This window comes from Lygodium microphyllum, chromosome 11, assembly GCF_053477565.2.
Source record: "Lygodium microphyllum isolate KBCC chromosome 11, Lygodium_microphyllum_v1.1.10, whole genome shotgun sequence".
Taxonomy (NCBI): Eukaryota; Viridiplantae; Streptophyta; class Polypodiopsida; order Schizaeales; family Lygodiaceae; genus Lygodium; species Lygodium microphyllum.
In genome coordinates, this window is record NC_141145.1 from 22983859 (window position 1) to 23272216 (window position 288358).

The 288358-nt window shown below is 42.7% G+C and overlaps 3 protein-coding genes and 1 pseudogene across 4 annotated transcripts; 1 reads left to right on the forward strand and 3 right to left on the reverse strand.

Annotated features, from left to right (window-relative positions):
• Positions 1-19021: 19021 nt before the first annotated feature.
• LOC148028619 (cilia- and flagella-associated protein 61-like) lies at positions 19022-161991 on the forward strand. 2 transcript variants are annotated; one of them, XM_087687417.1, is made up of 13 exons: positions 19022-19418; positions 20609-20771; positions 20941-21073; positions 42607-42697; positions 124651-124846; positions 130138-130242; positions 130382-130481; positions 130577-130713; positions 130825-130989; positions 139564-139678; positions 139764-141148; positions 160012-160577; positions 160701-161991. In XM_087687417.1, the coding sequence occupies exons 1-13, from the start codon at positions 19288-19290 to the stop codon at positions 161605-161607; spliced, it is 4194 nt and encodes a 1397-aa protein (XP_087543543.1). In that variant the 5' UTR covers positions 19022-19287; the 3' UTR covers positions 161608-161991. The 2 variants fall into 2 exon arrangements, with proteins under 2 accessions (XP_087543543.1, XP_087543544.1); XM_087687418.1 differs by lacking the exons at positions 19022-19418; positions 20609-20771; positions 124651-124846 and having other exon boundaries at positions 21045-21073.
• Positions 161992-233914: 71923 nt separating this feature from the next.
• PIN1AT (peptidylprolyl cis/trans isomerase, NIMA-interacting 1) lies at positions 233915-256462 on the reverse strand. The gene is made up of 2 exons (XM_087687419.1): positions 256104-256462; positions 233915-234324 (listed from the first exon to the last, which is right to left on the reverse strand). Exons 1-2 carry the CDS (start codon positions 256339-256341, stop codon positions 234200-234202), a joined length of 363 nt encoding a protein of 120 aa, XP_087543545.1. The 5' UTR covers positions 256342-256462; the 3' UTR covers positions 233915-234199.
• LOC148028621 (uncharacterized) lies at positions 236877-241119 on the reverse strand. The gene is made up of 2 exons (XM_087687420.1): positions 240819-241119; positions 236877-240704 (listed from the first exon to the last, which is right to left on the reverse strand). The coding sequence occupies exons 1-2, from the start codon at positions 240984-240986 to the stop codon at positions 240270-240272; spliced, it is 603 nt and encodes a 200-aa protein (XP_087543546.1). The 5' UTR covers positions 240987-241119; the 3' UTR covers positions 236877-240269.
• LOC148028622 (uncharacterized) lies at positions 241111-247302 on the reverse strand (annotated as a pseudogene).
• Positions 256463-288358: the final 31896 nt, after the last annotated feature.

Below are 288358 nucleotides of genomic sequence, written 5' to 3' on the forward strand. Positions count from 1 at the left end.
AGCTCTGCTCGCACAATGTCATGTGGGACTGAGGCCTTGCTGCGAATCAATCTAGATATCATGATCACCTGAGGTCTCTCCATCAATGTCCATACATAATCGGCAAGGCCTGGCCCCCATATAGCTGCTCCATACATCAGTGCTAGAGTGACTAGAGTATCAAAGAGCCACCCTTGGTGCGGGGCTCCTGGAAATGTGCCTGATGACACTATCGCTCCATAAGAGCCAATGCTGAGTATCCTCTAGTGAGGCGGTCACGAGCTGCCTGTGTCATCGAGAAAATCCCTGAAGCTGCTGTAAAGGTGATTCCCAAATATACATATGATCTAGTGACCTCAATACTCCCTCCTACTGCCATGAAAATACTCTGTCTGCGTATCTGAGCTGATGTATGGAATATAAGAACCTTGGTTTTACCGAGGTTCATTGTCATGCCTCTCTGTATGCAAAAATCATCCAATGCTAATAAATGCTGCTGTAATCCCTAAGCTGAATCTGAGACCAACACAATGTCATCTGCATATAGTAAGATATGAACTGTGGCTCCACTGAGATCTATACCTCCACCGGCTCGCTGTTGAATAAACTCTGCTATCTCATCAATGTATAGCCCAAATAGAGTCAGTGAGAGTGGGCATCCTTGTTTCACACCAATGGTGCTCACAAGGGGATCTGATATACTTCCCGGACATCTGACTCTGCCAATAACCCGCTCATATAGTGCATAAATACCCCACATCATGTCATCATCCACCCCCAAATCAAGTAGGCGTCTGAAAAGCCTCTCTCTCGGAACCATGTCAAAGGCTTTGCAAAAATCCACAAAGCAACAATACAATCTCTGTTTCTTCACTCGTGTGTGGTCGATCAGACAACGGAGAGTGAAGATGTGTTCTATGGTAGAAAATGCCCGTCCGAACCCTGCATGTCTAGGTGTGCGCATGCATTCTCTCTCTGCCAGCGTGCTGAGAGCACTTTTCTTGCCTGCTCTAAGACAGTTAAAAAGAGGTTGAGAGAGAGAGAGAGAGAGAGAGAGAGAGAGAGAGAGAGAGAGAGAACTAATTGCCATTGATCAGATTTGGGATGTCTTTAAAATAGATTCATGCATGTTCTAGATTGAAAAAAAGCCTCTAGAGGTTCAGAATCTACCATAGCTAGAGCCAAAATATTATTACATACAGATGTAGATATAGATATAGATATGTGAAGGATTGTATTTCACATTTTTCAACCATAAAGATCACTAGGCACTCTGTGCCTAGATTCTCCCAGTGCTTTGCATTGGTGTTCTCCTAGTGCTTCACATCGAGGTTTGAAAGCACATTTCATGTGGCAAGAGGGTTCATGGAAGGTTGATATAAGAAACATGATTTCAAAAGCTTTGGCAACTTAGACCATGACTAATACAATGTTGAATACACAAAAATGCAATTAGAGGGAGTGAGCTTAGAGTGGAAGTGTGCGAGCAAAAGCAAGCGCTATGCTAGAAGGAGCTTGAGTAAGAGAGAGAGAGACACAAGATGTGGGAACTCCAAAAATCACGATGTGTGACTAGCCTTCCCTTAATTCAAATGTTAATGAAAGAATAAATAATGAAGTGACATTGATGGTGCCACCAATAGTGTACATGTGTGCAGGTAGTGTCAATGTAATAATATATAGGTGGCTAGGCACATGTGCCTTTGTCCCCAACAACCTCCCATTTAAAGGCAAATGTGCCCCTAGTGAGGAGAGAACTAGATAAAAGTGATAAAGTACAAATGTACATAAGTACAACATGATGAGGAAAGACGTCATCTCATCCAACACCTATCAACTTCCTAAGGAAGTCAAAATACTTTGCTTAGAGACTTTTCATGAGTAGATCTACAAGATTTTGGTCAATTGAGATTTTGACAAGGTCAACAGACTTATTCTCATTGACCTCTCTGATGAAGTGGTAATGCACCTCAATGTGTTTCATATTTGCATGGAAGACCAAATTCATAGCTAATTGGATAGCACTCATAGAATCCAAATGCAGTATGAGAACCACATTAGTAATATCAAGGTCCGAGCCTAATTAGAGAGTCTCCTTGCAAGCCTCAGTGTGGCTACAATATACTTGACCTCAGTAGTAAAGAGGGCCATGTATTTCTACACCTTGGACATCCAAGAAATAGCACCTTTAGCAAAGGTGAAGACATAGACAGAGGTGGACTTCCTACTGTCTGCATGTCCTACTTTACCCTACAATTCCTGTGTCCTGACCACCACAACATATGCACATAGCTATTGTGTCCTTCAGGTACCTCATGATGATGACATCCCAATGCCATCTACCAAGTGGAACCATATAGCTTGCCATAACTCCCATTGCAAATTCTATGTTAGGACGAGTGGCTATCATGGCATACATCAAACTGCCCATGGCGAATGCACAAGGGATCTTGGCCATCTCGGCCTTCTCCTTATCAAACTGCGGATAATTTTCGTGATTAACCTTCACATAAGAAGGTAGAGGATAGGCAATAAGCTTCCCATCCTGCATATGAAACCACTCAAGGACTTTTTGGATATACTCCTTCTGTGATGACAGATAAAGGAGCCCCTTAGAGCGATCATACGGGTGATGTGAATCCCAAGAATGTGCAAGGTCTATCCCATGTCCTTCATCGCAAAGCTCTTCTTGAGCTGAGTTGGCAAGGTATCCAACTCATCATGAGCACTCCCAACCAAGTAGATAGTCTTGGCTTTAGTTGCAATTCTAAGTTGTGAAAATAGATTTAAATCATGCGTGCCGACTTACAGCACCATCCCCTCTTTTAGTTTGATGCAGTCCCTCTCCATAAGCTGCCCATTATTAGATAATCTGTATTTATTTTGAAGGTATTTCTAAGACCATATTAACTTTTGTACAGTTGTGGTTTGTGTCCATAACAATCTTGAGAGTTTTCTCTATATTAGTAGCCTTAATGGTTATACATATGCTCAATACTCATTAGTTGCCAATGAAAGGGAGCAACGGATCAAAGGTTGAACTCGAGAGCTATGGCGGGAGAGCAAGAGCAAGAAAGGAAGAGACTAGAAATGGAAACTCCAACAGTCACAATGTGTGACCGGGCCTTCCTTTATTCAAACTGTCACTAAAAGAATAAAGAATAAAGTGACGGTGACGGGTGCCCGCCACCTGCAGTGTGCAGTGGCAATGACTGTTAGTGTAGTAATACACAGGCGGCTAGACAGAGGCGCCTTTACCCCCAACAACCTCCCACTTAAAGGCGAATCTGCCCCAATGAGGAGTGAAAAGGAAAAGAAAAAAGACAGTACAATATGTACACATCTACAACAGGATGAGGAAAGACGTCATCTCATCCCACGCCCATCAACCTCCTGAGGAAGGCAAAGTGCTCTGTAGAGAGGCTTTTCTGAGCAGATCTGCAGGATCCTGGTCAGTCGAGATCTTAACAAGATCAACAGACTTGTCCTCAACGACCCCACATATGAAGTGATACCTCACCTCAATGTGTTTCGTCTTCGCATGGAAGACCGGATTCTTGGCTAACTGAATAGCACTCATAGAATCCAAATGCAGTGTAGAGATAGCATTAATACCAAGGTCAGCAACTAAACGACCCAACCAATTGGCCTCCTTGCAAGCCTCAATGGCTACAACACACTCGGCCTCTGTAGTAGAAAGGGCCGTGCATTTCTGCACCCTGGACATCCAAGAAACAACACCTCCAGCATAGGTGAATACATAGTCGGAAGTGGACTTCCTACTATCTGCATGTCCTGCATAATCAGAGTTAGTGTACCCCACGACTCCTGTATCCTGGCTGCTATAGCATATGCACATATCTGCAGTGCCCTTCAGGTACCTCATGATACCCTTCACGGCATCCCAATGCTTCTTGCCAGGTGTAGCCATATAGCATGCCACAACACCAACTGCAAAGGCAATATTTGGATGAGTGGCTATCATGGCATACATAAGACTGCCCACTGCGGATGCATAGGGAATCTTGGCCATCTCGGCCCTCTGCTCATCTGTCTGCGGACAATCAGCCTGTGATACCTTCACATAAGAAGGCAATGAACAGCCAATAGGCTTTACGTCCTGTATGTGGAAGCGCTCAAGGACTTTATGAATGTACTCCCTCTGTTGACAAGTAGAGGAGTCCCTGATGCCTGTCGCGCCTAATGCACATACCAAGTATGTGAGCGGCTTGTCCCAGATCTTTCATCTCAAAGCTCTTCTTGAGCTGAGACTTAAGAGCATCTAGCTCATCATGAGCTTTCCCTGCTATCAGCATATCATCCACATAGAGTACCAAAATCAATAAAGAACCATCATGGGCTTTCTTCGTGTAAAGTCATGGATCCATAGCACTCCGGCTGTAGCCCTGTGACTGCATAAAGGCATCAAACTTATAATACCACTCCCTAGGTGCCTGTTTCAAGCCATAAAGGCTTTTCTTCAATTTGCACACTAGGTGCTATCTGGTAGGTTCTACAAAGCCTTTAGGCTGCTCCGTATAAATCTCATCATGCAAGTCCCCATGTAAGAAAGCCGTCTTGACATCCATCTGGTATAAATCCAAGTCAAGCTGAGCAACCAAAGCCAAGACTAAGCGCAGGGTGGTCATCTTAACCACATGAGAAAAGATCTCGTCAAAGTCCATACCATGCTCTTGCTTAAAACCCTTTGCTACCAATCTAGCCTTGTATCTCGGCTTGGGGTGTCCAGGGGTACTTTTTAGCTTGTACACCCACTTGCATGGCAAAGCCTTCTTGCCCGTAGGCAAGGAAACCAAATCCCAAGTGTCATTCTTATGCAGGGAGTCTATCTCAGACTGCATAGCCCTCTCCTAGGAGTGACTGTCACCTCTGCGCATAGCCTCATCATAGGTGAAAGGCTCTCCTGCATCTGTAACCAAGACATAATTAATCAAAGGCTGAAATCTATCAGGTGGATGCCTGTCTCTAGTAGACCGTCTCACGGCTGGCTCTGCTGCCTGTCCAACACCTTGACCATGAGCATCTGTTGCAACTGTAGGCTATCCAATTGGCTGTGCGGGAGCTCTCGGCTCCTCCTGAAATATGGCCCTACGGATCTCAACAACTCTCTTAGGCTGCCTATGCATTTTGTCTTCATGGAAGACTACATCATGACTGCAAATGACTTTTTGCGCCTGCAGATCCCAGAGACGATAACCCATCTCACCTGCATCCCCATAACCAAGGAAAATGCATTTGATACTCTTGGGATCCAGCTTACTTCTCTTGTCCCTAGGCACATGGCAAAATGCCTCACATCCAAAGACACGAATATGCACATAAGAGGGAGGTTTTTCAGTCCATACCTCCTCTGCAACCTGGAAATCCAAACCACTAGAGGGTGAAGGCTCTGTGGTAGGCCTACATGGCTAAGCATACTGTGTACACGCTCCTAGATGGTTCTATTCATCCACTCAGCCAAACCATTCTTGGGGGGGAGGGGTGTAGGGGGCGGTCAACTGATGCTTAATACCCCTCTCATCACATAACTGCTCAAAATCATGTGAGACATACTCACCCCCATTATCTGTCCTTAGGCATTTTAGCCTATACCCAGACTGGTTCTCAACCAATGCAAGCCATCTCTGAAACACATCCAAGACATCGGATTTCAGCTTAATGGGATAAGCCCAAAATTTTCATGAAAAAACATCTATGAATGTAACAAAATACTTTGCACCACCCATAGACTGACAAGGCATGGTCCCACAGACATCCGAATGTACCAATGCCAAGGGCTCACTCATGCGTAGCCTTCCAAACTTCTCATGCGTAGACCTAGTCTGCCAGCCATAAAGACAATGCTCACATGAATCAAAACATGCATAATCAAGGGGCGGTAAGTACTGCAAACCAGAAAGCATTTTCATTCCCTTCAAAGACATATGGCCCAAACGGGCATGCTAAAGAGGCACCTCTCGCAATCACAAGTCTGCCACGTGATCTTCCATGCAGAGTCTCCAAAACATACATGATATCATGCGTCATCAAGCTGTCCAACTGACATGAGACTGTGTGTCAAAGCAGGTACATGACGTACATCCTGCATAACAAAACTGCTACGAGAAGGAAACTGCAGCCTAACATCACCAATGCCCACAATATCAAGAGAGTTGTCATCACCCAAGTGCACAAAACCTGAAACAGTATGGTATGAATGAAACCACTCTCGGCAAGGTATCACATGAAAGGATGCACCTGAGTCCAAGAGCCAACACTCTGCATACATAGAGTTTATCTCTGTCATCTATGAAGCACTAGAAGAAGTTGCTAGGATATAATCATCATCAACAACATTCTCAGACTGCATAACATTGATCTCTTCAATTTTAACATTGGACTTTGCAAGTGCGATCAGAAGACTTATCTTGCACTTTGTCTTTCCCCTTATCTTTGCGTCTTTCATTGTGCAATTCATGGCATTGTGGCCTAATATGGCCCTTTTTCCCACAATGGTGACAAGTAACATCTGCATTCCTGCCACAAGATTTGCTACGTGACTTTCCACGAGACTTGGACCGAGATTTCTGAGAATCCCGTCCACGGCCACTACCACTGCCATGCTTTCCATATCCATCATTCCTGCCTCTAACTGTCATAGCATGAGACACACGAGAGGCATCCAAATTCTTACGGTTAACCTCTTCTTGCAGAAGAGCACTCTCAACATCAGATAATTTCAAGGTAGCAGTAGAGGCACATAATGCAGTGAGGAATACATCCGATGACTCATTAAGAGTACCAAGCAAGAAAAGAGGAGTGACATCCTCTGCAAAAGTGATGTCCTGCGAAGTCAAGTTCTTGAGTATAGCATGGAACTGGCTCAAGTGAGCAGACATAGTCACATTCTCCTTCATGCGCAGATCCATAAGTTGCTTCAGCCAATACATCTGACTCACTAGACTTTTCTTGTCAAAGAGATTTTTTAACTTTTCCCACAACTGCCATGCACTCTGTTCTTCCTCAAAGACATTATAGTGAACCTGTTCTGTGAGAGACAATACAATAATGGACTTGCATAACTCATCAAGCTCAAGCCATTCCTCATCTGGCATAGTTGCAGGCAAATGCCCGTTTAACCTCAAAGGTTTGATCTGCGATTTCTGCACCAACACCTGCCAAATCTGGCCCTTCCAATAAGAGTAATTTGTACCATCAAGCTTGGTGATGTTGAAAATAGCATGATCAGTGGACGAACTTGCCATAATGCAAGCTGGAAGACTGTAGATAGTTCAAAACTGCTTGCTGTTTACTGCAGAAAATGACCAAAAAATCACTAAAATCGAGAAAAAATGGCAAAGAAAGTGGAACCAAAGCTGCTGCCCACCAACTGCTAGTGAAAATACATCATTTCAGAGTGTTTCAACATGAAAATTCCATGTCAATCCATATATATATGCTTGCTGTAATAAATTTCAGATTTCAGTAAAAGAGAGCTAACAGTGCCAAAATCGGATCCCAAGGCAATCAGATATTGCCAAGACCAAAGCCGCCATCATGTGGGCATAGCATAAGCATATGACGGTCGATAAGCATGAATCCAACACCCAAGTATGTTATACAAACATCTGCCAGTGAGTAGGCACACCCCCCAGGCAACGGGGCAAAGTGTTCCTGCCACTACCAAAACTTGACACAGGTAGGTGTCAGTTCACAAAGATACGGATCCAAATTGAGACTTAGCTCATAAGCATACAGTGAACCAAGACATATGATGTATCATCCCAAAAGGTAAGAAGTCCCAAAGTCTCAAGTATCTGTTAACTGCTCAATAGCATATAACAGCTCAATGCATAAAAGTACCACCTACTCAATGTCTAATAAGCATTCAAGAATGCTCCCACTGGCACAACAGCCGTATGTACGAGCTTAAGAGCTCAAGCCAAGGCAAGATATAGTGCCAATGACATAAGTCCAAGACAATACATCAATAGTACATCCCGAACATATAGGCGGTAGAGCATCCGTATGTAGCATCCATAAGCATGTAAGACATCAAGTACATCCCAAGATACAACTCTGGCAAGCCAATAAATAGCTCAAGTAAGCTCCGAGAATCAAGGTCAAGCCAAGACCGAGCTCCAGTAGCAATAGGCTCCAAACAATGTAACTAGCATATAGTAATGGCATAGGCTAAGCACGTCAAGACTGGTCATACATAAGCAACATACATGCCATAAGTACATCCAAGACAGAGCATCCAAATGCTTTGCAAAGCAAGCTCAAGCTCAACCAACGATCCTGAATCAAACCAAGCTCTATGTCGAGCCCCAAGTGTCAATACATCACCATATATGTCCAAAACATAGCTTGAAAAGCATAGGCATAAGTATACATGAGTAAAATGGCTTCAGTCCAACTGTGTACAGCAGTGATTTACTCTTCAAAACTGAGAATTTCAGCACCAAAATCAACTCCAAATGGTTGCCAAACAATAGGCATACATTCCCCTAACATTCGGGCATCAAACGGGACCAACCGAGCATCAAATGACAATGCCAAACAAGTTGTAGCATCAAATGTCAGTGTAACACTGTCATAAACTGCCTGTGGACTGTTATGAAAGCCCCAAAACAGTATTAAACACAGTCCAAATGCTATCCCAACACATCAACCATCAAAACCAAGCATCAAAGCATGTTCATATGCTCGAAATGGAGCCTTTCCAAGTGCCAATGGAGCGGGAGAGTTGCGTGATTCCACCAACTGTAAATGCTGGTCCTGGGGCTGCAAAAAATGGTGGCCAAGCTTTGGAGGGGTCTGGTTAAAGCCAAGGAAGGCCTCAAACAAGCTCCAGCAAGTCTTGTTCAAAGGCAAGTGAGATATGAAGCAAGCGAGCTTCAATGGTGGCTGTCCCAATCTTGTTTATAGCTTGTGAGACGTAAGAACTGAAGTAAACCCTGAAGAAAATGATCAAATACCTCTGATGTAATGCCCTGAAGGTGCCCAGCAATGCCGGGAAGATGCTCGAGAAGCCGGGGAGTGACGGGAGCTCGAAGGAGTTGGATATGGCTGCCGGGAAGGAGACCCAATGCAAATAGGGAGTCGATGGGATGCTGAGAATGCCATGAACTAAGCTCAAGAGTCGGAAAGCAAAGCTCTGATACCAGTTAAAAGGGAGTGACGGATCGAAGGTTGGACTCAAGAGCTATGGCGGGAGAGCAAGAGCAAGAAAGGGAGAGACTAGAAATGGAAACTCCAACAGTCACAATGTGTGACCAGGCCTTCCTTTATTCAAACTGTCACTAAAAGAATAAAGAATAAAGTGACGGCGACGAGCGCCCGCCACCTGCAGTGTGCAGTGGCGGTGACTGTCAGTGTAGTAATACACAAGCGGCTAGGCAGAGGCGCCTTTACCCTCAACAGCCAAGAGTCTCAATAACAAGTAAAGTTGTTTCCACACTTTCATACATTCTATCATTCTCGGTCTTCCATTTTGCAAGGTGTCTCCTTGAAATTAGATCCTAGTGTAAAGATGACTCTTGTTGGCCCTATTGGTGGTGGCAAGGTCTCTTTCTCTCTCTCATAAAGCATATCATTTACATAGAGTACCAAAATCATAAGGTTGCCATCACAAGCCTTCTTCGTATATAAACACGGATCCATAGCACTATGGCTATATCCATGTGAATGTATAAAAGCATCAAACTTGTGGTACCATCCCCTAGGTGCCTTCTTAAGGCCATAAAGGCTTTTTCTCAACTTACACACTAGGTGTTTCCTACCTTTTTCTTAAAATCCCTTAGGTTGTTGCATATAGATCTCATCATGCAAGTCCCCATGTAAAAAAGTCATCTTTACATCCATTCGATAAATGTCCGAGCAATCAATGCTAGTACCAAGTGTAGGGTTGTCATTTTGATCATAGGAGAAAATATTTTATCAAAGTCAACACCATATTCATGCTTGAGACCCTTAGCTACCAATCTGGCTTTATAAATGGGCTTGAGGCGTCTAGGGATACTTTTCAGCTTATATACCCACTTGCATAGCAATGCCTTCTAGCCACTAGGCAAAGGAACCAAATCCCATGCATGGTTAGTTTGTAAGGGGTCAAACTCTGACTACATAGCCCTATCCCATGAGTGACTATCATCTTTGGGCATGATCTCATCATAAGAGAGAGGCTCACTTTCATATGTCACCATAACATAATCCATGGAGGGGGTAAAGTGCTTAGGCAAGCTCTAGTAAAGCGTCTCAAAGCATGTTGATCTTGCACAATAGGCAAGGCCTAGGCCACTAGAGCATCAATTGTTGCAGGTTATTTCGCTGGCTGTACGAGAGCAAGAGGCCCCTCTTGAAAGATCACCCTACGTACATCAACCACCTGCTCGAGCTGCTTATGCATATTTACCTAATGGAAAATGACATCATGGCTGCAGAAAACCTTATGAGTCGATGGATCCCATAGGCAATAGCCCATCTCACCTGCATCCCTATTACCAAGAAATATGCATTTCACAAACTTAGGATCCAGCCTATTGTGCTTGTTCTTGGGAACATGCTAGAATGTCTTGTAACCAAAGGTGTGCAAATGAGCATATAATGGAGGTTTCCTAGTCCAAACCTCCTTTGCAACTTGGCAATTAATGTTCATGCATTTGACAATACCATGTTGGAGAGGAATGTAAGGGGCAGCCAATTGATGCTTAATACTTTGCTCATCATAAAATTGTTCAAAAGCTTTCGAGATATACTCACCTCCATTATCAGATCTTAGGCATTTCATCCTATACCTTGATTGGTTCTCAACAAGAGCAAGCCAACCCTGAAAGGTAGACAAGACATCATAGGGAAAGCCCAGACCTTATGTGAGTAATCATCAATGAATGTGACAAAGTACTTCACACCACCAATATGGGACCACATACATCCAAATAAACAAGAGCCAAAGGCTTACCCATGTGCTTCATGTAAGACCTCTTATGCATACTACGTGACTGCCAGCCAAATAAACAATTATCATAAAACTCAAAACACTTATAGTCTAGGAGTGGAAGATACTACAAATAGGTAAGTATTTTCATTCCTTTCAAAGACATGTGCCCAAGGCGATGATGCAAAAGAGATATATGTGGAACTATAACCACAACTAAAACATGGTCAACTGACCCAAATACAAGCAAAGAATAGAGGGTACTAGACTTAGTACCACATGTAATAACAAGATTCCCAGGGGAAATCTTCCATGAGGAATCGCCAAAAGAGACAACATAACCTGTATCATCCAAGGTTCCAATAGAGATAAGGTTCTTTGTGAGGGCCAGTACATGACATACATTATGAAGAGTGAACATGATACCTCAACCAAAATGTAGCTGGACGTCACAAATACCAACTATCTCCAATGCCAAGTCATTACCCAAATAGATAGATCTAATCATACTACGATAGGAGTGAAACCACTCTCTATGAGGGGTCACATGAAATAAAGTCCCCCGAATCTATCAACCAACACTAAGTATATCTTGACAAAGCATCAATGTACTATGTATGAAGCATCCAAAGAAGAAGCTACAAGGGTAAGATCATCAAATATATTAGGATGCACCGTATTAATCTCCTCAATCTTGATATTAGACTTGCTAGGCACAATGCTAGAATCATCATTCTTGTCTTGCACTTTACCCTTTTCCTTTTCCTTGTGTCAAGTTTGTGGGAGAGAAGGAAGGAGTCTCACTTGTAGCTTTCTTGCTTGCACAATGGGGGAATACACACAAGGGTGGAGGCTGAAAACAGTTTTCCTCTTCTTAGTTGTGTAAGCAAAAAAGAACACTCATACAAAGAAATAGAAGAACCCTATATATGGGTCTCAAACCAAAGACAACTAACTAAGGTGGCATACTAACTAAGCCACGAACTAGAGTAGATAAGGATAGCTGTCGTCTGGCTATTATTCATGGGCGGTGTACCAACCACATCTGCAACTGACAAGTCGGTGACATAAATGCACAACGGTCACCCTGGCATATCGCGAGTGGAGCTCGATCTCTCAACACTCCCCCTCGAGCTCAATCCCAATTCCTGCACACCAAGCAGGTCTCTGAACTTGCGCAGCTTCTCTGCGCCCAATGCCTTCGTAAATACGTCAGCTACCTGATCCTCTGTGTTGACATAAACTAGATCAATAAGACCTAGTAAAACGCTCTCTCGCACATAGTGATAATGTACCTCAATGTGCTTTGTTCTAGCATGATAGACTGGGTTATTTGCCAAGTGTATACTACTCATGTTGTCACAATAAATGACAATTGGCCCATCTGTAGGCTGATGCATATCATAAAGTAGCTTATGCAACCAAGCTACCTCACATGCAGCCATTGCTGCACCCCTGTACTCGGCCTCTGTGCTCGACAAGGCAACTGTAGGCTGTTTCTTGCTGCTCCAAGTGACTGCAGCACTCCCAAAAGAGAACACATATCCACTGGTAGATCGTCTATCAGAAATGCTACCAGCCCAATCAGCATCAGTGTATCCATGCAACTGTATCTGAACCCCAGTCTCATAAAATAGTCCATACTCCAATGTGGACTTCACATACCTGAGTATGCGTCTAGCCACATCCAAATGCAATTTCCTTGGAGCCTGCATAAACTGACTTACCAATCCAACAGCATAGCTCAAATCTGGCCTGGTAATAGTCATATAAATCAAGCTTCCTACTATGCGTCTGTACATAGTAGGGTCTTCCAGAAGCTCACCTGCATCTGTGCTTAGCTTCACATTCTGCTCCAAAGGAACTGAAATAGGCTTACAGCCTGTCATCCCATATTTGGACAGCATGTCCAATCCATATTGCCTCTGCAAGAGCTATATCCCACTTGGTGATCTAATCACCTCAATGCCCAAGAAATAACACAACTCTCCCAAATCCTTCATCTCAAACTTCTGCTTCAATAGCATTTTCACATGAAGGATATCTTCATCACTGTCTCCTGTCATAATCAAATCATCAACATAAATGACAAGTAGCATAATACCTTTCTCTGTTTTTCTCACATAAAGTGAGAAATCTGCCTTGGAAATCTGAAAGCCAATAGTGACAAGATACTGTCCTATCTTGTCAGACCATGCTCTAGGTGCTTGCTTCAAGCCATACAAAGCTTTCTTCAACCTGCAAACAAACTCAGGATGAACAGCATGCACATAACCTGGTGGCTGCTCCATATAGACCTCTTCTTGCAAATCACCATGCAAGAAGGCATTCTTTACATCCATCTGATGTAAAGACCATCCCTTTGATGCAGCCATAGCAATGGCTACTCTTACGGTTGCCATCGTTGCAACCGGACTGAATGTTTCTTCATAGTCAATGCCATATGTTTGTGCATACCCCTTGACTACTAATCTTGCCTTGTATCTGTTCACAGAACCATCTGCATTGTGCTTCACCTTATAAACCCACTTACAGCCAATTGCATTCTTATCTTTAGGCAAAGGTACCAATTCCCATGTAGCATTTGCTTCCAAGGCATCCATTTCTTCATCCATGGCTTTCTCCCATTTTTCTTTTCCCATGGCTTGCTCAAAAGAAGTGGGTTCTGGTTCCTGTATCACTTTGACCATATATGCATAGTGAATGGCTGTAAATCCATCATATTTCAGCCTATCCACAGGATACCTAGCTCTCGTAGACCTGCGCAAAGTAGGTTCACTCCCAGGTGCTCTCAAAACATCCCTGGTCTTCCTTACTCCAGGTGTAACAATAGAAGGAATACCCAACTTATCATCAATGCTCTGTTCTGAGCCACTGGATTCACCATCCACATAAGAGTGACCTGCATTCATATCAAACATGGGCTGATCAACCTTCTCTTTTCCTTTTCGTGATACCTGCATACCACTATCTGCATTGCTTTGAGAAGATTCTCCTGATCTCAATCTGCCTGTCCATGGCGAAGAATGTGAACCACTGCTAGAGGACGCTCCAAGTCCACTAATATTTTGTGACTGCTGCTGTGAATTCTGTGCAGCATTACCATTTTGTGCATCTACATCATCAATCACATTTACTGGTTTATACCAGCTACTCATCTCATCAAAAACAACATCTTTGCTCACTATAAACTTACGAGTAGAAGGGTTATAGCATCTATACCCTTTTTGCTGAAGAGAGTAACCAATAAAGATGCACTTCTCAGCTTTTGGATCCAACTTGGATCTCAACTCATCTGGCACATGTACATAGGCAATGCAGCCAAAAATTTTCAAATGAGAAATATCTGGTTTCCTACTAGTATACCTCTCCTCTGGAGTCATTCCATGTATTGCTGCAGTGGGAGTCCTGTTCATTATGTAGACTGTTGTAGCAACTGCTTCAACCCAATAAAAATCTGGCAGGTCTTTTTCATTAAGCATGGCACGAGATACCTCTCCAATATGCTTGTTTTTTCTTTCTGCAATTCCGTTTTGATGTGGGGTATGACTGCATGAATATTGCTGTTTTATGCCATGCTCCTGCAAGAACCTTGCAAACTCATTTGAGAGGTACTCTCCCCCTCCATCTAACCTTAGGCATTTTATTCGCAGGCCTGTTTCTTTTTCAACCATAGCTTTAAGAGTTTTGAAATGCCCAAAAACTTCACTTTTCTTTTTCATAAAATACACCCAAACTTTTCTGCTATAGTCATCAATAAAAGTGACAAAATAATGACAGCCTCCAAGAGATGCAGCTTTAGTAGTCCACACATCAGAGTGGATTAATTCCAATGGCTTCTTACTCTCTTGAACATGTCTAGGAAATGGTTTCCTTGCCTGTTTTCCAAACTGACAGGCTTCATATACCTTATGCATTTCTGCAACCTTGAATTTAGGCAATCCTACAACAATATTTTGGGCCTGCATTGATGTAAGTCGCTGTACATTAACATGACCAATGCGTTTATGCCAGATATCAATATCTGCAACTACACCGGTCCCATGTGCAAACATTGATGCACTCAATTCAGACATGTCTGCATCCAACGTAAACATTCTGCCCTTCTTCTTTCCTTTTGCTACCAAGTGACCTTTATTTTTCATATCCTCATCAAAGCATCCATGAGGATTAAATCTGACCGGCAACCCCTGCTCAACCATTTGACCAACAGAAACCAAATTCTTGGTGATATTCGGGATATGAAATACATCGGACAGGTATTTCTTTTTCCCATCGTGCATAGACAAATGAATTTTTCCAATCTGCACAATAGGATGTGCAGTATCATCACCAGTCTCCACAAATCCTAGTGTTTCCATTTTCCTTGCATCCTCCATCCATTCTGCATGACTTGTCATGTGGTTTGATGCACCTGAGTCAACATACCATACATTGTTGCTTTCTTCTGCACTTGTCACAGAATTGTTCATGTGCTGCACCATGAACAAATGCTCATTTCTATCATCACCCTGTCTACTAGAAGATGCATAATTCCCTTGTTGCAGTTTTCCATTCATGATGTCATTCTGCTTTTTATAGCAGTCTTTAGCCATATGACCCATTTTGCCATAGTAGTAGCATTCAACATTACTGTTTGCATTTTGGCCTCTTTGCCATCCACCATGACCTCTTTGGCTCCCCCTGCCTCTAGAGTTACCACGTCCTCCTCCATAGGACTGGTTTTCTTGAGTTTGCTGCATATTCTGATTTCTGCCACGGCCTCCAAATCGGCCTCCTCTACCTCTGCCTCTACCTCTTCCAGCATTTGAGTAGAAGACAGTTTCTTTTGAAGTTCCTCCTGAAGAAGATGCACCACCATTTCTCTGCTCCTCAAAAATTAGAAGAGCAATCAACTCCTCAAAATCAGGAAATCTTTCACGAACTGAAATGGATGTCCGAAACTGTGCATAATCCTTTCCTAGACCATTCAAGGTCACAGAAACTAAATCATCATCTTCCACTGGCGACCCAATGGAAGCAAGTGCATCTGCAATCTTCTTCACCTTCATGTGGTAGTCATTGATGCTCATATTTTCTCTTTGCACATTATGCAAATCTTACTTGAGCTGCATTTTCCTGGCTTGAGTATTTGTGCTGTACATTTTTGACAAAGTATCCCATGCCTCCTTTGGCGTACTTGCATCCTGAATATGCACAATCATAGAGTCTGAAATACTGATAGACAGCCAATACATAACTTTCCTGGCTCTCTCATGCCATGCTTTGAATGCCTGCATTTGCTGTTGATTGGGAACATCAGGAAGAACTGGTTCTTCTTCATTTCCTGCAACAAATTCCCAATATCCTTTTCCCATAAGGAAATTCATCATTCTAAACTTCCATGCTTGGAAGTTGTTCTTGTCAAGCTTTTCAGTTACAATCTGTGAAAGAGAATCAGACGCCATTACAGAATCCTGCAAAAAATTCTGTCACTACAGAGAACACAGCTTCAGCCTCACAAGGGCAAATCTGCAAAATTAACGAAAGTGGTATTTAACCACACAGTCACTTCCTAGTGACGATTTTGCATATACAGGAGCCAAGGATGATTCTGTAACTCCCAATGTCTCTGCACACGAGCATACGATGCAATATCTGTGGTAACTTTTCACCGACATGTAGAACAGTGGTCGCACAGTATAAAACAGGGCTTTTTTCTGAGTGCGTGCAGAAAACTTCCGCCTCCAAAACAGCCCCGAAATGGCCTCAAATAAAAAAAACAAGGTCGCCAAGGGCTAAAGCCTTCTCCCGGAGCATATACTGCCCTCTTGCTTCACCGCGAAGGGCGTCTCAACCTGAGACAGTGCACTCTTGCAATTTCCGGCTATGCTACCTACAGAGATCTGCTCCCAAAACAGAAAATGAAAGCAACACTGCTCCTCTTACCAGAACACCGCGAGCTTGGCTTGCTTTCTTGAGCTCCTTACCACGAACAAGGCTCTGATACCATGTCAAGATTGTGGGAGAGAAGGAAGGAGTCTCACTTGTAGCTTTCTTGCTTGCACAATGGGGGAATACACACAAGGGTGGAGGCTAAAAACAGTTTTCCTCTTCTTAGTTGTGTAAGCCAAAAAGAACACTCATACAAAGAAATAGAAAAACCCTATATATGGGTCTCAAACCAAAGACAACTAACTAAGGTTGCATACTAACTGAGCCACGAACTAGAGTAGATAAGGATAGCTGTCGTCTAGCTATTATTCATGGGCGGTGTACCAACCGCATCTGCAACTGACAAGTCGGTGACATAAATGCACAACGGTCACCCTGGCATATTGCAAGTGGAGCTCGATCTCTCAACACCTTGCACTTATCTTTGTGTATTTTATGGCATTATGACAGAATATAACTTGCTTTCCTACATAATGACAAGTAAGATCGGACTTACGGCCATGGGACTTATTACGAGACTATCCACGTGTCCTAGATTGAGACTTGTTAGAGTCTCTACCATGGCCATTTCCATCTTGCCAGCCTCTCATTGTCAATGCACATGATGTAGGGGAAGCATCCACACTCTTTTTGTTCACCTCTTCTGTCAAGAGGACACTCTAAACATCCTACAATTTCAACCCATTCTTAGCATAGAGAGCTGTACGAAAAGTATCCCATGATTCAGGTAGAGTACCAAGTAGAAATAAAGAATGCAAAGTATCCTTGAACTCAATCTCCTATGAAACTAAATAGATGATAATGAAGTGAAACTCATTCAAGTGCAGCAGACATAGAAGTCCCTTCCTTCATACGAAGGTCCATCAACCATTTCAACTGATACATTTGAGATGTAGGACTTTGCTTGTCATAAAGATTCTTAATTTGTGTCCAAATCTCATATGCAGTTTGATTTTCAATTACAAAATAATAGTGAACCTACTTAGAGAGTGATAAAATGATTCCAATAGCTATAATTAATCCCATCTAGTTTCTCAATATTGATTATAGCACTATCGTGAGAACCACTAGCCATAATAAGACCAAGAAAGTACAAGAGAAGGGCAAGATGGGCTGCTATAATACCCTACAAAAATCAGCCCCAAAACCATTGTTAAATCAAGTAGGAGATAGGAGATACTGCCAAAGTAATGAGCTGTCCACAAGCTATAAGCAAAAGATTATCAAGGCGAGGTGATTGTCCTCATAGAGAATGCATAAGCTGAAATGATATGTTGTTGTAATAAACTAGAGCAATATGCCAACAACCAACTGTGAGCAACCAAGAAGGAAGACGCCACGAATAACTGACATTGAAGATTGTCACAACTGCAATGTGTCAAAAACCATACATGCAATAAGCATAGACATCATGCATAGGGTAGGTCTCAAGGGTAAATGAAGAGAATGGCCAGATACATAACCCACTAAGTAAAAGCTCAATATATAACCCATAAGCTTATAAAGCGAGGCATATTGTATCCAATTTGTTGTAGTGGTGGACTACGAGGGCATGTTTCCCTCCCTCATGCCTATTTAGGCTAGCTACATGTCCTCCTTATCCCCCTTGCTACAACAAGCTAGTTATTTGGTAGCTCCCTTGTAGGAGCTTATGACATTGCTAGAATTGAAGCAATGAGGATTAACACAAGGGAAAATATATTGTCTTAGTAATAGAATTCAGGAAATACCTTTTTATTGAACTATAAGTAACTCTTGCTCCGAGAAGGCTTATGACAATTTGAACTAGTTTTTTCTTCATGCTACTGGACCTTTACGACTAAATTTACATATTTTTAGGTAGTAAGTTTTCCTTCTAATACCATTTTGAAAAGCATTTCCAAAACTTAAGTTGGCTTTAAGGCTGGGTTTAGAGACTAGTCACGATAGATATATACCAAAGGGGTGTGTTTTTGATGTGGCATGTCCCAAGTGGTTGAGATCTTCCTCCTCTTTCCTCCAACCCTTGCCCCCCTTTCCCTCTCCCCCCCTTTCTCTCCCTCCCCCCTCCTGCCCCCCGGCCCCCACCCGCCCCAAAAAGAACAGCCCTAACAATAATAAAAAAGCTTTCTTACTGTCCTGCACCATACTCTACCTTTGGCTTCACCGTTCACACAAGAGAGGTAGAAGGGTAGTCATGGTTTGCATTTGCCACCGCCTCCATTTGAACCCAGCCTAAGATGAAACGAAAGCGTATTTTCTTCTTGAACCCAACCAAGTAGCTATACAGGGGCGACCAATGGGCACGCCCGTGTTAACATGAGCTGCACGGGCGGCTGCTAAGGTAAGGGCTTCCGAGGAGCGGGACACCAACTAACAACCAGAGAGAAGCGTATCCCTCTCTCCAAGAACGAGGACAAGAGGCAACGCTGCAGGAGGAGGAGGAAGGAGAAAGAATGGATTGCTGCCATGGCGTCCACATTCGAATGGCGGACTCCTCTGATTTGCCAGCCGTGGAGGCCGCCTTCCGCTCTTCTCTGCCCCGCCTTCGTGCCTGCTTCGGCTTCCTCGATTTCGCCAATCTCATGTAAGAACAATCCGTTTGATGTTTCTGTAAGAAAGCCTCCGACTGAAGCAAGCAGCAGCAATTGATTCCTTTTAAGAAGGCAGCCTATAGTTAACCTGCCATGTATGAGCTCTGGTTTTGTGTAAGGCAGCCTCTTCAACGGAAGCAGGCAGCCTTTGAAAAGCACCATTTGGTTAGCCTAGCTTTTTTCTTCCCGAGATAACACACACACACACACACACACACACACACACACACACACACACACACACACACACCAGGGGAAACCGCCTCCCCTCCATAGCCGAGAGAGCATGCAATAGCCACGCCGGCATGTTCCTATGCATATTTGGTTAACTTAACTTGTATACGGATCCTGTACTACCTTTGATTGAGGAGAGTTAGAGCACAGGCTTTGGCCTTTACGGATGTGGGCATCAGCAACTCTCTTATCCTTTTGAGACCATAATTTTTGCATCACTTGAGCCACAGACAATTCGATGGATTGACAATCTTTTCCAATGTTCCTAGGGATTTTTCGCTGAAATCTGGAGAGCAAAAGACAGGGATGGGCAACACCCATACTACTCATTTGTCATAATGTGGGTAAGCAAATAAGACATCTAGCATCTCGTATGGAAACAATGTGAAGACCTTGCTACCTTACCAGGATAGATGATTTGAGCTTGTATGTCAGTTGCAATTCATCTGATGATTCTTCTTTCGGATATTTACTGGGCAGAAAATCAATTGCAACATGGTCAATCTACCAAAGCACAGACCTATTCATGCAATCATGGCTGGGTTAGTGTGTGTATATAAGGACAAGGCTTTACACAGTAAGTGTGCCGACCAAGCTAAATTTCAGAAACCTAGTTAGGGTGGATATCGGCATGCTTAGTGAATGGCACAATTTTCAACAGGGAAGCAGTTTGAAGGACATGAATGCGGCCATTCACATACTAGAACCGTACTGCTATTTTTGTTTTTTGAGAAAACTCAAACAATATTGTAGATTTTGTGTTTGCTGCTGATTTAGTGCAACAACTTGCGAGGATTTAGAGTTTCTTTGTTTGTTATGAGGCACATGTTATCCAATGGCCAATGTGATTAGAAACTAAAAGTTCTCAGGCTGCCTCCCCAGATTCTGTTCTTTCATTTTTCACTTTGATTCACTTGATAACCTGTCCTTACTGGCTCTGTGATTGCAGTGATGTTTCACTGTATCCACTTGTTGGCTTATCTCGAGATGGTGAAATTATCGCTTTCGCATCTTTTAGTGATGTCCCCTCAGTTCCAGGGGGCATCTTTGGGAGGAAGGCTGCTGAAGCAAAGGCATGGGCCATGAAGGAAGCAACAAATTTTGGCTTTCATGTATGCTTCTAACTTCCACCTGTTTGACACACTGCATGCCTTAGGCGATGGATAAAATATGATCACATTTGTCATTATAGATTTAGGGAACGTTAACTATCTTGTTCAGCTTCATATTGACTTCTAGTGTACCTGTAACTCTATATATGCCCTGTCTATGGTCATGCAGGATGAAAATACTTTCTGGATGGAGGTCTGTGCTACATCTTCTGTAGAAGCGTATGCAGAGAATGAATTTTTGAAGGCCTTTCTACATGCTCTTTTCAAACTCTCACCTGGGACAAAAGCAGTTTTGAGTCTTAGTAAGGATGTGTACTTACACAGCTTTTAAGATGTACATTTTCCATCTTGGTTTATAGATATACGCATGTGCATGTGGCGTGTATGTTTTCCACACAAGAAACGAAATAGCGCAATAATACCATTTCAATGTATGCACATATTGATGTGGACTTTTCCTTTCATCAATTGCTTCCCAATGCAAGTGGTTACATAAGACTAGGTAAAGGGTACATGGGTAATGTAAGGAACAACTGCACATTGCAAAAGACAAGCTTTTTTGTTTGCAACAGCTTGGGCAGCAATGAATCTTTTCTAACCAACAAAATTTGCGACTGCTTGGGCAGCAATGAATCTTTTCTGACCTACAAAATTTGCATATTTTTCAAGCTAAGAATGTAGTACAATTAGTACAATAGAATGATGCAAGAAAGTTGGGAAATGGCAGACAAGAGTAAGGTTCCTATTCAATATAAGGTCATTCAACAGACTTTTCTATAAAAAATATCAATGCATTTAGAATAGAACCCATTTACATGATGTACGCATGCGAGGCTTTTCCAGAAATTTGTTGCTCTGGATGCCCTTATCATCTGATTGAAAGATAAAAAAATGTCGTTGCTTTGTTTTATCATATGTAGAAGCATCTTCACTGGAAGCTGTAGTTAATAAGAATGGAAAGGTGCTTTCATTTCCTCATATGCATGAGGATGATATGTGCTTTGCATGCATCACAAAGTTCCATAATAATGGGATACAAGGAATTGAAAAGAGAACGGAAATCGAAAAGGCATAAATTGAGTTTTGAGGAGTTTTTGAAAACTATAGGGATGAGAAGGACAAAAATGGAAACAAGACTAGAAATGGAAATGTTGAAATAGCAAAAAGGTGGAGCTTCAGGCTGTTCCCGTAACTATGTTATAGGCAGCTTTGGACAAAGATTAGGCTTTATTGTAGCATTATACACTTGTGGATCGACATCTAGTGCTTCTACGATATGAATAGCCATTCCAATAGTGGAAAACAAATTGTTATAAAATATGACAAACCAAATTGCCTTTAAGAAAACACTATTCCTTTAGAGATGTTTGATTGGATTGCCTAGTTTGTTGGATTGCCTCTTCATATCGTATTGTTGAGAAATAACAAATGATGTATGCTCCAAGAAGAGATGACCTGAATCCCATATGCACAGTGAGGAGAGTGGAACAAAACTTCTATAAAGCATTGTACTTGACAATGGAATGAATACAATACCCTGATGCTTTTTTTCTTTCACTTAGTATCTTGTCAGTGTCAGTTCATTACACAAGATTGTCTTTATGAGTCCAAGCTAATCTATTTTGGAACTTTATTCACTTGTGTAACAGTTGGTCTCTCTTTGCCTATGTTAACATGAATCTAGTCTTCATTTTCCAACCTCCATAGCTGCCATGCTCTAGATCCATGATCTTCAATATGGTATCAGAGCCCAGTCGGGCATGGCTTAGCTCATCTCCATCTATTCCCAGCTTAGGTTGAGTGCTAAATCTCATCTCCAACTTCATTTGCAATTCTACCTTCAATAAAGCTTCCATGGCAGCCATAGCCAACAGTACCCTATTAGCTTGAAGCTTTTATATCTCTCTCCACAGGCCAAATTTCTCTAAACTTCCTTCTAGAGAAGTGTTTCCTTGCTTCCAGAGCTCCTCCCTTGCACCTCAATCATTGACATTGGGCAACTATAGCCTCAGCATTGCATGTTTTCAAAGTTGCTACCATATCTGTGTCTGTGTGGACAGCAGTACCCACTTGACTTGGAGGAGTTGTATCTCCACATAGAGGCTATATCTCTCCAAGGTCTCTTCTAGGAAAACATTCTTGAACTCTAGGCGCTCCTGTTGGCACATTACAGTGAGACATTGGCCCCCCGGCTACTTAGCATTGTGCGAATTTGAAGACGCTAGCTGATCTGTGCTTGGTTCCGTTCGAATAGTCGATTCTCTCTCCACGCAGCGCAATTCCTGCCGAGACCATAGGGCTTTGGAAGCTCTACACCTAAACCCTCTCCCATTCAGAGGGTTTTCAAAATGGCTACCTCTGTGAGCTGCAATGAATGTAAAACGAGTCGCTTGCCTGTGTAACCCTAATTCCACCATAGCCACTTCAACTACAAGCTCAATTTTTCATCTCACTCTTTCACTGTTTACAGTACATTGAGGTCACTACCACTCAGATTTACTTCTCCAGCAAAGATTTCAGCAAGAGGAAGGTTGAGAAACCTAAGCATCAACATAAGTATCGACATCAAGCTTAACATCAAGGTCTTTATTCAAGACATAGTATTTATTAATACTCAAATAGTACTTTTTGGCACTTGACTTTTCAGCTTACTCAAAAGTAACTCGCCTTCTAATTCCTGTCTTGAAGATTAGTCTCAGTTTGTGTAATGATTTAAAGTCACATTGATCAAATCCCTTGTAAATCTCAATCTTCTTGTAAAAGGATAGACACTGCCGGAGAATTCTCGTGGTAAGACCTCCTACTAATATGATTGAACTCGAGCAGATAGGAAAGTTTAATGGTGAAGGTTTTTACGCCTGGAAGGAGAAACCATGTACTATCTCATGAGGAAAGGTCTCTGGGATCTCTTTGAAAAAGATGATGCAGATGACAAGAAAGAAGATGCTAAAGAGGAAGATACTGCAGAAGACCAACCTAAAATAAAGGCATGGAAGAAGATGAACAACAAAGCTCTAATATTATTGCTTGGGGTCTATCAGATGATGTATTACACCACATCTCTAGTATCAGGGATGCAAAGAAGGCATGGGAAGAACTTGACAAGATCTTTGGTACACAAGCAAAGAACTCAAAGGTAAAATTACTTATGCAGTTTTATAAGTTGGATGTAAAAGACAGCTCATCTATGGCTATACACATCAATAAGTTCAAGAGTCTTAAAACTTGGCTAGCAACTCTTAAAAAGAACATTGATGAGGATGAGGCAATAGCAGTGCTACTTGCCAGTGTTAATCATGAACCATATGAGAACCTTGTTTCAACACTAAGTAATGTTCTCAGTCTCTCACTTAAAGATATTGAGTACTCTCTTCTTGATGAAGAGAACAAACAAAATAAAAATGCGAAAGATGGTATTCCATCTGTCAGAAGTGGTGTAGTAGTGGAAGCATAAACATGTGCTGAAATAAATAGCTGAACACAAGACAAAAGAAAAGAAAGAGATAACACAATACAAATGAGAACTCAGATGTATGCTCAGGAAATGGAATCCATATACCAAGGCATGAGATAGTACAGATACAATGTGAGTCACCGGCTGTGGAGGCACTGGCACCTGCTTCCTCTCTCCAAGAAGAGTCCAGTGATGAATGAATGTGAAGGAGGGAGCCTGACGATATATAAGCCAAATAAATGTCTAAAATATGACTGGTTGGCCAACATCAAATGCTAGCCGACTGGCTGCAAATAATGCCAAACCACAATAAACAATGGCAAATAAAATGCCTAAATAGTCTCTGAGCCCAGCCTACTGTACCACAAGTACAGACTCAACCATTAATTGACTAATTTGCTAACACCCTCTCTCAGATCATGGGTGAGCTGACACAATACAATATACAATGATAATGTCGCATCATAGTACATACAACAATGTCCATCATAGTAGAACCATGGATATCCAAGTAGTGATCATAGCAGCTCTCAATGTCTGCCAACAATGCCTTTGATATGTGACCATCTTGTCACCAATGCCGCAATGCATAAATGACCATGGATTCCCCTTTTTTTGCCAGACCGCCAAAGTGTCTCCTTATGTGAGCTCCAGATGAAAGCCACTCGCTTTGTCAAGTAGCTAGCCCATCATGAACCTAGATGTCAATCGCAGCTCCAGGATTTGTATCTGCCAGACTCCGGTCGATACGTTAGGGATGTCCCTCTCTGAATCCTGTGCATCGGTATAGAAATATAGATGAGGTACGACTGCCCCATCTCACCACCCTCTCACACTCCCACTCTGGCACTGGAGAGTTGTGAGGGATGATCTCATCGCCACCACTAGAAAGCAACTAAGGAAGGGGTCACCAAGCCCTTCCCGCGATCCGAAGAAGAGGATCCCTTCCACGCCTTGGACTTCACCTTGGCCGGAGGATCGGAATCGGAAGCTGAGGCAGATGATGACTCGTCGGAGGAGTCCGCATCCCGGGTCATCTTCTACTCCTTTTTCTTCATGGAAGCCGCTAACTCTTTGCAGTCCTTCCTTAAATGACCTTTCTTGCCACAGTGGTAACACTGGGCCTTCGACTTCTTTGTCTTCAAACCCCTCTCTGAAGTGGTAAGAGCCTCACCTGAACTTCCATAATGTGATGGAAGCCTCCCCTATAGTTGCAAAGTAGCCTCATGCTCAAGTAGCATCGAGGACATATGAAGAAAACTGACAGGAGTCGTAGATGTTTGCGCCCGTAAAGCGTTCGCCACTCCATTAAACTCTCGAGAAAGCTTGTAGAGTACCGTACTAATAAGGTGTGCCTCTAATAGGGCAGACTGCATAGTGCGAAGCTGGTCCTGGAGTTGGGTAATTCGAAGTAAGAAGGATTGAATTGTATCTTTGGGTTCAAACTTTAGTTGCTGGAGCTGTCCATAGAGAGTAACGGCCCGCATGGTGGAAGGAGCCTCTTACATCAACTGCAACTTCGACTATACGTTTGAAGTTGTCGTATAGGAGGTGACCGCCGGTAGGACTTCTTTGGAAATACGCCGAAGTAATGCCGAATAAGCACGGGCATCATCCAAATCCCATGTAAGCACTACCTCCTCATGGTTGTCTTTATCAAAATCAGATGGAACAGGAAAAGGTTGTTGAGGCCTTCATCACCGCACTCCACGTGTAATAATTAGGTCCATGGAGCTTGTCATTAGTGGATGTGCATGGAGGAGCCATTTGTAGAGGATTTAGAGAAGAAGTAGAGAAAATAAGGTATTTGGAGAGGGAACACAGCCAAACCATGAGCACAGACTGTAAAAAACAAGAGTTCACATACAGTATAACCCAAAATCTGATCAAAATAAGACAAAAGCTGCATTAAGAAGTCAAAAAATCAGTCAAAAACAGCAAAAACGACCTGTTAATGTAAGCGCCCAGCCAGGAGGAGATGCTGAAGCATCAAAACACAGGCTGAAACAGACGTGTAGGCTGTATGGATGCTGACATCAGCAAAAAACGCAGGCAAAACAGGGCGCTTGGTAGGAGCAGCAGCCTCCTAATCAACAAGGGTGAAAACATTCCTGAAATCAGTAGGAAAACACAACAAAAATACAAATCCTGAAATCTGATATCATGTCAGAAGTGGTGCAGCAATGGAAGCATAAACATGTGCTGAAATAAACTGCTGAACACAAGACCAAAGAAAAAAAAGAGAGAACACAATACAAATGAGAACTCAGATGTATGCTCAGGAAATGGAATCTATATACCAAGACATGAGACAGTACAGATACCAATGTGAGTCACCGGCTATGGAGGCATTGGCACTTGCTTCCTCTCTCCAAGAACTGTCCACCAGTGATGAATGAATGTGGAGGAGGGAGCCTGACAATATATAGGCCAAATAAATGCCTAAAATATGACTAGTCAAGTAGCATTAAATGTTGGCCAACTGGCTACAAATAATGCCAAACCACAATAAACAATGGCAAATAAAATGCCTAAATAGTCTCTGAGCCCAACCTACTGTACCACAAGTACAGACTCAACCATGAACTGACTAATCTGCTAACACCATCATCTAGGGAAAATCTCTTATACACCAAAGGAGCTGTTGGACCCAAAGGAAGAGGTCGAGGATTCAACACTGACAACAACAGTCGGATGACATGTCATTATTGTGGTAAGACTGGCCATATAGCCAATGAATCTTTTCACAAGAAAAGAGTACAACAGATGCAGAATGGCCACCACCAAAACCAATTCATGAATGAAGAAGATGCTTCTGCTACCATCAACAACTCTGACAGATTGTTCTAAGGAATTTGTTCCTATAGTGGATCTCTATGTTTCCCTTAGTGGATTTGCTTTGTAAAACAACCCTTGTCAAATATGTAAGGTTTCAAGCTTTAACTTGACTAGACTGCCTATGAGCTAGTCTCTCGGGCCATGTTATCATGTAGAGGGGGCAAAAGCTAGCAAGTGTAGGGACTCATTATTTGAGGGGGGGTGTTGAGAAATAACAAATGATGTATGCTCCAAGAAGAGATGACCTGAATTCCATATGCACAGTGAGGAGCGTGGAACAACTCAACTTCTATAAAGCATTGTACTTGACAATGGAATGAATACAATATCATGATGCTTTGTACTTTCACTTAGTATCTTGTCAGTGTCAGTTCATTACACAAGATTGTCTTTATGAGTCCAAGCTAATCTATCTTGGAACCTAATTCACTTGTGTAACAGTTGGTCTCTCTTTGCCTATGTCAACATGAATCTAGTCTTCATTTTCCAACCTCCATAGTTGCCATGCTCTAGATCTGTGATCTTCAACACGTATAAGATGTCAATGGTGTATACAAGCAATACCATTCCTACTTTGAAATTGCCCAGCCACTATTAGAGTTCTTTGATAGGCTTTCAAGTTTGTTACATTCTTTTTTGTTTCTTTAGAAAAGAAAATTCTATTAATGACACCTTAGGGAAATTCCTAAGGTAATAATAAGGTACAAAGAAGGCCTAATAAAGAGATTGAGTACATCATATATACAATGGTTGCATGGACAACCAATTTGGTGGTCTAAAGTGCTAGACCATGTGAGGGGCTAGGTGAAAGAATGTGTCAAAGTCCCATCACCACAAGAAAGCATCTCTCCTCCTCCTCATCCTCTTGGAACCACCTTGCAACCTCTCCCATCTCCCATGGATAGCAAATCCTAGAAAGGTTTTTTGCAATGGAAACATCCTAGGAATCTATAGCATGCTACAACTCATAGTCCAAATGTATAGGCAAAGATACTAGCAATCAACTCCTATTTGTGATAGTGTCCCTGAGTCCATTGTATGTGCAAGTAGTTTGGAGTGGGGATCTTGCTCAAATGCTGGCCAATGATAAGAAAATAGTGGTTCACTCGATCATCCTCACATCCACATGTTGAGCCTTCGTCTGTGGCCCAAGCTACTCCCCCCAAGTTGCAACCATAGAGTGCTGTGCCATGAAAGACCATCATGAGGGCTCTACTCCACATCTCGTGAGCTTTGGGATAATCCGATAAGCAATGCCTTTGAGTTTCCATGCGACACATGCCACTAGGTCCCTACCATAACCAAGCCATGCACCAATTGCTAAATTCTTGTGAGCTACTAGCCATAGGAAGAGAGAAATGTTCATAGGCCTTAGGTTGTCATCTAGTCTCTTCCAAAAGTTTGACATGAAGGGATTTGAGATACCCTATCTTATGCCAATGATGAGTGGTTGCTGGTATCACTCTAATGTTGCTCATCTAAATGCTCCTCATTAGGCTAGTCACTGGTGCTATAGCCAAAAGGAGCTATGTTGCATTGTCCATCTTGGAATGGGTCTCTCCAAACCCACTATTCTGGATCCTATTGTAATCTATCCTATTGTAATCTTTGAAGAGATCTCCTCTAAAAAGCTCAATGTCTCCATACACCAATCAGGCAAGTGGCTGGATCTTTCTCAATATACCATCCCCTCTCACAGTGTGCCACTACTTCAATCCTCTGTCTAGAGCAGCCCATGGACCAAGTCCTCTATTTGAAGGGAGCACGACTAAAGGTGGCCATCCTCCCCCATTGTGAAAGTGAAGATCCCGTCTCTGCTAGTTGCTTTGTTGAGTCTTGATTATGAGGAAGAAGTGGGATTCTACCCACACCTCGAACAGACACTGATGAATTGTCACCAATGGTGATGATGTTGTGCCCTCTATCATGGAGGTCCTAGATCCAATCACAATGGTAAGTCATATGAGAAGATGCCACTATCCACAAGCCAAGGCCTCTCTGAAGAAGCTAAAGCGCCGTCTTCCACCTCATAGAGATGGATAAATATAGACTTCATAGTGTAGCTGGTGTAGCCTTTGAGCCCTGTGCTATCCTTCACTCTAGGCTGAAGATGGGGGTACTTTTTCCAACACTTCTGCTCTTGATGGGTCATCTTCTCATAGTGCAAACACTTGGTATGACCCTTGGGCTTCTCATTTCTTCTCCTTCTCATGCTATTTTCTTTTGTTTCTTGCATTTCTTTTGCTTCTGATTGCCACCACACGTGATGAGGTCCTAGCTGCAAAACTGCGCCTAGTGGTTCTGGCTTCACTAGTACTAGCATCCTTATGGTGCATATCTTGCTTCAAGGTCATGGGCATGAGCTCCTCCTATGTGATGTTTTCTTACACTTTGGAGGAGATTGGTATAGAAGATATTGTGTTTCAGAGATAAAAGATGTAATTGTTGAGAAACCACTTCTTCAGTTTATTCACTTCAGTTAGGGTTTTGCATTGATAGCCCCAAAAAGGACTGGCACCCTCATTTTGGGCATTTTATCAGTGGGCACCCACACAATGGTGCGCCACCCTAGATAGCTAGGGGCTATATATAGGCCATCTCTCCCCTCATTTATACGCCAACATCCCACACATTCACTCTCTTCCACATTCTTCTCTCCTTTCTCCATCCTCTCCACTGCCATTCACACCTCATGCGGAGGACATCATGGTCCCTGCATCCATCTCCATTTAGCGTGCTACTGCGGCGTTCCATTGCGGCATTCTAAGTACCTCAATCTCCTTGAGACCACTACAATGCACTACGGAGGTTTCTTCTACTGCTTCTAGGGTTCAGTGGTTGCCCCTACGACAACCCATGGTTCTGCAGTCCGGTTCATTGAGAGATAGTGATTGTTGGATACCGTCTACTCATTAGTCTGCTCCTTCGAGAGACGGTGGCTGTTTGACACCTTCCATTACTTAGACTTCGTAGTTTGCTCCAGTGAGAGACCACGACTGTCGCCCAACCTTGGCTCACATCATGAGCCTCCCCTTTCCCCACCCTCAACTAGTTAGGTTTGAGAGGCCACTTCTAGGAGTTCCTTGACATCTTTGACACTCCACATACCTTCTTTGGCACAATAAGCAGCACTTCCCTCGTCATCAAATGATTCGGAGTATGTGATCCATGAGGTTTTAGATTCCCTATCTCTCACAGAGGGGGATGTTTTTTCTTTACCCTGTGTGAGGGCTCCTACTTCTTCTTCAACTTCAGAGGGGGCCCCTGCATCTCCACCCTCAAAGGGGGTACATACTCATCATGAGGTTCTTTACCCACCATTTACTCTTTGTGAATGGTTATCTTTGAGTAGTCATTTCTCCTATTGCTACCTAAGATCTTCAGGTACCACCTACATTGAGGCCTTGGAGGTTCAAATGCGACTTTGACGAGGCCTTCAAATTCCTTCTAGCATGGAGTTATGGAGCTAGTGGCTTCTCTCCCAAGGTGGAGTTGGGTTCTGTAGTTCATCCTATCTACTGTTCCTTACTATAGGTTACCTTTCATGTGAACATCTTGGATCTCAGGGATCCTCTATATCTTCTCCTTACCTCTCTTCAATTCTCTTTCTTTATCTCTTTTTGGGTCTAAGAGGGGGTGTTGAGAAACCACTTCTTCAATTTATTCACTTTAGTTAGGGTTTGCACTGACAACCCCAGAAAGGGTTGGCGCCCTCATTTTGGGCATTTTATCAGTGGGCACCCACATAGTGGTGCACCTCCCTAGAGAGCCGGGGCCTATATATAGGCCACCTCTCCCCTCATTTACATGCCACGATCCCACACATTCACTCTCTTCCATATTCTTCTCTCCTTTCTCCATCCTCTCCATTGCCGTTCATTCCCCACAAGGAGAATATTATGGTTTGTGGCTTTTGCATCCATCTCCACTTGGTGTTCTATTGCGGCATTCTACTGCCACATTTTGTTGTGGCGTTCTACTACCACATTCTATTGCCACATTTTATTGTGGTGTTCTAGTGCCGCCTTCTACTGCCATGTTTTGTTGTTGTGTTCTACTACAGTGTTCTACTGCTGCATTTTGCAGCCTGGTCCTCTTCCTAGCATTTGAGGATTGCACTTTGCTCCCTTGATAGCTAGTGATCATCTTCTTCATCCCTCACAGTATCAAAGGACTGCGTTTTGCTGCCTTGACAATTGTCCTTCACCTTCTAGTGATTACTTTGATAGCCCATTGCTTTTTCACCTCTGCTCTATTAGCTTTTTTTCACATAGCATGATTCAATGCTTCATCATCTTGTTCTTTTGCGTTTTTTGAGTTTCTTTCCTTTCTCAGTGTTTGCCATACACACTTTGTGTTTCTCCCCACAAACCCTACTCTCTCTCCGATTCATCGCATATTTTGACATGGTATTACGGCATACCTATTAATCTGACATGATATTAGAGCTAGAGGTGCTCAAAGAGCTATGAAGATCCTTTGCATTGGAGAAGGCAAAGATAGGTTGTGGGTTCAGTATCATCTACTGATTTCCTTCTATTTCCACTGCATTATCGGCAGATACCCTTCTCTTCTTCTTCCTCTCACCCTCCCTTTCACAAGTTGTCACTTTGGTGCTATGACATCTCCATAGGCATAAGAAGTGTCATAGCCATGACTTCAGAAGAAACCTTCTTATTGAGGGATGCTAACTCATCCCAAATCTCCTCCATCTCGATGCTTCATACTTAGGCAGTTAGCAAGTGACCGATAGCTGATGTAACCTCATCTCGAGGGTCATGCGATGGGCAAAGGCATCGAGTTGGTAAAGGGATGCAAAATGAGTTCACACCTTAGGTGCATAGTGGATGCTTTACATATGCACCAAGACCAAATCATGGCAGCTCAAGAAGAGAAAGGAATGAACTCGAGAATTGAACCAGTTTGAGAGGGTTGCTTTGTAAAAAATAACAGGTATGCTCTGATACCATGTTAAAATAAGTGAGTGTGTAGAAAGACAATAGGGTTTGTGGGGAGTAATGTAGAGTGTGTACGGCGAACATTGAGAGAAGAGAAACTAAAAAAGACAAGAAAAACACGGTGATGATGCACTGAATCATGCTATGAGAAGAAAAGTTGATACAACGGAGCCGAAGCTTAGAAGATAACTGCACTGTCCTATCTGAATCAGGTGGCAGGACCTGCGGGAAATCTACATAGTGAAGGGAGTGAAACTCAGTCCTCCGAGCAGTGGGCTATCGAAGTAATCACTGGGAGGTGAAGGACAACTATTGAGGGAGTGAACCGGAGTTCTCTTATACCGTTGGAGATGTGAAAGATGATCACTAGCTCTTGAGGAAGCGAACCGCAGTTCTCTGATGCCAGGGAGTGACTTGGGCAACAAAACACAAATCTCAAAGTGTCAAAGATGTCAAACGTAGAGAGAGCAGCCCAGATGCTGATGCCATGTGGATAATGATGACGCTAGATGATGGAGGATGAACTAGGCTGCAAAAACATAGGTCCCAACAACCTCTGTGTGATAGATGAGTGATGCTAGGTGATGGAGGAGGAGCGAGGTTGCAAAAACGCAAGTCCTAGCAGCCCTTGTGATAGATGAGTGAAATCACTGATGCTTGGTGATGTAGACTATCGCTAGAGGCTAGGATGTTGATGCAAACCTAGAAATGATGATGCTAGGCAAGGAGGACTCCAACCTGAAAAACGCAGGTGAAGGTGGAGCGTGATGGAGAAGGGTGCTGATGCCAATGATGGTGACACCAGGTGGAAGATGCTCCAAACGCAAGGCCTGATGCTGGAATAGGGCACCTGAAGCAGAGGAGGAAGGGTAAAGGTAGCCACGAGGCACATACTGCAATGTCCTCCTGAAGCGGTGTGAGGATAGTGGAAGGAGCTGGTGAGAGAAGGGAAAATGGTGGTGGTGACCGAAGAAGGTGGTGAAGAATGATTGAAAGAGTGGTGGGGTGGTGAATAATGAATGAAGTGATTGCCTATTTATAGGCATAAGTTGTCTAGAGTGGCGCATCATTGTGTGGGCGTCCACTGAAAAAATGGCCAAAATGTGGACACCGGCCCATTTTGGGGCTGTTAGTGTGAAACCCTAAAATGAAGTGTGTGAATTGAAGAAGTGGTTTCTCAACATGCTTGAGGTGGAGAATTGAACCAATTTGAAGCAGTATAGGGATCCATTCAAGGATGTTAGAATATCAAGTTTCCATTACTCTTCAATTAGTCTATCTTTATGTGTGTGACTGGCATTAGCTAGATACAGCTGTACATGTGTGACATTCAATAAGTCAGTGTAGCCAGTGACTTAACCACAGTTAGTCTTGGTTAGTCATACCTATGTGTGTAAGTCTCTTTTAGTGTGTATGATAGAAGAATAATGGAAGAAGAACAATAATGAGCTGAGGCTCATCTTCTGCTCCATTCCGTGTCTCTCCCTCTCTTCCAACATGGTATCAGAGCTTGAACACTTGAAGCCTGAAGGCTTGGCAGTGGCCATTTGACATCAAGACATTAGATATGAATAAAACATCATCAAAGGAGATTGTGCTTGCAGCCCTTTTTTTTGCAGAAGCTATATCTTGCTACAGAAATGGTTTTTGGAGAAACGGCCTAATGACTTTGACCGTTTCGACGTGGTCTACAACTTTGCAGAAGAAAGGTTTTTCAAATTCCTCATAGATTTTGAGGTATTCAGCACAAACCTGTGCAGACTGGTTGTTTACTGCAATTAACAGCAGGTGATAGCATCATTGCTTGACTGAGAGCTCATCTAGGAGCTTGAAGAACTGATTATAGATCCGAAATAATAGTGGCCTACTGTATACAGACAACCTACAGTATGTATGCACCTCTGATATGAGCTTGGAACTCTCAAACTTGTTCAGGAGTACCATTGAAGCATAGGTATATTCTGGGAAGTCATATGGACTTGATGTCATGCATTAGAGCTGGGATTTTATGCTGAAAAATATTCAGATCTAGAAATTTTTAATGGCTAGAAACTATCACTGAATGTAGGAAACAAGCATTGTCTCTTACGGAAGCATTACATGCCATTTTGGAGCTCCCATAATTTGTATGGCTTGACATATGTATGTTGAATGCTTGGAAGACTAAAGAGAGCATCGGATGCAACTGAGGATTGAAATTTGGAGATGAAACAAATGCCTTGATATCTACTTGACTGGTCATTTACAGTAAATGCAGTATATGACATTGCCTCTCTACACTCCTAAAGAAAATAGCATCATTTATCACTCAAGATCTTAAAGAAGTTGATTTCCTGAATGTCAGTAAGGTATCTGAATGTCAAGTTACAGGTTTTAGACTGCATATCCTCTTCACTGTAGTAAGAATACATGAGACAGAGATACAGTACTTGCAAAGTCTATGTATTGACTAAAATACCTATGGGTTATCCCACATGCTTGTGGATGTTTTTGAGGTTGTAAAGAGCTGAAATACCCTGTTTCTTTGGTGCAGAAAATTATTGCAGGAAACTGTCATGAAGTGCAGGAAATTGTCCTGAATAGTAGAAAACTGGTCCGGAACTGTAGGAAAAGGAGTGAGATACTTACAGGTTGTATACATCACTGAATACCTAACCTGCAACTATAGAAAATGCTCAAGGCACTGACAATATCACTCAAATTATGGGTGAAAAGCTGGACAACAAAATTTTTGCTTTATGGAAGTTCCGTATGAGGAATTTTTTGGTTGGGAGAGGTTATTGGGACTTATGTACAGAAGATGAGGCTGAACCTGAAATGCCTGAAAGGAATCGGATAAATGATCAGAAAAGGGCTCATAAGCTATGGATTGAGAGAGCATGCAAGGTGTTACATTGGTTTTTCTTATGTATATGAGATGCTATGGTTATACAGATTATTGGATGCAGTTCTCCAAAGGATGCATGGGATCTACTCATGAAGAATTATGGAAATGTAACACATACAAGAAAGATTCAGCTGAAGCAACAGCTCAATAACATGTCTAGGAATGGCAGAAGCATTCAGGCCTACACTACAGAGATCAAGAACTATGTGGATCAGCTTGCCACCATTGGATCTTCAGTGTTTGAGGATGATATGATTGCAGTGACATTGAATGACCTTGGCAAAGAGTATAAAGCTTTTGATACGTCTATTTTTGTGAGAGCTAAATCCCTTGATTGGGATAAGCTGATTGCTTTGCCGTTGCATGAGGAAGTTAAGCTTGGGCTGAATACAGGTTCTAGTATGTCTTAAATCAGAAACACTACTTTTTACTTTAGCTAGCGTAGGAAAGGTTGTAGAGGCCGTGGCTCTTTTCGAGGTCAAGGAGATACTCGAAACACTTATGGACAGCAATAGCAAAATGTTTGGCATGGCACGAATACACACACAAGGCCAACGTGGATTTGGCGGTTTTTGAGGCAGGGGGAGATTCCCTAGAGGTAAAGAAGGATCATTGCAGTCAAATGATCAGTCCAACAGGGACAAGGACTGTCATCATTGCGGTAGATATGGGCATATAGCCAAAGATTGTCATAAGAAGTAGATTGACATGAAAGCCAAGGGTAGACAACATGGAAATTATGCTTCATACAGCAGAGTTCCTGATGATCAGGGTGACAGGTTGTTTGCTATGCAGCATGTGTCTAAGAATGTATCTAGACAGAACAGAGATGAGAGATGGTATATTGATTCGGGAGCTTCAAATTATATGACACACCATGGAGAATGGTTTGATGAGATGGTTGCAGGTTCGCATGGACATGTTTGTATTGGGAATGACACCCAATATACTATTCAGTATAAATAAGTTATACCTTTGTTGATACCTGATGGCAAGAAAAAGAGCCTGCATGATGTACTACATGTATCTACAATAACCAAGAATCTTTTGTTAGTTGGACTGATGGTAAAATAGAATCTGCAGGTGAGATTTAATAGCTAATGGCTGCAAATTGATTGCTAGAGGCCGAAGAGATGGCAGAATGTTTACTCTTGATGCGTCGATTCCGGAATTGAGAGTAGCCATGTTTGCACATGATGATGGTGCTATACGGGATGTTGAGATATGGCATAAGCGGATTGGCCATGTGAATGTACAAAAGCGACACCAAGAGGGTTAGGGAAGGCTTTGTCTCTAGAGACAGGACACATTGTGTCCGTTGTTTCAAGATAAAGTGGAAAGATTGCAGTCCAGGATGGATTTGTTATGGTCTACATTTGAGCACTTTCAGGAGTATGTTCCTCCACACAATTCCTTCTTTGTCCACTATCAGTTGCAGAAGTTGGCCTTCTATATGAAGCTTTCAACGATGGATCTCCCTCAGAAGAAGATTGTGCTTGGACTGTCTAAGTTCAAGTATCATGACTTTGGATATGTATGTGGTGCATGTCAATTTGGAAAGTAGTCATGGTTTCCATTTATGAGACATGTACGGAATAGCTCACAACTCTTGTCATTGGTATATTAAGATGTATAGGGTCTGTCTCATAATGCTTCGTTTGGTGGTGCTCATTACTATGTATCATTCATTGATAATTTCAATAAGTACACTTGGCTTTATATACTGAAACATAAGGATGATGTGTTTGATGCATTTAAGGACTTCAAAAAGCATGCTGAAAATGAGTTGAGCTGTAAAATTTCATGTCTTAGATTAGATGGAGGTGGAGAATATGTCTCTAATTACTTTGACATAGGTACCTTACTAAATATGGGATCAAAAGACAGCTAACTTGCAGCTATACACCGGAGCAAAATGGTGTAGCAGAAAGAAAAAATAGAGTACTGATGGAATCAGCAAGAGCTGTGTAGAATGAGCAAAGTTTGCCAAATGGTTATTGGGCTGAAGCAGTAGTGACTGCTGTCTATGTGCTGAATAGAATCCCTATAACAGGGATTCATGATGTAACTCCATATGAGAGGTTGTATGGTCATAAGCCTGACATTTCACACTTGAAGGTATTTGGCAGCATTGTATATGTACATGTTTCTGATGAAAAGAGAAAGAAATTGGATCCTAAAGCTGTCAAGAGTGTGTTCCTTGGTTATGCACAAGATCGGAAAGCTTACAAGTGTTATGTACCGTCTATACATGAGACATTGATTAGCAAAGATGTTTTTGATGAGTTGGCATCGCGGTATGGTAATCCTGTTGTAGTGGCTACTGATGGATCAACCAGCGCTAGTAATGTTGAAAATACACCTATAGTGAGTATATCTATGAGTGGTCCTAGAGGTGATGGGTCACCTACAGTAAGTCTTTGGTCAGGACGCTTGCAGAGTCGTACTCCTACGTCCATTGACACGGATATGTTAGTGAGGGGGAGATTGGATAAGGAAAAATAAAAGATGCTTGAGGATGTGACAGGTTCACTTACAGCAGGTTATGAGTCATCTAATAGTGGTAGTTTGGATAGTGAGTTGGGTATTCCGTCTGTTACGACGCCTGAAGCAAGGCAGAGTCGTTATGTACCCCCTCATGAGAAACAAGCTCAGAGTGAGCCACAATTACGGAGATTTGAGAGAGTCAGAAAACTAGTTGACAGGTTTACATACATTGGTTATTCAGCCCGCCATTATGCATATATGGCTAGTGTGATAGGTCACAAAGAACCTACAAAGTTTGATGATGTAGTTACAGATGATAACTGGTGTGCTGCCATGGATGAGGAGTATGCAGCCCTGGCTGAAAATGAGACATGGGAATTGGTTGGGTTGCTTGAAGACAAAGTCCCCATTGGTTGCAAATGGGCGTACAAGGTTAAGTGCAAGCCAAATGGTTCGTTAGAACGCTATAAGGTCAGGCTGGTTGCAAAAGGGTATGCACAGCAGTATGGCCTTGACTATGAGGAGACTTTCAGTCCGGTGGCTAAAATGGCAACAGTTAGAACTGTCATTGCTTTGGCAGCATGTAAAGGCTAGAAATTATGGCAAATGGACATCAAGAATGCTTTCTTGAACGGTGATTTGGTTGAGGAAGTATATATAGAGCAAGTTGAAGGCTATGTTTACCCGGACTTTCCTACACATGTATGTAAGCTGAAAAAGGCTTTATATGGATTGAAATAGGCACCTAGAGCATGGAATGCTTGGATCAGCAATTATTTACAGCAACATGGATTTAGATTGGGTGATGGAGATCACAATCTATTCACGAAGAAGACAGATCATGGATATGTGTTTCTAGTGGTTTATGTAGATGATCTTATCATCACTGGAGATGATGAAGAGGGCATTGCTGAAATTAAATCATGTTTATAGGCTAAATTCAGAGTCAAAGACCTTGGTGAGCTAAAGTATTTTCTTGGGATTGAGGTAATCTCCACGCCTCAAGGTATATGGCTGCTACAAAAGCAGTATGCTCATGACATGTTACAGAAGTATTAGTATGGCTGAATGCAAGCCTATGGAGATACCTCTTGATTAGAATGTCAAGCTGTAGATTGATGTTGGGAATCATATAGAGAATGTGACCATGTATCAACAGATGGTAGGCAGCTTGATATACTTGACTATTACCCGTCCTGACTTATGTTATGCAGTGGGATTGATTAGTCAGTTCATGTAGAAGCCTCGCAAACCACATTTAGATGCAATCAGGAGGATCATGAGATATGTAAAGGGTACTACAGATTATGGGCTGTTTTATGTATATGGAAAATCCCTTGACTTGACAGGGTTTACTGATGCTGATTGGACTGGTTGTGCCTATGACAGGAAGTCAACCAGTGGTTATGCATTTGGATTGGCCAGCAGTATGATCAGTTAGCAGAGTAAGAAACATCCTACTGTTGCATTGTCTAGTACAGAAGCTGAGTACAGAGGAGTTGCCTTAGCGGCTTGTGAAGCAGCTTGGTTGATGAAACTGTTGAAAGACTTGGGAATACAGCTAGAAAGTAGAGTGAGATTGCATTGTGATAACCTCAGTATTGTTATGTTGGCTAGCAATCCTGTCTACCATGCTAGGTCCAAATATATTGAGGTTCACTACCATTTCATCAGAGAAATGGTTCTTACAGGGTAGATTAACTTGATTCATGTGAAGATTGAAGACCAGGTAGCAGATATATTTACCAAGTCTCTTGGTAAAAAAAGTCATACCTCAGACAGCTACTTGGAGTTTATCAGATGGTTTGAGCTTGAGGGGGAGTGCTAGAATATCAAGCTCCCGTTACTCTTCAGCTAGTCTATCTTTATGTGTGTGACCGACATTAGCTGGATACAGCTGCACACGTGTGTGACATTCAATAAGTTGGTGTAGTCAGTGACTTAACCACAGTCTTGGTTAGTCATACCTATGTGTGTAAGTCTCTTTCAGTGTGTATGATAGAAGAATAATGGAAGAAGAACAACAATGAGCTGAGGCTCATCTTCTGCTCCACTCTGTCTCTCTTCCTCTCTTTCAACAAAGGACAGTGGATGGGGGTGGTGACAAAGTCTCACAAATTGAATGTATCAAGAACTGCACTTTGCATGATGAAAGAAGTAGTTGGAACCATCAAAACGTAGGGGGGAGGGGATGGTGCTTGACCATGGTTTGAAGCATGCTTCGATGTTTGATATTTGATCTCTTTGGTCTTGAAGATGATCCTCTTGATCTTCTCGATTGTGATGGTCCTCAAGAAGATCATCTCTATCGTGGCGCTAGTACCCCCAGTCTTTCATGATTGTTGATTCTTTGGTCTTCACGATCATCCTTAGATTGACGATCCACTCGGTCTTGTCAATTGTATTAGTTAGCCATCTATCCTTGAATAGAATACAACATGCAAAAGACACAAAAAACACACAAGAAATTGTTGCATTTTGGATGAGGGAGGAAGAAGACTGCTACAAAGGTTGAAGAAAGGTGGCAGCCAGCTGTAGAAGTCTCATCAGGGCTGCAGATCTTAGGGACATTGCCAGAAAATCTGTGCTTTAGTGTTGCCGTGATGATCGGATCAGTAAATGCAACAAATCTCGTAAAAAATCTGCAGCTTGATGTGGTCTCCTCTTCGGGGCAGCTTGAGTTCTTGTTTCATGATGATACCATGTGAGAGTGTGCAATGGAAGAGAATCATGAACATGGAGAGAAGGGCAGAGAGAGACAAGAAAGAATCCTCGAATGAAGGAACATGACTGAACTGATCTGAAAATGAGTGCTGAATACAAGGCTGGCCTGATCAGCCCCTACATGTAGCTGGTATGCGTTAGTTAGGGTGCCAAAATGGGTAGATGGAGGAAGAACACCAGGATGGAAACTGAGCTGGCAATTGATGGGAAGTGTGCAGGCTGATAAGGATGGTAGCTATAAATAGTTGGTGTCGAAAAAACTGGCTGACCAGTAGTCGAGGAGGGTGAAAACAGTGGCCGAAGCAAAAAAAAAGAGGGCCAGAATGTTAGATCAAGCACGCAAAAGAGCTCAAGCACAACCACGTGCAGTTCCTCAGCTGCCCATCCCACTGGAAAGGGACTGCTTACCCATGAATTGGGATACAAAGCTGTCGGTGTGGGAGCAGTGGGAAAATCGTCACCAACCATTCGACTTCACCTTTTGATATCTAGCAGGTTTGAGCAAAGTGCTGTCCACCGAAGCAGTAATGGAGGTAATCACCATGGGAAAAAGGCTTGGTGAAAGATGGCTCACTGAAAGAGAGAAAAATCCAACAACTTGGGGGACAGAGTCCCCAGATTATTGGGAAAACAATGTTGAGGAGGTACCCCACATGGTGAAGGGCTATGAATCCCATCCTAAGTGGAGGAGAAGAGTCTAGAATGGCAATATAGACGCGTGGATGTCGTTTTGTGGCTCCCTACCCTTCGAACAGAACGACCTGATCTATCTACCATATCCTCGAAGGGTGGGAGTAGATTTTGACCCTGATATCCATGGCCGATACGACTTCCCGAGGATCTACAATGTCAATGCCACAAAACCAGAGGAGGCATTCACCTTCTTAGAGAACAACCTGCTGCTAGCCAAAAAAACTGGTTAACAGGGCTGTGAAAATGCTGCTTAGCTTGCCACATGACAAAACTGCAATGTACTCAGCCCCGGAGGTGTGAACACAACTACAAGCTGTTTGACAAAGCTAGAAATGGAAATGTAAATGCATTGAAGCTATCAGAGCTCCTCTTGCTCTATCAAACTTTGATAGAGCTCACAACCAAGAGATGACCAACAGGAATACAAGAAATGCTAACAGGCTCCTATGCTGTCTAAGTGTCATAGGCATGTCCGAAACTCGACCTTTAGAGATCGCTCCGATACCAGTCAAGTATTTGAAGGCACAACTGTCAAAATAGCACTCCATGATGAACATGAACCTGGATCTTGGTAGATGAAGAAGGAAGACCTGATACTCCTTGGCTGATAGACTTGGAAGGAGAGTTGCCACGTAGTAATTGGGACATGACCATACTTGATTGCAAGAGAGGGCTCTTGGCTGAAACTCGACCTTTAGAGATGGCTCCGATACCAGTCAAGTATTTGAAGGCACAACTGTCAAAATAGCACTCCATGATGAACATGAACCTGGACCCTGGTAGATGAAGAAGGAAGACCTGATACTCCTTGGCTGGTAGACTTGGAAGGAGAGTTGCCACGTAGTAATTGGGACATGACCATACTTGATTGCAAGAGAGGGCTCTTGGCTGACCAAGTTTCATAGGTGTGCCTGAAACTCTATCTCAAGATATGGCTCCAATGCTAGTCAAGAATGTGAAGGCACTATCACCAAGGTAGTGGTCCACCTGACATGAAAATGAACCTATTGGAGTGCTGATCAATGTCAAATGAGAAAAATCCCTCAGCTGAAAGAGCAATGAGGAAGGATGACTGCCGTGGTATGTGTAATGATTCCTAATAGAGAATTCACTATCATCTCCATGCTGATCAAAGATGTGGAGGCAAACTAGTAGCTGATAGTTTTAGTCCACAAATGCTGTCTAGCATGGAACCTAGCTAACTGGTCCCCCTCCTCACAAATATTTGTGACAGGCAGCCAAAAAAAAGGGGGCTTCAGGAGCTGGGAGACATCTGTTGAAATTTAGCCATAATGTGAAGAAAAACTCAAATGTGCCCAATGCCTGTCTTCAGGCTGTGGATTACTACCATGTGAGCAGAAGGTGCACCCATCACAGGTGAAGGAAAAGAGAGTACTATTTGCTGTCTTAGGTCATTAAGGAAACATTACAAAAGGAATGAAAGAGGAGATACATATAGGTTTTGTTATAGATGTAGGAGAAAGAGGGGATGAGAAAGGGGGTTCATGGCAGTCAAGGGTCACCTCAACAGCAGTTAAGAGGCTTGTTGAGCATCTTTGTGTCTAAGTTTGTGACTATTTTAAGAAAGGTGATTCTGTGGTACTAGTGCTGCACGTTATTGTTAGTGCTTGTTACAATCCTCCCGGCTATTTTAGATTTGACATTTTGCAACTTATAGTGAAGCCAATAACATTGTTTAAAATTCTTTTGCTGCATTTTTGGTTTATTACATTATACATCTAGAAGCAGCAGGATTTGCAGTTATAAACTCAGTTTTGGTGCTTGGCCTTACAGGTCCTTTCGAGCATGTAGCACTCCGTGGAAGTCTAAAGCCTTTGTGCCGCTCAGAGGAAATGGACCTGCTCTTATCTGCATGTGTGCAAAGGTCAAATATTTCAACATATTCAAGATAATACTCATTCTACTTATTACAAGTCGCTTGCAAAGGGCCTTTCATAGTCTAAGTTAAGAAACTTGCAAACACTGAATCTGATTTTCATCTTCATCTATCTGTAAGTGGATACTTCAAAGGAAAAGCCTCTGCAAAGTAAGAGAACCTTTATATGCTTGCAATTTAAGAAAACCTTGATATAGTTGTTAGGAGATTTAGATAATTACTCTAATTGACATTTTTGGGCTTCCCATACTTCTATAAAAAACTGGGCTGTTGTAGGCATGCATGAAGCCTCTTGGAAAAAATAGTTTATCTGATTATATTAAAACAAGACAATACAAAGGAAGTTTTCTCAGTGCTATGAGCTTCCATCCATGACACTGCCCTTGAATTCACATCTTTGTGAAAAATTTGGCATGATAATCCTACCAACAAGTTGCTTGAAACAAGACAGGTGTGGCTGTCCTATACATCCTCATATCCACACATTGGTTTGCGGTCCAAGCAACTGTCCCTTACGTAGCAATCATAGAGCCTGTAGTGCCATGGAATACCAATCCTAAGGGCTCTCCTTTAGACCTCTTGGGCCCTTGAGCAATCCCATATGCAGTGTCAGTGTCTCCTCATGCTCCCCTCATCTAGTGCAAGGGATAGGGTCTCTACCATAGTGAAGCGATGTACCGATTGCTAAACTCTTGTGTGCTAATAACCAAAGAAAGAGCTTTCATGGTCTAAAGCTGTTCTTCAATCTCCTCTAGAAGTCTTCAAGGAAAGGTTGTGATATACCCTAGGTAGTCCAATGCCGAGCAGTTGTTGGCATCACTCTAATCCATCTATATTCTCCTCCCTAGCTTGGTGGTATACTAAGAGAAGGGCACATCCCGAGGTGTGTTTGCAAATGGGTCTCTCCATACCCACTCCCTAGGGATCCACTAAAGGCTCTGTAGCAGCCTCCTCCTATATGCCCAATGTCTCCATCCATCTATCATGCAAGTCTAAGGGTCTGGGTCTAAGTACTAAGTCCTATCACAATGAGCCACAACTCTAAATCCTATGTCAAGAGCATCCTATCAACTTAGATTGATCCAAACCCTCTCACACAAGTCTACTATCAATCTCTATTGAGAAAGCAAACACACTCTCTTTGTTGGTGGCTATCAGGGCGAAAAGAATCTCTCCTTGAGTGAAGAGCCCCATGCATGCTTGCACAGTCTCTGTGTTAGTCCTTCCTAATGCTTTCCATTATGGCTCTAGCTTCCCTAATGCCTTGTAGTGTCTATCTCTGTATACGAGTTGGTAGCTCAAGAAACGCAAATCACTCCCCCATTATAGAAGCAGCTTGCGAAGAGAACCTCCCCCAAGATAGGAGGGTCCTCTCTTCAATGGTGTGGCCGCTTTGTCTTGAGTAATTGGTTGAAGAGGAGTGGCTACCTTCACTTCTCTTCAAAAATTTATTTTTAGAGTTGATGCAACTTACTATATGTATTTGATAGTGCTCAAATTCATTCAAATGTCACCTTTAAGCATCTAATCACTCAACTAGGTTTGTAGCAAAGTACAAGAGGAGGGAATTTTTTAACTCACAGCCCTTGCATTTGGGGCTAATTTGTATTCAGGCATAGGTGATGCTTGGCAACATCCTTGTAGTCTTTGTTCATGGCTAGTGAAATTATTTGGTCGAAAGTTTCTAGTTGATGCTAGATTACCTTGAGCTACTTTCATGTAAGGAGCATTCTCTACCTTTCTGAGAAAGCGTGACTTGATGATTTCCTTCCCCTCTAGAACATATTCATGTAGTGCATGCCCGTGCACTCACTTAATGGTGTTGGTTGGATCCCTATATGTGATGCTACTATTTTCATGATTATTGTGGACATTCCAGTGATATAGTCCCAAGATGAAACATCTTACAGGCTTCTATGTGACAATGTGGCATGACCATGTCAGAAGTGGGTGTAGTGATGGAATTGTGTAAATTTGCTATAATGGATTGCACAACATAAGAAAGAAGAGAGAGATTGCAAAGAAAGAGAAAAACATTGCAAAGAGAACTCAGAAGAATGCTTGGGAAAAGGGTATCCATATACTAGACGTGAGACAATGGAATACAACAGTGAGTCACCAGTTGAGTGGGCACTAGCATTGGCTGTCCATATCCTGCCTCTTTGTTAACCCTCAAACGAACAAGGGGGAAAATCCAGAAAATCCAAAGAAAAAGACAAGGCCAAGGAAAAAGTGAAACGGAAGAAGAAGGCGCGCCAATAAAAATTTGGAAACATAAGAAGTGTAAAAAAGTCTTAAATCAAAGAGAGAGGCACACAAGAAAAAGCGCAAGTCAATACTTTTGTAAAAGAGCTCAAGGCGCACCATGATTTATTTTAAGAGTGCCGGGCTCTCACCCATGCAAATTGTAAAGGTAGATGGACGGTAGAAAGGAAGCTAGGAAGATAGGAGGACAATGGGAAAAAGAGCCTATGGTCGGCCATGTAAGAAAGGGGATAAGGGGATGACCGCCCAAGAGGGATTTAGGGTTTTGTATATAGAGTTGAAAAGTGAATGAGAAGCTCATTTTTGTGTATGGCGTGTGTAAAATCAGAGTGGAAGCATGAGAGTGTGCACAAGAGGGAGAGAGAGAGCTCAAGTACAATAAGAAGATCTTGCTTAGTAAGTTATTCAAAGGTACAACTAGTATACTCTTCTCTACAATGAGAGTGACCTTTAGGCAGTTTATATAGTCTTTGGAGAAGTTAGGGTTAGGGTTTCCCTTTGCTCCCCTGTCCTCCACTTCATTTTCACCTAGCTACCCTTATCCCCTCCAGTATAATAAGAGTTCACATGCTTACATTCTCAACACCTCCCCTCAATGCCAGGTGGCATTGGATAAAGCATGATAGGATGCCCCCCCTTAATTCACAATGAGATGCCTTTATAAATTAGGCTATAAAAGATGGTTATAGGTAGAGAGTTTACAAGACTCAAAAGAGTCGATTATTTGTTGATTGGGAGGCAAAATTGGGCTTCAATTTCTTAGGTACTTCTAGAACACTGAGTCACTTACTGGTGATGGTATAATGGGGATATCTACCAACAAGCACATGAAGAAGAAGATGCTCATTTTATTCCAAGCAGTCATTATTCACGAACACATTGGGCTTGTGCTACAACAGAGACAACTGTTAAAGTGGGAGAAAGAGAGACACGTTGCATACCTCTCTTGGATCTTGGTTCCGAAATCAATGTTATGGTACGCAGCTTGTATGAGAATGGAGGTTGGCTGATTGATGTAGATCCGGGATAGCACATGCGGGCAACAAACAATTCATTAGGGGATCTTTATGCAGCTTGTTCGAATGTACCCGTGACTATTGGAGATGTTAGGGATGAATATCATTTTTTTGTGCAAGATTCATGTAGTTATCCGGTGGTTTTGGGGCAGCCCTATATTTCGGAATCAAGGTTGGAAACAAAAGCCTTGGATGATGGTTCTTCATATGCTCGGGTTCGGAGTAAAGACAATATAAAGGCAGTATAGTTTCTCACTGTTTATGTGAATCATCCCCACAATCGGGATAGGCTGCGGGATAATCCTATGCCACCTAATACACGAGAGTTTAAGGGTTTTTAGATAGCACTGCTGTAAGTGGAGGCTATGGTAGTGCCTCAAGGAAGATAATTATGCCTCCAAGAAAGGGGGAAACTGTGTTTGTGCCTAGATGAAAAAGAGTTGAAGACATATGGTTTGATGGCTGAAAATGAAGGTATTTTAGGGCTGTTTTTAGGGCTAGTTGATATTGATACAGTGGCTGAAAATTTCGCAGCAATTAATGATGAAAATAGGGCAGAAAAAGAGGTTATTTATGTTGACACTTCAGAGATTTATGAAGTCATTCAAGAGTTTGTTGAGCATGAATGTTATGGGCTGCAAAACAGGGTTGAAGCAAGGGCGGATACAAAGTGCAAAACAGTTGCAAAGAAGGTTAACCTTGTGGCTTTGCCTTTACCACCTGAAAGTGATGGGTTGGCTGAAAAAGTGACTCAACAGCCTAGTTTACGGGCTCCTCATGGAGTAGGACATAAAATTACAGCTGAAACTTTACAAAAGCTGAAAATTGGTGATACAAGCTTTCTTTTGCCTGCAGAAAGAGCTTGTTTCTTGCAGATGTTGGCAAGGCATAGTTAAGCCTTTGCATTTCAGCCAGATGAAATTGGATGTGTTGATCCGACCATAGTTGTACCTATGGTGATCTTTACTGTACCTCATGTGCTATGGAATTTAAAGCCTATTCCAATACCTCGGGTATATTTGCCTAAGCTGCTGGAGATTTTGAATGAGAAGATCAAGATGCGGATTTGGTGTCAGAAGTGGAGCAGCGGTGGAAGCATAAACATGTGCTGAAATAAACTGCTGAAACACAAGACAAAAAGAGAAAAGAAAGAACACGATACAGATGAGAACTCAGATGTATGCACGGGAAATGGAATCCATATATCTGAACACGAGACAGTCACATACAACAGTGAGTCACTGGCTGCGTGGGCACTGGCACTAGCTCCTCTCTCCACAGAGTCTGCAGATGGTGAAGATGAAGTGTCTGACTAAGGAGGAGCCAGTGAGTATAAATAGGCTGAAAAAGTGGGGAGCAATAATGCTGGTCGGACAGCATTTAATGCTGGTCGGACAACATTTAATGCTGGCCGACTGGTGCATAAAATGCTCCACTGGCATAAAATGCCACACCAGAAAAATACCTAAAATACCTAATAAAAATGCCCAGCCCAGATCAAGCTCAGACTCACACATGAGCTGACAAATACTCTGCTAACACCCTCTCTCAGATCATGAGTGATCTAATACAATACAATAGTACAATGAAAAGGGATCAGAAACTATACAACATAGAACCACTAAGTAGAACCATGGATACCCAAGCAGTGGGTGATCAAGCCACCACCAAGGTGCCTCGGAGAGAACCTGATGTCGATGTCGATTGTACCAAACACCTGAAAATAGAGAAGATCATAGCATGTCTCTGTGTCCATCACCAATGTCTCGCAGTAGCATACAAGACCATCCTGTCAAAAATGCCTCTGAACATAGGTGACCATGGATTCCCCGCCTTTGGCCAGACCGCCAAAGTGTCCCCTCATGTGAGCTCCAGACGAAAGCCTCCCGCTCTCTGTCAGATGACCAGCTCATCATGAACCTGGATGTCAATCCCAACTCCAGGATTTGATTCCGCCAGACTGAAGTCGATACGTCAGGGACGGCCCTCTCTGGAACCTGTGCACCTGTATAAAAGTATAGATGAGGCGCGGCTGCCCCATCTGAACACCGGCTCACACTCCCTCTCTGGCACAAGAGAGTCGCGAGGGATGACCTCATCACCACCACTAGAAAGCAGCCGAGGAAGGGGCCACCAAGCCCTTCCCGCGATCCGAAGAAGAGGATCCCTTCCGCGCCTTGGACTTCACCTTGGTCGGAGGATCGGAGTCGGAGTCTGATGAAGGAGAGGACTCATCGGTAGAGTCAGCATCCCGCTTCGTCTTCTGCTCCTTCTTCCTGGAAGCCGCTAACTTCTTGCAGTCCTTCCGCAAATGTCCCTTCTTGCCACAGTGGTAACACTGGGCCTTCGACTTCTTCTTCCCGTCACCCCTCTCTGAAGCTACATAAGCCTCACCTCCATAATGTGTCGGAAGCCGCCCCTGTAATCTCAAGGATGCCTCATGCTCAAGAAGCATCGAGGTCATATGTAACTTATCATCAGTGGAAGTGTGCGGAGGAGCCATATGGAGAGGATAAGAAGAGAAGTAGAGAAGAGATAGAATTGAGAGAGGAAACACAGCCAAAACACAAGCACAGACTGCAGAAAATGAGAGTTCACATGCAATATAACCCAAAATCTAATCAATAGAAGACAAAATCTACTGCAGAAAGTCAAAAAATCAGTCAAAAACTGCCAAAAACAGCAAAAACGGCCTGAAGTAACAGTCACCCAGCCACGAGAGATGCTGAATCAGCAAAACGCAGGCTGTAAATTGGAGAAAAAGAGGTAGAAAACTGTTGCCAGTAGCTGCAGATGAAAAACGCAGGCAGCAGAGGGTGCGTAGGCAGTAGAGGGTGCGGAGGCAGCAGGCGATGGCAAAACTGCAAAACACGCAGGCTGAAAACAGCCCCAAAACAGGTCGCCTGGCTGCAACAGCAGTCGTCTGATCAGCAGGGATACAAAACAGTCCTGAAATCAGCAAGAAAACACAGCAGAAACACAAATCCAGAAAACTGATACCATGTCAGAAGTGGAGCAGCGGTGGAAGCATAAACATGTGCTGAAATAAACTGCTGAAACACAAGACAAAAAGAGAAAAGAAAGAACACGATACAGATGAGAACTCAGATGTATGCACGGGAAATGGAATCCATATATCTGAACACGAGACAGTCGCATACAACAGTGAGTCACTGGCTGCGTGGGCACTGGCACTGGCTCCTCTCTCCACAGAGTCTGCAGATGGTGAAGATGAAGTGTCTGACTAAGGAGGAGCCACTGAGTATAAATAGGCTGAAAAAGTGGGGAGCAATAATGCTGGTCGGACAGCATTTAATGCTGGTCGGACAGCATTTAATGCTGGTCGGACAACATTTAATGCTGGCCGACTGGTGCATAAAATGCTCCACTGGCATAAAATGCCACACCAGAAAAATACCTAAAATACCTAATAAAAATGCCCAGCCCAGATCAAGCTCAGACTCACACATGAGCTGACAAATACTCTGCTAACATTTGGATCCCTCTTCAGCTCCATATTCGAATCGGTGGTTTATTGTTCCAAAGAAGAATGGTTCTTTGAGGTTTATACAGGATTTACAACTTGTTAATAAGGTCACCATAAGGAATGTTGGATCAGGCCTGATAGTGGATAGTTTTGCAGAAGCATTTGCAGGCAAGGCAATTTACTCTATGGGAGATTTATATTTAGGATATGATCAGTTCTAGCTTGCATTACAAAGCCGGGATATCACTACCATGAAGACACCACTTGGATTGGTTAGGATGTGTACGCTTCCACAGGGAGCAACCAATTCAGTGGCACATATGTTGAATGCTATGCATAAAGTTTTGAGGGAGTATATTTCTTAGTTGGCCTCACCCTTTCTTGATGATGTGCCGATCAAAGGATGCGATATCTATGAGAAGAATGAAGAGTTGAATGAGGATGGATGTAGAAGATTTGTGGCTGATTATATTGCTGATTGTGATAGGATTTTGAGCTGTCTTGAAGAAGTGCATTTGACTCTGTCAGGAGAAAAGTTGGTTTTTGGAGCGGAGGAAGTATTAGTTGTTGGGGACATGTGTGGACGATATGGGAGAAAGCCCTCACCAGTAAAGATTGATGCCATAAGCAAGATGCGGGAGACATGTTCGAATGTATCTTAGGTGAGAAGATTTTTTGGTGCATGTGTCTTTTACTTGATATGGATTCTGTATTTTGCTCATGTGGCTGAAAGTTTATATCAGCTTTTGATAAAAGGGCAAAAGTTTTGGTGGGGTAAATAACATATAAAGGCAACTCAGAAGTCAAAGAGCTTATTGATTCCAGCCCCAACACTAAAGAGAGCAAATTATGAGAATGGGCAACTTATTATTCTCACCATGGATACAAGCCCAATTGGCATTGGTTGGGCAATGGGTCAGGATGATGCTGATGGGAATAGGTATGCCATTCGGTTTGGAGCAAAGGTCCTCAATGAACGACAACGGTGGTATTCTCAAGTTAAAAGAGAGCTTTGGGATGTAGTGATAGCCCTTAAGTGTGATAGGGAGTATTTTATGGGAGCTCATGTAGTGATAGAGTATAATTGTCTACCTCTATTGGGCATGATAGCAAATTGCTCAACTCCTGATATTGCCATGCTACGGTGGATTGCATATATAAAGTCACTTAACCCTAATTTTCAGCATATTGCAGGTAAAGAAAATCCTGTGGCTGACATGCTTTCACGAGCAAGGTTTGAAGATGAAGAGAAGCTGATGGAAGATGAAGAGGATGATGTGATAGCTGTTGAAAACGACTTTATGACAATAGGGAATGAGTATGCAACTGCTGTTACTACAGGTACAACTGTTGTAACAAGGATTTCAGTAGTAAGAAAAGAGCTTACAGCCATGGAGAAGAGATGGGCAGTAGAGAGAAAGCATCATTAGTGTTATGCTTGAGTGAGAACATAATTTTTGGAAGAGTTGTATGAGGATGATTGGCTGAAAATAGGTCAATATCTCAACCTCATGACAAAGAAGGCTGAGTGGTTTGAAGCGGAATTCAAAATGATTAAAAGAAAAGCTTATGGGTTTTTCTTGAAAGATGGATATTTATGAAAGTATGCAAAGAAAAAGAGAGGAGCTCCAGTACGTGTATTGGAAGATAGGGCTTCTCAACAACAGGTGATGCAAGAGTTTCATGAAAGCTTATGGGCTGGATATAGAGGAGTGTGGGGCACATTTGCCAAGATCAAAGAGAAGTATTTGTGGCAAAGCATGTACAAAGATATGGAGCATTATGTGGAATCATGCAGTGTCTGTCAGATGTATTCCATGGTAAAGCATAGAGATGGGTTGCAACCGACCTATCCATTGTCTATGCATTATAAGTGGGTAGTTGATTTGGTTACTATGTTTACAGGTTTATGGAATATGAAATATCTTGTGCTTGCACGAGAAGACTTGACAAATCAAGTGGAAGGTCGATGTGACATTAATGTGATATTAAAGTGATATTTAATGTGACATTAAGGTCACAAATATTGAATGTGACATTAAAGTGACATTTAATGTGACATTAAGGTAAATCAAGGGGAACATGCACGAGGATGACCGTCCGGGCTCTTGGGCGCCCAAACGGGGTTAAGGGGAGCCTAGAACTAAAGAGAGTCCAAGAATAGTAGGACTCACCAAGGTTTGACGGCAGGCAATCGGATCACGATGGTCTGGCCAGCAATATACTAGGCAAGGCTGGGAGAAAAGGAATCACTCGTGCTCACCCATCCCGACTGTTTTCTTCTGGCTTCATAGTCTTCTTCTGAGTCATCTGTCATTGGTATCAGAGCCGACGGGTCTAGTCGTGTGGTTCTGTGAAGTTCTTTAACGAAAAGGCAAAGTCGACGGGTATAGTGTTTTACGGCCCTATCTAGGACATTTTGTAGTAGTCTTCTTGGATGATATCTTGATCTTTAGTAAATCAAGAGAAGAACATTTGGAACACTTACAATTAGTATTCCAACTGTTAAGAACACATTCCCTTTATGCGAAGAAAACTAAATGTGAATTCTTTTGCACAAGAGGTCAAATATTTGGGGCATATTATCTCGAAAGAGGGAATCAACATGGATCCAGAAAAAGTAAGGGCAATTATTGAATGGCCACCTCCAAGGAACCTGGAAGAGCTGCAGATCTTCCTAGGTTTATTTGGATTTTATCGTAGATTCATTCGAGATTATGCCAAAATAGCTGTTCCAATGACTGACCAACTTAAAGGGAAAGGAAAAAGTTTTTATTGGGGAACAGACCAAAATGAAAGTTTTCAAAAACTTAAGGTAGCTATTGCTATAGCTCCAGTACTATTTATTGTGGATCCCAATAAACCGTTTGTGGTTGAAGCTGATGCCAGTGATAAGGCGATAGGCGCGGTCTTATTACAAGAAGGTCGACCAGTTGCTTTTGAAAGCAAGAAATTAGACCGTGCAAAACAGAATTATTTTGTTTATGAGAGGGAGCTATATGCAATAGTACATGCAATGAAGAAATGGAGGCACTATCTGTACGGTGCCAAACTTTTGATTTTATCGGATCATGAAAGCATTAAGTGGCTTAATGATCAACCGGATTTATACGGGTGTAAAGCCAGATGGGCCGAACTCCTCCAAGAGTTCGACTATGAGATAAGATATAGAAAAGGAAAGTATAATATAGTAGCTGATGCACTCAGCATAATGCCCATCATTAATGAATTGAGTTTTACTCAGTTCACTTCCAACTTGCTTGAATCTTTAAAAGGAAAATGCCAGGTTGATCCGGCATATTCCAACATATGGGAAGCAATAAAAAATGGGGATCCAAATGAAAGTGCTTCTACTGAGGAAGGAATATCTGAGGATGTTCAACAAGGAAATGGAGCATCAGGGGTTGCTCAAACTGGATTCAAGTGGAAGAATTTTACCATTGATAATGGTTATTTACTCTACAAGGGTAGGGTATGTGTCCCGAAAGATATAGAAATAAGGCGCCAGATACTCTTTGAGTGTCATGATATCCCTAGCGCGGGATATCCAAGAGTTAATAAGACTTACAGTCTTATTAAAAGGCAGTTTTATTGGCCTGGAATGAATAAGGACGTCCTTGACTATGTAGTCAAATGTAATAAATGCCAGGTTAATAAAGCTGAAAGATTGAAAATGGGAGGACTTCTCCATCCACTAGATATTCCTTCGGGAAAATGGGAGAGTATCTCCATGGATTTTATTGTTGCTTTACCTAGAACACAGAGGGGCACGACTCTGTGTGGGTGATTGTGGATAGGTTAACCAAAATGGCTAGGTTCATTCCAACTTTAACTGATGTTAAAACACCAGAATTGGCTAGATTGTTCGTAGAGAACATATACCGATTGTATCGCCTTCCGGCAAATATAGTTTCTGATAGGGATAGAAAATTTGACAGCCAATTTTGGCGTGTGGTATTTAGGAAATTGGATACTAAACTTAGCATGAGTACGGCGGATCATCCGCAAACAGATGGGCAAACTGAAAGGGTTAACCAAATCCTTGAAGATATGCTTAGGGTATATGTAAGTAAAAGGCAAACTAATTGGGAAGAGTATTTACCGATAGTAGAGTTTGCATATAACAGTGCCAAGCACTCTTCCACTGGATATAGTCCATTTATGTTAATGTATGGGTTTCAGCCCAGAGCTCCTTTTGCAGTAGGATTGCATAAGGAAAAGGTTCAGGCAGCTAAAAAATTTTTGGAGGATATGAATAGTATGTTAAAATTTGCTCAAGAAAATATTAAAAAAGCTCAAAATCGAGCTAGAGCATATGCAGATCCTCACCAAAGAGACATATCCTTTGAAGAAGGAGAATTGGTCTATCTTAAGGTGCTTGAACAAACTAAAACTATGAAAAAGGGACAATGTCCAAAGCTTTCACCAAGGTATTGTGGTCCTTTCATAATACTTAAAAGGGTGGGAGAATTGGCTTACAAGCTTCAACTACCTGCTGGTAGTAAAATACATCCAGTTTTTCATGTAAGTAAATTAAGGAAGAAGCTGGGTGATTTGGATAATTTAATCTTAAATGATGACATTGAGGAGCTATTAAATGACCAATCTAATCCACATGAACCAGAAAGAATATTAAATGTTCGTAATAGACGAACAAGGAATACTATCTATCAAGAATGTTTAGTTAAGTGGAAAGATTGTTCAGAAGAAAGCTCAACATGGGAGCGAGTAAGTACTTTAAAGAAAAGGTTTCCCAATTTACAGTTAGACCTTCCAAGTATCGTTTTCGAGGACGAAACCGATTCTTAAGGGGAAGGAAATGTGACATTAATGTGACATTAAAGTGATATTTAATGTGACATTAAGGTCACAAATATTGAATGTGACATTAAAGTGACATTTAATGTGACATTAAGGTAAATCAAGGGGAACATGCACGAGGATGACCGTCCGGGCTCTTGGGCGCCCGAACGGGTTTAAGGGAAGCCTAGAACTAAAGAGAGTCCAAGTAGGACTCACCAAGGTTTGACGGCTGGCAATTGGATCACGATGGTTTGGCCAGCAATATACTAGGCAAGGCTGTGAGGAAAGGAATCACTCGTGCTCACCCATCTCGACTGTTTTCTTCTGGCTTCATAGTCTTCTTCTGAGTCATCTGTCAGTCGAGCTCTTAGTTCAAAGACTACTCAAGTAGTTTACAGATTCTTATTGGAAGAAGTCTTTTGCAGGTATGGTTGCGTTGGTAAGTGGTTGTACATAGAGGAGAATTGGATGCAGATGAGGCTTATGACTTCTTTTCACGATTGGGTATCAAGCTGGCTTTAACTTCAGCCTACAATCTTGAAGCAAATGGCAAAAGTGAAAGAGGTCATCAGCCTATCATTAAGGCATTAGCAAAGCCATGCAAGGGCAGGATGAAAGAGTGACCAAGAATGTTACCCTTTGCTTTGTGGGCTGATAGGACAACTCATAGTGTAGTTATAGAGTAGATGCCTGCTGAATTAATGTATGGACAACATGCAATCATACCTATTGAGGAGAGTATTGTTACTTGGAGTGTTCTACCATGGGATGAGGTTTGAATAGAGAAGAGTTGCTGGTCTTACGCATTAGACAGTTAGAAAGAAGACCTGAAGACATTGAGATAGCCATGAAAAAGCTGAGGACTGCAAGGATCAAGAACAAGAAGAGGTTTGACAAGTGATACAGACTTCGACCATGAGCTATACAGGAAGGGGACTGGATACTGGTTTATGACAGCAGCTTGGAAAATCAGCATAGTACTAGTCGGAAGATGACAAAGCGGTAGTTTGGTCCATATGTGGTAAGATTTGTTTTTGATAATTCTACCTATGTATTAAATGAGATGGATGGGATAGCTCTAAGGATTCCAGTGGCTGGAAAACATATCAAGCTCTTTAAACGTAGGGAGTCTTCTGCATATGAGTTGAAGGAGTTGGATACTGAGCATGAATATGAGAATATGAAAGAAGAAGAGGTAGAAGATGAAGACATTGACATGGCAGAAGGTATTTCTTTTGACACTGCAAATCCATGAGACTTTGGCACATACCAGAGGATGTGCAGGTTAGGAGGGAAGTGGATGTCGTGTCGCTACGCGCACACCATGTGAAAAACTCCAGAGTGCGGCTTTCTTATTGATTTAGAGAGCCAATGCCATATTAGTCATTAATGTCAGTGTTCGTAGTGTGGATGGTCCAAAAATACTAGATTTTTGGACAAGTTTAGCCAATTTTTGATATTTTAGATATTATCTCTTATTAAAAATAAATCCAAGAACTGTAGACAACTTCTAGAATAGGATGACATATAAAAGAAAGTAGGTAGCTTTCAGCCATTTTGAGAGGATTTTATGTATAAAAAAAAGGATTGGCGAAATGGCACGACGCACGATCGCTGTTTTCAGGCAATGAATAGCACTCCGAAGTGGGAGATGGAGGAGTGATTTGGCAGAATTCTGGCCAAATGTCCTGGTCTTTTACCCCCCTTTCAGAGCCAATGGAAGCATCAGATTGGTAGTCTGAGCAGCATAGAGGAAGGTATTGTTTTATGCACGCTCTTGTCTACAAGATATTTATCTTCTCATAATAAATTGACAAGCTTCATCTCTGTGAGTATTCTTCTACATCTTTTATTTCTTTGAACCCCCTTCTCTTCTGTCTACTCCTCACTTTGAATCTCCCTTCACCCTGCTGTCTCTTACCCCACAGTAGACTTTCTATCCCAAACGGTCTGACAACGGTCCTTCAAATCGTGCATCGTATTTAGTGTAACGGCCTTGCGGGCCAGGGGGGGACTACCTTCCTTGGACCCCCGCGAAGGGGGTGAGGGGGCACCTCCCCCAAGTAGGTTGGAGAGAAAATGTGCGCTGTGACAGGTCTTCCAAATTGGATCCTAGTGTAGTAGTGGCTCTGCACAAGTATAGATTCTCACTTGCAAAATAACCACCAAAAGCCTCCTCCACACCTCCCCCAAGGAGGTTGGAGAGAAAACGCGCGCCGTGATAGGTCCTCCAAATTGGATCCTAGTGTAGTAGTGACTGTGCATAAGCATAGATTCTTACTTGCAAAACAACAACCAAAATCCCACACTCCAACAAAGACAAATAGAGACCCTAGAACCTCAATGGGCCAATCTAGCTAACAAGAGCAAAAAGGCCACACCACAAAAACATGTATAGGTTGCATTCGGACTGTATCTAGTCAAAGCGGGATGCAACAACTTTAAGCTACAACTGTGAGGATGACTAGACATGACAGTCTTGACGATAGATGCACCTTGAATGGCATTACACGAACGACCCAAGACATTAGTAGAGAATCCACATCTGGTTGTGCAGTTGGGGACTCAGAGGCATATATCAGAAGGCTTGAATTTATAAGCCAAGACCCGGAAGATGAAGACATAGTACCGCTTGCTTATCTTAGGATCAAACTCATTTTAAAAACAAAGCATTGTGTCGATGCTCTCATCGAGGAGCATATTTTAATATCTTGATCTATGAAGCATGGACTCGACTAGGCCACACCAACTAATGTAACTCTTAATCCTTACGGGGGACATCCACAAGCACTTATAGGAAAGTGCAAAGTCCTTGTAACTATTGAAAGTGAAAGCTTGCCTATTCTATTCCATATTCCTTCAAATAGTGCTAATTGTGGAAAGGAAACCCTCCTAGCAAGACCTTTCAAAAGGTCGACGAAGTGTGAGGCCGATTATGTAACACAGAGGATACACTTGACACTACCGGGTGTGAGGATAATCACAGCCTTTAGTAAGGGTGACCTCATCAAACCTTGAGGGAAAGACAAGGAACATTCTGACATATCAGGCAAGCCTAGTAACGAGAGCAAGGACTTGTGGAAAGAGTTGATATAAGCGCATGTTGAACAGAGAGAACCAGTGAGCGAGGCCATGCTTGAAACAAGAATGTCAAGAGACAATACCAAGGATAGGATTTTGACTTACAAATATTGTAGAAGACCACAAAAGAAGCCCAAGTCTTATAGACGAAGGTATCGATGGTGAGCCAACACAACGCCGCGATGGATATCCAAAGCGTTGCTCCATGCTCAAGGATATTACGCAGGTAACCAATGGATTTGGGTACCAAAATCCCTTGGCAAACCACCTCTGTCAGCTGAAGGTCGGACCATATCAGAAGCGAAGAAACACACGAGGAAATCCAAACGAAAATCTAAGTCTCGGGTCAACAACATTGGAGTGATTGAGCCCTTCACGATTGAAATCAAGAAACCAAACATGACTATTCGAAAGGTAGATCCTCAGCCTAGCGTGCTTAGCAAGCAGATATTAGATGTAACTGTCGAGTGTGCACAAAAGCCACTAGTGCCCAAGGAGCCTTTGACTTCCCAAGAGGATGATGAGCACCACAGGCGCAATGTTGCTCATGATAAGACTGATTGCTTAACAAAGCAAATGGCAGAATCATCTAACAGCAATGAGCAAATATTCCAATCAGTGCCAAGTCCACCTAGGAGTCTCAAATCCCCTACATCCTTTTTTCCTAAATAGACACAGGAAGTATAACAGCAGTCGTCAAGTGCAGCTAATCAATCCTAATCTCTATCTCAATGTGAGCTTTCAAATGTCCAAGATGCGGGACATGACACCACCCCTAATTCTTAGCCTAAGGATATGCATGTGCAATCCACCATAACTAGCTCAACTGATGCTCGATTTGCACAAGTGAATGCACAAAGGGCAACAAAAGACACGACCACTTTTGATCTTCTTAAGGACTTGACACCACAGTCTACCAATAGTGGCTAGTCCACTGAACTAGCTGCTATTTCTTCCAATCAAGAATCACAGCAATCACAGTCTCTGGCCGTGACGACGCCCCTTGCGGAATGTGACCTTAGCAATTCACCTACGGAAGAGATGTCGCAGCCAACATCCTTGACACCTCCAGTACTTTCGAAGCACCTAAAGCCTAGGCTTGAGGAGAAATCTCCGGAAGATTTGGCCAAGGAGAAAGCACATCTAACCAATGAATTAGAGATGAAGTGCATGATGAAGCTGGATCACAAGCTGACAGCCATCACACGTGCGTATGTCCATGTGGACATTGGAAGGTCAATACCAAAGCACACACAGCTCATAGCTGAACCCCTGACTTGGGACGAGCAACAACATGTTTGCTTCTGCTATGAAGCTGTTACTGAGGAAGTCATAAAGGACATCCCAAAGGCCACAACTAGAGAATTGAGCTTGATACCCTCACTCTATACTGCTCAATGTGAGACAAACGAGGAAAAGCTTGAAGCAATCAAACGAAAAGGGAAATGCCAAGGTAACTTTATGCAGAAATGGTACTCCAACTAGAGTTTGGCAGCCAAAAAGGCCACCAACTAATGACACTCACTGAGCAAAGGAAAGCCCTTTGGATATCAATACATGATCCCACGTACGTTGCCCCGACCTCATTAAGAGTGTTGGCAATGATCCATGAGATCTAGCTTTCTGCCCCACTGTCCAAAAACATCCCTTGTACGATAAATTGCTTCTAGAAGAAGATCTACATGTGGCTAGCAGGCTAGGAGTAGGGAGCATGGTACTTGATGTTAGCGCATACGTCTTCTGTCTCACTTAAGACCCTGCAATCCTAGATCTCTATGCTTCCCATCAATACAACCCTGACTTCTCGAGGAGGAGAAACCGTTTCAAGCCTACATGACAAGAACCCTAAACCGTCTCTTGGTTCTACATTAGAGTCATCCGAAAAACCTTCTGAGCAAGAGAAAAGCAACTCTAAACACAACACCCGCACTGATAAAAAGCAATGGAGGCATGTTTCAATGGGTAAGGACAAGAGTCTAGAGCAAACACCCGACTAGGAGCAACTGCCAATGCAATCGGATGAGGGGCTAAACAAAGGGGAATTAGCGGAAGAGCTAGACTCTCCAAAAAGAGAGGCAATTTTACCCTCACAACCTCGCAAGGTTGTTCAGCAGGCCGGGGCTATGTCTCATAAGGACATGCCAGAAAAAGAGAATGCTGAGGCCCAACCAAGCACATCAACGGCTGACCTAGTTGAGGAGCCTTTAAAGGATACACCTCAATTGCCCAAGAAAAAGAGGAGAAAACAACGAAAACAATGGTAGTTGCAAGTGGCTGTAGATACCAAGAAGATTGAGACCCAGAGTGGTGAAAAGCTGAGGAATAAAGCATCAAGTCCACCCACGAATGAACCCTTTGCCATCTCTCTTAATAGCGGTGAAACCTTAGACACATCCGTGTGTTTTGATAAGTGAAAGCAACCATTACTATCGACGGTTGCTTGCAACACTCAATTCACTGACAACAGAACTTACATTGACTAATCAAGAGTGGATACAACATTGTCACAACAAGTTGACAAAACTATACCAGTCACATCGGAGGAGAACCATGACACAATAGCATCAAAGCCTCAGGAGGAGAAACATGAAAATCTCAAGGATAGGAGCAATTCTAGCAGTGACCAATCTTGCTCATCTAGGCCTGAGCCCTGAGCTATGCTAAAGCCTAGGGAAACTCCCAGAACCTTGCATGAGATAGCAACCAAGCAAGCCCTCATCAAACATGGAAGTGTCACAGAGTGCTTGACCGAGTTGGATGCTAAACTCAAATTATTTGCACATGCCTACGTCCTTGTAGACATGGGCACATTCCCTAGGGAGCAGCTTGAGGAATATTTGTTATATCCAATATCCTGGGAAGAGCAAGAATACCTTAATGAGCACTATGACAAGCTCCTACATGAACGCATGCGACTCATCTCTGATGAGGAAGCCAACAAACTACGCTTAACTGTGACATTCAATGAAGTGCTTTACCAACCAAGCCTCTTAGAGATAGAGCAACTAAAGAAATAGTCAGAGGGTTGAAGTCAATTTGAAAAACGTTGGTTTGAAAACCGTGCTACAATGGCTAAACTTGGAGCCCAGATTATGATAATCTCAGAGGAGTGATTGGCCAAATGACGGTCTCAAAGAGACCTGACCTATGTGGGGCCAACTTCCTTTCGAGTACTGATTGCCGTTTGGGGTATGGACTTAGCCGGAATTAGCCAAGAGAACTCTCTGATTGATAAAATTCTTATTGAGGAGAAGCTACATGTTGCGAGTAGACTCAGACAAGGTACCATGCTACTTGATGTTGCAAAATATCTGTTGTTATGGAGTAGGCTGCCATGATTACTAGATACGTGTGCTACACTCCAGTACAATCTTGAGTTCTATAATTGGTTTTTATTCTCACGAAGTGACATGGATTCATAAACGTATATATAAATAAACAATGTGTTTTGTGACTGTGTATAGATAATACAAAAAAAGCAAAGCCAACACACACACACAAGCAATGATAATCAAGCGTAAGTGATATGCATTGAAGTCAACACTATGGGATTCAGATAAGTGATGTCTTTTTGAGCTGCACTTGTTCATTTTGGTTGAAGCATATAACTTGCATGTACTCTTACGAGTTGCCAAGTGAATACAAGATGACACATGTCTTTGGACGATGAAAGTGTTTAATGTCCAAGTCACCACAAGACCACTAATCCCACAAAGAACCATTATGGAGAAAGTGACAGAAATACCAAGAGCAAAGAGCCATGACGGACGCCTTGCGCGATGGAAGAGAAAATCAACCCTGTAGAAAGCACACAGTGCATTTGAGCATGGCCCAAAGTATAGTCATTGGCTACTCTCTCTTTCTTGGCCAAACTCTATATCTGAGTAGGAGCCATGCTCTCAACAATGACAACGGTTTTTTCATCAACTAGGATTCAATTCATCAAATGCTCTGTCCCTTGTCCATGCACAACTCACTTTAGTTTTGCTACCTCAATTGGTCTGATGTCTCACATGTTACAAAGAGGTTTGCAAAATCTCAAGTTCATCTCTTCATCTCAACAACTATTCCTCTAGCATCGAGGCTAGTAACATAATCATCCTTGTAATATCCATTTTTCACAGCCTTTGAATCTCGACATTTCTCAATCCAAATGAAAGGCTGATAGCCTCAACATATTGCAATGGTTGTATTCATTTTATCCAGGGAGAGAGAGAGAGAGAGGATTTTCCCTGCACCTCCTGCTCGTCTAGGGCAGCGCGTTGACCCGGATTCTGATCCTGCCCCTTCACGCAGTGTATTCTGTGTGATTCTACAGGCAGTTGTGTTGTGGCAGTCCTGCGACAGCCTGGATTTGCAATCGTGCAGAACGTGCACAGAGAGAGAGAGAGAGAGAGAGAGAGAGAGAGAGAGAGAGAGAGAGAGCACTTGACGACGACCTTCCCTGCGTCTGCACCGCCCTGATCTGCCCCCTCTGACCCGTCGTGTAACCCTTCTGCTGCAGTCGACTGACTTCGCCTGCTTCTGCACATCGACTTGCCCTGCGTCTGCACCGCCCTTCTGCCCCCTCTGACCTGTCGTGTGACCTGCCATCCGTCCTGCCCGCCATCAGGGACGACTTTGCTGAGGAGAGACAAATCGATTGCAGCAGACGACCTTACACCAGTGCAGTTCTGCCCTGCCCCTGTATGAACCGCCTTCTCACTGCCAGTCAGGTACCGACTTGTTGTGCGAGCAGCCCAGACTTCAGCAAAGTCCTTGTGCGCCCTTCTGCAGACAGTTACAGGCCCCCAGACTTACAAGCTTAGACCTACGTCAAAAGGCTTGCATACGGGCATCTGCAAGGACAGAGAAATTTGATTGCAAGGACAGGTCACGTCAGCGAGAGAAGACAGCAGTATGGCTGGCCTGGATATGGACTTTCTAGACCGGACGGTGGCAGCCCTTGGCCCTGATTCTGATACAGAGGAGCCGGAGGATATGGTGCCGTGCACGGAGGAGACGCCTCCGGGTTCTGAACTGCCGCCTGCGGGCAAACGCTCCAAGCATACTTCTGACGAGCCAATGGGTCCTCAGGAACGTTCCTATGCGCAGGTTGCCTCTGATCCTGTGGATTCACAGGAGATTGACTAGGAGCATTTGTTGGACTTTGCCAATACTCTGCTTGGCGATTATGTCCAGCATAATAATGAAACTTTTTCTGACGCTGGAACTGATGACGTGCTGGAAGCCACGGTGGACCCGAAATCAGTCTTGCGGTCTTTTTCGGTGTTTTATGACTGTGCCGTTATACTTTTCTTCACTGGCAGGATCCCAGTGCTTTCACATATTCGCCAGTGGATGCACCATTTATTGCAAGGGGAGTGTGTTGAGGAGATCTTCCTTGGATCTCGCGGCTTTTATGAGGTGCTGTTGAAATCGGAAACACATCGAGCTGAGCTCCTGTCCAAGTTGCCATTGTTCTTTGATCGCCGCTTGGTCCATGTTGTACCATGGCGCCCTATGGGAGACTTCCAGCGTCTGCTTCAACGAGAATGCCCGGTGTGGGTGGAAGTGGAAAATTGTCCGGCGGTCTATTGGCCATTGTTGAAGGATGCGATGGCAGTTGCGGGAACAGTGCTGGTTCCCCCAAGCCTCAGGGCTATGAATCGAAACCGTTTATGCATGTTATGGGACACGGCCAGGAAAAGGCCTGCGTGGCTTCGCCTCAATTGTTCTGGCATGCATCCTTTGCATTTTCGCTTGAAATGGGGCAACTTTGCCGGACATTGGATTTCATGTGGTAAATTGGGGCATTTTATGGCCGAATGTCCCGAAAGACAACCGTCGTCCGAGGATGCGCATGTTGTGCTGCCTAAGGATGACATGGTGCTTGATGCCCCGGCACAGGAGGCCCTTCAGCCACCTAATGTCGTGGATAAAGGCAAACAACAGGTCCTGGGTTTGGATTCCCGTAGCACTGATTGGATTGAGGCACGTAAAAAAGGGGTAAAAAGTTGGATGCAGGCTTGGCGGATCCTGGGCCTAATGCTTCACAGGATTCCGTGCGCACGTATATGCGCAGGAAATAAAATGTTCACTTCACAGCATGCTACGCGTACTATGGCCCCGTCTGCCCCCCGTAATCAGTCTACAAGGAAAGTCTATACAGACGATCCCAAGGGCCCACCTGCTAAGTTGGCGTTTGATACAAAAGGTAATGTGATTACACCTTGGGATCGGCGTTATCCCCGCCCCACTCCCAAGGCAGCGGATTTTCCTTCTACCTCTAAAGCAGGTCGCCAGAATTCGTTTGTAGTATTGGGTTATTTTCTGGATGAGGGTGTCCTGGATGCTCTCGCGGAAAAGGTGAAATCAAGCAACAAGCGCCTCATTCCTGACTTCCTTTTTTTGAAGATATATTAAGATAGCCACATGGAATGTGCGAGGCATTTGCTCTCGCCATAAGCAACATGCCATGTGGACTGTCTTACATGAAAACCAGTGGGATGTATTGTGTGCAGTTGAGCACAAAAGTCACGGTGAAGCAGGAAAAGTTGTGGATTGTCATGGATTTCGTCTATTTTATGCAGGGACACATGCTACGCACTATTCGGGCGTGCTGATGATTGTCCATGAGAAATACTAGCCTATTCTTGTTAAAAATGATGTGCAGGGCCGCTTTCGGGTAATCGAAGTCTTATTTGAAGGAGAGATTTTATGGTTGCTGGGCCTCTATGCTCCGAATGATCCCGCATCCTGACGGGATCTTTGGTCGACTTTGCAGGGCTCGATGTCACTTGGCCGAAGGGGGTTTTTGATGGGAGATTTCAATATGTGTGTTGACTCTTCTCAGTCCACTTCAGGGCATTCGGTAATGGATGCGCCGGAAAGCCGGGTGTGGAATTCCTTTGCTTTGTGCGTACTTAAGCAAGATCTTTGGTCGTGGCTTCGCCCTTCTTTTTCAGGGTTTACTTTTCATTCCGCACAATATGCAACTACTTGGTCGCGGTTGGACCGAATGTATATCATGCAGGGGGATGATTTTCTTCCCGAGATGCTGGAAATGAAGGTCTTGCAGCAATATGCATTGTCGGACCATTTCCCCCTCTAGCTTGAGATGCGGGCACAACCTATTGCACGTTTTATATAGTTGTTGGATAAAATCCCTTTGCGTTTCAACTCCTCTTATTTGAAGCATCCAATTTTTCAGGGCTATATGCAGCAATTGATTGAGAGGTTCTTATTGGACTTCGCCTCTGAGGGCTTGGCTTCATTTGCACGGTTGCTCTCTAATGTGTAGCGGGTTGCTCGGCAGTACGGGATCCATCATGCCTCTCTTTGTCGGCGACGTTGACATGCAGCAGAGGACTTACTGGCTTTGGTCCGTTCGTTCCTCGTGGATACCCCAGATGATGATTTTCAGCTGTCACTGGAGATGCGTTTGGCCCATCTTATTCAAGTGTTTCAGTTGAAATCTTATCAGCAGGCCAAGCTGCATAACTTGACTGGCACATTGCAAGATAGTGCTTGCCAGTCTCATAAGTTCTTTCGCGCCTTGCATGCTTCTCCTGCTCGCGAAAATATGACTAGACTCCAGGATTCGCAAGGTCGCATGGTCACTGATCCGCAGACCATTGTCAATATGTGCAGAAATTATTTTATGGAACTTCTTGGTTCTTCTCCCTCGCCTTCTAGCCAGGTTACGCATGCCTGCTCGGTCTTCTATCATCTGGTCCGCCAGCAGGTTCCACTTGATATGCAAGCCACTTTGGAGGCGGATATTTGCGAGGAGGAGGTTATGGATGTTTTGTTACACCTGCCTAAGGATAAAAGTCCTGGTTGGGATGGTCTCACTAATGAATTCTTTGAGAACTCGGCCACGCAGCTGGTGAAGCCATTGGCGGTTATGTTTCAGCAAGTTTGGGAAACAGGGGTCATGCCTTCCTCATGGAAAGAAGGCCTTATCAAACTGATTCCAAAGGTCCCTTCGCGGTCAATGCTGCAACACTGGAGACCAATTTCTTTGATGGGCTCGATGTATAAAATCTTCTCCAAAGTGCTGGCGAATCGGCTTCACAAGCACCTTCCAGCTATCGTGCATCCTCTCCAATATGGTTTCATTAAGGGCCGCAACATTCTGCATAATATCTTAAATGTGCAAATGGCTATTGACTATGCGCAGCACTCTAGTCAGGAAGTGGTATTGATTTAATTGGACTTGGAAAAGGCTTTTGACTATGTGGATTGGTCTTTCATTGCAGATTTCATGTCTGCTATGGGTTTCGGTACTTGGATGTCCCGATTGATCTACACCATTAGTGCTGCGGCTTCTTCAAGAGTTATGCTCAATGGTGGGTTTACAGAGCCATTTCTCCTTGCACGCTCGGTCAGGCAGGGTTGCCCTTTGAGTCCTCTCTTCTTTGCCTTGGCGACTCACCCGGTCCTTTCAATGTTATCCTCAATGGCGGCTTCTGCTCGGCTGGCAGGATTGTCTCTTCCTTTGGGGCAGCACTTCATTAGCCAATCTTTGGCTGATGACACCTTTATGATTTTGCGGGCGGACAGGGACAACATTCGAAAGGCATTAGATGTTTGGACGCTCTTTGGTCAGGCCTCTGGTCTTCGCATCAATGCCTTTAAATCAGCCATACTCAGTTGCACGGAGCCTGATTTACAGTCATTAGGCTGGCAGGGCCAGGTGGTTTCCCGTGGCTCCATTGTCAGGCATCTTGGATACCCATTGGGGGTGGATGTACGGCCAAAGGAACTACTGGAGTGGATTTCACTAAAACTGGCGGCGAAGTTTATGTATTGGAAGTCGCAAGCGTGGCCATTCCATGTCCGTCTCAAAGTGGCTCAGACAATTATGCTACCAATGCTAACGTATTTCCTGCCATTGCTGCCGTGGACGCCTACTACTTTGAAGGCTCTCACTCATCCTATTCGTTTCATGCTATGGAAGAAGGATTCATTGCAGGCAGGTATTTCGTGGATTTCATGGTCACATACATGTACCCCTAAACGCATGGGTGGTGGAGCTATTTTGGATGCAGAAACTCATATGCTGGCTCTTCATTGGCCTCTTTTTCGTGCCATGTGTGTGGATCATCACCCGTGGACCATTATAGCCCGTTATTTTCTTGAGGACAGCGGGCTACGCCATGGTAATACACGACTTCGGGCCTCCTGGTGACATGTCCTTAATGCTGACTCTCGATTTTCCAGTCCCTCTTCCTCTCTGTTACTGCACTTGGTCGGCTCTTGGAAAGTGGTGCTCCAAAAGGCCCGTTGGCATCCAGTGGGGGACCGCTTGCAGACTAACTCCTTTCAGTTGGAATTGTTGGCAGTATCGTGATTACTTTCATGGGAAGACAAACATCAGCTCAGACCGAGATTTAACCGCATGGCCCGTTTAGGTGTGACTTCGATTGTGGATGCTACCCTTGCCACTCGCAATGTCCTCGCATCGTTTGGGACTGCTAGGAGACTTTTCAGGATCCTGCGCGGATACCGTGGTTTATGGGAACAACTTTTGTCGGAGCTTCAGGGTAGGCAACCCTTTCCTGCCCTGGCTGTGGATAGTCCTTGGCAGGACTAGGACCTTGCAGGCCGGTTGAGTCTGGAAAAGGCCTCTACTAATCAGGTGTATCATCTTCTCATTCAAGATCACCAATGGCTGGGTGTGAAAGCTAATACTGTTTGGGGACTGCAGAAATCGCAGTCATGGTGGCAGGCAACGGTGATGGAGGGCTGGCTGAATAGGGCACCTTTCAAATGCAAGGTCTTTCTTTGGCGGGTAATGATTGGTGGTCTTCCTCTTGCCTCCGCCCTTTCCAAGCGTAGAATCTCGAATAGCAATTGTTTCTTCTGTACCACTATTGCGGAATCGGCCCGACATTGATTTCTTTCTTGCTCGCTCTCCAAGAATATCTGGTCACTCTTGTCGCAAATCTGGCGTGCAGTGGTGGGGTCCTCACTAACTCCTTTCGATTGGGTTTTTGTGCGCCTAAAGTATCCCACACCGCCACAGTTGCATATGAAGATCTTATTTCACTTTTTCAGATACTGGGGATGCTGGCACATTTGGACTACGCGCAATGCTTTTCTCTTTGATTTGGCCTCTAATGTACCGAGACATATTGCCAGGCTTAAAGGGCTCTTGCATTGGCAGATAGATCTCATCCGGCACTCTGACTTGCTCCCTCGGGAGGATTTGCTTCCCTGGCATATGGCAATTGTCTCTGGGTCGTTGCCATGATTGGTGTAACCTTTTTCGTGCATTAGCACGGGGATTTCCCACACGTTGGCCTAGGGCCCTCGTGTCTCCTGTAATCATGTAATCTTGTACCTTTTTTTCGTAATTAATACAATTACCTTTTACGAAGAGAGAGAGAGAGAGAGAGAGAGAGAGAGAGAGAGAGAGAGAGAGAGAGAGAGAGAGAGAGAGAGAGAGAGAGAGAGAGAGAGAGAGAGAGAGAGAGAGAGAGAGAGAGAGAGAGAGAGAGAGAGAGAGAGAGAGAGAGAGAGAGAGAGAGAGAGAGAGAGAGAAGAAGAAGAAGAAGAAGAAGAAGAAGAAGAAGAAGAAGAAGTCTCAGGCTTGGCCATTCCATGTTCGCCTCAAAGTAGCCCAGACAATTATGTTGCCGATGCTCACATATTTCTTGCCCTTGCTGCCCTGGACTACTACTATTCTGAATGCTCTGACTCAATTTATTCGTTTCATGTTATGGAAGAAAGATTCCTTGCATGCAGGCATTTCCTGGATTTCTTGGTCGCATGCGTGCATCCCCAAACGCATGGGTGGAGGAGCTATTTTGGATGCCCAAATCCACATGCTGGCCCTCCGTTGGTCTCTTTTCCGTGCTTGTGTGCTCAGATCATCATCCGTGGGTCGTTATAGCCCATTATTTCCTTCAGGAGCAGGGGCTTCGGCATGGCAATACCCAAATCCAGAGTTCGTGGTGGCATGTCCTTAATGCCGATTCCCGATTCGCTTGTTCCTCTTCATCCCTGCTTACCCATTTGGTATGCTCCTGGAAACTGGTCCTTCTGAAGGTTCAGTGGCATCCAGCGGAGGATCGCTTGGTTGCTAATTCGTTTCAACTGGAATTGCTGGCAGTCTCGTGGATACTTTCGTGGGAAGGTAAACAAGAGCTTCGACCACAATTCAACCGTATGGCACGTTTGGGCTTAACTTCAGTCGCGGATGCCACCCTTGCCAGTCGCAATGTGCTAATATCATTTCGTACAGCCAGGAGAATCTTTAGGATTCCTCGTGGATACAGGCATTTATGGGAACAGCTTCTGATGGTGCTTCAGAGCAGACAACCCTTTCCCACCCTTGCTTCGGATCGTCCTTGGCACGATTGGGACTTTGAAGGCCGGCTGAGTTTAGATAAAGCTTCTGCTAACCAGGTCTATCATCTCCTGATTAAAGATCATCACTGGCTGGTCACTAAAGCTAATGCGCTATGGGGATTGCGTAAATCCCGGTCATGGTGGAGGGCAACTGTGATGGAAGGATGGCTGAACAAGACACCCTTCAAATATAAGGTTTTTCTTTGGAGGGTGATGATTGGGGGTCTTCCGCTCGCTTCTGCTCTTTCCAAGCGACGAATATCCAATGGCAATTGTTTCTTTTGCACCACCAGTGTCGAATCTGCCCGTCACCGCTTTATTTCTTGCCCTATCGCTAAGAAAATATGGTCGTTCTTGTCAGCCGTTTGGAGAGCAGTGGTTGGTTTCTCGTTAAGGCCCTTTGATTGGGTCTTTGTGCAGCCCAAATACCCAACACCGGCACAGCCACATATGAAACTAGTGTTTCACTTTCTTCGCTATTGGGGCTGTTGGCACAACTGGACCATTCGGAATGCTTTTCTTTTTGATTCCGCCTGTAATGTTCAGTGGCATATTGTTCGGCTTAAGGGGCTCTTGTATTGGCAGATCGATCTTCTTTAGCATTCTGACTTACTTTCCCCGGAGGACTTGCATCCTTGGCATATGGCAATTTCCTCTATATCTTTGCCATGACCTTGTAACTCTTAGAACTAGAACTGTTTCACATCATGGCTTAGTGCCATCATGTATCTTGTAATCAAGTAAACTTGTACTTTTTTCGTAATTAATACAATTACCCTTTACGAAAAAAAGAAGAAGAAGAAGAAGAAAAAAAGATATTAACGTCTATATAAGGCCAATGTGGCCTATGAGACAAAATCCAAAGTACATCCATGTCTAATGTCATCTCATCAGTAAGGTAAAGATAACATTACAAATAAGTGGGTGGCCTATAAAACAATACTGAAAATAACTATACGATGGGACTATACTAGGATTGAACCATGTGTAGTGTTGTTCCATCGATAGAAAAGAAAAGAAGAGAAAAGGAGAACCAAATTTGATAGAACCATGTACGGATTAAGAGATGTTTACACTTTTGTAAATAGACAAACATCGATATCAAAACACATGTGGATATATACATCGACACAAAGTATAGATTCAATTTCAAGGCATCACTTTAATCATACCATTTACATGAAATATAATGAAAAGAATAGCACAAGAATACTCGGGAATTTTTTCCAGAATAAATTTCATTATAATGAATAGGAATTTGATTTGACTCAATATATTGTATGAAACGTGGGTATTACAGAGTATTTATTACAAGGATAGCAGCCACATGGCATGCAAACCTTAATAGGCACATTGGATTTATACCTGAGAAATTCTATGACTCGACAGATTGTGCATTATATGGATGATATGATACAAGAGTTTCATGGATCATTGCCCATTGGCATGGAGATCCGAATGGACATACATGACCGATAAAGCAGAGGATTTTTGAACCATCGACTTCCGAAAGATATATATCATGCAGCACAAAGGAATCACTCACCACAACAAAATAGTCGATCAAGAATTATGTTCTTCACCTAAACCTTGTACAATACCTGCATGTACAAAAAAATACATGTACGAATCCCTTTTAACAAAAAAAATCTAGATAATTGCATAAATAGAAGCAACACAAAATAGGGCCAATTTACCTATAAGCTGATCTACTGTGAAGATAAGATTGAATCATTGTTGATCAAATCCATTGTAAATGATGGATAAAAGAAAACATCAATCCCATCAAACATAAAAGTCACTAATCAAATGAATAAATTTTGGCACCACAAAATATGGCAGATTTACCTATAAATCGAGTTACAAAATCTTTGCTCTACCTTGTATTATGTGCTCCAACAACAATTGATCCTTAAGTTAGAACTAGCATCAAACCCTATTGTAAAGATAGTAGACAACAACAAGGGTTAGAACTAATATCATGTTGTATTAAAAAGATAGCATCAAAAAAGAAAACCAAACAGAGAGAGATAGAGAGATTAACACCTTTGCCTCTTGCTCCAAATAAACTTTGCAAGAAAATAACAATTAGAACCAACATCAAATTCTATTGAAAACACAACATAAAAGATAAACAACACATAGAGAGAGGGGAGGAAGAAAGGAAGGGGGGAGAGAGAGAGAGTGTGTGTGTGTGTGTGTTTTGCCCAAAATCTGGAGCTTCACGGAGAAGAAGGTGTAGAGGTAAGCAGAACGCTCAAAACCCTAATTACTCTCACTAGGGATCTTCAATGGAGATGAAAATTCACCAGTAGAGAAGAGAGGGAAAGTGGTCTGCTACTCAACTTTTGGGTCAAACTGATTTCGTGAGAGGAAAAAAAACCAAAATTGAAAATTCTCCAAAAAAGGGGGGGGGGGGGGGGGAAATACGAGCTGAGAGAAACTCAAATTTTGTGTACTATTCATTCTCCCTTTTTTTAAATCCCCCACTAACCCTTTTTTAAATAAAAAACCCAAGATTTTGGAGAGAGAAGATTCACCCTCCATGGATGGCAACATCTAGCCTTTCTATTGGACAATCCAAAAGGCCCACATCTTAAACTATATTATTTTTAAGGGTCCATTTGTGAGTTAATTTTTTTCCTAATGCTATACTCCATTTTCTCCATATCTCTTCGATGCTCTTCCTCTCTCCAAGATTTTTCTGTATCTATTGCCTCAACTTCCTTCGTTGCCTTCTCTATCCTCTTCAACTACTCTCTCAACTCTTCATGTTGCACAAGTATGAGCTTGTACTCTTTTTGCAGCCCTATTAGTTTTTCTTGTCGCTTTTCTTTGAGCCTTCCTCGCCAATTATCTTTTTCTTTCTTTCTAGCCTTGAGTTCTTCCTTTAGCTCGTAGATTTATCTTTGGTATTCTGCTACTTGGTGAGTCCTTTCCAACTGGAAGGGTGCTGATGCTTCTCTTTCGACTTCCAATTCAGCTACCGTCATTTTGTTCTCCACCTTTGCCCTATCCACTTGTGCAATAAGCTCTTTGACATACTCATCATAGCCCATGGACGGCAGTGGTGCCGTCGGTATGGTCATTGTAGATGCCTCTTTTCTCTACCTCTTGGGGTCTTGCCTGAATTTAACATCTGCAACTGCCGATCTCTTTGTCCCAGTCGTCGGAGCTCTCCGACTCAAATTTAAAGCTATTTTCTGCACCTTATTCACTAGGTATTGCACCCAGTCCATGAGGTTGCTTGCATCCACTATGTTAGTGACTCCTTGGGTGGTTATGGGAGTTACAAGTTGGGGCACTAGAGTAGGTAGGATTAGATATAGCATGCCCTTGCCTTTGCCTTTCGCTCCATCATTGGTGGTTCAATTTTTGGTACTTTGATGTTGGTGCTTGGGCATTCTTCCCTTGGTGGACTTATCGTGGCTAACTCCTCCTCCCTCAAGGGCTGTTCCACCAACATGCGGATGGCTCGAGTTAAATCTTTCTCTTTCTTCTTTGGTCATTCTTTCCCTAGTCTCTTGCCACTGCTTTTGAGAGGTCATCTTCTTTGGCCTCCTAGGCCCTCCTTGGCTAGATAGTACCTTTGGTTCTCTACCCTCGCTCACCATTCTCTCACTCGATTGCTCGTGCTCCTGGGGTGGCGACCTTTCAGGTGTCTCCTCCACTTCCTCTTCACCTTCCGCCTCTCCCATAGCCTCTTGGATTACGGCGGTCATCACCCCGCCAAACCCTATGATCGATGCTTTTGATGATGATTTCTTTCTTGCCATCCTTGCTGTGGAAGCTAGAGAATCCCTGCCCGCTAGCCTTGTCCCTATGGCTAGTACCTTTGCCGAAGCTTCAATGGTTTTTTATATGTAGCCATTCAAGTTCACCTCATCCAGGGACTTGGCTACAAGGCTCTCTAGTAGGGGCACTCCAATTTTGCTCGTTAGGGCATTGTATCTTTGGCTAGAGAATAGTGTGTGGATCACCTTTGCCTACAACCTGACTTCGGGATCCAGGATGTTAGCTAGGATGATGTCATCATTGGTGTGGACTAGGGCTTTTCCATCCCTAGCATGTTGTAGATGTCCCTCCTAGGTCACCTCTTGATCTTGTTGACCAAGCCCAATGCTTTTTCCACCACCTTTGGGCCCAATTCCACCTCGACCCTGCGGGGTCCCCATTGCATTGTTACAGTGCCATGGTTCCTATTGGCATCAAAGGTCCATAGGAACTTTGCACACACGCTGTAGTCTATAACCTGTTCAACTTTCTCCACGTACTTTCCCAGGTTGCATTGGGTGACAAGCCACTTCACGGCTGGTTCTTCCATGACCAAGTCATCCAAGTTCACGATGTTCTTGAACTTGAACCAATTGAAGGCCCCGATCTTCTCCTTAGGCCATACTTTGTCTATTCTTCTTTTGTGAATGGAAGCTTGCCTTTGTCTTGGCCCACCATTGTAGGTTCCTATCACAATATCGCAACTTAACATTAGTTTTCTCGAGATAACTCTTACAAAACAATAAGCAGATGATGACTATAAACTATGGAGAGGCAAAGTGCTTAAGTACAAAATAAAGACTTTGGCTTCAAGTAGTCCACGCAATCTTTAAGAGATTATGTCAAATTTTCTTAATCATAAGTTGGTTTTTATTCATTTAAACATTGGTTGAGGTTTGAGACATGTTTTACTTTCCACCTTACCCCCTCTCCCCTAGGAAAGATATGAATCCTTCCTAGGATTGGATAACAAAGGGTTAAGGGCATGAAGCACAAGCTTGTGATGCTTTACTATTGCATTAGCCAAGCGTAGAAGTGTGGGTTATACTCCAAGTGAGCATGACGGTCCATATCATAAGGTCTAATACCTATGTGTGTAATGTAGGTAAGGACATCACTTAGGAAGTCATCAGAGTTGATCCTACTAGCAATGTATAGGTCTTCCTTGGTAAGGACTCAATCTAAATAGGGGCGGACCATGTTATGATTTTCTAAGGATCGATTGCGAGTAATGGCCGATACTCTAAAGGAGGTAGGAGCCACATAAGTTGGGTCATTCTTAGAGGTTTTGATGGCGTGTCTTTGCTTAGCATTGATCATAATTGGGTAGCCCTCTTATTCCCATTGAAGACAGAGATCATACCATTTGCGTAGAAAGAAGAAGTCAATGACAGTCAACCTTTTAAGTTCTTCTAGTTGTTGGTTTGTTGTAGAGATTTTGCTCTTGCTATAGGAGGTGATTAGCCTTTGTCGACAAGCTTGCTCGTAGAGAAATCTCGGTGGCGATCAATTCCTTGGCTACCATGGGGACTTTAATGAACATGACCTCATGCCACTAACTTATAGTAGCAGCCCATAAAATTCAAGTAGCCAATGGTGAAGAAGAAATCAACACTCAAATATGCCCATAGGTTTCTTTATAGAGCTGATTGAAAATTTTGAAGCAAAAGTAATCCTGATAACCTTGGAAATGGGGCCCATAGATATTGTACTCAGTTGTGATTGGTTGATGACATTGGTCAAAATTACTATGGATTTCTCACAGCTGTATATGGAGTTTATCTTTGATTGACAGCTCATCCATTTACAGGGAATTCCTAGTAAATCAGATTTTCAGCTTATCACCATTCAACAACTCAAAAATGAGTACAAGAAGTGCTTACATATTTTTGTTTTGCACCTGAATAAAGAGATTGAAAACCAGTCCACAAATTTAGCAAGTCATTCAACTTTGAAAGCTCTTCTTAAGGAATACAGGGATTTGTTTGAAGTGCCTACTTCATTGCCTCCTAAGAAAGTAGTAGATCACCCAATTGATTTGGATCCCAACTCAAAATCAGTTAACCTTATAGATTGTCCAAGTGTGAGCATGAAGGAGTAGCCACGCAAATCAAGGAGCTTCTTGAAATGGAATTCATTGAGTCTAGTTCTTCACCTTATGTATCTCCAGTCTTGTTAGTTAAAAAGAAAGATGGATCTTTCAAGATATGTATTGATTATAGGGATCTTAACAAGATTACAATGAAGAGGAGGTACCCAATACCCAAAATTGATGATTTGCTTGATGAGCTTAAGGGGGCTAAATTATTTACGAAGATTGACTTGAGGTTAGGTATCATCAGATCCGTATGCAAGAGAGTAATGAAATTAAGATTGCTTTTAGGAGTGATTGAGGACTCTACCATTTCTTAGTGATGCCATTTGGACTTACAAATGCTCCACATACCTTTTAAAGTCAGATGAATAAGATTTTACAACCTTTTTTCTTTCAGTTTGTTTGATGACATTTTGATTTACAGTAAGGTCCTTCAAGACCATTTATCACACATGAGAAAGGTTTTTGATGTATTGAAGCATCACAGACTTTGCTAAGGAGAAGAAATGCTCTTTCATGTAGACTGAAGTGAAATACTTGGGAAATATTGTCAGTGAAAAAGGGATCTAGATTGATCCAAGAAGGTGCAGTGTGTTAAAGATTGGCCAACATCTACTACCACTACTTTGCTTAGAAGGTTCCTTGGTCTATCTTCATTTTACCGCTGATTCATCAAGCATTATGCAACTATTGCAGCTCCTTTGACTGATAGGTTGAAGAAGGAAGCTTTATTTTGGAATGCTCTTATAGATAGTAGCTTCAACTAGTTAAAGAAATTTCTTACTTTTGCACCTGTTCAAGTATGCCCGGATTTTTTGAAGGAGTTTACTATACACTGTGATGCCAGTGACCAAGGTATAAGGGCTATTTTATTACAAGAGTATGGAGTGATTGCCTTCGAAAGTCATATGCTTATAGATAAGGAAATGGCTATGAATGTCTACGATCAAGAGATGTTGGCTATTTTACATGTAATTAAGGAATGACACCATTATTTGTATGGCAGTTGGTTTAGAGTTCAAAGTGATCACAAGGTCCTTAAGTATTTCCTCACTCAGTTCAATCTTACTCCTAAGCAGCATAGGTGGGTAGCTACACTGCAAAATTATGATTTTGACATCACTCATATGAGGGGCAAAGACAATGTATAGCTGATTCTCTTTCTCATATGTGGGCTTGTAAAGTTTGAGCTCTATGACTGAGCCACATAGTGACTGGATTGAAGAATTACAGAAAGCCTATCTTTTGGATGAAGAGCTCAACCATATTTTTTAGAAATTACAACAAGGTCTCATGGAAGTTAACTCACATTATTAGCTTAAAAATGGCCTAATCTAGTTAAATGGCAAGATTGTTATTCCTTCTACTTCTTGGTTTACACAAAAAGTTATGGAGAAGTTGTATTCTTTGCCTTTAGCTGGACACCTTGGAGTTTTCAAAACCTATGATAGGATCAGTAAAAGCTTTTATTGGAAAGGACTATGGAAAGATGTCAAAGATTTTGTCATGAAGGGTGTGCCTTATCATCAAAATAAGGACCACCCATGAGCCAGGTGGTTTGTTGTAGCCATTACCCATTTCCACAGGCAAATGGATGCACATTACCATGGATTTCGTTACTAGCTTATCTATTACCAAAAAGGGATGGAATAGTATATATGTAGTGGTGGATAGACTCACCAAGGTGGCCTATTTCATTCCAACCAAGACCCAGTTTATTGCTTCTCAAGTGACCAGTCAGTTTATGGAGTAGAATTTAGATTATATGGATTACCGCAGGTGATTGTTCATAACAAAGATTCAAAATTCACGAGTAACTTTTGGTAGGCAGTATTCACATCCATGGGCACTAAATTAGCTCCCTCTAGGGCCTATCATATCCACAAACTGATGGATAGACAGAAATGATAAACAAATGGTTGGAGACTTATCTTCGCCATTTTTGTTATGATGTCTAGAATCCATGGGATTCTTGGTTACACTTGACTAAGTTTTCCTACAATAACTCCACCCATGCTAGCATTGGAGTTTCACCCTTTGAGATTATGTATAAATATAAGGTGTGCTTACCTACAGTTATCTTCAATGAAAGAATCAATCCTCATGGGAAGGAAGAATTGGAAAGAATGCAAACCCTTCTTCAGTAGTGTAAGATGAATCTTAGAAAAGTCCAAGACCAAATGAAGATATATGTAGATGAGAAGAGGTGACCTTTAGAGTTCCAAGAAGGAGAATTAGTTTTGTTGAAGGTGCCCGAGTCTCGGTATTCTACTTTGAAGGATGGATCCAGTGACAAACTTGCTCACAAATTTTGTGGACCCTACAAGATCCTAAAGTGCATTGGAGACTTGGCATATAGATTGGAGCTACCCTCTTCCACTAAGATTCATAATGTATTCCATGTTAGTTAGCTCAAGCCTTTCTATGGTGATCATGTTGATACAGTTGATAAGTTCCCACCTATCGATGAAGGTCTTATTCAACACATCCTAGAGGCTGTCATAGGTCTGCATGAGAAGAAGCTTTTCTCTCACTCCATCATTTAATATTTGATCAAATGGAGAGGTTTGCCACCTCTTTGAGGAAGCTTCTTGGAGGCTTGATTCTATACTAGATAAGTTTCTTTACCTACAGGACACATTGGCTGAAGCTTACTGACTATGGAGCTAGTTATGATGCAAACAAGGACCTGACAGTAAACTGTTTTAGAATATTTTTTATTCTACTTAATTTAAAAATTATGCCATCTACATAAGGTCAAATTACTCTTCAAGAGCTACGTTTTGACATGTGGCACGCTTCCTTTGGATACTTCTACTAGAAGTTATGGCACATTTGGTCAAGTAGGGTCTGTTTTTATAGCAAGTTGTTTACTTCATTTTGAGACCATCATTTGAAGAATTTAAGGCTTCAAGTACTTTTGAAGCACTCTTGATTATGTATATAGCTGAGGCTTGCTTCCATTCCTTCATTTCAATCCACAAGTCTTTAATCTTTCATTCAATTCCTAATTTGTATAGCTGAAAATAGAGTAGTAATCTATTCCATCCATCCTTTTCCAATCTTTGTAAGTTTGTTTTTGAGGGCAAAAACCTTTGAGATGGGATGGATTGTAAGAAGCTGGGAAGAATAGTGGTTTAGTGTGAAAATAATAGTAATGCTATGTCACACTAACATAGGTATAAAAGGAAGGGACATGTAATTTTTCTCATCTTTTTGAAACATTAATACATTACTATCTCTCTCCTCATTATTTTACTTACAACTTCAATGGCTTCTTACCTCTTTCTATCTTTCTCTCGCCTCCTCATTCTCTTTTTCTCCCTTTTGCACTTCTTTCTCTCTCTCTTCTACTGCAGTGTTCTCTCTCCTCATTCTCTTTCTCTAGTTCACTTCTTGACACAATGCAATCCACAACTCTTGTATCCTAGCTATCATAGCAAATGCACATATCTATAGTGCCCCTTTATGACGTTCTAACGTCACCTACTAGGGTGTAGCCATATAACATGCCACAACTCTCACTACAAATGCTATGTCAGGATGGGTGGTTATCATGGCATACATAAAAATTTCCACTATGGATGCATATGGAACCTTGGCTAATTTAGCCCTCTCATCATTTGACTGTGGATAATCGACATAAATAACCTTTACATGAGAACATACAGAACATCCAATAGGCTTAGCATCTTGTATATGGAATTACTCAAGTACTTTGTGTATGTACTTATTTTGAAATAAGTAGAGAAGTCACTTAGAGTGAGATGTGTCTTATATCCTTCATCACAAAACTTTTTTGAAGCTAAGTTTTTAAAGCATTCAGCTCAACATGAGTACTCCCAACTATAAGTATATTATTAAAATAAAATACCACGATAATGAGGCTACCATCATGGGCCTTTTTCCTACATAGACACGAATCCATATCATTGCAGGTATATCCTTGCAAATGTATTAAAGCACCAAACTTATCATACCACTCCCTAAGTATCTACTTAAGCCCATAAAGACTCTTCTTCAATTTACACACTAGGTTTTCAATGTCTTTTTTCACAAAGCACTTAGCCTATTGCATATAAGTATCCTCATACAGGTCCCCTTATAAGAAAGCTGTCTTAACATCCATATGATAAAGATCCAAATCCAATTGAGCAACCAAGGCCAAGACCAAGCGTAAGGTTGTCATCTTGACTACAAAAGAGATCTCATCAAAATCAACCCTATTTTCTTGCTTAAGTCCTTAGCAACCAATCTAGCCTTATATACTGACTTAGGGTAACTAGAGATACTCTTCAACTTGTACACCACTTGGATGGCAATGCACACTTTGTATTAGTCAAGAAAACTTCGTTCCATGTATGGTTCTTTTGCAGTGAATCAAAATCAGACTATGTAGCTCTCTCCAAAGAATAAGAATCACCTCTGTGGATAGCCTCCATATAGGTAAGTAGCTCAGCAGAGGTTATCACCTCATGACATAATCCATAGAGGTCTCATAACGATCAAGAGGACATGAAGCTTTAGTAGAGCATCTCAAAGCTAGCTATGGGGGTTTGTATAACTTGTCTTTTCTATCCAAGATCATGATCCTGTAGAATAGCAAATCATGGGCCACTATAGCATCAACAAATATAGTAGCTTGTCTCACTGGGATTGGCTATACTGCAATAAGAGTTTGCTCTTGAAAGATCACCCTACATACCTCAATAACCTCCTTTGGTCTTATATACATCTTTTTCTCACAGAAAATAACATTATAGATGCATATAATCTTCCGAGTTTGTGGATCCTAAAGACGATAGCTCATCTCACATATATCCCCATATCCAGGAAAGATGCATTTGATAGACTTCAGATTCAACTTCTTGCACTTGTCTTTGGAAATATGGTAGAAAGCCTCACATCCAAAGACTTGTAAGTGTGTATACAAGGGAGGTATCTTATACCATATCTCCTATGCAACTCTAACCACCAAGAGTAGTGCATGGAGATCTATTAATGAGATGCATAGCAATAGTAACTATCTCAGCCTAAAAATGTTGTGATAAGTCTACTTGACTAACTCTTTCCTGATAGTCCTATTCATACACTCTACAATACCATTTTGGGATGGGGTGTATAGAATAGTTAGCTGACACTTAATATCCTTCTCCTCACATAGCTACTCAAAAGCCTTAGAAATCTATGCATCCCCATTGTCAGATCGTAGGCATTTCAGCCTATACTTAGATTGGTTCTTAACCATGGCAAGAAAGCATTGGGATGTAGATAAAAGATCCGATTTTTTCTGAATAGGATAAGCCCAAACCTTATGCGAATAATCATCTTTGAATGTGACGAAATATTTCACGCTACCCAAGGAGGACTAATAGAGCATGAAGCCACAAACATAAGAATGCATAAGAGCTAAAGGCTCACCCCCACACATGTAGAACCAAACTTTTTATGTAAATTATGAGTTTGCTTACCATAAAGACAATGATCACAAAAAATCAAGATAAGAGTAAACTAAGGGCGGGAGATACTGCAGACGGGTCAATACTTTCATTTCTTTCAAAAACATGTGCCCAAGGTGATGATACCATAAAGATACATGTTGAAGAATGATCACAATCCCAATACATGGTCAACATACTCGGAAACAAGCAAAGAGTAGAGACTACCAACCTTAGTACCTCTAGAAAAAACAATACTACCACATGTGATCTTCCGTTCCGTAAAGAATTATTAAACGATATATGGTACATGTCATCATCCAACTATCTAGCTAAAATAAGGATTTTCGTTTAAAGCAAGGATATAATGTACATCATGAAGCACAAAAGAAGTGTCAATATCAAACTGTAGTCTAACATCACCTATCCCAATGATGCTCAACACAGTGTCACCTCCTAGTCTAATAGAACATGTAACAATATAGTAGTTGTGAAACCAATGGTGATGTGGGGTATCATGAAATGAAGTTCCCCAAATCAAGAATCCAATACTAAGAGTACAAAGATGGTGCATCAATCAACTGTCACATCAAGAGATAAAGCTGCAAGAATGCAGACTTCAAAATTGTACTCAAATGCATTTATCTTCTCTATCTTCACATTGGACTTGGATACAATCTTAGTAGACTTTTCATTTTTTTCTATACTTTTCCCTTGTCTTTCTCATTGCGCATTTTATGGCATTGCGGCCTAATGTAACTTGCTGCCCATAATAATGGCATATCAAAGAGAACCTACATCCATGGTATCTTATTGTGAGATTGCCTATGAGACTCAAACTTGCCCCTATTAGTAGGCTGTGAGTCTCTACCACAGTTGCTATTGCCATTTCCACCATTTCTACCTCTAATAGTCAATGCGTGAGAAGTGCAGGCTACATCAATATTCTTCATGTCTACTTCTTCTTTCAAAAGAGCACTCTCTACATCACTACATTCAAAACCACCCTTACGGGGGTTAGCATCATAGGAGTATGAAAAGTATCCCATGAATCAAGCAGTGTGATAAGCAAGAACAAAAGCTTCATGTTATTCTCAAACTTGATGTCCTATGAAACAAGCTTGTGGACCTTTGCAGAAACAATATTCAACATTACTGTCCATAAAATTGCAACAAATGACCATAAATTAGTAGAAAAAGGATCAATAGAGTAAGCTCCCATTGCCAAGAATATGCGGGTAGCAATCTCGGGGAGTCCACCTTATAGAACATATAAGATACCACGTGAGCTCAAAAGAAAGGGTATTATATTTAGTAAAATTTACAGGATTATATTCACAAAAGGGATTTTTTAATTACAATTTGAAAAAATTCCATAAGTTTAGTAAAGTAAAAGGGGTCATTTTAAGGCCTTATAGCATGTAAAGAAAGGGTATTTCTTAATATCTTTTGAACGCACGTTATATAGATGATTTCTTATGGGTGGAATCCCCAGGGTAGCAATCTAGGATATACAAAATGCAACCACTAACAGTGTAGCAACCAAGTACCAATAACTATCAAAGCATACAAAATGTCAAATACATAGATGTATGCAACCAATGTGTATCAAGTATCCATCACTGATAACCCATTGACAATTATAGGTACCAAGAATCTAAATCCTCAAAAACAAATCATTCCACAAGAGTCAATATCTGTAAGAACAGTGTATGCATATATCAATTGAGCATATGCATGAGCAAGTGACTCTCATATGAGTGCTTACATTTGTAGTTCCCATCGTGCTCTTTGTTTCTATCTATAGAATACCTTAATACAATATTGTATGCAAAAGCTATAGCCAAAATATGAAAGTGTTATCAAGCTGACATAGCTATCTATGACTTTGTAGTATGCTCTTTATCCACTAAACAATGGATAGAATGGCTTCTTCTCAGCTTAGTAAACACTCAACAAGGCTTACTTAAGCCTTGTGAAACTCCCCAACTAGCATGTAATAAGTATTGAAGGTCAGGAAACCAATGCATATCTCAAATGGATTGAAACTAGGTAATGGGAAACCAAACATTTCCAAAAGATCCTGAATGCCCAAACAACACGTTAATTGATAAATGATGGCTAATCATATATGTGATTCCACATACATAGCTCTCACTATTGTTTGAGTGCTTGTAATCATTTGAGGTATCAAGCTAGCTAAAGAGGTCCAATTCCTTTATCGAATTGTTAAAATCCTTACTAAAGGAAGAGTTGCATGTTGCTAGTAGGCTAGGCCATAATACTATGATTGAAGACATGATTTATTATCTCCCATTATTGTCCATGTCACCAAAACTTCGTGATGATATTGCAACTCTCGAGTACAATTCCAATTTCTATGCATGGTTCATTTCAAAGTAGAGTGCAAATGTATCACAATCTAATTAACTCTTGTACATACCTAGCCCTTGTTAAGTTTGTATATAGTTTCTTTGTTTATATTTTCACTCAAGGTGTTGCACTCATAGGAGTCAAAGCCCCTAAAATGCTCAAAATCTTGCTACATTTTGTGGAAGAGAGATAAGAGATAAGAGGTACAAGCTCAAAGTAGCAGTAAATGTATGATTAAAAAGAGCAACAAAGTTATCATCACTTTTATTTTTTAAACTAGATTTCATTACATGATACTCTCAAAGCTTCACCACATGAATTCTAAGCAATGAATATTCTAAGAAAAGCAATTAATATTCATGTGATGATAAGTTTCACTACATGAATGCAAGATAATGACATGTGATAAGAAAAGAAATGAATATTCTAAGCTTGAAGACAACATAAGCAAACATAAGTTATTCCTAAAGATTCAAAGCTATGCAACATCAATCCAACATGATCACCCTAGCACCTCAAACAAAAGACAAATATATGAGAAAATCGCTAATAATGAGGTCCCGATTTCTTCAACCACCAAGAGATATCGTTCCTCACATAGCACTTGCATTGAGTGATAGTATAGACTACTAACAAGGACTAAGATACAATACTAATACAAAGCTAAGAAAGCAAAAAAAGGATATTAATATCAAGGTTTACATGAACTATGCATAATCTCACCTTATACAATGGTTGTGCTACCTTAAATTGGGATGTTGCTCCATCCAATCATTCCCTCTAAACTTTAGTCCTTGAGACACAAGGTATTGAACATAAAGTAATGTTGAATGGATAAGGTGTCATGATATTTATGATTTGGAATGTAAAAAATAAATTACTTCTTTAAAGTCCATTCTCCTTTCAATTGCAATTTTGTACCAATATTGTACACTTGTCACTATTGAAAGATGAGAAGGGTCGAAGCTTGCATGAGAGAGCTATGGCGGGAGAACAAGAGCAAGAGAGAGAGACACTCACAATGTGGGAACTCCAATAGTCACAATGTGTGATTGGCCTTTCCTTTATTCATATGTCACTAAAAGAATAAAGAATAAAGTGACGGTCACGTGCGCTTGCCGCCTGCAATGTGTAGGCGCGGGTATTGTCAGTGTAGTAATACACAGGCGGCTAGGCGGAGGTACCTTTACCCTCAACAGCCTCCCACTTAAAGGTGAATCTGTCCCAGTGAAGAGTGTAAAAGAAAAAGAAAAGACAGTACAACATGTACACATGTACAGCAGGATGAGGAAAGACATCATCTCATCCCGTGCCCATCAATTTCCTGAGATGAAGGCAAAGCGCTCCGTAGAGAGGCTTTTGGTGAGCAGATATGCAAGATTCTAGTCAGTCAAGATCTTGACAAGGTCAACAGACTTATCCTCAATGACCCCGTGTATGAAGTGATACCTCACCTCAATGTGTTTCATATTCGCATGGGAAGACCGGATTCTTGGCTAACTGAATAGCACTCGTAGAATCCGAATGGGGTGTAGGGATAGTATCAATACCAAGGTCATGAATTAAACGGCCTAACCATATGGCCTCTTTACAAGCCTCAATGGCTGCAATATACTCGGCCTTAGTGGTGGAAAGAGCCATACACTCCTGCACCCTAGACATCCAGGAGACAAGACCTCCAGCATAGGTGAACACATAGCCAAAAATGGACTTCCTACTATCTGCATGTCCTACATAATCAAAGTCCATGTACTCCACGACTTCCGTATCCTGGCTGCCATAACATATGCGTATATCTACAGTATCCTTCAAGTACCTCATGCTACCCTTCATGGCATCCCAATGCTTCTTGCCAGGTGTAGTCATATAGTGTGCCACAACACCAACTGCAAAGGAAATATCTGGACGAGTGGCTATCATGGCATACATAAGACTGCCTACTGCGGATGCATAGAAAATCTTGGCCATCTCGGCCCTCTGCTCATTTGTCTGCAGACAATCGCCATGTGATACCTTCACATAAGAAGCCAATGGACAACCAATAGGCTTCACATCCTGCATGTGCGGAAGCGCTCAAGGACTTTATGAATGTACTCTCTCTGTGACAAGTAGAGGAGTCTCTAATGCATGTTGCATCTGATGTGCATACCAAGTATGTGAGAGGCATATTTCAGATCCTTTATCTCAAAGCTCTTCTTGAGCTGAGCCTTAAGAGCATCTAGCTCATCATGAGCTTTCCCTGCTAATAGCATGTCATCCACATAGAGTACCAAAATAAGCAAAGATCCATCATGGGCTTTCTTTGTGTACAAGCACAGATCCATAGCACTACGGCTATAGCCCTGTGGCTACATAAAAGTATCGAACTTATGGTACCATCCCTAGGTGCCTGCTTCAAGCCATAAAGACTTTTCTTTAACCTGTACACTAGGTGCTCCTTGCCAGGCTCTGCAAAGCCCTTAGGCTGCTTCATGTAAATTTCAGCATGCAAATCCCCATGTAAAAATGTCGTCTTGATATCCATTTGATACAAGTCCAAGTCAAGCTGCGCGACTAAGGCCAAAACCAAGTAGAGGGTGGTCATCGTAACCATAGGAGAAAAGACTTCATCAAAGTCAACTCCATGCTCTTGTTTAAAACCCTTAGCAACAAGTCTTGCCTTATAAGCCAGCTTGGGGTGTCGAGGGTTACTCTTTCTCTTTCCCCTTGTCTTTGGGGATTTTATTGTGCAATTCATGACAGTGTGGCCTTTCTTCCCACAATGATGACAAGTCAGATTTGCATTTCTCCCACGAGACTTACTGCGTGACTTGCCACGCGACTTGGACCGAGATTTTTACGAATCCCATCCACGGCCATTACCACGGTCATTCTTTGCATTTTTATCATGTCAATCTCTAACTGTCAACGCATGAGACATACGAGAGGCATCCAAACTCTTACGGTTTATCTCTTCTTGTAAAAGAGAGCTCTCAACATCAGATAGCTTCAGAGTAGTGGCAGAAGCACTTAAGGTAGTGCGGAATACATCCCAAGACTTATTAAGAGTTCCAAGCAAGAACAACGGGCTGGCCGAATAGTGAAACCATCATCAGAGACATAAGAAATGGCTCCTATAGAACTCCATCCTTGATCCTAGAGTGAGTGGTGGATGGATCCATGTCCTTGCTATCTCAATCCTCAAGATATCAGCTCTGATCACCTGGTCCATCCTCGATCCTAGAGGGAGTGGTGGATGGATCCATGTCCTTGTTCTCTCAATCCTCAAGATATCAGCTCTGGTCGGCTGGGAGAAAGTGTAGGGTAGTCAAGGCTATAATCCAAAGGTGGAAGACGGTCAATATCCAAACCATGTAGACTCATCCAAATAGCCATATGTGAAAACCAACAGTTCTTTTCGCCTCCTGCTCTGCCAGTTGTCTAGATGAGGTTAGTGCCAATCTAGAGTATCTATGGCGTGGAAGTTTCCTTAGTCTGTGCCAAAAGGTCACTGCCGTGAAGAGTGCCTCCATAACTATAGGTGTTGCCCCTAGCTCTGCTTTGACAATGGGATGTGGGGTGGAGGGCTTACTCCTAATCATGGTGCTATCATCATTATCAATGGCCTTTCCATGCTATCCCAACCATCATAATAATCCCTCTGTACTCCAATCTGATCAGTGAGTGGGCTAAGACGCCTGTGGTACAAGCTGCAACCCCATACCTTCGCTCCATATAGTAATGTAGCTGTGACTAGGGTGTCAAACAACCAAAGTTTGGTGCGGGGCTCTTGAAATTGTATGTGAGCACATTGACTCTCGAGTGCCCCTAGTGTTACGTATCCACGTGCCAGACATGCCTCTGATACCCCTCTCAACGAAAAACGTGGGCCAGAGAAGGTGACTCCCAAATAGACATATTCCCTCACATGCTCCAGTGTGTCTCCCCCAAATGTGAACTGGTACATAGATCTAGTCACCCATGCTGATGAAGTATTGAAAACCATAGTTTTGGTCTTCCCAAGGTTCACTGTGAGATCTTTATCTCTATAGAAGATGTGCAAAGCATCTAGATGGCATTGAAATCCCTCCGGTGAATCTAAAATGAGAACAATATCATCTGCATATAGTAATATCGGTATCAGCACCCTTGCCAGGCTGGCTCTACCTCCTCCTCCTCTGTCTATGTAATCAAACACTTCATCTATGTATAGACCAAACAATGTGGGTGAAAGTGGACATCCTTGTTTCACTCCTATGGTACTGTCAAATCCTCTCTGATAGCCCCCCAGGTGCTCGTACATGACCTGTCACTGCCTCATATAATGCATACTCCAATGTCCTGCAATCTTTGCATGATGCGTGTACAAGGCATTGTATCAAAAGCTTTGTGAAAGTCGACAAAGCAACAATAGATCCTCTTGTCTCAGGCTCGACCCTTCTCAATAATGGCTCTAAGTGTGAGAATATGTTCCAGCGTGGTATATCCTTGTCTGAAACCTGCCTGTCCTTGTGCTCTCTTGCCTTGCATTTCAGCCCACTCACTAAGTTACATGCTGCAATATAGATCCATATATCTTGGCCAAAGTATGACCTATCATGATAGTCCTGTAGTTGCTAGGAATCAGGGGATCACCACTTTTAAATAGCGGAATTATAGTATTGTTTGACCAACTCATAGGGAAACCTTCACATATTGCTCTATTGAACATATGTGCTAATATGGGTGCTAATATGTCACAAGCATGTGAGAAATGTTCTGCTACTAGTCCATCTTCATCCAGTGCCCTCCCATTTTGTAATCTATAAATTGCATCCCTAACCATTCTCCATGTGAAGAAAGACCACTGTGTTGGCCTACAAGCTGGTGGGGGCTGCATAGGTGGCTGTCCTGGCAGGTCATATAGCTGTCTCCCATAGTCAAACCAAGCATCTGGTGATGTAATCTGTATGGGGGCTGTCTTTCATGAAATATCTTCCATGCGCTCTTGCTATCCCGCCCCAAAAATAGCTGATATATCTCTGCTTTTGCTTTCGCTAAGTAGTCTCGTTTCTTCTTTTGCACAAGGCATTTGAAGAACGCCTTTGCTTGGCGATGTGTTTGAGTGCCTAGCTCCACTTCTCTCTGTAAGCGAGCTCGGGTGACTCTACACTCATCATCATACCAGCTATTTTGGGGAGCAGTAAATCGTGTGGGTCTACATCGGGGCAAGGTGTGTGGGAATGCATACATGGCTGATCCATGCATGGCCTCTACTAAATCCCTTGTACATTCTTCCAACGATCTACTCAAGTCCAATGTATGTAAACTGGTCTGCAGAGAAACACTGTAGATGTGTGAGGTGTCTTTTGTAAAGTAGTATTTGGGATGTTTAGGGAGGCATGGTGTTTCATGTTTCATATGTACACAAGAGAGCATGAGTGTCAAAATAGCATGATCTGTTGCTATGCCAATTGGTCTCTTAGATATCTTAAAGTTTTGGATGTTTGGTATCAATGTTGGTGAGCCTATCAAGTACTCCATGGTACTTGCTCCTCCTTTGTGATTCCAACATGTCAAATTGTCAGATCCTGGCTATTGTGGCAAACCATTAAAGATGGCTAGTCTATGTATACTTCCCAAAGTCAATAGGTGTGTCCCATAGGTACTCACTTCTTTATCGTGGGCTCTCTTTCGTAGGCCTATTTCATCTACGTCGATCTCTTTGAACATGGCATAGAAAAAAAAAAAGAGAAAAGAAAAGAAAAGAAAAGAAAAAAGCACCCATGATCACAGCATAGCACCTAGGGGTCCTCGAACTAGGTACATATAGTGACCTTGGTCGGCTGGCTCCGTCCCTAGTCCCCTAGCCCTTTACACATCTCCCACAATTGTTTAGGGTACATCAAGGGTAGGACATACCTAGGGAGCTTGTCTTGCCTATGGTTAGACCTGTCACCTTGAACCATTTGCACGATTTTTTTTTGCTCTCCACCTTAGTACCATCACAATCAATAGTGGTGAGCAAGGCACAAAAGACCATGAAAAGTACACTGTACTCTTCGAACAATACAAGTAGCCACCAACTACCAAAAGCTAAGGTGTCAATGAGCTCAATTATGCTACATTGTGTTGTCAAAATCACAAATGATGTCTCAAGAAGCCTTCAAGTGTACTTCTCCTCAACATCGATAATTTGTTCCAGCCCATTGAACCCTTGCTTCATCCACACATTGGTATGAGGAACTAGACCAAGTATGCACGTGCACTCACATAAGATTTGCACCACAATCTATATACAGTTTGGGTCCTCAAGTGCAGGACATTACTCTCGGCTTGCCTAGAGTTTGACGTGTCTCCCAAACTACTCAAACTACGTCTTGTGCACGATAAGAAGACTAGCACTAACCCCAGGGAGAGACCACATATGAGAGACCACATTATGTGAGATGAAGGCAGGATCAAAGCTTAGCATAGAAATCAATAGACAGTGTGAGAATGAAGCAGGACACCCAATGTAATAGACTGAAAGAGTGTAAGGAGTGAAAGTACAAGGTTCAACCCTTAAACCTTGGGGTTGTAGGGGGTGTTCACACCCGAACACGATAAGTACCCTTGGAATGTGTGCATACGCAAGGCACCCAAAGGTAGGAAAGTGTCCAACACAAGGTTTTCGGCTATTCCAAGCCTCAAAAGGTGTAATTTTCTTCAATGCTTTGGTGGGGCATCTGTTCAGAACATGGCAAGTACACATGACGGCTTCCATCCAAAAACTGTGCGGCAAGCTCTTTGCTTTCAGCATACATATGGCCATCTCCGTGAGTGACCGATTCTTCCTCTTTGCAACCCCATTCTGTTGTGGAGTATAAGTAGTAGTATACTGATGGACAATGCCCTTTTGCTTCAAAAAAGAATTCAGCATAGAGGATATATATTCCTCTCCTCGGTTTGAACGGAGAGTCTTTATTTTACAGACAGATTGGTTCTCAACAAGTGCAATAAAAGCCAAGAATGCATCATACACTTTTGACTTTTTGACCAAAGAGTAGACCTAACAAAATCGAGTAAATTCATTAATAAAAATCACAAATAGTAACATCTTCCCAATGACTTTGTTTGCATAGGCCCACATACATCTGAATGCACTAACTGCAACTTGGCTGTTGCTCTAAAAGCAACATGACGGGGAAACGAAAAATGATGTATTTTTTCCAAAATACATCCTTCGCACAAGTGCTCAGGAGGTCTCTCCAGTAGAGGTGATCCATCTAGCATCTGTGTACGTTGTAAGAGTATCAGGCTGCCAAAGTTCACATGTCCTATCCTAGCATACCATAACTTTGCCTGTATCATAGCAGGAGTAAGAGTGGATGCCAAGTACGCTAATTGATGAACTGAAAGAGCATCCAACTAGTATAACCCATGACATAAAGTGCCTATCAAGACCAAGTCATGTGTTCTTTGTCTCTCACCATGCATCTATCATCATTAAATGTGACCTGCAATCCACAATGTACTAAAGGAGAAATAGAGAGCAAATTCTTCTTTATGCCTGTCACAAATAGAAAATCCTTTAGGTAGAGAATAGAGCCATCAATGACTGTGAGCACAATCTCCCCAATACCTCTAATAGGGTATGATGCATTGTTGGCACACTGTACAGACTTGCCAACTGGAGTTGCACCAACAGAAGCAAATAAATCTCTGCGAGATGTAAAATGGATAGAAGCACGGCTATCAAAAAGCCAAGTGCCTACATCCTCAGTAGAGCTAAATGCTCGATCAGCCCAAGAAGTGTCATAACTGCACGTGTAAAAGCAATAGTCTCTGTCTGCAACAAAGGACGCGGACTCAATAGCAGTGGAAGGAGCATCAGAAATAGATATTCCTGACTCCTTCTCCTTGGCAACGCGCTTTCTGTACTTAGTGATGTAGTGACCTGACTTATTGCGATAATGGCATTTGCCCTTTTTGGTTTGCGTGCCCCCTTGTATTTTACTTGCTTGTGATGTGCTAGAAGTCCCAAAACTCTGCAAAGGATTCTTTACTTGGCTGCCTTTGCCTTTCTGTTTAGCCATAAAAGCCTGATCAGAGGCTATGGCATCCACACCACTATTTCTTCTTGTTTGCTTCTCCTCTAGAAGCAAATTGACTAACTGAAGAAAAGTGATTGGCTGTGTGGCAATCCTCATGGTGAGATTTAAGGCCATATGAAAAGTGAAGTACGAAGGAGGTAATGAGTTCAAAGTGGTAGATATCATCCGCGCATCCGAATAGTACTCATCAACATTCATGAGTTGCTCACGCAAGTCCTGAATTTTGTTCAAGTGATCCTGAATAGAATCACCTTCATCCATTTTCAATGTCTCTAGCTCTTTCTTTAAGAAAGAGATGTGAGTCTCATTCTTGCTTGCAAACATCTGCTCCAAAGTTAGCCAAGCTTCTCGTGAGAAAAAGCTATTGAACGAATGTGGGGGATGAGTGACCATTGAATTGCCAATGCAATCAGCGACAAAGCCTGTGCATCCTGTGTATCCCATGCTTTTTGAGCTATTGTTCTTTGGGAAAGTGGCTGAAGTGGAGCAGGCTGAGGTGCCTGTTATGCACGTCCTCCTGGAGAAGGAGTAGCTGGAGCCACAACTCTAAGTCTAGCTTCTTCTCCATTGACATAATCCCAAAGATTTTTCGCCACAATACATTCTTCATCATGAAGGACCAAAGTGAATAGTTATTTCCATCCAATTTGTCTTCCTTGGATACATAGGTGAAGACATTTCCTCCTTGATTTGCCATGATAATCAATTACTAAAAGAAGCAAAAGAGCAATGTCGAAGCAGGACCAAACTGGAAATCTGAAAATTTTCAGAAATTGCAGGAAATAAGTTTATGCAATTAGTATACAGAGGTGCGCTTTGTTAAAACTGTCTTTAATGCATGCAATCCAAGGTGCAATCAGTGTTCAGCAAGACTGTATCATCAAAATCCCCAAAATTTCTTGCCCCAGATTTGTTCAAAACAGTTTATCAATGACTGTAACTGTAGTACATGTGCGAATGTCCTCAAAAAACATAAAAGCCCCAAAAAATTTGATGAATGTGCCTAGAAATTTGCATCACTGTGTCGTAGACACGTATCCAGAAGTCTGTGCCTGCTTGCATAGAAACCCCCTTGTTTACCGCATCACGGAGGAATGAAAAATGGAGTAGAAGTACGGGAGAAATGGAAGAAGGAGACAACCAAGAAGGCACAGGACAAAGAAAGGAAAAGGCGTCCTGGAGGGAGGTCAGACTCTGAAAATCTGAACGACCGAGAAAAGAAAAGAGTAAAAACGCACCATTCAATATGAAGGCGCTCTCGAATCCTTGTAAAAAGAGTGCCGAGCTCACTCCCGTGCCAATTGTATGCATTAGTGGGAACGGGATAAGTTAGAATGGTGGGAAATAGGAAAAGAGGACCTAGGCTAATGGCCGGCCATGTAAAAAGTGGGGATGACCGCCCAAAAAGTAGGGCATGTATATAAAGTTCAAAAGTGAATGGGAAGTTCATTCTTGGGTGTGGCTAAAGCTTCTTCTTCTTCTCTTGCTTCTTACCTTCTTGCTTGTGCTTGAGTGAGGGATTGAGGGAGTGTGAGGGAGTGAGTGTGTATGAGTGAGGGATCGTGGAGAAGAAGCTCCCCATCTTCTCTCTTCATCTTCCCTTCTCTTCTTCTCTCCTCTTGTCTCACGCGGCTATGGAGGATGGAGCTTGACGGAGAGAGAGGAGGGAACTCGATCGAGCATCAAGGTAAGCTCACTACACCCACAAGGTAGGCATTGCGTGTTGGCTATGTGAGAGGTAGCTATGGCCGCTTGGCTTGAAATGCTTGATCAATAAGCGGTCCGTAGCTCTCGGGGTAGAGCTCCATAGCCCTACATTTTGGTTCCATTGTCGGGACAGACAGAATCGAGCCTTGAGCGCCACGCGCAGCATATCGAGCATGGCAGTAGGGTTTGCAGCCTGAACCGGTGCTTGAGATAGTTAGGAGGATTAGGAGGTTTTAATTCCTGGAGTAAGTATTTTGATTCGCTACTGAATGTAGAGTAGGACCATCTGTTTTTATTTCTATTTCTGTTTTCTGTTGCAATAGGTTAAGAGTAGGATAGGAAAAAGAAGGGAACAGAAGGGTTCTGCTGTTACTGGAGACAGGGAAGTTGGGGCGCAAATTCAGACATGTGGCTGGTGGAGTGTATGAGATTAGTCTTTAAGTCTACAACAGACTAAGGGAGGTAATAAGGGGTACAGCAGACTAGGGTGCCCACATTTGACACCGTGTTTTCTGAGACGACTGTGAGACTGGGAGCCCGAGAGAGAGCGAGACAGGGAGAGAGCTGCGGGAGATTGTGAAGTGCTGACCGATCGAGCGCCCCATTGCTTCGAGGTATGCTAGACATTTCCCCCTGTCGCTCGCATTGATTTGGAAAGTGCGGCACGATTTGATAGAGTAGGCATTAACCTAAAGGCGCCGTGCACAACTTACGGGCCGTCGGCCGCCTAGTTGGACCAGTTTGTCCAATTCCCAGAATCGGAACGTCCGATTTCCATAATCGGACCAGTTGAATCCGATTCCCAGAATCGGACCAGCCCACCAAGTTGGACCACGTGTCCGAGTCCCAAACTAGAGCCACTCGACCCATTGCAGTGGTCGGACCACTCCCCGTTCCACTAAGGGAAACCGGACCAAAGTAAGGCTAAACCCGATTGACCGATTCCCAGAATCGGACCAGACCGTCCGATTCCCAGAATTGGACCAAAGCACGAGAGCCTGAATAGAAGGTGACTCACCTTGGCCATAGTCCTAGGAGTCCTGGTGACGCGTCTGACCTTCCAAGGAACCCACTTTGATCTTGGAAGTTGGATACCAAACAAGGTGACTGAAGATTCACCCCAAATAGCTAGACACCGGGCTGACATAATTGGGATTGGATGCAACGTTCGGCGACCAACCACCCAACTAACCAACCCTGAAACAGGATAGGGAATGTAGCAGGGTCTTTCTGTAAAACTTTAGAGTGGCGAGGACCTGCACCTAAAGCCACATCAGGCCACAACCGAAGGCAGTGAGATGGAGTTGCATCAGGCATTTAGGGCATCCTCACCTCACCTCCTGATTTCATCACCTAGGTGCATTACAAGGAAAGGAAAAGCCTGCTTCCACACCGAGCACTAGAAAGCACTAAGCACAAGTTGTGGATAAGATTAACGACGATTTTTAGTAGCAAGGAGCTTAACTGGAAACATAATAACATCAAGGAGAGCACTACTAGGAGAGGATTCCAAGGCATAGCGGGCGACTAGGGAACTCCATCTGTAGGGCCCTGAGAGGACACGAAGGTCCGGAGGACCGCAACATAGAGAATTAGACGCCGCCAGAGCTAATCAAGTTGATCGACGACCCAGTGAACCGAGAAGTAGAAGCAATGTCAGGATCTCGAGGCGGACCAGGAGAGGACAGACTCGACTTGGGAGAATTTCCAGTCATGGTGCAGGAGTTAGTCAACGGGTATGACTTGCTGGCCAGGACGGTAGTTCAGGGTAGGCCGGTAGAGGAAGTAGTAGCGGCCCTAGAAGAGGAACGAAAAGCAATCAGAAGGGTGCTAGAGAGCATGATCGCCTATAACCACGAGCAGAAGACTAGGAGACTCCAACAAGACGTGGATATGTACGAGGCCCGACGCGTGCTAGCCCTGGCTGGAGCAGCTAAGACAGGACCAAATGCGGAGAGAGAGCGGGCAGTGGAGGCTGACTTGTCATTAAGTGAACTTGTAGCCAGGCGGCTCATGGATAACACGTCCGCTGAGCAGGGCGCGGCAGCCTTAGCCACAGCCTTACTCTCAGGATTAGGGGTCACACATGGGGCAAAGGGGCAATCTAGGATCCCTATAGTGGCAAAACAACTGGACAAGTACAAACCTAGCAATGACCCATATAGCTTTGTGGAGCAGTTCGAACAAGTTTGTGAAGCAAACGGCCTCACAAACCCTACACAACGCTACCAAGATTTTGGGCTGTGCTTAGGAGACAAAGGGAGGGTGTGGTACACCAGCCTGGGTGCAACCGAGCGCGGGAACTTTGCCTATCTTAAGGACCACTTTATCAAGAGGTTCTCTGAGGCAGGATACTCCGACAACCTCATCGTCCGCTTGATGAATGTCAGCCAGAGAGAAAAGGAGGACGTAAGAGACTACGTCACACATGTACGTAGCCTCTTCAAGAGGATCCCGGCCAATGAGCGACCTAACGAGAAGGCTGTGTCTACAGTGTTCATAAATGGAATCTATAGTGAGGAACTCTACAAGGCCTTGGCTAGTAACTCCACACTACACGGAGACGTGCTGGCTAGGGTTTTTGATAAAGTAATAAGAGTAGACGACCAGCTGAGGGAGCGAAGCATGAGGAACACCAGTTGGGACGGTGCAGGTGAGAGGGCTTCAGAGCGATCAATGACATTGGGTGAGAGAGAGAGCTCTAGCGTGCGGGATAAGCGAAAGGGAGTCGACCAAGGCCAGGACTTGGCGGAGGTGAGAATGGAGCTTGCGCGTTTGCAAGAATAAATAAGGAAGCCTATGCGAGCCCACGTGCAGTGCGTACACTGTGGTGGAAACCACCTTCCAGCCGAGTGTCAAGATCCGAGATCTAGACCGTGTTCAAACTGTGGTAGGTTTGGACATGATGCGTTGCACTGTAGATTGCCTAGGAGGTTCCCATACGCTCAGCAATACAACCCTCCGTACCTAGGCAACAGGCCATCTAACTTCCTTGGCAGGGGAGCCCAGCTGGCCCTCCTAGAACCAAACGACACGAGACTAGCCATTCCTAGGCTAGAGATGAACCCAACAGGCATATCCAGACCACCAGGACCCTACGTAACCCAACGACCGAGTGACGCTTCTGTTCATTTTGTGGAGGAACCTAGTGAAGAAGAATGCTACATAAACCCATACATCTCCTATGACGAGGAGGGCAATCCAGTCCTGATGGACTATCGACTGGTGCCGGTGATGGCGCTGGGCAGAGAAAGAGGCAGAGGCTTTGGAGGACCAAGCCAGGATCCAATCTCATGTTGGACCTGCGGTCATCCAGGCCATATATCATCACGCTGCCCAGAAAGGGAATAGGCAAATTAGGACAAGGCAGACCTTAGGTGTGCCGAATGTGGGATCACGCACTTGTTCCCTGACTGCCCTAGGCGGGAGCCATCAGCCAGTCCGGCCATGTGCCCTCCGTGCCCTTGGGGCTGTTTGGCGTAGAGACCTTTGGCGGAGAGGACACACCCATCCCACTGCATATCATGACGCGAGCGCAAACAAGACGAGCAGGCATCTCACTGCCTGGGCCAAGTAACCTGGACACCGCCTCGCTGGGAAAGAAAAGCCAGAGGAGAAGGAGAAAGAGAGCAGACGCAAGGATCACTCTTAAGACCAAGGAAGCTACAACCTTAGCGGCGGGAAGAGGGGTCACAGACGCCGAGGCAGAGACCTCCGCCCCCAAGACGGCGGAACTAGGTAGTGCCAAGGTAGGGGAATATCCTTATCCCAGGCGGCAACTCGAGGCTATCACCAAGGTAAAGGAGTGGATCAAGGATGCCCAAGAACACCTTAAAGATGTAGAACCCATATTGGAGGATCCGATGGAGGACCTCTCTAGTGCAAGCACACCCGATTCACCATCGCGACCTCAATCGGGGAGTGCGCTAACACCACGAGAGATGCCACAAGGGCAAGACCAGGAAGAAGCTTATCAACAAGCTGGCCATGACATGTGGCCGAAGAGTGGTGATCGAGGAGAAGGCCAACTACCCAGCAATCTCCTCACCACCGTAGTAACCACCCCAGTGACCATTAATTTGGGAGACCTACTTCGGCAGCACCCTCCATTGTGGCGAGAATTGAGGCACTGGGTGGAGGGAAAGGGGGAGCATGTTGCCGCTGACTTGCACGAGCAGGATGCAGTCACACAAATTCCAAGCCTAACGCTGCACTTGGATCCAAGGTCACTGCACATCAACGCTTTCTGGGAAGGCACGGAGATGCATGCAGTCCTACCTGTCCAAGCCTTAGGGGACACAACACGGAAAGGAATTGTCGACACTGGCGCAAGGGCCAGTGTCTTGAGCCACGCAGTTCTACAGGCCTGGGGAAACCCCACCTGTGGAAGCGGCTAGGTTTAATGTTACACTGGCCAATGGAATGAAGGTCAGATCATTGGGGTCTTAAAAAACTGGCTAGTAAAGATCGCAGGAGTGCAGTTCTCTGTGAATTTCATTGTCATGAAAGGGGTGGACTACGACATACTGCTAGGCCGGCCATGGATGAGGAATGCACGAGTGGTTGAAGACTGGGGAAACAACCTCATATTCTTGGGGAATAGGATGGAAGCGGTAAGGATTGAGATGGACACATGGAAAACTACCCCAGTTGACCTCGATGCTATCTCGACCATGCTAAAAGGTGATGCCCATGCGTGCAAGCCTTATGGGACGCTGACCAAGTACATTCCCTGCCCTGAGGACGAGAGGGATTGGATGCATGTCTTGGCAACAATTGACCTGCCATTCTCGGATGAGGAAGAGTTGTATAAGGAAGTGGCTAAGTCACCAAGCATGCTAGCAGAGGAGCCTACGGTGCCGCTCTGCATGATGGCAGGGAGCTCGCGGGAACCAGAGAGACCGGTCTCGTTCCACACCCCCACGAACAAGCTCGAGCTTCGGGGAATCGTAGGGTACTTAACCACTAAATTGAAAGGCAGCGAAGTAGCTAATCTAAAGCCCCTAAGCGATCTCTTGGCTCGGCGTGAATGGGAATGGACCAAAGGGCACGATCTCAACCTATCATACAACTGGGCGTTAATCACCAACGAGGCGGAGATCGGAGAGGAGAACCTAGGGGATGACAAGTAGTCGGAGGGGCAAGATTCCAGTGATAGGGAGATATGAGCAGTGTCGCTCTGAGACGGACGAGAGCGAGGAAGGGTTTAACACTATAGATTATGACACTGAAGGGAGAGCAATCGAGCAGATTGAGGTAGACTCTAGGCCAAAACGGGAAAGGGATGGAAAAGGAGTCGTGTGGATGGAATGCGATAGAACCTGGTTGGATAAGGTGGGAGCTATGGATTATGAGCAGGCAGGGGTGGCACAATCGTTGGTAGTCCCAATACTGAAGATGGAATCACCTACTGAACTATGACCCCCGGGCGAAACCCCTTCCTCAAGCGAGGGATGCGAGTTTAACTCGGAGTCTGAAGTCAGTACAGAGAGTGATCCCGAAATACCCCAACCCTCTAATGTCAGACGCACTAAAGGGGACTTGCCATTCCACTTAAGACGCAAGCGGATTAAGGAGGGGGCCAAGAAGCAAACTAAAGACTCAGAAGGAGAGAGGCAAAGGAAACCACAGGACCTACCCAAACGCTTCACAAAGTTTAAGAAGGGTGATAGAGTGGTGGTTCTGCTAGGAGCAAAGAGACAAGGGCAAGCTAGGGAACCAATTGAGGGACCCGCCAGGGTCAAGGAAGTCGACCTGGCAGAGGAGGGTGAGAAACCACAACCCGTGTTCATTGCTGACGACCTGACCAAGGAGGAGGCTAGGCTGGTGGCCCTCCTGCGGGAGTATGTCGATGTGTTCGCCTGGTCCTTGGAGGAACTGAGAGGAGTCGATCCTAGGATTGTGACCCATAACATTCCCATGGTCCCAGAAGCGGTGCCAAGGAAGCAGGGACCTTACCCTATGAATCCCAAACACGCTCATGCGGTGAAGGAAGAGATTGATAAGCTTATGAAGGCAGGATTTATATATGAGATCGAGCACACAGATTGGGTATCACCCATAGTGATAGTTATGAAAAAGAACGGCAAGATTCGAGTGAGCGTAAATTACAAGAAGGTGAATGCCGCTACGAAGAGAGATAACTACCCTTTGCCATATACCGAGCACATGCTAGAGAGAGTAGCAGGCAAAGAAGCTTACAGCTTTTTGGACGGATTCTCAGGCTATAATCAAGTGCATGTGCATCCTGACGATAGGCACAAGACAGCCTTCGCCACGGAGTGGGGTGTCTTTGCCTACATCGTTATGCCCTTTGGGCTAATGAATGCTCCTGCAACCTTCCAACGATTAATGTGCACGATCTTCAAGGATATGCTGCGACGCGAGCTGGAGGTGTTTGTGGACGACATGTGCGTATACTCCAGTTGGGCCGAACACTTAAAGAGGCTGGGAGCTATCTTTGAACGGTGCCGACTATACAAACTCTCTCTAAACCCCTTGAAGTGCCAGCTCTGGGTGAAGCACGGATGCATCCTAGGGCATGTAGTGTCACGGAATGGCATTGCCACTGACTTTTCAAAAGTCAGGGCCATTACCGACCTCCCACCGCCCACCAATTACAAGGGCGTCCAGTGTTTCTTAGGCCACAGAGGATACTACCGATGCTTTGTGCTAAACTATGCGCTGATTGCTAGACCATTGTACAAGCTACTGATTGTATTCGAGTGGACTGAGGAATGCCAACACGCGTTTGAACAATTAAAGAAGTCTCTCACCACTGCACCCATCTTACGAGCCCCAGATTGGAGTGTAGCATTCCATGTACACATAGATGCCTCCAAATTTGCCATTAGAGCTTTTCTCTGCCAACCTGGTGAACATAGCCTTGATTACCCCGTGAGCTTTGCTAGCAGGCAGCTCACCGAAACAGAAATGAACTACTCCACTACAGAAAGGGAAGGGCTAGCCATGGTGTTCGCCGTGAAGAAATTTAGGCATTACCTGTTGGCCACACCCTTCATCTTTTACGTGGACCATTAAGCCCTGTTGTATCTCGTAAACAAGCCATGCGCCACAGGCCGTATAGCCAGGTGGTTACTTTTCCTGCTGGAGTTCGATTTCTCAGTGATTGTGCACAAAGGGAAGCAGCACTACATGGCGGATCACATGTCCCACCCACCAGGGTAGCTGCTGGCCAAGGCATCCCTGACGATTTACCGGACGCGCACCTCTTTGGCCTGTCTAGCGAAGGGGACTTTTTTAGAGCTGATATGACACCCTACTGGGCAGACGATGTTGTTCAAGTGTTAGAAAACGGCCTGCCAGAGAGACCTATTGAGAAAGCCAGGCTAAGGAGACTCATCTTAAAAATTCAGCCATACCAATTAATCGCTGGCCAACTCTATAGGTTGGGACGGGACGGGCTGTTATGTAGATGTGTGTGCGAGTACGAGATGCACGATGTATTGAGAGAGGCGCATGGCGGGATAGCTGGCGGGCATTTTAGTGGGGATACGACTGCCCGTAAGGTGTTACAATCCCAACTCTGGTGGCCCACCCTATTCTGCGACGCCGCTAAGTTCGTCAAACACTGCGACGAATGCCAGAGGACTAACATACCTATGCGCAAAGATAAGATGGAGTTGACTCCCATAGTAGCTCGACATCCCTTCGAGAAATGGGGCATTGACTTCATCGGACCTATTAGTCCAGCGGCTCAATACTCCCAGGCACGCTACATCATTGTAGCAACGGACTACTTGACGAAGTGGGTGGAGGCGTGAGCCACCAGAAGGAACAACGCTAGGACTACTGTGAAGTTCCTGTGGGAATAGGTCTTTTCACGGTTTGGGTGTCCAATCGAACTAGTGAGTGATCAAGGGACACACTTCGTTAACGAAGTAATATCCCACTTGCTCTCAACCTTTTTGATCATTCACAGAAGGCCTTCCCCCTACTACCCATAGGCAAATGGCCAAGCGGAGTCCACAAATAAAATCCTGGTCAATGTGCTCACTAAGGTAGTATCCACATCACGAAGAGACTGGGATAATAAGTTGATGGCTGCCTTGTGGTCTTATCGAACAGCTTATAAGACGGTTGTCGGGCAAACACTCTTTAGGCTGACCTATGGGACGGAGGCCATTCTAACTCTAGAATTTTTTGTCCCTAGCTTGAGAATAGCAGCGCAGGAAGTGTTGGGAGGGGAGAGAGGCTTGGACGAATCGCCTAGAGGAACTAGAGCGTCTCACAGAAACTCGGCTTTTAGCCACCTACGCTCTAATCTGTGAAAAGACACGATGAAAGCTGTGGTATGACAAGCACGTTAACCAGCGTAACTTTGATCACGGGGACCTCGTGTTACTCTACTCGGTGAAAGGGCACAAACAGAAAATGAAATTTTGAGGGCTAGGCCCTTTTCAGGTGCGTGCAATTAGTAGAACGGGCAATGTCGAGTTGGAGACGCTCGAAGGGGAAGGAATAGGCTTCTTCAATGGCAGTCGCATGAAAAAGTACTATCCCCCTTCCCATCCACTGCATGAACCACCGATGCGTGAACCCCCCATCGTTGTCTGCGTGGCCACAATCACCGAACTAATCGATCACGATGAAGAAGTAGTGGCACCGGCCTACCTTCGAATCACGGTCACCACAGAGCGGACATATTCTTTTGATGCTCTGATCGACGAAGGGGCCAATCGGAACGTCTTGACACATGACCATTGGACACACATTGGTCAGCCCAAATTACAGCCCACGAATGCGAAACTTAGCCCATTTGGGGACAACACTTACCCTCTCTTAGGGAAATGCCAAGCGGCTGTCTCCGTCGAGTCTGGGAGTATCCTAGTCATCTTTTATGTGTTACCAAACACTAAAGGGGCCGGTGATAAATCACTACTAGGGCGCACTTTCAAAAAGCAGACAAGCTGCAATGTGGACTACAACCTAGACCGCATTCACTTGACCATGGGCAGTGTGCATATAGTAACTACTTTCAGCAAGGGCCATCTTGCGCCTTCTACAACTGCAGAGCCACCGATGGAGACCCCCGCAGCCAAGCCTAAGGAAAAAGGTAGGGATGCCTCACCCCGTACCTCAACTGCCAGAGGCAAACCCATCCAAGCCGTCCACATGACCAGGGAACCCACGCACATATGGGTGCCGAAACGGCGAATGCCGCCTCCTGCCAGACCACAGAAACACACTTCTAAATGCAAAAATTATCAATCGCGGCCTAAGAGGCAGCTCAGGCGCCATCGACATGGGTGCACCGCCATGCCACGATGGATGCCGAAAGATCTGCAAGCGCAGGAATACTACGAGGGTAACCCCTGGATATGGGTGCCTAAGATCAGACACCTGAAAGAGTCAACTTTGGGCAGTTCCACTCCAGTTGGACAGACCAGCACAGGCAAAGCACAAGTCGCACGGAATATCAAACCAACAACGGTGACGGTTAAGGCCACCCAGCACCTTCAGTGCCCCAAACCGGATGATCCAGCTCCATCCAGGTTAGACAAGGTGCACACTCCCATGCCCGCTCAAACGAATTGCAGCACGCTCCCTAGGGCACGGGAGTCCGCCGTAGCGTTGCCAAATGATCCAAAGTGCACAAATCCATTAACTACCCCTGCAAGGGAGTCACTACTGTCCAGCCCAACTGCTCCATTGCCACCAGCGGGTTTGAAGCCTTCGTACGAAAGACGATCCTTCCTGTCAGCGGCCAAGGATCTCGCTAAGACCTCCGGGAATGATGTAGTGACATGCATCAAGGAGTTGGACGACACATTCACCACATTCGCTAGAAGCTACGAGAGACTTGACCTAGGACTTCTTGACAAACCCCTCGCGTCCGATGTTCGCTCGTTGCCATGCACTTGGGAGGATTACGAGTTCATGACCGTCAAGTTTCCCAAGATCGCAGCCGAGCTAATCGCTAATGGAGAGATCTCGAAGAAACAGGCTGTTCTCAGACGACTAGTCACCTCATACTGCAAGCCCGCTCTCTCTATGCCGGAATGTGAACTGGAGGAGCTTGTGCAGCTTGCCAGCCTTGCTTCTCCATTCCTGCAACTGTGGTACGCCTTACGACTCCAATGGGAGAAAAAAGGCCGCCGGATCATGACTAATGCTGAGTAACGGAGGGCAATCAAAGCAATTGAACGCGACCCTACGTACGTGGCACCTCTTTCATTCAGAGTTCTGGCCATTACACACAACTTACACTTAGATGATCAGCTACTGGCCCACCCATACATCGACGAATTCCTCACGGAGGAGGAGTTGCACATTGCTAGTCGCCTCAACGCGGGAGACATATTTCATGACGTCTTAACTTACATCACTCAAGCTTCCCTGCAACTAGGCGAACTTGATTGCCATGCCCAGTTTGAATACAACCCTAATCTGTATACCTGGCTTATGGCCAAGTAGCCCACCCCACACAGCCCATGCAAGCATCCCCTAAATTCAAAAGAGGAAAGAAAGCAAGGAGGGAAAGATGTTGGTTGTTAATTGTTTCTAAAAAAGTTTCATCTCCTTAAGTCTGCCCAGTAAACTGGCACACATGTTTTTTTGGTATATGCTAGGAATGAAGCAAATCGTAACTCTAACGTTGACTGGGGTAATGACAGGCACATACCATGGCAGGACAAAGTAGACTTCCATTTACGAAAGCAGAAATGGCAAAATATGGAATCAACATCGAAACACGGGGCTTCAGCCAATTTACTTTCAAGCATACCATGAACCTGGATGAGGCTATCTCGGAGGAGCCGGCCGTAAGAGAGCTGGTGAATAGATGCAGCCTCCAAAAGTACGTCGAGAAGGTCGGGCAGGCTGTCGACTACAGCATGTGCGCAGAATTCTTGAGAAATTTCAATGAAGAATGAAGTTGTAGCACGGTCACGGTAAGGGAGGGTAATCAAGAAAGATGGGTATAGGTACCCCTTGACGCCGCCACCGTCGAAAGAGCCCTGGGACTCGTGCCCAAAAAGGAAAGACGCCCAAAAAGAGACGTATAGGCCATGCTGGGAGTCAAAAAGGAAGATGTACACACAGTCGATGGAATTAGTCTAGCCGACATTCCAGACCCGGTGACAAGGCTACAGGCTAAAATGATCCATTCTCTCTTCTCCAGCCACAGGTACAACGCCCTGATGAAGAGGATCAGTGTACCGCTACTGGAAAGCATTGTGGCAGGGGTCCCAGAAGAGGTGGACTAGAACGGGTTCGTCCAGAAAACTATTAAGAATTCCGCCGCCCTTCTAGCTCTAGCTGCAACGCCAGCCAACGGGGACTCCCCAGCCTCCACCACGCGATCCACAAGGAAAAAACCTGCCATCAAGGCCTCCACGATCAGGTACGTAGGCATACTTACAGTAATCATTGACGAGACCATCAAGGGTGCTGGCGTGGAAGGAGAGTAGATTGAGCACCAAGACTCACCACGTCGAGAGGAGGAAGTCTCGAGTGAAAGGACGGCTAGCGATGTAGGGGACCCTGATGTACCACCCCCGCAAAAGGCCGGGCCTCAAATGCAAACGAAGGACAACAAGGGCCAAAAGAGGGCGAAGACACTGAGCAAAAAAGAGCGAGCCGAGGTGAAGAGGGCTCGAAAAGAGTTAGGTGAGTTGAAAGAACAACTGCAGAAGGAGGAGGAGGAAGAACTCACAAGAGTTAAAGAGGAATCAAAAAGGGCAGAAGAGAAACGATAGAGAAGGGCGGAAGAGGAAGCCTACGAACTGAGCATGAAGGAACTGGCCGAGTCGGCTGAGGCCACTCGCAGGTCTATTGAAGAAGTCATAGACCAGAAGGAATCCACCCCTATGGTCCTCGCTATGAAGCCGAAGCGAGTGGCAGTGCGAGGGCAGCCCTGATGACTGCGGGCAAGGGAAAGTCACCGCTCCATCCCCTGCCTCCCTCCTTTGTGCCGACGCCCACAGACACCCCAAATGCCCCACAGCCCGCGCCTTCTCTGGACACCGCCCAACTGATGAGCATGATGCAAATGCTTGTCAGTAAGGTGGCAGAGATTGTCCCAGAACCCGGCACGAAAAGACCTACCACTGCTGATGTTGAATCCAGAAAAGACCCTAAACAGCAAAAACTCGAAGCATCTACCACCACAGCTCCCATCCCCTTGTCGCGGGGAGCAGACTACGATGCCTATGTGGCCGAGCTCTTAGTGCAGCTAGAAGCGGCAAAGGAGGAAAAGAAGGTGGCCATACTGGAGCTGGAGAAAGAAAGGGAAACCTCGGCGGCCCTAAAGCTCGAAGTCTCAAAGCAAGAGGCTACTAACTGGCGAAGGGAGGTCAAGGCGTTACAAGACCAGCTGGAGGCAAAGAAGAGTAAGACCCAGGACAATGAGAACTGCCTACACCAGAGGTTGGAGGATGAGAAACAGAACCTGGTGGCCGAGCAACAAAGTTTAAAGTTGCTGGTGCAGCAATATGCCGACCTAGAGCAAAGGACCGCCAGACTAGAGGGGTACGACCTATTGGCAACTCAAGAAGGTGAACTGAGCGAGGGGCAGGGGGACGCCATGGCACAGCTTCAGTATGCGCTCGAGGAGCAAAATAGGCTAGAAAGAGAGATAGAATTCCTGGCGCAGGGCCGGCCCTCAACCCTCGCCACGGAAGTGCAAGCACAATAACAGGAGGTACAAAGGTTGCAGGGGGCGTTGCAAGCTGCCAATAAAGACACTGAGGCCCTCATGGCCATGGCTTTCATGCGACGGAGAATGCACCTTGCAAAAATCCAGAGCCATGAGCAGCTGGCACAAGAGAGGTTAGAACGAATTAATGTGGCAGAGCATAAATTCATCATCGCAACTCAAGCGAAGGAAATCGCCGAAGCGCAGCTGGCCCGAAAGTCCAAGGAGTGGCATTAACTTTGGGCTTTAACGAACGAACAACAACAGATGATGACCACACTGGCGAGTGCGATGGAAGAGGAAAGACAAAAGATGGATGAAAAGGCCAACGCTTGGTAAACAAATAATTTTGACAGAATCAGGCAATTAACGGAACACTTGGCGGTGGCAGAGTGTGAGAAAGTGCTTGCCCAATCTAGAGCTGAGGCAGCCAATGTATGCATCCACGCCCAAAGGCAAGCCTTCCTTAGCACTGTGCTTCATGTCACGCAAGCACAGGGCAATGATTTAGTGGAGAGGGTGAGAAGAAAATTGGAACTGACTACTTGGGCGCTAAGGTACGGTCTTCAGGAACGGGAGCTCCGCGCCAGCACGGGACTCACCAAAGAACAACAATTCAGCTACCTGCGCAGTGCCGGCTTCTCCACTGTCGAGCTCAAGGACCTGGGATTCGAAGAGCAGGAGGCGCCTGCACCACCATCGCAAACAATCCCAGCAGTGGCCGAACAAGATACCGAGGAAGGCCTGGATTCGGACCAAGAGGCCGACGAAGAACTACAGAAAGCGCCCAGTCCCCCTCTACCCGACCTCCCACCAGACGACACTGAAGAGGCACACATGCCGGAGCGCATTGTGGCAGCCACAAGGAGACAGGAGCTGGTAGAGGATGCACAACGTAGAGCCCGGTCACTGCCAAGACAATTCTCTGACGAGCGAGTACCACTACGAAGGGACCCCAACCCCATTGATTGGCCGCAGGAATTGGTCATCTGGCGTGTCCGGGAGTTTTAGACGAGGCCTTTTGAGATATTCTTCTCCTACCCACGCTCGCTGGACAGGGCGCTACCGCTCAGTGTCCTATCCAAAATCAAGGAGCTAGCCAATGACCTAGTGAACCGTTGGGTGGAAGAAAGGAGCCTGATTATGACCCAGTGGAGGTAGGAGCCTGCAGACTACTGGCAGGACAAGGTGAACCGGATTCCCAAATCCGTCCAAGGCTACAAGGCGCAGCCAAAGTGGCGGCGGAGGATTTGGGACACCAATTTTGACGCCTGGACAGCCTTTTGCAGCTCCCTCCCCGAGGAGCGAAATGACCCCTCCCACATGCCCTACCCCCGCCGGCATGGAGTGGACAATGACCATGCCATTCACGGGGATTTTGACTTCCCTAAAATATATAATGTAAATGCCCAAACTCCCGAAGAATGCTTAGTCTTTAGACAGCAGGATATTCTTTCATCTATCACCCGCTTCCTCGCGGACTTCTCCTCCTGCCCCGATCCTGCCTTCTTAACCACCTGCAACTATCTTAGGTTACTCAAATTCCTATTACAACAAAAGCCTACCGCTGAAGAAGCTCACCTCCCCTCCCTCTTTTTTGACATAAACCTAGGCATCGATAGTCGAGCCATGACCCGATTAATGATGAGGGCATCCCTCCTCCCCTCCTTTTGCTTGGAGCTCTTAGAAAACATGAATGACACCCGATTCACAAGATGTAATTACCCTTTTTTGTCATCCACCCCTCTGAAGGCCCGAGCTGTAATTAAAGAATATCTCCAAAGCCGTGCCTTTCTATCCCAATGCTTGCGATCTCCCCGCGCTTCAACTAACGGTGATCGGCATTAGCCAAACGCCTTCAAAAAAAAAAAAAGCACTTTGCTCATGGCACCTAGGGATCACCCCTAGCCCCTCTCTCCACTCCACGCTTAGGGCACATCAAGGGCGGGACTCTCAGACCTGTCACCCTAAGCTCTGCACTGCACTACACCTCCAGCCACGCACGAACTGGGTCCTCAAGTATGAGACATTACCAAGGGCTTGCCCAAGGTTAGACCCACCTCCCAATTCCACTGCACATGCACTTACACCTCACCGTGAGACAGATACCCCCTTAGGGAGTGCACAACTTTCTCTTGCAGGCTGTTCGTAGCTCAGTCGAGCCGCCATTGGCTACATGTGTTCTTCAACTGCTACGTGGATATGTACGAGGCCCGACGCGTGCTAGCCCTGGCTGGAGCAGCTAAGACAGGACCAAATGCGGAGAGAGAGCGGGCAGTGGAGGCTGACTTGTCATTAAGTGAACTTGTACCCAGGCGGCTCATGGATAACACGTCCGCTGAGCAGGGCGCGGCAGCCTTAGCCACAGCCTTACTCTCAGGATTAGGGGTCACACATGGGGCAAAGGGGCAATCTAGGATCCCTATAGTGGCAAAACAACTGGACAAGTACAAACCTAGCAATGACCCATATAGCTTTGTGGAGCAGTTCGAACAAGTTTGTGAAGCAAACGGCCTCACAAACCCTACACAACGCTACCAAGATTTTGGGCTGTGCTTAGGAGACAAAGGGAGGGTGTGGTACACCAGCCTGGGTGCAACCGAGCGTGGGAACTTTGCCTATCTTAAGGACCACTTTATCAAGAGGTTCTCTGAGGCAGGATACTCCGACAACCTCATCGTCCGCTTGATGAATGTCAGCCAGAGAGAAAAGGAGGACGTAAGAGACTACGTCACACATGTACGTAGCCTCTTCAAGAGGATCCCGGCCAATGAGCGACCTAACGAGAAGGCTGTGTCTACAGTGTTCATAAATGGAATCTATAGTGAGGAACTCTACAAGGCCTTGGCTAGTAACTCCACACTACACGGAGACGTGCTGGCTAGGGTTTTTGATAAAGTAATAAGAGTAGACGACCAGCTGAGGGAGCGAAGCATGAGGAACACCAGTTGGGACGGTGCAGGTGAGAGGGCTTCAGAGCGATCAATGACATTGGGTGAGAGAGAGAGCTCTAGCGTGCGGGATAAGCGAAAGGGAGTCGACCAAGGCCAGGACTTGGCAGAGGTGAGAATGGAGCTTGCGCGTTTGCAAGAATAAATAAGGAAGCCTATGCGAGCCCACGTGCAGTGCGTACACTGTGGTGGAAACCACCTTCCAGCCGAGTGTCAAGATCCGAGATCTAGACCGTGTTCAAACTGTGGTAGGTTTGAACATGATGCGTTGCACTGTAGATTGCCTAGGAGGTTCCCATACGCTCAGCAATACAACCCTCCGTACCTAGGCAACAGGCCATCTAACTTCCTTGGCAGGGGAGCCCAGCTGGCCCTCCTAGAACCAAACGACACGAGACTAGCCATTCCTAGGCTAGAGATGAACCCAACAGGCATATCCAGACCACCAGGACCCTACGTAACCCAACGACCGAGTGACGCTTCTGTTCATTTTGTGGAGGAACCTAGTGAAGAAGAATGCTACATAAACCCATACATCTCCTATGACGAGGAGGGCAATCCAGTCCTGATGGACTATCGACTGGTGCCGGTGATGGCGCTGGGCAGAGAAAGAGGCAGAGGCTTTGGAGGACCAAGCCAGGATCCAATCTCATGTTGGACCTGCAGTCATCCAGGCCATATATCATCACGCTGCCCAGAAAGGGAATAGGCAAATTAGGACAAGGCAGACCTTAGGTGTGCCGAATGTGGGATCACGCACTTGTTCCCTGACTGCCCTAGGCGGGAGCCATCAGCCAGTCCGGCCATGTGCCCTCCGTGCCCTTGGGGCTGTTTGGCGTAGAGACCTTTGGCGGAGAGGACACACCCATCCCACTACATATCATGACGCGAGCGCAAACAAGACGAGCAGGCATCTCACTGCCTGGGCCAAGTAACCTGGACACCGCCTCGCTGGGAAAGAAAAGCCAGAGGAGAAGGAGAAAGAGAGCAGACGCAAGGATCACTCTTAAGACCAAGGAAGCTACAACCTTAGCGGCGGGAAGAGGGGTCACAGACGCCGAGGCAGAGACCTCCGCCCCCAAGACGGCGGAACTAGGTAGTGCCAAGGTAGGGGAATACCCTTATCCCAGGCGGCAACTCGAGGCTATCACCAAGGTAAAGGAGTGGATCAAGGATGCCCAAGAACACCTTAAAGATGTAGAACCCATATTGGAGGATCCGATGGAGGACCTCTCTAGTGCAAGCACACCCGATTCACCATCGCGACCTCAATCGGGGAGTGCGCTAACACCACGAGAGATGCCACAAGGGCAAGACCAGGAAGAAGCTTATCAACAAGCTGGCCATGACATGTGGCCGAAGAGTGGTGATCGAGGAGAAGGCCAACTACCCAGCAATCTCCTCACCACCGTAGTAACCACCCCAGTGACCATTAATTTGGGAGACCTACTTCGGCAGCACCCTCCATTGTGGCGAGAATTGAGGCACTGGGTGGAGGGAAAGGGGGAGCATGTTGCCGCTGACTTGCACGAGCAGGATGCAGTCACACAAATTCCAAGCCTAACGCTGCACTTGGATCCAAGGTCACTGCACATCAACGCTTTCTGGGAAGGCACGGAGATGCATGCAGTCCTACCTGTCCAAGCCTTAGGGGACACAACACGGAAAGGAATTGTCGACACTGGCGCAAGGGCCAGTGTCTTGAGCCACGCAGTTCTACAGGCCTGGGGAAACCCCACCTGTGGAAGCGGCTAGGTTTAATGTTACACTGGCCAATGGAATGAAGGTCAGATCATTGGGGTCTTAAAAAACTGGCTAGTAAAGATCGCAGGAGTGCAGTTCTCTGTGAATTTCATTGTCATGAAAGGGGTGGACTACGACATACTGCTAGGCCGGCCATGGATGAGGAATGCACGAGTGGTTGAAGACTGGGGAAACAACCTCATATTCTTGGGGAATAGGATGGAAGCGGTAAGGATTGAGATGGACACATGGAAAACTACCCCAGTTGACCTCGATGCTATCTCGACCATGCTAAAAGGTGATGCCCATGCGTGCAAGCCTTATGGGACGCTGACCAAGTACATTCCCTGCCCTGAGGACGAGAGGGATTGGATGCATGTCTTGGCAACAATTGACCTGCCATTCTCGGATGAGGAAGAGTTGTATAAGGAAGTGGCTAAGTCACCAAGCATGCTAGCAGAGGAGCCTACGGTGCCGCTCTGCATGATGGCAGGGAGCTCGCGGGAACCAGAGAGACCGGTCTCGTTCCACACCCCCACGAACAAGCTCGAGCTTCGGGGAATCGTAGGGTACTTAACCACTAAATTGAAAGGCAGCGAAGTAGCTAATCTAAAGCCCCTAAGCGATCTCTTGGCTCGGCGTGAATGGGAATGGACCAAAGTGCACGATCTCAACCTATCATACAACTGGGCGTTAATCACCAACGAGGCGGAGATCGGAGAGGAGAACCTAGGGGATGACAAGTAGTCGGAGGGGCAAGATTCCAGTGATAGGGAGATATGAGCAGTGTCGCTCTGAGACGGACGAGAGCGAGGAAGGGTTTAACACGATAGATTATGACACTGAAGGGAGAGCAATCGAGCAGATTGAGGTAGACTCTAGGCCAAAACGGGAAAGGGATGGAAAAGGAGTCGTGTGGATGGAATGCGATAGAACCTGGTTGGATAAGGTGGGAGCTATGGATTATGAGCAGGCAGGGGTGGCACAATCGTTGGTAGTCCCAATACTGAAGATGGAATCACCTACTGAACTATGACCCCCGGGCGAAACCCCTTCCTCAAGCGAGGGATGCGAGTTTAACTCGGAGTCTGAAGTCAGTACAGAGAGTGATCCCGAAATACCCCAACCCTCTAATGTCAGACGCACTAAAGGGGACTTGCCATTCCACTTAAGACGCAAGCGGATTAAGGAGGGGGCCAAGAAGCAAACTAAAGACTCAGAAGGAGAGAGGCAAAGGAAACCACAGGACCTACCCAAACGCTTCACAAAGTTTAAGAAGGGTGATAGAGTGGTGGTTCTGCTAGGAGCAAAGAGACAAGGGCAAGCTAGGGAACCAATTGAGGGACCCGCCAGGGTCAAGGAAGTCGACCTGGCAGAGGAGGGTGAGAAACCACAACCCGTGTTCATTGCTGACGACCTGACCAAGGAGGAGGCTAGGCTGGTGGCCCTCCTGCGGGAGTATGTCGATGTGTTCGCCTGGTCCTTGGAGGAACTGAGAGGAGTCGATCCTAGGATTGTGACCCATAACATTCCCATGGTCCCAGAAGCGGTGCCAAGGAAGCAGGGACCTTACCCTATGAATCCCAAACACGCTCATGCGGTGAAGGAAGAGATTGATAAGCTTATGAAGGCAGGATTTATATATGAGATCGAGCACACAGATTGGGTATCACCCATAGTGATAGTTATGAAAAAGAACGGCAAGATTCGAGTGAGCGTAAATTACAAGAAGGTGAATGCCGCTACGAAGAGAGATAACTACCCTTTGCCATATACCGAGCACATGCTAGAGAGAGTAGCAGGCAAAGAAGCTTACAGCTTTTTGGACGGATTCTCAGGCTATAATCAAGTGCATGTGCATCCTGACGATAGGCACAAGACAGCCTTCGCCACGGAGTGGGGTGTCTTTGCCTACATCGTTATGCCCTTTGGGCTAATGAATGCTCCTGCAACCTTCCAACGATTAATGTGCACGATCTTCAAGGATATGCTGCGACGCGAGCTGGAGGTGTTTGTGGACAACATGTGCGTATACTCCAGTTGGGCCGAACACTTAAAGAGGCTGGGAGCTATCTTTGAACGGTGCCGACTATACAAACTCTCTCTAAACCCCTTGAAGTGCCAGCTCTAGGTGAAGCACGGATGCATCCTAGGGCATGTAGTGTCACGGAATGGCATTGCCACTGACTTTTCAAAAGTCAGGGCCATTACCGACCTCCCACCGCCCACCAATTACAAGGGCGTCCAGTGTTTCTTAGGCCACAGAGGATACTACCGATGCTTTGTGCTAAACTATGCGCTGATTGCTAGACCATTGTACAAGCTACTGATTGTATTCGAGTGGACTGAGGAATGCCAACACGCGTTTGAACAATTAAAGAAGTCTCTCACCACTGCACCCATCTTACGAGCCCCAGATTGGAGTGTAGCATTCCATGTACACATAGATGCCTCCAAATTTGCCATTAGAGCTTTTCTCTGCCAACCTGGTGAACATAGCCTTGATTACCCCGTGAGCTTTGCTAGCAGGCAGCTCACCGAAACAGAAATGAACTACTCCACTACAGAAAGGGAAGGGCTAGCCATGGTGTTCGCCGTGAAGAAATTTAGGCATTACCTGTTGGCCACACCCTTCATCTTTTACGTGGACCATTAAGCCCTGTTGTATCTCGTAAACAAGCCATGCGCCACAGGCCGTATAGCCAGGTGGTTACTTTTCCTGCTGGAGTTCGATTTCTCAGTGATTGTGCACAAAGGGAAGCAGCACTACATGGCGGATCACATGTCCCACCCACCAGGGAAGCTGCTGGCCAAGGCATCCCTGACGATTTACCGGACGCGCACCTCTTTGGCCTGTCTAGCGAAGGGGACTTTTTTAGAGCTGATATGACACCCTACTGGGCAGACGATGTTGTTCAAGTGTTAGAAAACGGCCTGCCAGAGAGACCTATTGAGAAAGCCAGGCTAAGGAGACTCATCTTAAAAATTCAGCCATACCAATTAATCGCTGGCCAACTCTATAGGTTGGGACAGGACGGGCTGTTATGTAGATGTGTGTGCGAGTACGAGATGCACGATGTATTGAGAGAGGCGCATGGCGGGATAGCTGGCGGGCATTTTAGTGGGGACACGACTGCCCGTAAGGTGTTACAATCCCAACTCTGGTGGCCCACCCTATTCTGCGACGCCGCTAAGTTCGTCAAACACTGCGACGAATGCCAGAGGACTAACATACCTATGCGCAAAGATAAGATGGAGTTGACTCCCATAGTAGCTCGACATCCCTTCGAGAAATGGGGCATTGACTTCATCGGACCTATTAGTCCAGCGGCTCAATACTCCCAGGCACGCTACATCATTGTAGCAACGGACTACTTGACGAAGTGGGTGGAGGCGTGAGCCACCAGAAGGAACAACGCTAGGACTACTGTGAAGTTCCTATGGGAATAGGTCTTTTCACGGTTTGGGTGTCCAATCGAACTAGTGAGTGATCAAGGGAGACACTTCGTTAACGAAGTAATATCCCACTTGCTCTCAACCTTTTTGATCATTCACAGAAGGCCTTCCCCCTACTACCCATAGGCAAATGGCCAAGCGGAGTCCACAAATAAAATCCTGGTCAATGTGCTCACTAAGGTAGTATCCACATCACGAAGAGACTGGGATAATAAGTTGATGGCTGCCTTGTGGTCTTATCGAACAGCTTATAAGACGGTTGTCGGGCAAACACTCTTTAGGCTGACCTATGGGACGGAGGCCATTCTAACTCTAGAATTTTTTGTCCCTAGCTTGAGAATAGCAGCGCAGGAAGTGTTGGGAGGGGAGAGAGGCTTGGACGAATCGCCTAGAGGAACTAGAGCGTCTCACAGAAACTCGGCTTTTAGCCACCTACGCTCTAATCTGCGAAAAGGCACGATGAAAGCTGTGGTATGACAAGCACGTTAACCAGCGTAACTTTGATCACGGGGACCTCGTGTTACTCTACTCGGTGAAAGGGCACAAACAGAAAATGAAATTTCGAGGGCTAGGCCCTTTTCAGGTGCGTGCAATTAGTAGAACGGGCAATGTCGAGTTGGAGACGCTCGAAGGGGAAGGAATAGGCTTCTTCAATGGCAGTCGCATGAAAAAATACTATCCCCCTTCCCATCCACTGCATGAACCACCGATGCGTGAACCCCCCATCGTTGTCTGCGTGGCCACAATCACCGAACTAATCGATCACGATGAAGAAGTAGTGGCACCGGCCTACCTTCGAATCACGGTCACCACAGAGCGGACATATTCTTTTGATGCTCTGATCGACGAAGGGGCCAATCGGAACGTCTTGACACATGACCATTGGACACACATTGGTCAGCCCAAATTACAGCCCACGAATGCGAAACTTAGCCCATTTGGGGACAACACTTACCCTCTCTTAGGGAAATGCCAAGCGGCTGTCTCCGTCGAGTCTGGGAGTATCCTAGTCATCTTTTATGTGTTACCAAACACTAAAGGGGCCGGTGATAAATCACTACTAGGGCGCACTTTCAAAAAGCAGACAAGCTGCAATGTGGACTACAACCTAGACCGCATTCACTTGACCATGGGCAGTGTGCATATAGCAACTACTTTCAGCAAGGGCCATCTTGCGCCTTCTACAACTGCAGAGCCACCGATGGAGACCCCCGCAGCCAAGCCTAAGGAAAAAGGTAGGGATGCCTCACCCCGTACCTCAACTGCCAGAGGCAAACCCATCCAAGCCGTCCACATGACCAGGGAACCCACGCACATATGGGTGCCGAAACGGCGAATGCCGCCTCCTGCCAGACCACAGAAACACACTTCTAAATGCAAAAATTATCAATCGCGGCCTAAGAGGCAGCTCAGGCGCCATCGACATGGGTGCACCGCCATGCCACGATGGATGCCGAAAGATCTGCAAGCGCAGGAATACTACGAGGGTAACCCCTGGATATGGGTGCCTAAGATCAGACACCTGAAAGAGTCAACTTTGGGCAGTTCCACTCCAGTTGGACAGACCAGCACAGGCAAAGCACAAGTCGCACGGAATATCAAACCAACAACGGTGACGGTTAAGGCCACCCAGCACCTTCAGTGCCCCAAACCGGATGATCCAGCTCCATCCAGGTTAGACAAGGTGCACACTCCCATGCCCGCTCAAACGAATTGCAGCACGCTCCCTAGGGCACGGGAGTCCGCCGTAGCGTTGCCAAATGATCCAAAGTGCACAAATCCATTAACTACCCCTGCAAGGGAGTCACTACTGTCCAGCCCAACTGCTCCATTGCCACCAGCGGGTTTGAAGCCTTCGTACGAAAGACGATCCTTCCTGTCAGCGGCCAAGGATCTCGCTAAGACCTCCGGGAATGATGTAGTGACATGCATCAAGGAGTTGGACGACACATTCACCACATTCGCTAGAAGCTACGAGAGACTTGACCTAGGACTTCTTGACAAACCCCTCGCGTCCGATGTTCGCTCGTTGCCATGCACTTGGGAGGATTACGAGTTCATGACCGTCAAGTTTCCCAAGATCGCAGCCGAGCTAATCGCTAATGGAGAGATCTCGAAGAAACAGGCTGTTCTCAGACGACTAGTCACCTCATACTGCAAGCCCGCTCTCTCTATGCCGGAATGTGAACTGGAGGAGCTTGTGCAGCTTGCCAGCCTTGCTTCTCCATTCCTGCAACTGTGGTACGCCTTACGACTCCAATGGGAGAAAAAAGGCCGCCGGATCATGACTAATGCTGAGTAACGGAGGGCAATCAAAGCAATTGAACGCGACCCTACGTACGTGGCACCTCTTTCATTCAGAGTTCTGGCCATTACACACAACTTACACTTAGATGATCAGCTACTGGCCCACCCGTACATCGACGAATTCCTCACGGAGGAGGAGTTGCACATTGCTAGTCGCCTCAACGCGGGAGACATATTTCATGACGTCTTAACTTACATCACTCAAGCTTCCCTGCAACTAGGCGAACTTGATTGCCATGCCCAGTTTGAATACAACCCTAATCTGTATACCTGGCTTATGGCCAAGTAGCCCACCCCACACAGCCCATGCAAGCATCCCCTAAATTCAAAAGAGGAAAGAAAGCAAGGAGGGAAAGATGTTGGTTGTTAATTGTTTCTAAAAAAGTTTCATCTCCTTAAGTCTGCCCAGTAAACTGGCACACATGTTTTTTTGGTATATGCTAGGAATGAAGCAAATCGTAACTCTAACGTTGACTGGGGTAATGACAGGCACATACCATGGCAGGACAAAGTAGACTTCCATTTACGAAAGCAGAAATGGCAAAATATGGAATCAACATCGAAACACGGGGCTTCAGCCAATTTACTTTCAAGCATACCATGAACCTGGATGAGGCTATCTTGGAGGAGCCGGCCGTAAGAGAGCTGGTGAATAGATGCAGCCTCCAAAAGTACGTCGAGAAGGTCGGGCAGGCTGTCGACTACAGCATGTGCGCAGAATTCTTGAGAAATTTCAATGAAGAATGAAGTTGTAGCACGGTCACGGTAAGGGAGGGTAATCAAGAAAGATGGGTATAGGTACCCCTTGACGCCGCCACCGTCGAAAGAGCCCTGGGACTCGTGCCCAAAAAGGAAAGACGCCCAAAAAGAGACGTATAGGCCATGCTGGGAGTCAAAAAGGAAGATGTACACACAGTCGATGGAATTAGTCTAGCCGACATTCCAGACCCGGTGACAAGGCTACAGGCTAAAATGATCCATTCTCTCTTCTCCAGCCACAGGTACAACGCCCTGATGAAGAGGATCAGTGTACCGCTACTGGAAAGCATTGTGGCAGGGGTCCCAGAAGAGGTGGACTAGAACGGGTTCGTCCAGAAAACTATTAAGAATTCCGCCGCCCTTCTAGCTCTAGCTGCAACGCCAGCCAACGGGGACTCCCCAGCCTCCACCACGCGATCCACAAGGAAAAAACCTGCCATCAAGGCCTCCACGATCAGGTACGTAGGCATACTTACAGTAATCATTGACGAGACCATCAAGGGTGCTGGCGTGGAAGGAGAGTAGATTGAGCACCAAGACTCACCACGTCGAGAGGAGGAAGTCTCGAGTGAAAGGACGGCTAGCGATGTAGGGGACCCTGATGTACCACCCCCGCAAAAGGCCGGGCCTCAAATGCAAACGAAGGACAACAAGGGCCAAAAGAGGGCGAAGACACTGAGCAAAAAAGAGCGAGCCGAGGTGAAGAGGGCTCGAAAAGAGTTAGGTGAGTTGAAAGAACAACTGCAGAAGGAGGAGGAGGAAGAACTCACAAGAGTTAAAGAGGAATCAAAAAGGGCAGAAGAGAAACGATAGAGAAGGGCGGAAGAGGAAGCCTACGAACTGAGCATGAAGGAACTGGCCGAGTCGGCTGAGGCCACTCGCAGGTCTATTGAAGAAGTCATAGACCAGAAGGAATCCACCCCTATGGTCCTCGCTATGAAGCCGAAGCGAGTGGCAGTGCGAGGGCAGCCCTGATGACTGCGGGCAAGGGAAAGTCACCGCTCCATCCCCTGCCTCCCTCCTTTGTGCCGACGCCCACAGACACCCCAAATGCCCCACAGCCCGCGCCTTCTCTGGACACCGCCCAACTGATGAGCATGATGCAAATGCTTGTCAGTAAGGTGGCAGAGATTGTCCCAGAACCCGGCACGAAAAGACCTACCACTGCTGATGTTGAATCCAGAAAAGACCCTAAACAGCAAAAACTCGAAGCATCTACCACCACAGCTCCCATCCCCTTGTCGCGGGGAGCAGACTACGATGCCTATGTGGCCGAGCTCTTAGTGCAGCTAGAAGCGGCAAAGGAGGAAAAGAAGGTGGCCATACTGGAGCTGGAGAAAGAAAGGGAAACCTCGGCGGCCCTAAAGCTCGAAGTCTCAAAGCAAGAGGCTACTAACTGGCGAAGGGAGGTCAAGGCGTTACAAGACCAGCTGGAGGCAAAGAAGAGTAAGACCCAGGACAATGAGAACTGCCTACACCAGAGGTTGGAGGATGAGAAACAGAACCTGGTGGCCGAGCAACAAAGTTTAAAGTTGCTGGTGCAGCAATATGCCGACCTAGAGCAAAGGACCGCCAGACTAGAGGGGTACGACCTATTGGCAACTCAAGAAGGTGAACTGAGCGAGGGGCAGGGGGACGCCATGGCACAGCTTCAGTATGCGCTCGAGGAGCAAAATAGGCTAGAAAGAGAGATAGAATTCCTGGCGCAGGGCCGGCCCTCAACCCTCGCCACGGAAGTGCAAGCACAATAACAGGAGGTACAAAGGTTGCAGGGGGCGTTGCAAGCTGCCAATAAAGACACTGAGGCCCTCATGGCCATGGCTTTCATGCGACGGAGAATGCACCTTGCAAAAATCCAGAGCCATGAGCAGCTGGCACAAGAGAGGTTAGAACGAATTAATGTGGCAGAGCATAAATTCATCATCGCAACTCAAGCGAAGGAAATCGCCGAAGCGCAGCTGGCCCGAAAGTCCAAGGAGTGGCATTAACTTTGGGCTTTAACGAACGAACAACAACAGATGATGACCACACTGGCGAGTGCGATGGAAGAGGAAAGACAAAAGATGGATGAAAAGGCCAACGCTTGGTAAACAAATAATTTTGACAGAATCAGGCAATTAACGGAACACTTGGCGGTGGCAGAGTGTGAGAAAGTGCTTGCCCAATCTAGAGCTGAGGCAGCCAATGTATGCATCCACGCCCAAAGGCAAGCCTTCCTTAGCACTGTGCTTCATGTCACGCAAGCACAGGGCAATGATTTAGTGGAGAGGGTGAGAAGAAAATTGGAACTGACTACTTGGGCGCTAAGGTACGGTCTTCAGGAACGGGAGCTCCGCGCCAGCACGGGACTCACCAAAGAACAACAATTCAGCTACCTGCGCAGTGCCGGCTTCTCCACTGTCGAGCTCAAGGACCTGGGATTCGAAGAGCAGGAGGCGCCTGCACCACCATCGCAAACAATCCCAGCAGTGGCCGAACAAGATACCGAGGAAGGCCTGGATTCGGACCAAGAGGCCGACGAAGAACTACAGAAAGCGCCCAGTCCCCCTCTACCCGACCTCCCACCAGACGACACTGAAGAGGCACACATGCCGGAGCGCATTGTGGCAGCCACAAGGAGACAGGAGCTGGTAGAGGATGCACAACGTAGAGCCCGGTCACTGCCAAGACAATTCTCTGACGAGCGAGTACCACTACGAAGGGACCCCAACCCCATTGATTGGCCGCAGGAATTGGTCATCTGGCGTGTCCGGGAGTTTTAGACGAGGCCTTTTGAGATATTCTTCTCCTACCCACGCTCGCTGGACAGGGCGCTACCGCTCAGTGTCCTATCCAAAATCAAGGAGCTAGCCAATGACCTAGTGAACCGTTGGGTGGAAGAAAGGAGCCTGATTATGACCCAGTGGAGGTAGGAGCCTGCAGACTACTGGCAGGACAAGGTGAACCGGATTCCCAAATCCGTCCAAGGCTACAAGGCGCAGCCAAAGTGGAGGCGGAGGATTTGGGACACCAATTTTGACGCCTGGACAGCCTTTTGCAGCTCCCTCCCCGAGGAGCGAAATGACCCCTCCCACATGCCCTACCCCCGCCGGCATGGAGTGGACAATGACCATGCCATTCACGGGGATTTTGACTTCCCTAAAATATATAATGTAAATGCCCAAACTCCCGAAGAATGCTTAGTCTTTAGACAGCAGGATATTCTTTCATCTATCACCCGCTTCCTCGCGGACTTCTCCTCCTGCCCCGATCCTGCCTTCTTAACCACCTGCAACTATCTTAGGTTACTCAAATTCCTATTACAACAAAAGCCTACCGCTGAAGAAGCTCACCTCCCCTCCCTCTTTTTTGACATAAACCTAGGCATCGATAGTCGAGCCATGACCCGATTAATGATGAGGGCATCCCTCCTCCCCTCCTTTTGCTTGGAGCTCTTAGAAAACATGAATGACACCCGATTCACAAGATGTAACTACCCTTTTTTGTCATCCACCCCTCTGAAGGCCCGAGCTGTAATTAAAGAATATCTCCAAAGCCGTGCCTTTCTATCCCAATGCTTGCGATCTCCCCGCGCTTCAACTAACGGTGATCGGCATTAGCCAAACGCCTTCAAAAAAAAAAAAAGCACTTTGCTCATGGCACCTAGGGATCACCCCTAGCCCCTCTCTCCACTCCACGCTTAGGGCACATCAAGGGCGGGACTCTCAGACCTGTCACCCTAAGCTCTGCACTGCACTACACCTCCAGCCACGCACGAACTGGGTCCTCAAGTATGAGACATTACCAAGGGCTTGCCCAAGGTTAGACCCACCTCCCAATTCCACTGCACATGCACTTACACCTCACCGTGAGACAGATACCCCCTTAGGGAGTGCACAACTTTCTCTTGCAGGCTGTTCGTAGCTCAGTCGAGCCGCCATTGGCTACATGTGTTCTTCAACTGCTAACGGAGCCCGGTTGTGGCAATCATCGTCGATAACAAATCCCAACTGTGCCAACAAGGCCGAGCATCTTCATACAGATCACCAGGTATCAACACTCCACCATCTCTCATCGCAGCGCCGCCTTTTTGACAAGTGGTCATCTACCCACCTTTTCCCACTTAGCACCAATCCCAACTACCTTGCTGCTTCCCACCTCAGAGCCATGGGACTGGCACTCCACTAGGAGGGGGGTAATGTTTACCGCAGCACGGAGGAACGAAAAATGGAGCAGAAGTACGGGAGAAATGGAAGAAGGAGACAACCAAGAAGGCACAGGACAAAGAAAGGAAAAGGCGTCCTGGAGGGAGGTCAGACTCTGAAAATCTGAACGATGGTGTCGCCTCGAGAAAAGAAAAGAGTAAAAGCGTGCCATTAAATATGAAGGCGCTCCCGAATCCTTGTAAAAAGAGCGCTGGGTTCACTCCCGTGCCAATTGTATGCATTAGTGGGAACGGGATAAGTTAGAATGGTGGGAAATAGGAAAAGAGAGCCTAGGCTAATGGCCGGCCATGTAAAAAGTGGGGATGACCGCCCAAAAAGTAGGGCATATATATAAAGTTCAAAAGTGAATGGGAAGTTCATTCTTGGGTGTGGCTAAAGCCTCTTCTTCTTCTTCTCTTGCTTCTTACCTTCTTGCTTGTGCTTGAGTGAGGGATTGAGGGAGTGTGAGGGAGTGAGTGTGTGTGAGTGAGGGATCGTAGAGAAGAAGCTCCCCATCTTCTCTCTTCATCTTCCCTTCTCTTCTTCTCTCCTCTCGTCTCGCGTGGCTATGGAGGATGGAGCTTGATGGAGAGGGATTGAGGTTGCTTGAGCTTGCCACAAGGATCGTGGAGCTACCGGAGTGTGAGAGAGAGGAGGGAACTCGATCGAGCATCAAGGTAAGCTCACTACACCCACAAGGTAGGCATTGCGTGTCAGCTATGTGAGAGGTAGCCATGGCCGCTTGGCTTGAAAGGCTTGATCAATAAGCGATCCGTAGGTCTTGGGGTAGAGCTTCGTAGCTCCCCTACACCCCTCTTCCAAAAATTTATTTTGGAATAAAAAGATAAAAAATTTTAAAAAATACCTGACGTGGAGAGGGAAAAATGGACGTTGCAGGCGATGTCAGAGTCGGGCAGCGTGGTCGTTGGTCAGGGACGGCGTAGCAGTACACTGAGCACGAATAGGTGCGTGTGGCGTTGTCAGGGGCTGCAGGCGTTGTGGAGAAGGTGGGCGTTTCTTTCAGGCGCAAGAGGCATTTCCAGATGACGGGCGGTGCAGGGGTTGCATTTGCCACAAATGCAGGTGACTGAAGATTGGCAAGGCACTGTCAAGGCTGTTGGTACGACGCCCAGAGGGCAGATGGGGCACTGGTGCTGGGTGTGACCAGCAGAGCGGTTTGCTCATTGCCGACAGATGATGGGAGTTGGATAGATATATGTATTTCAGCTTTGTACATACCTAGACTTAGCTGATTTTTTTCTCCTCTTAAGGCAGTTTGCCTTTAGGTGGGAGGTTGTTGGAAATAAAGGCCCTCGTGCCTTTAAATGTGCTTGGGTGTGAAGACACCCTTAGCACTTGTACTTACACATATATATCTATCTAAAAACCTAAAGGTACACACTCGCCATTATACCTACAAACTTACTCACTCTTTACTCTGCTCTCCCTCACTCTCTCTATCTCTCACTGCGTGTAAAGGCTGATTGTCTCGATCTTCGTGCCTAACCTGTCACTACATTGCACTTGTTGAGAACCAATCTGGCTGTAAAATAAAGACTCTCCGTTCGGACCGAGGGGGGGAATATATGTCCTGTATGCTGAATTGTTTTTTGAAGCAGAAGGGCATTGTCCATTAGTTCACTATTGCTTATACTCCACAGCAAAATGGGGTTGCAGAGAGGAAGAATCGGTCACTCATGGAGATGGCCAGATGTATGCTGAAATCAAAGAGCTTGCCACATAGTTTTTGGATGGAAGCCGTCGTGTGTGCTTGCCGTGTTTTGAACATATGCCCCACCAAAGCATTAAAGACAATTACACCTTTTGAGGCTTGGAACAGCCGGAAACCTTCTATTGGACACTTTCCTACCTTTGGGTCCCTTGTATATGCACACATTCCATAGGTACTCAAAAAAAAGTTGGATAACAAGGCCGCCAAATGCATTTTTGTGGGATATAGTAGTGAGAGCAAAGGCTATAGACTCTATGATCCTGTCTCTAAAAAGGTGTTTGCCAATAGGGATGTACTATTTGATGAAAAATCAAAATTGTCCCTTGCTTGTTTAGACACATATCAGGCTGCCCATGATGTTTTTGAAGGGCTACTGCCCATTACATTGGTGATTCAGTTGGAGTTTCAACAAGTGAACTCAATGTTCAGCGAGCTGCTAGAACAAATAGGTTCAAGAGTCTTGAATATCTTGTTGAAGGTGGGAGCTTAGAAAGTGGTACACCTAAGATGTTAGCTTGATTTCAATAGGGACCAAACCTTAGTAGCAACTACTTCAGCTAATATACTCTCCATCTTAGCTTCTTGCCATTGGCTCAAACTGCCTAAAGAGGCCTTGTATAAGACACGACTTATCTTCAACTCTACTATCGAGCTCTTTTCTCTTGGTTTCTTTGTGTACTATTATTAACCTCTTTTTTGTCCCCCTTAGCTATTGGTCTAATATTTTATCCTCTTTAGTCACGGGGAGTCCAATATCATTTCCTTTGTTTTTCTTGAGACAACAAAAAGATTGGAATGCCCACAAGGGGGGGCCACCCTTCCCGTATAAGATGAGAGAGTGGGGGACAAGAGCCATGCTACTGTTGTTAGAAAGGGGAACTTGTAAGGTGAATGAATAATGAACCTTTTTGGCAGCAAGGTCCTTGTGAGTTGAGGCTGCCAAAGTGGAGGATTAGCTGACTGTTCGAGCACGGCAAAAGCCCCAGCTTATACTGATGCACCATGTGAATAGAGCTGTAATGGACTATCGGTGGTAGCCCTCACCCTCAATAGTACAAGCCCATGTTTTAACTGCTAGGCCATAACCTTTGGGATCCATTTCAAGAGACATGATGGTACTTTAAGATGAATCTTAGGGCTCCTTTTATTTCTCTTGATAATAACTAGGTTATGGGTCCTCAAATGGTTCTTTCTATTAGCGATTTTGTTTCTCCATTTAGTTTAAATAGGAAACAAGTTGCTTGTGGATCCTTTGAGAGATAAGATGGTACTTTTAAGACAAATCTTTAGGATTCTTTTGTTTCTCCTTAAGAATAAATTATTCATGGTTGTGGGTGCTCAGTGGACACAGTGGTTTGGTTTTTATTTCTGCTAGCAAACATCTTTCAGGACACAATACTATAGCTCCAACCACAATAATTGTCTATTTAACAAGCAATGACATTTTGAAATCCACACTAACTAAAAGAATTGAAAGCTTGCTGCATATACTTATTTGTACCATAACCAAAGGACTTGATGGATTCACTATATGTAAACCCTCTGTATTATGTGTGTTCATGGCCTAATTTAAAAATCCCTTCATGCTTATTTGTATGTTTCTCATGAATAAAGCACACCCTTTTGCTATTCAACTTGTGAATACCCCATTAATGTATCATCAAGTACAAAAAAAAATTTGTAACAAGGATTTTAAAAGTTCCATCTGTATGTGCAAAGAAAAGAAAAAGAAAAAGAAAAAAGAAGAGGAAAAAAACTCCTCTGTGAGAGATGGAATTGATTACTGATCCTGTGGTTATCTTAGAGGTCTCAAGGTCTTGTCTAAGTGTTCCAAGTTTTACGGGAGAGCTTCTGTTCGGAGGAGTAGGTGCCCAAAATAGTTAGCATACATTTGGGATGGAATCAATATTTCAGTATCAGCTCTGAGATGATTGAATGTTTTTAGCCCCTGAAGTCTAATGTTGTCAGAGATGAAATAGATAAATCTTGTTAGATGAACTAAACTTCAATAACATAAATACTTTCCATGTGTAAAACTATTGAATAAGCATCCCTGAAACCTTCAATCACACAGTCAATCCTGTAATCACTGAATATCCATAATGAGGACAATAAATGATTTCTAATCACATTTGAAAATGTAGACATTAGGTACCATATAGTTCAAGTTCTTTTCAAAATCCAAGGGTGCCAGCCCTACATGACACATCCTGGACAAAGAATGAGATATTGCAGGCGCAATCCAAAAACTAACTAATTGACAGTTTATAAAGTCACAAGGAAGATGTTAACGGGAAGTAACACTAATTGAAAAATACGGATACTTTTTGGGGAACTTGTGTCAAAAGCTTGCATTTGCATAAGTAAAACAGATACGTATAAAGTAGCAAGCCAAAAGGTTTCTGTCGCGTGCAAGTGTTTCATGCCAAATTTTCGGTGCAGGTCACCATTTTGAGCTTCCCATGATTGAAGCATACTCTCTATTGCCATTAGATATCAATAGCTAAACCTTTGGACTACTGTAGATACATTTGTCTGGAACTAGATATTAGTAAAGTCACGTTTGGATTACTGGATACCAGAATTTGACATTATTAAAAACACCATTGTATTACTAGATGCTTTGTACTGGAATAAATATAAGTAAAGAAGCCTTAGTGGAATTTACTTTGACATTGTCAAAGTATATTAAAGATGTTTTATGGATTGAATGGCCAGTACAGTTCTTCCTACATTCAATATCAGAAAGGCTGTTGTGGAGAATTATGACTATCTCATACCCATAATTGAGAAAGCTCACAAACAGGGGGCTGCACTTGCTCAGGTTCCTGATTCAGCTGCTCCAGAGTACCCCTATTCCTTGGCTCGTCTTATTGCAGCCCAAGACGAAAATGACAAAGTACTTGTAGCTGAGGTAAACTGATTAGAGTTTAGCACAACTTTTGTCTGCTGTGAAAAATCAGACTTTATGGTCATCACTTTTTTTGCAAATAATCAATCATATAAACCTCCAAACCTATTAAATGACTCAGTTTCCTATAAAGCACACACACTTAACTATGATTCAAAGCATGTTTACATAGTAAATCAAACATTTTTTGCAAATGAATCGTGTCTTTTTACCTAGATTTATACATACAACTACGCCATTGAGAAAGACACCAACTAGCCACCCCAATTAAGGTTTCAAAAATCTATTTGTAAGCGTTATAAAAGTAACTTGGGCATTACTTAAACAAAAACACATGACAAAAAACTCATGGTATTTATGAGTGATGTGGACTTAACTATTTGGTCCAAATGAGAATGTGAGCCCAAACTCCCAACAATGTTGTGATTTACAATAGTGATCAAATTTGAAAATTAGGAGGGAGCTTTGAAAAGGTTCTGTGCTGACCCTTTTCTTTGATGTTTTCATGGATGAAGTTTTAAGCTTAAAGCTACAAGTCTTTATTTAAAGAGAAAAGCCAAGGAAGAAAAAAGGGAAAAAAGCTTTAAAAAACAAAAAAGAAACACGCCAATGCATATGGAAGAAAAGCTGCCCCTATAGAAGCCATATAAGGGCATTCTCACACTCATTGGAGCAACAACTTGAACAGCTCATACCCTCTGTTATATATCTACTATGCGAAGCTTTGTCTAGTTTCTAGCTTAAAGCTACAAGTCTTTATTTAAAGAGAAAAGCCAAGGAAGACAAAATGGAAAAAAGCTTTAAAAAACAAAAAAGAAACACGCCAATGCATATGGAAGAAAAGCTGCCCCTATAAAGGCCATATAAGGGCAATTCTCACACCCATTGGAGCAACAACTTGAACAGCTCATAGGCTCTGTTATATATCTACTGTGTGAAGCTTTGTATAGTTTCTAGCCTTTTCTGTTATTTTTTGCAAAGTAAAACGTGGCTGCTTACATTACATAGAAGAAAATGCAATGAAATACAAGTGTTCTACATTCAAGCTGGATTTGAATGTAAATCAAATGAAATATATACAAGGCCTTTCAGGGTTTTTTGGGTGGAATGGGGGACAGGAGCCATAGTGGTTTGGATATAACTCCACCAAGGGTTACCATTTTGTAGTGTGAAAAATGGGTTATGTAAGGTAACCCTAGGTATGAAGGAATAATTAATGAAGTTCTTATTGATGCTGTGTCTCTCTTTGCCACTGCTTCTAGTGGCCTCAGAGGGAATCAATGATGGACGACCAGATCTTCACTAGAGTGGCATATACAGAAAGGCTTTCTTCATTCAGTGTCAGCTTGCGCCAGGCCTTCCAAATGTACTGCCCTATGAGACTACAATTAAGCTTTCACATCTGAGACTGATGCTATAGGCTTGAATACTTCTTGGCTGGGCATAGGCTCTAGGTCCACCATTGCACACATATTACTTAGAAGAAAAATACAACTAAGTTCAAACACTAAAAAATTAACATGGAGCTGAATAGAAATGAAAAAGATGTGGCTAGTCATATTACTTGGAAGAAAAATCCAACTATATAAGTGCTCAATAAGTTACATGGAGCTAATAGAAAATCAAATCACACATCTAGAATGTCACAACACAATAGAAAAGAATTTGAATGAGTGGCCACATGTTATGATGGAACCACACAATGGGCTACAAGAAAGATAGTGCACACTTTCACCTACATGATCTAATTGGTTGCTTGTGACTAAAACTGGAGCATATTAGGGTCAAACTCACACATAGAAAGGATTAATGCCTTGGAGTGCAGGCTAGATCTATTAGAATAGAAGTTACAATAGCAAGATAACATGATCATGAGAGGTTTGTACAATGTGAATCTATAGACTGAAAGTTAGAATGCATATGTCTTTGCATAGGAAAATTTATATGAGGATTCTAGGACTGCTTTTGTAATGTACTCAGAATGAGCTTTAACATAGCACCCATAATTGGGCCCCTAAATTTTAGGAGCCTTAGATTGGTAAAAAAATACTAATCCTAAAAAATAGGGATGCCATTAAAAATATAGTAAGTCTATTTTTGCATAGGAAAACTCATATGTGGATTCTAGGACTACTTTTGTAATGTACTTAGAATGAGCTTTCACATAGCACCCATAATTGGGAATGGGGGTCTCTAAAATTTTGGGGATCCTTGATTCTAGGTCCCTAAATTTTGGGAGCATTGGATTGGCATAAAAACACTAATTTTAAAAAAATAGGGATGGTGTTCAAAAAATAGTAATTCTATTTTCTGATAGTTCTTACTATTCTAATTCGTGACAATTCTTAGCTAAGAAAGGAAATCCATAAAGAAGGAACAAGTGTCAGGATACTTTTCATTCAAGCCTCCAAGTGTCCCAAAATTCATCCCATTTCATGAAACATGGTTTGATACTTACCTTTTGCTACTCTACTTTCCTGCTTTGCACTAAGCCTATCTTTCTTTTGTAAAAGAGCTAATTTCCTCTCATTCTACATCAGATTTTCTTGCTATAAATTCATGTGCAAAATACCTGAAGATAGCCCCAAAGTTAGTCACAACATCTTCACCATTATCCTCTACTTCATTATCATTAAAGCTCTCAAATTTTTTCTGCTCTCACTGCTGTTTTATAGGGTAGTACACACATAAATTCACTACAACACCTCTTTTTGAAGCTCTTCTTATTAGCAAACATAGTGTACATTATCATTCTCTTGCTTGTACAAGACAGTGCATAGCTCTGCTAGCAAAGCAACATTTGATAATGTAGAAGGTGGTAAAAAGGTTCCACCCATCATGCAAACTAAGGATAATATCTATGTGGGGAGCGTGGATGTTACTTATCAGAAAGTAAGACATGCTCTTCAAAGATCATAGGATAAGCAAGAGAGGGTAGTAGATTGCCATTGGCATTCGTTGGAATTTGTAGAGGGTGATTGGATGCTTTTACATTTTGAAGAAACAAGGCTAAAAAGATGAAAGGCAAGGAGCATTTGTATCCAAAGTTGAGTATGTGGTATTATGTCCCATTTCGGTTGTTAGAAAAGGTCACTGATGTGGCTTATACTGAAATTACCTCTGCATTGGAAAATGCATAATGCCTTTCATGTCAATTGTTGAGACCATTCCATGTGGATGTGCCGGAGGATATCTAATAAGGCTCATCTTGAGGTTGATGAACTAGATGGACCTTGGTACAAGAGTAGATATTGGCACATAAGGAAAGGAAGGTTACAAGTTTCCAAGCACCACTCGGTGAAATTTCATAAATATTAAACTATGGATGTGAAATAGATAGAGGAGGGTGACCTAGAAGATCATCCTCAAGTGTTACTGCTTTACATCAATGCATTTCAGTTGGACTCGACATTGGATCGTGTTCATTCAAACTCAACAAAGCAGGGGGTCCATAGTATTGACAAATACTCAAGGAGAAGGTAGAACCTCTGCTCCCCTGGGTTGGACTAGCTAAGATATCTAGTGATCTTGGATGTACTTTGGTATCATGCTCATAATATTTTTATCTTGAAGGTCACTATTTAGTGTACTAGTTACTGTAGATTGGTGTCTAGATGTCTATAGTTTGTACCATGGCCTTGAAACTATACGTTAGTACAAAATACATGAGATGTATGAGATATACGTGATGCATGAGATGCATGGGATACATCTCTGGATTGAGGTATTGTTTATGCTGGGTTCTTGCAATATTAATGTTAGGCTCCTCCATGAGAGAGTGTACAATATGAGACCAGTGGCTGTTTCATCAGGGAGGTGGAGGAAATGCCTGTTTAACTGGATTGGTTGGCACCACCAAGTGGCCAGGCAGTAGAGAGAGGGAAGACGGTTGACCAAGGGGGCAAGTGACGTGCCAGCTTGCTGGCGACTGATGCTGCCATCTATTTTATTTCAGCTTTATGGAGAAGTGGCAGGTTTGTTCAAAGTCATTACAAAACAGGTGGAGAGAGAGTGGAGGAAATGGCAAATATGCAGGTGGTGAGAAGACTAGGACTGATGGCCTCTGCAGACCAGCACAAGGTTCATCTCACAGGCTTATGTCACTTTCTAGTGACTTGTCACGTTCTCAAGTTAGTCTGTGAGTGAAGGTAAAATTTATCACCAAAATTTTGAAGATTTTTTGGAAGTTTCTGGAAGCCCAAACCCAAATTTCAGTATTTTATAAGGCTCCGGGAAGTCCATCAGTGCAAAAATTCACCACCTCCACTATCATCTCAAGCCTTGAGACCATCCCAACCACCCATAAGAGACCCCTAACTCAGGAGTGTCAGAGAAAAGAACTTAAGCACTGTGTAATGCATATTGATCCATGAAGCTCGTACACATATCATAAACATGAGATCAAGAACCATAAAACATTTGCTAGATAAATCTAAGGTCACTAAACTATCGTGGCAAAACATAGTCACAATACAGCTGTCACCAAATACATGAAAGAGAAGATTCTGCAGCCCATATACAACATGCCATAGATAGGAAGTATGAGATAAATGGGCTTGAAGAGAAGCCTTTATTGGTGATAAGAAATGGAAGAAGATCCTGATCATCAAGAGCTCAAATATGGCATATTGTCTAGCCTTTATGGCCATGAAGAGAGAGAGGTTAAAAAACCGAAGCTTTTTTTTTAGCCCTTAGCAAGAGCTGTAGTTCTTGTGCTTTTATTTGACCTAATACTGAAGCCTATATGTAGCCTTCAATACCACCCTTTGAGTTTCTTCTACATTATTAATGTATATTCTGTGATACATTCCTTCCTGCCTGTATCAGCTGCAAGGCAGCAGGCTGTCTGCAGTCATATGGCTAAAGCATGAACTAAAGCAGGACAAGCATTGAATAGCAGGGAAGGAGCTTAGGACCAAGGTAAACAGGCTGCAGGCACATGTGGGAAGACATAGCAAACATTCAGGGCAGGAAGGCCAGTGAGCTTGCCAGGAGGCTTGCAGATGAGGCAGCCATCTCAACTCCATCACACACTCTAAAAACACACAGATCTGTTGTCATTACTTCTGTCCACACTTTTACTCACCTCATTTTATTCCATCATGCATCAGCTTCTAACATTTATACTCCAATTAGCTGCCAGGATATTTTAATACTGCATTGTAAGTATGAATAGTAAGCCTATTCCTTCCATATCTTGCTTTAAAGATCTCAAAGGCAAGTAAGGAAAAGTTTTTTATGTTTCTTGGTGATGTCTTCTCTATGAATTGAAGCTGAAATGTGCATTACTGCAGTTTGAAAATAAGCTAGTTGGCATGGCCGCCTTGACAAGTAAAATGGATACCAACTTTTTGCGCCAGTTTGACCTTGAAACCTATGATGGGTTGATAATTTCCCCGGTAAATCTCAGAATTGAACCGTCCCACACTTTTGATATCCATTTTTTTCTTCATCCATGTAAGGAAGTCAAAAGTACATTATTCGATTGTATATTTTTGTCATAAACTGTTCTCAAATGGTCAACCTTTGTATGAGCAGGATCATGCGCAGACATTGCTTAACAATACTGAATTTAATGGAGCAGAAAATGACAAGCGTGAACCTGGTTCTTCTGTGGTCAATGATGTGCTTGCTCCCGGTAACTCATTTGCTACCTTGGCAGTCAATGCATGACCTAGGTTTAGTAAATTTTGTTTCTTACCAAATTTGTTACTTTGTCATATGGATCTTCAGAAGGGATAGTTGAAAGATTTCAAGTTAGTGGGAAAGCTACAGCAAAGAAGTTCATCAACGCTTTCCAGATAACAATGTTTTGCCTGGAAGATGAGCATACAAATGGAGCTGCTGACCTCCTTTCTTCTGCTTTCATGGTAAGAATATGGAAGTAAAAGCTAATTTCATGAGAAAATGAACAATCAGATAACTGAAAACTCTTTTTATGCAAGGGTACTGATATGCTAATGCTAATGAAAAAAAAACAGCATTATGGAATGGATTACTGTCTACTTCCTCTGCCATTCAACAAACCTGCTCCTGCCTTCCTTCATTACTTCACATCCATCTCCTTGAAAGGCTCATCCCAAAAGGAGATGGCAACACAAAGTAGTTTGGAACTTTATTTACTTCATCGGCAGTCACTTTACCCTGTAAGGTTTCTTCTTTATCTATGTGGCTTAACTCATTTCATGTGCTGTTAAGGTCCTTTGTGGTTTTTTCTTTTGTATGGGTCCTTTCTCTTGGTATTTTATGTTGGTCTACAAGAATAATAAAGTTATAGAATGTTAACTGCAAGGAGAAAAGGGCCAACAATTTTTTGAGAAGAGAACAATATTTGTAAAAATCATTAGATGTTTTGTTGAGAGCTGGGCCTCCTCCCATGCAAATTGTATCGGTCAAATGGCACTTTGAGGTTATAACATGTATTAGCCAATTTTTTGAAAAAGACTAAGGTCTAGGAATATAGAATAAGATACATGTGTGGTTAAAAGGCCACAAAAATGGGCAGGATGCCCAAGGGGGATGGGAAAACCCTAGCCCCAGAATTTATGTATAAAAAGGAACAAAACTAATGGAACAAGCTATTCATGTGTGTGCAAACTTTACTCTCTTGATTTCTTGCAACTCTTGTGCCTTGAGAGTGAAGAGTGAAGCAGAGAGATTGTGGGAGTATGTGTGGAGTAAGGGATATGGTTATGCAAAGCTCCTTGCATCCTATCTTCTTCTTCCCCATCCCATCTCTTTGGTGAGTGCCTTCGAGAGCGAGTGTGTAAGTTGAGAGTGTGAGAGGGCAAGGGATGTGGAACGAGAAGCCTTTTTCTTCTCTTCATCTCCTTGAGCTCATCGTGGGTGTCTCCTCTCCATCACAACGAGGAAGTAAGATCAAAGGCAAAGGAGCATATACTTGGATTAAGGATGAAGTGAGCCAATACAACGACTATAAGATGGGAAGTATAGGTAAGCGCATTATCAGACCTCTCACACAGGAGGATGGATGACGACTCAAGTAGAGGAGGAGGTGAAGAGCCGGGTGGTTGACCACATCTCCCAGTGGATGGGAGAAGAGGGCTTGACACTCTTCTCGCCGGGTTGCATGATGGACATCAACTGGTGGGTAGGGGCCAAGGTTCCTCATTTGAGCATTATCTTTCGAGCCCCCCCGTAGTGGAGAGCGCCAACAGATGTGATTGAGTGGCCCTTGGCATAGGCGGCCCGTTTCTACCAGTGTACGGAGTCTTGCCTCTTAGCTTGGTTGATTGATGCCTTGGTGGTACCACCAGGTGGATCCATTATCCCCATGGTACGTCCAAGGGCTACCATGGGGGAATGGAGTTCACCATCCAGGCCGACAGCGAAGTGCATCCGCATGCCTCATAGCTCCTTTTCTTCATATGCAGAGTCCACGCCGAACAGATGCCTGTTCGGTCAGTCACAGATCTCCCCATGAGTTTACACCTTGCATCTTGAAACGTGAATAGCCTCCACTACAGTGGGGCACGTGGTTCCAGGAAGTTGATTGTTCGGCAATAGCTGTAGCCTGCCCTTGCCGGTCAGATCGACATCTTGCTTCTACAGGAGCACAAGCTCACTCCCACCCAAGCTCAGAGGGTAGGGAAGGTTCTCCTGGGCAGCAGCGAGCACACCTATTGCGAGCACACCATCGGTGCCCATGGTAGGAGTAGAGGCGTATGCACCTACCTCTATTGGCCCAAGTCTCACCGCCTGTGTACGAGACCACGGGACTATAGTGGCAGGGAGGGTTCTATGTATCAGATTGGATATTGGGGACTCATGCATTGGAGTCCTCAATGTCTATGCCCCTATTGAGGTTAGGGCACGCAGTAGGTTCTGGGTGGAGATTGTGGATGGACTCCCAGAGGTGGACTCTTGGATCGTTGGAGGAGACTTCAACAACTTGGAGGCTTTAGAGGACTAGCAGGGCGGAGGCAAAAACTACCAGGGCATGACTGGGGAGGAGCAGGAGGCATGGGAGGTCTTCCTACTGGTAGTAGGATCATGTGATGCCTGGAGAGATCTTGCCTTCCATAGGAGGGAGAGGTCACTGGATTTCTCTTGGGGATACAGGCGGCTAGGTGGTGTCTTGCTGGAGCAGTTGGATAGGTTTTATGTGGGAGAGTGGGGATGCTCTCCCGGAGGCCAGATTGGGCAGTTGGTGGGAACCACCCTGTCCGATCATTGCCTGGTTCTCTTGACACTTGATCCTCCAGTATCTACCCTTGACACACTTTTTTGTCGGATCCCGGACTCGATCTATAGGAGGAAGGAGGTGATGAGACAAATTGAGAAGATTTGGACCAGGGAGTGGGGCAACAGGGATCGAATCGCAAAGGAGGTTGCAGAAGTCCTAGTTGAGTCGAGCAGTATTTGCCAAGAGGCAGCCATACAAGCCAGGCAGTAGAGCTGGGAGGAGGAGAGAGCACTTCGGCGGGACCTTGCAGCCACGCAAAGATTATTACAAGAGGCACTAGGGAATTCCACCCTCCAGACATAGGAGGTGCGCGCGCGAGCTGCCATTGCTGGCCTTGAGGACAGGCGTTCGGATTTTTCCTTCCGTGCCTTAGCAGCTTTCTGGGCAGGAAAGGGGACACAATGTGCAAGGAGTTTTTTCAGGTACACCAGCCTCTCACGTCAGGAGTGGAGATATGCAGCCTTCGAGATTAGTATGGGAGGACTCATTCTAGCCTAGAGGAGGTGATGGAGATTGCCACCACCGACTACTATAGGCGCCTATTCTAGCAGGAGACAATCTCATCTGGCCTTGGAATCTCTGGAGCTATCTGACCCGGACCATAAGAAGTTCCGCACCAAGCGGCGAAGCTGCCCTACACAAGATGACGAGAAACACCAACATGAGGCAATGTACCAGGCCATCGCTAGGAGGACCTGATTAACCACTAGGGGTTGGTTTGCTAGTGAGAGGCAAGCCGTACTCCAGTAGGTCAGCTTCCTCCAAATAGAGTCGAGGACTGGAAGAAACTGCTGGGCAGGAGTGATGTCAAGTCCCACCTGGAACCCTAGATAGCAGACGGTCTACCCTCTACTCACCCATCTGAATCCCAAGTGGACGTCAGCCTCTCTCTCTCCAGCATCAACACATCGTCCTCAATGTAGAGTGCTATATCATCTGCATACTGTGAGTCTAGCAACTCAGTCTCCTCCCTCACGGGAAGGCGGAGACTGCGTAATCCGCACACCCGAGACCTGAGGAAGTGGGACATCACCTCTGCAAAGAGTAGGAACAGGTACAAGGCCAGGGAGCAACCCTACCGGATCGATCTCTTCAGTCGAAACTCCTCCCCCCGCCTACCACCTATGAGAACCCTACTGGTGGCCAATTTGTAGAGTGTGGAGACCCCGCGAATCCAAGCCTAGGGGAAACCCAACCTCACCATGGTGCCCTCTAGGAAATCCTAGTCCACCCTGTCATAAGCTTTCTTGAAATACAGGAGTAGTACGACCAATCTCTGCCCACTGTTCTGGGCCTACTCTGTTGCCTCAAAGAAGGTGAATACATTGTCGAGGATGCTCCTATCTTGGACAAAGCCTGTCTGTGTGTCATGGGTAATGTCTAGAAGCATAGGGCGTAGTCGCCTACCAATCATCTTTGCCAGTGCCTTATAGGCCACTGACAATAAGGTGATCGGTCTCCACTGGGAAAGCTCCAACCTGTCTCCCCCTTTGGGGAGAAGACTGATAAGGCCTCCCGAGAGACTCCATGGCATCTGTGGTTGCCTTCTTATGCATGTAGACCTACGTACCCAATGATCAACATTTTCAGGAATTGGGTCTACATCTGGAGGTATATTATTTTCAGCATTTATTGGCTGCTGTAAGCCATTTTCAGCATGCTGTTCATGCTATACAGCACCTTCATTTTCATTACCAGCACCTGCATTTTCATAATCAGCAAGCCTATCTTGCTGTCCATGACCTCTTTGTGCTCCTATTTGTTCTCCATCATCATCTGGCTCAAAAATAACCGGCTGATCATCAGTTTCAGCATGTGGTACAGCACCATGAGGCTCATTTTCTAAAGTAATAGGTGGCTGTAAACTCTGAAATTTGACATTTTTCATATCTTCATTAGAGGCTAAAGTACGTTTCAGCAAATTTTCCTCATTAAATGCAACATTACGACTGCGAATAATTTTCTTGGACTGAGGTAACCACACTTTGTAGCCAAATTCACCCTCATCACCATAGCACATGAAAATGCCTTTGGTGGATTTTGGGTCAAGTTTGTTCCTCAACTCATCTCTAACATGCACGAAAGCATCACAGCCAAATATGCGTAAATGGTCATATGAGGCTGATTTACTAGACCAAACCTCCTTGGGGATGCCATTATTTAAGGACGTGTTTGGAGAGCGGTTGCAAATGTGAACCACGGTTTTAAGTGTCTCTCCCCAAAATTCATGAGGGAGAATAGCAGTGGACAGCATGCACCGCACTCTTTCACATAAAGGCCTATTATATCTTTCAGCCATCCCATTTGAAGAAGGATTGTAAGGGGCTGTAAGCTCCCTCTTAATTCCATGCAAGTCACAAAAGGACTTGAATTCAATTGATGTGAACTCACCCCCATTATCAGTTCTCAAGCATTTCAACTTTCTACTTGTTTGAGTGGTCACAAATGTATAAAAAGTTTTAAAACTAGCAAACACTTCACTTTTCTTTTTCAACAAGTATACCCAAATCTTCTTGGAACAATCATCAATAAAGGGGATAAAATATGCAGTACCACCCAACGATCTGACGGGCATACTATATACATCAGAATGCACTAAGTCCAAGACATTGGACTTATGAGAGACACCAGAGTAAAAGTGATTTTTTATTTGCTTTCCAAATTGACACTCATTACAAAAGTACCACCCAACGATCTGACGGGCATACTATATACATCAGAATGCACTAAGTCCAAGACATTGGACTTATGAGAGACACCAGAGTAAAAGTGATTTTTTATTTGCTTTCCAAATTGACACTCATTACAAAAGTCAAGTTTAGAGCCTTTTCCATCAACCCTCTTCTGAGAGGTAAGGACATTAAGTCCTTTTTGGCTCATATGGCCTAATCTCTTATGCCATAACTCCAAGTGGCTGCAAATTTCAGCAACCGCAAGAAACTTGCCATTCAAGGCTTTACAATGCAAACAATACAAAGTGCCCTTCTTGGTTCCTTTTGCAATCAACATGAAACCCTTTTTCACTTCCCACAAACCACCACCAAACAGTGTAGTGTAACCATGCAAGTCAAGCTGACCAACAGATAGTAAACTCTTTTTAATGCCAGGCACATATTTGATATCTTTAAACACAAGCTCTTGTCCATTGTCTAGAGACAAGTGTACAGTGCCAATCCCATCAATGTTGCAAGCATGGTTATTTCCAAGATACACCTTTCCATAACTACCTGCATTGAACATAGCAAAACACTCCAAGCAAGGAGTTACATGGAGACAGGCACCAGATTCTACAATCCAAGTGTGAGTGACACCATCATCAACTGACAAAAGTGCATCAATCACATCAGCCTTGGTAATCTGCATATCCTACATTTGACATATAAGGGCATCATAATCAACTGCACATAATACATCAGTCTCTGTATCTGAAAGCTCCTCTATGACCACACTAGAGGCCACATTGGCCTTTTTCTTGCCTTTGGTTGCCTCAAATGCATCTATCTTATCCTCCTTTTTATCTCCTACATTTTTCTCTCTCTCTTGTTCCTTCTTGTAATGCCTGCAATTAGGTTTCTTGTGGCCCTTCCGACCACAGTGATAGCAAGTAATGTCACTCTTTTCCTTTCCTTTGCTCTTGCTTCTGTTTTTGTCTTGCATTTCTCATTCAAGTTAGAACCCTTCACCCCATCATTTGAGAGATTGGAGTTATTGTTGAGTGAAACCACCAAGGTCTCCCAAGAGTCAGGCAGTGCTATGATCAAAAAGATCACCCTTAACTTATCATCAAAGTCCAAATTTGCATCTTTGAGCTGATTTAGAATCCCTATAAATGCACTCAAGTGCTCAATAGTTGTAGGCTTTGACTCATCCAGTCTCATATTCACCAACTTGCACATTAAATGCACCTAATTAACAAGTGTGGTGATCTCATAGGTAGTTTTCAGCTTCTCCCATATTGCATAACCTATATCTAAACCCTCCTTAATGTTTGTCAAGATGTCATTAGTGACACCCATCTTTAATTAAACCACAGCTTTTTTATTTACTCTGGCCCAATCTACATCAGATATTAGTCCGGGTTTATCTTCATGCAAAACATCCTCACAATCCTTTAGGAACAAAATGCCCTGCATACGGTCTTTCCAAAGGTCAAAGCCATGACCATTAAACCGTTTGATTTCCATCAAACTCTTGATGTCTGAACTAGAAGAGGTTGTAGCCATTTTATCGCAAACACAAGAGTAAATGCATCTGAACTGTAAAAGCACAAGCTGAACCAGCAAAAACACTGCTGTTCTTCCTCAACCAGGAATGAATCTCTATTGTTTGTACATGAACCAGTCACCACACGGGAAAAAATGCAGAAATTTACCAAATTCTACACAAACCCCTAAAATTTCAAGTCCAAAATTGCATAAATGTCAGCCAATCTGACCCAGCTGAGGAAAATTTTCCCAATACATGAAAAGCCCCAAATTTCTGGGATCCAATGTCAAGAGATTTTTCTCAAAGAAGCAAAATTCTGACTAATTTGGCAAAATCCCCAAATTAATCGGGGTCATCACACGCAATGCCTACAATTTCTGACTAGAAAATCATTGACGGGCATAAACAAGGTCAAATCTAGGAAAAACCCCAAATTTCGGGCTCGATTTTGCACAGAATTTACAACTGTGCTTTCACGCGTGAATCCTTGGTAAGAAGGGGTAATTTTGAAATTGAAGGAATTCTTTTTTGATTCCTTATGTAAATAACGAGGAGGGAGGGTCCATTGACCTCGCATGATTGATGTGACGCCAGTCGCTAGTTCCCCGCCTGATCGCGTGACTGATGCGATGCCTGTCATTGGTTCCCCGCTTGGTCGTCGCCTGCCTGTTGCCACGCTGGTTTCCCCCGTTGGACCCATCCCTCCCGTTGCAACCGTCGCTTGCATGTTGGTGACTGGTCAGTTGTTGGTTGCGACTTGTTTGCATGTCGCTTGGACTGAGGGCTCAACTGTCCTCTTGTCAACCTGCTATCGCCTAGCTCTTGTCACGTCTTCTGCCTGATCTCGGGAAGCGTGCACAACCCGTGTTCTGATACCAGTTGTTGGAGCTCAGCTGGATATAGCAAAAGTTCGAGGAGGAGTGAGAGTGAGAGTGTGATTGTTGGTGAGAGAGTTAGCGAGAGAGCAGAGTGAAAGTACGATGGGATATGAGTATACCAAGAAAAATGTGTTGGTACACAAAGAATAAAATGTATTTATACTTAGGGCACGTAAGGGTGGATTTTACATGTACAATGTGCATGTACTATACACGGAGGTTAAACCGGGCCTTTATCCCAACAGGAAATGACATGCCAATGCCTGTCCAGGGGATGAATAAATCTTTTTCACTTGTCCCTCTGTTTCTTTGGAATGTGAACATAGGCATCACATCGAAACACCTTGAAATAGGAAACAGCCGGCTTTAGGCCAAAATACGCCTCAAAAGAAGTCATACTTGTAACAACAAATGTAGGTGACCGATTTAGAATATGAATTGTGATCGCCGTTGCTTTGGCCCAAAAACATTGAGGTGCTTGCCAATGCTCCATCATTGTTCAAGCCATCTCAATCACACTTCTATTCTTCCACTCCAAAATACAGTTTTCTTGAGGATTATTTGTGTTAGTATACTCCTGATGAATCCCTCGATTTGCACAAAACCGAGATAATTCATTGGAGGCCAACTATGAACTTGTCTTGCCATAGATATGGCAAGTAGGCTCCTTGTTCTTCTTGTTCTTGTCTTCCTTCTTCTGCTCTTGCATCCCCTTCTTTGAGAAGCCTAACCTATAAGAGCCTCAAATTTCTGGGAATTCGTAACGTTCAATTGGAACCAGCTCCTCCCATTTAAGGGTCTCCATCCTCCTTGTAGCTTAGCACCACTACCAAGAAGGGGACTGCATAATTGAGTGTTGTGCAACCAGGATGACCAAAAGGGGCATGGGGAAGAAGAGGTGGGGGAAAGAATTGGGCAGGATTGAAGAGTAAAAACAGAGAAGAATTGTTGCTGGCTGCATCCGGGGAGGAGTTGGGGGGGATGATGAGAAGGTGAGGGGGGCAGGCTGAGAAAGGTGCAGGCTAGCGTGTGGGCTGATAAGCAGCAGACAGGTCCAGGTGAGTAAGAGGAAGAGGAGGAGAGAGTGAAGGAGGAGCAAAGGGCTCGAGGAGGGCCCTAGCAGCATGTGAAAGCAATCGTGACAAGGGGTGGCAACAGTCGGTCCCATTCTTCTACATATGCATTAGAAATTATATGTTTCATTCAAGAAGGAATGTTGTAGCTAGTGTGCTGCATGTCTGTATATTGAGAGCTTCATGTCTCTGTAACCAGGAAACAAGACAGTCTGAGATAAAACAGTAAACCTTAGATGATGCGTGCAATTTTAACCTGTCTGTTAATATAAATATCCTCAATTACTTTAGCACTTTAATCAAAATAAAGACAAAGGTTGTGTGAAATAAAAGACTGAACAAGTTGGAATACACCAGTCTTTTACAGTGTATCCAGCAAATGCTCAAGATGCTGCAGATATAAAAGATCTTTTACAAGGTTTTAAAGATCGTGAAACGATTTCAAGTTATGTAGAATGTGCAAGGAAAGGGTGTAAGTTTAGAAAACTTTTAGCAATTCAGTGTATTATTCACGATAAATCTTTCAGTAAAATCCTCAAATGTACAGAATCTTGCAGGTATGACATTCGTGGCAGCTTTACCATCACAAGTGGTGGGCTTTGCTCTCGTTGAAGCAACCTCTCCAACAGAAGCATTGATCAGCCACTTTGACCTTCAATCATTTCTGCGGTTAAACCAACAGCAGAAAGCAAACCATGCAACCATCATCCTATTTGTTCTAAATCCTATATTTGCGAACTGTCGTAAGTTTTTTCTAAGAGAAATTATGCGGCAAATGGGGAAAACTGTACTATTCTGTCCAGTATTCTCATCTCAGGACCTTCCAGATGTGATTCAAGACATGATTCTGGTTCCTGGTAGGCAGCACACATTCATGTCAGCTCCATGCACCTGGGGCCAGATTTCTGAGCCCACTCAATCACCTGTAAGATCCAGCTTCAGAGCCAGTGTCTACAGCAGTACACAACAAACTACTTCAGACGCTGAAAAAACTGTCAAATGGGGACAATATGTTGGGTTTAACTGTGCATTATTTGCAATGACACACAATCTCACTAGCAGGTACAGAATCACGGTGAACTCTCGCATGGTCTTCATTGGGGCCTCTCAAACAGCAGCAGCTTGTCTTCATAAGATCATCACAAATGTAAAGCTTAAGTTTTCTAACCTCACAATAGTTTCACCACTTGGTTTCAAAGGTCTCTCAGTAAGAAGCAAGATGTTCCTGGATGCCATGGATGGGTTCAGCAGTTTTGAAACATTGGGAATTGACTGCCTTGTAAGTGTTGTAGCTGGTACAGTTGTTGACTTTGACAGAAAGGCAAAGTGTATCCATCTTTCTGATGGAAGCAGCCTGGACTATGACTATCTGATTTTCTCTATAGGTTTGCAAGATCAAATGCGATGGGAGCTTCAAGGGAGCTTAAGCAAGGGAATCGTAAGATTGGATGAACTTGCTGTATTATTAGATGAAAGTACGAGCCTTTTCAAAACACCAGAAGTAACTACACCATTTGTGATCTATGGCCTGTCTCTAGACACATTTTACTCTATTCAGCTTCTTTTGTCGAAGGGCATACCAGGAAGCCAGTTGCTTGTGATCTACCCTGAGGTGGAGTCTCTTGAAAATTTTGCAATTAAGTGTTTCAAAGAAAGTGTAATCACAGAGCTAGTGATGAAAGAAGTGAAAGAGACAGGTCTTATCATAAAGGCAGGATTCAAGATACTTGAACTTAAATTGGGAGAAGAATCTAATGCCCTAAAAAGTGTAATCCTAGCTGATGCAAGAAAGATATCTCAGGATGTGCAAGATTTTCAAGGACCAGCTGATGATTCTTCAAGTCATGGCGAAACAGTGGAACACTTTGAGCAGCCATGCATGCTACTTATAACGTGTAATGAAAGACGTGTAGATTGCACCCTTCTTCGAGCCATCAAAAAGGTTACTTAATCTCATTACATTTTGTCCATATGTGCATGCATGCTTTAATAAGTATACCACAAATACATATATTTTTCACTCTATATACATGAACAATAGATAAATAGAAATCACCCCTACATAGTGTATGCTTAAAACTTCTGATGTATATTTGTCGAATGTTTTGGGAACATGCATTTACAATTTTTATGCCCACTAGAGGACTTGTATTTCTTTGTTTAAAGTGTTTCTTTTAGTCAGAAGTATAAGTGTCAGTGAGTGTAGGGAACTCGGATACGATTGGACTAATAACATGCTGCACCTACCTACATACAATTACATTCAGGTTTAACTTGCTTGTTAAGAATTGTAGTCAAGCGAGGAATCCTTTGGTTTTTGGTAGATGGGAAGATCTGCATGAGAGATACAAGAATTCTTGTATAATAACAATCTTTGGTATCCAGAATATAAGATGATTTTTCGTGATTGAGGGGCTTGCAAGCAATGTTAAGGAGTGAGCATAAAGAATATACAATTTAATGTTGCACTTATAAATTTCAATATCTGGGTGTCACGTATATTGGAGGTTGAATCAATTTGGGGCTCAAAAGGACACTTCATATGGCAACTCAATTAAGTGAAGCAAGTAGTTGGTGTTCATTTTCTTTCCAGATTATGTGAGTGGAATATGCGTCTCTCTTTGTTTTCCTGTCCAACTAGTTTGCTGTGTCTGCTACTCATATTTGCAGATGGGATCCAAGCATAACCACATGCTTGAATCTAAAGGAGGCTATGTCCAGATGGGAGCACATTGTTGCTCATGGCCGGTTGTCACACATATATTAGAGTAGTTGTTGTCACTGTGGCAGCCATAGGAGCTTGGAGAATCTTGTTGGGTTCAGCAACTGTGCCTTTGATGGCATCTTTAATTCTTATGGAGTTTGTGGTGCTGTGATGCAGCCTTGGGCTACATTTTTGTTGCTTTTTGATAAGTGGGAGAGTAATACTGTATTTTGAGAAACCCCAACCTCCTTATTTACGTTTTACAGCACATACATCTAGCTATGACATGTATGATGGTTGCTTGTTATGCACATACAGACCTTGTATATATGATATCTTGTTTGCTTTTTTGTTCATGCATGGACGTTTGTGGAAGGTGACAATATTTGAGTTCTAGTGTAGATTCACACATGCTTTACTTGACTGTGGGGTGATGTTGACATCTTAATGTTGGAGAAGGGTGGGTGAATTCTAGACTTGTTTTTTCTTTAAAAAATGAGAAAAGAAAATTCTATTAGTTTTTTATTATTTAATGCCTCCAAGTGTGAACACTCTTTAGTGGATGTTAGAGTGTATGTTTATCTATGAACATCTTTTACACCACCTAACATTAATAAGGGTCAAAGGTTTGGGTGTGTAACTAGGCCAACATATTGAGGCCCTAGCTTTGTACTTTCCTATCACATCCCACTCATTCTATTATCCCGCATTAGCTTTTTGTACTTGCAAGAGTCCTCTATGTGTGTGTGTGTGTGTGTACTCATTTCAAACTCACCCAAGGGCTTGTAGTGCCCCTTGGATGCACCACATGCCTTTTGTAGAGATAGAGATCTCACAATGGATCTTGGAAAGACCAAAGGTCATGGTGTCCAACACCTCAATAGCATGGATGATCCCATCTATGTATCAACTTACTTTTGGGGGATAAGCGGTGGAGGATGTGAGAGAGTATGTATACTTGGGAGTCGCTTTCTCTAGCTTGAGATTTTCACTAAAGGGGGAAGCTGTGAGCTGGCAAGAGGCTATGCAATAGTAGGGGCATTTGAGAGTTAGCTCTGTGACCAAGAGCTCGAGACAGAGAAGCACTATGTGTGTGTGTGTGTGTGTGTGTGTGTGTGTGTGTGTGTGTGTGTGTACATTGTACTATGACACTATAGGGAAGGTATCACTACCCCTCCCATGAGGGCTTTGGACCTCTCCACCGTAGATACAAGCGTATAGGACTGATAATTAAGAGAGTACACAAAAAGCAAGTGTATTCATGGAGAGAGTGTGCCTTTGGGCTTACACGGTTGAGTGTCTAGTTATGCTCGAGTGGACAACCCATAGGGGCACATGTCAATGCCCTTTACAAAAAGTCACATACAAGTGACAACATAGATGGCAACTTAGAGAGGTAGTTCTCATGCACATGAGGACCATAATAGTGATAATCCACGCTGGAGTACTTGGTGGAATTTACCAGGAGCCCATTACAGCTTATACTTGGGAGCCCTTACAACAAGCGACTCGTGCCAAGAGCCATCACATACTTGGGTTGTACTAAGAGTCTTAAAAAGTGGGGCTTGTGTGATGAGCTGTTTGTACTCTATGCTTATAATTCTTAAGCATAGCATGAGTAGGACAATATTTTATCCTAACTAGAAGGAAAAAGGAGGCATAGATCAAATGCTAACAAGAGGGACAAAGGAGGCTTCGATCAAATGCTTTGTATAAATGGCCTCTTGCAAATGCTCTATACAAATGTCAATTCTAGACTTGTTTTGTGGTGGACTTTAGTTCGGATCTATTCTTTAGAACTTGATCACTTCTTTTGCAAAGAGAATAAATAGAATTGGAATATTTTAATCACCTAATTCATAAGAAGGTATTGGTACGAAGTGGATTTTTTCATACTAAGCTCAAAGCTGATGGAACCCTAGATGAATACAAGGCATATCTAGTGGTGCAAGGGTTTCAACAAAAATATGGTATCGAGTATGAGGAGACCTTTGCTCCTTGCTTACATCTTTCTATCTCTTACTTTCTTTGGCTGCTCACCATAGTTGGTCAATCATTCATATGGATATGTCAAAATTGTGTTTCAGAATGGCTATCTAGATGATGAGAAAGTCTATGTGGCCCCACCATTAGAATTTTCGATTTCAAGTCATGAAGTCAAGATGCTCCACTTGTGAAAAGCTCTTTATGGACTGAAGCAAGCTTCTTGATTTTGGTTTCATAGAATGGGTGATTTTCTCAAATCTCAAAACTTTCATTCTTCGTCTTATGATCCAAATTTATGCATATGATCTAGTGTAGAGGGATCAACTACTTGCTTTTGTATACATATGATCTATTGATCATGGGATTAAACACATCCACTATTGCACATATTAAGGCACAACTTAGCTATGCTTTTGAGATGACTAATCTTGGTCTTATCTCTTACTTCTTGGGCATGGAGATTGTGTAGTACTTTTAGGGTATTTTTCTGTCACAACGGAAGTACACCCTTTAGTTTGTAGATCGGTTTTTCCAACATGGTGTATGGCTTGTGGAAACTCTATTAGATCCAATTTTTAAGCTAATGAAGGACTCAGATGCTCCTCTTGACAACAAACATAAATACTATAGGGTATCTAGAAAACTTTTATGGCTCAAGCCTCATCCACACCCACCGTGACCTCTCCTATTTAGTCTACATTCTTAGCCAATACTTCAATGCACCAAATCAATCTCATTGGTATTCATTTAGGGGTGTGCTAAGGTATATTCATTGTACTCAAGGCTTGTCCTTCATGTTCAGAAACGTTAGGCTTTACAGGGAGAATCATGAATAATTGTAAAGGTGTGGGGGGTGTATGGACAATAGTGCCCATGCCCCATTTATAGGCAAATAAATCAATGAACTATCTAGGTTGGCTCTTGGTTGTCTTTGGTGGCACTCACACAGTATTAAGTAATACAAATAAATCCTTTTTAGGGTTGTAAATGGAGATCATAATAGGAATTAATGTAATACAATGCACTTAATGAATTCGTTATCTCAACATATCCTCCTAGATCCAAAAAGGTGCCCCAGGAGGAATGAATGGGACTTTCTTGTGTGAAGATATGCTAGGGTTTGCACTAAGGAAACACAACATGTACGACCAAGATTGAAACACACAAACTCAGAAAGAGACAAGAAAGCTCAAACCCTAAACACAAAATGCAAGACACAAAACACAAAACTCAAACACAAAGAAAAGTTACTCTGAAGTGAATGAATGCTGTAAATGAATGTAAGAGTGTATAGAATGTCCAAGGATAGAGCAATGTAGTGTCCGAGAGTGACATCCATGAGAGACAGATCCCAAGTGCTATGACCGCTAGTTGGAGGGTGAGAGTGTGGGAAACACCAAACGTTGATCACCAAAGTGTTAGGGAACTGAGCCGACAACAAGAGATGTGTTTGCTAATGTAGACAGCCTGCTAGACAGCAAAAACGCAGATAATGCAGCAATCGACCGGTGGGAGAGATGGAAGCAACCTGTTGCCTGGCACTAGATGCTGAAAACGCAGGTTGATCAGGTGCTATGATGACGCAGCAAATGGAGACCTCAGAACAACAAGATGATGGCTGAATAAAGGCCGCCTAGGAATGGATAGTGATGGGCTGCAATCAGTGATGGCTGGATAGCAGATGGTAGGTGGTTGATGGCTGAGATTTGCACGATAGAGTGAGAAATCTGCATAAATGAATCAGGCTGAATGGTGGGCAGCCCATCTATTTATAGATGTTGAAGGGTGCCCCAAAAAATCAAGGTTTTGGGGGATCACTAAAACTCTCTCAAACCATGCACCAAATTTGTGTTTTTCATTAATTAAGTGTGTTTTGGGGCTGTTAAAAAATGCTAATCAACTATAAAGTGTGTTTTAGCTTAACACCCCCTCTCAGGCCTAGATTGAGTCTAAAAGGGAAGGCTGACAATGTTTACCCCAAGGCATCCCACCCCAAAGCAGGCAGGGCATCGAACAAAGGGTGCACATCGACTATCCAGTGGGCCTACCAAAACTAAAGAGGCGATGGTTATCTTACGAAGAGAGTCCAAGTAGTCACCCCAGAGAGAACAGGGCATCGGACAAAGGGCGCTCGTCAATTTCCCAGTGGCTTACCAAGCCCTACAAAGGCGGATGAAACTACATTGAACTTGCTTTTTCTTTTTTCTTTTTTCTTTTTTTTTGTGGTGAAAAGTTAACTTTAGGGGTAGCGGCCAATTAAGTAATAGTGACCCAGAAGATGGAAATAGGGATAGTATACCCAACACATCATAAAATAGTACAAGCTTACACAACCACTCGAGGATGTCGATGATGAGTGGAAAGGGTGAAGAAGTATTGTGTGAAGAAGGATGGTGGTGTAATCTGTCAATGGAAATATCTTAGGATTCATCAAATGGTGCTTCAGACAATGGGATGCATAGTATGCTACATGTTGAAAAATGCTTATGCAACAGGTGCCACTTGGACAGCATTCCTTGTGGGAAAATTGTTCACTTGCCCAAGCGCCTTAGTACAAAGATGATGAAATCATGCAATACATAGGGAAAGGTATAACCGGGCGGGGGGGGGGGAGGAGGGCGATGTCGAAGACAAGTGTCGAAACATGTAGAATACCAAGAAGGATAGAAATCCCCTCTCAACCTAGATGTTGATGTTGAAGAAGGAAGAGGAGCTTGAGGATGTCCTCATGTGGAGCTGAGAACCATGTGGATGAAAATGATAAAGCATCCCTACTGGAAGAGCAAGGATAGAAGTCACTGCCATGATAGCATCAAGAGAGATGCTGTATGATCCGCCGCAGGAGGGGAAGCCTCCATATTGGTAGAAGAGCAAGACTCCAAGTAGATGGAACCATGGAAGGAACGGCACGTATCTCTTGTCTCCAGCTCAGAAAGAAGTGATGCAAGCTTGCATGTTAGTCCTACATTGAAATACAAAACCCTACAAAAGAGATGAAAATGTGCAAGTACAGATGTGAGTAGTGAGATGCTCCAAAAAACAAAACTGAAAATAAAATAAAATAAAGTAAAGCTAAGTGCAATGCAATGAATATGTAAGTATGTAGTAGAAGTCTAAAAAGAGAAAGGCCAAGTATGTGGCTACCATTGCGCACGAGATGGGAAAGTGGTTCTAGAAGGTGCCTTGGATGCCCTAGGAATGGATGTGCAAAGTGTAATAGATGAGCCACTAGCAAACCAATCAGCCAATCCTTCAAGAGTAGTGAAGGAGATAGGCTGCCGAGATTGTCGGTGTGCTACATATCTAGTAGTTACTGGGGCAGATGGAGTAGAGGATATAGCAGGTGGGAGGCATAGCCCCACTAGACTAGCTAGCCAGAGTGAAGGTAGTTGCAACAGTCTGCGGTGGTTTTCTAGAAGGAAGATCTTGGGCCTTGGTACAACACTCCTCGTTCACATGGCCCAACCTCTGTCAGTGTGTGCAAGACCTATTTTTCTTAGGAATTTGTTGCCAAAGGGATCATGTTTCTTTGTTTCTGTTGGAGGAAGTGGTGCCGTTCTTGTTTTGGCTTGCCTTTGCATCTTGCGAGTTCTTGCCACACTATTGGTTTTCCCTTCCGAAGAATGTCAGATGGGAGAGGATCGAGGTGCAGCTGAAGTGCAGTAGACAGTGTGAGAGTGAGAGACAGAGTTGAGCACGATACCCAATGCAATAGTACTGAATAGAGTATTAACTGAAAGTACAAACGATAACCCTTATACCTTAGGGTTATAAGGGGCTGTTCACACCCGAACACAGTAAGTGCCCGTAAGTGTGCACCACAAGCACATACAAAATAGTACACATAATCTGGGGGAAAAAACCTCTCCTACCGAGAGTAAAAAGTGCCCCAGTGTCCTAGTGATCACCCGCACACTCCCATATGAGCGTAGGCGTAAGTAAGGCGTGTGAGATACCCAACAAACCCCCCTGGAGTGAAGAGTGATCAAGTGTACAAGGATCATCCGCCACCAAAGGGCGTCAAATTCAAAGCATCGCGAAATGCTTCAAATTTGTCTCGTGGAAGAGCTTTGGTGAAGATGTCTGCCACATTGCTGGTGGTAGGACAGTAGACAAGGCTGATATCACCTGCATGTAGCCTCTCTCTGACAAAGTGGTAGTGAATCTCTATGTGTTTCGTGCGAGCATGAAACACAGGGTTCCGTGCCACTGCAATGGCACTCTGACTGTCAGTATATAAAGGAGTAGGCTCCGTAACAGATACATCCAAATCAGCAAGTAAGCGTCTAAGCCATACGCACTCAACTGCAGTAGTGAAGGCTGCCTTGTACTCAGCTTCACATGACGATGTGGCAACAGTGGATTGTTTCTTGCTAAGCCAAGAAATGCATGACGAGCCAAGAAAGAAACAATTGCCACTAGTGGAGTGACGAGTATCAAAATCACCAGCCCAATCAGAGTCACTGTAAGCATGTAACTGCAGTGGTCCCCCCTTGGCATAAAGCAATCCAAGAGCTCTAGTACCCTGCAAGTAACGAAACACACGCTTCACAGCTTGCCAATGCGACATACGAGGCTGATGCGTGTACCTGCTCAAAACTGAAACGGCAAACTGTATGTCTGGCCGAGTGTGGCATAGATAGATGAGACATCCCACTGCTGGAGCATAAGTATGGATATCAAACAAATCACTGTCATCATGTAATGACAGTTTGAGCCCAGGTTCCACGGGTGTACAAACTGGCTTGCAATCCTGTAAGCCAAACTTCTCAAGAAGTTGCCCAATGTACCTTGACTGACATAATCCAATGCCTCTAGCATCATGTACAAACTGGATGCCCAAGTAATAGTGCAAAATACCCAAGTCAGACATGTCAAAAGTTTGCTGTAAATTATTTTTGAATGCTGAAATCTGATCAGCATGTGTTCCAGTGAGCAAAAGGTCATCTACATATAGACACAAAATCAGCATGGATCCCCCTTCTTTATGTACATAAAGGGTAGACTCAGATGGGCTGTTTACAAACCCCTGACTAAGCAAGAAAGCATCTATCTTTGCGTACCAAGCTCGTGGAGCTTGTTTCAAACCATATAGAGCTTTTTTCAGCTTGCATACTAAATTTTCTGAGCCTTCAACTGCAAAACCAATGGGCTGCTGTACATACACTTCTTCCTGAAGTTCCCCATGTAAGAATGCAGTCTTTATATCCAGCTGATGCACTTTCCAACCAAAATGTGCAGCCAAGGCAATCATAGACCGAATGGTCGTCATACGGGAGGTAGGAGCAAAGGTCTCCTCATAGTCAATGCCCTTTTTCTGTGCGTAGCCTTTAGCTACCAGCCGTGCCTTGTACTTATCTATGGATCCATCTGCATTCCTTTTCAATTTGTAGACCCATTTCGTACCAATGGCACGCTTGCCAACTGGCAAAGACACCAAATCCCAAGTATGATTCTTATGAATAGAATCCAATTCAGCTTGCATGGCTGCCATCCAATGCACACTATGTCGTGCATCCTCAAAACATTCAGGCTCCTCATTATCATGAGTACATGCTGCCATAACAAACTCCATGGAATGTGCTGAATCATGCAGTCGAGTTTGCCTTCGAGTACGACCAGCCAAGGGTGTTTCCAAATGACTATCTCTCATAGTCTGCGTGTACCATCTAGGCACCTGTCTTGCTTCCTGACTGTGTACAAGTTCCTGCTGAATTTCAGTTTCAGCAATGTGCTGATTTACTGCATGTTCCATAGGAGCAGCTAGCTGAACATTAGGTTCATTTGCTGAAGTACCAGCTGAATCACCAAATGTGATGGGCAGCAGCCCTTCAAAGACATCACGGGCAGCCTGATATGTATCAAAACCAGCCAAGGATAATTCTGATTTTTCATCAAATACAACATCCCTGCTGACAAAAACCTTCTTGGTCACGGGATCATAGAGTCTGTAGCCTTTGCTTTCGCTGCTATATCCCATAAAGATGCATTTTACAGCCTTGTTGTCCAACTTCTTTCGAAGTACCTGTGGAATATAGGCATATGCAAGACACCCAAAAGTACGGAAGTGGCCAACAGAAGGTTTGCGGCTGTGCCAAGCCTCAAAAGGTGTGACGGTTTTCAAGGCCTTGGTAGGGCATCTGTTCAAAATGTGGCAAGCGCACATGACGGCTTCCATCCAAAAACTATGAGGCAAACTCTTTGCCTTCAGCATACATCTGGCCATCTCCATGAGTGACCGATTTTTCCTCTCTGCTACCCCATTCTGCTGTGGAGTATATGCAGTAGTGTACTGATGGATAATGCCCTTCTGCTGCAAATAAGAATTCAGCATAGAGGACATGTATTCCCCCCCTCGGTCCGAACGGAGAGTCTTAATCTTGCAACCAGACTGAGTTTCCACAAGTGCACTGAAAGCCAAAAATGCATCATACACTTCTGACTTCTTTTTCAAGCAGTAGACCCAGCAAAAACGTGTAAAGTCATCAATAAATGTTACAAAATAGTAACAACCACCCAATGACTGTGTCTGCATGGGCCCACAAACATCCGAATGCACAAGCTGCAATCTAGCTATTGCTCTAAAAGCAACATCACGGGGAAAAGAGAAACGATGCATTTTCCCCAAAATGCAACCCTCGCATAAATGCTCAGGAGGTCTCTCCAAGAGAGGTAATCCATCCAACATCTGAGTACGCTGTAATAGCATCAAGCTGCCATAGTTTACATGCCCCAAACGAGCATGCCATAACTCTGCCTCTAACATAGCAGGAGTAAGAGTGGATGTCAAATATGCAGACTGATCTACCGAAAGAGCATCCAACTCATATAACCCATGACACAGAGAACCTGTCAAGACCAATGTCATGTGTTCCTTGTCACGGACCATGCAACGGTCATCATCAAAGGTGACCTGCAAACCACAACGTGCCATAGAAGAAATGGAAAGCAGATTCTTCTTAATGCCAGGCACATACAAAGCATCCTGTAGGCGGAGAATAGAGCCATCAATGGCTGTAAGCTGAATCTCCCCAATACCACGAACAGGGTATGATGCATTATTAGCACACTGAACAGACTTCCCAACGGGAGGTGCACCAAGAGAAGCAAACAAATCTCTACGAGATGTGATATGCCGTGAAGCACCACTGTCAAAGAACCAAGTGTCAGCATCTTCTGTAGAGCTAAATGCTCTATCAGCCCAAGAGACATCATAACTGTAAGTGTAAAAACAATAGTCCCTGGCTGCAACAAAGGACGCGGACTCGCTAGCAGTGGAAGGAGCTGCAGAAACAGACATCCCTGACTCCTTCTTCTTCTCTTTGGCGATGCGCTTCCTGCACTCAGTGATATAGTGGCCAGGCTTCTTGCAGTAATGGCATTTTCCTTTTTTGGCTTGCGTGCCCCCCTGTTTCTGACTTGTCTGTGAAGTGTTACTACTACCAGAACTCTGCGAAGCATTTTTCCCTTGGCTGTTTTTACCCTTCTGCCTTGACATAAAAGCCTGCTCAGAGGCTATACCATCCACACCACTGTTCCGTCTAGTTTGCTCCTCCTCTAGAAGCAAACTGACAAGCTGAATGAAAGTGATGGGCTCTTTCGAAATCCTCATAGTGAGGTTCAAGGCAGTATGAAAAGCCAAGTAAGAGGGAGGCAGTGAATTCAATGTCGTAGAAATCAGCTGCGCATCTGAGTAGTACTCATCCACATTCATGAGTTGCTCCCGCAAGTCCTGAATTTTGTTGAGATGATCCTGCATAGAATCACCCTCATTCATCTTTAGAGTCTCTAGCTCTTTCTTCAAGAAAGAGATGCGAGTCTCATTCTTTCCTGCAAACATCTGCTCCAATGTCAACCAAGCTTCTTGTGAAGAAGCTGCTGAACGAATATGAGGAATGATAGAACGCTGAACTGCCAATGCAATCAGCGACATAGCCTGTGCATCCCGTGTATCCCAAGCTTTCTGAGCTGCAGTTCTTGGGGGAAGTGGCTGAGCGGGCTGAGGTGGAGGGGGCTGAGGTTGCCCTCTTGCACGTCCTCCTGGAGGAGGAGTAGCGGGAGCCACAACTCCCGGTCGTGCTTCCTCTCCACTGACATAATCCCACAAATTTTTGGCCACTAATACATTCTTCATCATGAAAGACCAAAGGGAATAATTGTTCCCATCCAATCGGTCTTCCTTGGACACATAGGTGAATACATCTCCTCCCTGATTTGCCATTATTTCCCAAAAGGCAATAGAGCAATGTCAATGCAGTACGGGCTGGAAATCTGCAAATTTCCAGAAATTGCAGCAAACACAAGTCTGCAATTAATGTGCAAAGGGTACTCTGTCAAAAAAAACTGTCACTGATGCATGCTTCCCAAGGTGCAATTAGTGCTCAGCAGCACTAAAATATCAAAAGCCCCAAAATTTTCTGCCCAAAATTTCTGTCACAAATGTCTGTTACAAAAGCCCCAAAATGTGCATTCAATGTGTCACAGACTGACACAGCACGTTTCCCAATGCTGAAAACTGAACCTGCTGCTGCTGCACGAATCCCTGTGTGGAAATAAAAAATGCAGAAATGTTACCTCTGCAGGTCGAAGACGGGCATGGATCCCGAGACTAGCACGAATCTCGAGGTGGCGCGTCAGAGGCGGCGGCACCTTAGGGTACTGCACAAATGGCGGACTCCATGGGAGGTGGCGCTGGCTGAGCTGGCGCCTGCCGGAAGCAGAGTGCAGAGGCGACGGCCCTGCACAGGTGGCGTGTAGGTACAGGCGTGCAGGTCCAGGGGCGCAGCAGGCGACAGAGGCGGCGTCAGGCGGAGCAGGTGGCGGGCGCACTTGTCAGGTGGTGTGTCAGACGGAGCTGCGCACAGGTGGCAGCGACCTCTATAGGTGGCGCGCAGCTGGCGGAGTTGGCGGGGCTGCAAGCGAAGGTACAGGCTGCACGTGCTGTACCAGACAGGTACTGACGAGCTGTACCAGACAGGTACCGATGAGCTGTACCAGACAGGTACCGACGAGCTGTCAGTGCTGACGCAAGTCCTCGGGAACAGAACAGAGCTGCTGACCAGCTCTGATACCAAATGTCAGATGGGAGAGGATCGAGGTGCAGCTGAAGTGCAGTAGACAGTGTGAGAGTGAGAGACAGAGTTGAGCACGATACCCAATGCAATAGTACTGAATAGAGTATTAACTGAAAGTACAAACGATAACCCTTATACCTTAGGGTTATAAGGGGCTGTTCACACCCGAACACAGTAAGTGCCCGTAAGTGTGCACCACAAGCACATACAAAATAGTACACATAATCTGGGGGAAAAAACCTCTCCTACCGAGAGTAAAAAGTGCCCCAGTGTCCTAGTGATCACCCGCACACTCCCATATGAGCGTAGGCGTAAGTAAGGCGTGTGAGATACCCAACAAAGAAGAGGTAACCAACCCTCACTCCTCTGAAAGGATATGTGTGGAGGACTTATTGGGGACTTGATTATGCAGCCTCGCTTAACACAAGAACTTGCACTCGAACTCATAGAAGGTTGGAAATCTAGGTAGTGAGATAATGTGGTGGATAAAATGGAAGTATTTGGCGGGTGACTTGTTCAAAAAGAACATGACCTGATTGTCATCTGACTTTGGGGATCTAGTAGTAGCAAACTCGATGAGTAACCGTCGATATTCGACCAACTTGACTTTCAAATCATCCCTTTTCTTGATGGAAAACTCATGAAGCTCAAATTTGAGATTGATATGTCGAGTACGAACTTGAGCCATATAGCAGTCAATGAGATGTCTCCAATGCTTAGATACGAGGGAAAAATGCTGTTGAGAGTGGAACTTAGGAAGCAATCCCTGCATTAACTCAACATTGGCTATGGCATTTCAGGCTCTCCATTGATGGATGTGATCAAGGTGAGCTAATTGAGGGTCCTGGATCGGTACCAACAATGAAGTTCCAAAGTCCCTAAGAATCAAGTACTTGTTGCATGAAGTTTGACAAAGTGGTGAAATTTGACCCATTAATACGGGTCTTATCTGTGAAGGCATTTTTTGCCATTGCAATAGAAGTGGTAGTGCTAGGAGATGGAAGTGTGTAATGGAGGTAGGGTGGATAGGGTGAGGAAGCAGAGTACACTTGGGAAGGAATCCCAAAGTGCCCACCATGCATACAAGAAGTGTGCATAGCAAATCCAAATGTGGGCAAGGGCAGACTGGGTAGGGATATGGTAACCGCCTGAGGAGCCCATGGTGGAGGGATAGGGACACAGGGAGTAAAGAATGGAAATCCTTGCATAGGTGTGACCCAAGGGATGTGTGACAATATCTCTGCGTTTGAAAGGTCGTGTGGGGGTGTTGTGAGTGTCGGGGGGGAGGGGGGGGCAATGGGGGGGATGCCCATCACAACCATCCCAGAGTGGAAGGATGTGATAGTGGGGATATATGGAAGGTACAATGTTAAAGAGTGGCATTCCCTCTATCGATGCACCAAGAGGTGGAGTAAATGGAGGGTAGGTAGATGGTAGGAGGGAGAATGAAGTGGAAGCTCAGGCTCGATTGCCAAGACCCATAGATCACTTATTGTGTCAAGCGTTTCAAGCAAGCTCTAATGGCCATCTCTCACCTAGTTGACGCGTTTCCAATCCTATCAGTGTAGTGAGCTTACCTTGATGCCCAAATGAGTAGCCTCCTTTCTTAAGCACTTTGGTAGCTCCACGATCCGTGATGCGAGCTCAAGCAAGCTCAAACCTCTACCTTTAAGCTCCATTCACCATAGTCGCGTGCGCGAGACAAAAGAAGAGAAGAGAAAATAAAAGAAGAAGAGAGAAGAAGATGGAGAGCTTCTCCACCACAGTCCCTCATCCTCACACACTCACTCCCTCACTTCCTCACACTCTCACACTCCCTCTCTCAAGCACAAGCACAAGCAAGAGGAAGAGGAGAAGAAGAGAGCTTCATTCATCTATATGAGTTCCATATCTTCTGATGCAACCAAGCCCAAAATGATTCGCGAAGTAATCATTTTGACAACAGGAGAAAAAAATTCATCAAAATCAATTCCATGTTTTTGCTTATACCCTTTAGCAACCAGTCGTGCTTTGTACCTTGGCAAAGAACTAGAAGTGACTTTCGTTCTGTAAACCCATTTGCATGGTAGCAATTTCTGCCCTTTAGGCAAATGCACCAAATCCCGAGTGCCATTTTTCATGAGAGATTCCACCTCTGATAGCATAGCCTTATGCCATTCTTGTTGTTTTTTCTGTCCATTGCTTCCTTGAAGCATGACGGCTCACCACAATCTATCAACATGACACAATCAGCCACATAATTGACACGAGGAACAAACCTATCTTGTTGTCTTTGTATTCTCGTCAACCTACGGACACAATGATCAAGATTTACTGGTTGTTCAGCTTGCAAATCTGCATTAACAGCTTGTTGTTCTGCAAGATCAGCATGCTGTACAACTAACTCTCGTTGTTCCAAAGGCATTTCTTATTGTTGAATTTGCGGTACATCATGGGCAATATCTTGTTGATCATTTTCAACATCATTCTCTATATTTTCAGGGCCATTTACAACAGGTATTTGTTGCTGTCCAACAGGCATTCTTTGCTGTCCTATTGGTACATCTTCCCGAAATACAACCCTTTTGATTTCCTCTGTCTTTTTAGGCTGTTTATGCATGCGATCTTCTCAAAAGATAATATCATTGTTGTGTACAATTTTCTTTTTTTCATGATCCCATAACCTATACCCCATTTCACCCTCATCACCATATCCTAGGAAAATATATCTATAGGACTTTGGCTCAAGTTTTCTGTGTTCTTCCTTGCAAATGTGAACAAATGCCTCGCAGCTAAACACTCTCAAGTGAGCATACAAAGGTGGCTTGCTGAACCACGCTTCTTAAGGGACTCCCCTCCCCAATGCCCCCCCCCTTCCCCCAAAAAAAAAAGACTTGTTCGGTGGCCGATTAATTAAGTGTACAACTGTCATAATAGCCTTTGTTCAAAATCCATGAGGTAAAGTAGCATGTGACAACATTGTATGGACCCTGTCTTGAATGGTCCTGTTCATACGCTCTACAACACTATTTTGTGGTGGATTGTGAGGGGTGGTGAGCTCCCTTTTAATCCCTTTGCTGTCACAAATACGTTTAAAAGAGAAGAAAAGAAAATTCTAAGACCCATCAATTTGGGCTACTCAAAAGAACATATCCATTGTGTTTGCGATCATGGTAGGCCCTTCAACAGCCCATCATGACTCTCTTAGTCCAATGCCTTGGTCTCATTGGGGCGGGACATTTTGGATAAAAAGAGGGCGAAGAAGTGGCTCTCTCTTCATTTAGGAAATTTTTGGTTTTCGAGAGGGGATATTGACCTACTAAAAGTAAGGCATGCATTGATTGAAAATTGCTATACATTAATGCTTATTTTATCCTCCTTGTGATTGCCCCAAAAACTAATTAAAAGCAAATTACTAACAATAAAAGGCTTTATTTTTTAAAAGTAAGAAAAATGCCCAAAACTCCTCTATCAAGCTCTCTAAACCATAAATGACCTAAGTGCCACCTTCTTCAGCATCAACATCCATGGTTTTCAATAGGACAAATGGCTCAAAATTTTCTATTGAAGGAACTCAATTTCACTCTTCAGTGCTAGCTCTCATCCATCACTATACTGCCTTGACCATCATTGCCATCATTCTCTCCCCTTTGTCATCATCATGTTGCCATCTCTAGAAGCTGCTGTTTCAGCCCTGTTAGCGCCAACTGGCAGCCCTATTGCGACAGAAATTGTAGGGTTAGTGGGGACTCAAAAGGAACACAAATTGTGTATGGAAAACACTGAGACACTGAACTTGGAAACACAGAAAGATGAATCATGTGCAATGTTGATACATTGGAGTGGTAGGGTTCAATGTCCATAGGAATGGTACTGAGGTGAGTAGAGTCAAGTTGATGACACCAATTAGAACTCAATGATGACTGCACTATCCTAGCTGATGAGGTGCTGTGGAGGGACTGAAACACAGTCCTCCAAGCTATATAATGTTGGAGAAGATATTGGATGATGATGGAGAGCAGTAGAGGAAAAAAACCAGTCCTCAAGAGTTGTAGGTGATGACGAAGATGATGTAATCTCTCTAGATAGTGGATGCTGTCAAGACGACTGTTGGGCAGCCAATTTGGAGGCGAAAACGCAGATATGACAGCAGGCACAACCCTTCAAACAGTAAACACAGAGTGCTAGATTGAAGGCAACTGCTGAAGAAGAAAGTTGGTAAGCAAAGTGGCCTGTTAACAACAGCATAAAAGTTTCACCAGCTGAGAGAAGGCCACATGGCAGAAAAATGCAATGTTGAAGATGATGTTGTGACTGTAGGGCCTTGGCAGCAAGATGGCCCAATTGCAACTGACAAGGAGAGCTGAAAGCAAGACAATAGCTGGGCGAGCTTCAACAGATCTTGGCAGTCCTATACAGCAGTAAACACAGAATACAATGGAGTCTCCTGCAGCTGAAGAACTCCTAAACAGGTCGGGGCAAGCTGTGCAGCCTCTGGAAACAGATGGCAGCAGTTTAACAAATCCATGAACTGAGTTCTCTTCTTGTAGGGGTGTGGACAGTAATAGAACGCTTTCAATGCTGAATTCTTAGCCATTTTTGAGGATTGATCTGTGTTCTCCTTGTTCAAGTGCAAGACAAATGTTTGTGAGCATTTCTTAAATTCCTGTTTGAGCTACTTTGCTGTAATTAGCTAAAAATCAGAATTATCTTGAACTCCCTCTAGATGGATGAGCTATCCATGCATAACAAACCCTATGTAAAACCAAGAGAAGTCCATAGTAATTTTTCCTAAGTGTTTTAGGCAATCACAAACCAAGACAACATCAATGGGGCCCATTTCTAATGTAATTAGATCAAGTGATGCCACATAGCATAGGAGAACCTTTGAGCATATATGTGCGTTGACTTTTTCATAATCGTTTGCCACTTGAACTTTGAGGGGGCGCTGTAATTCCATTGAAAAACATTTCAGCCTATCAATGGCTGATTTATTGGCAAATTTGTGTGCCACCACTGTCCACCAAGATGAATACATGCTTTCCATTAATTTTCCCTTGAATGCGTAGTCTGTTGGGGCTCCTAGAGCCTATCCATGCGTCCACAGAGATGGAGCAAAGGGAAATGGCAACCTGAGAAAGTATGGTAGGAGTGATCAAACCAATACCATGAGGCAAGAAGCCGCCTAGGTCAAAGGGAAACCCATCCTTGAAGTCATAGAACTGTTCTTGGTCCAAATCCTCGACATAGTCCTCATGTCAAAGGTTTCACAATATGACTGGTGAATGACTCGGGAAGAGATACAATCGTGTGCTTGATGAAAAGATGCTGCCTGGCAGCCATAGTCTCTCATATGAACAGGCTGAGGGGGTGTCCAAAGTGTCATCCTTTGTGAAGAGATCCTAAGTGCAGCAAACCACCAATGCCAATGCAGAAATCTGATGTAGATAGATGCAGAAGCCAACCGCAGCACTGAGGACAGAGGTTGATTGTAATGCAACTACAGCACATCAATGGCTGCAGGATACAGAAATGCAACCATTAGGGATCCGTACAGCTGCTGCCATTAACAGCCCCAAAATGGTTGGAAACCTCTTCTTATGATATGCACATACACCATCCCATATTGTTTGTCATTACAGAGTTAGGGTTAGGGTTTCTCATTCACAACAGGGTTAGGGGTTTCGACAGTAACATATGACCTGTAGAACAAAATGCTAATCCATACATAGTAAACTCTAATGCATTCATATTGTTCACAAGTTATCCACCAATTTTACCACAATATTTGGAGGTTGCAACATAGTGAGCATGTGCAATGTTAGGGCAGCAAGGGTAGATGGGGATGAGGAGGGATGAGGGGGGACAAAGAGGAGGACAAGGATGGGGGGAGGATGACAAGGAAATTTTATTCTACAGGGGTTATGCTACATTATCCAAGATATTCCAATATCTGGACCATAGTTTGTCTTCCAGTACATTGGTTCACTTGCTTGACATCTCATCATCGGCACACTTAGACTTCAAATACTCTTTATTCTTAAACTTTAGGGATTTTATTACCATGCATGAAGAAGTTACTGCAGTGTGAGAGAGATGGTATGTGTAGATACGCATTCTGCAGGCATGCCCATGGTGTTTGAGAGCGATAAGGTGCCATATGGGAAGAAAGTGGCTGTTGTTGGTGACAGTCTTTATAAACATTACCAATCCCTATGACTTGGGTTTCTTTGAGACCTCACCCTGCATGAATTTCGATAGTATTACCCTCCCTAATATGTTAATATTCTCAGATCATGTCTTGAACGCTTGCTGTGGGTCTGTTTGTCTGCCTTTGTATGAGCAGCTAATAGCATAGTCATTGTAAGTACAATAACACATCTTTAAATTTAATGTGATGTTGTAGAAATGCGATTGAATGAGGCATGTTGATCCTACCTCCTTTTGATGCATAATGAAGATGTGCTTTGGCCTTCATGAAACATGTGTTGATCATGATCGGGAAAATGTGAAATGTGGTAGAGATGCATGAGGTCTTCAGTTCTAAGTACTGGGTCATGTCTTCATGTCTAAAGCAGACTTGTTATGCTGCTGCATGAAAGATCTCAATGTAAGCACCTAAGAGATTATCAACAAGTATGCATATAGTTGCAGACTGTTTAATGTCTCAATCAAGTCTGTGCTCTCAGGCCAGCTTCTGTATTCTTGGAAATAAGTGATTTATCAATTGAAACAGAAATCTGCTCAGCTCTGGTTATAGTGGGCTTATGTCCTGCTAAAAGGAGCTTATTTCTGAGCTCACAAATTGATATGGCTGAAGTGTTATGGGTATATGTTATAGTATTCCATGCATTATCATAGAGGGAAGAAAATATTGATCAGCAGAAGCAGATACCAAGTTTAAGACTGACCCCTGCCGATGTTTGTTTAACACCAGACATCATTGACAACTCATGTTTGTGTGCAGACTACAATGTTTTAGCAGCTAAGCACATGAGATCTTAGTATTTTAAAAAGTAGCTGATGCATTTCCACTAACAATAATTACTTTTATGGTTGCAGGAGGGCCTGGTCTTCAATGGAAGGATTGTTGTAGATGGCACTTTTCAAACTAACGATCCTTGCATCTTTTCTTGTGGTAGTGCAGCCAAGTTCAGTCGTCGATGTGGAAAACTTCCTAGCATGGAAACCCTTAATTCATGTGAGCTTGGAAGAAATTTAGCTACAGCCATCATTTCTTTGTTCAATGACCATCTTCCTCATCAAAGAACACTCTGGGCTGGATTATTGCCTGCCCCTAGTGAGCTGTTACCGCATTCGAGGCAGCAAGAAAAATGGCCAAGGACATACATACCAAGGCTTATTCAACCGAAATTTATTGGAGGTGTTCTTCCAGGATGGTTATTCTACTTCAGCATTAAATGTGCTGTCATCACTTTTTACACTACAGAGAAAGATACCATTCAACCTCTTATAGCAAGGAAAGATGGTTGCATATTAAAAATAGATTTCTCCAAGAATCAGAAAATTCAAAGCATTAAGTACTGTGGAAAAGCAAACCTGGAGCCCTGGAGACTTCTTCGGATTGTAGGGTTTCATGAACCAATGATAAACCATGTAAGAAGAAGGTAAGCTTATGTCATCTGTATGAGATGGCCAATCTAATGTACTTGTCATTTACTTTGGTAGTTGCATGTGAATCTCCCAAGGCTTAGTGTTTTATGTTCCCATTCTTTTGATTAATGTGACAGGGGTATAAACGCAAATATTAATATCATTGACCTCCTCTCACGACCCTGGTTTGCACTTGTTTTTCATGACAAGTTCTCGGATTTCTATCATAATCTGAGCTTACAAGTACATGAACTTAAAGAACAGTATCCCCAGGAAAAAGGTTTAGTTGAGGATGTGATTAAGGACAATCTCATCACATTCCTGAAGGTGTACAAAGAGGACTTTTCAGGACTCAATGAAACTTGTCCCAACTTTTGTAAAAACATTGACCAAATAGCAGTTCCGAGTCCCAGGACAAGGAAATCTGTTTCAACATTGTCGTCAACAGCTTTACCAATCAAGCATGATAGTAAACAGAAAGACAAGCCCTCCTTTAAAGAAGAGAGCTCACAAGACAGTGCTTCAAATGATGCCAAAGCAACAAGTGACAGCATCAAAGCTCAAATCAATAGTGTCATCGAGGCTTTATCTTTGGCTGTGGTAAACAAGCATGAAATCAACTTACTTATGGAAGCCTTAACTTCGGCTGTGGAAAACAGAGTTGAAATCAGCTCGGTCATACATGCCATAACTTCGGCTGTTGAATCTCATGATGAAATTAGGGCGACAATGACAGTATTGATGTCAAAGCTTGGGAATAAAGAATCTGTTGAATTTTCAGGTGAAGTGGGTACGACTTCAAGAGCTCGTGACCAATTCTTGCAGAGAAATAAGAACATCAATGTCCAATTGAGAGTTAAGGGTGATGGTCTTGTCAGTGTGGAGTTCCAGCTAGAAGGTGAAGAAGGGGGCAGTATGCCAAGGCAGCTGCAACAACAGCAAGTCCAAGTCATACTGGAGGCCCTCAGTGATGCTGTTGAGGTGAAATTTTCTCTTGGTATCCAGGAGAGGAGCAGTGGAAGTGAGAGACAAGTGATCCTCTGATTGTTGGAATCTCAAGATGGCACTACTGTGATGGTCTCTCTGAATGTGTGCTGATTTCTACTCATACTGACATTTTTCCCTGCCAAAACAGTGCTTTTGATATTTGAGAACAGAATTTTCTTTGGCAATCTGTTATAAAGAAGAACATCAAAATGCAACATTGAGAACAGAATTTTTTTTGCCAGTCTAGGTGGAAAACTTGTAACTTGTAAAATCAAAATGCAACTTGTAACTCTAGGTGGAAAACTTCATATACAGTCATGTCTGAATCATCCAAAATGCTAAAGCAAAAGTATATCATGTATGATTGACAATCAAAGTACATCATGTATGAAGGTTCTGAAACAGTGTGAAGTAAATTATGCTATTGTCAACTTTCAAGTAATCCAATCATCTCTCACTTGAGGAGGGGCATGTTCCATCTCCTCACTAGCTCATGTGCCAAGGTCTTTGTTGGCTTATTGGTGGGGGGGTGCAATAAAGAATTGGCAAGGAAGCAGGCCTACCAAAGGCAAAGCATTTAAGAAAATAAAAAGTATTAAGACTGGCTACACTTTTAAGGCTATATACACAGGAGAAAGATCAGACCAATAACATTGCAAAGCTCGGGAAGGTTTTGTTAAGCTAGGTGAGTGTGGAGTTGAGGATAAATACCTCGTAGTGACATTCTTGAGAAAGCTAGCATTTGATCAAATGCCGAAGAAAAAATTATGATCCTTAGAGAACGATCGAAGTTGTTAAGCTTCAAAAAAAAAATCTCAACATTCTCATAAATTCTATCGAGCTTCACTTACTTGAGACAACCATACGATATTGTTTCAAAGACGTGTGCTTGAGGATCCATAAAAATCTTGATATCCCCCATGTCTAGCATGAGTTGGCCTTGGCTATATCCTAGAAATATAGAAGGATAGATGCGATTTCTAAGCTTACAAAGCACTTGCCTATTAGCTTTCTCTATCTCCATAGTCTCTTTTGTATACATTTTTGTTCTCATTGTTTACATTCCTTAGTTCTCTTGGCAGTAGCCTTCTTGACCCTTCAATGATGGTCCTTCATTCTTCCCTTGTTTTCCTCTTCTTGCCTCCTTACCTCCTATTGGTGGGACTTTGCACTAGTATTTACTTGATATGTTGTTTACTTGATATGTCACTCCTACTACTTTCACCTCACCTCAAGTACTCTATCCGGAAGTATAAAATGTGCAACATCTTGGTCTCAATAATTTCTACGTGATGGGGCAATTTATCATGTTTGCATCCATTTAAGGGGATGGGGAGGTAGCAAAAGAACCCCTTGAGGGAGACTTAATCTTATTCTCTCTCATGTCCAAAAGGGTATAAACTACTATTTTCACTCAAATCTAATCAAAAGAGGATATGAATGCACATATTTTGCTTATTTGAAAATGTGAGTCATAATCTTGTAGATTTTGACCTTTTGATGTATTTCTAACTCGCCAACTTAGCCAGCTTTTGGGTAGGAGACCATGAAATAGGGAAGAGAGAAAGATCAAAGGAGATACAACCACCTCTCAAAGAAGGAAACTCGAAAGTTGGGCAGCCTCCATGAATGCAAATATATACCATGGTAGGCTCCCAAAGGAGTATGCATTGCTGCCAAGAAAGAAGGTTTAGTTTTATAACGAAGTTGGACAATTGAGACCAAACAAGAGCCAATGTCTCAAGTTTAGGTGTGATGGATCAATCTACCCTTCTTATAGAAGGAGCAACTGGAAACCAACATTCAACAATATATCCAGCATGTGTTAGTTCATTCTTCAATTCATTTGAGATGGCCAAATTGGATTATCTGGCCACATTGACCGATTGAGTAAAGGATGCTCTTTGTTTATAGCCAAAAAACATATTTACAAATCCATAAATCAAGTAGATTTCCAATAGGGACGAGTGTAAAAACTTGAAAAGAAGTTAGACATGATTAAGAAAACATGATTCAAACCTAGCCTGAATAAAAGAAATGATATTGAGAAACTCTCCTACAAAACAAAAATATGGAAAAAGAGTTGAGTCGTAAGGAGAAAGCTCAAGAAATCTTCCAATATTGATATGATACACTTGTTCCCTACTTGGTTGTTTCTTTGTCTCCACAAATTGATTGCATTGTTCTATATCAAAGATGGTGATGACATAGAAACAAACCCCCCACTCAAGGTACTCTACACTTCAAAGTGGTGCAGGGAATAAGAACCAAATATAGTGCCATTTTGATGAGGCGAATGATGAACCTTGCTCTCAAGGAGGTTGCAAAAGCAATTCATAAGTCAAACCTAATTTATGATTGTGATAAAGCATGCATCAATAGAAAAGCATACGATACATTTTAAAATATAATTTGAAGTTCATTATAGTCCCTTGAATTTTATAAATGTGCACTTTCACAACCAAAACAACTCTTATAGTTATCATATTCTCACATTTATCAACTATGTCAATATACATTACATTGGAACTTAATTTCTTACAATGAATGTAAGTTCAATGGAAAGACAAGAAAGAACTAACCTAATGTAAAAAGAGAATTAAGAGAACTCTTTTACAACACATTAGAATGTAATTTTGGTCATTTAAAACGAGTAAAAAGAAAAGTTACATTATCTAAAGAGAACAATATATTTTTGAATGCCCTCAAAGGAGGAGAGTAGTTAAAGTTTTATAACATAAATTTGGCAAGTAATTGATGCCTTCTCCATTAGATATTAAAATAGGATTCCACTATTATGACCCTTAGTCCATTGTATATATCCAATGTTACAATTTGATCAAGAAATAAAGATAGAGAAAAAGCTAAATCATGTTAGCATTGTCATGATGAAAAGTGGGAAGATGTTAGTCTTAGAAGATGATGCAAAAAGGGAAGCCTACCACATGCAATGTGTAATCAAAGGATGATACATGGTGGCTTGTAACTTTCTATTGGCACTCAATGATGGGACATTGCACAACACTCTAATTTCTTCAAGAGCTCAACTTTGCCATTGATCAACTACCTCTCACTTAATTGGCTTGTGCTCTTTCTTTGCTTGTCAATCCAATGAAAGCCAAAAAAGAATAAAGACTCAAAATTGTACTAGGCTCACCTATTATTTGCCTTATTGTTGTAGTTTTTCCATCCAAGGGACAAGTATATAGCTATACAATCCAAGTGAATGCTTTCCATGAGCCAAGTGTCTGATTTGGCACCATCGTGCTCTTATCCAAACCGCCAAGAGAATATAGACAAGAGAAAGAGGAGAAGGAGCTTCTCCTTTGTGGTCCCTCACTCTCTTAATCACTCTCAAACAATTATAGATGCCTCAAGATGCACACAATGGATGGACAATAAGAAAGAGAAAAGGAGATGAATAAGATGCAAAAGAGGGCTTCACTCTCCAAGTCATAGACATGTGCATGCGCACACGCGTGCATGTATGCTAGAAATAAGAGAAGGAGAATAAATCTTGGACTCACAAAGTTTTACACACCTTAACTGACAAGGTTGATTTGCATTTCAGTGTTTAGCTCTCTCATTTATTGCTTCAAATGGGACTTTAGCAATGGAGTTGCTTACATATAAATTTTGGGTAATAAAGTTCATCAATCTCCTAAATAATAACCTTGAGCACATAGTAGGCTTTAGCGACTCATCACGGCTTTTAACTTTTTGTCAATGCCTATAGTGGTAAGCCCTTGATACCTAGCATCTTCTCAATGGGATCATTTGTTGTTTAGTTTTTACAAGCTTGATAGGTGTCACTTTGCTCTTGATAACCTTGGTTTTTTCTTTTTCTTCATGTCTTTAGCTCTTTGTCAATGCCTATAGCGGTATGCCCTCAATACCGAGCATCTTCACATTACTCTAGATAGCCTTGGTTTTCTCTTTTTCTTCACAACTTTAGATTTTTATCAATGTCTATAGTGGTAACTCTCGGTACCTATTATCTTCTCGATGGACACATCTATTATTTTGTTTTTACTACCTTGGGAGGTGTCATATTGCTCTTGATAGACTTGGTCTTCTCTTTGTTTTTACTAGGAGAAGTTATACTGAGTGGCTTTCCTTCCTCCAATTGAGCCTTGAGCAATTATTTGAGGATTTTGTTTATGTTCTCACTAGAGTTTGTGGTTGATTTTGAGGTTGGTTTCTACCTTTCCCTTGAGGTAAGCAAGTTTTCCCTTATTTGTTGGAGTTCATGATTGTCTTTACACTTGGCAAACTTAGGTGTATGCATTTGTTCAATTTGGGTTGCAAGAATGTAAGTACACAATTCAGAGAAGAAGAAGCTTGAGAGAGCATAACTCAGTGTATTAGGAGGTATCAATAGAGAAGGTTTATAAGTCTAATTATGTCTAAAAGTGAATAGGTATATATACAAGGCCCAGGGAGGGGGGATTTTCTAAAGCAGGGAAAAAAATGCCTTGGCGGTCTTGAGTGTGTTCACACACATCACTACCAAAATATAGTAACAATTTCACCTTAGGAGTGATGCAGTGAACTAGAGTTGGCACTCATGTATATGAAAGTGTCATGCCTAGTGGACTAGATCAATTCACAAAGGGGAGTAAGCCCAAAGCTTTGCAAATAGCTTTGAACTTCTCGTGAGGCAAAGCCTTTGCAAAAAGATCTACAAGGTTGTCATGTGTTGGCACATAGGCCAAGTTGATCTCTCATGCAGAGAATCTCTTGTTGAGAGTGGAAAAAGACTGAATTTTTGACTAATTTTTGTTGTTTTTGAGGTTTGGATGATGGATTTTTTATGGATTTAGAGTGATGTATGATTTGTAAGGGAAGTATTTGAGAGTGTTTTGGATGACATTGATTATGTTTAGAAGTTCATGATGATTATCAGTGGAGATATGAGGTTCTGTGATGTTCTGATAGGTTCTGATTGGTTCTGTATACCTTCTGTATAGCTTCTGTTTTGTTCTGATTGTCTTCTGTATGAAGCATGGATTGATGATTAATGAAGATTGAGATCTTTTGAAAGCTTATTGAATAGTTTTTGAGAGTTTGGAATGGTTTGAGTATAAGTTATGAGATTCTGATGACCTTCTGTGACCTTCTGTAGAGCCTCTGTCTCTACTCTGTCTCTGCTCTATCTCTGTACTGTAACTGTATTGTAGTTGTTCTGGTGTTGTACTGTGACTATTCTGTAGACCTTCTGTAGGTGTTTTGTAGAATGCACGTGTGACTTTGGGAAAGTGTTCTAACCTTTGGAAAGGATGAATCTAAGTTCAAAAGAGCTAAAACAGGTGGAAGAAACAACAGCTGAAGACTGAAGAGAAGACTAAGTGACAGTGACAGTAGTGAGCTGTGAAAAGACACTATAGTGGCTCTGGTGACTCTTCATATCAGACATACCTCTTGGGAGGTGCATCCACGACCTAAGAAGGATTATTGAGAGTTATTATGAGAGCATTTAGTGAGGATATGATGTACTATTGATGGAGAGAGAGAAAGAGAGAGTCAGAGATAGTCAATTTTATCAAAACAGTATAATTGTATATGAGAGATTGAGAGAGAGAACTATGAAGACATTGAAGATGAATAATATGTGATTGATTTCCATTCAAAGATGGTGTATTCCTTTTTTGTTCTTTTTTCTATTGAAGAATTTTATGAAGATGTTGAAGATTATGGTTGATTCTATCAAATCTGTGAGAGAAATCTACTATGGTGTTGCGTGAAGAATTGTTGTTTTCTTTAAAAGAATGAAATAAAAGCTTATTGATGTTACAAGATAGATTTTCTTACAAGAGAATTCCCTTTTCCTTGGTGTTCCTCTTGGGGCTCTATGTTTTTGGTGCGCAGTCGGGGAAACTTGCCATCAACAAGCACCAGAAGAGGCTGAAAATGAAGGAAATGGCATTGCCAAGAAGAGAAGAATTCAATGGATGTTTGTAAAGTTCCTTCTTCCACTGAAGAGTTGGAATTTCTCATAATCAAAGCCACTTTCCACAAGAATTTCATCCCACAATGGCGGAAACATATCACCATCATGATGCATGCTCTATGTGGTAGACTATTTCCTCTTCCTGTTGAAACAACAGAAACTTGCATCTTGGTGGCAAACTATTTGGGAACAAACTGAATAGCAGAAATAGAGAGAATAACCATCCATGGAAGATTTGGCATTCATTAAGAAGTTTCCAGACATCATCAAGTGGGAGATTGTGAAGAAGCTTCAGGAGTCTTGGTCTGTAGAGGTTCACGAAGACAAGGAAAAAAGTTGAAATTTGTTCATGGATGCTCAACAGCAAGATACATGGGATACTTGGTGCACTGATAATCTTCTGTTTCCCCCGATCTTCATTGGCCAATTTTTTAGTACTTAGAACGATTGCACCTTCATCCTATTAGCAAACGTGACGTTGAACCTAGCATTCTTGACTGATGGGTTACCCCAAGTTTGGAGTACCATATAGCTTAGCACACTCACACCTGTCCCCATGTCTACGATCCCCTTTCTTGTGACATCCCCCAAAGCTAGGACTGGTAGGACTACATGCATTTCTGTGCCTTTCTAAAAGCATTGATGTGTAAGGATTTAGGTATGGAGTGAAATGTCAGACTTGGTATTTGCATTTTTGTGTCGTGCTCTACAGCGAGTCTGTGGTAACTGGCTCATTTGATTTCTCAATCCATTGTTTCAGCTCCTGCCATAGCATCAGGTGCTGCCTAAGCAGGTCGTCTAGCTTAGAGTCACAGGGGTGGTCATTAGTGTATTAAGGAGGTTGCTAGTAGCTTATCTCTCTCCTAATTATGCAGTTCTTGTCCAATGGCCTTGACTGATCTACTGGCTCGGAGCAGTTAGACTTTGTCTAGATGACCCTGCTTGTGGTGCCATTGCCTCCCTTGCAAGAGCTAGGACGAACTAGTTCAAAGGAACCCTAACCCTAGGCAGAGGACCCAATAAAGTGGTGCTAAAGCTGTATGGATCGCAAAAAGGCAATGGATCCATATCCATTGAGGTAATAACTGACTCCTCTAACGAGGTAACAGATGGTACATCAGGAGATGAAGAGGCTGTTAAGCAAATCTTTCCTAAGAAAACAGAGGCACAGTCCCTAACAGTGGGCACTGTAAGACAACTGCCACAGGATGTAAAATCCTTGTCCATGGGTGAATACCTCCTGCATCAACCAGAATTAACCTCTGAAATCACCTCTGACAGTGAAATAGAAGCATGGATGTACTGTTCTCCCTGTTACATGACAGTCGCAGAGATAGAGTAGAGTCAGTATAGAGACAATACAGTTAGAGAGCAGAGTTAGTACAGAGATAGTACAGTTACAGAGCAGAGTCAGTACAGAGGCAAAGCAGATACAGAGCGTCTACAAAACAAAGACAGAGCGGATACAAAGACAGTAATAGATACAGAACCAGAAGCAGAGTCAAAACTGGTGACAAAAGCAGAAGTAGATGCAGAGGCAAAAGATCTGTTCTTCTCCTATATAGCCTCTACAGAAGCAGAGACAGAGCCTCCAAAGGATGAGAATGAAATTGATGAGGAAGAAAATGAAGTAGGCTATGAAAGTGCAGATGAAGAATTCCCTCTGATAGAGGATGATCTTGTTGATGTCCCTACAGAGACCTCAGAGGTCGAATATCTCAAGGTACTGGATGGAATGACCATGGTTCTGTTTGGGTTGATCAATGGACCACAAAGTATGCAGAATCTGTATAAGCAATGGATTAAAGACGTAAAAATTAAGTTCACAAGTGGCTCCTGTTGCCCTGACCGTTCAATCTAGAGGAAAGATGATGATGATGCCCCCTGCCAACAGAAGCCCAAGCCCTCAAAACCACGGCCTCTAGCAGGTCCGTGCTATGTGACATTCCTGGACGCATCCTTTGAAGATGAAGCCTTGAGTCCTGAGGAGGTCACCACTCAAACAAAAGCAAACAAAGCTCTGATACCCTTTCAACAACTTAAACAAATGAATGAGTCATCTGTTCAGAAGGAGGACACTGGTTCTAGTGGGATAAAAGACGAGGATACGACTCTCTTGAAAGAGTCAGACCTCTACCAAGAAGCAATCCGTGGGACATTTATCCGCGAAGTGGAAGATGAAAGACAAGTAACGTTCCTGGATGCTGAGGGTACTGAACGTCACCTGAAAGTGGGTTTCAATCTTCCAGAAGAAGAACTAGTGGTCTTGCAAGACCTACTCAAGGAGAACTTAGATGTGTTTGCTTGGTCGTACAAAGACCTAAAGGGGATTGATCCCATAGTAATGCCAACATCACATTGACCTAGAGCCCGATGCCAAACCTGTAAGGCAAAGACAAAGACGGATGAATCCTAATTACTCTGCTCTGGTGAAGGCCGAATCATTGAAACTTCTTGAAGCAGAGTTCATCTATCCCGAGGCTAACAGTGAATGGGTTTCGCCCATTGTGGTAGCACCCAAGAAGAACGGGAAACTTCGAATATGTGTTGACTTTCGAAAGCTCAATTTGAAGACGAAGAAGGATCATTTCCCTATCCCTTTTACAGACCAACTGCTGGACACAGTGGCATGCCATGAGCTGTATTCCCTCTTGGATGGATTCAACGGATATAACCAGGTCCAAATCACAGAATAGGACCAATCCAAAACAACCTTCACCACAAAATGGGGGATCTATGCCTACATAGTGATGTCATTCGGACTCTGTAATGCTCCTGCCACCTTCCAACGAGTAATGATGGCTGCCTTCCAGAATCATCTGTATGATTTCATTGAGGTGTATCTTGATGACTTCTACGTCTATAGCTTGATCCGAGAGCACGAGGGACACCTAGAGCAATGTTTTGACAGATGCCGAGAGTATGGGATTTCTCTCAACCCCGACAAATGTGTCTTTGGCGTCTCCTCAGGAGTTCTTTTGGGCCATATTGTCTCTGCACAGGGAATTGCAACAGACCTAGCAAAGATTGAAAAGATTGCCACCTTAACAGCACCAACAAACCTCAAGCAATTGAGAGGATTTCTTGGTCATGTGGGCTATTACAGAAGATTTATTGCACATTTTGCAACTAAGGTAGCCCCTCTGCACAAGCTCCTAAGGAAAGAAGCTGATTTCCTTTGGACTGATGATTGTGAAGAGGCCTTTAATACCCTAAAACAATGCCTGATCCAAGCACCTATTTTGCAACCTCCTGATTGGACGAAGGAGTTCCATGTGCACACAGATGCATCAGTTGAAGGGCTCAGTGTTGTCCTATGTCAAAAGGGCCCCTTGAAATTAGATCAGCCGATATATTATGCAAGACAAAAGGTCACTGATAGGGAATGAAACTATACAGTGACAGAGCTTGAGTGCTTGGCAATGGTGTTTGCACTGGAGAAGTTTCGACACTATCTATTGTCCACACATTTCAAGTTTTATGCGGATCATGAAGCCCTGTCCTTCCTGATGAACAAAACAGATGTTAAAGGACGACTAATGAGATGGTTGCTCTTATTCCAGGAGTTCGACTTTAAAGTAGTCACTAAGCCTGGTCGTTCCCATATCCTAGCTGATCATCTATCATGGATCCCTCAAACAGAAGCAGAGGAACAGGATGAACCAGACCTTCCTGATGCTTCCTTGTTTCTAGTTGAAACAGTTCCTCCCTAGTATGCAGACATAGCCAACCTCTTGGCACCTCAACAGTATCCTCCTGGCATCTCAAGTTGTGAGCGGAAGAAGCTTTTCTTAGAATCAACCCCCTACATCTTGCTAGGCAGTGCACTGTACAAGAAAGGCAAAGATGAAGTGCTACGAAGATGTATTGCAGGAGATGAAATCGGCATAGTATTGAAAGCATGCCATGATCAACCATGTGGTGGACACTTCGAGGAGAAGCGACAGCCAGGAAGGCTCTATTAGCAGGATACTGGTGGCCGACCCTCCACAAGGATGCATATGATTACTGTAAAGGATGTGATGCTTTGTCAGCGAATGGAAAAACCCACCAAAACAAGTGCCATGCCACTGCAACCTATTCTTTCCCTAAAGCCATTCGAGAAGTGGGGGATTGATTTCGTGGGTCCCATTGATCCACCTACCAAACGGAAGTAGAACAAATATATCTTGTCAAGATTGTGGAAGAGAAGGAAGGAGTCTCACTTGTAGCTTTCTTGCTTGCACAATGGGGGAATACACACATAGGTGGAGGCTGAAAACAGTTTTCCTCTTCTTAGTTGTGTAAGCCAAAAAGAACTCTAGTACATAGAAATAGAAGAACCCTATATACATGGGTCTCAAACCAAACTCAACTAACTAAGGTGGCATACTAACTAAGCCACGAACTAGAGTAGATAAGGATAGTTGTCATCTAGCTATTATTCATGGGCGGTGTACCAACCGCATCTGCAAAACTGACAAGTCAGTGACATAAATGCGCAACGGTCACCCTGGCATATCACAAGTGAAGCTTGATATCTCAACACTCCCCCTCGAGCTCAATCCCAATTCCTGCACACCAAGCAGGTCTCTGAACTTGCGCAGCTTCTCTGTGCCCAATGCCTTTGTAAATATGTCAGCTACCTGATCCTCTGTGCTGACATAAACTAGATCAATAAGACCTAGTAAAACCCTCTCCCGCACATAGTGATAATACACCTCAATGTGCTTTGTTCTAGCATGATAGACTGGGTTATTTACCAAGTGTATACTACTCATGTTGTCACAATAAATGACAACTGGCCCATTTGTAGGCTGATGCATATCATAAAGTAGCTTATGCAACCAACCTACCTCACATGTAGCCATTGCTGCACCCCTGTACTCAGCCTCTGTGCTCGACAAGGCAACTGTAGGCTGTTTCTTGCTGCTCCAAGTGACTGCAGCACTCCCAAAAGAGAACACATATCCACTGGTAGATCGTCTATCAGAAATACTACCAGTCCAATCAGCATTAGTGTATCCATGCAACTGTATTTGAACACCAGTCTCATAAAATAGTCCATACTGCAATGTGGACTTCACATACCTGAGTATGCGTCTAGCCGCATCCAAATGCGGTTTCCTTGGAGCCTACATAAACTGACTTACCAATCCAACAGCATAGCTCAAATCTGGCCTGGTAATAGTCATATAAATCAAACTTCCTACTATGCATCTATACATAGTAGGGTCTTCCAGAAGCTCACCTGCATCTACGCTCAGCTTCACATTCTGCTCCAAAGGAACTGAAATAGGTTTACAGCCTGTCATCTCATATTTGGACAGCATGTCCAATCCATGCTACCTCTGCAAGAGCCATATCCCACTTGGTGATCTAATCACTTCAATGCCTAAGAAATAACGCAGCTCTCCCAAATCCTTCATCTCAAACTTCTGCTTCAATAGTATTTTCACATGAATGATATCTTCATCACTATCACCTGTGATAATCAAATCATCAACATAAATGACAAGTAGCATAATACCTTTCTCTATTTTTCTCACATAAAGTGAGAAATCTGCCTTGGAAATCTGAAAGCCAATAGTGACAAGATACTGTCCTATCTTGTCAGACCATGCTCTCTATTTTTCGTTGAGCATGGCACGAGATACCTCTCCAATATGCATGTTTTTTCTTTCTGCAATTCCATTTTGTTGTGGGGTATGACTGCATGAATATTGCTACTTTATGCCATGCTCCTGCAGGAACCTTGCAAACTCATTTGAGAGGTACTCTCCCCCTCCATCTGACCTTAGGCATTTTATTTGCAGCCTTGTTTCTTTTTCAACCATAGCTTTAAGAGTTTTGAAATGCCCAAAAACTTCACTTTTCTTTTTCATAAAATACACCCAAACTTTTCTGCTATAGTCATCAATAAAAGTGACAAAATAATGACAGCTTCCAAGAGATGCAGCTTTAGTAGTCCACACATCAGAGTGGATTAGTTCCAATGGCTTCTTACTCTCTTGAACATGTCTAGGAAATGGTTTCCTTGCCTTTTTTCCAAACTGACAGACTTCACATACCTTATGCATTTCTGCAACCTTGAATTTAGGCAATCCTGCAACAATATTTTGGGCTTGCATTGATTTAAGTCACTATACATTAACATGACCAATGCGTTTATGCTAGATATCAATATCTGCAACTACAACGGTCCCATGTGCAAACATTGCTGCACTCAATTCAGGCATGTCTGCATCCAACGTAAATATTCTGCCCTTCTTCTTTCCTTTTGCTATCAAGCAACCTTTATTTTTCATATCCTCAACAAAGCATCCATGAGAATTAAATCTGACCTGCAAGCCCTGCTCAACCATTTGACCAACAGAAACCAGGTTCTTGGTTATATTCGGGACATGAAATACATCCGACAGGTATTTCTTTTTCCCATCCTGCATAGACAAAGGAAATTTTCCAATCTGCACAATAGGATGTGCAGTATCATCACCAGTCTCCACAAATCATGGTTTTTCCATTTTCCTTACATCCTGCATCCATTCTGCATGACCTTTCATGTGGTTTGATGCACCTGAGTCAACATACCACACATCATTGCTTTCTTCTACACTTGTCACAGAATTGGTCATGTGTTGCACCATAAACAAATGCTCATTTCTGTCATCACCTTGTCTACTAGAAGATGCATAATTCCCTTGTTGCAATTTGCCATTCATGATGTCATTCTGCTTTTTATAGCAGTCTTTAACTATATTACCCATTTTACCACAGTAGTAGCATTCAACATTGCTATCTGCATTTTGGCCTCTTTGCCATCCACCACGACCTCTTTGGCTCCCCCTGCCTCTAGAGTTACCACGTCCTCCTCCATAGGACTGGTTTTCTTGAGTTTGCTGCATATTCTGATTTCTACCACAGCCTCCAGATCGGCCTCCTCTACCTCTGCCTCTACCTCTTCCAGCATTTGAGTAGAAGACAAATTCTTTTGAAGTTCCTCCTGAAGAAGATGCACCACCATTTCTCTGCTCCTCAGAAATTAGAAGAGCAATCAACTCCTCAAAATCAGGAAATCTTTCACGGACGGAAATGGATGTTCGGAACTGTGCATAATCCTTTCCTAGACCATTCAAGGTCACAGAAACTAAATCATCATCTTCCACTGGTGACCCAATGGAAGCAAGTGCATCTGCAATCTTCTTCACCTTCATGTGGTAGTCATTGATGCTCATACTTTCTCTTTGCACATTGTGCAACTCTTGCTTGAGCTGCATTTTTCTGACTTACGTATTTGTGCTATACATTTTTGACAAAGTATCCCATGCCTCCTTTGGCGTACTTGCATCTTGAATATGCACAATCATAGAGTCTGAAATGCTGATAGATAGCCAGTACATAACTTTCCTAACTCTCTCATTCCATGCTTTAAATGCCTGCATTTGTTGTTGATTGGGAACATCAGGAAGAACTGGTTCTTCTTCATTTCCTGCAACGAATTCCCAATATCCTTTTCCCATAAGGAAATTCGTCATTCTAAACTTCCATGCTTGGAAGTTGTTCTTGTCAAGCTTTTCAGTGACAATCTATGAAAGAGAATCAGACGCCATTATAGAACACTAAAAAATTCTGTCACTGCAAAAAGCACAGCTTCAGCCTCACAAGGGCAAATCTGCAAAACTGACGAAAGTGGTATTTGACCACACAGTCACTTCCTAGTGACGATTTTGCATCAACAGGCAACAAGGATGATTCTGTAACTCCCAATGTCTCTGCGCACAAGCATACGATGCAATTTCTATAGTAACTTTTCACCAACTTGTAGAATAGTGGTCGCACAGCATAAAACAGGGCCTTTTCTTGAGTGTGTGCAGAGAACTTCTGCCTCCAAAACAGGCCCCGAAATGGCCTCAAATCAATAAAATAGAGCAACCAATGGCTAAAGCCTTCTCCCGCAGCATATACTGCCCTCTTGCTACACCGTGAAGGGCGTCTCAATCTGAGACAATGCACTCTTGCACTTTCCGGCTGTGCTACCTGTAGAGACTTGCTCCCAAAATAGAAAAATGAAAGCAGCACTGGTCCTCTTACCAGAACACCGCGAACTCGGTTTGCTTTCTTGAGTTCCTTACCACGAACAAGGCTCTGATACCATGTCAAGATTGTGGGAGAGAAGGAAGGAGTCTCACTTGTAGCTTTCTTGCTTGCACAATGGGGGAATACACACACAGGTGGAGGCTGAAAACAGTTTTCCTCTTCTTAGTTGTGTAAGCCAAAAAGAACTCTAGTACATAGAAATAGAAGAACCCTATATATATGGGTCTCAAACCAAACTCAACTAACTAAGGTGGCATACTAATTGATCCACGAACTAGAGTAGATAAGGATAGCTATCATCTAGCTATTATTCATGGGCGGTGTACCAACCGTATCTGCAACTAACAAGTCGGTGACATAAATGCACAACGGTCACCTTGGCATATCACGAGTGGAGCTCGATATCTCAACACATCTTAGTATGTACGGATTATGTCACAAAGTGGTGTGAAGCTAAAGCCCTAAAGCAGGACGATGGTAATAGTGTAGCCATGTTCATGTACGAGAATATTATCACCCGTTTTGGCAGTCTCCTCAAGCTGGTAAGTGACAGAGGTACTCATTTCCTTAACAAAGTCATGGAGGAGTTGAGGGAACTGTATAAGATCCTCCATCGTAAGTCCACTCCCTATTACCCCAGAGCCAATGGCCAAGTTGAAGTCACCAATCGTATCCTTTGATCAATTCTGACAAGAACAGTTGCCGCACATCATCGCGACTGGGATGATCAACTTATAGAGGCCCTCTAGGCGTACAAAACATCCCATAAGCCAGCTACAGGACAAACCCCTTTCCACCTAGTGTATGGTACAGAAGCCGTCTTTCCTGTTGAGCTGGAATTGCCCTCTTTGCGAGTGGCAGTTAAAGAACGCTTGGGAGATAGTGAGTCACTACAATGCCGTCTCCTACACTTGGAATGCTTGGATGAGATCCGGCGGATGGCCCTACAGTGCATGGAAACCACTCAAGCACGACGCAAGGCCTATCATGACAATTTTATCAAGCACAAGGAGTTCAAAGAATGTGATCTTGTTCTAGCCTATGATTCGAGATTTGGCAAGTTTCCTGGCAAGCTCCAACAACGATGGATGGGTCCGTACAAGGTGTTGGCCGTCAATCCTAACGGCTTTGTTCAAGTACAGACCATTGATGCCTCTGATGATCCTTTCCTGATTAATGGATATCGCCTGAAGAAGTGCTTCCCTCCCTGGGGATCTTGACAATCACAGTCGACCTACCCTTTCCCTTTTGGGCGTCGCACTGTCCTTCTTGTCATGCTTCTGATAGCCCTTATGATTCTCCTCATGAGGCGGTCTCGTTCTACAACCCCCTTGCCAAAACATCTCAACCCGACATTGTTCTCTTCTCGTCTGATCCAACAACGGTGTCGAGGTTGGTCCTGATATATGGTATTTTTACCATTCCCTTTATTAAGAAATAAAAAAGAAAAAAAAAGAAAAAAAGAAGTAACAAAAAAAACAAAAGAAAAAAGAAAAAAAGAAAAAGAAAAAAAAGAAAAAAAAAGTAACAAAAAAGAAAATAAAAGAAAAAAAAGGAAAAGAAAAAGAAAAAAAAACAACAAACAAAACAAACGAAACTGTTATGAGAGAAAAGGAAGAAATTCCCTATCATAACAGGCCTCGTTCTAAGAAAAGGTGGAAACACCCTTGGGCGAGAAGCTGACTATGGAAAATGTGGTAACACCTTGCAATTCAGGATAGCTGACTCATCACCAGTAGAACCTCTTCAAAAAGTAATTTGAAGCCATCTCCCTTGGTGCGTTGTCTCTACAATACCAATCCGTCTGCCCTTCTTAACAGACGACTCTTCTTACAAATCATTGACGTACGAGATTTGTAGCCTGCCTCCCTGGGTATGCCTCCTCCTTAAGATCCTGATGATACCAACTGTCGACATGATCTTCACCACCAACCCCTTGAGTAATGTGAGTATGGGCTGCCCTTTGTATCTATCAGAGAGTGAGACAGAGGGTGGGGTGAGTGTCATGTTTTTCCCTTTCAATCCAACAAGAGGTGAGAAGTGTGAATGGAGTGTTGCATGCACGGGATTGGCCTCTCAATGCACAAAGCACGATCTATTCCTGTGCACTGCACCATAAGGCTCCATGGCCTTCCTTCTTGCACTGTATACCGGCACACGGTGGGATGCACAGTTGCACCATCAAATGCGCACAAGGCATACAACCTCTGCACAAATGACCGTGAGAATTACATCAATGGGTTGCAGGACATGGTTGCCCTCTGTATCTTTCAACAGAGCATGAGACAGAGGGTGGGCTGAGTGTGACTGGAGTTTCTTCAATTAATTACTGAGAGGTGAGGATTGAGGGACGTTACGACCTTTGGAGTCAGGTACGTTTCCATTTCCCTATGCACCCATGGGCTGGGTTTTTGCCATCAACACATGATACATCATTCTGTTGTATACACTGCCCTACAAGGCTCCCTTGCCTTTCTTCTTGCACCAATGCCAGATGGGTTGGACGCACTGATGCACCATCAATTGTGCACCCTGGCATACTCCCTCTGTACTATTCCTTTGTCGATTCCTAAACCGGGTGTGAGCTATGGGTTTTCATCCTGATTTCCTCGAGTGATATTAGTCATGGGGTGAGTGACTGCTCTTTCATTCCATATGAGTGATTGTGAGTTGAGTGTAATATCCCTCATCATCGACGAATTTCCTGCGATTCCTTCAACCAGCTACCTCCCTAGGTGCTGCCGCATGGTCCCTACCACGAAGGATGTGTGCTGTGAAGATATCTTGGTACCTCCTGTAACCAACAACGACAGTAGCCATGCCATCGATAGTCAACCTTGATTCTCGACAACATGGGCCAAGTTTTTCTAACCCTACACCTTCTGTTGTTAATGACGGTCATGTTTTAAGTGTGGGGACATTAGCAGTTGGTATGTTGTGTGGTACTAGGTCCTTGTTGCTCGGTCCACCCTATCCGTTAAGGTTTTAAGTGTGGGGACGTGTCCCTGCGCGTCTACATTGCATACCCCTCTGCATTTGACTTAACCTGATAATGCATCTATGCCTGCCCTGCTTTTACCCTGATGGGGTCCCTTCCCCACCCACCTGTCCATTTTCAACCCACCCTAGGAGCCGTTCCCTTGCAATTTTTCTTCATTCCCTGATTCTATTGTCCTTCCATGTGAACGCATCCTACGTTCACCGAAATTCCCATCCAAACTTATAGCCCTATTCATCCCTTTGAACTGACCATTTTTCCTTTTTACCGACCCCTGTTCTGACAGACGATTCTCACGTAATTAATTTTTGAAGTATTTTGCGTAAATTGGACAGTTTTCCATGTGAACGCATCTTTCTTGCTTCGGAACGGTGATCTGATGAGTCACGCATGTCCTATCCATTACCCCTGACATTTTTCCTTTTTACTTTGTGTCCTTTCGACGCACAATTCATCCATTATTAATTTTTGCGGATTTTGGAGTCTTTTTCGTGACTATTTTTCACAATTTCCCATGTGAACCTGCCCTATTTTCATCGGAATTCCAGTTTGATTTGGCAGCTGTACCCTGCAAGCCTTCCCCCACTTTTTCCTTTTTCCTCCCTCCTTTTTCAACTGCTGAATTTTTAGTTATTAATTTTTTCGAGCGTTTTTAAATCTATTTTTTGCATGTGAACCTCTCCTACTTCCCCCAAAACTCAGTTTTGATGTGACAGGCTTGTGCAACCCCTTCCCTCGCACATTTTTCCTTTTTTCTACCCTCTGTTCTGGTGACCCGATTTTTTGTTATTAATTTTCGACCTCGTTTTCATGTGCTATTTTTCTGTTTTTTCCATGTGACCGCATCCTATCTCGGTTGAAACTGTGTTTTGACCTGATAGGTTGTTGGCCACATTCTTCTGCACCTTTTTCCTTCTTTTCGCCTTGCATTCCGACGAGTGAATTTTTCGATATTAATCCCCGTATGTGTTTTCAAGCTGTTTTTTTGCATTTTTTCCATGTGAATGCCCTCATTTTCCTCCAGACACCCTATCTTACTTTTCCATCATTTTCTCCTCCTCTCTCGGCCCATTTTTCCTTTTTACGAATTTATGTTTTGACGAACGGTTTATGCGTTATTAATTTTTCTTTGTTTTTTCGTGTTCTCGCGTACCTCGCCTTGCACGTGAACGTGTGCGTTTTGTTTTCCCGAATCTCGCGACGCCTCCATCGCGTCCGCAACTTGCGTGTCGACGTCCCCGCCCCATCGGGTCCCACCACCGCAAATTTTTTTACCCCCGCCCCGCGCATGCGCACGAGACGGGGCGTGTCACTTTTCCCTCTCTTTTCTTTCTTTTAGTTAATTAATTTATTTCTTAATTTTATTTATTTATTTTCAAACCCCCCCCCCCCCCCCCCAACGAGCACCTCCCTACATCCCAACCACCCCCCCTTCTTCTTCTTCTTCTTTCTCTCTCCTACCTGTCTTTCTCTCTCCCTGTCCCTTCCTCATGCTTTCTCCCACCCTCTGACCTCCTTCTGCACCCTCCTCCCCTTCCTTCCCGCCCCCTCTACCCCTCCCGCCGGGCGTCCTCCCTCCTCGCCACCTCCTTCTCCACCCTCCTCCCCATCCTTCTCGCTCCCTCTGCCCCTCCTGCCGGGCGTCCTCCCTCCTCGCCACCCCCCCGTTCACCCTCTTTACCCTCCTTCCCCTCCCTTGGTGTCTCCTCGGCGACTCCCTCCTGCGCTGCCCCTCCGCCCGTCGTGCGCCGCCCCGCAGCCGCCGTTGACGCACCGGCCGCCACCTCCTCCCCGTCGCGCTGCCCGGCTCCACGCCCTCGCCATCTGCACCTGCAGGCTCCGCCCGTGCCGCCGAGCCTGCACCCTCACCGCCGCCACTCCCTCCCTCCTCCTCCTCCTCCTCCCCCTCCTCCTCCTCCTCCTTCCTCCCTATCACCCCAGGTAGATTAAACTAACCTACTCTTAATTAGGTTTAATTAATCCTCATTAAGTTAACCTAACCCTGATTAGGTTAAACTAACCCCCTGGTTAGTTTAAACCCCCCCCCCCCCCCATAGTTCACCTAAACCTACCCTAGGTTAGTTCCATTAACCTTACCTAGGTTAAGTTACTTAACTCTACCCTAGGTTAACTAACCCTAGCCTAGTTACCCTAACCCAAGTTGAGTTAACTAACCCTAGACTAGTTGACCTCACCCTAGTTAGTTAGGTTAACCCTAATTAGTTAATCTAACCATAATTAACTTAACCTAACCATACCTAGTTTAACTAACCCTACTATAGTTAGTTTAACCCCCCCCCCTAGTTTAACTAACCCAACTGTAGTTAGTTTAACCCCTAGTCAACTAACCCTAATTTAGTTAGGTTAACCCCCCTAGGTTAACTAACCCCCCTTAGGTTAGACCCCACAGACTTGACTTAGCCTACCTACCTAACTTAGCCTACCCCAACTTGCCTTGCCTTAGTCTACCTACCTGACTTTGACTAATCCAGACTAACCTAGTTCTCTTTGACTAACCTGACTTGACTTAGTCTAACTTACATGACTTACATAGACTACCAGGACTTAGTTGACTTACCTTGACCCTACTTACCAAACTAAGCTGATTTTCCTAATTTAACTTATTTAATTAATTTCTAAATTCATTTCCACTCAAAAAAATTTCAAAAAATTTTCTAAAATTTCCTTTAGATTTTTGTAAATTTTTAGAAATTGTTCAGGTAGAAATTTCCACCCCCAAAATTGCAAAAAAATCCATCTTTGCCCATTTATTCCAAATTTACCTAAAAATGCAAAAAAATCATTTAAAATTAGTAAAAAATACAAAAAAAAAATCTGCAAAATTCCAAAAAATTCCACCCACCCTCCTTGACCTTTTTTCATTTATTTTTTACTTTAAATTATTTTCATACAAGGCACCAATTTTTACTTTAGAAAAACAAAAAAATACAAACAAAAAAACAAAAAAACAAACAAACCACCACATACAATTTCTTAAAAAACAAATCCAGAAAACCATACATAATTCCAACCACCACACATAATATCCCTAAAATATTTAAAAAATAAAATAAAATAAATAAATAAATAAATAAAACAAAAAAATACTAATAACTCATCATATAATACTAAAATAATAATAATAATAATAATCGACACATCCACTAAGGTGTTGTCTTTGATGTTCCATCAGTGGTCTTTACTTTTCTTTTACTGGATTCATTGTCTTTGGGAGACTCTTCCATGCGCCTTCCGGCCTTGCATACACGCCCCTCCAGGTATTTATTTTATGTGCTTTATTTATTTTCATTTTTTTCTTAATCACAAATTAATTGTTAAAATGAATTATTTATTCACCCACCATTTCCATGCGCATTCGCGCTCAACACACCATTTCATAATAATAAAACTCAACCAGTCGTTCACTTTGCACGCGCTACGTACGCCTAAGAGGCACTTTAATTTGTAATAAAAATAAACTAGCCGTGACAAGAGCACGCGCTGGCAAAAAAGCGCTCCACATCACTCTTAATTTTTAATTAAAAATTTTACATTTAGAGACCCAGTCTGGGCATCGAAGTCCGGGTTGCGTTAAGCACCATTTCAACTTAATAATTTGTAATTAAAATTTTAAGAAGGAATCACCGTTTTTTTATTAAGGTTTATCACCTAATAAAATGTCACCCATTGTTAATAATTTATTCAAATGAACCCTTCATTAACATATTTTTTCCTCACTGCACTTTTTTCTCTTTTTTAACAAACTCGCTTCGTGGGATGGGCACGTACACGTCTATTAGTTGACACTGATGGTCAGGTTATGGTTCAGTCTTGATGTCCATTTTTATGGTAGTCTAATTTGTCCATGTGTTACGATTACGGGTACGGTGTGCAGTTTTTTCTTTATTGCCTGATATGGGGATTTGGGTGCTTGCATGTTGCATCGCATGAAGCTTTCAGTCGCATCTGTGTAGAGGTCATGTCAAAATTTTTCCAGGATGTGTATTGTCTGGGGTGATACCTGGGTTAGTTACGTCTATGTTTGTCTGAGTATCCTTCTTTTTGGATTGATTCCTTTTTTATAGCCCTTTGGTTGTTTTGCAGGCATTCTTTGTGACTATCTGTGTTGTGGTATGTGTGTTTTCCATCTGAATGGCGCCTCACGCTCCTCCCCCTATCCAGAATGTCCCACTGGTCAGTAGGGATTTCTCTTCCCTACTCACTTTTGAGCCTCTCATGAAGGCGGGACTCGCGACTTTCATGGCTGCCTCCTTTCCATTGCTTCTCGAGGATCCATCAATGTGTGATGAGTTCCTGGCCTCCTACAGCAAGAAGTCGGAACTGGTCCAGGGTACTTCCATGACTTTGACACCTCAAGGCTTAGGGAAGGCTCTATCTCTTCCCTACAAAGGTAAACCCTTTGTTACAGCTCGCCAGCTCTTCTCTAATGATGAGATTTTGAAGTTGTTACAAAAATAGACCAAGGAAATTCTGGATGTTAAGAAGATGATCAACACTTCAGGAGTTTCCTTTTCCATGATCACTGATCCTGTGTGGAAGTTCTGTCAGTTTCTCCAAGTCAGGTTTATGCCTGCAAAAATGCCATCCCATTACTTGTCAAAAGAGCTCTTCACAGCTTCAAGGATGGTATTAAAAGGAGCAGCTATTGATTGGAGCACTTACCTACTCACTAAGATGGATCAACATTTCGTAAAAGTCACCAGGGGCAATGTTACCAATGTCACATATGGATCCTACTTGTCTGCATTCTTGACCTATTCAGGTTTACAGAAGAGTGTGCCTCCACCTCCTCCATCTGATCCAGTACCTCCTCCTCCACCTTCAGATGAGTCAGAACCAATTGATATAGAGGATCTGGATTCTCCTCCTCCACTGGTCATACAACGCAAGCACTTGAAGCGGGTGGCAGATAAAGCTCCTTCAGTTCTTCCTTCAGTGCCCATTCCTGCTACCTCTGGCAGTGATCTCCCTACTTATCTCACCTATAACAACCTGTTCAGAGCACATAGAGAAGGTTCCTTGGATATATCAGTCCCCTCACTGAACAGTCTAGTCACGGGAGATGCCATTCCTTTCCTATGTAAAGACATTCAGAGTTCAATTGAACTGTCAATGATGACAGCCTGTGTTCAATAGCTGTACGCTTCCTTTTATGAAGAACTGATGCAGTCTAAGGACCAATTGCATAAGGAAACATCCGAGTTAGCCTCTTCTAAGGACACACTAGCAAATCTATTTAAGCAGATGGAGCAACAAACCCAACTGATTGAAACCCAACGACATGAGATATCTTCTTTGAAGATTCAGTTTAACAGAGGCTCAATCAGAGGTCACTAGAATCTCAGAGGAGAAGGAGAGGATGTCCAAAGAAGCGCAAGAGTTTCAAACTCTCTTAGATGTCAAACTTTCAGCCTTACAAACTGCTAATGACACAGTGGAATCACAAGCTTCCCAAATCAAGCAGTTGCAAGACCAACTGGAAAAGTCACGGTTTGTTCCTCCAAGCCCTAATGTTCCCTTGATCCCTTCTCTCTCACACTAGGACTTGGCAGTTCTTCAAAGACAGGCTACCTTGTTTCCTCTTTTCCAAGATAAAGTGGAAAGATTGCAATCCAGGATGGATCTGCTATGGTCCACATTTGAGCAATTCCACGACTATATTCCTCCGGACCATTCTTTCTTTGTCCACTATCAATTATAGAAGTTGGCCTTCTACATGAAGCTTTCAACGATGGATCTTCCTCTTCTAGAGGATGGTTGGAGTGGGGCTTAGTCTCCTGAGTTGTTGACAGAAGTGGTCCGCATGGTGTTTGAAGATTTTGTCACGACCGATACCATGTTGTTGTCATATATGTATCTACGAGGAGACTTGTTGATTCTAGATGAAGTAGATATGGCCTGGTATGTGGGAGACATGGTTTTACAAGCTGTTTTGTATGTCAACTATTTGGAGTTGCGAATAGATGACATGTTCCAAAGTTACTTCTCCAAAGTGGCTACTTGCCCTGATAATTCCTGGCACTCCATGATTGATTATGTGGTCCTGAATCAACGACAGAACACAGCTTCTACCTATATACCGAGTACTAACCAATTGAGGGTGGATCTCTTAGCTCACCTTTCCAAAAATAATCCATTTGATTCCACCTTTTTTTATGCCTATCAAAGAAGATCTATCTTAGGTCCCTCTGTTCCTACCCTACTGTATTACCAACAAATGGCTCACCGTTATGATATATATCTTTCCCTCTATCAAACCAATTCAACAGCCATCTTACCCCTTCTTTTCCAACCTCAATCTTTTCCTCAAATTCCCATATTTACATACTGCTCTTTTATCGAAGATTGAGTATTTTTCCCTTCTCCACCATGTCCTTCTCCATCCATTCATGTACCTTCTACCTTTCTTATTTATCAATTAACACCCTTCCTAAGTGATTCCTTAAAATTTTCAGCCACTCCTTCTTTAACCTATTCCTCCTTTTATGATTTTGCCTACCCATCTCTTCATCCACTTTTCCTTATTCCACTTCCATCTCCTGCCACTTCTATCTATCAACCCCCTCAATTGGTTAGTGAATATGAAGGGTATGATTCGCAGATTCCAAGAAGAAGAGGATGGAGCTCGAGTGATTCTCTTACAGGACCTCAGATAAACTAGCCAATTATTCTAGGAGATTGGACAACTGCCAGTCAAGCATACCAGAACTATATTCATTTTGCTCACCAATATTCACAGTCTCTGGATCCTTCGGTGAGATTGACAACTCATTTTGCTATGTATCTAGCATACATGCATATGCATTCCCATAATGATCAAAAGGCCATTTCAAAACTTTGTATGAATGTCAATGTAAACATTGACTCCCACCAGTTGGATGTCCTGTACTTTCATGCCCTATGTCTCCCTAGCAGATACCTTGTCTTGCTAGAAAGGATGTGCTGCTTGCAGTTCTTTCAAAATCCTCCCAAGACATTTGTAGATGAATCCTTCTCCATGGATCACTTCCGAAACCACCAAGCCTTTAAAAGGGATCATCTTCATTGATGCCTTTGCAATGTATCTTGGCAGATTTTTAATGATATATATCTCTTTTTGGAGATGTCATTCAGATGGTTATGTTAGTGTTAGTGTATGTGTTGTCTTAATTGTATGTGATGAGTTCGTGTTGATTGCGAATACTTGTTCGAGAGCTCTTTTCAAAAGATTGCTAGTGGATGGAAAGCCTATGGTGGAAAACTGAAGAGAACCTCTTATATCCTTTTTTTAAAAAAAATGGTTTTTTTAAAATGATTAATCAAAGGAGTTATTGAATAATGGAGTTTTCATTTAGTTTTTTTTTTCTCAGATACGGTAATAAGTTGGGGTCGTGTTTTGGCAAGATTATTGAAGATCTGATAGAAGACAAAATTAAGCTCTTTAGTGAACTTATATTCTTCTTTTCCTTAGGTCGCGAGGATGCTTCCTTTCTAAGTGTGGGGATATGTTGAGAGTGGAAAAAGACTGAATTTTTTACTAATTTTTGTTGTTTTTGAGGTCTGAATGATGGATTTTTGATGGATTTAGAGTGATATATGATTTGTAAGGGAAGTATTTGAGAGTGTTTTGGATGATATTGATTATGTTTAGAAGTTCATGATGATTCTCAGTGGAGATATGAGGTTCTGTGATGTTCTGATAGGTTCTGATTGGTTCTGTATATCTTCTGTATAGCTTCTATTTTGTTTTGATTGTCTTCTTATGAAGCATGGATTGATGATTGATGAAGATTGAGATCTTTTGAAAGCTTATTGAATAGTTTTTGAGAGTTTGGAATGGTTTGAGTATAAGTTATGAGATTCTGATGACCTTCTGTGACCTTCTGTAGAGCCTCTGTCTCTACTATGTCTATGCTCTGTCTCTGTACTGTAACTGTACTGTAGTTGTTCTGGTGATGTACTGTGACTATTCTGTAGACCTTCTGTAGGTGTTCTGTAGAATGCACGTGTGACTTTGCGAAAGTGTTCTAACCTTTGGAAAGGATGAATCTAAGTTCAAAAGAGCTAAAACAGGTGGAAGAAACAACAGCTGAAGACTGAAGAGAAGACTAAGTGACAGTGACAGTAGTGAGCTGTGAAAAGACACTATAGTGGCTCTGGTGACTCTTCATATTAGACATACCTCTTGGGAGGTGCATCCACGACCTAAGAAGGATTATTGAGAGTTATTATGAGAGCATTTAGTGAGGATATGATGTACTATTGATGGAGAGAGAGAAAGAGAGAGTCAGAGATAGTCAATTTTATCAAAACAGTGTAATTGTATATGAGAGATTGAGAGAGAGAACTATGAAGACATTGAAGATGAATAATATGTGATTGATTTCCATTCAAAGATGGTGTATTCCTTTGTGTTCTTTGTTCTATTGAAGAATTTTATGAAGATGTTGAAGATTATGGTTGATTCTATCAAATCCGTGGGAGATATCTACTATGGTGTTGTGTGAAGAATTGCTGTTTTCTTTGTTTTGATGATCAAAAGAATGAAATAAAAGCTTATTGATGTTACAAGATAGATTTTCTTGCAAGAGAATTCCCTTTTCCTTGGTGTTCCTCTTGGGGCTCGATCTCTCCTTGACAAAATGATAGTGCACCTCAATTTTCTTAGTACGTACATTTCCACTAAATTCCATGAAATTACCAATGCACTCTAACTGTGAGTAAAGATAGTGATGCCACATGATTTTTCAAGACCCAATTCACCTAAGAGGCATCGATGCCAAACACACTCAACCATAGTTGTGAAACTTGCTCTGAACTTAACTTCATAACTAGAAGTAGCTACATTGGGTTGCTTCTTGCTCAACCATGATACATATGAGTTTTCAAGCATGAAGTAAAAACCACTTGTGGATACACAAGTATCATAGTAACCAACCTAGTTAGAATCTCAAAAAGCATGTGAATATGGCGGTAATGATCTCCCCTTGGGATAAAATAGACCAAGATGCCAAGTACCACTCAAGTAGCAAAAGATCTGCTTCACTACCTGCCAATTTATAGTGCTTGTGTGCTATGCATAAACCTGCTCATCCATGTGACTGCAAACTGAATGTCATGCCTTATAATGCTAATATAAATCAAGCATTAAACATCCTATGGATAGAGGAAAATATAAAAGCTATCTTTGGTGTCATGAAGGCTCAACTTCAAACTTATATCCATAGGAGTAGCAATAGGCTTGCAATCTTTCAAACCAAATCTCTATAATAATGTTCTCAAACATACTATGTTTAATGCAAAGCAATACCTCCATTATAGTGCTTAAACTGAAAGGCTGAATAACAATGCAATAGACCCAAATCCAACATGTCAAGAGCTGAATTCAAATCAGTCTTAAGCTCAACAATATGTGTTAGGTTAGGACCAATGAGCACTATGTCATGGATATAAATCAGAATGATCACGGATATATCACCCTCACGTCTAACATATAAGGCGCTTTTAGTTGGACTATTCTAAAAACCACACCCAATCAAATATGCATGTATCTTCTCATACCAAGCCCTAAGTGCTTTGGTTCATACCATACAAATCCTTTGTTCAATATCAACACTTTGTTTTCTTGCCTCTTTTGCACAAAACCACAAGGCTGAAAAACATGCACTTCCTCATGTATACCGCTATTTAAAAATGTAGTTTTGATGAACAATGGATGATATTTTAACCATTATGAGCTACTAATGTGAAAATGCTACAAATAGTGATCATATGGAAAGTGGAAGAAAAAGTCTCATCAAAATCAATGCCCTTCTACTTAGCACAATCCTTTGCCACAAATCTAGCTTTATAGTGATCAACACTATCATCTAGGTTGTGCTTTAACTTGTAAACCCACTTGGTACCAATGGCATTTTTTCTTGACGCAAATCACACAAGAACCAAGTACTATTTTTTATAATAGCATTATACTTAGATTGCACAATATCCATCAAATTTTTTGAATTTTGTGTCTCTTCAAAAGTCACAAACTCATCCTCATCAAATGAACCAGAAACCACCAATTCATTATAATCTGATGCATAGAAAGGACTACGAGTCTTTCATACATGAATTTAAAGACTGAACAACATCATCCACAAATACAACATCACAATTGACCAAGATACACTTACTTTGTGGATAGTATAATATATAACCTTTACTTTCATCATTATACCATACAAAAATACACTTTACAACCTTGTTATCCAACTTCTTACATTGTTGCATTAGAATAAAAAGCAAAAGCTAAGCAACCAAAAATACACAAGTTAGCCACATATAGTTTTTTATTATGCCAAGCCTCATACAGAGCGGTAGAGTGCAAAGCGTTAGTGGGATAGTTGCTAAGTACATAGGCTGCACATAAAATAGCTTCAAGCTAGAAATTGTGGCAAAGCTTGACTTATAATATCAAACCATTTGCACGATCAATCTATTTTTCCCCAACTATGCCATTTCACTATGGTGTATACGGCATTGTACATTGTTGTTTTATCCCACATTCAGCCACATATGCATTAAATTCCTTAAACATATATCCTTCCCCTCAATCAAAGCAGAGAGTACCCACTTTACATTCTAACAAATTTTCAGCCATCCTAACAAACTGCTTGAAGCACAAAAATACTTTGAACTTGACTTTTAAACCATATAGCCATGCATGATTGGAGTAGTCATCATTGATGAAAGTCACGAAGTATAGGTAGTTGCCAAAATATGTTTTTTACATTGGACCACAAACATCATTGTGTATAAGTTGCATTGTCTAGTTACCAAGAGATGTTGTTTGCATTGAGCCACAAACTCAATGTGTATAAACTGCACTTTGCAACGAACAACTCTCACTAAACCATCTTTTGGAACTAAATCATGTTGCATTTTACCCAATACACAACCTTCACAAATGTATTTTCCAAGTGTCTCAAGGGTAGGTAATGAGGATACCATATCGGTTTTTTGCAAATGCAGAAAACTAGCAAAATTTAAATGACTAAATTGTGCATGCCAAAGTTTTGCATTTGAAACTGCCTAAGAATCTACAATAGCACATACTACGTCTTCCATACAATTTCCATAGTTATTTAGGCTTATATTGCCCATGATATAGTGAGCGAGATGTAATAATTATATCACCACAAGAGAGATCATGAACATCTATCATCAACAAACTTCACAATCACGCCAATCTTGGCAAGTGCAAAAATTGATGGTAAATTCTTTTTTATCTCTAGTACATACAAATCATCCATACGTGTGAAAGTACTATCATTAATACTAGTCACAACTATTTTTCCAACTCCTTTGACAAGATAAGATGAGTTATTGGAACACGTCACAATACTGCCCTTATGATAGGCTTAAGAGAAGTGAACAAACTATGCATGAAAGTAATATGCTTAGTGGGATCATTGTCAAAGTACCATACATTTGAATCTACAACAGACATGCAAGAATCGTGTAAAGAATAGTCATAACTACATTGTGCACTAAACGTTCATTGTGTATCTACCTAACATTTACAGATTCTTAGTTAGAAGTAAAAGTGTCTACAATATCCACACTAACCTCTTTCTTCTTAGCCTCTTTCTAGGATAGTTCTTTATGATATGATCTTTTGTCTTTTGACTCTCTTTTTTCTTTTCATTATTGTTAATGACAAAGCATTTGAATTTTCTTTCATCAACAAACAAAGAGTAGATGCAAAACTCTAATAAGAATTAGGAAGATCATTAAGAGCAATCTCCATAAGTAAATTGTCTAGCAAAATCTCCTATGTAGCAATTATCTACTCCTTAAGATCTTTGATCTATGTCAAAATACTGTACATGGAGTCATCTCCATCCATACGTTCACTTTCTAACTGCTTACATAGGTGAGCACAATGAGTGTCATTTCTTCCTTCATATAAATGTGCAAGAGTATCCCAAGCATCTTTAGCTATTTTATATGATCAAATATGTGGGTTTATGGTATGTTTAGTAGTCAATGCAATCAAAGCATGAACCTCTATATCTCTAGCATCCCAATAAATCTTCTCAAGAGTAGGTGGTGGCACTGAACAAAAGCTAAACTTGCATCATCCTCAACATCACCTCATTATGTCACTTTCACTACACTTGTAACTTCTGAAACACCACCAAGACATCTGTCAATTTTATGTACAGTGTTCCAAAGCCCCTTTGCAAAACCAATATGTAACACATCATGTAATCCCCGAGTGGGATAGTTGGTTCCATCTAACTTGTCCCCAACAACCAACATATGGTATATATAATTGTTTCTAGCCATGGCCATTAACAATACTTGGTGCAAAAGTTGCATGTATAGAGGAAAATATGCACAAGACCAACTTGTGCTATTATGTAGCATAGTATAAAGGAGACTATAAGAGCTCTTACTCACAAATATGATTGATGTCAAAGTTCTACACAAAATGAAAAAATAGCATGTGCGATACACTAATAATAGTACAAATGGAGGCCAAAATGGACCCTAATAAAAATAATAATGAAGCCAAGCCCTTATGGGCATATTTTCCAACCTAGGAAGGCTTGTCAAGTCTCATCCTTATATCAGGAAATCAAGTGGAGCACGTTGATGACTCTATCTAGGAGATGAAAGCCCACTCTAATACCAATGATTAGATTTAGGGTCTCGGGAGGAATGCAAGTATACAACTTGGAGAAAAATAAGCTTGAGAGAGCACAAATCAAATTGTATCAAGAGATATCAATAAATAAGATCTACAAGACTAGATATGCCCTAAAAGTGAGTAGGTATGTGTACAAGGGCAAGGAAAAAAAAAGCATGAGAATTTTGCATTTTCCTAGTAGGCAGTATTGAGTTGCATTCATTAGGACAAGTTTGGGTTGTTCAATCTAAATCCATGCATCCTAAGTTAGGATATTGAAATCCAAACCTTTGTCAATGACAGAATCTATGCTATGCTCTATATGTACTATTAGCTTAACTCTAAGAGATACATGTAATTAACCATTCTAATCAAAATATTTAGACCCATATACCCAAATGTGATGCTACTAAATACCTTTCATTTTGGGAAATCTTGATACATATGACTAATATTACACTTATTATATCTTAGGTCAATCTTATCTTCTTAGGAAGTGGCTTGCTTCTTTACATTGTTGTTCAACACATACCTAGATTGATTACCATTCCAATACAAGCATTGTTGGCATTGGGGATATACACTTGTCATTGCTAAGAAACCTTTGACATGAAGGACTTGGGGAATACTGGTCACATCCTTATTATGTGCATTATGCAAGATCGATGCAAAAATATACCACATTTGCCATAAGAAATGCATTGGCAAAGTATTGGAGCATTTCAATATGGAGAGGGGAAAGGCTATCAGTGTCCCATTGTCTCCATATTTGAAACTTACCCAAAACAATGGCCCCAAGTCAAGCAAAAGGTTGAAATGGCCAAGACTTTGTATGGATTTGCAATTGGTAGCTTGATATACACCACGGTTGCTACATAATCACACATTGCCTATGCAGTGGAAGTAGTTAGTATATATATGGAACACCTTAGCAAGAAGCATTTAAAGGTAGTAAAAAGTATGGTAGAGGCGAGCACAAGCTCAATCCCCAAGACCCACGGACCACTTATTGTTCAAGTGTTTCAAGCGAGCACTAATGGCTACCTCTCACATAGCCAACGCGTCATCCCTCTCTACGAGTGTAGTGAGCTTACTTTGATGTCCGATTGAGTTGTTTCCTCTCTCGAGCACTCCGATAGCTCCATGATTTGTGATGCAAGCTCAAGCATACTCAAGCCGCTTCCTCCAAGCTCCATCCTCCATAGCCACGTGCGAGACAAAAGAAGACAAGAGAAGAGAAGAAGAAGAGAGGAGAAGGTGGAGAGCTTCACCTCCAAGATCCCTCACTCTCACAAGCTCACTCTCTCACTCCCTCACACTCCCTCCCTCAAGCACTCACAAGCAAGCAAGAGAAGAGAAGGAGAGAAGAAGAGTCCACTTTGTCACACACCAAAGAATGAGCTCTCATTCACTTTTTGAACTTTATATACAAAGCCCTAAATCCCTTTTGGGCAATCATCCCCTTATCCCTTTTTTACATGGCCGATCGTGCCCTTTTTCCCATTGTCCTCCTATCTCCTTAACTTCCTTCCTACGACCCATCCACCTTTACAATTTGCATAGGTGAGAGCCCTACGCTCTTAAAATAAATCACGGTGCACCTTGCACTCTTCTACAAAAGTATTTCCTTAAACATTTTCTTGTGTGCCTTTCTCCTTGTGTTATAGCTCTGCAAGGCCTAGCTGTGTACAACCAAGACCAACAAACAAGGAGCTTGCGCCAGATTTTGGAAATGCAAGAGATCCATAGAGTACTAGTCCTAACAGGTAGAAATTGATCAGAGAGTGAGAGAGAGCTAGAGGGAGACCTCACACTAAGTGAGCTTCAAATGAAGCGACTGCTAGATAAGATGGTAGCAGAGCAAAGAACTGCATCATTAGCAACATCATTGCTAGCAAGGTTAGGGGTTAACCAAGGCTCTAAGAGCCAATCGAAAATCCATGTGGTGGCAAAGCAGCTAGACAAATACCAATCCATACAATTTTGTGGAACAGTTCGAGCAAGTCTGCAAGGTCAATAGCCTTACCGATCATGCTCAACACTCCCAAGCTTTCAAACTGTGCTTAGGTGACAAGGGCTGGGTTTGGTACACGAGTTTGGATACTGCAGAGCATGCCAATTTCAATGGAATGAAAAATCTCTTCATCAAGAGATTTTTTGAACATGGGTACTCCGACAACCTACTAGTGTGACTCATGAACGTCAAGCAAAGAGAAAGAGGATATTCGAGATTACATGACCAAGGTGAGGAGCCTCTTCAAGAGAATCCCAATGGGGGTGAGACCAACCAAAAGAGTAGTATCCATGGTATTTTATCAGCAAAATACAAAGTGAAGAGCTCTACAAAGCCTTGGTCGGCAACTCGAGCTTGCAACAAGACACACTGGCAAAGGTCTTTTGAGGAAGCTATTAGAGTGGATGACCAGCTCAAGGAAATAAGCTCCAGATGCTTGAATCGAGAAGGGTCTAGTACTAGGAGTTCCAAGAGGGCCTCAATGCCGAGTGAGAGAGCAGGCCCAAGCGCACAAGACAAAGGAAAGGGCATTGACTCGGGACAAGAGCTAGTAGAAATTAGGATGGACATAACCAAACTACAGGAGATGATGAGACGACCAATGCACCCACATGTCCAATGTGTGCATTGTAGCGGGAACCACTTGCCAAACCAAGTTACAGGACCCTAGGTCATGACCTTACTCTAATTGTGGTAGGTTTAGCCATGACGCCATGTGTTGTAGACTACCTTGGAGACTCCCACACCCACAGCCTTAGGGTCAACCCTACCCTGCAAACAGACCACTAAACTTCTTTGGAAGGGGAGCCCCATTGGCTCTTCTAGAACCTAATGATGCTAAGCCGCCCATCCCTGGGATGGGAATAAATCCTACAAATATCCCTAGACCACCTGGACCCTAAATGACCCACCCACTAAGTGATGCTCCAATCCATTATATGTGGACGAGCCTAGCAGTGATGAGCTCTATGTAAACCCATACGTGTCGTAGGATGAGGAAGGAAACACAGTTCTTATGGACTATCGACCAGTACCTGTGATGGCATTAGGTAGGAGGAGAGGTAGAGGCCTAGGAGCACAGACCCAAGAACCAATCGTATGTTGGACTTGCGGTCACCCAGGACACATCTCTTCTCGTTGCCCCAAGAGGGAGCAAGCAAATAGAGATAAGGTTGACCTGAGATGCGTTGAGTGTGGAATCACTCATCTCTTTGTCAATTGCCCTAGGAGGAGACCATCCTCTAGTTTGGGAAATGAGCCATCAGTTCCATTGGGATTGTCCGGCATCGAGACACTCGATGGGGAGGCCACGCCTATCCTGTTGCATGTCATGACACACATGCATACGAAAGACGAAGGAAGAAAAGACCAGACGCTAAGGTCACCCTCAAAACCGAAAGTGCCACAACACTGTCGGTTGGAAGGAAAGTCATTGATGCAGAGGAAGAAATGTCGGCCCCACGCACAGGCTGAAAAGGGAAGTGCTAAGGTCGAGGAGTACCGCAACCCAAAGGGCTAACTCGAAGTCATCATGAAGGTGAAAGAATGGGTGAATGAAGCCTAGGAGCACCTAATTCTCTGTTGACTTCATAGTCATGAAGGGAGTGGACTACGGCATCCTATTAGGATGGCCCTGGATGCACAATGCAAGAGTTGTAGAGGACTGGGGCAATGGTCTTATCTTCATGGGAAATTGAATGAAGGCCGTAAGAGTGGAGATGGACACATGGAAGACTACACCGATCGACCTGGATGCCATCTCCACCATGCCAAAGAGCAATGGATAGACTAGGGGATCCTATGGGACCCTTACCAAGTATATCTCGTGCTCTGAGGATGAGCAAGACTAGATGCATGTTCTCGCTACCATCGACCTACCATTCTCGGACATTGGGGAGTACAAACAAGTCATCAAGGCAACTGGCAAGCTCAAGGACACACCTTCAGTGCCAGTCTGCATGATGACTGGAAGCGTACATTGAAGACCCAACCTTATTGCATTCCAAGTCTCGAAAAATAGACTAGAGCTCTTGGAGATCCTAGGGTACTTAGCCGACAAGTTGGCTAGCAATCCAACAACAAATCTTAAGCGACTCCAAGACCTCTTGAATGAGCTTGTGACTAGGGATGGTCCAAAGTTCATGATTTAAACCTAGGGTACAATTGGGCCTTAATCCTCGACCAGCAAGAAGAGATGCATCAGAACCTGGAGAATGATGAGCAACCAAACAAAGACAGCTTTGATGTGATGAGTATGAGGACTACTATTCCTTTAGTGATGAGAGTGAAACAGAAATTGATACCATAGAATACGACACTAGGGGACGTATAATCAAACAAATATGAGTAGACTCTAGACCACGCAAGCAGAGTGCCCTTAGAGTAGAGAAAGGAGTCGGATACAAGGACTACGATCAAAATTGGTTGGAGCACATAGGTGCAATCGACTATGAGCAAGCAAGCCTAGCCCAATCAAGTGACGCACCACTGCTGCGAATGGACTCACCTTCTGAGCTATGACCACCAGGAGAGAGCCCCTCTTCTAGCAAAGATGGAGAGTTTGATTCTAAATTGGAAGTCAGCTCCGATAGTGACCTTGAAATACCTCAACCCCCCAAGACTAGTCACACCAAGGGGGATCTACACCATCCACCTAAGACGCTAGTTAAGGGAGGAATGATGGAAGCTATCTAAAGAAATGTAGATAGAAGAGCAACGAAAGAAGCAAGACCTGCCAAAACAATTCATGACGTTTAAAAAGGGAGATAGGGTGGTGATCTTGCTGGGAGCCAAATGATAGGGGCAAGCAAGTGAACCAATCGAGGGAAGGGAAGTGAACCAATCAAAAAGGGAGATAGGGTGGTGATCTTGCTGGGAGCTAAGGTCAAAGAGGTCAATTTAGCCAGGGAAGGGGAGACCCCATGACCTGTCTTCATAGTCGATGACTTGGTAGAGCAAGATGAAGCAAGTCTCGTTACTCTCTTTCGGGTTTATATAGACATATTTGCTTGGTCCCTAGAAGAGCTCAAAAGGGTAGACCCGAGTATGGTGACTCACAACATACCCATGACACCTGACGCAATGCCGATCAAGTAGCCACAATATCCCATGAATCCAAAGCATGCCCATGCTATCAAGGAAGAAATCCACAAGCTAATGAGAGCAGGATTTATCTACGAAATTGAATACATAGACTGGGTTTCCCCCATAGTCAATGTATTAAAGAAGAATGAAAAGATTAGAGTATGTGTCAATTACAAGAAGGTTAACACAACCACAAAGAGAGATAATTACCCACTACTGTACACCAAGCACATGCTCGAGAGAGTGGCTGGCAAAGAGGCTTATAGTTTCTTGGACAACTTCTCTGGATACAATCAAGTGCAAGTACATCCTAACGATAGGCATAAAACCGTATTCGCTACTAAATGGGGCATTTTTGCCTACATAGTCATGCCTTTTGGGTTGACCAACATGCCAGCCACCTTCTAATGATTTATGTGTTAAATATTCAAAGACATGCTAAGGAAGGAGTTAGAGATATTTGTGGACAACTTGTGTGTTCACTCTACTTGGTGGCAGGAACACCTAGATAGACTCTGAGTGGTATTTGAAAGATGTCGACTATACTGTCTCTCACTGAACCCCTTAAGTGCCAGTTTTGGGTGAAGCATGGATGTATCCTAGGACACATGGTGTCGAAGAATGGCATTGCCGCAGATTTCTCAAAGATCAGTGCCATTGTCGATCATCCACCCCTAACTAATTTCAAGGGCGTTTAGTGCTTCTTAGGACATATAAGGTATTATCTATGGTTCGTGTTGAACTATGCATTGATTGCTAGACCTTTATATAAGTTGTTGATCATATTCGAATGGACCAAGGAATGCCAACGTTCGTATGAGGAACTGAAAAAGGCTCTAACCACAGCACCAATCCTACAAGCCCCAGATTGGACACTCATGTTTCATGTGCACATCAATGCTTCAAAATTCACTGTAGGAACTGTGTTGTGCCAACCTAGTGAACATAACCTGGATTACCTATTGAGCTTTGCTAGTAAACAACTCACTGAGACTGAAATAAATTACTCAACAACGGAGAGGGAGGGCTTGCCATGGTATTTTCTATAACGAAATTTTGACATTACCTTTTGGCTACGGCTTTTACTTTCTTTATTGACCATCAAGCCTTGTTGTATCTTATTAACAAATCATGCGTTAGAGGACTGTAATATTTCCACACAATAAAAGTTAGTTGGTTAGTTCGAAAGTTAGTTAGTAAATTAATAAGTTAGTAAGACTACTAGCTAAAGACTAACTAAAGTAAAAAACTAACTAACGTTAATAATTAAGGATTTTTATTTAATTAAAAATATATGTTAAAAAATCAAGAGTCATAAATCTGATATTTTTCTCGGATTGACAAGGACCGTAGCCACCCTTCACGTAAGTTACAACGTGAACGAGACTTATGAGCTATATTAATCACTAGTATTAATGTGTATAGTTTGGATGGTCCAAAAATATTAGATTTTGGAAAAAACTAGTATATTTTAGATATTATCCTTTAAAAAATATATGGAGATTTCTAGAACTGGATGTCATTTAAAAGAAAAGACAAGTGATGTTTTAGTTAGTTTTGGAGATTTTATAAAAAGAAAATTAAAGAAAATGGCAGCATCAACATGAGAGAAACTTGATGATATATCTGTCACAATAGGTGAGTCCCCAACTTTCTCTTTACCTTTTCTTGATATTTGTGATATACTTTGTGGAGTAACCTGTGACAATATCCTTGTTGTACAAGCTACTCATTTCATCAAAGACAACATCCTTGCTAACTCTCAGCTCACGCGTAATAGGGTTATAACATCTATATCCCTTCCGCTCTCAAGAGAATATCCAACAAATATACATTTTTTTACTTTGGGATCCAATTTATTGCACAACTCATCATCATGAATGTGCACATAAGCATTACTTCCAAATACTTTCAAATGAGACAGATTTGGCTTTCTACTTATAAACTTATCTTTGGGTGACACACCATATACAGTAGTAGTGGGTGTCTTGTTCATAATGTATACACTAGTAGCAACTGCTTCAACCCAATAGTAAAGAGGTGATTTTCTTTTTGGCATCAATGTACAAGCCATCACTACAACATGCATGTTTTTTCATTCAGCAACTCCATTTTTCTACGGAGTATATCTACATATGTATTACCTCTATATACCATTCTTTTGCCATGTGTAGCCATATAGCATGCCACAACACCAACTATAAATGCAATATCTAGATGAGTGGCTATCATGGCATACACAAGACTACCCATTGTAGATGCATAAGGAATCTTAATCTTTATTAGCCTTTAATTGTTCTGCATTAGCATTTTGTGCAGGAACTTCAGGTGCTATTGCCATCTCTCCTTCAATGTAATTCCAAATACATATACCCTTGAGGAAAATTTTTATCATGAACTTTTTGAGAAATAGACAAATGATGCATGCGCCAAGAAGAGCTATACTAAATCCCATATGCATAGTGAGGAGAGTGGAACAACCCAACTTCTATAAAGCATTGTACTTGACTATCACTTTCATATGAATGAATACAATGTCATGATGCTTTGTACTTTTAGTTAAGTGTCTTGTCATTGTCATTCCTACACAAGATTGTGTTTATGAGTCCAAGCTTCTATCTTGGAACTTAATTCACTTGTGTAATAGTTTGTCTCTACTTTTCCATGTCCTCATGAGTTTGATCTTCATCTTTCATGCTCCATAGCTTTTGTCATGCTCTAGATCCGTATCTTTGAACATGGTATCAGAGCACAGCTGACCATGGCACAACTCCATTTTGCTCTCATCTAGCTTAGCTTGAGATCAATCCAGCTTAGGACAAGTCCAGGACCTCATCTCCCACTCCTTCTTCTCCACTTGACCGTGTGATAGCCATAGCCAACAGTACCCTACTTGCTTAAAGCTCTCATATCTCTCTCTACCTGCCAAATCTTACCAAGCTTCCTTCTGAAGAAGTGATTGTTTGCTTTCAAAGCGTCTTCTTGGTACATCAATCATTGACATTGGGTAACTATAGCTCTAGCATTGCACAAACTACTACTTGTTGTCCTAATTGTGTCTACAAACTGCTATACCTACTAAGCTTGGAGGAAGTAGTGTGACTAACTAAGGCACCTCAGCCCTTGCTCTCTTCAAGAGAGTTGTTCTTTAACTGAAGGCACTTCTTCCCATCACATCAAAAGTCAAGATTATGCTCTACAAGATTAGGCATTGCAAGAAAACATGAAACAAGCGTAGAATTCGTAGGTAAAGAATCGACTTGACCCAGCAACTAGCACTACGCGCAACCTCTAGATCTTTGTGGGGCATTTGAAGCCCCCCAAGTGGGAATTCTCAAGCTAAAAGGGCTTCCCAATATTTTCTCTCTATCCATCATAATCAGTGAAACCCTAACTATCATCCCTGTGGGTAGCCATAACCAAAGCTTCAAAGTTTGACATTTTTCATTGTAGTCTGTTTCTTCTCACTAAAGTTATCAATAGTGATTTTAATCAGTGAGCAACACTCTCTAAATTTCATTACACTTCTGGAAGTGCTCGAGGAAGCTCAGAAATCATCCACAAAGTTCATAAGAGAAAGCAAATCAAGTACTGACTAGTATCCAATAATACTCAACTAGTGTCAATTTGACACTGATCTTCTTGTGTCTCTTCACACATTAAAATACAACCTTTTTAATGGTTAATTGAAGCTTATCAATATGGTAGAGCTTGAGAAAATAGCTAAATTCAATGGTGAAGGTTTTCATGCCTGGAAGGAGAAGACCATGTATCACCTTATGCAAAAGGACTTATGGGACCTGTTTGAAGATGATGCAGCTAGCAAGAAGGAAGATGATCATATCTCTGGCATTAGAGATGCTAGAACTACTTGGGAGGAACTTAAGAGGATGTTTGGTACCCAATCAAAGAATTCAAAGGTAAAATTACTCGTGCAATTTTATAAACTAGATATCAAAGACAGTGCTTCTATGACCACACACATTAACAAGTTCAAGAGCCTAAAAACCCAGCTTGCAACTCTTAATAAGAATATTGATGAAGATGAAGCAATAGCCATACTACTTGCAAGTGTAAATAAGGATCCATATGAGAACCTTGTGTCTATCCTAAGTAATGTTCCCAGTCTCTCACTCAAAGACATTGAGCACTCACTGCTTGATGGAGAAAGTAAATTTAAAAGCAATGATGTAAAAGAGACCAGCTCAGGGGAAAATCTCCTATACATCAAAAGGAGCTACTGGACCCAAAGGAAGAGGTCGAGGATTCAACACCGACAACAAAATCAGATGACATGTCAATATTGTGGTAAGACTGGCCATATTGCTAGTGAATGTTTCCATAAAAGAAGAGCACAATAGATGCAGAATGACCACCACCAAAACCAATTCATGAATGAAGAAAAAGAAGATGCTTCTACTACTATCAACAACTCTGACAAATTGTTCTAATAAAGAATTTGTTCCCATAGTGGATCTACTTATGTAACAAACCCTACCAAGATGTAAAGTTTCAAGCCTTAACTTGACTAGGTTGCCAAAGAGCTAGTCTCTTGGTCCATGTTTACATGTAGGGGGGGCAAAAGGCAACAAGGGTAGGAACTCATCATTTGAGGGGGGTGTTGAGAAATAAACAAATGATGTATGCTCCAAGAAGAGTTGTATTGAATCCCATATGCACAGTGAGGAGAGTGGAACAACCAGCATTGTACTTGGCTATCACTTTCATATGAATGAATACAATGGCATGATGCTTTGTACTTTAAGTTAAGTGACTTGTCATTGTCAATCCTACACAAGATTGTGTTTATGAGTCCAAGCTTCCATCCTGGAACCTAATTCACTTGTGTAACAGTTTGTCTCTACTTGTCCATGTCATCATGAGTTTGGTCTTCATCTTTCATTCACCATAGCTTTTGTCATGCTCTAGATCCGTATCTTTGAACAGAACTTTCATGCATGATAATTGTTTTTATTAAGCTTCTCACTACTAATCTGATTGAAGTTATCAAACATTTTGACAACATAGAAAACCTTGCAAAAATATGCAATATGTAAGCAAGCTGATACTAGGTGTACCACAACTAAACATTCAGTCTTTTTCACTAACTACACAATAATAAGTGCAATCTGCAATCTATATGCAAATGCCTTTTTCAATTGTAACCCAACAAACACTCAAAACCTTACAAGTTTGAAATCTATAACCTATGCATTTCTAAACGATGAACACAACTAAGACTATAGTATACCCAAAAACTAATGTTGAGACCACTTGCAGGTCGAGAAGAATGAAATGACCTCGAATGTCAAAAATCATTGTGGATAAGCTCCAAAAAGGTCTTAGTTGTAGTAGTTACATCATTATTTCCATTGTAGCCTTGCTAGCCTTAGGAGCCTCTTGCAAGCAGCCATAACCTAAGGAAAATCAAGCAAGGCGAAAGAGCTTCTTACCCATTGCTTGCTTTCTTGCTTCATGCTCCAATGCCTTCACCTTAGCCTTTAATCAAGCTTTGTGTAGTTTTGGGATAGCTCTAATACCATTAAAATAGACAAGAAGGGAGAGAGGTGAATCACCCAAGAGCACACACACACCAAAAGTAATGGAGACTTGAGAATACAAAGAGATAGGGCTAAAATCTTCTTTTTCTTCTTTCTTCTTATTCCACCCTTGAGCTAATTTCCTATACATGAACAAATCACAATCCCACTCTCAATCGCACTCTCGCTCACAATCGCAATCACATTCACACTCTCAATCTCAAAATTTAAAAGGAAAAGATCATGAAGATAACTATTTATTCAGCTTTTTTGCCCAAAATAACTTTGTGTGTCCATAATAGGCTAAGTGTGTGCCAAAATTGATGCAATCCTCCTAAATCATCACTCGCATCATGCAACTTGCCAAAAATGAAAAGAAAACGGTATACATTTTTTCCTTTTACGTTTTTTCATTTTTTATTGAAATTTTTTATTTTTTATTTTCGAAGGCTCATATTTCTAAAATGATGAAGAATTGGACTTAGCTTGTGAGACGATAAAATATTCTTGTCAATTTTTTCTTCAAACTCCATGAGAGGAACTTTGACCAAATTCTACTTTGTTTGATCACAAAATAGCTTCCAAAGGACTCAAACCTAAAAGTTAGAAAAAAATTGACCAAAAATTTACCATCACCAAAACTTCTTCAAAATACTTAAAATGGCCTAAAAAACATTTCCAAACAGTATCTACACACATATTAGAAAAAAGTTCAATATGATTTAGAGCATATCACATTCTCTCCTCCCAAAAGCTCTATCCTTAAAAGAGTTAGAAAGATGGATATTCTTATTGCAAACTATCTAGATGTATCCAAGTTACATTCTTTATGGGATATGTATCCCATTTCACCAACACCTCCACAATATCTCTCCCTCTAGGATGTGTAACTTTAAGATCTAATACTAATTCTAGTTCAATCTTCAATGTTCCATCTTCTTGTAATCTAAAATTGTCCTTCTTCATCTGCTTCCTTGATCATCATGTCCATCTCAGTCTTCTTGACTTGCAATGGAGGTTAGTTAACCGATACTCCTTGTTGATGATGGGGCCGAAGATTGCTTCTATGGTGGATGTGGAGAGGGATGGTGGGTCTTGTTCGCCATGGGTGGGAAAGTGGAGCATTCTCTATGCTCTCTTTGTGGAGAGCTTGTATATGTTGCTCTCGATTTGGATGGTGGACCATTGATCAACTGCTCCAAGATGGATTGTGTATTAGGGTGGACAAGGGTGAGCATCAAAAAGCACCATATGGTTGATTGGTGTAACCTCCTTCATGGCAACCTAGAAGGACCCCATGGCAAGTAGAGTGAAGAAGTGCAAGAGACAGAGAAGGCAAGAAGAGGAAAAGAAGAAATGTGCACAACTGTGGGACACAAAATAAAGGTGTCAAGGAAGAGATGATTTCTTAAGGGATGGTGTAATTAATGCAAAAGGACAGTGGCCAATGCATGTACACCATGTCAACAAAACAAATCATAGCCAAACATGATTAGAATGGGTTTTTTGAGATACCATGGCACTTTTAGCTATATTTTCTAATGAGTGGGTTTTATAAATGAGTGCCACATCAGCATAGGTGGGGACTTCTAAGAGCCATTCAATTTGAAGGTGGGAAAGAAGTGGGGAAGGAATGCCAAAAATCGATGGTAAAGTGGAAACAAGGGAGTGTGATTGGGAATGGACACTGGAGGGCTTTACCATGATAGTATTAGAGTTGAAATTCATGGACAAGCTTCAACAATAGCTTTCTCTATAAATTTATCAGATAGAATGAATTGGTACCAAAATCATTAAAAACCCAAAAAGGATCACTCCACCGGAATTTGTATTTGTCAGGAAGTTTTCCCATCTGAGTCTTAAAGACCAGGCAAGTTGGTCCTTCTGAAACAATGGTTTTTTGGACAGCTAGTTGACTTGATGCTTCTACCAAGGCTTGGATCTCATCCAAAATATAAATGCTATGGATCTGGTCTAGCAGTGACTTCCATCCAAAATGGAAGTGGTTCTTCATGAATGAGCTGGTCTTTTATCGCGAGTCAAAAACTCAAAACTACAAATTCCAACAAGTAATGGCTTCCAAGTCTATGCTAGTTTGTACAGAGTCATGTCGATGGCAACTTTGAAGGAAGTTCAGCAAGCCCATAGGGCTCCATGAAGCTTAGTGTCCCAATCTTTTGTATTATGATCTACCAACTTGGTTAAGATTTTACACAAGAACTTATTGGTGGATTCAACTAAGCCATTAACTTATGGGTAGTAAGGAGAAGAGTTATTATGTATAATCTGAAAGAATGATGTGAGCTCCTTGATGACTTTATTTACAAAGTGTATACCTCTATCACTGACCAATACGATTGGAGTGCCATTTCTGGTGAAGATATCCTTAAATAGACATTTGGAAATTGACTTAGTGGTGTTGTGTGGTAGGGCTCATGCTTCTACCCATTTGGTGCAATAATCCGTTGCCATCAAGATATACTTGTTTCTTGTGTAGGCCGCAGTCGAAGAGATGGGATCAATGAAGTCGTGTCCCCACTTTTGGAAAGATTCCAAAGTTAGGATTGACCAAAGCAACAAGCGGTCTCTTGCTCCAACTGGTCCAGTCTTTGATAGGAGTCACAATGTTGGACCCACTTGCCGACATCACCATGCATAGTCAACCACCATAATCCAACTTGTTAAATTCTGTGCATTGTAACTTCAACAGCAAAGTGGCCACCAATAATTCCTTGATGGGCTTCCTTTAGGATAGGAAGATGCTTCATAGGGAAGATCACCCTTTGCAGCACTCCAAAGAGAGTGAGATAGTACAACTATCCCATTACAATTTCAAAATGCTAGCTCCAAAGAGCCAATCGTTTATGTTGATCCTTCTGGAGATGAGGTAGAGATATGCCAGTTTCCCAGGAAAGCCATCATTTCTTCATACCATAGCCACACAAGATTGGGTGGCTCCAAATCGAGTGTATTCACTTGTGCAACAAACAACTAGGCATCCGAGAAGTCATATTCTACACTAGTTTTGGGACAATGTATGAGTATGTATTCAAAGTATTGCAGCATGACAATCCATCGGGCAAGTCGCCCAGTGACATTTTGTTGCTTAACTAGGTAGACTAGCACTGAATGATCTACATGAAAAATAAAGATATGCCCTAGCAAATAATCCCCAAACTTCTTGATGGAGTAGATCATGTCAATACACTCTCTTTTGATTACTAAATAATTTTTCTCAACATTAGACAATCTTCTATTGGCATAGAACATTGGTCTCTAAACCATCCATTTTCATCCTATTGCTAGTCTTCTAGAGCAAGGTGCACTTGATTGTATTTGCTGAAACCATCGAGAAAGAAGTACATATTGTGGCCAGCTACTTCATGCACTATGGTATCTAGGTAAGGGATATGGAACGGATCCGAGATTGAGGCTCCGTTAAGCTTCCAATAATCCACACATGTCCACAGCTTCTTGTTCTTTTTGGAAACAATGACAATCGGGGATATCCAATTCGCACAATCTATTGGAGCAATAAAACCTACTCTCAGTAGTCAATCCAACTCCTCTTTGACTTGTCTAGTCATTTGAGGGTTCATTTTGTAGTGTTGCATCCGAACTAGAACAACATCTGGATTCAAAGAAATTTAATGCTAATAGAAATGAAGATCCATCCCTTTTATATCTAAATGTTCCTGTGCAAACACATATTTGAATTTTGTCAACAAATCGATCAGTTTTGCTAACGAAATGTTGGTTGCAATTTAGAACTAATCTTGATAGGTGTGGTTTTCTTTTGTGACCCAGATAGGCTATGTCCAATTCATCTTCTTTTACTCTTGCTATTTTCTACATCAATGCTTCAAACTCATGCTCCTAATTCAAGATTTTACTAATGTCAGCATCAGCAATCTCTTCCAGGGCTTGAGGTTGTAGACTTTGGTGGGTTGCATGTATTGTTCATTGATTTGGAGAATATTAATCAGATACCATGGTTGCAAATCGACATTAGCCTTTAGGAACTCCTCTTCTTCATCATCACTTAAGCCCTTGACCATATTGACTATTTCAACTATAGCTAGTCGACAGTGTGTGGTGGGTGGGGCAACATTGGTCAAGAAGACCATTATCTTATGCCGATTCATGCAGATAGTCAATTTATCCTTATTCCACATATGACTGAATCTTACTACATAGCTAGGGTCTTCCCAATATAGCATGCAATAATCTTCACTAGCATGCTCCTTATTCAAGACTACTAAGGACACTAGAAATTGGACTGTGGCAATTTCTAGAAGTACTGATTGATGATGGTCAGAGGTCATACCCACTGCTGATTGGCCATCCTCACTAGAAAAGGGCCCGATTCCCAATCCATAATCCTAATTGTTAGCAAGTCACCAATGTGATAATATTTACCCTTGAACCAAAGTCAAGGAGTGGGACGTTTTAGATGATCTGGTCCTTGCACGAAACAAGAATCACTAGAATGGTTGGATCACATAGGGGGGCCTACTAGGGTGGGCTATTGCTAGATCTTTCGAATTATTTCCTTCAAAGCATGAGCCATCATGGCTAGTACTTCTAATTTTGGCAATACTAGGTGCTCAAGTTGAATCATTTTCAAGAGGTGATCCTTGAAAGCTGGGACCAATCTAGTAGATCACCTAATGGAAGAGTAATATTAACATGTCCCTTTCCAATTGATGCTTCAGATGAGTCTAGAATAACAAAAGTGCTTGGCATGTTTCCTTTCGCTATTACTACAGGCGTAGCCTCCTACTATTGATTTCCACTACCTTTAGGGTTAGTATCCCAGGTTTTACTCTGTCTATGTCTGAGATGATCTTTCAAATTCTTCTTGTGAGCTTTTCTAGAGTGGGTATCTAGAATTTGACTTTTTCGCTTCCCAAGATGAGCTTCTAGCTGCTTCCCTTTCTGAATTCTAGGGCCACTGTCCAAATTCTTCTCTCCACAATTGCACATCTTCTCACACAACTTGTTTTGTTCTTGGGTCAACTGTAGTGTTCTTTGTGCCAAGTTTTTAGTTGTGGTTTGTACTTTACAAACTTCAGATTGATGATCAAGTTTGGGTTTGGGTTTTTCCATGTTGGGTGGAAATGAGTCTTCGTAGACTGTTGCATTCCCTAAGTGGATGGGATATGTGCTGAGTAGATTGCAGCCTCTAGGAGCTGCCAGGCCAAATTCCAAGTTTAACCTACAAATTAAAGCTTGAGGCTGAATGTTTGCCACCAGCTCATTGCCCATCTTGCCACCTAGTGGCAGACTTTCTCTTGCTCAGTCCACAAAGTGCACGTGAGTTGCAACATGGGATCCTTGAAGGTTTTGCTAGACCAAGTAATCACATGAACCTCCGGTTCACACAATTCTTTGATCTCCATTGTATTGGTATCGAGCATATGTGTTGAGCCTTGTCCTTGTCTTTTCTAAGCATTGTATGCTTGGGCATCTACACACTTGACTCACCAATGTCTTTCCTATATACAAAAAAAAGGGCTGAAAGTTCCTTGGCCCCTTCCACCTCTACAACACCCACCACGGCCATTGATGGATTGTTGGTAGTCCTGATTAGTATACACTGCAATTAGGTTAGGAACTAGATTGGCTTGGACATTTGTCCATTGGCCAGAAGTGTTTGCTGTAGTCCCTTGCTATCCTTTGCAACGGGCCATCTAGTACCAGCCATTGTATCACTAGTACTCAGTGTTGTACGTAGCCATGTTGCAAATGTTGCACCATCTTTGGTTCTGCCTAAACATGCCCAAGATTGTTGCATTGTGTGCATTAGAGGTTTTTTACCTAACATCCCATTGCGTTGAGCTCGTATAGCATAACATTTGGTTCTTTCATTGGGACCAAGGACACATCAACCACGCGATTACTCGTGCATATATCGCAATGCAAAATAGAGGGCATCATGTTGCTAACTCCGAAACGCCTACACAAGTAGTTAAGATTTGATGCTTTTGTGGGATTATTGAGGGTGTTGATTTGCATTAACATTGGAAAGAAATCATTTTACATGTTCTAGCACGTAGGTTTTTTATTTTTGGGAATTTTTATGATGCAGGCAGTGCACGTGGAGTAGAATTAGAGGAGAGAGAGGAGAAAAAGGACAAGAAGAAGAAAAAGAAGAGAGAGAGAGAGAGAAGAGAAAAAAAATAAATGAGGAGGAGAAGAAGAAAGAAAGAAGAGAAAGAAGAAGAGGAAAAAGGAGGAGAAGGGAGAAGAACCCCGGCGCTCTGCCCCGCCGCCCCTGCGACTAATCCAGCCCATCCCGGCCTGCCACTCCCACAGCCCTTGCGGCTAATCCAGTCCACCTACCTCGGCCTGCCACTCCCACAGCCCTGCCCTCCATGCCTGCTCGTCTCCTAGCACGGAGGCCGATCCACATGGCCACCTCCCATCCGCTTCCCCATCCTCTACTACTCGGCAGCTTGCCAATTTTCCCGTCCCCCACCTCGCCGCCCCCTTCGCTGTCACCCTAGCCTAGCCACTCACATCCACCCCACAATACACATGCACACACATTAGAAGCACAGCCACTCACATACACACCCCCATGTGCACATACACACTTAACACACCTCCCAATATATGTGCACACATTAAGCCTACAACCTACACACACACACCCACCCTCAGGACTATCTCCCACGGGGTCTTTCTGACCTTAAAGAGATGGGATCAACGGTGGACAATGCACCTGAAAAAAAGAGAGAATCTCAGTCTCTCATTTTTCAGCAAGTAAACCCATAAAGTACAGTAATCTCAACCCAATAAGTAAACCTAGCACGACAGAAAAGAGTAGATTTTCGAGTGTTGCGCTATGATTTCGGGGATAATAAACCCAATCAAGCTAGTAAACCCGACTAGCCGGTGTGGAACGGCCACATTTAAAATTTCGTGGGTTCACATTGCCATTGAATGGTGTTGGTAGCGGCTGGGGTGTCCCTCTCAAAATCGTAGATTCAGACCTTGACCAAAAGTAAACCCAGCTTCTGTAGTAAACCCAAAAAATAAAATAAACCCTGCTTGCAAAGTGTGCAAATTCAATTAAGGATTGTGGGCGCCCCTTTTGCTCTCGGTATAACCAATAAAAATACCCTGCGGGCAAGGCGTGCTAAGGGAACGACTCGTGTTAAGATACAAGACCCATACTACAACAACACATTTGCCCGAGAAGTGAAAATCTTTGCATTTCTCCAACAATGGCCTCTGCATCAAGGCGCATTTCACTCTATCTCTTCCGCTCATGCTCATAATATATGTATTGTGATATTATGATAACAAATTGGTGAGGTTTGTGCCTTTGCATATAATCTTATTCTAAGACTCCATGATGGCACTTAAATTTTTTTTGGAAAAGATTGTACAACCTAGGTTGATATTTGAAAAAGCTACATTAGATAGTAGGTTGCTTATTAAGGGCTGCTTTTCAAGGCCCACACTAGCTTGAATAGCAATGTGCTATGCAACCTCAATTCTCTTGAAATTTCAAACTGTTTGCCCAAGTGAAGAACTAAAAATGGTGCAAATGACCTACGTAAGGCTATGGGACTCCAATTTAGGTGCAAGTCTCAAAATTGTGGGTAAACAATTGCTAGGGATAATTGTGAACGCAATAATGCCAGAGGCTTTAACTTCCACACGTCTTCATTCCACTGCATTCAAGGATAGAGTCAAGCTACTATGATTCCTGAGTTGAGTTGATGGATTAGAAGGTTCCATATGTGCATCTAGGAGGGGCAAGCTTTCTAGTGCCTTGGGAAGAGATCAACTTTGAAGTGGGTGTGCTTGTGCGAATTTGGTCCATATTGTGTAATTGAAGGGAAAATGCAAGTTATAGGTGATTTGATGGCATGTGGTTTGTCAATAGCTAGTCTTGCTAGGGATCATGAAAAAAGTCCATTTCTTTGCTTACATGCAAAATTGGTTTCTCTTGATTAATAGGGCTTGAGTAGGTTATGCACATATATTATTGAGGAATAATCAAGGAGTTGTGCTGCAAGTTGCTTGGAGATAAGGCCACATGAGTTCTAGGTGATCTTGATGGCACAGTCATCTCTTTGTATGCACTACAAAGAACCAAGTTTGTATTGGAGTATTTATTACATCATTTTACTTATTTCATGTACTAAGAACTCATGCCATATTGGAGCATGCATTTTGCTCACCACTCAGAATACACTAGCTCTTGTTCGCTTTAGAAGTTCATCAAAGAGTGATGGCATAAAGTGCATTGGAAAGGTATGTATTAGGAATGTGAGAGTGAAACATAGTATTATTAGTAGAACATGAGAAGCATAGCCCTGGCTTTTATATGAGAGAGAGAGAGAGAGAGAGAGAGAGAGAGAGAGTGTGTGTGTGTGTGTGTGTGTGTGTGCGTACATGTGTATGTGTGTGTGCGCGCACGCGCATATGTGCATGCTTGCACCTGTGATATTGATGTCCTCTAAGATGCTTCATAGGTTCACAAGGTAGAACAACAAACTCAAGATCTATACATAGTCCACTTTGGAATGCCAATGGCACAAATACATATGAACTATTAATATTACAAGAGTTACTATATAGGCTCTTTAAACTCTTCTATGAAGATTCAAAGTCATACAAGTTAAAAACCAAACAAAAGCCAATATTAGAGAATCAAGGTTTCAAGTGAGTAACATCATGGCACATACAAGTTAAAAACCAAACAAAAGCCAATATTAGAGAATCAAGGTTTCAAGTGAGTGACATCGTGGCACATCACCAAACAAGGGAATAACCAACTTTGGAGATATAGAAGATATTAAACACTGAATGATATATTTTAATATTAATAGTACATGTAAAAAATATCTTCCCTACAAAACAAAAGAACTAGCCAATAGAATTCATGATTCCAGCCATGTCTCTGTTGTCTAGTTTTCCTAATGAACATGAGATGCCAATATACCATTTTACTTTGGAAAAGACATATTCTGATCCAACTTTGGCGTTATTTCCTTCAATATTTCTCTTAATCTTGGCCTCCTAGATGAGTTGGAGGGTGAAAAAGCTCGCAATTTGGTGGCCAAAAGATGATGGCTTTGCCACCAAGTTACCAAGCCCAAAAACATCAAACTATCTTGGTTATTGCCTTGGATCCCAAGCCTTTACAAGATGTCTTGCCGAGTGATTTTGGCAATACATCCATCCTGTAAGGCATGCCTGAGAGTGTCCTCTTCACCACAAAAGCAGGACCCATGCCTCTACTCTTGAGTTTACTCCCAGTGATGAGAGATGCCAACACCACTTTCCATGCTAGCACTTTATCCTTCAATGGCAACTTCAAAGACCATTTTCCTCTCATGATTTCATTGAATTGCCTTTCTGAAATTTTGACTTGCCATGCTTTATTGACTCTGTTAACCTCAGGAGAGGAAGGAGTTAACACGGATTTGATGAGCTTTTTGCTCAGCTTGTATTGCATGATTTCGGTGGTTGAAATAGATTTTTGATTGCATCTTGCCTTTATAATGGATTTAACACCTAGCTCAAGCTCTTTTTTTAGGCTTTCCACAGACATGGGCACCAAGTATCTATTCTTGTGAGATTTGTTCCATAGGAATTTGCTGATCAAGGAATCCCAAGTTTTTTGTGTAGTGGAGCTCCTCGGAATTAGAGGCAAATAGAAATTTAGTGTAGGATAGACAAAAAGCTTGAGTATCTTAAGCCTAACATGAAGAGGCCATGCCTTGGAAGACCAACAATTGAGTTTTTTCCTTACCTTCTCAAGTGTCCAGCGTGCACATTCTAATTCCATAAAAACCAGTCCTATTGGAAAGCCAAAATATATAAAAGTATTGCCCTTGGTAACTGTCTTTGCTTTCCATCCTAGTCCTCTCAGACAGCAGTCTTCTATCACACTTGTTTAGATTTCTTTGTTCTAGTTTCAATATCATCAGCAAATTTTCGGTGAAACTTTTCCCAATAAGATATTTATCATGATACTTGAGCCCTTGAAGTTTACCTTTTTCCACACAAGTCAATAAGAAAAAATAGAGGATGTGTGGCCAGTGCAAATAGTAAGGGGCTGAGAGGGCATCCTTGGCAGACCCCCCTCTTGATAGTCAGAAGGGTCAAGCAAAGAACCATTTAGAGAGATATGGGCTTCAGCTTAGTCTCCTAAGAGGAATGGCAAGTGTGCAATTCTCCTATCAAAACCCATCCTGATCATGACCTCTTCTATATACCTCCTTGAGACTCTGTCAAAGGCCTTTTCTAGATCTAACTATAAGAAGACAACTTGCTATTTGGAGGTGGTAGCCCCTTTTGTGGCCACAATGATATTTAACACATTGTCTAACATGGATCTTCCCTTAATGATCCCATATTGTCACTAATTAATAGTTCTTTGGAGGATGGGCATTAGCCCATGGCCGTGAACACTTTATAGGAAAATTGTATCCATTGTCTCTTCCTCAGACTTGATTCATTGTAGCCATGGATATTCACAGTGCATGTAGTACTGTCTTCCCATTTAATGAAGATTTGCAATAGTTGGCATCGTGTGAGCTGAACCTGAGCACAAGAGACCTATCTCTTCTTGCAATGACCATACCACCCGAATCATGCCATTACAATTTGGAGACTAATTCATGTGATCTATAGTACGTTCAAATCCCTTGTCATGCTAGCTTCCATATTTCACTAATCCTTAAACCATGAGTTGGGGACACTCTCTGGTTTTCCTATTTTGTTAGAGATAGTCTATGGTGAGAACCAATGATCCCGCATGATGTTATGGATATTAGAATCTCCATACCCATAAAGCATTCAGAATTTAGTGTCCATGCCTAGGTATTCCTTCTCAAGTTGGTCCAATGGAATTTTATTGATGTTAGGAAATCCATTTGCTTTGTTGTAGCTTGCTTTAGGAATCACTGCTCCATTCCAGAAGTTGCAAATTTGTGGTGGCCTTGCCGGAGTGCACTTAGGGATGACAAGCTCATGTTTTCCTTTTCCTCTAGAGTTCTTGACCACTTGCCAAACTTCATGAGTATCATTGCCTTTGCTAGTTTGGGGAAGTTTCCCATCTAACTATCTTCCTAGTCTTGCTACCTCTACCCACGAGAGCTTTGCAACACTGGGAGGTTGTTGTTCAACCTAGCGGTTGCAAATTCCTTGAAGTAATGACCCCAAATTCCACAACTGTGGTAGGAGCCTGCAAACTTGCTACATGAGGGTTTGAAACTGACATCCCCCACATATGGGACCTCAATATCAATGTATTCTAGTTGCTTGAGACTAGTATTCCATAATAGGGAGAAACGATTCCTGAATGGATTGGCGAGGGGGGCAAATGTATAGTTGCTTCCCAGGACCCTTGGCAATGCAGCCTCCTTCTCGACAAATATGGCTTCAAAGAAACCATTGTCCCCGTAATGATCTGATCCACCGATCCTTCATTCTTAAGTATTGCATTAAACCATTTTGCAACCTCCATCGCCTTGGGGGATCTTCCACTTCTCGAGCAAATGTGTTGTTGTAGTATGGGTCTTGTATCTTAACACAAGTCGTTCCCTTGGCACACCTTGCCTACAATGTATTTTTACTAGTTATATCAAGAGAAAAAAGTGTGCCTACAGTCCTTGATCGAATTTGCACACTTCGCAAGCAAAGTTTATTTTATTTTTTGGGTTTAGTACAAAAGTTGGGTTTACTTTGGTCAAGGTCTAAATCTACAATTTTGAGAGGGACACCCCAACCACCACCAACACCATTCAATGGCAATGTGGGCCCACAAAATTTTAAATGCAGCCATTCCACAAAGCCCGAGATCACCAGCTAGTTGGGTTTACTAGCTTGACTGGGTTTACTATCCCCGAAATCACGGCATAACTCCCAAAAATCTGCTCTTTTCTGATGTGGTGGGTTTACTTATTGGGTTGAGATTACTGTACTTTATGGGTTTACTTGCTGAAAAATGAGCGATCGAGATTTCGTCTTTTTTTCAGGTGCATCATCCACCGTTGATCCCATCTCTTTGGGTCCATAAAGATCCCATTGAAGATAGTCCTGAGGCACACCCACCATGCACACTAACCACACAACTTCACCTACATGAACCTCGCCCCTTACAAACACAATAAACACACACATACCCACCACACAATAAACACACACACACACACACACGTGCGCAACACAATGAAAACCTTACACATTATACACACATGAATCCCACCTCACACAACACACTACAAGGTTCACTCTATGTATGCACAATGTTGGCTTTTGTATTCTAGTGATTCATTTCATGTTACACCATGCCATGAGTGGTTCCATTCCCACCACACTGTCTCTGATTCAATTCGCTTGGGTGATGACACATCACTTGCTATTGTTGGTATTGGGGATGTACGGCTGCAGTTCTCTACTGGTAGTACTTTTCTGGTTACAAGATGTACATCATGTACCTATGCTTACACACAGTCTTATGTCTATAGGGTAGCTTGATGATGCTAGATTTCATGTTTCATTTGGGGATTCTGCCTGGAAGATCACCCGTGGGGCAAACTTTTGCTTGCTAGAGGTGCCAAGGCTAGCAGCCTCTATCCTCTTGTAGTTGATGGGTCCTCTATTGACCATATTTTGTATGTCAGTTCCATCCCACATGTATCTCTTTGGCATGCTTGTTTGGGCCATATGTCCTTGAAGGGAATGAAAATGCTTTTTGGTTTGCAGTACTTACCGCCCCTTGACTATGCATGTTTTGATTCATGTGAGCATTGTCTTTATGGAAGACTGACTAGGAATATGCATAAGAAGTCTACTAGGACACCCATGAGTGAGCCCCTAGCATTGGTACATTTGGATGTCTATGGGCCCATGCCATCTCAATCTATGGGTGGTGCAAAGTATTTTGTGACGTTCATTGACGATTTTTCGCGTAAATTCTGGGCTTACCCCATTAAGCTTAAGTCAGATGTCTTGGGTGTGTTTCAGAGATGGCTTGCATTGGTTGAGAACCAGATTGTGCATAGGCGAAAATGCCTTAGGATTGACAATGGGGGAGAATATGTGTCACGTGATTTTGAGCGGCTATGTGACAAGAGGGGTATTAAGCATCAGTTGACTGCCACCTATACCCCACCCCAAAATGGTTTGGCTGAGCGGATGAATAGAACCATCCAGGAGCATGTACGCAGTATGCTTAGCCATGCAAGCCTACCATAGAGCTTTTGGGTTGAGGCAGTCAGTACAGCTGTGTATGTCATAAATCGATCACCTTCTAGTGGTTTGGATTTTCAGGTTTCAGAGAAGGTATGGACTGGGAAACCCGGTCTACTAGAGCTAGATATCCACCTATTCAATTTGAGCCCTCAATGCATTATGTCTTGGTTACAGATGTAGGAGAGCCTCTCACCTATAATGAGGCTATGCGCAGGGGTGACAGTCACTCTTGGGAGAGAGTTATGCAGTGTAAGATGGACTCCCTGCATAAGAATATGACTTGGGATTTGGTTGCATTTCCTAACGGCAAGAAGGCTTTGCCATGCAAATGAGTGTACAAGCTGAAAAGTACCCTTGGGCACCCCAAGTCGGCTTATAAGGCAAGACTTGTTGCCAAGGGTTTTAAGCAGGAGCATGGAGTTAACTTTGATGAAGTTTTTTCTCCTGTGGTCAAGATGACCACCCTACGCTTGGTTTTGGCCTTAGTCCCGCAGCTTAACTTGGACATGTATTAGATGGATGTCAAGACTGCCTTCTTACATGGGGATTTGCATAATGAGATATACATGGAGTAGCCTAAGGGCTTTGCAGAACCTGGCAGGGAGCACCTAGTGTGCAAGTTGAAGAAAAATATTTATACCTTTAAGCAGGCACCTAGGGAGTGGTATCATAAGTTTGATGCCTTTATTCAGTCACATGGCTACAGCAAGAGTGCTATGGATCTGTGTCTTTACATGAAGAAAGCATGTAATGGCTCATTGCTTATTTTGGTACTTTATGTGGATGATATGATGATAGCAGGGAAAGCTCATGATGAGATGGATGCTCTTAAATCTCAACTAAAGAAGAGCTTTGGGATGAAGGATTTGGGACAAGCCTCTCACATTCTTGGTATGCGCATTAAGCCCAACAGGCACATCAGGGACTACTATACCTCTCACAGAGGGAGTACATTCATAAAGTCCTTGAGAATTTCCGCATGCAAGACGTGAAGCCTATTGGCTATCCATTACCTTCTTATGTGAAGGTCTCACAAGCCGATTGTCCGCAGACATATGAGCAAAGGGCCGAGATGGCCAAGATCCCTTATGCATCAATCATGGGCAGTTTTATGTAGCCATGATAGCCACTCTATTGCCTTTGCAGTTGGTGTTGTGGCACGCTATATGGCTACACCTAGTAAGAAACGTTGGGATGCCGTGAAGGGTATCATGAGATACCTAAAAGGCACAATGGATATGTGTATTTGTTATGGCAACCAGGATACAAGAGTTGTGGGGTACGTAGACTCCGATTATGCAAGACATGCAGATAGTATAAATTCCACTTTTGTCTATGTATTCACCTATGCTGGAGGTGTTATCTCTTGGATGTCCAAGGTGCAGAAGTATTTCCTCTCTCAGTCAAATATCACTACTAAGAAACATAGATGGGTGGCTACATTACAAAATTTATGACTTTGATATCACACATACTTTGAGCAAAGATAACGTAGTTGCTAATTCCTTATCCAAGATGCAAGCATGCAAGGTTTTAGCCATTTTTTAACTTCGTGGTGATTGAATAGAGGAGATATCATGGTAGGATTGTCATTCCCCATGGTTCTTCCTTCACATAGAAATTTATCAAGAGATGCATTCCTTGCCTACAACTAGTCATTTTGGTTTCTTTCAAACCTAAGACAGAATTTCTAAGAGTTTCTATTTGATGGGTCTTTGGAAGAATGTTAAGACTTTTGTTTCAAATTGTGTACTATGCCAAAAAAACAAGGACAACACATCAAAGCTAGGTGGTTTATTATAGCCATTGCCCATCCCTAAAGGTAAATGAACACATATTACCATAGGTTTTATCATCACTGGGTTGCATGTCACTAAGAAAGGGTGAAATAGCATTTATGTGGTGGTGGATAGACTCAACAAGGTATCCCACTTTATCCCTATAAATTTAAATATATAGCTTCTCAAGTAGCTAATCAAGTCATGGAGCATGTTTCCAAGTTACATGGATTACCACATGTCATAGTGCATGATAGGGATGCCAAGTTTATGAGCAACTATTGGCAAGTGATATTTAGCTCCATGGTTACAAAAGTAGTCCTTCTACAACTTACCATCCTCAGACATATGGATAGATAGAGAGAGTTAGGAAGTGTTCGTAGACTTACATAAGACACTTTTGTGATGATGTACAGAATGCATGGGTTCATGGTTGCATTTGGCAGAGTTTGCCTATAACAACTCCACTCATTCCAACATAGGAGTTTTATATTTTGAGGCTTTGTGTGGCTACAATATACCCCTTTCCATGGTCATTTTCAATGATAAGATAAATTCTTAGAGCAAGGAAGAGTTGGATTGTATGCAGCTCTCCTTCACCAATGTAAACTGAATTTAAAGAAGGCCCTACATCAAATGAAACTTTATGCAAATGAGAGAAGGTAGAATCTAGAGTTCTGAGAAGGAGATTTAGTGCCCTTGAAAGTTCCCAAGTCTCATTATGCTACTCTCAATGATGGTTCTAGTACCTAACTAGCCTATAGATTTTATGGACCTTACAAGATTTTGAAGAGAGTGGGTGACTTAGCATATTGGTTAGAACCTCATTCATCCACTAGGATTCACAGTGTCTTCCATGTGAGTTAGTTAATGCCTTTCATTGGATCCAATGTGGATTATGTTGAGGAGCTTTATTTGCAAGCTAATTGTGTTAAAACAGGGCCAAATCTTCAGCCAAGATTGCTACCTTAAGATACAAGAACTCCATAATTGATGTTGGTTTCCAAGAAACTTCTTCTAAGGGTAATCCTCTCCATTTGATCAAATATTCTTTGATCATTCTTATCTTAATCATGTTATCCCATTGGCCAATTATCTCCTCATCTTTGTTTTAAACCACATTTTACTCTATTTTATGGATAGAAAAACACAACTTACATGGGCTGAAAGCTTATAGAAACCGCTTTCTTTTGATGCCTAGCATGCCTCAATCAGAGCTTTGTACCAAAAGTTATAGCAAATTTACTACAATAGTACTACAATAGGATACTAGTAGACAGCATACTGTTTCATATCTACTGCCTTCATTTGGCCATCGATTTATGATCAAGTGATAGATTTTATCCTTCCCCACTGATGTACATTTAATATACTTGATCATACCTCCTTTTTTATTTCCATATTCTTGGAATATTTATTGATTTATCCCTTGTAATGGCTCAAATAGAGTAGTACTTTGTTTTGCTCTATCCCATACTCTATAATAAGTTCCAATATTATTTTTAAAGATAAAAACATTTGTGTGGGGATAGAATGTAAGAAACTAGGATTAATAGTGTGGGAAAATACTAGCTACACTAGCTACTATATAAGGTGTAAGGGACTTTATTTTTCACCATTCAGAATTAATACAAAGCCTCTTTCATCTTCAAGATTTCTCTCAACTTCTATGGCTTCCATCTCTCACTTCCTATCTTTCTCTGTCTACTTTTAGTCTTTCTCTCTCCCCAACTAGTCTTTCTCTCTCCTCTGCATTCTTCTTCTCTCTCTTGTACAATTATCTCTCCCTTTTTTTCTCTCCTAGCTTGTTTCTTCACATAAGCATTTGTAAACTTGAACTTCTCGATTCTATATCACAGGGAAGCTCTACCTCAACCCCACAAGGATCTGGGGCTTGAATTAATACTACAATCTCTTATTAACTTTTTCTAACATCAATTTTTTAGGTGATTAGATTGATATCATCCCTGAAACCAAACCAAGACATTGTTGCACTTGGTTCAAAGAGAGTGAGAAACAAGGAGAAGCGATGTGCATTAACCTCTATACCTATAAGGAATAGTCTCAAATCCACCCCCTACAATGACACTAGTTGGAATCTAGGATGACATACTAAGATAGTCAACATTTGGCCCTTCCTAACTTATGCTAATCTAGTGTTTGATTTTTTGCAGAAGCCTCATGGCTAATCAAGACAATCTGCCATAGGAAAGATATATCAAGGATCTAATCACCCACTTCCCTCTTTAGTTTTCTAACTATCCTAACACAATTTAGTTTTATATATAAAAATCAACTTCATTAATTAATGCAATAAACAATGTTCCTTCACTTAAGTTAAGAAAAAACCAAAGACAAGGAAATTAAAGATAAAATATTTCATCAAATTTAATATCTTTTTTGTTATGTTAAAAAATTTTCCATTCCATATCAAGGCTCAACCCAAATAAACCCACCAAGTCTGCTACCCCCAACTAGCATTAGGACCTTTTGGGAGATCCATCCTAGCCTATAGGGGGTAAGCTAATTCTAGCATGCCCAAGGAATTACAGTCAAAGCCTCATAGCTCCTTGGTACCTCCTAGTATACAATAAGTCCCTATGGAAAGGCCTCTCACATTTTGTGCTAGTCTTAGCTCCAAAACAGTAATCCATCTCTCTTCATAAAGAGCTAGTACAACTAACCTTGGGGGAGGTCTTATGTGCATATCCAAGAATTTAACCCATGTTGAGTAAATTCATCCTTAGAATCCACAAATAGTGAAAATATTTATTTCAATGCAACAAGCAATGTGATAGATTATCCTTGTGCTAGACAATATCTACGAGTTGTCCATAGCAAAATTGAATACATAACGTCCAAGTATTTAGAGATAACGTAGGTTCCTTACATGGCTCACACTCTATTAAAATATGCAAAAAGGATACCATTCATTCAACCTATCTTGTTAGATCCAAACCATATTATAAAGGTTATTAGAACATTTGTAAAAAGATACTATGAGTCCTATGTTCTAAATTTCTGAATCACAAATGCATTGTTTTGAAAACACTTTGATATATGCTGAATGTCTTTGGTGCCACATGAATCGCGATTTGCTACCACTTATCTAGTCCTTAATAGATTAAAAGAGGTGAAAGATGCACCTCAAAAGGCCATTGCGAATAAGTTCTAGTATAATTGGCTTGCCAAGAATCCTTGATATATTGATGGCTTCGAAAAATATGTCAAATATATTAAAGCAATTAATTTTGGCAAAAAGTGGAAAGGGTCATTGAGTTGGTAAAGCCATTTGTGCTTGTACTATGCATGGTTGATAAGGAAACCTTTGTCATGGGACAAATTCATAGGCACTTCCATGAGGCACTCAAAAAGATATAGGAACTCAACTCTTTCATGTCACGGGAAAAGGCAAGCATCATAAGAATTGCAAACTAGTGCTAGTCAAATACATATACTCCACTCCATGATGCAAGGTTTGTCCAAGATCCAAAGTTCAACTCTTTCAACAATCATAAAATAAAGGGTTTATGTTAGAATTTAGAAAGATATGGAATCAGTCATTGCCAGGGGACTAAGACAATGAGGTATACATATAACAAGTAAAGTATGCATGTAGGAAAGGGTGTTCATGAATTCTTGGAAAATTGATGCAACCATCTTGGTTCATTGGCCCCTACTTGGTGGAAACCATCACTCCCACTGTCGAGACCTAAAACGGGACCGACACTGGCTATAAGGACTAGCCAAACCTCTCTCTACTCAAAAAACCATACCCCCTCAGTCTCGCAGGCCAAGAGCGTATAAGGGACACACTGTTCTAACTACTACCGTGAATCTTGCATTTGTTATGAGTTATAGTCCAACAGTTAAACCCTACACTCCTCAGAGGAAGTCCCAACACATAGATCAGTATAAAATTACCTCCTAATCACAAATAAAAGGAGGCACCCCTCCGGCTACATGCTGTGGCCCCATTGCAGCTCTCCTACAACACCGAGGGGATTGACCCCTCGATGCGCCGCTAACGCAAATAACACATGCTCAAGCTCCACTATTATTTTAAACGATCTAGGAGATAGAAATTTCCTCGCTTGACAATTTTCCAATGAGCCCAAACGCCTAAACCTACAGCTTAGGTACCTCACAACTCACTGTGGGTCATAAGTATAGGCAACCAATTACAATGCATCCAGGAATTACCATGTGAAATGCACAATGCAACTGTGAATGCCATCATGCTCAAATATTTTATGATTTAGCAATTAGCATCGTGAGGTGCAACAATCATTTCTTTCAATAATCTCAATCTATACGTCATACTTCATTGTTAAGGGTCAGTCCCGAGCATCCTCGTATTGCTTAATCCGTTTTTACTTAATTTATAAACATCTTATATGGTATGCACAAACAAGTAGATCATAATTTTATATATTTTCAACAACTAATCAACATCAAAACCCCTCTTCCACCCTACCATTTAGGTTGTGCATCGTTGATAGGTATAAAGAACAACTTTTCTATGTGTTTTTCTTGTAAAAAGCGGCAAAAATAGACTTTAACATGAAGACATAGCTTAACTAAGGCTTATCCTTCATGCTACAACCATGCCATACATTCACGGGTATAAAACATATTTTTTCCTAATTTTCTAGTGCAAAATTTTAATTTTTTCTATTTTTCACTATTTTTATTTATTTATTTAAATAAAAAATTATATTTCTAATTTATGAGTTGAGACTGATCACAATTACTAAACATTGATTTTATATTCATTTCTAGTCCATATGAACCCCAAAATCACAACAAAACCCCCAAATTTTATCATTTTCATGAAAACTGCATACTTGCAGGTTTTGTGCGTTTTGTTTTAAATTGTTAAATGACCCATTATTCTGGTTTTCTTCAAGATTTTTTATCAAGTTCAACATTTCCAATCAAATGAATCCATTTACCAACAATTTCATCAAACGTCTTTCATAAAATGAATAAAATGAGTACTTACACATAGAAACCCACTTTTGGAGTCATGTATTTAATGGTTGGGAGATCGCTAATGCTTATTTTCTGTCGTCGATGCTCTCTCCAATTCTGATCTACGATCTCCTCTGTCTCAGGACCATTATTCCATCAGCATCTCGTAACCAACTCCTTCCCTTTCTTGCATAAACTCATGTGCATGAACAACCCTCAAGAGAAGAGAGGAGGGAGGAGAGAGAAAGACTAGAATTGTGGCTTCACCATTAGGCATCCATTGTGCGAGCGAAGACTGGCGTCGGAGAATGAAAAAATGTGAGAATTCATTTGTTGTCATCTATTGCATAGGTTCTTCATCAGCCTCCATCTCCCTCTCTCTCAAATCATCACCTTGAGGGGGGGATGGCACATTCTGGATGGCACCGTTTTGAAATGGCACCCCCCCCCCCCCCCCCTCAAAATCACAAAATTTAGGGGCCCAATTAGCCCACCCAAAAGGGCCATGCCCAAAAAGTTTTAAATCTTGCCATTTTGGTCTCCGGCATTGTCCGGCCTCTCGTCTCCACCGTCCGGTGCCCAAATTGAATTCTAAAAATTTTTGCCTAACCGACTCAACATCTCGAACGGTCGGGAAGCTCTCTCTCTGCAATCTAGCAATTGAAAAATTTACTAAAAATCCACAACCACCACAACGGTCGAAGTTTTGCATTTATGTCTTTCTTGGTCTTTAAATTTGTTGGATCTTCAAGTTCTGCTTCCATCGGCTTTAGATTCCCGCCTAAAATTTGCACTAACCCACTTCTTTTTCACACTTTACGGTCTCTAAAAACTGCTCTCATAGGAGACCATGGGATAGGGCAACTCGGCTTGTCAAATCAAATAACAACCAAAGAAAGCATCAAGCTGCTACAAAAAATATACTCAACAAAGCATAAGAACAGCTCTCACCCTGCCCCCTAACAAAATCAAGGCATGAAAATCCACAAGGGATAGGCCCACCATAATTTGATAAAAATTCAAAGCAAATCGCTAACCAACTGCTCTAACATAGACTGGCTAAAAACCTATCAAAGAGATCGTTCTACTGGTGGTTTGAACTACCTACCTAACTTAGGACAACCGGACCAGGAGCTCCTATTAGAGGTGAGAACTCATATAGCCTGTTCATTATATTATGTTTCTTGTAACACATTTTCTTTCAAGGTTTCATACTTGGGCATGTAAAAAGGAGGGAGCTGAGCATAGAGTGACCCAAGGAGAACAGGGTATCAACCTCAAGTCTTGACTCAATACCCCAAAACCTACCAAGTTCTCGCGAGAGGCGATACTCAATCCTTTTCTTTCGCTCACTTTTATTTTTGCTCCAACCATCCTTATTTTATTTTGGCTAGCTACTACCCCTAGGAAGACAAGGCATCGGTGACTCGTCCCCAAGAACCTACCAGGTCTTCGCAAGGAGATAATTAACTGCTTGTAGGAATTTACTTCCTTTTTGCATTTTCTTATTGAGGGGTTAGAACCCCTTTTTACACACCTCTGTAAGTTTTATATTTAGCTATATTTATAACTTGCTCTTCTTTATACTTGGACAAGCTTCTCTAACTGCCTCACACTAACATGGATTCCTAGGACAGTTGCCTAGCAAGCAGGAAGGACAAGGTCACAAGTACTACCCTCCATCATCACAGGTCTTTAATGCCTGACAATGTCCTAACATGAGGTAGAAAACTACTCAAATCTCCCCCGATATACCTAACCAAACCCTAGGACTTTGTGCCTTGATTGCCAATTTCCACAAACAAAAAGAAAATCACCCTCACATACACATATAACATTATTAGCTTAAGGAAAAACTCAAAAAGGCGACGATACCACCTGGAATGGCCACAAGAAGCTTCTCCGCAGCAAAGGCTCCCTCCACACACTTCGTCCAACCTGTGTGATGCAATCACTAAACCAGAGAGCCGTTAAATGTACTTGCACCAAATAGATGTATGGCCCTCTTGGCCTAAAAAGATATAACTTTTCACAACCAACAAAATGGCCCTCTTGGCCTTATGAAATAAAACGTTAGAATGCAACAGAGGTGGGCCTCTTGGCCTTACGAAATAAAACATGTTACTAGCATTCAACACAGCGTATTGTTGAAACAATCCCTCGGTCCTACCGTTACTCTATTAAACCGACCAAGGATAAGGCCTCTTAGGCACCCTACACTAAGTGCATTAAGTTATTAGCTAACCCCCTACATAAATAGCAAGGGGTGTTTGATGAATATGACGATACATAATCCTATGTGTCCATGACAGAGTAGGAAGGTGCTCACTTGCTACCTGACTCATAACCCAAACTAACCATTGGCGGCCGAAATATGATGTGTTATCAAGAAGACCCCAAAATAGTCCAAGGCTAATGTTAAGAGGTAATTGTAAGAGCTCCCCTGGACCACAATTGAAAAAGACATCTTCCACGAAAGAATAGTTAGCCAGGGAATCCACAAAGCAATTCCATTGTCAAGGGACTAACTGACAAGTCACTATCTCAAAGATATGCAACATATCCAAGGCTACAAGATGGTACATCCGTAAGATGAAATCTCGCACATTATAAGTCCCATTTAGCTGATTGATTACAAACTACAAGTCACCTTTAACCAATAATCGGCAGATACCACCACATTGCACTACATTCAACCCCATGATCAGGGCCTTGTATTCTGCCATATTATTAGTAAAATAGGGTCCTAAATAGACTCCCATCTTCATGACAACCCTACGTTTGGGGATCTTTAATGAAGAACACCAACGCTCGCATGTTTAGCGGGCCCTTTGGAAGCTCCATCAAAATACTGAGTATAAACCCAAGCCTCATTGATAGACCATTCCATAATAATCATCTCACTCGTACTTATGATAATAAAAATCAAGTCAAAAGAGAGGATGTCTAACAAGCACAATCCCTCCTTCCTCGTTGAACTCGATAGGAATGCTAGTCAGAAGTCATTGACAATGGTGGCAATAGACCTTAATTTCCCACATAAAGGATCTGTCTTGCCACTCAGTAACCTGATACCCTTTGCTCCACCAAATCACTCGACCTTGGTGGTAACGTTGCTCAAAGGTATAGATGCTCTAGATAGGGCATGATGCATCCCATCCGCTTGTCTTGGTACCTACTGCCACGTTAAAGTTGAATCCTAAAGGACCTTCACAAGCACCAAGCCCAACGTCAGTCCTTACACATAGTAAGGCTTCAACTTATTAAAGTTAACTTTAGTCTTAAACTCCACCCCCTGCAAATCTGCTAGAAGGGTCGTAGATCCATTCTTTCCTAAATGTACAATCTTGTATGGTCCATCCCATTTGGATTCTAATTTTCCTAGAAAGAGCTCCCTACGAGCATCATAATACAACACTAATTGACCTTTCGTAAATTTGTACTTCTTAGCCCGAAGATCATGAAGGGCTTTTATTCTCCTCTTTCCTACTTCTTGATGTAATAAAGCCTACAACTGAATCTCATCAAGATGTGCTAGAGAAGTATACCGTTCCTGTAACGCTTCTTCCTCTCCCAATGAATGATTGAGGGCAAAACGTACAGTGGGAAGCTTCTTTTCTAGTGGCAAAACACACTCCTCTCCATACACTAGCTTGAATGGGGTGTGCCCTGTGGCTTTCTTGAATATCGTGTTGTAAGCCCACACTGCCACATATAATTTCTTATCCCAAACGTGCTTGCTTTCTGATACTATCTTGGATAAGATCCCACCAATTTTTTATTTGTACTCTCAACCTAACCATTCGCTTGAGGATTATACGGGGTAATCTTGTTGTGCTTAATCTTCAAAGCTTCAATTAGAGCCACTATAACCTTGTTCAAGAAGTGTATCCCTCGATCAAACACAATCTTCTTCGGTGAACCAAAACGGCAAACAATTTGCTCCATAATGAAATTGGCTGTCTCCTTAGCTTTGTCCTTCACCATTGCTTGAGCTTTAGAAGACCACTTTGTAAAGTAGTCCGTTGCTACAATGATATACTGCTTTTGTGTAGTTAATGAAGGGTATATTGGTCCCGCAAAATCAATACCCCATTTTTCAAAGAGTAATGTAACCAAAATGGGATTTAGAGGTCACCTACGATTTTCCCTAGCATTGTGTCTTTGACAAACACCATAGCACTTAACATAACTAAAGTATCTTGGAAAATCGATGGCCACCAATATCTAGCACGGAGAGCTTTTAGGGCAATAACCCAGCCAGCAAAATATCCCCCACATGCTGAATCATGGCACTCCTCAAGAATAAATGGTACCTCTTTGGGTACCACACAGCAATGATAAATATCATCTACTCCTCTCCGATACAAGATACCCGCCATAATCAAAAAGTGTAATGCTTGTTGCTTGATCTTTCTCTTTTCAGACTTTGATAAAGCATCCCCAAATCCTCATGTAGATAAATAATGTGTTATAGCCACATACCAAGAAGGGATGGAAGTTGTATCGATTTTAAATAGACCTTCAATATTACTTCCCTCAGCCAGAATTTCCTTTGGTTTCCCAAAATCCACAAGACATTCTACAATACCCTGCAGCTTCGGTGGCTTGCTCCTAATCTCATAATCGAACTCCTGCAAAGTGATTAACCACTTTGCTAAACGATAAGGCAACTGCAATTTGTTCAGCAACAATATGAGACCTTATGCCTTCGTAAAGAATACTATCTTCTCATAGAGAATATATTGCCTAAATTTATTCATTGCAAATACCATTTCAAGGCACAATTTCTCCATGTATGTATAATTAACTTCAGATATCCCCAATTTTCTACTAGCAAAGGCAATTGGACTATACCATTTCTCCTCCCAGATTTGGGCTAAAAACAATAGCTAATACTATGCATTGTGGTTGCTGAAATATGTAGAAAACTTCACCTCTTCTGGGTGCTTTTAAGATTGATGCTTGCAATAATTCATGCTTCACATCCTCAAAGGATACTTAGGTTTCATTCCACTCAAACAGACAATTAAAAGATAGAAGATTTGTCAATGGCAACGCTCTTTCTGCCAGTCCATTGATAAATCTTCGATAATATCCCATTGATAATAGAAAGTTATGCACCTCTTTTGAAGTATGCAGCGAGCTCATAGCAACTATAACCTCTATCTTTTCAGGGTCAGTCACAATACCAATTGTACTAACCACATGGCCAAGTAACAACCCATAGGGCACTCCAAATATGCACTTTCCAAGGTTAAGAGCAATGTAGAACTGTCTACAACGTTCAAGACATTTCCTCAGGATAATCAGTTGTCACTCCCTGGTAGTGGCTGCCCCCACATCATTAATAAAAACTTTTAACTCTTTTGAGGAGATATCACCAAAGGTCTTATCTGATGTTCGTTGCCAAGATCCGGGTGCATTGCACAGACTAAAGGCCAACACGTGATACGCAAAGGTATCGAAGACCGTAATAAATGTCATTTTCAATTTGTCTTCCTCTGCAATGGCCATCTGGTTATATCCAGCAAAGCAATCCATAAACGAATAGATTTCCCTACCCGCTAACTGATCCAAAATCTGATCAATGAATGGCAGCTGGTAGTATTCCATAACCGTCTGCTTATTAAGCTCTCTAAAATCTACACAACGTCGAATCTGATTGTTCTTCTTCTTTCTAATAACAACTAGTGAACACCATTCCGTGTGTTGAACCGAAAATATAAGACTAGCCGTTCATAGCTTTGTCAATTCTTCGAATAGCTCGTTCCTTAATTTGAAAGGCATACGCCTTACTTTCTGTTGCACAAGGAAACTACCTTGCTTCAAAGGAATCGTATGAATAGCCAAGCTAGGAGGAATGCCTCTTAGCTCATCATAACTCCAAGCAAAGATATAGTCCTTCCTTTCCTCCGAACTGAGCATAGACCCTACTTCAATTGGCTGTGAATCATTCATTGTATCAAGGTCGAGCTCAATTACATTCACATCCCTTATCCTCTCCTGAGCCTCTATTGGCTCATTCAAAGTCACTTGGTAGATATCTTCTATAATGGATCCCTCATTGGATTTGTCACTTGATGACATCTCACTAGCTAATGGAGCATCTAGCGTATCAAACTCTGACGAAGATAAAGGAACTCTCTCACTCTGAGGAGATTCAAGATAAGCATCGACTACTACACGTCTAGCACCTCGACCAAAGATCAATCGCCTAGCGAGTATATCAACTTGATAGTGTTTGCTTGTAAGATCCATGGCCTGCCTGGCAATACTTGATAGCTAGGTTGCCCTGCAACCCTAATGACCCTGAAGTCCAGAATGCATTCTACATTGGCAATGGTCACATGGACTTTAGTGATGCAACCTTCGAGTTGTCTTAAACTGTCATCAGTCATTCGGAGGATCGTGGAGGCATCCTTTTTTATTTCTAATCCCAGTTTCTCCATTAATTCCAAACTCATAATGTTGAGAGAGGATCTTGTGTCCACAATAGCATGGTCCACTAAGATCTCCCCTTTCAAGGGAAAACTCTCTTTGAAAGGCCACAAAGAAGAAGCCGATCGTAGTTATGGTTCCAGCCTCTAGGCTGTGATACCACACTGCATCTCGTTCTTTTAAGGTCATGTTGAAGAACATCATCAAGTGTCCCTCATCTTAAATTCGTCAGTTAAACATTAACTTCTGGAATTCATTAATATGAAGTTCCACGTCTTCCTCTGCTAACCCATTAGAAATTGATAGTGGAAACCCTAGAGCTGGCAATTCCATCATTCTTCCACAGCAGGAATTGCAATGGGTTGTGCCGCCATGGTAACAACCGAATTTGTTACAGGAGTTCGAACAATCAGAACTATCGCTCCACTCGAAGTGGACGGACTCATTGAAAGGGGGGAAGTACTAGAGCTTCCTCCCCCTAATGGACTATGCATCAAGCTAACGTTACCAAGACCCCGCCCTTATAAGGATATTGGACCAATCCTTTGCAGAGAATATCTTCTATTTATTTCGGCCTGTCGTCTAGCCCATGAAACTGCCACTTATTAGCGTCTCCCGGCAAACACACCACCTATCGAGACCTAAAACTAGCCTGACACTGGCTATAAGCACTAGTCGGTCCTCTCTCTACTCAAGAAACCACACCCCCTCGGCCTCTCGACTAGGAGCATATAAGGGACACACTGCCCTAACTGCTACCATGAATCTTGCATTTGTTGTGAGTTGTAGTCCAATAGTTAAACCCCACACTCCTCAAAGGGAGTCCCTACACATAGATCGGTATAAAATACCTCCTAACCACAAATAAAAGGAGGCATCCCTCCAGCTGAATGTCGTGGCCCCACTGCAACTCTCCTACAACACTAAGGGGATTGACCCCACGATGATACGTCACTAACACAAATAACACAGGCATAACAAGCTCCACTCTTATTTTAAATGATCCAAGAGATAGAAATTTCCTCACTTGACAATTCTCCAATGAACCCAAACACCTAAACCTACAGCTTAGGTGCCTCACAACTCAGTGTGGGTCATAAGTATAGGCAACGAATTGCAATGCATCTAGGAATTACCATGTGATATGCACAATGCAACTGTGAGTGCCATCGTGCTCAAATATTTTATGATTTAGCAATCAGCATCGTGCAGTGCAACAATCATTTCTTTCAATGATTTCAACCTATACATCATACTTCGTTGCTAACAGCATCCTCGTGTTGCTTAATCCCCTTTCACTTAATTTATAAACATTATGCACAAACAAATGGATCATAATTTCATATATTTTCAGCAACTAATCAGCATCAAAACCCCTCTTCCACCCTACCGTTTAGGTTGTCCATCATTGATAGGTATAAAGAACGGTTTTTCCATGTGTTTTTCTTGTAAAAAGCAGTAAAAATAGACTTTAACATGAAGACATAGAGTTGAATTGAGGCTTATCCTTCATGCTACAACTATGTCATACATTCACGGACATTAAACATTTTTTTTTCTAATTTTCTAGCGCAAAAACTAATTTTTTCAATTATTTCTCTTCATTTATTTAAATTAAAAAATTATATTTTTTATTTATGAGTTGAGACTGGTCAAAATTACTAAAAATTGATTTTATATTCATTTCTACCCCATATGAATCCCAAAATCACAACAAAACCCCCAAAATTTATCATTTTCATGAAAATCATATAATTGCGATTTTGTGTGTTTTTTTTTAATTATTAAACAACCCAATTTTTTGGTTTTCTTCAAGATTTCTGATTATGTCCAGCATTTCCAATCAAATGAATCCATTTACAAACAATTTCATCAAACATCTTTCATAAAACGAATAAAATGAGTGCTTACCCATAGAAACCCAATTTTGGAAGCGTGTATTCAATGGTTGGGAGGCCGCTGATGCTTCTTTTCTAGCTCTAAAACACTCTCCAACTCTAATCTATGATCTCCTCTACCCCGGGACCATTATTCCATCAGCATCTCGCAACCAACTCCTTCCCTTTCTTGCATAAACTCATTCGCATGAACAGCCCTCAAGAGTAGAGAGGAGGGGGAGAGAGAAAGACGAGAATTGTGGCTTCACCATTATGCAATCATTGCACGAGCAGAGACTAGTGTTGGAGAGCAAAAAAATGTGGGAATTCATTGTTGTCATATGTTGGATAAGTTGTTCTTCTGCCTCCATCTCCCTCTCTTTCAAATCGTCTTCTTGGGGAGGGAGGGGGCACGTTTTGGATGGCATCGTTTTAAAATGACGCCCCCCCCCCCCCCCCCCCCCCCCAAAACCACGAAATTTAGGGGCCCAATTGCCCCCCCCCCAAAAGGGCCATGCCCAAAAATTTTTAAATCTTGCCATTTTGGTCTTTGGCACTATCCGACCTCCCATCTCCACAGTTCGGCGCCAAAATTGAGTTCTGAAAATTTATGCATGACCAACTCGACATCCCGAATGGCGAGAAGCTCTCTCTCTTCAATCCAGTGGTCAAAAGATTTACTAAAAATTTACAACCACCACAACGGTCAAAGTTTTGCATTTCTGTCTTCCTTGGTCTTTAAAATTGTCAGATCTTCAAGCTCGCTTCCGTCAACTTTATATTCCCGCCTAAAATTTGCACTAACCCACTTCTTTTCCGCACTTTACGATCTCTAAAAACTGCTCTCCCCCACAAAAGTGGAACAAAATTTATCTCTCTCGTAAGAGAAGACAACTTTGATGGCTATTGTCCTACCTAGAATGAGACCTTCTAACCCAACAAGGTTGGGCCATATGTTATCATATACTCTATTTATCTCAAAAGGAATATATTGGGAAACAATTGGAGTGTTTCAATATGGAGAAGGGAAAGGTTATCACTATTCCACTACCTCCATATTTGCAACTTTGTGAAGAGGATAGCCCCCAAGTCAAATGGGCAAAACGCTAAGATGGCCAAGTTTCCTTATGCATCTATATTTTGTACATTGATGTATACCACAATTGCTACACGTTTAGACATGGCCTATACAGTAAGAGTGGTTAGCATGTATATTGAAAACTCTAGCAAGAAGAATTGGAAAGCAATGACGAGTATCAAGAGATACTTGAATGGCACTAGAGCTATGTGCATATGCTTTGGAAGGAAGAATGTATTTGTTCTTGGATATGTAAATGTTGATTTTGCACAGAGTATATAGACTCTAAGGGGTCTACTGTAAGTTTTGTCTTTACTTTTACAAGTGGTGTGGTGTCTTGGGTCTCTCAATTGTATCCATGTACGGCTTTATCTACCACTAAAGCTTAGTATATCGTAATCGTTGATGCTTGCAAGGAAGCTATATGGCTTATTCATCGCATGAAAGACTTGGACATTACAAGGGAGATGCCTACATCACACTGTGATAGTTGGAATGCTATTCAATTAGCATGGAACCTTATCTTTAATACAAAGACAAAGCACATTGAGATGAAGTATTGCTTCGCCACAAAGATACTTGAGAACAAGCACATTGAGCTTGTCAAATCCATATGGATGATAATCCTATTGCTCTTCTCATGACGAGTTTACCTTTTGAGTGATTTGCACATCATAGAGTGTTGATGAGCATTGGATATCATCTTCAATTTCTTTTTATACTCCCATAAAGATACAGTGGCCTTTAAGTACGAGGTTGTTGGGTAAAGGCCGATTGCCAATAGTCAAGTAGGCACCCTTTATATAAGTACACGCTATATAGTCATATATTAATGAAGATAATAAAGAATAAGGGTACCATTCATTATACCCATAAAACTCTCTTGTGCTTCTCTCTCTTTCAACCCTCTTACAATGGATACCTTCTACCCCACATCCCCCCATTCCTTTCCTATCATAACATTCTAACTAATTGCAAGGGCTCAACTTAAAACCCTAAGCAATGCTAAACTAAAAATTGTAATCAAGAGATTTGAGAAACCTTAATTTTAAACGTTTTATATGGCTGCTCGCAAGCCTCCATAGTTGCTCTGAGAAAACGATCAACTATTGCACCATGCCTTTGTGGGGCAAAGGTGCACCTTGTTAAGCTCCTTTAGATCGTCTCTTATGCTTTTGACAATGATATTATGTATAGCTGCTCTTGTTAGTGGGGAGAAAAAACGACATCGGTAATTTCGATTACAATTGCACAAAGATATAACCTATTTTGGTGGACACTATGATGGATCCCCATCAACTAAGCTAACCTAGGGTATTGATAGTCCACTATAATCTCTCTGTGGTCACTTTAACACGATCTATGGAGCTTGAGAATTGGATGGCAAGTGGAGGAGATTTTTTTTGTTGTGTGCAAGGAGAAATGTATTGCTAGTGCTAGTTTAGGATGCCTACAAATCGGTTAAGGGCATGCAACCCCTATATTCACTCCATCTCTTTTAGCAGGAGGGCCCTAATGTGACTAAACTTCTTTCTTTCAATAGTAAATTACTGCTCATTTCAATAGTAAATTACTATCTTGAAATTAGGGCCCTTCTGCCAAAATTATTTCAAGATAGTAAAAATAGCCAAATTATTGCTAATTTCCTTTGATACCATCCCCCTTAACTCCCCCAATTTCATGCATCTTTTATTTCTCTACCATGTAACACATCCAAATTCTATTTTTTTAATTGTTCGAGACAATAACCTCTATATGGCAGCCATTGTTTACTTCTACATAAATAAAAGAAAAAGGCATGTGCTCTTTCTCCAACATTATATGGCTTTGGTGGAAAGCTCCCTATAATTCTCATCTCTTACATGACCATAACTTGACGTGCGTCTCTTGTGCCAAAATGTATGTAGAAAATCCACGTGGTCCTTGAACCCATTCATAGTCATGGAACCAAGATCTGCCACAACAAATGTAAGTCTATCATCAACAATACTGTTTACATACAATGCAATTGCTTTAGCCAAATGTTCCGTGCTCTCTTTGTCTCGAATATAACCAATGCCTCCTTCCTCGACTTGCATTCTCAATGTGTCGAAAACATAGCCAATCTTACTATTATCCCGCCATACATGATCTCACCCGGCTTGCTTGAGCTACATCTTCCATGCTTTGTCTTCATGCTATATAGCTTTGCAGAATATTGCATGCCTCGTTCTTCCTGAATGTGATCCGAGTACAGCCAATGATACTATTATCCCCTTCCACTGCTTTTCTTCTTATACGATTGGCAAAGCGGAAGCTTCGACCCCTTCTCCTACAAAGGTGGTCGCTCTAAACTTTCACGCTTGATCTTCGTATTGAGCTTCTCAATAATTAGCTATGACAACTCAGTATTTGTAATTTCGCCTGCTACAGGTCTTATGACTGTATGTATGCCAACCAAAAAATGCAGTCGAATCATCGTTGACTATATTGGCTCACATAAATCCATCACAAAGCTATACACGTCCACATTAGACAAGAAATTGACGGACATGGAACACATTTGAAACTACATTAGCAATAGAACCCAAAAATACCCACATCATATAACGATTTCCCTGTGTGTGTGTGTGTGAAATCAACCAGATGGAGTGCATCCATGTGTTCTAGACCTGTCATATAATAGTTTTCATGCTCATCTCACATGTAAATATATTATGGAAGGGTGCGCATTGGCCCTTAAAGTTGTTAAAAGCGGTTGCTGAATGTTGAAGGAAGCTAAGACACAGAAACATGTGATCATGTCAAAGTGAAAAGGACCGTCTTGTATTTCAAACATGTAGTTTTCCTCATTGTAATCGCTTTCCAACAAACCATACTGTCCAGTGCATGCTGATATGAACAAAGGATTCATCCCCTGATCCCAGTGAGCAAGCTTCGCTGATAACCCATACAGAGAATCACCCTGTCCGCAGTATTATGTGCACCCCGCTGTCAGTGTCCACGATGTCACTCATTTCTCCTACGTTCAGTGAATATGTTACATCTTCAAAAGGTTTTTGCATCTGACCACGAGAAAACCAACCTGCAAATTTTCCACAAGTGAGTCACACACACTCTCTCTCTCTCTCTCTCTCTCTCTCTCTCTCTCTCTCTCTCTCTCTCTCTGTATATATATATATATATATAAGGCTCAATACGACCATGAGTTCCAAGAACTAAACCACATCAAAAATGTTAAATCTGCAGTGTGTGAGCCCAAGACAACCTTTTCAAGATCCATGGTCAACTAGCAGTCCTCAGCAAGTTCAGAGAAGTCAAAACTCTAGAAATGTGAAACCTCTCGCCCTATAAAATAAATTCTGTCCAGTGATCAGGCAGGAAACAACAAAAAAGAGACTCTCTACACACACATCCAAGCCACTACTTCATTCAAGGGAGCACCACACCTTAGTGAGCAGAAATACAAGTGTTGGCCGTGGAAGAAATGTCATGCCACACTTGTCACTGCCATATGCTTGCCTTATCAATGGTACTTTGATTCTCTTCGTCTGAGCCCTCAAACCGCTTTCTCCCGTATAGCAGCATTCGTGGCAATGGGAATAGAGGCTTCAATTGAAAAATCAAACCACACATGTAGATATAATGTCAGATTCTGATAACTGTGCTCAAGTAAAACCTTTGTCTCAAGAGCCCAAGCAAACTAACATGTCCAAGGGATGGAGGAAAATAATGGACAAGAGCAGGTTTTGTGCAATCAGCAGAGAATCTGGAGAATCCGGTGCTTGCAGAAGTGAGAACTGAGTAGGGAGTGTGCAAATGAAGGCGATCCTTCTTTTGCACTTGAGCCAATGGCTAAAACTTACACTCCTCTTCCTCCTCCAAGTCTCCAAGATTTGATGCTGGATTTCAATTGTTGATAGATTTGAGAAAAAAACCTAAAATTTGCAACCAAATTTACGCAAATGCCCCATGATTTTCTTTTTCAAAATAAAAATTCATCAATTTGGGTAAAACACCAAATCTTCTTGTACTACATTGGAAAACTCTGATGTTACATTCAACAGAAGTCACTCATGAGGATGCACAAATAGTAGAAAGCAAGAAAGAGAAAGCATAAACACTGACAGAAAGAAATGAACACAAGAATACAAGAACTCGCGATTAAAAGAAATGAACGCAAGAATACGAGAACTTCTGATGAGTGGGCAATGGAATCCATAAGATGAAAGCATGAGAAGCACAGTACAATATCACCAGGGCACCAGCACAATGATGACCAGCAGTAGTGTCTCCAGTCTCCCTCTCTCCATGGATGCAAGATGATGTGATACAACAATTGAAGTTGAGTGGACCATATATCAGGCCTCCAGTCTCCCTCTCTCCAAGGATGCAAGATGATGTGATACAACAACTGAAGTAGAGTGGAGCATATATTAGGCCTCCCAACAAGACCCTAGACAGCTAAACAAACCCTAAAAGAGCACTAAAGGCTAATCAAGGCATCTAAAACCATGATATGTACCAAACTAACACCCTCTCTTGTTGATTAGTACAATAAACTATAAAATGATGGGAACATACATGCCCTTGGGGACCACCACCATGCCATGCCCTATGCCAAACCAATGATTTGCCTAGAAACATGTAACATCATAACGCATGCAACAATGACAATCATATAGGACCATGGATACCCAAGCCACAAGTCATCAAGCCACTGCTAAGATGCCTCGAAAAAGGAGACAGATATCAATGTTGATCATACTCGATTCGTAGTCACAAAAAGGGGAAATAGTTGAATCCAATTGACAGTCATGAACAACCCTATAAAAGCACATCATGACAATGGATTTCCCTCCTTCAACCACTCCACTGAAGTGTTCCCCCATGCAAGAACAACACAAGAAGCAATCACCACCTCCACCATTCAAACCTCCCAGCATGGACCTAGAAGTCAAATTAACTCCACAATTAGAACCGCCAAACTAATCAATGCATGTAGAAGCCTCCCTCAAGGTCCGTCACATCAAGATATTGATGAAACAAGCAAGCGCCACGCCACCACCCTCTCACAGTCCCTCTCTAGCCTAGGGAACTCTAGAAGGATGACAACATCACCATTTTAGCAATGCACTCAACTCACAATGGGCATAGTTGCTAAGAAACCCATTTCATAAGGTTAGGGAACTCATCTCATACCTAGGTATTTCATAAACATATGAAACACCTATTTTAAACTTTCACAAATGCCATACCCTAAATATCTTGGGACTTTTGTAATCTAATCATTCTTCATCATGGATTCATTTAACACGTTGACATGGATGGTGGCATTGATGCTGGAGTCTTGTTTTGAGTTGTTATCCATGATGATTGCATATATTGATTGCTCCTTTTACAACTAAAGTTCATGTTGGGCAAGGATAGTGGACCATGATGCATGCAAATATTGATGCTATGTTGAATGTTCATTTGCATTGTATAGAATAATGAATAATGTCAATCTATGTTTTCTATGTTATATATATATATATATATATATATATATATATATATATATATATATATATATATATATATATATATATATATATATATATATATATATACTTTCATACTTTTGTTCACCTCGAATGAATCCTGTTTCTAACATTTTATGAAACTTGTATGAAATCTATGGAACCCGTTTCAAAAACCATTGGCAACTATGTGAGTACTGGATGTGATTCATTGGGCCACACATTTTAGATATTTTTGGCACTTTTTAGTCGTCATTATTATGAGATTTATGGCATTTATTGCTGGCCGACCTGATGCATTTATTAAATTATTTTTTGGCTATTAATTAGGCTCCCTCGTCCACAACCAATCATTCATCATCTGCAAATTCTCATGCAAGTTTAAGCCAATGCTAGTGTCCACACAACCAATGACTCACTATTGTACACGGCTGTCTCATGTTTGGCATATGGGTTCCATTTGTTGAGAAACCCTTCACCCGCAATTGCATTTTTGCGTTTCTATGTTTTGTGTTTAGGGTTTGCAGCCCCAAAAAGGGGCGCCATCCTAGACTGACTATGCCTATTTATAGGCCACTCTCTCATTCATTCCTCACGGCTGATTCATTCAGTCCATCACCTCTTCTCTCCAGCCTCTCCACTACCCTCACACCCCTTCAAGAGGACATTGCGGTTTGTGGTTCGTGGCTGTCATCATCATCTTCCTTGTGCTACGACACCCTTGTTTCCTTGTATCACATTCACTCCATGATTCAGGTCTTCATCATTCCATTCATCAGAGTTTCTTCGCTCTTCTCTTCTCTTCTCCATGTTTGCTGAGTTCACTCCGTGTTCCTCCCCACAAACCCTATTGTCTCACTGGTACGTCATCTTCTGACATGGTATCAAAGTTGGATCTACTCAAACAACGGTAAAGATCCTCCACTCCAATGACACCAAAGACCAGTGGCGAGTTCGGCATCCACTTTTCTTCTTCCGCTGCATCAAAATCTCGTTTTTACAGGTTTCAGATGTTTTCAGCTTGCTGCCCACACCCCTTTCGCAGAGGACATCGCTGTCTCAGCTATCCCTTGCTGTCATCTATAGTCTAGCACCTGTTTCCAACCTTCCACCCGCAGTTTGCAGCTGTTTACAGCAGAGTGATTGTTGCTGATCACTCTCCATTCAAAAAACAATCTCGTTTTTGCAGATTTCAGGTATTTCAGCTTGCTGCCCACACCCCGGACGCGGAGGACATCGCGATCCAAGCTGGCCATTGCTATCTACAACAGTCTGGTGCCTGTTTCCAGCATATCACACACTGTTCAGAGCTGATTTCAGCATGTTGACTACTGCTAATGATTTTTCCTGCGTTTTTAGTCTTTCTCTCTCCTGCAGCCTGCGTTTTTAGTCTTCCTCTCTCCTCATCAAAGAAGACAAAGACCGGTGGCAAATTCGGCATCAACATTTGATTTCTCTATCATTTCCACTGCACATTGGAAGATATCCTTTTTCTCCCTCCCATCCTCCCTTATCCAGTTTACCACAATGATACCATGGTGTCTCCCCCAACAGATTGCCCTTCTACTCGGTGTTCCTACTGCGGCACGAACAGTCATCCCACTGAAGACTGCCGACTTCGACCTTTGCTCCCCATCCCTCCGGAGTATATGCGTCTTCCACCAAGCACTCCTTGTGCCACCTCTCCTTTCTGGGCCACAAAGATTGTTCTGCGTCGGCTATCGAAGTATTGTGCTCAAGCCAACAAGCCACAACCGACGCACACCAAGTCCTTTTGAGCACACGAAGGCTCTAAGACCTTCTGAGGCAATAAGCCCTCCTGGAGACCAACCCACTGTGCAGAGGTTTCCCCCATCCACTTCTGGGTACAGTGGCTTCCTCGGCCCACATCTCCTCCACAGTCCACTCTCCTAAGAGCCCGTGATTGTTCCCCACCCTTGGCTCATCTTGAGCCTCCGTCTTTCCCACCCTCTTCCACTCAGGTTCGAGAGGCCACTTATGGGTGCTTTCCATCTTCTTCTTTCGAGCCCTAGATACCTTCTTCGGCACGACCGGTGGCACTTTCTTCGTCATCAGATGCTTCACAGTCTGTGAGCCATGAGTGGTTGGATTCTCTTTCTCTCTCTGATTGGGATTCAAAGGGGGATTTTCTTACTTCGCCCTCGGAGGGGGCTTCCAGATCTTCACCTTCAAAGGGGGCTCCTACTTCTACTCCTTTCAATTTAGAGAGGGACCCTATGTGCCATGAAGTTCTTCACACACCACCACCTTTCACTTTCGAGGAGTGTCTCTCCTTTGAGCAATCATTTCCTCTACTCATACCCAAGATCTAGAGGACCTACTTAGATCGGAGCCCTTGGGTCTTCAGCAATAACTTGGTGACTAGGCCTTCGTATTCCTTCCAACATGGAGTCATGGAGCAGTGGCTTCTCTCCCGAGGTTGAGTTTCGGGTTCTACAGCTCATCCTGTCTCTTGACTATCTTCAAAGGTCTCCTTTCAGGTGGTATTCTCAAATTACAGGGTGGATCTTCTTTGTCCCTTGGTTAGCATGGAGCCATCTTCCGAGATCGAGTACGGGCATATCCTTATGGTTCTTGGCACCACACAAAGTCCGACATTCCTCCTATGCATTGCATGTTTTCATCATCTTTGTACTAGGGCGCTTGGGCAAGTGAACAATTTTCCCACGAGGAACATTGTCCAAGTGGCACCTGCTACATGAGCATTCTTCAACATGTAGCATTGTATCTCCACCTCACTCTTCTCTTGTTCCACTTTTTGGACCTAAGAGGGGGTGTTGAGAAACCCTTTGCACGCAGTTTCCGTTTTTGCGTTTCTACGTTTTGCATTTAGGGTTTGTAGCCCCAAAAAGAGGCATCATCCTAGACTGACTATGCCTATTTATAGGCCACTCTCTCACTCATTCCTCACGGCTGATTCATTCAGTCCATCACCTCTTCTCTCCAACCTCTCCACTACCCTCACATCCCTTCAGGAGCAAGGTGGTTCCATACGTAATGTACGGCACGTATAGATACGTACTATACGTCGTTCTGTATGGATAAATTTTTTATGTACGTAAAAATACGTACCTTTGTAAAAAAATAATAAACAAGAGGATATTTTAGGGTGTTTCGCACTATACATTAAGCATAAAGATATATACATTCCCTACTTAGTACTTATGACCATGTCACATCACAATTGAAACCTTTAAGCATTAAACATTTAACACATGAAAACTGAAATTTGAGACTATCAAACTAACATTGAGGAAGTCTACATGATAAAGAGCCAAAACATAACACAGTACACTGCATCAAACAACGTACAATTGCTAACAAGGAAGTTAGGAACAATCCACCAAGGTGACAAATGTCAAGTCAAGATGGCTCCTAATAGAGCATACATATGTTATAAATAAATACACCCAACTAAAATATATGAAAATTCAAAATTTTTAGATCTGACTATAGTCACTAGTGCCCACAGTCCACTGCCTAGACTCTAGCAAAACTCATTATCAAAAGAGGACGATGATGAGACTGAAGAGAGCATGTCTCCATTCGCCACGACATTGCCATCATCGTCAAACTCTGGCTCTACCATCACAGGGCCTGTAGCCTGGACTGCATCACCTAGATCCTCCTCCTCCTCTGTGTGAATGAGATGAACTGCCTCATTCGCACGTCGCCGAGGAGTCCGAATGGATAGCTTCCCTTTGCGAATGCCTTTCCTTCGAGCACTCTCTGGATTTGTAGCTTGCTCACGTAGTGGAATGCTATAAGCACGTGCGTGTGACCTCGTCACACGCCTATCCACCTCCTCCATCTCTCTATGAAGCATACACAAAATCTCCTCCTGCTCGTCCCTAATATGTTGGTCCTCATCTGTGATCGAATGATTCGGATCAACCACTAGCTTTATACGTGAGGGATCAGCCTATTCAAGATGGCAACATAGCATACATTTGTTAACATTGAACAATAATGTAAATTTTAAATACTAATATAGAGATATAATATTTCAAACATGTAAATAGCTACTAGTTCGAACCTGCTTGGGTGTCCCCAAGGCATGGTAGACACGCACAAGCCTCATATTGGCCCTACAATACACTAACTTCTCCAATTGAGAAGTGCTAAGGCGATTCTGAATCTTTGTATGAATCAAAGAATAAGCACTCCAATTGTGCTCACAAGCACCCGCTGAGCAATCCTTCATTTGCAGGTGTCATTGGCTTGATAATTGCCATTGCTACACTTGAGAGAGTGAAAGAGAGAGAGAGAGAGAGAGAGAGAGCACAGAGAGTGAGTTACCTGTGGCAAGATACATAGAGCCAAATAAGTCAGACGTGGAAGACCTTGCCGACCATACTCTGCCACCATGTGAGAGGAAGACTAGTAGCCTTCGAACGCAATGCCACCGCCCGTGAAAATGATGGTCCCAAGTTATTCATGAAGCTGCACATCTTTGCATCTATTTGAAGCTGCTCCTCCTTGTCAAAGATACGTGTGATGAACTTGTCTTTCAGTTGCATGAGATGTTGCTCATGGAACAAGCCTGGGGTCTTGTAGAAAGGATGGAGTAAAGCAGCCATCCCATGAATGGGACGACTCATAAACTTCCACCGACTCTCTACAAGAGTCGAGATATTATCTCGACTGCAAAAATCAGCAACATCAAAGTTTAGACACATTGCAAGGCCAATGCATGTGTTGTACTATATAGCCTATGCATTAAAATTTAATAATAAGTAAATAGCATATGCAAGCAGCCATAAAGAAATACAAGGAAAATCTAGTACTTACCGCTGCTGGGACAAGGCTTGGCATGCTGTGATATGGCTCTTCATCTGCATGAAGAGGTGATAAACTAGACCCAATGTGGAGCCCTCCATGTCCATGACTCGTAGCATCACATACATGGGCTGCAAAGCCACTGTCAAATCCTGCACCTCTATCCAAAAAGACACATCTAGGATACGCCTTTGAATGGCTGTGGTCGCCTCTTTTTGTGCATGAGACATGTCCCTCCACTTTGGGTCCACAACTGTCTGCAAAAGTGGATCCCTAAGCTTGAAGAGCCTTTGCAACACCAAAAACATGTATGCAAATCTGGTCTTGGAGGGCCGCACCATATCTAGATTACTGTGGCTACGAAAGATGGCTAAAGCCTGATGCTTCTTTCGAAAGAATGTGGTCATCCTAGTAGCATCTGAAACTGTGGGCTGCACCCAAGGTAGTTTGCCTATGTCCTCCATAAGCAAGTCTAGACAATGGGCTGCACATGGAGTCCACACAATGTGTGGGAACTCCGCCTTCACCATTTTTCCCATTGCCTTGCAGTTGGATACATTATCTGTAACAACTTGGACCACATTCTCTTTACCAATCTCCATGATGGCTGTATGAATATTCCCATAGATAAACTCACCTGTGATCTTCTCTCATGCCTTCCCTGCATCTACAACGCGCAAGAAGTAAGTACCAAGACAAGAGGAGACAAGTATATTTATGATGTGCCGCCTGCGTATATCACTCCATCCATCAGAGATGATGGTGCATCCAAACTGCTGCCAGCCAGCTTTCACTGGGACCAATGCCTTATCTATTAAGGCCTTTTGCTCGTCAAGTGCAATGGTGCGCATTTTTTTGTAATCCAGCCCACACCATGAATCTATAGCACTAGCACCCACTTGGGCAATGGCCCTAACCATCCTCTTCCACTGCTCAGTCCTTAAGACATTGAAACTAATGTTACACTCAATGAGAGTGCGAGCAATCTCCATCTCAGCCACCTTCTGACACTCTCTCACCCAAGACTGAGAATGCACACGTGAAGACAAGGTGGTTTGCCTAGGCACATGCACATCATTAGAACCTTCCTCCTCCTCCTCCTCCTCCTGCATGACACGAGCCCTCTTCCTACTAGCAAATGGCTGCTCTGAGGCAACGGGCTGAGACACAAAACTCTCCTCTACTTGTGTAGGAGGATCACCAAACTCCCCAATACGAGCATCGTGCAAGGCGTCTTGTGTTTTCTGGGACACACGATAATTGTACTGGTCAATGTGAAATTGCAGAATTTGCATAACCACCTGCAACTACCTGAACCAGCTTGCCCAAGAGTGTTGACAATATGGAGTATATTGGTATACTCCTTCCAATAGGGATCGACTGGTTTCGGCATGATGGCTCCTGGAGCAAGATAAGAGAGAAAAACATCAATAAATATGTGTGCGCGCGTGCACAAGAATCAATGCGACCGAGCGTGCGCGTGCGCGTGCGAGAGAGAGAGAGAGAGAAGAGAGTTCATTTTTACGAGGAAAAAAAAAAGAGAGCCCATTATGAGAGAGAGAGAGAGAGAGAGGCTCCAACATGCATGAATGTGAGCCCACATAGAGAGAGAGAGAGCATAGAGAGAGAGAGAGAGACGAGACGTACCTGGTCTGTGCACGCTGGCGTCTCCTATAGCTCACGTAACTTGCAAACACTGAAACAGTGAACACGTTTGGGGCTTTTGTCTCAATTTGCCCAGGAAAATCCACAAATAACCAAGCGATGCAGAAATCGTTAGGCACATCACGTTTTGGGCCCCAAATTTAACATGAAAAAAATGGTCACGTTTTTTATGTTCCATATGTACACAAAACGTACGATCAGTACGTACCGTACGGTAACGATCCGTACGTACATACTGAACCTACCTTGTTCAGGAGGACATTGCGGTTCGTGGGTCGTGGTTATCATCATCATCTTCCTTGCAATATGGCACCCTTGTTCCCTTGTATCGCATTCACTCCATGATTTAGGTCTTCATCATTCCATTCATCAGAGTTTCTTCTCTCTTCTCTTCTCTTCTCCATATTTGCTGAGTTCACTCCGTGTTCCTCCCTGCAAACCCTATTGTCTCGCTAGTACATCATCTTTTGACACCATTTCCCGAGCATATCTCTGAGTTTTCCTTTGCAGTGTTCTTGTGTTTTCACTTTTCTATCTCTTCTATCTTGTGTTCAACAATTTATTTCAGCATTCTTCTATGCTTCCATTGCTACAACCACTTCTGACATGGTATCAGACTTTAGGATCTATATTCCTATTGTTGTCTCCTGCTAATTGTTGATGTCTCTCCTCTCTACAGTTTTCAACCTGCGCAACATCAGATTGCTATCAATCGGTCTGTCTACTATCCCCCAATTCTGTGTTTTTCTTAGTAAAACCTGTGTTTACTGCATTTAACACTGTGGCAGCCTGTGTTTTGCTATTCTACACCTGCATTTTCAGTTTTCTCCTCTCCTACAGATTGGCAACGGTGTTTTCAGGTTGCTCTTGCTGATTTTGATTGATTTCCCCCATCTAGTCTGCTTTTTCCTTATGCAGCAGCTGTTTTTGTGATCAACTTCTTTCTTCACTGCATGTGAACTCCGCTTAGTGCAGTCTGTGTTGTGCTTTAGGTGTACTCTCCCTCTCTCTATCTTCCTATCCTTTCCAAATGGCTCCTCCCTTTTGTTCCATTGATGACAAACTTCACAACACTAATTACTTGACACGAAGTGCTGTTATGAAAGCCTCATTTGTGCAAAAGCGATTGCGGTATGTTGTTTCTGGAGCTATTGAGCATCCTCAACACCCCACTCCTCTTCCACTTGATTTCGATGAGGACAACCACGAGGAAGTCGCACTTACATGGAATTCCAATGATGCCCATATGTATTCTGCTCTTCTTCGTTGGATCTCTAAAGAAGTTCTTCCAGCAGTCACCTCCTACACGACAGCTTCAACAATCTAGGTGAAGCTTCAAATGTTGTACAAGGCTCCCTTGACCATGCATGCAGTTACCCACTATGGACAACTCCAGCACATGAAGTTTAAGCCAAAGCATACTATCCAGTTCTTCTTGCTTCGTGTTACATAAATACAAGATCAACTTCCTCACATGCAATCCACCCTTCCAAAGGCTCATCTTGTGGGGATTTCGCTCTGCAAGCTCCCTCCGAAGTTTGATGGAGTGGACAATGCTTTGTGGACCCAAACATCATCGACACTAGTGAGCTTTACACATATGTCCTTGATGCTACTTGAGCATGAAGCATCTTTACGGTTATAGGGGAGGATTCCATCCTAGTATGGTAGCTCCAATCAAGCATTTGCAACTTCACAAAGGGGTAATAGGAAAAGAAAGTTGAAGGCCCAATGCTATCACTGTGGTAAGAAGGGACGTTTGCATAAGGATTGCAAGGAGTTAGCAGCTTGAAGGGGGCAAGTGCGCAATGGAGTACGAGATCAAGGCGTGAACTGCAAAGCAGAGCTGAGAGTTATAGGAAGTGAACGCAGAGATAGGTGTACAAGTTCGTGATAGTACACAAATTATAAAAGAATGTATTTATATGTTAGGGTACAAGGTACAATAAGGGTGTGTTCACACTTGTAAGACTATTTACACGGAGACGAAGGGACTTTACACCCAACAACCTTCCACTTAAAGGCTTGAAGTGGTACCTTTAAGCTAACCAACTCCCACTAAACGAATGCAATGCTCATGCTGAGCCTTTGCAAGACACTTAGCGAGAACATCTGGAAGGTTATCTTCGGTTTTGACCATAGTCAATGTAACAAGACCATCATCCAAGACCTGTCAAATAAAGTGATACCAAATATCTGTGTTTGGTACGTACATGAAACATGGCATTCTTAGCCAGACATACTACACTCTGGCTATCACAACCAAGCACTGGATTACATGAAGAAAGACCAAAATCCTTGACCAAACATCCAAGCCAAATAGCTTCCTTAGAAGCTTCTGTGGCTGAAATATATTCAGCCTCTATAGTACTCAGCTACCTTTTAAGAGCATTCAAAGTACTCTTATGATGTCCTGCAATGAGCATGTCATCCACATATAAAACTAGCACAATAAGGCTTCCATCATCAGCCTTTTTAGTGTATAAGCAATGATTTGCATGATTGCGTTTAAATCCATGGCTGAGCATAAAGGTATCAAATTTTTTGTACCATTGTCTAAGGGCTTGTTTCAGCCCATATAAGCTGCATTTCAACTTACAAACCAAATGTTCTTTTTGTGGAATAATAAATCCTTCAAGTTGCTTCATATACAAGTCTTCATCCAAGTCACCATGAAGAAAAGCAGTCTTTACATCCATCTGATCCAACTCTAAAATCCTTCTATGTATAGACCTTAGCAACTAACCATGCCTTGTACTTGGGCTTCCCATCAATACATTTCACTTAATAAACCCATTTATTAGGAATAGCTTTCCTGTCCTTGGGCAAAGATACAAGTTCCCATGTGTTATTTGCATATAGAGACTTCATCTCTTCTTGCATAACAAGCTCCCACTTTCTCTTGTTTTCACATGACTGTGCCTCTATAAATATCAAAGGCTCACCCTCATAAGTCAACAAAATGCAATCCAAAGATGGCTGAAACCTCTGTGGCTGCCTTCTGACACGTGTAGACCTTCTTACCCAATGATCTGTATTATCAGGCAGTGGGCCTACATCCTGGGGAATGTGCACACCATCACCAAGTGGCTAATTTCCAACATTTTCTTGCTGTTGTAATCTGTTTTCAGCATGTTCTTCTTGCTGTCCTATTTCATCCTGTGCATCTATTTGCTGTCCATGATCTTCTAGCTGTAGCACAGTAGGTTGCTGCTCATTTTCAGCATCAAAAGGAACAAAATTTTCAGCTAATGGCTACTGAATGGCTGGCTGTTCATGCTGAAATTTGACCTTCTTTTTGTCAAGATCACCATGTGTAGCATTTTTCAGCAACTTTGCCTCGTTAAATACTATGTCTCGGCTGCGTACTATCTTCCTGCCCTGAGGAAGCCAAACTCTATAACCCATCTCTTCCTCATCTCCATATCCCATGAAGATGCCCTTGATGGATTTCATGTTTAGTTTGGTTCTCTGTTCTACAGGTACATGCACAAAGGCATCACAACCAAAGACACGTAAATGGTCATATGAAGCAGGTTTGCCAAACCAAACCTCTTTAGGAATGCCATTTTCCAATGCACGATCGGGAGAGCGATTGCATACATGAACTGCAGTTTTAAGAGCCTCTCCCCAAAACTGCTGCATGAGATTAGCTGTGGACAGCATGCATCTCTCTCACCAAAGTGTGCAATTAAATATTTCAGCTACACCATTTGATGCAAGATTACAAGGGGCTATCAACTCCCTCTTAATGCCATGCATTGCACAAAACTTGTTAAATTCATTTACAATACTCACCCCCATTATCTGTTCTTATGGCTTTCAACTTAAGCCCTTTTTGTGTGGTAACAAAAGCATGAAACTTTTTAAAAGCATCCAGCACTTTCTTTTTGTTTTTAAGTACATACATCCATGACTTTCTACTGAAATCATCAATGAAAGTAACAAAGTAGTGTGCACCCCCATACGAATTAACAGGCATAGTGCACACATCAGAGTGTACTAAGTCAAGAGCATTAGAATTCTTAATGACACCAGAGTAATAAGGAGACTTCACATGTTTTCCATATAAGCAATCATTACAAAATTCGAGACCAGAGCCTTCTACATCAAATCTCTTGAAAGAGAAGAGAACTTGAAGGCCTTTATAGCTCATATGACCAAGTCTTTTGTGCCAAAGCTCCATCTGTGAATGGACTTCAGCCACAGCCAAGAACTTGCCAGGTAATGCTTTACAATGCAAGTAATATAAAGTCCCCCTTTTGCTGCCTTTAACAATCAGCATAGAGCCCTTATGGACCTTCCAAGATCCACCACCAAAGGTAGTAAAATACCCTTTAGCATCAAGCTGTCCAATTGATAATAGTCTTTTCTTTATGCCAGGAACAAATCTGACATCCTACAAAATCAACTCTTGGCCATTTTCAAGAGCCAAGTGAATGGTGCCAACACCCTCTATCTCACATGCATAGTTATTACCCAAGTAAACCTTGCCTAGGCAACCTACAGTGTATTCAAAAAATGACTCCAAAGAGAGGGTAACATGAAAAGAGGCACCGTTGTCCACTATCCATGATTGTGACAACCCATCATGAGCTCAAAGGCAAGCATTAATTACCTCTTTTTTGGTGATGTGAATATCACCTATTGCTGCCATAATGTATGCATCATTACATGAGGCTACAACAAGTATCTCTTCAATGTCAAAAAGCTCTTCAATCACCACACTAGATACAACATTTGCCTTTGCAACTTCTTTTGAGGAAAAGCTGTCATCATCTTTCTTATCATCCTTCATTTTCTTACCCTATTGTTTCTTTCTTTCTTACTTTTTCTTGAAGTACCGGCAATCGGGCTTTTTATGCCTTTTACGCCCACAGTAATAGCATGTGACATCTTGTTTGCCCTTGCTTTTGCTTCTACTTTTGCCTTTACTGGCTGCATTACTCCTCTTTTTAAACCTGCCTCTCACATGGTAAGCTGAGCCACTGCTTTCACCACTAGACTTTCTTCTAATTTCTTCATTAAGGATTGAATCTCTTACACCATCAAAAGTCAAAGCAGGATTGTTGCTAAGTGATACAACCAAAGATTCCCAGTTGTCAAGCAACAAAGTCATCAATAAGAAAATAGCTTTCAATTTATCATCGAAAGCCGCCAAACTAGAGTCCTGTAACTGACTCAAAACCCCTGTGAAAGCACTCAAATGCTCAGATGCTGGCTTAGACTCATCCAACTCCTTGTTCCCAAGTTTACGCATAAGATGCACTTGATTCACAGGAGTTGTATTTTCATAAGTGTCCTTAAGCTTTTTCCATATAGCATAACCTATATCAAGACACTTGATGTCTTTTAAGTACATCATCAGACACTGCCATCTTAATGTATGCAATGGCCTTCTTATTAAGTCTAGCCTAATCCACATCTGTCATAGCTGCAAGCTTAATCTCCAAGAGAGCATCTTCACAGTCCTTGAGAAACAAAATGCCTTGCATCCTATCCTTCCACAAGTCAAAGCCAGTGCCATCAAACCTATTGATTTCAAAGAGGAATTTAGTGTCACTACTACTAGACGCATTTGCAGTCATTTTTCAGCAATAAACCAGAAATTCAATGCTACAATTTATGACAGCAAAAAATGAGCTGAATATTCAGCTAATTTCAACCCAATTCTTCAACAAATAATAGCAAGATTCAGTCCAAGTACATGTACAAAAGTAGAACGAATAACTTTCAGCAGTATGACTGCAATTTCAGCATACATTAAATGCATATATCAATGCCAAGTAACTCCCACTTCAACAATATCACCAAAAATACATCTGCACCAATCCCAGATCTGCAAATGATCACTAATACTGCTGCAACATGAATAATCAGCAATACATCAACTCAATGGAAGCTGTCCAACATGTGTACTGCATACGTATGTGCTTGTATCATCTTCTAATACCCAAAACACCAAGAAATCTCTGAAATTTCTCCAAAATCGCACAAGTGGGAGATAAAAATGCTCAAATCACTTTGCTTATAACCACAAGATTGCTTCAGCAATATTCTCAAAGAGCATTTCACGCATTAACTTTGCCAAAATCCACATATTTCAGCAAAAGCCCCAAAATTTCACTAACCGATCTGCTCCGTTTGCATTAATACATGTTCCCAAAAGCATAAAACAAGTACAATTAGCAAAATTTCACAAAATTTTGACTCAACTGAACAAAATTTCACCAATACAGCAAAAGCCCCAAATTTTATGAGTCCAATGTTGAGAAATTTCACTCAAATGAGCAAAATTTCAGTAAAATTGGCGGAATCCCAAATTCAAACACGCACAATGTCTGTAATTTCTGACACAAATGCCTCAATTTTGAGTGAGCAACACTCAATCTAAAAAGCCCCAAATTTTTGGGCATAAATATGCACAAATCTGAACTCTGTGCTTATGCGCATAAACCCCTATCAAGCCAAAAAGGGAAATTCAAGGAGAATTTTGAAGAAAAACGAATTTGTGGCCTTAAGGAAAAATGACGTGGCGAGGTCCATTGACTTACCCGTCAAACGACGTCAGTCCGCTGTCCAGCCCTGCAAGCCAAACGTGCAACCCGTTAGTCGCATTCCTGAAACCCCACCGGCCTGTCACTCATCTGTCAACTAGGCCTGTCGCCTGTGACCTATCCAGTTGCATGTCAATTGTCGCAAAGCTATCGCCCAATAGTCTTGTCGATTGCCTGCTCTCGCCCATTCTGGTTGTCAACTGCTTGCTCGACCTAGAGCACCACAGTGCCCGTCTCCCTAGTCTTCATCGCGTGCAGCTCTTGTGCACTAGCCAGTTACACCTGGCGCCCATCAATCAACAATCCCATCGACTACCTGCCCCACGTTTGCCTACTCTTGCTGGTCCACGCTCGTCACGCTCGACCTGCCTCCTGGTCCCGACTGTTCGCGAGCTGCCTTTGACCTCAGGAAGCATGCACTCTATGCTCTGATACCAATTTGAAGGGGACGAGTGCACAATGGAGTACGAGATCAAGGTGTGAACTGCAAAGCAAAGCTGAGAGTTAGAGGGAGTGAACACAGAGATAGGTGTACCAATTCATGATGGTACACAAAGAATAAAAGAATGTATTTATATGTTAGGGTACAAGGTACAATAAGGGTGTGTTCACACCCGTAAGACTATTTACACGGAGACGAAGGGACTTTACACCCAACAGCTTCAAGGAAGAAGGAAGAGGAGAACAAGTAGGATATGGACTCCCCTTTCAAGTCATCCTCCTTCTCCAACTCCGACTTGGATCCTCCCGCTAAGGTCAAGGCTAAGGTGCAAAAAGGCTCATCTTCAAATCAGGAGAAAGGCTTGGCAACCCCTCCTATTGCTTTCTAGTGCAAGTGATGCGATCATCCCTCACAACTCTCCAATACCAAAGAGGAAGTATAAGAGGGTGGTGAGGTAGGGAAGGTGTGCCTCATCTATACAGGTATACATGTGCACATGTTCCAAAGAGAGACTTCCCTGACGCATCAACTGAATTCTAGCAGGTTTTGCAATCTTGGAGCTAGGATTGACGTTCAAGTTCACGATGGGTTGTTCCTTAACAAAGAGCAGAATTAGCTCCTAGTCCGAGCTCACATGAGAGGACACTTTGGCGGTCTTGGCCAAAGGCAGGGAATCCATGTTCACATATACTCAAAAGCATTTTTGACAAGATAATCATGTATGCTACCACGCACCATTGTTAATAGACATTGAGAACGGTTATGGTTCTTCTCTATTTTCAAAAGCTAGTACAATTGACATCGACATTAAGATCTCTCCAAGGTACCTTGGTGGTGGCTTGATCACCCACTGCTTGGTATCCATGGTCCTATTCTAGTGGTCTTTGTTATATAAACTATGATGAGTCCTTATCATTGTATCATTGTATTGTATCAGATCGCCCACGATTTAAGAGAGGATGTTAGCAATATAGTGAACTCAAGAGTAAGTGTGGGATGTGATTCAATGGACCATACATTTTAGATGTTTTTTGCAATTTTTAGTCATCATTATTATGAGATTTATGATATTTATTGCTAGCCGACCTAATGCATTTATTGCATTATTTTTTGCCTATTTAAGTGATTCCCTTCTCCACAGTTCATCATCTGTAGATTCCAGTGCAAGCCTTGTTGAAGAGAGGGAGCCGGCACCAACGCCCACGCAATCAATGACTCACTGTTGTATGCAATTATCTTATGTTTGGCATATGGATTCCATTTCCCAAGCAAATCCATGAGATCTCCTTTGTAATGTTCTTGTGTTTTCACTTTTCTCTCTTTTGTCTTGTGTTCAATAGTTTATTTCAACATTCTTCCATGCTTCCATTGCCATCCACTTCTCACACACCAAGACTAAAAACCTAATTCTTTGGTTCCACAACCTTAGCCACACAACTAGAATCGAAGTCCAAGTCCTAGGATGATGAAGAGTCAAAGTCATCCTTGCGACTCTCCCCCTTCTTCTTTCGAAAAGCCACTAGCTTCTTGTAATCATTCTAAGGACACCCCTTTTTGCCACAAAAGCAACCCTCACCTCCTCCTTGTCACCCCTCTACAATTGCAAAAGCTTGAACATGCAAAGTGTCAACTTACGAAGGCAAACCTCCCCTCTTAAATTGTATCATAACAACACTCCAAGTAGAGTACACAAGGCTTTCAAGCTCACCATGAATAGAACATAAAGATACCATGGGAGTGAATGAAGAAACTAGAAGCTAAAGAGAGATACTTGGGGCCCCTATGGTTAAAATAGTCCAATCGAGAGTTCAACAATTCACACACACAAGAACTCAAGAGAACACTCAAAAAGGAGCAAAAATGATGTGAACGTAGTGAAGAGTCACAACAACCAACACACAATAGGCTCTCTGAAGCTGAAAAGGCAAGAATCCAAGTGTGTTGGTATCAAATCAGTAAAAAGTACAGAATTTACAAGCCACATGAGCAGTCAGTCCACAAACGCAAGGCATTGGAAGGTAGAAACCAGCAGGTGCCAGTGATGACAGCCTCTAAGAAGCAAACCCAGCCCTCCACAATTGTGCAGCAGCAGAAAATGCAGGGTACAGCCTTCATGATACCAGGAAAGCAGGTTGCCTACTGCTCTGAAGAGGTTACCCAACTGTTGTGCAGGTCAACAGGTGGGATGGAAGGGGTGGTGAGCAAAGACACAAGGTTAAAGAGTTCCAACAGTGAAAAACACACAGATTTCAGACCTGAAATCAGTCAGTGACAACACACAAAACCAAAAAACCAGCAACACTAGTCATCTAACACCATGTGAGAATACGCAAATGATTGGAAGTGAGAAAGAAAAGGCATAGACATCGATAGAAAGAGATGACCACAAGAGTACAAGAATTCAAACTAAATGAGCAATGGAATCCATCACATGAAGCATGAGATGTAAAGTAGTATAATACCACCAAGATATCAACACCATGATGAATAGTAATAGTGCCTTCAATCTTCCTCTCTCCAAGGATGCAAGATAATGCACTACAACAACCAAAAGTGGAGTGTAGCATATACAAGGCCTCAAGACGAGACCGTAGACAACTGAATAAACCCCCATCTATGAGAATGCACAATGGAATAGGAACGTGAACATGGAGAGAACTTAGAAGTGGAAACAAGGGGCCCCTCTAAAGGTGAGAGAGAGAGAGTTTTAGGAAATTGGTCAAAAAACAGAGCCTAACATAGTAGTTGATACTCAAACTCATAGAATGTGGGTATAGTAGGCTACTTTTTGGAGAAAATTGAAATATTTATGTAGCAATTCATTTAACAACAAAGTGATCTCATCATCAAGGGACTTGGGATGCCTTGTAGTGGCAAAATCAATGAGTAGTCTACTTAACTTTTTCTCATAGGTGTTAACATACTAGAATCTATCTTCTTCAAGACGAAGTCAATTGATAACAAACTAAAACATATCTTCTTCATGACTTAGTCCAAAATCTTGGATAAGAGTAGGAGAAATGGAGGAAGGACTAGAAATCTCAACTTGTTTACCTGTCACTAATGAAGATGAAATTGATTGAAGAATGGTCATCAGTATTTCCTTCTCCAATTGGGAAGCCAATCCCACTAAGTGGCTCCAACAGTCTTGTAGGATCTTCGGATTTGTGCACATCCTCTAAGGGATCAAGCAGTGAAGAAAAGCACAAAAGCATGTGTTTGAAGAAGACTGCTACACAGAAAGAATAAATGCAGAAAATAAAGCATACACAATAATCAGAGATTACCCAAAAGCAACTGATAGATCAGGGTGCAGCCTGAAGTGAGGTAAACGCAGAGTGTGCAAACAAGAAAGCAGGCATGCAGCAGAAGAGACTATCGCACAGCCCTAAGAGTTGACCAAAAACTGAAAATGCAGGCTTCTGGCAAATAAACACAGAGTGACCAGGTCTGAAACCAGGTTGTGCAGCTCCCAATGTGGTCAGCCAGCCCTACAAGAGAGGTGGAAACTGAAAATTGGAGGGGCAGCTGCAGCAAATGGAGGGTTAGGACTGGTAAACATAGGCTAGGCTTTTGTGGCAGAAAACAGGCTGAATCTGCAGGAAAGGATGCCACCCAACCTTGGGAAGTGTGCATAGCATTTCATAGCTGTTAAACACAGGCCAGATCAGCACCGAAACAGGGTGAATATCAATCTGCATTAGAAAACAGAACCAAAAGCTCTAACACTTACATCTAATACCATGTCACAATAGGGGGCAGCAATGAAAGCATGAGAAACTGCTGTAATAGACTGCATAAACACCAGGAGGACAGAGAAACATTGCAATCAGCAAAAGAACTCAATAAGAATATGCTTAGGAAATGGAATCCATATACCAAGGCACAAGATAGTACAAGACCCGCACCCCCAAGATACAAGTGCGTGCCTCAACCCTCTCTAGCACAAAATAGAGAAATAGCCTTTAAAACTCAAACTCACACATGAGATGTGCAATCTCCTATCCACATCCCAAGTTTGTATGGAATCAAGGTACTCCTAGAATATATGCCTCCAATTGGCCTACAATAGAGCCTCTATAACTGGGCTTGTGCCCCTTATGCATTCTCCCATTAAGTACTATGCCACTCTCTCATTGTTGCCGTCTAAACTTCTAAGAAGAAACAACTGCATCATAGATACACTTCAAATTAATTTTTCAAATGTTGCCTACATGGTCAATCTAAAGAGAAGCAAGTAAAATACACAAGTCAAATCACTGAGGATGCTGGTCATTTAGATGCAATGCTCCAAAATAGTGATTGAACATTTCAAGACACAAAAAGGATCTAAGCTCTATCATGCTGGCAAAATCCATATAACCATGTTCCAACAACAAGCTTCTATCGTGAAAGAGCTCATTGTATGAGTGTCTTTGTAGAGAGATTAGTGAAGCTATTGCAGCTATGAAGAAAAGATACAAGATTTATTGGACTCACTTTTGTGTGTCATTCTCTCCCCTTATTGATGAAAGTCCTCACCATAATGTGTTATCCACAAATCTCAATCATAAGAAGTCCAACTTCTTACTAACGTGGAGTTTTGTTGGCTGCCAAAAGGTGTGCCAAACGCTCCAATTGATAACGGTCAAAAGCATTATAAGCAAAATGTCATCTAAGAACACATTGAGAAAATTCCAAAATAAGGATGAGTAATCTTGCTCATCGGCCTACTCAAAGCAGCCCAAGCACTGCTCAAGTCAAAAGGCATCACATATGGATGGATGTGCCCTTGATAGTATCATGGACTTCAAAGCTATCTCACTGATCACTGTTCCATTTAGAATATACATCCTGAAGACAAGATCATGGATATAAGAATGCAAAGTTTTGTTTTGAAAGGTCAACTAGTTCAACAGTCCGTAGTCCAGGACACATACATAGGGATCGGTCCTTGTTGCACACTAATAGCATTTGTGCCAAAGGGAAGCCCCTAAAGGGTTGACTGACTAATACCTATCCACATCATGGTCAACAACAAGAAGGGATGGGTGGGCGAAAGGGTGAGAGCTCAGCATTCAAACCACAATCTGCCCCAGACACTCATATTATACAAAAGAATGCTTCATAAGCAACTAGGTGACAAATAAATGAAGCAGGTGATAATATTTAAGGCATGATTCAATGCCACCTGCCTTCTCCTGCAAACTGAATATGTTTTCATGCCTAGAGTTATGCTATCCTGCAAGACAAATAAATGAACCAGGTGATAAAATTTTAAGGCACAAGGCAATGCCACCTGCCTTCTCCTGCAAGCTGAATATGTTTTCATGCCTAGAGTTATGCTATCCTGGTTAATTGCTTGGCCTCCAAACTCGAATATTAATCCAAACTTTCAATCCAATCAAGTACGAAGCTGACTAGCTGTCCATTATTTTCTGCACAAGGATGAGAAAGAACTGTTCCTAACATCACATCACAAAGGCTCTGTATAATAAAGGTAGGAAAAGTATAAAATTTTTAATTCTCGGAATAGAACAGATCAATTTCAATGGAAGTTTGAGCCTTTAATGGCCAAAGGGATAGATTTCCAACTGAAATAACTGCTTTAAACCTAAGCGGTGCTTAAAGCAGAGGTGTGTCCCTTTCCCTTTCGCTTAAAACATAACCTTTAGTAGCTTTTTCCACAGAAGCTCCCGATCCATAGAAAGTTAGCTTGCCTAACCAAAATTATAAGGAACCCCGCAGCTAAACAGAGCATGATGACTGGTTTCGGCACGATCAAGTCTGACTGACTATGTAGGAGTTATCTTAATAGAATTTTTAGTTCAAAACGTTACGCATACAAGCAACAAATGCATTCCTCAAAGAGGGACATTGAGTGTGAGCTCTTTCTTGCCTAAGTCACCACTGCGCTTGGCAGAATTGCAGTCGGAGTAGCGCGCGGCCAACACATCGAATTCGGCTTTGCCACTCGCAATGGCGTCTCTGAAGCCCTGCAGGATGGCAGCTGCCGCATCGCGGCTGGTGGCCTTGATGGTAACACCCTCCGGGTCGCGATGAGAGGCCGGCCTTCGTGACTCCTGGTGCTTCACCAGAATATGAGAAGCCCTGACCTTGCCTGCTGCGGAGCTCATTCTTTCTGAGTCTGATGGAGGACAGAGAGCACGCAAGCAGGCACGGAGGGAGACACACACGAGACAGTGACACGGAGGACGGGGGGTCGCAAGAGGGTGTATATATGTGCACAATTTAAAAATGGCAATGCAAATTTTGAGAAATTTTAAATCCTTCACCATTTGAAAAGACTAGCTGGCATTGCCAGAACTACCGCGCTTCGCACGATGTGAATTGTTGCGAAGCTCGCAAGGCTACACCTCGCTCATTTCATATTTTGCTAGGCAAAAGTTTTTTCTCAATATAATTACTATTTACACATGTTTCCCTTACGAAACACAAACAATTGTAGGAGAATATTATTGAGGTTCATAGCATCCAAGTTAGAGTGGGTGCAATTAGCTTTTTACACAAATAACCATACATACATACATGTGGATTTGTAAGCCTTGAGAGTAACTCTACGAGCCTATGATTATGGTGTAAAGGTAGAAAGATTGTGGTTGCATGTGTGAGAAAGTTTCTACAATAAATGAGCACTAAAAGCATATGTGCCACTATTTTTTTTATAATGCGGTCATGTTATATTATAATCGAAATAAAGTGAGTACAGCATCTTAAAGATGCAACAGGTTTCAAGCCAAAATGCTCAACTTTCTCCAAAAAAGCCTATAGATCCACGACTTCTTCTTACAGGCACCTGTAATAGTCAAGACTTCAGCTCTAAGCTGGTCTAGATTCCTGTCAAGAAGCTCAGCTTCTTTCCTTCTAAAGACCATGTTGTTTCGCTTATACCATATAAACTTCAGAGCCACTCCAGAGACCAGATTGATAAGGTTCCAAGTATTATCGTCAAAATTCGAGCGGTCTGCAAAGAAAACATTTGACATCCCAAAATCAAACCTCAGATTAGCTTCCTTAAACCATTTTTTTATGGTCAACCGCACTGGCCTCACATGTAAGCAATCCCAGAATATATGTTTTTCAGTCTCCTCATCTCTTCCACAAAAAGGACAAAATGGAGAGACTCGAATCCTCTTTGTGAGTCGAGTCCTCAGGGGTAGCTTTTTTACCATAATTCTCCACCTTAATACATTGATTATGTATGACGGCGATGTTTTCCACACATTATTGGCTCTTCTTTTCCAAGTAGTCATTGCTGCCATGGGGCACTCTTTTTTCCATTTGTGCTTCAAATCCAGCAATATTGCAGGTGAAGGGGTCTTGAGATCATAAAATTTCTTGCAGCAATCCAGGGCTTTCCCAGACGGACTCACCAGATCGAAAAGCATAGAGTCATTCCTCTGCACATAAGATGTAGGCCAATCTGATCTGACTGATTGCGTCACCACTCGCAACCAGTCACACTCCCGCTCGTTCAGACCAGGCTTGACTTCCAGAGCCTGCATACTCATCATACACTTACTAGCTGAGTCCCAAGCATCTTCCCAAGTCTTTAATCCTTTGCAGTGCATAGCTCTTGACAGCTTGATGTTCCTATGTACAGGAGCGAAGCACGGGTCATATACCATGGGAGACAACCATAGACTTCTGCTCAGTGAAGAATCACCCTTCATGGGACCTCTCGATTTCCATTCAACATTTACCATAATCCTTTGCCACTGCCTAGACAGACCTTGACAAACTTTTGACACTGGGATCTTGATAGTGAGTTGTGGACAGGCAAGAACATCTTGCCAATGCACATCATTCCAATTTTGACCATAGATTTTTATGTTGGCAATCCAGTGCTTCACCAATAACATCCAAGGCTATGAGCCATCCATTCTTTTGAGAAGGCTAAAGGAAAGACTTTGAGCCTTGAGACTCAAGGAGTGAAGCCCTACACCTCCTAGCTTTTTGTCTACAGTAAGAAGATCCCACCCAATGGCAGGAAAACCTACAGCATCTCCTTTACTCCAAAGGAAGCTTCTTAAAGATTTTTCAACCTGATTCCAGGCAGTTTGAGAGAAAGGAAGAATCGAGCCAACATAAATAGTTGCTAATGAGAGAATATTCTTGATTATGGTCAATTTACCAGCAAATGAAAAGGGGGCATCTAACCTGCTTTTCACTTTTCCCTGAATTTTGTCATAAAACCATTTGAACATTTGGTTGAGAGTAATGCCCACACCTATTGGCACTCCTAAGTACCTCACCGTTTGACCATGCTTAACAAGCTTAAATCCCATCTGTGTAATCCAGTCCTCTGGCTCTTCCCATGACAGGAAAAGGAGCTATGTTTTCTTTTCATTGATCTTAGATGCAGTAAGTTCTGAGAATTCCTTGTATATCTCCATTATTTTGGACACAGACTGCCTTTCAGCTTCAACCACTGATGAGTTATCATCAACAAAAAATTGAACTGCAGTTTGTGAACCATTCGGAAGAGGGAGCCCTCTGATAGTGCCATCTTGCATTGCTTTATCAATCCTCCTAAGCAAAGGGTCTGTTATGAGCGCAAACAGGAGCGGGGCTAAGGGACAGCCTTGCCTGATAGACCTATGCAAATCAAAGAATGTTGTTACAGTGCCATTGATGCTGACAGCAGTAGTTGCTTCTTTAAAAAGAGTATTCACCATGCCAATAAACACTAGCCCAAATCTCATGGCTGACAACACAGCTGTGATGAAAGCCCAATTCACCCTGTCATAAGCTTTGTCCCAATCCATATTGATTAGGACAAAGTCTTTCTTCAGACTCATTGCATGATCAATTGACATTATGAGGTTCAACACTGCATCATGGATCTTGCGACCATGAACAAATCCATACTGCTTCGGAAGAATTATCCTACCAAAAAGAAAATTGACTCTCGTTGCCAGTGCTTTAGCAAGCACTTTGTAGCTGAAGTTAAGCATGGTAAGGGGCCTTCAATTTGAGAGCAGTGTCCTGTCTTGTGCTTAAGGGACTAGTTTAATGAGTCCCTAGTTTACATAGCGAGGCATGATCCCAGAGGCTCTAATAAAATTCAGCAGATCTACCAGATCTGTACCACATACTGACCACAATTTTTGAAAGGCTTCTGTTGGCATACCATCTATGCCTGGAGCTTTCCCTGTTTTCATGGCAAAAACAACCTACTTAATTTCGTCTAGAGTAAACAGCCTGTCTAGCATCAGTGCTTGATCCATGGGAACACTGTTATCAGTTCCTCTTAAAAAATTATCCACTCTTTCTTGGAATCCAGGCACTTCATTTGGAGGTGTTCTGACAATGGAGGCTAGGTGTTCTCTGAAGGCTTTGGCAATTGATTCCTGATCCTACACCATGATACCTTGTTGGTTTATAAACCCAGTTATGGGCTCCTTTTTTGCTTTGCCTTGAGTTTAGCAAAGTAAAAAGCATTAGGACCATCCCCAAGAAGTTCCCACTGTCCTTTGAGATGTACCTTGGTTGCTTGAACAGCTTCATTCTCCATTAGTTGCAGGTACTCCTCCAAGCTCCTGAGAAGCTTATGAATAACTGCATCATCAAGGGTGCTCCTTGCTACCAACAGAAGCAGACATCCTCTTGCTTGTGTCGCTCTCTCAAGATTCTCCTTCCTGCAGGCACCCTTCTTCTTACCATGCCACTTTGCTACTTCCACTACTAGAGACAAGCATTTCTTCCATCTATAATCAGGCATGACATGTGGGTCTCTGGCTTGTTCCCATGCATACATCATTCTGGAGACAAAGGTTCTCTCTTCCAAGAAGGAGGAGTTGAGTCGAAAGGGCGGTGGCCCTTGCTCATTACCGCTTAGCAGAATGAGCTTAAAGGAGGTAAGAATTGGGATATGGTCTGAAGCAGTACAGCTATCAAGCGTCATGTACTTGATACCTCCACTTAACCACCAAGCCCCATTGGAGGCGTAAAATCTGTCCAGTCTGCAGCCCCTCCATGTCGAGCCATAATGTCTATTATGCCATGTGATTTTCTGCATTACTTCCCCTCCTGCCATCAATGCCAGGTCCTCAAGTTCACAAGACTTAAAGAAAAGCTGCTAGGAATCTCTTTCTTCAATTACCATCTGACCACCTCCATGAGACCTATCACAGGGTCTCTCGGTCATATTCCAGTCGCCCCCTAGCAAGACATTCATGCCTTGGAGACGCTGCTTGAGAAATGCCCATAATTTAGCCCTTGAGGCTGAGCAATTACTAGCATAAACTGAGCAGACAAAAAATTCCTCATTATTGACTTCAGCCCTGGCACAAACACAACTGCCATCACCAGCCGAAAATACCAATTGTGGCTTGAAGTGGTCCTTAATGAATAAAAGTGTGCCTCCACGACCTTGAGACTGAGTATCATAGAAAGTTAGGAAACATGGGATGATGAGAGCTCTGTATGCTTCCTCACTCAGTTTCATCTCCTACAAAGCTATGAACCTAGGCTTAAATTTTTTGACTATCCCATAGACAACCTGTTTACGCAGATCCGAGGTCAAACCCCTAACATTCCAGGAGAGAAATTTTATCTTCCTGGAGAGAGCTGGCCTCTTAGCGCAATGGAGTTGGGTGATCTAGCATCTCCTGGTCCTTAATGGGTGCATAGTAATTTTGATCAACAAGTACATTTCTGGCCAAATGCTTGATCGAGGGCTTTCCCCCGCTCTTCTTGGTATTGCCCTTGTTGTTTTGTGCTTTAGGGGGCAGATTCTCCTTGTTAGCTTCACGTTCCCCTTGAACTTTGACCTATGCTGCATTAGGTTGTTGTTTGTTAGATGCATCCTCCTTGCTCTCTTTATTCCTTGCGCATGAACTCTGATTAGTTGATGTATATGGGGCCTTAGATATAGTTTCAAGCACCGACTGCTTTGCCTGCTGAGTTGCAGTTGACTCCTTCTCCTTTTCTTTCTCACTCTCCTGTGCAGGTTTATCAGTGACCTCTGCATTTTTGTTCGAGCAGTTTCTTGCAAAATGCCCATTTCTCCTACAATGATAACAAGCATCTGGAAAAGTTGCAAACCTAACCGATAGTACAACCTCCATGCCTGAAGGATCCTGCAATTGCAAGAATTTTGGAGGCTCATTTCGTCTATCCCAGAGGATGCATACACGACTAACAGGCTTAATGAGCCCCCATGGAGTTGCTAGAGCAGGAGCATATAATACTCTCCCAAGCATTGCCGCAATGGCAGGAGTTTCATCGACCATCCATGGTGGAATGTCAGACAGCTCAATCCAGACTGGGCATTCATGGTTGAGAACACCTTCAAGAGAAAAAGAAGACGACCAAGGCAGGGCATACAGTAGATTGCCCCGATAGCCAACTGCTGATGCAAGGAGCCAGTCTTTTTCTACTCTTGAGCCCAACATTGCCAGGTAAAAGCCGCGACCAATAAACTTGAACTGGCAAAGACGAGCCTTGCCCTGGTATGTGAAGTCAAACCACTTAGGAAACTCATCCTCCATGGGGGGTCTCTCCATGAAGTACAGATATACACCTATGGCAAGGAGAGCGGCATACCTATCACGCACCCTGTCATGAGAGAGGGCAACCGTCGCTTTGTGTACCCTGGCACCCTCAGTTGCCTTTGCCCTACATACATTATTATGTTTTTCCTGGTCTTTTCTTAGTGCCTTCTCGACCTATTCCATGTCCTCAGCATGTTGTTGTAGTACCACCTTGTACTCCTTGGCTTGAGCTCCTGCATCTCCATGCATGTCTTCTGTGCAGTGTCTTTTACCCTGAGAAACCAGCATGCACTCTGGCCCAGCACATGTCACATTTACTCCTCGTAAACTTCAATCTCTCTCTCTCCCTCTTCTTCATATGTGCCACTGTTAGATTAGCCTCAATCTACTTTATGATTTGTGGCTAATGATTCTATGAAGCATTCTAACTATCAATAGTTTTTACTTCATCGGAAACCATATCTTAAACAAATGTGAAGAATATGAAAACTTATAAAATCTATGTATAGGATTGTATATGAGATAACCTTAAGCAAAACTTATGGTTTATTGGAGCTTAGAGTATTCTACATTCATTGTTTGTGATGTGCAATAATATGAAATGGAAATATACTTAATTAAAATTTTGATAACTCTCATAAAATCTACATGAAGAACATTAGATGTTATTATTTTCATGCACTGATATGGAGGATATTCTCACAAAGAGATTTAAAATACAATTGCCTCAATACAAAATATGAAATTAGGGAAGGAAAGTGGTGCGCAAATCGAATGTTGTATGTGCACATAGTGAACGCTAGAAGGTCCCTAAGAACAAAGAACTCTACAAAAGCTCACAAAGCAAGAAGAAAGGTTTGCACGACATGAGACAAAAAGACAAATTGGGTACAATCTCCCCCCATGCCTTGTGTGAGCTCTCCACAAGGCATGTATTTATAAATTTATTAACCTCCAAGCTCAAAAATATCCCAATTTACAATTAGTATGCTTTTGGCTTTTGTGTTTGCTTCTGCCCAAATAAAGAGTAAAGTATTTGGGCATCCAAAAAGTCAGGCTGTGCCCAAATACAATGTCCAATAATGAAATATTTAACTCGAGCCCCTATGCGCATACAAAATAATAAATGTTTGTCAGGCGCTTTAATAAATAAGCATGCCTAAATAAATATTAACGCCATGCCTTTAATGATAATGCGCGCATCTATCAAAAATAATAATTATTCTAGGTAATTTGAATACACGCCATCGCTCGGTACTTCCCAATGCCACCGCTGCCTACTCTACACATCAACTGAAGCATTCACAATTATTAGAAAATAATAAGATAAAACCCACAAAAGTGAATACCTAGCATTCTTTAGCTACAAAATAAACAAATAAGTTAAAATTGTGTCCTAACCTTAATTTAATACGAGTGCACTCTAAACTCATAAACGTCCACTAACTTAAATATGTATTTTTGCGGAATCACCCACGTGCACATTAAATTAATCTGACACCCGAAAAGGATAGGCGTCCCTGTCAACTTCTTGCACAAGGAATCCACCTTGTGTACGAGCCCCAGCAAATACATATAGTTTTATGAAATCCACTGTAAAACCTCACAGAATCCACTATGGAATATGCCTCTAGTTTTACAGAATCCACCGCAAAAACCTCACGGAATCCACCGTGGAATATGCCTCCTGGCATCATTCCCCCGAGGTGGGATAGCAATTGTCCTCAATTGCTATTAGCTCAATGTGGAGCGAGCATTGAGGGGTAAGCACTTAGGTCGCAGATGTGCATCCATTGGGCTTCTTCAACAAGATGATTTTTAAGCTTAACCAAATATCTAGAATATCTGCGGGCCAGTTCTAGTGGTCATAAAGTCAATGTCTAGAATAGTTTGAGATTCAAGTATTTCAATTTCTTCTTCTTACAAAGGAGGGTTTTCATAGACAGGGTGTACATGTAATTCGCCTCTAAAAGGTCATAGTAAATTGATATGAAAAGTATTATGGATTTCACTCTAGGATCCACTCCTTTGAGTTCATCTAAGAACCAGGCGAACACATCCACGTACTCTTACAAGAGCGCAATGAGACTGGTCTCTTCCTCCTTGGTCAAGGTGTCAGCTATAAACTGTTAAGAACGCGTGGTGGGGGGACTTGCTCAATATGTTGCGCTGAACACACACAGAATGCACAAGGAGAAGCTCACTCAAGAGACAAGAAGAGAGATGGAGGTCAAAACGCTTTCTTATTGGTTTCTTCTTCTTCTTCCACACTCTTTACAATGTACTTTACAATGTACACAAAGTATAGATAAGATACAACATAAAGGAAAGTGGCCTACTAAGTCAAACAATGCATAACCGACTAGTCGACTGGCGCTATAACTATGCCAGCTGTAAATAGGTGTAACAACCTGAATATAATAAGTAATGAGTCAGTGGCCATGTGAGAGTCATATTGACCACCGACGTGCTAAGTGTAGACGTGTGGACCCATCTAACCAGGCGGTCCATCATCAATGTCCGCATGTGTTGAGCTTGTCATCTCAACATAAACACTGGTCTAGGCTTCTTGCCTTCCCCTACCAAGTTGACTTCCTTGACCTTGGCGGGTCCCTCAATTGGCTCACTTGTCTGTCCTTGTCATTTTGCTCTTAACACGACCACTACTCTGTTATCTTTCTTAAACTTCATAAAGCGTCTTGATAGGTCTTGTGGTTTCTTCTGATGCTCCACCTCTGCCTTCTTCGTCTATCCTCTCATTTTTTCCTTTGATCGCATGTGCCTTAGGTGGACTGGCATGTCCCCCTTTGTGCGTTTGGTCCTAGGAGGTTGGGGTATCTCCGAGTTGCTCTCAGTATTGACCTCCAATTCAGAATGAAACTCACAATCCTCGCTAGAGGAAGGCGTTTCCCCTGGTAGTCGGATCTCAGTGGGTGTGTCTATCCTAAGCAAGGATGTTGCCGAGACTATCCCTGCTTGTTCGTAATCTATTGCTCCCACATGCTCCAACTAGGAGCGATCGCATTCCATCTGCATGACTCCTCTCTTGATCCTGTAAGTACTCCCTTTTTGGGGCTTGGAGTCTGCTTTGAGCTGTTATATCACCCTTCCTTGAATGTCATATTCTATGATGTCTACTTCTTCCCCAGTTTCTGAAAGGGAAGTAGAGCCCAAGAGGAAGAAGCTTGGTGGTGAGAGCTATGGCGGATGGAGAGAGAGAGAGAGAGAGAGAGAGAGAGAGAGAGAGAGAGAGAGACTCAAAAGTGGAAACTCTAACAACCACAATGTGTGGCCAGGCCGTCCTTTATTCAAACAATGTCACTAAAAGAATAAATAATAAGTGATTGTGACGGGCGCCCGCCACTTGCAGTGTGCAGTGGCGAGTATTGTCAATGTAGTAAAGTGTAGTAATGCACGGGCGGCTAGGCGGATGTGCCTTTACCCCCAACAACCTCGCACTTAAAGGCGAATCTGCTCCAGTGAGAGAGAAAAGAAAAGATAGTACAATATGTACACATGTACAACAGGATGAGGAAAAAGACATCATCTCATCCAATGCCCATCAATCTCCTGAGGAAGGCAAAGAGCTCTATAGTGAGGCTCTTCGTGAGCAAGTCTGCAGGATTCTACTCAGTTGGAATCTTGACAAGATCAATAGACTTGTCCTCAACGACCTCGCGAATGAAGTGATACCTCACCTCAATATGTTTCGTCTTCGCATGGAAGATCGAATTCTTGGACAGCTGAATGGCACTCATAGAATCCGAAAGCAGTGTAGGAATAGCATTTGTCATACCAAGGTGTGCAATCAAACATCCTAACTAGATAGCCTCCTTACAAGCCTCTGTGGTTGCAATATACTCGGCCTCTATAGTAGAAAGAGTCATACACTTCTGCACCTTGGACATCCAAGAGATAGTCCCTCCAGCATAAGTGAACACATAGCCAGAAGTGGACTTCCTACTATCTGCATGTCCTGCATAATTAGAGTCAGTGTATCCTATGACTCCTATATCCTGGCTACCATAGCAAATATACATATCTAATGTGCCCTTCAGGTACCTTATGATACCCTTCACGGCATCCCAATGTTTCTTGCCAGGTGTAGCCATATAACGTGCCACAATCCCAACTACAAAAGCAATATCTGGATGGGTGGCTATCATGGCATACATAAGATTTCCCATGGATGATGCATAGGGAATCTTGGCCATCTTGGCCCTCTGATCATTTGTTTGCAGACAATTAACTTGTGAAACCTTCACATGAAAAGGTAATGGACAACAATAGGCTTAACATCTTGCATACGGAAGCATTTATGAATGTACTCCCTTTGTGACAGATAGAGTAGTCCCTGAGATCTGTCGCGCGTAATGCGCATACCAAGTATATGAGAGGCATGTCCCGGATCTTTCATCTCAAAGCTCTTCTTGAGTTGAGCCTTAAGAGTATCTAGCTTCTCATGAGTTGTCCCTACTAAAAGCATGTCATCCACATAGAGTATCAAAATCAGTAAAGAACTGTCACGAGCTTTTTTCGTATACAAGCACAAATCCATAGCACTGCAGCTGTAGCCCTGTGACTGCATGAATGCATCAAACTTATGGTACCATTCCCTAGGTGCCTACTTCAAGCCATATAGACTCTTCTTTAGCTTGCACACTAGGTGTTCCCTGCCAAGGTCTGCAAAGCCCTTAGGCTACTCCATGTAAATCTCATCATGCAAGTCTCCATGTAAAAAAGTCGTCTTGACATCCATCTGGTACAAGTTCAAGTCAAGATGTGCAACCAAGGCCAAGACTAAGCGTAGGGTGGTCATCTTGATCACAAGAGAAAAGACTTCATCAAAGTCAATGCCATGCTCTTGCTTAAAGCCCTTAGCAACCAATCAAGCCTTGTATGTTAGCTTGGGGTGTCCAGGGGTACTTTTTAGCTTGTACACCCACTTGCATGGCAAAGCCTTCTTACCTGAGGTAAGGAAACCAAATCCCAAGTCTGATTCTTATGCAATGAGTCAAGCTCAGATTGCATAGCCCTCTCCCAAGAGTGACAATCACCCCTATGCATAGCCTCATCATAAGTGAGAGGCTCTCCTACATCTGCAACCAATACATAATCCATAGAGGCGCAAAACTGTTAGGAGGTCGTCTATCTCTAGTAGAACACCTCAACCCAAGCTTTGCTGCCTAACCAACATCCTATCTAACATCAACATGTCTAACATCTAGGCTATGAGCATCAAGTGATGCTGTACGCTGTCTAACTGGTCGTGGAGCGATCGGGCTAAATGGGAGCAGGTGGCTCCTCCTGAAAGATAACTCTATGTACCTCAACCACTTTCTCAGGTTGCATATGCATTTTGTCCTCAGGAAATATGGCATCATGGCTACGGATTACTTTACATGCCTGCAGATCCCATAGACGGTAACCCATCTCTCCTACATCTCCATAGCCAATGAAAATGCATTTGACACTTTTAGGATCTAGCTTATTGTGTTTGTCCTTGGGCACATGGCAGAATGCCTCACATCCAAAGATACGCAAATGATCATAAGAGGGGGGCTTGCCTACCCATATTTCCTCTGCATCCTGAAAGTCAATGCCACTGCAAGGCAACCTGTTAATGAGATGCACTGCAGTAGTAACTGCCTTAGTCCAAAAGTGATGCAGTAAGCCAACCTGGCTAAGCATGCTATGGATCCTTTCCTAAATGGTCCTATTCATGTATTTAGCCATACCATTATGGGGAGGGGTGTAAGGGGCGGTCAATTAACGCTTAATACCCCACTCATCACAAAACTATTCAAAAGCACGTGATACATACTCACCCCCATTATCTGACCTTAGGCATTTTAGCCTTTTCCCAGACTGGTTCTCTACTAATGCAAGCCAACGTTGAAATGTGTCTAAGACATTAGATTTTCTCTTTATGGGATAAGCCCAAACCTTACGTGAGCAATCATCTATGAAAGTAACAAAATACTTTGCCCCACCGAGTGACTGAGAGGGCATGGGCCCACATACATCTGAGTGCACAAGAGCCAAGGGCTCACCCATGCATTTCTTACCAGACTTTTTATGCGTATTTCTAGTCTGCCTACCATACAAACAATGATCACAATAATCAAAATGCTAAGAGTCAAAAGGCGGAAGATATTGTAAAGCACATAGCATTTTTATTCATTTAAGGAACATATGCCCCAAACGAGTATGCCAGAGGGATACATGGGGGATAGAACCCACATACAAAACATGATTCAATGTAGCTCCAAATACAAGTAAGGGATAGAGGCTGCCAGACTTGGCACCTCTTGCAAGCACAAGCTTGCCACAAGTAATCTTCCATGTAGAGTCTCCAAAAGACACAAAATACCCTGCATCATCAAGCTATCCAATTGACATAAGGCTGCGAGTCAATGCAGGTACATGGCGTACATTATGCAAAACAAAAGAATCGCAAGAAGGAAACTACAGCCTAACATCTCCAATGGCCATAATGTCAAGAGACCTGTCATCACCAAGACGCACAGAACTAGAGATGGTACGTAGGTGTGAAACCAATCTCTACAAGGTGTCACTTGAAATGACGCACCCAAATCCAAAAGCCAACACTATGCATACATAGAATGTGTCTCAGAAGCCTATAAGGCATCGCATGAAGAAGCTGCGAGTATATAATCCTCATCTGAATCAATGGCATGTATGACATTAACCTCTTCTATCTTCACACTAGACTTTGCAGGTACAATACTATGTTCATAAGACTTTTCATGCATTTTCTCTTTTCCCTTGTCCTTGCGCTTATCATCGCGCATCTTATGGCACTGCGGCCTAATATGTCTTGCTTTTCCACAATAATGACAAGTGAGATTTGACTTCTGTCCATGGGACTTACTACGGCCACGTGACTTTGACCTAGACTTCTGAGAGTCCTTGCCCTTATGATCATTATCATACCTGCCATGTCTGCCACCTCTAACGGTCAATACATGTGAAGAGCGGGAAGCATCATTGTTTCTCTTGTTGATTTCCTCAGTCAATAAAGCACTCTCAACATCTTTGATTTTCAGCCCATCAAGCTTGTTCATGCATATGGCAGTATGGAAGACATCCCATGATTCATGCAAGGTGCCAAGTAGAAACAACGGGTGCAAGTTGCCTTTGAACTCAATACCCTATGACAATAGATTCTTCATGATAGCATGAAACTAACTAAAATGAGATGATAGGGATGTCCCCTCCTTCATACGAAGGTCCATTAACTGCTTCAGTCAATACATCTATGATGTAGGACTCTGCTGCACATAAAGCTCCTGAATCTTCTCCCATAAGCCCCATGCACTGTGATTCTCATCTTCAACAACATTATAATGGACATTTTCTCAGAGTGACAATATAATGGTAGACTTGCACAGCTCATTAACTTCCATCCAAATATCATCATCCATATCCTCGGGTTTAATACCCTTGAAACACAAGGGTTTAATCTACAACTTTTGCACCAAAATCTGCCATATCTGGGACTTCCAATACCCATAGTTGGTACCATCCAACTTGGCAATGTTAAAGAGAGCAGTGTCTTTCAAATGACTAGCCATACTATCCCAAATCAAGGCAAAAATGCAAAATTGTAGGTTGCTGTAATTAGCAAAAAATGCACTAAACCATTGCTAAAACTGGCTGAAAGAGTGGATATCACAAAGAGAACCATTTGTCCACCAAATATGACCAAGATAACATCAAACAATAAGCATTACCCTCATACAAGTGCTTGAAATTGGCAGATTTTAGCTCGCTGGAATAAATTACAACAGTATGTAAAACTATCCCAAAGTGAAGCAATCACTGATACATATGTCACTGCAACTACCAGGTAGCAAGATACATCCAACAGTGAGTGTCAAGGGGCAAAAAGGTACCAAGAACTATCAAACCAATAACCTGTCAGTCAAGAGATATCTCATAGGTCTAGAAGTCATGCATGTAATGGGTCTCGGGGTAAGAGAAGAGACCAAGCACAAGCACAACTGATAGAGCAAGGAGCTCAATGCATAACCATCCAAGATGCATACACAACTGACAAACCTATGACAGAGATAGGTGCCTATCCCAATAGGCGTATCAAATCAGCCCACTACAGACTAACTGCAGACATAAAGCTCTCGAGAGAGCAAATGCATGTAACTGTCCCACAAGCTCAAGCTCAAGTGTAAGTAAAACTCTGTGTACATCCGAATATGCCAAGAGGCTCCCATTGGAAGTAAAGTCAGATGCAAATAGAGCAAGCAACACTCAAATACTTCTAGTACATAGCATCAGACATTCCAAATCCCAGTAGGGTACATCGGGAGCATAAATTCCAAGTTATCTTAGACCCGTAAAGCATAAGCCTGAAAGTAGTCAAATAGCATGTAACTGACAACCAAATGTAATGCCCAGTAGGTCCAAAATGCTCAAATACATCCAAAGACAAAGCTCCAAGTGATTGTCAAGCATGGGCAAACCAAGGGGCATCCATATCTTACCAAAGCATAAATGTAGAAGCCTAAATGTCAAACAGTGACAATAGGCATAAACCGGTCCAAAGCATACCAACTGAAGCCAAATTCCAATGAATGACGACCAATTCGGAGCCTAATTCAAGCTCAAAAGCATTCCAGAACCAAAAAGAAGCATTTGACAATCTCCAAATACATCGGTATGATCATTCAAATCTCTAATAAGCACCCCATATCCAAGAGCCAATGTATACATCAAGTAAATGAGCTTCAGCCCACTGTATTATAGTAGCATATTCATTGTCAAATGAACCTCAATTGGTGCCCAAATATACTCCAAATCAGTCCCAAAGCATAGACATAGCATTCCATAACATCCGGGCATCAATAGGCATCAAAGGGGCAATGCCAAGAAGCATCAAACATTAAATATCAAGTGCTGCCCTATTTGTGACAGTCATGGGACTATGTATACAGCAATGGCTGAAGGTGAAAGCACTCATATCAATCACCGAGAGCCAAGATCCAATTTCCAGGAGTCCAAAGATGATTGGGAAGGTTGCAAAAAATGCTAGGAAGCTGGGGAAGGAGCTGGAAATGCCAGGAGTGGACCAACCTAGCCCCTTAAAAATGCGCCGCATTTTGCACTAGTTGCTCCTGGGGGTTGGAGAGTCTTCAACAGTGCTATTGAGCACTTGGTAATGATTAGGGGGCTCCGATGTAGCCCTGCAAGGTACTGAATGAAGGTCGGAAGATCGGGGAGGAGGCGGAAGATCAAAACATACATGCAAATGAAGGTGCCATGGCTGCCATTGAAGCTCGAGTTGAAGCTCTTCAAATTTGGGCTGAAGAGAATGTCGAGCAAGCTCCAATGCCTTTGCTTTGATACCAGTTGAAAGGGAAGTAGATCCTCAGCTCGTCGTCCCCTTGACTCTCATCTTTAGCATGTCCTTTGTCGGAGACTAAGGCCTGTAACTAAGGCCCAATTGTACATTAAGTTCAAGTCATGCATCTTAGTCCATTTCCACTTAGGATCATCCAAGAGGTCTTTAAGGGGCTTGAGATTAGCAGCAGGATTGCCAGTCAATTTGCCCGCCAGATAAGGATCTTGTACAATTCTAGCCTATTACTGGGAATATGGGAAGAGATAGGTCTAGGTTGGTTGCTTAAGCTCTTGGCCATCATATAGAGTGGCACTATGGGCTTCCTCCTTGACACACTCGTGGTTTTTGCATCCTGTTTGTATGTCTCCTCCTTGTTTGAGAATGGGAGATTGATTGTCGCTAGGACATGCATCCAATCTAGCTCATCCTCAAGACAAGGGATGCATTTGGTTAAAGGTTCGTGAGACTTCCTTATTGGTGCATCACCCCTTAGCATGGCATAGATGGCATCCAGGTCGACTAAGGTCATCTTCCAAGTGTCCATCTCAACCTTTACCCCTTCCATTTGGTTTCCTAGGACTCAAGCATTCCTCATCCAGGGTTGTCCTAGGAGAATGTCGTAGTCCACTTCCTTCATGACATTGAAGTTCACAGAGAACTAGACACCCACGATCTTTACTGGCCAATTCTTTAAGACTCCAAATGGCCTTACTTTTGTTTTGTTAGCTAGAGTGATGTTGAACCTAGAGGTTTTAATAGGCTGGTTTCCCCAAGCCTAGAGCACAATATGGCTCAACACACTCACTCCCGCCCCGGTATCTATGATTCCCTTTTGTGTTACATCTCCTAGGGCTAGGATGGGCAAAACTGCACATGTCTCAGTGCCTTCCCAAAAGGCATTAGTGTGCAGTGACTTCAACATTAAGTGCAGTGTCAAGTTGGGTATTTGCGTGATTGTATCATGATCCTACAAGTCAACGACAGCATGCTCCATTGGTTCTTGTGCCCAATGTTTCAACTCCTGCCATAGCGTGGGGTGCTGTCTGAGCATGTCTCCTAAACTCAGGGTTACTGGGGTGGTCACTAATGTCACGAGGAGATTGTTGGTTGTTTGCCTCTCTCTTAGGTGTGTGCTCCTTAGCCATTGGTCTTAATTGATTGGCTAGCTCTGGCATCTAGACTTGGCATGGGAGGCACCGCTTGTGGCATGGGTGTGTCTCTCAACCTTGGTCATGCAGGTGAGAGTGGCATGCTCACACTAGAGAGATCTTTGTCCTCTAAGATGGACTCAGCATCCTTGAGATGCTCCCACGCTTCCTTTACCCATTCTTTTACTTTGGCTATTGCTTCAAGTTGGCGTTTAGTGTGGGGATACTCCCCTACCTTTGCACTCCCTTTCTCTATTGTCCTTGGAGTGGTGGTCTCTGCCTTTGCATTCGTGACTTTCTTGCCAGTCACAAGCATTGTTGCATCCTCAGTCTTAAGCGTGACCTTTGTGTCAGTCCTTTTCTTCCTTCTCCTTCGGCTCTTCTTTCCTACTGAGGCTGCATCTAAATTGCTGGGTCCTGGTAGTAATATGCCTGCTTGCTTCGTCTATGCTGTGGTCATGATATGCAACATGATGGGTGTGTCCTCATTATTGAATGTCTCAACTCCGAACAGCCCTAAGGGCACTGAGGGCATGATTGCCGTGCTTTGGGATGGCTTTCGTTTAGGGCAATCAGCAAAGAGGTGAGTGATGCTGCAGTCGACACATCTGAGGTCGATTTTTTCCTTATTTGTATGTTCTCTCTGGACAACGTGATGAGATGTGGCCCGGGTGACCGCAAGTCTAAAACGACATTGGATCTTGGGTCAGCCCTATGAATCCTCTTCCCCTATCTCTACCTAATGCCATCATCGGTACTGGTTGATAGTCCATCAAGACTAGATTGCCCTCTTTGTCGTACGAGATGTAAGGGTTTACGTAGACTTCGTCTTTGTTAGGCTCCTCCACGTAATGGACTAGAGCATCACTTGGTGGATCGGTCACGTAGGGTCTTGGTGGCTTGGGTATGCCCGTTGGGTTGATCTCCATCCTAGGGATAATGGGATTTGCATCATTTGGTGCTCGAAGTGCTAGCTGGGCTCCTCTTCCAAGGAAATTTGGTGGCTTGTTCCCCAGGTATGGTGGGTTGTACTGCTGGACATAGGGGAATCTCCTAGGCAGCCTAAAGTGCATGGCATCGTGGCCGAATCTACCATAATTCGCGCAAGGCCTAGATCTAGGATCCTAGCACTTGGCTGGGAGGTGGTTGCCGCCACAATGCATGCATTGGATATGCGGTCGTGTTGGTTTCCTCACCAATTCCTGCAGTCAGGCTAACTCCATTCTCACCTAGGCTAGCTCTTGGCCTTGATCTACACTCTTCCCCTTGTACTACGTGCTAGGGGTTGATCCCTCGCTGGAGGTGGTGGTCCTCTAACTGGAGTTGTCGCGGTTCAAACTTTGAGAGCTTCTCTCTCTTAGCTAGTCATCCACCCTAATTGCTTCATCGAAGACCCTAGCTCACACGTCTTGCTTGTAACGTACCCACCTTTGATTACGTGACGAGTAACATTTTAGTAGTCACCTAGAGTTTATCTTCCAGTCATTGTCTTTCCCCTAAGATAATTTATAGTTTGGGTTGTGAGACCAAACCCTAAGTAAGTCAACGATTTGGCCCTTCTTAGAGTTTCTTTCTAGTGTTTGTTTTTGGGAAAACCTCTTGGCTAACTGAGACCACCTTGCCATAGGACCGGATTCGCCGTCGAAAATCCATCCACCCGCTTCCCTCTATGGAAGTTCTTAGTTATCTAATTACCTACCACATTATGTGGGACATATAAAAACATATTCATTAATTAAAATCCCTTTATGCATAGTTGTTCGTTTACGTAATTTACTCATGGACATACAATCATAATATAACAAGTTCATTGATTATATTCCATAATGTGTGTTCTCCCGCCCATACAGGAAAAAAATTACAATTTCACGTGCTATCTCATCTAGCGCATCTGCACAACACGAAGATCAAATCCACCTATAGCTAGCGTTCATAGGTGTCCCAAGTAGAACTCGTGCCATACACGGGACCAAGTAGTCCCTAGGTGTGAAATGGGATTTACTAGCCAAAGCCCCCCTGGCACCCTATCCACCTCCTACTTAATACGATCCCTACTAGGAGACCTCTCACCATCGAAGCCGGTCCATGCTTCTGCGGTGGTAAAAATATCCCCTCTTAGTATGGGGATTCAACAACTATCCTTGGGGGAGGTATAGAGCTCCTCAATTCTTATCTCTTCCAATTCTTAATTCAATCAAGATCTAATCTAGAAGATCACAAACAAGATTGATGTCCACAAGTAGTTATGACTTCAATCAATCATGAAACTTTCAAGTGATGCTTAATTCTAGTAGCAATCGACACTTGAGTTTCACATAATGAAATCTTCCCCTTGGAATTTAACTAGGGGCATCTAGATTTTGGGATCTCTAACTTCCCAATTCTTGTAACCAAGTTTCTTGGCCGCCTTAAGTCAGTATTTCTCAAGAGACTTATCTTATTTCTACTGAATTTGGATAGAATTTTTTAGAAAAACGTGTGGTATCACAATTGGTAAAGGGTTGTTATCCACGCTTGTGACTCCGTTAGTGACTTCCATGCTCACAACTCCAACTATTGCTTCCATGTTAGTAGGTTCATTCGTGACTTCTATTTTTGAATTCTTTCTCTTTGGGGCCATGACTGAATAGAGGTATGATAGAATATGATAGAGTTCTTCTATGTCTTCTCTTCTTAGATCAGAGTAGAAGAGGATGAGAGACCTTCAATGTATCACTTTCCTTGGGTTGAACAGGATGATGTCTCTTCATCTCATGGAACAATCTCTCCTCCTTCTTGATCATCGCCTCGTCCCTTTGGATTTCTCTTGTCCTTCCTCATCTTGTGTGAGCCATGGAAGAAGCCTGATGGGTTTGAGTAGTGCTTCTGCGTAGGGTTGGGGAGAGAGAGAAAGAGAGAGAGAGAGAAGCTCGGTTGATTATAGCAGAGCTTTGTCGCATCAATAGCAACATAGAGACTTTTGCATGGGTCGTTGTGTGCCTGTTACGTGACGCTCTACCCTTGTTTATATAGTAGTGAGAGGGGGGAGGGAGGCAAAGAGCGGGCGCATGGTTTTTGGCATTTTTTATGGCATCATCAATGACAAAGATTTATCTTCTTCTTTTTTTTCTGTGCAACTTGTTTTGATCATAACTTCGTTGTATGAACTCCAAATATAGTCAATCGGGTATTTAAAACAATTGGAATGCATCTGATCGACAAGTGAACGTGGGCTGAATTGGAAAAATCCATCAAAAATAGGTAAAAATAACTATTTTAATAAATCACATTATTTTTATCCATATTTTATCTTGAACGAATTAGTTCCTTCAAAATAAGTTATACTATATTTTTGGATCCATCTAAAGTTAGAATTAAGTAATCTAAACATGATACTAGAGATTTCAGACTATTCTAGTAAACCAGTCCTGCTTCTTGTAAATCCTGTAGAGATTCTGTAGTTTTTTTTTTTCTATGTGTGGATGTGCAACATAAATCGATTTTCTTTGAAATGTATACACATTGTTTATTAAAATAAACTAAGTAATGGGGACATTGCATTCTTCTCTCCTTAGAGAAATTGAGATGTCATCATCTCGAGAGAAACTGGGGGTATTCTTTCATAAGGGTTACCTCATCGACCCAAGTGGCATCCTCTTCAAGATAATCCTTCCATTGGATGAGATATTCTCTAAGGGCCCAATTCCTAAGAATTCTTTCTTTTACATCAAAGATTCTATCAAGTTGAAGTGCAAGGCATTACAACTTGCTGATCATGAAGAATATGATCAGGATTAGGTACATAGCGCTTTAAGAGACTGACATGGAATACATCATGAACTTTTAGGATTTCAGGAAGTTGTAGCTTATAAGTATTAGGTCCAAGAGCCTTTATGACTTTGTAAGGTCCACAGTATCTTTGGCTTAGCTTCTTGAATTTTCCAAATAATAATAACTCCTCTTTGGGCATACACAGATAAAAACCTTGTCCCCTTCTTGAAAGATTCGCTCTTTTCTCCCTAGGTCAACATAGGCTTTTTGCCAATCCTTGGCTGCTTGATGGTTTTGACTTGTTCGTCCATCTCTTCAAGCATCTTCTTAGAAACTTCAACCTTCAAGGTAGGGTCTGAGAAGTTTAGTGGGGTTAGGCATTCTTGTCCATATAGAGCTTAAAATGGGGTCATTTGAATGCTCTGATGATAGGACACATTGTAAGCAAATTCCACCAAAGGTAGATATTGTATCCACCGTCTAGGTTCTTTACAACAATAAGCCCTAAGTATGTCTTCAATGACCTGATTTACATGCTCTATCTGCCCATCAGTTTGAGGGTGATAGGTTGTACTAAAACAAAGCTCTGTACCAGGAGCTTCAAATAATCCCTTTCAAAAATGCGAAGTGAATAGAGACTCATGATCGCTAATAATTCTCTTTGGTAGTCCATGAAGTCTAAAGATTTCTTTGACAAATAACCTGGCAATATCTGAGGCTTTATAGCTGGTTTTGACCGGAATAAGGTGAGTAACCTTAGTCAACATGTCCATAATTACCATGATCGAGTTGTATCCTCCTTGAAATGAGGATAATCCAACTACAAAATCCATACTAGTGAATTTCCATTTCATCTGAGGAATATCAAGTGGTTGTAGCTTTCTTGGCAGCTTAACTCGTTCGGCTTTTATTTGTTGGTAACTCAAGCATTCGATTACGTATTTAAGTATGTCACTTTTGAGCTTTTCCCAATGATAGCTTTTCCTAACTGCATTGAGAGTTTTGGCATAGCCAGGGTATCCTGAAAATGGGGAATCATGAGCTTTCCATAATATATTCTTCTTATGATCTTAACTTGAAGGAATACATAATCTTGTCCTGAAGTAGAAAAGCCCTTCATCAATAGAGAAGTTAAGATACTTTGTCTTTAGCTTAGAATTTTGTTCTTTATTCTGAATTTCCTTCAACATTTGTTGATATTTGGGATCATTATTCACCTTCTCCTTGGCTAGCTCGATGATGGGATTGCTAGGCATTGATATCATTGTAGTTAGTGTTTGAGCTCTAAGAGGTTTTTCTGAGATAAGTGCATTGAGAAATGATTTGCGGCTTAAAGCATCTGCAATTACATTCTCTTTGCCTGGCCTATATTTGATCTCAAAATCATACTCTTGCAAGACTTCAATCCATCGACATTGCCTCATATTTAGATCAGGTTGAGTGAATATCCATTTAAGACTTTTATGGTCGATTACTAGTGATGATTTATTCCCGAGTAGATAATGTCTCCATAACTTAGGAGCTGGATAAATTCAAGTAATTCCAAGTCATGAGTAGCATAAATTCTATTGTGAGTCTTCAATTTTCTGGAGGAATATGCTACTGGATGTCCTTCCTGCATGAGAATGCATCCCAAAGCAAGAGAGCTCGCATCAGTCACCACTTCAAAATCTTTGCTAATATTGGATAGTTTGAGGATTGGGGCCGTGACTAAACTTAGCTTAAGCATGTCAAAGCTAGATTGTTTGACTTGGGTCCATTTAATGGCAATCTGCTTCTTGAGTAGGTTGGTGAGGCATGTAGCAATCAAGGCATAATTTTCAATAAAGACCCAATACCATCCTGTTAAATCCAAAAAGCTACGAACTTCGCTTACAGTGGTTGGAGGCAATTGTACATCCTTGACCTTGGCCAGCAGGGATCTACTGAGATTCCCTCTATTGAAACTATAAACCCTTAATACTTGACTTGCTTCTTGAAGAATGCACACTTCTTGTTAGCATACAGCTTGTGAGACCGCATTGTCTTAAGAACTATCCACAGTTGTGACTCATGACTTCCTTCATCCTTAGAATATGTTAAGATGTCGTCAAAGAATACGAGGATGAAATCATCAAGATAAGGTCTGAATATATCTTACATTGCTTGTGTGCTTCAAATCGAGCATTGGAGTAGGGTCTTCCCCGAACTGGTGCTTGAGGTAGATAGGTAGGAAGTGAGGGAGTTTGACTAAAGATAATGATATTCAAATGTAGCTGCGTTTAATGGGTTTATACATCTAGTGCATTTGTAATGATTACCGTATACAATTAGAGATGCATATGGGAAACTACATGTTGTGAAAGCCATTACTCGTCATGATAGATGCATTCAAGGTAAGCATTGCTATCATGTTTTAGCAGTAATGATAATTGGTCAATAGCAAGCTCCACTTAGAAAGCTACAACAAACATCATAAGTCATAAAACCTAAACCAAATTCAACAAAATTATTAGGTCTATGTCCTTACGAGTATCCTTATGATTGTGATATATGAAATGCCTTATTTTGTGATGCATAACATGATGGATCTTGCTCGATATATTGTCATGTATGCAATTTGATTTGAGTACCATTTGTGATTGAAAGTTATGTGCATGGTCTTTTGAAGGTAGAAAGGGCATTGGTTAATCCAAATGACATTACAGTAAACTTGTAATGATCGTACCTTGTGCTAAAAGCGGCTTTTGGGATATCTTCTTGCTTGATTCTGACCTGGTAATACCTTGATTTGAGATCAATCTTGGAGAAAATATTTGCTCCTTGTAGTTGATCAAGTAGTTTGTCGATCCTTGGAATCAGATACTTATTTTTTATTGTTACTTGATTTAGCCCTTGATAGTTAATGTAGAGACGGATAGTCCCATCCTTCAGAACCCTCGATAGTCAATGCAAAGACGGAGAGTCCCATCATTCTTTTTCTGAAATAACACTAGATCTCCCTAGGGTGAATTATTGGGTCTAATGTATCCTTGATCTAAGAGCTGTTTGAGTTGTTCCTTTAGTTCTATGGCTTCCGGAATGGACATTCGATATGGTCACCTTGCAACTGGTGCATCTCCTAGTAGTAGCTTGATTTTGTGGTCGACTTCTCTTTGTGGTGGAAGTTTAGTTAATTCTTTATGAAATACATCAGCATATTCCTTAAGCCATGACGGTTCATCTTCAGCTTCTTTATCCTGTTTAGTCTTATTTAATTTGATTAGATATATAGGTGAGCCTTTTCTTAAACCTTTAGCAATTTGAGAAGCTTTCACTAATTAAATCTTTAGTTTTCCTGCTTCTCCTTGTGTGGTCACGTGTTGTCCTATAAGATTCAAGAATGTGACTTGGCCCTTTTCGTAATGAATATGAGCATAATTGGGAATTAACCAATCCATTCCTAACAGGCACTCATAGGTTCCTAGGTTCATCACTCTGAATTTCATGTTGGTCTGTGTGATTGCCACCTAGATTAAACTCCACCTTACCTGTATGTTGTGTTGAGGAAACTTCTTTTCCATTAGCTAACTCAACTATCAACCCAGGTGCATGCATTGTGTCTATGCCTAGTTTTTTAGCACACCTTGGTGATATGAATAAATGTGTGCTTCCACAATCAATCAAATTTTTAAAGGGTCTACCGTTATAGGTTGATGGTATTTGAATTACTGAGAATTGTCAATTTGGTCCCTTCTTGTTGAGAGAGGCATGAATTCTTACTCTTTCCATGTCAGTTTCCAAGGTGGGACCTTCATCATCTTCTACTTCCTTGAGGGTTATGCCAACAACTCTTCCTCTAGCTGTGGCTGTCCGGCTTTGGTTGTTACGAAACTTGCTTTGGTATTCATTCTGTCCAAGTTTTGGGCATTGCCTTTGGATGTGGCTAGGTTCATTACAATAATAGCACCTGAAAGTATCCTTATTACCACCAGTAAAGTTATCCACTATCGATGTCTTAGCCTTCTTGCTATTAGCAGTTTGGAATTGACCTTGGGCTCTTTTTGCATAGGCCCTAGTTATATTTATGTTATGGAACTTATTATTCCAAGGCTTATCATTTCTTGGTTTGGACTGGAGTTCCTGTATGATCAGTCTTGCTCTTATCAATGCATCTTGGAGGTTGGATGGATGCACTACTTCAAGCTGTGTGTTTAGGGGATCATCCAATCAGTGGCAACACTTGGATACTTGCTGTGCAATATCCATAGACGATGTATACTTGAGAAGTGTTACAAAATTTGAGTAATAGGCTTCCAGTGTCATTCCAAGTTGCTTTAGACCAAAGAATTAATTCATATTTTGTGTGCGGTATGTTGGCGGAAGATATCGGCCTCACACTGCATCCTTTAATATGTCCCAACTAACAAACGCTTTGGAGATTCCTTGGTCTTTATACCCATTTTTTCCACCGAATTCGGGCTTCTCCTGCTAGCTTTAACTTGCCGATCATTGCTTGATTAGCTGGGATAATTCCAACAATAATGAAATAATCTTCCATGGACTCGATCCATATTTTTGCTTCAACCTCGACATTTTTGCCTTGGCCTAGAAAAAAAAACAACTCATATCTCAGGCTACAATACCAAGTTTTTTTATATTTATTTTCACTCTGATACAACTTGTAATGTACTCGCCTTTGATTACATGACAAGTAACGTTTTAGTAGTTGCCTAGAGTTTATCTTCCAACCGTTGCCATCTGTACTCTAACCAGAATAATCGGATTTAATACGGCTAGTTGACCCTAGGTCTACCCCACAAGGGAAGCGTCCTGCCGTTACCCATGAAGGACTGACCTGAAATTTGACCTAATAGTCACCTAACATCAACTAACTCACATCCAGAGGTGTTCTTTGAGAGGCTTATTATCTGGAAGGAGCAATTGCCATCACCCTTGGTTCATGGAGTACAACACTTTTTTCTAGTAGCAGACTAAGGATTTATAAAATCCCTTGTAGTGCTCTGGCATAGCCGCTGTACCTTTCCCCTAAGATAATTTACAGTTCGGGTTCTGAGACCAAACCCTAAGTAAGTCATCGAATCGGCCCTTCCTAGAGTTCCTGCCTAGTATTTATTTTTGGGGAAACCTCTCGGCTAACTAAGACCACCTTGCCATAGGACCTCTCGGCTAACTAAGACCACCTTGCCATAGGACTGGATTCGTCGGGAATCCATCCGTCTGCTTCCCTCTATGGAAGTTCTTAGTTATCTAATTACCTACCACATTACATGGAACATATAAAAATAGCTTCATTAATTAAAATCCCTTTATGCATAGTTGTTTGTTTACGTAATTTGCTCATGGACATACAATCAGAATAAAACAAGTTCATTCATTATATTCCATAATGTGTGTTCTTCCGCTCGTACAGGAGAAAAATACAATTTTATGTGCTGCCTCATTTGATGCATCTGCACGTCACATGATGCCTCATCCGGCACATCTATATGTCACGAAGATCAAATCCACCTATAGCTAGCATTCATAGGTGTCCCAAGTAGAACTCGGGCCACACAAGGGATCAAGTAGTCCCTAGGTGCAAAAAGGGATTTACTAGCCAAAGCCCCCTTGGCATCCTATCCACCTCCTACTTAATATGATCCCTGCTTGGAGACCTATCACCATTGAAAGCCGGTCCATGCTTTAGTGGCAGTAAAAATATCCCCTCTTAGTATGGTGATTCAGCAACTATCCTTGGGGGAGGTATAGGGCTCCTCAATTCTTATCTCTTCCAATTCTTAATTCAATCAAGATCTAATCTAGAAGATCACAAACAAGATTGATGTTTACAAGTAGTTATGACTTCAATCAATCATGAAACTTTTAAGTGATGCTTAATTCTAGTAGCAATCAACACTTGAGTTTCACATAATGAAATCTTCCCCTTGGAATTTAACTAGGGGCATCTAGATTTTGGGATCTCTAACTTCCCAATTCTTGTAACCAAGTTTCTTGGCCGCCTTAAGTCAGTATTTCTCAAGAGACTTATCTTATTTCTACTGAATTTGGATAGAAAATTTTAGAAAAACGTGTGGTATCGCGATTGGTAAAGGGTTGTTATCCATGCTTGTGACTTCGTTAGTGACTTCCGTGCTCACAACTCTAACTGTTGCTTCCACGTTAGTAGGTTTATTCGCGATTTTTGCTTTTGAATTCTTTCTCTTTGGGGCCATAACTGAATAGAGGTATGATAGAATATGATAGAGTTCTTCTGTGTCTTCTCTTCTTGGATCAGAGTAGAAGAGGATGAGAGACCTTCAATGTATCTCTTTCCTTGGGTTGAATGGGATGATGTCTCTTCGTCTCGTGGAACAATCTCTCCTCCTTCTCGATCATCACCTCATCCCTCAAGATTTCTCTTGTCCTTCGTCATCTCGTGGGAGCCATGGAAAAAGCTTGATTGATTCGGGCAGCGCTTCCACGTAGGGTTGGAGAGAGAGAGAGAGAGAGAGAGAGAGAGAGAGAGAGAGAGAGAGAGAGAGAGAGAGAGAGAGAGAGAGAGAGAGAGAGAGAGAGAGAGAGAGAGAGAGAGAGAGAGAGAGAGAGGCTTGATTGATTACATCAGAGCTTCGTTGTGTCAATAGCAATAGAGAGACTTCTGCATGGGTCGTTGTGTGTCTATTACGTGATGCTCTACCCCTATTTATATAGTAGTGAGAGGGGGGGGATGGAGGCAAAGAGAGGGCACCTGCTTTTTGGTATTTTATTTTTTTTCTGCCATGCAACTTGTTTGGATCATAACTTCGTTGTATGAACTCCAAATATAGTCATTTGGTACTTAAAATGATCAGAATGTATATGGTCGACAAGTGAGCGTGGGCAGAATTGTGAAAATCCATCAAAAATATGTAAAATAACGATTTTTATAAATTATGTCATTTTTATCAATCTTTTATCTTGGATGAATTAGTTTCTTCAAAATAAGTCATAGTATATATTTGGATCCATCTAAAGTCAGAATTAAGTAATCTAAACATGATACTAGAGATTTTAGACTATTCTAGTAAACTAATCTTGCTTCCTATAAATCCTATAGAGATTGTAAATTTTTTTTTCATGTGTGGACGTGCAATATAAATCAATTTTCTTTGGAATGTATACGCACATTGTTTATTAAAATAATCTAAGTAATGGGTACATTACATCGCTGCAAGCTAGAGTTACCTACCAAAGCCTTGTACAACTCCTCGCTGCAAATTTCGTTCATGAACACGATGGAGACTGCTCTTTCATTTGGCTGCTCATTCATGGGGATTCTCTTGAAGAGGCTACGCACATGAGTGACATAGTCTCTTATGTCCTCCTTGTACTTTTGACTGACATTCATCAGTCAGACTATGAGGTTATTAGAGTATCCCGCTTCTGAGAATCTCTTAATGAAGAGATCTTTTAGTCGGGCAAAGGTTGCCCGCTCTGCCATGTCTAAGCTAGTGTACCATGTCCTACCCTTATCACCTAAGTAGAGTCTGAAAGCTTGGGAGCATTGTGCAAGGTCCGTGAGATTGTTGGCCTCGCAAACTTGCTCGAATTGCTCTACAAAACTGTACGGGTCGCTATTAGGCTAGTACTTGTCCAGCTGCTTAGCTACCGCATGGATTTTTGATTGAATCTTTGCCCCCTGAGTAATTCCTAGGCCTGAGAGTAGTGAGGTTGCTAGTGCTGCTGCACTCTGTTCAACAGCCATATTGTCGATGAGAAACTTGGTCACAAGCTCGCTTAGTGTGAGGTTTGCCTCTAGTTATTTCTCTCTCTCTGTGGTCGATCCTGCCTTGCTTTTGCCAGCTAAGGCTAGGACGCATTGAGCCTCATGCACATCTATGTCTTGTTGTAGATTTCTAGTTCTTTGCTCACGATTGTAGGCAGTTATGCCCTACAGTGCTCTCCTAACCGCTTTCCTCTCTTCCTCTAGGCTTGCCACTACCTCCTCCACTGGCCTTCTGTGGATCACTGTTCTGGTCAGCAAGTCGTATTCATTGACCACGTCTTGGACTGCAACTAGGAATTCACCCAAGTCTAGCTGATCGTCTCCCTGGTCTACATTTACTTGTGACATCATTCCTGCTTCCTGCTCCACGAGGTTGTTGATCAATCTGTAGCTTTGGTAGTGCTTTGCTCTTAACCTTGCTGTCCTTTCACGTCTTCGCGGGTCCTATTAATGGGGCCCTGAGGCACCCGATTATGTTTTGGGGTCTCCTCCTACTACCGGTGGGTTCTATTAATGGGGCCCTGAGGCACCCGATTATGTTTTGGGGTCTCCTATTAATGGGGCCCTAAGGCACCCGATTATGTTTTGGGGTCTCCTCCTACCGGTGGGTTCCTTCGAGTTATTAAGTCTATGTGTATTCCTTGTTATCCCAAAACAATCCTCAACTTATGTGCATTTAGTGCTAGGTGTTCTATTATGCATGGTGTAAATTGAGGCTTTTTGTTCTTTTCTAGTGCACTTATGTGGAAGAAATCACTGTGTGGGGTGCACCTACAAAATGATTATGTAATTCTAGCTATTCCTCCTTCTTGTCTACGACCTAATATGGCTCTAAGTGTGGTCTCTGGTCGCTCCTAAGGATTTTCTGGGGTCTATACTGCTCCCTCTACTCTCTATCAAGGCTGTTGGGTTACAGTCTGGAGGCCAACCTTTGGGCTACACGTCTAGTCGGCCATGTGACCGCGGCTCCTAGAGTTTATCTCTAGGCTGTATAGTCATGCTTTTCTCTAGTTACTAGCTTTGGCAAGCCAGGGTGGGTTTCCAGGGGTGTTTTGGTTTCAATCGTGGCTAGCTCTGAACCATGGAACTGGTCATAGGTCTGTATTTTCTTATTCTGGTTTGTTTATCCAAAATTTTCAGAATCAGACTGTTCGATTCTAGGTGGTCCAATTGGGCTGGTTTGACTTCAACAAGTGGTTCGATCAGACAGCTTGGTCTGATTCCTAAGATGGTTCAATTGTTGGTCCAACTATGTGTATCCAACTAGAATGGGTGTTCGACTGGGAAGGTTGTCCAATTGAAGTGGGTGTCCTATTGGACATGGACTTTTGGTCCGATTAGACCACATGGTTTGACTAGAAAGGTTGTCCGAATGGACCCGATCGGACCAAAAGGTATGGCCCAACTCTTGTAGTCAGACGGTCTGACTACCCGATTCTAGGAGTCGAACTAGGACACAATGGTTTGATTGCAAAGCGACGGGGCACACACGACGATTTTGGTCGATATCTTCAAGGTCAGTCCACAACTGCCTACAAGGCTTTCCAAATCACATCTATGCCAAGCAAGGAAGGGTTTTGCATACCTAGATCCAAGGAAAGCTCCAAAATTGAATGCCACGATCTCCTCTGGTCAACATGTTTCTCTCTCTCTCTCTCTCTCTCTCTCTCTCTCTCTCTCTCTCTCTTAGCTCTCCTTAATCTCTTAAATGCAAGATGAGGTCTCCCTTGCCACTCCTAGCCTCTTATTGCCCTGCCCAAGTCTGCATTTACCTTAATCTTGCTCCTCTTACCAGCATTTAACCCAAGATTTCATTTTTTGCCCTTCTTTTCCTCGTTTTAGCCCGTTATACAATAGCAAAAAACCTTACTATGTGCTCACACTGTTTTGATCCTATCCTACCTAATGCAAGCAAAAATCACAAGATAGCATTCATGCTTCTTTAGCCTACTCATCTACACATCCAAACCAAAAATACTTATTTATTTTTTATGATTAACATGCCTAAATCTCCTACCTACCTCAAGCTCCAGTTTGGGGATGAAACCCTTACTTCGATACTCGATTTGAAGCGCGCAAGCTTGAATCTATTGGTCTCGACAATGGAACCAAAATGTAGAGGCGGGCATAACCGCAAAGACCCATGGGCCACTTATTGTTCAAGTGTTTCAAGTGAGCACTAATGGCTACCTCTCACATAGTCGATACACTATCCCTCTCTATACGTGTAGTGAGCTTACCTTGATGCCCGATTGAGTTGCTTCCTATCTTGAGCACTCCGATAGCTCCACAATTCGTGATGTGAGCTCAAGCATCCTCATGCCTCTTCCTCGAAGCTCCATCTTCCATAGCCATGCGCGAGACAAGAGAAGAGAAGAGAACAAGAAGAGAGAGGATGGTGGAGAGCTTCACCTCCAAGATCCCTCACTCTCGCAAGCTCACTCCCTCACTTCCTCACATTCCCTCCCTTAAGCACTCACAAGCAAGCAAAAGAAGAGAAGAAGAAGAAGAATCCACTTTTCCACACACCAAATAATGAGCTCTCATTCACTTTTTGAACTTTATATACAAAGCCCCAAATCCCTTTTGGGTGGTCATCCCCTTATCCCCTTTTTTACATGGCCAGATAGGCCCTTTTTCCATTGTCCTCCTATCTTCTTAGCTTCCTTCCTACCGCCCATATACCTTTACAATTTGCACAGGTGAGAGCCCCAGGTGAGAGCCCGGTGCTCTTAAAATAAATCATGGTGCACCTTGCATGCTTTTACAAAAGTATCGATTTGCACTTTTTCTTATGTGCCTTTCTCCTTTATTTAGGATTTTTTTGCACTTCTTGTCTTTCCATATTTTTCTTGGCGCGCCTTGGTCTTCCATTCCACTTTTGCCTTGGCCTTGTCTTCTGCTTTTGATTTTCTGGATTTTTCACCTTGTTCGTCTGAGGGTTAGCATCCTTCTCCACTGCCATTGCATCCCCTTCAATTGGTATCATAGCGGGTCTTTTGGAGTGCGATCGGGCTGTGCACACGAGGTACAAGAGCCTGCTTCTCACTTAATTTCAGCCATTCATAGGTACAATAGGGTTTGGAAGAGCAGAGGTAGCCATAGCTTCACTCTTTAGAGCTTGTTTCTACTTCCCCTTGACTTGAGCCTTTGTAGGCTTATTTGGGCATACTCTAGGCCTCCATTGGGACTTGTCTTGCCTCCCCCCACCCTCGTTTTGTACAAAAATGTGATGCTAGAATGATTCAATATTTTGCACCATTTTTAGACCCATCTATAGCTTGTGACCATCATTTGAAGCAGCCCCTCATCAATAGGGCACTTGGACATGGCTTCTTGAGCCCCCGACACTTGATTTCAACCTTGGACTTGGTCTTCAAGCTTGGCATTGAGCATTGACATGATTTACTTTAGATTTGGGATTGTTATACACAGTTTACAGGTAGTCCACAGTAGTGCTACATTAGCATTTTATGTCTGGACCACTTTGGCATTGACATTGGTTGCTCGGTTGGTTCCCGAATGCTCCTTGAATGCTAGGGGAATGTATGCCTATGATGTGACATGCTTTTGGGACTGAATTTACTCAACCATTGACTATTTTACATAGTCCATAGGCAGCCCAAAACAGGGCAGCCCCCTGTCATTACATTTTATGCTTATGCTACATGATCATTTGATGCCTAATTATGCCCAGTTGGTGCCTATACATATGGGAAAGTATGCCTATGGTTTGCCTATGATTTTGTGCTTGGCTCGAGCCATTTTTTTCTCAGTTTTGGACTATTATTTGCTGCTGAAATAAGTAGGGATGAAGCTATTTGCTTCCAATTTGGTTATGCATATTGGTTATAGGGTGCTCCCGGCTACTTGGCTTGACATCTTGATGTATTTGGATGATGCCACATTGATGTTTACGCTCCCAGAATCATTTTGAACCAAGATTAGAACTCAATTTATGGTTTCATTGTCATTTTTTATTTGCAGCTGGCAAGCTACTTGAAACCGTTCATGTTACATATCACTTGGGTGATTCTTGTATGACCCTCTTTGGGATTGATATCTGAGGTGGATGCTTTTGGTCTCGGTTACAGGATGGCAGATGTTTGGGCTTTGGCTTGACTTTCATTGCAACATTCCTTTGAGCAGTTTGACATTGGGTTGGTTTATCCCTTATGCAGCTCTTGGATACTATTTGCCCTTTTGATGCTCCAATGATTTTCTTGGATCTTGGATGTTTGGTTTATGTAGACATGTATTGAGCAGTTTTGCTTCCTCATCTTGGCAATTGGTTATTGAGCAATGATTGCTCATTGATACTTGGATTTATTGCAGGTTATTTGGTTGATTAGTGGACTTTACAATGCTTGGGATTAGCAAACAATTATGGCTTTCTTGCTCCTTTGTGTTGTCTAGCTTCTATGCTAGTTGGGCTACTATTGCTCGTCCATGCTAGAGAGAAGATGCTATGTATGCTTACCAATCTATGCACATGGTCTACTATTGTATACCTTATAGAGCCACTTGTATGGATGATGTTGTACAGGTATTTGGGCTTCTCCTAGAGCTTGACCATTGCAGGATCTTATGCCATTTATCGGTCTTGCATTGACTTGGATGCTACTATGT

Bases quoted from the DNA above. Each gene is read 5' to 3' on its own strand.
- PIN1AT (XM_087687419.1), bottom strand. From the start codon at position 256,341: ATGAGCTCCGCAGCAGGCAAGGTCAGGGCTTCTCATATTCTGGTGAAG. The intron at 234,325-256,103 runs GCAAGAAAGAGC...GAAAATTTGCAG, and splicing joins CAAGCGCAGTGGTGACTTAG to GTTGGTTTTCTCGTGGTCAG.
- LOC148028619 (XM_087687417.1), top strand. From the start codon at position 19,288: ATGGATTGCTGCCATGGCGTCCACATTCGAATGGCGGACTCCTCTGAT. The intron at 21,074-42,606 runs GTAAGGATGTGT...TTGGCCTTACAG, and splicing joins AAAAGCAGTTTTGAGTCTTA to GTCCTTTCGAGCATGTAGCA. The intron at 130,243-130,381 runs GTAAATCTCAGA...TTGTATGAGCAG, and splicing joins ATGGGTTGATAATTTCCCCG to GATCATGCGCAGACATTGCT.
- LOC148028621 (XM_087687420.1), bottom strand. From the start codon at position 240,986: ATGAAGGATTGCTCAGCGGGTGCTTGTGAGCACAATTGGAGTGCTTAT. The intron at 240,705-240,818 runs GTTCGAACTAGT...CATCTTGAATAG, and splicing joins CCTTGGGGACACCCAAGCAG to GCTGATCCCTCACGTATAAA.